Source organism: Ambystoma mexicanum, chromosome 13 (assembly GCF_040938575.1).
Source record: "Ambystoma mexicanum isolate Mex_15411 chromosome 13, UKY_AmexF1_1, whole genome shotgun sequence".
NCBI classification, from domain to species: domain Eukaryota; kingdom Metazoa; phylum Chordata; class Amphibia; order Caudata; family Ambystomatidae; genus Ambystoma; species Ambystoma mexicanum.
In genome coordinates, this window is record NC_090938.1 from 843,024,444 (window position 1) to 843,268,236 (window position 243,793).

General features: G+C 47.7%; 1 protein-coding gene across 1 annotated transcript; it reads right to left on the minus strand.

Annotated features, from left to right (window-relative positions):
- Nucleotides 1-75,018: 75,018 nt before the first annotated feature.
- On the minus strand, nucleotides 75,019-240,932 carry LOC138520609 (uncharacterized). Its single transcript, XM_069632933.1, has 7 exons — nucleotides 240,593-240,932; nucleotides 239,086-239,327; nucleotides 237,953-238,460; nucleotides 231,346-231,609; nucleotides 223,429-223,692; nucleotides 92,696-92,965; nucleotides 75,019-82,464 (listed from the first exon to the last, which is right to left on the minus strand). The coding sequence occupies exons 1-7, from the start codon at nucleotides 240,930-240,932 to the stop codon at nucleotides 82,202-82,204; spliced, it is 2,151 nt and encodes a 716-aa protein (XP_069489034.1). The 3' UTR covers nucleotides 75,019-82,201.
- Between the last annotated feature and the right edge of the window lie 2,861 nt (nucleotides 240,933-243,793).

The following is a 243,793-nucleotide window of genomic DNA, read 5'->3' on the forward strand; positions in this document are numbered from 1 at the left end:
ATGTTCAAGGCTTTGGGGAAACATCCCCATGACATTTCATTTGTAGCAGTTCCATAACTCATTGTATCTGTTCATCTTCCTCTGTAGCGGCTTCTTTAATGGCACACGCTTTGCCATAGAAATCTCTGGGGCATATTTCCTTACTGGGGATCTCACTCCCAGAGTCCAGTGTCATTATTTCTTATTCTCACGTTATGCTGGGCAGGATGGTTATGTTCAAGGCTTTGGGGAAACAGTGGGTCACTTTACATTTCATTTGTAGCAGTTCCATAACTCATTGTATCTGTTCATCTTCCTCTGTAGCGGCTTCTTTAATGGCACACGCTTTGCCATAGAGATCTCTGGGGCATATTTCCTTACTGGGGATCTCACTCCCAGAGTCCAGTGTCATTATTTCTTATTCTCACGTTATGCTGGGCAGGATGGTTATGTTCAAGGCTTTGGGGAAACATCCCCATGACATTTCATTTGTAGCAGTTCCATAACTCATTGTATCTGTTCATCTTCCTCTGTAGCGGCTTCTTTAATGGCACACGCTTTGCCATAGAGATCTCTGGGGCATATTTCCTTACTGGGGATCTCACTCCCAGAGTCCAGTGTCATTATTTCTTATTCTCACGTTATGCTGGGCAGGATGGTTATGTTCAAGGCTTTGGGGAAACATCCCCATGACATTTCATTTGTAGCAGTTCCATAACTCATTGTATCTGTTCATCTTCCTCTGTAGCGGCTTCTTTAATGGCACACGCTTTGCCATAGAGATCTCTGGGGCATATTTCCTTTCTGGGGATCTCACTCCCAGAGTCCAGTGTCATTATTTCTTATTCTCACGTTCTGCTGGACAGGATGGTTACATTCAAGGCTTTGGGGAAACATCCCCATGACATTTCATTTGTAGCAGTTCCATAACTCATTGTATCTGTTCATCTTCCTCTGTAGCGGCTTCTTTAATGGCACACGCTTTGCCATAGAGATCTCTGGGGCATATTTCCTTACTGGGGATCTCACTCCCAGAGTCCAGTGTCATTATTTCTTATTCTCACGTTCTGCTGGACAGGATGGTTACATTCAAGGCTTTGGGGAAACAGTGGGTCACTTTACATTTCATTTGTAGCAGTTCCATAACTCATTGTATCTGTTCATCTTCCTCTGTAGCGGCTTCTTTAATGGCACACGCTTTGCCATAGAGATCTCTGGGGCATATTTCCTTACTGGGGATCTCACTCCCAGAGTCCAGTGTCATTATTTCTTATTCTCACGTTATGCTGGGCAGGATGGTTATGTTCAAGGCTTTGGGGAAACATCCCCATGACATTTCATTTGTAGCAGTTCCATAACTCATTGTATCTGTTCATCTTCCTCTGTAGCGGCTTCTTTAATGGCACACGCTTTGCCATAGAGATCTCTGGGGCATATTTCCTTACTGGGGATCTCACTCCCAGAGTCCAGTGTCATTATTTCTTATTCTCACGTTATGCTGGGCAGGATGGTTATGTTCAAGGCTTTGGGGAAACATCCCCATGACATTTCATTTGTAGCAGTTCCATAACTCATTGTATCTGTTCATCTTCCTCTGTAGCGGCTTCTTTAATGGCACACGCTTTGCCATAGAGATCTCTGGGGCATATTTCCTTACTGGGGATCTCACTCCCAGAGTCCAGTGTCATTATTTCTTATTCTCACGTTATGCTGGGCAGGATGGTTATGTTCAAGGCTTTGGGGAAACATCCCCATGACATTTCATTTGTAGCAGTTCCATAACTCATTGTATCTGTTCATCTTCCTCTGTAGCGGCTTCTTTAATGGCACACGCTTTGCCATAGAGATCTCTGGGGCATATTTCCTTACTGGGGATCTCACTCCCAGAGTCCAGTGTCATTATTTCTTATTCTCACGTTATGCTGGGCAGGATGGTTATGTTCAAGGCTTTGGGGAAACATCCCCATGACATTTCATTTGTAGCAGTTCCATAACTCATTGTATCTGTTCATCTTCCTCTGTAGCGGCTTCTTTAATGGCACACGCTTTGCCATAGAGATCTCTGGGGCATATTTCCTTACTGGGGATCTCACTCCCAGAGTCCAGTGTCATTATTTCTTATTCTCACGTTATGCTGGACAGGATGGTTATGTTCAAGGCTTTGGGGAAACATCCCCATGACATTTCATTTGTAGCAGTTCCATAACTCATTGTATCTGTTCATCTTCCTCTGTAGCGGCTTCTTTAATGGCACACGCTTTGCCATAGAGATCTCTGGGGCATATTTCCTTACTGGGGATCTCACTCCCAGAGTCCAGTGTCATTATTTCTTATTCTCACGTTATGCTGGGCAGGATGGTTATGTTCAAGGCTTTGGGGAAACATCCCCATGACATTTCATTTGTAGCAGTTCCATAACTCAATGTATCTGTTCATCTTCCTCTGTAGCGGCTTCTTTAATGGCACACGCTTTGCCATAGAGATCTCTGGGGCATATTTCCTTACTGGGGATCTCACTCCCAGAGTCCAGTGTCATTATTTCTTATTCTCACGTTATGCTGGGCAGGATGGTTATGTTCAAGGCTTTGGGGAAACATCCCCATGACATTTCATTTGTAGCAGTTCCATAACTCATTGTATCTGTTCATCTTCCTCTGTAGCGGCTTCTTTAATGGCACACGCTTTGCCATAGAGATCTCTGGGGCATATTTCCTTACTGGGGATCTCACTCCCAGAGTCCAGTGTCATTATTTCTTATTCTCACGTTATGCTGGGCAGGATGGTTATGTTCAAGGCTTTGGGGAAACATCCCCATGACATTTCATTTGTAGCAGTTCCATAACTCATTGTATCTGTTCATCTTCCTCTGTAGCGGCTTCTTTAATGGCACACGCTTTGCCATAGAGATCTCTGGGGCATATTTCCTTACTGGGGATCTCACTCCCAGAGTCCAGTGTCATTATTTCTTATTCTCACGTTATGCTGGGCAGGATGGTTATGTTCAAGGCTTTGGGGAAACATCCCCATGACATTTCATTTGTAGCAGTTCCATAACTCATTGTATCTGTTCATCTTCCTCTGTAGCGGCTTCTTTAATGGCACACGCTTTGCCATAGAGATCTCTGGGGCATATTTCCTTACTGGGGATCTCACTCCCAGAGTCCAGTGTCATTATTTCTTATTCTCACGTTCTGCTGGGCAGGATGGTTACATTCAAGGCTTTGGGGAAACATCCCCATGACATTTCATTTGTAGCAGTTCCATAACTCATTGTATCTGTTCATCTTCCTCTGTAGCGGCTTCTTTAATGGCACACGCTTTGCCATAGAGATCTCTGGGGCATATTTCCTTACTGGGGATCTCACTCCCAGAGTCCAGTGTCATTATTTCTTATTCTCACGTTATGCTGGGCAGGATGGTTATGTTCAAGGCTTTGGGGAAACATCCCCATGACATTTCATTTGTAGCAGTTCCATAACTCATTGTATATGTTCATCTTCCTCTGTAGCGCCTTGTTTAATGGCACACGCTTTGCCATAGAGATCTCTGGGGCATATTTCCTTACTGGGGATCTCACTCCCAGAGTCCAGTGTCATTATTTCTTATTCTCACGTTATGCTGGACAGGATGGTTCTGTTCAAGGCTTTGGGGAAACATCCCCATGACATTTCATTTGTAGCAGTTCCATAACTCATTGTATCTGTTCATCTTCCTCTGTAGCGGCTTCTTTAATGGCACACGCTTTGCCATAGAGATCTCTGGGGCATATTTCCTTACTGGGGATCTCACTCCCAGAGTCCAGTGTCATTATTTCTTATTCTCACGTTATGCTGGGCAGGATGGTTATGTTCAAGGCTTTGGGGAAACATCCCCATGACATTTCATTTGTAGCAGTTCCATAACTCATTGTATCTGTTCATCTTCCTCTGTAGCGGCTTCTTTAATGGCACACGCTTTGCCATAGAGATCTCTGGGGCATATTTCCTTACTGGGGATCTCACTCCCAGAGTCCAGTGTCATTATTTCTTATTCTGACGTTATGCTGGGCAGGATGGTTATGTTCAAGGCTTTGGGGAAACAGTGGGTCACTTTACATTTCATTTGTAGCAGTTCCATAACTCATTGTATATGTTCATCTTCCTCTGTAGCGGCTTCTTTAATGGCACACGCTTTGCCATAGAGATCTCTGGGGCATATTTCCTTACTGGGGATCTCACTCCCAGAGTCCAGTGTCATTATTTCTTATTCTCACGTTATGCTGGGCAGGATGGTTATGTTCAAGGCTTTGGGGAAACATCCCCATGACATTTCATTTGTAGCAGTTCCATAACTCATTGTATATGTTCATCTTCCTCTGTAGCGGCTTCTTTAATGGCACACGCTTTGCCATAGAGATCTCTGGGGCATATTTCCTTACTGGGGATCTCACTCCCAGAGTCCAGTGTCATTATTTCTTATTCTCACGTTATGCTGGGCAGGATGGTTACATTCAAGGCTTTGGGGAAACATCCCCATGACATTTCATTTGTAGCAGTTCCATAACTCATTGTATCTGTTCATCTTCCTCTGTAGCGGCTTCTTTAATGGCACACGCTTTGCCATAGAGATCTCTGGGGCATATTTCCTTACTGGGGATCTCACTCCCAGAGTCCAGTGTCCTTATTTCTTATTCTCACGTTATGCTGGGCAGGATGGTTATGTTCAAGGCTTTGGGGAAACATCCTAATGACATTTCATTTGTAGCAGTTCCATAACTCATTGTATCTGTTCATCTTCCTCTGTAGCGGCTTCTTTAATGGCACACGCTTTGCCATAGAGATCTCTGGGGCATATTTCCTTACTGGGGATCTCACTCCCAGAGTCCAGTGTCATTATTTCTTATTCTCACGTTATGCTGGGCAGGATGGTTATGTTCAAGGCTTTGGGGAAACATCCCCATGACATTTCATTTGTAGCAGTTCCATAACTCATTGTATCTGTTCATCTTCCTCTGTAGCGGCTTCTTTAATGGCACACGCTTTGCCATGGAGATCTCTGGGGCATATTTCCTTACTGGGGATCTCACTCCCAGAGTCCAGTGTCATTATTTCTTATTCTCACGTTATGCTGGGCAGGATGGTTATGTTCAAGGCTTTGGGGAAACATCCCCATGACATTTCATTTGTAGCAGTTCCATAACTCATTGTATCTGTTCATCTTCCTCTGTAGCGCCTTGTTTAATGGCACACGCTTTGCCATAGAGATCTCTGGGGCATATTTCCTTACTGGGGATCTCACTCCCAGAGTCCAGTGTCCTTATTTCTTATTCTCACGTTATGCTGGGCAGGATGGTTATGTTCAAGGCTTTGGGGAAACATCCCCATGACATTTCATTTGTAGCAGTTCCATAACTCATTGTATATGTTCATCTTCCTCTGTAGCGGCTTCTTTAATGGCACACGCTTTGCCATAGAGATCTCTGGGGCATATTTCCTTTCTGGGGATCTCACTCCCAGAGTCCAGTGTCATTATTTCTTATTCTCACGTTATGCTGGGCAGGATGGTTACATTCAAGGCTTTGGGGAAACATCCCCATGACATTTCATTTGTAGCAGTTCCATAACTCATTGTATATGTTCATCTTCCTCTGTAGCGGCTTCTTTAATGGCACACGCTTTGCCATAGAGATCTCTGGGGCATATTTCCTTACTGGGGATCTCACTCCCAGAGTCCAGTGTCATTATTTCTTATTCTCACGTTATGCTGGGCAGGATGGTTATGTTCAAGGCTATGGGGAAACATCCCCATGACATTTCATTTGTAGCAGTTCCATAACTCATTGTATATGTTCATCTTCCTCTGTAGCGGCTTCTTTAATGGCACACGCTTTGCCATAGAGATCTCTGGGGCATATTTCCTTACTGGGGATCTCACTCCCAGAGTCCAGTGTCATTATTTCTTATTCTCACGTTATGCTGGGCAGGATGGTTATGTTCAAGGCTTTGGGGAAACATCCCCATGACATTTCATTTGTAGCAGTTCCATAACTCATTGTATATGTTCATCTTCCTCTGTAGCGGCTTCTTTAATGGCACACGCTTTGCCATAGAGATCTCTGGGGCATATTTCCTTACTGGGGATCTCACTCCCAGAGTCCAGTGTCATTATTTCTTATTCTCACGTTATGCTGGGCAGGATGGTTACATTCAAGGCTTTGGGGAAACATCCCCATGACATTTCATTTGTAGCAGTTCCATAACTCATTGTATCTGTTCATCTTCCTCTGTAGCGGCTTCTTTAATGGCACACGCTTTGCCATAGAGATCTCTGGGGCATATTTCCTTACTGGGGATCTCACTCCCAGAGTCCAGTGTCATTATTTCTTATTCTCACGTTATGCTGGGCAGGATGGTTATGTTCAAGGCTTTGGGGAAACATCCCCATGACATTTCATTTGTAGCAGTTCCATAACTCATTGTATCTGTTCATCTTCCTCTGTAGCGGCTTCTTTAATGGCACACGCTTTGCCATAGAGATCTCTGGGGCATATTTCCTTACTGGGGATCTCACTCCCAGAGTCCAGTGTCATTATTTCTTATTCTCACGTTATGCTGGGCAGGATGGTTATGTTCAAGGCTTTGGGGAAACATCCCCATGACATTTCATTTGTAGCAGTTCCATAACTCATTGTATATGTTCATCTTCCTCTGTAGCGGCTTCTTTAATGGCACACGCTTTGCCATAGAGATCTCTGGGGCATATTTCCTTACTGGGGATCTCACTCCCAGAGTCCAGTGTCATTATTTCTTATTCTCACGTTATGCTGGGCAGGATGGTTATGTTCAAGGCTTTGGGGAAACATCCCCATGACATTTCATTTGTAGCAGTTCCATAACTCATTGTATATGTTCATCTTCCTCTGTAGCGGCTTCTTTAATGGCACACGCTTTGCCATAGAGATCTCTGGGGCATATTTCCTTACTGGGGATCTCACTCCCAGAGTCCAGTGTCATTATTTCTTATTCTCACGTTATGCTGGACAGGATGGTTACATTCAAGGCTTTGGGGAAACAGTGGGTCACTTTACATTTCATTTGTAGCAGTTCCATAACTCATTGTATATGTTCATCTTCCTCTGTAGCGGCTTCTTTAATGGCACACGCTTTGCCATAGAGATCTCTGGGGCATATTTCCTTACTGGGGATCTCACTCCCAGAGTCCAGTGTCATTATTTCTTATTCTCACGTTATGCTGGGCAGGATGGTTATGTTCAAGGCTTTGGGGAAACATCCCCATGACATTTCATTTGTAGCAGTTCCATAACTCATTGTATCTGTTCATCTTCCTCTGTAGCGGCGTCTTTAATGGCACACGCTTTGCCATAGAGATCTCTGGGGCATATTTCCTTACTGGGGATCTCACTCCCAGAGTCCAGTGTCATTATTTCTTATTCTCACGTTATGCTGGGCAGGATGGTTATGTTCAAGGCTTTGGGGAAACATCCCCATGACATTTCATTTGTAGCAGTTCCATAACTCATTGTATATGTTCATCTTCCTCTGTAGCGGCTTCTTTAATGGCACACGCTTTGCCATAGAGATCTCTGGGGCATATTTCCTTACTGGGGATCTCACTCCCAGAGTCCAGTGTCATTATTTCTTATTCTCACGTTATGCTGGGCAGGATGGTTATGTTCAAGGCTTTGGGGAAACATCCCCATGACATTTCATTTGTAGCAGTTCCATAACTCATTGTATATGTTCATCTTCCTCTGTAGCGGCTTCTTTAATGGCACACGCTTTGCCATAGAGATCTCTGGGGCATATTTCCTTACTGGGGATCTCACTCCCAGAGTCCAGTGTCATTATTTCTTATTCTCACGTTATGCTGGACAGGATGGTTACATTCAAGGCTTTGGGGAAACAGTGGGTCACTTTACATTTCATTTGTAGCAGTTCCATAACTCATTGTATATGTTCATCTTCCTCTGTAGCGGCTTCTTTAATGGCACACGCTTTGCCATAGAGATCTCTGGGGCATATTTCCTTACTGGGGATCTCACTCCCAGAGTCCAGTGTCATTATTTCTTATTCTCACGTTATGCTGGGCAGGATGGTTATGTTCAAGGCTTTGGGGAAACATCCCCATGACATTTCATTTGTAGCAGTTCCATAACTCATTGTATATGTTCATCTTCCTCTGTAGCGGCTTCTTTAATGGCACACGCTTTGCCATAGAGATCTCTGGGGCATATTTCCTTACTGGGGATCTCACTCCCAGAGTCCAGTGTCATTATTTCTTATTCTCACGTTATGCTGGACAGGATGGTTACATTCAAGGCTTTGGGGAAACGGTGGGTCACTTTACATTTCATTTGTAGCAGTTCCATAACTCATTGTATATGTTCATCTTCCTCTGTAGCGGCTTCTTTAATGGCACACGCTTTGCCATAGAGATCTCTGGGGCATATTTCCTTACTGGGGATCTCACTCCCAGAGTCCAGTGTCATTATTTCTTATTCTCACGTTATGCTGGGCAGGATGGTTATGTTCAAGGCTTTGGGGAAACATCCCCATGACATTTCATTTGTAGCAGTTCCATAACTCATTGTATCTGTTCATCTTCCTCTGTAGCGGCGTCTTTAATGGCACACGCTTTGCCATAGAGATCTCTGGGGCATATTTCCTTACTGGGGATCTCACTCCCAGAGTCCAGTGTCATTATTTCTTATTCTCACGTTATGCTGGGCAGGATGGTTATGTTCAAGGCTTTGGGGAAACATCCCCATGACATTTCATTTGTAGCAGTTCCATAACTCATTGTATATGTTCATCTTCCTCTGTAGCGGCTTCTTTAATGGCACACGCTTTGCCATAGAGATCTCTGGGGCATATTTCCTTACTGGGGATCTCACTCCCAGAGTCCAGTGTCATTATTTCTTATTCTCACGTTATGCTGGACAGGATGGTTATGTTCAAGGCTTTGGGGAAACATCCCCATGACATTTCATTTGTAGCAGTTCCATAACTCATTGTATCTGTTCATCTTCCTCTGTAGCGGCTTCTTTAATGGCACATGCTTTGCCATAGAGATCTCTGGGGCATATTTCCTTACTGGGGATCTCACTCCCAGAGTCCAGTGTCCTTATTTCTTATTCTCACGTTATGCTGGGCAGGATGGTTACATTCAAGACTTTGGGGAAACATCCCCATGACATTTCATTTGTAGCAGTTCCATAACTCATTGTATATGTTCATCTTCCTCTGTAGCGGCTTCTTTAATGGCACACGCTTTGCCATAGAGATCTCTGGGGTATATTTCCTTACTGGGGATCTCACTCCCAGAGTCCAGTGTCATTATTTCTTATTCTCACGTTATGCTGGGCAGGATGGTTATGTTCAAGGCTTTGGGGAAACATCCCCATGACATTTCATTTGTAGCAGTTCCATAACTCATTGTATCTGTTCATCTTCCTCTGTAGCGCCTTGTTTAATGGCACACGCTTTGCCATAGAGATCTCTGGGGCATATTTCCTTACTGGGGATCTCACTCCCAGAGTCCAGTGTCATTATTTCTTATTCTCACGTTATGCTGGGCAGGATGGTTACATTCAAGGCTTTGGGGAAACATCCCCATGACATTTCATTTGTAGCAGTTCCATAACTCATTGTATATGTTCATCTTCCTCTGTAGCGGCTTCTTTAATGGCACACGCTTTGCCATAGAGATCTCTGGGGCATATTTCCTTACTGGGGATCTCACTCCCAGAGTCCAGTGTCATTATTTCTTATTCTCACGTTATGCTGGGCAGGATGGTTATGTTCAAGGCTTTGGGGAAACATCCCCATGACATTTCATTTGTAGCAGTTCCATAACTCATTGTATCTGTTCATCTTCCTCTGTAGCGGCTTCTTTAATGGCACACGCTTTGCCATAGAGATCTCTGGGGCATATTTCCTTACTGGGGATCTCACTCCCAGAGTCCAGTGTCATTATTTCTTATTCTCACGTTATGCTGGGCAGGATGGTTATGTTCAAGGCTTTGGGGAAACATCCCCATGACATTTCATTTGTAGCAGTTCCATAACTCATTGTATATGTCCATCTTCCTCTGTAGCGGCTTCTTTAATGGCACACGCTTTGCCATAGAGATCTCTGGGGCATATTTCCTTACTGGGGATCTCACTCCCAGAGTCCAGTGTCATTATTTCTTATTCTCACGTTATGCTGGGCAGGATGGTTATGTTCAAGGCTTTGGGGAAACATCCCCATGACATTTCATTTGTAGCAGTTCCATAACTCATTGTATCTGTTCATCTTCCTCTGTAGCGGCTTCTTTAATGGCACACGCTTTGCCATAGAGATCTCTGGGGCATATTTCCTTACTGGGGATCTCACTCCCAGAGTCCAGTGTCATTATTTCTTATTCTCACGTTATGCTGGGCAGGATGGTTATGTTCAAGGCTTTGGGGAAACATCCCCATGACATTTCATTTGTAGCAGTTCCATAACTCATTGTATCTGTTCATCTTCCTCTGTAGCGGCTTCTTTAATGGCACACGCTTTGCCATAGAGATCTCTGGGGCATATTTCCTTACTGGGGATCTCACTCCCAGAGTCCAGTGTCATTATTTCTTATTCTCACGTTATGCTGGGCAGGATGGTTACATTCAAGGCTTTGGGGAAACAGTGGGTCACTTTACATTTCATTTGTAGCAGTTCCATAACTCATTGTATCTGTTCATCTTCCTCTGTAGCGGCTTCTTTAATGGCACACGCTTTGCCATAGAGATCTCTGGGGCATATTTCCTTACTGGGGATCTCACTCCCAGAGTCCAGTGTCATTATTTCTTATTCTCACGTTATGCTGGGCAGGATGGTTATGTTCAAGGCTTTGGGGAAACATCCCCATGACATTTCATTTGTAGCAGTTCCATAACTCATTGTATCTGTTCATCTTCCTCTGTAGCGGCTTCTTTAATGGCACACGCTTTGCCATAGAGATCTCTGGGGCATATTTCCTTACTGGGGATCTCACTCCCAGAGTCCAGTGTCATTATTTCTTATTCTCACGTTCTGCTGGGCAGTATGGTTCTGTTCAAGGCTTTGGGGAAACAGTGGGTCACTTTACATTTCATTTGTAGCAGTTCCATAACTCATTGTATCTGTTCATCTTCCTCTGTAGCGCCTTGTTTAATGGCACACGCTTTGCCATAGAGATCTCTGGGGCATATTTCCTTACTGGGGATCTCACTCCCAGAGTCCAGTGTCATTATTTCTTATTCTCACGTTATGCTGGGCAGGATGGTTATGTTCAAGGCTTTGGGGAAACATCCCCATGACATTTCATTTGTAGCAGTTCCATAACTCATTGTATCTGTTCATCTTCCTCTGTAGCGGCTTCTTTAATGGCACACGCTTTGCCATAGAGATCTCTGGGGCATATTTCCTTTCTGGGGATCTCACTCCCAGAGTCCAGTGTCATTATTTCTTATTCTCACGTTCTGCTGGGCAGGATGGTTATGTTCAAGGCTTTGGGGAAACATCCCCATGACATTTCATTTGTAGCAGTTCCATAACTCATTGTATCTGTTCATCTTCCTCTGTAGCGGCTTCTTTAATGGCACACGCTTTGCCATAGAGATCTCTGGGGCATATTTCCTTACTGGGGATCTCACTCCCAGAGTCCAGTGTCATTATTTCTTATTCTCACGTTATGCTGGACAGGATGGTTACATTCAAGGCTTTGGGGAAACAGTGGGTCACTTTACATTTCATTTGTAGCAGTTCCAAAGCTCATTGTATCTGTTCATCTTCCTCTGTAGCGGCTTCTTTAATGGCACACGCTTTGCCATAGAGATCTCTGGGGCATATTTCCTTACTGGGGATCTCACTCCCAGAGTCCAGTGTCATTATTTCTTATTCTCACGTTATGCTGGACAGGATGGTTACATTCAAGGCTTTGGGGAAACAGTGGGTCACTTTACATTTCATTTGTAGCAGTTCCATAACTCATTGTATCTGTTCATCTTCCTCTGTAGCGCCTTGTTTAATGGCACACGCTTTGCCATAGAGATCTCTGGGGCATATTTCCTTACTGGGGATCTCACTCCCAGAGTCCAGTGTCATTATTTCTTATTCTCACGTTATGCTGGACAGGATGGTTACATTCAAGGCTTTGGGGAAACAGTGGGTCACTTTACATTTCATTTGTAGCAGTTCCATAACTCATTGTATCTGTTCATCTTCCTCTGTAGCGCCTTGTTTAATGGCACACGCTTTGCCATAGAGATCTCTGGGGCATATTTCCTTACTGGGGATCTCACTCCCAGAGTCCAGTGTCATTATTTCTTATTCTCACGTTATGCTGGGCAGGATGGTTACATTCAAGGCTTTGGGGAAACATCCCCATGACATTTCATTTGTAGCAGTTCCATAACTCATTGTATCTGTTCATCTTCCTCTGTAGCGGCTTCTTTAATGGCACACGCTTTGCCATAGAGATCTCTGGGGCATATTTCCTTACTGGGGATCTCACTCCCAGAGTCCAGTGTCATTATTTCTTATTCTCACGTTATGCTGGACAGGATGGTTATGTTCAAGGCTTTGGGGAAACATCCCCATGACATTTCATTTGTAGCAGTTCCATAACTCATTGTATCTGTTCATCTTCCTCTGTAGCGGCTTCTTTAATGGCACACGCTTTGCCATAGAGATCTCTGGGGCATATTTCCTTACTGGGGATCTCACTCCCAGAGTCCAGTGTCATTATTTCTTATTCTCACGTTATGCTGGGCAGGATGGTTATGTTCAAGGCTTTGGGGAAACATCCCCATGACATTTCATTTGTAGCAGTTCCATAACTCATTGTATCTGTTCATCTTCCTCTGTAGCGGCTTCTTTAATGGCACACGCTTTGCCATAGAGATCTCTGGGGCATATTTCCTTACTGGGGATCTCACTCCCAGAGTCCAGTGTCATTATTTCTTATTCTCACGTTCTGCTGGACAGGATGGTTACATTCAAGGCTTTGGGGAAACAGTGGGTCACTTTACATTTCATTTGTAGCAGTTCCATAACTCATTGTATCTGTTCATCTTCCTCTGTAGCGGCTTCTTTAATGGCACACGCTTTGCCATAGAGATCTCTGGGGCATATTTCCTTACTGGGGATCTCACTCCCAGAGTCCAGTGTCATTATTTCTTATTCTCACGTTATGCTGGGCAGGATGGTTATGTTCAAGGCTTTGGGGAAACATCCCCATGACATTTCATTTGTAGCAGTTCCATAACTCATTGTATCTGTTCATCTTCCTCTGTAGCGGCTTCTTTAATGGCACACGCTTTGCCATAGAGATCTCTGGGGCATATTTCCTTTCTGGGGATCTCACTCCCAGAGTCCAGTGTCATTATTTCTTATTCTCACGTTATGCTGGGCAGGATGGTTATGTTCAAGGCTTTGGGGAAACATCCCCATGACATTTCATTTGTAGCAGTTCCATAACTCATTGTATCTGTTCATCTTCCTCTGTAGCGGCTTCTTTAATGGCACACGCTTTGCCATAGAGATCTCTGGGGCATATTTCCTTACTGGGGATCTCACTCCCAGAGTCCAGTGTCATTATTTCTTATTCTCACGTTATGCTGGGCAGGATGGTTATGTTCAAGGCTTTGGGGAAACATCCCCATGACATTTCATTTGTAGCAGTTCCATAACTCATTGTATCTGTTCATCTTCCTCTGTAGCGGCTTCTTTAATGGCACACGCTTTGCCATAGAGATCTCTGGGGCATATTTCCTTACTGGGGATCTCACTCCCAGAGTCCAGTGTCATTATTTCTTATTCTCACGTTCTGCTGGACAGGATGGTTACATTCAAGGCTTTGGGGAAACAGTGGGTCACTTTACATTTCATTTGTAGCAGTTCCATAACTCATTGTATCTGTTCATCTTCCTCTGTAGCGCCTTGTTTAATGGCACACGCTTTGCCATAGAGATCTCTGGGGCATATTTCCTTACTGGGGATCTCACTCCCAGAGTCCAGTGTCATTATTTCTTATTCTCACGTTATGCTGGGCAGGATGGTTATGTTCAAGGCTTTGGGGAAACATCCCCATGACATTTCATTTGTAGCAGTTCCATAACTCATTGTATCTGTTCATCTTCCTCTGTAGCGGCTTCTTTAATGGCACACGCTTTGCCATAGAGATCTCTGGGGCATATTTCCTTTCTGGGGATCTCACTCCCAGAGTCCAGTGTCATTATTTCTTATTCTCACGTTATGCTGGGCAGGATGGTTATGTTCAAGGCTTTGGGGAAACATCCCCATGACATTTCATTTGTAGCAGTTCCATAACTCATTGTATCTGTTCATCTTCCTCTGTAGCGGCTTCTTTAATGGCACACGCTTTGCCATAGAGATCTCTGGGGCATATTTCCTTACTGGGGATCTCACTCCCAGAGTCCAGTGTCATTATTTCTTATTCTCACGTTCTGCTGGGCAGGATGGTTATGTTCAAGGCTTTGGGGAAACATCCCCATGACATTTCATTTGTAGCAGTTCCATAACTCATTGTATCTGTTGATCTTCCTCTGTAGCGGCTTCTTTAATGGCACACGCTTTGCCATAGAGATCTCTGGGGCATATTTCCTTACTGGGGATCTCACTCCCAGAGTCCAGTGTCATTATTTCTTATTCTCACGTTCTGCTGGACAGGATGGTTACATTCAAGGCTTTGGGGAAACAGTGGGTCACTTTACATTTCATTTGTAGCAGTTCCATAACTCATTGTATCTGTTCATCTTCCTCTGTAGCGGCTTCTTTAATGGCACACGCTTTGCCATAGAGATCTCTGGGGCATATTTCCTTACTGGGGATCTCACTCCCAGAGTCCAGTGTCATTATTTCTTATTCTCACGTTATGCTGGGCAGGATGGTTATGTTCAAGGCTTTGGGGAAACATCCCCATGACATTTCATTTGTAGCAGTTCCATAACTCATTGTATATGTTCATCTTCCTCTGTAGCGGCTTCTTTAATGGCACACGCTTTGCCATAGAGATCTCTGGGGCATATTTCCTTACTGGGGATCTCACTCCCAGAGTCCAGTGTCATTATTTCTTATTCTCACGTTATGCTGGGCAGGATGGTTATGTTCAAGGCTTTGGGGAAACATCCCCATGACATTTCATTTGTAGCAGTTCCATAACTCATTGTATCTGTTCATCTTCCTCTGTAGCGCCTTGTTTAACGGCACACGCTTTGCCATAGAGATCTCTGGGGCATATTTCCTTACTGGGGATCTCACTCCCAGAGTCCAGTGTCATTATTTCTTATTCTCACGTTATGCTGGGCAGGATGGTTCTGTTCAAGGCTTTGGGGAAACATCCCCATGACATTTCATTTGTAGCAGTTCCATAACTCATTGTATCTGTTCATCTTCCTCTGTAGCGCCTTGTTTAACGGCACACGCTTTGCCATAGAGATCTCTGGGGCATATTTCCTTACTGGGGATCTCACTCCCAGAGTCCAGTGTCATTATTTCTTATTCTCACGTTATGCTGGGCAGGATGGTTATGTTCAAGGCTTTGGGGAAACATCCCCATGACATTTCATTTGTAGCAGTTCCATAACTCATTGTATATGTTCATCTTCCTCTGTAGCGCCTTGTTTAATGGCACACGCTTTGCCATAGAGATCTCTGGGGCATATTTCCTTACTGGGGATCTCACTCCCAGAGTCCAGTGTCATTATTTCTTATTCTCACGTTATGCTGGGCAGGATGGTTCTGTTCAAGGCTTTGGGGAAACATCCCCATGACATTTCATTTGTAGCTGTTCCATAACTCATTGTATATGTTCATCTTCCTCTGTAGCGGCTTCTTTAATGGCACACGCTTTGCCATAGAGATCTCTGGGGCATATTTCCTTACTGGGGATCTCACTCCCAGAGTCCAGTGTCATTATTTCTTATTCTCACGTTATGCTGGACAGGATGGTTACATTCAAGGCTTTGGGGAAACAGTGGGTCACTTTACATTTCATTTGTAGCAGTTCCATAACTCATTGTATCTGTTCATCTTCCTCTGTAGCGGCTTCTTTAATGGCACACGCTTTGCCATAGAGATCTCTGGGGCATATTTCCTTACTGGGGATCTCACTCCCAGAGTCCAGTGTCATTATTTCTTATTCTCACGTTATGCTGGGCAGGATGGTTATGTTCAAGGCTTTGGGGAAACATCCCCATGACATTTCATTTGTAGCAGTTCCATAACTCATTGTATCTGTTCATCTTCCTCTGTAGCGGCTTCTTTAATGGCACACGCTTTGCCATAGAGATCTCTGGGGCATATTTCCTTACTGGGGATCTCACTCCCAGAGTCCAGTGTCATTATTTCTTATTCTCACGTTATGCTGGGCAGGATGGTTATGTTCAAGGCTTTGGGGAAACATCCCCATGACATTTCATTTGTAGCAGTTCCATAACTCATTGTATCTGTTCATCTTCCTCTGTAGCGCCTTGTTTAATGGCACACGCTTTGCCATAGAGATCTCTGGGGCATATTTCCTTACTGGGGATCTCACTCCCAGAGTCCAGTGTCATTATTTCTTATTCTCACGTTATGCTGGGCAGGATGGTTATGTTCAAGGCTTTGGGGAAACATCCCCATGACATTTCATTTGTAGCAGTTCCATAACTCATTGTATCTGTTCATCTTCCTCTGTAGCGCCTTGTTTAATGGCACACGCTTTGCCATAGAGATCTCTGGGGCATATTTCCTTACTGGGGATCTCACTCCCAGAGTCCAGTGTCATTATTTCTTATTCTCACGTTATGCTGGACAGGATGGTTACATTCAAGGCTTTGGGGAAACAGTGGGTCACTTTACATTTCATTTGTAGCAGTTCCATAACTCATTGTATCTGTTCATCTTCCTCTGTAGCGGCTTCTTTAATGGCACACGCTTTGCCATAGAGATCTCTGGGGCATATTTCCTTACTGGGGATCTCACTCCCAGAGTCCAGTGTCATTATTTCTTATTCTCACGTTCTGCTGGGCAGGATGGTTATGTTCAAGGCTTTGGGGAAACATCCCCATGACATTTCATTTGTAGCAGTTCCATAACTCATTGTATCTGTTCATCTTCCTCTGTAGCGGCTTCTTTAATGGCACACGCTTTGCCATAGAGATCTCTGGGGCATATTTCCTTACTGGGGATCTCACTCCCAGAGTCCAGTGTCATTATTTCTTATTCTCACGTTCTGCTGGGCAGGATGGTTATGTTCAAGGCTTTGGGGAAACATCCCCATGACATTTCATTTGTAGCAGTTCCATAACTCATTGTATCTGTTCATCTTCCTCTGTAGCGGCTTCTTTAATGGCACACGCTTTGCCATAGAGATCTCTGGGGCATATTTCCTTACTGGGGATCTCACTCCCAGAGTCCAGTGTCATTATTTCTTATTCTCACGTTATGCTGGACAGGATGGTTACATTCAAGGCTTTGGGGAAACAGTGGGTCACTTTACATTTCATTTGTAGCAGTTCCATAACTCATTGTATATGTTCATCTTCCTCTGTAGCGGCTTCTTTAATGGCACACGCTTTGCCATAGAGATCTCTGGGGCATATTTCCTTACTGGGGATCTCACTCCCAGAGTCCAGTGTCATTATTTCTTATTCTCACGTTATGCTGGGCAGGATGGTTCTGTTCAAGGCTTTGGGGAAACAGTGGGTCACTTTACATTTCATTTGTAGCAGTTCCATAACTCATTGTATCTGTTCATCTTCCTCTGTAGCGGCTTCTTTAATGGCACACGCTTTGCCATAGAGATCTCTGGGGCATATTTCCTTACTGGGGATCTCACTCCCAGAGTCCAGTGTCATTATTTCTTATTCTCACGTTATGCTGGGCAGGATGGTTATGTTCAAGGCTTTGGGGAAACATCCCCATGACATTTCATTTGTAGCAGTTCCATAACTCATTGTATCTGTTCATCTTCCTCTGTAGCGGCTTCTTTAATGGCACACGCTTTGCCATAGAGATCTCTGGGGCATATTTCCTTACTGGGGATCTCACTCCCAGAGTCCAGTGTCATTATTTCTTATTCTCACGTTATGCTGGGCAGGATGGTTATGTTCAAGGCTTTGGGGAAACATCCCCATGACATTTCATTTGTAGCAGTTCCATAACTCATTGTATCTGTTCATCTTCCTCTGTAGCGGCTTCTTTAATGGCACACGCTTTGCCATAGAGATCTCTGGGGCATATTTCCTTACTGGGGATCTCACTCCCAGAGTCCAGTGTCATTATTTCTTATTCTCACGTTATGCTGGGCAGGATGGTTATGTTCAAGGCTTTGGGGAAACAGTGGGTCACTTTACATTTCATTTGTAGCAGTTCCATAACTCATTGTATCTGTTCATCTTCCTCTGTAGCGGCTTCTTTAATGGCACACGCTTTGCCATAGAGATCTCTGGGGCATATTTCCTTACTGGGGATCTCACTCCCAGAGTCCAGTGTCATTATTTCTTATTCTCACGTTATGCTGGACAGGATGGTTACATTCAAGGCTTTGGGGAAACAGTGGGTCACTTTACATTTCATTTGTAGCAGTTCCATAACTCATTGTATCTGTTCATCTTCCTCTGTAGCGGCTTCTTTAATGGCACACGCTTTGCCATAGAGATCTCTGGGGCATATTTCCTTACTGGGGATCTCACTCCCAGAGTCCAGTGTCATTATTTCTTATTCTCACGTTATGCTGGGCAGGATGGTTACGTTCAAGGCTTTGGGGAAACATCCCCATGACATTTCATTTGTAGCAGTTCCATAACTCATTGTATCTGTTCATCTTCCTCTGTAGCGGCTTCTTTAATGGCACACGCTTTGCCATAGAGATCTCTGGGGCATATTTCCTTACTGGGGATCTCACTCCCAGAGTCCAGTGTCATTATTTCTTATTCTCACGTTATGCTGGGCAGGATGGTTATGTTCAAGGCTTTGGGGAAACATCCCCATGACATTTCATTTGTAGCAGTTCCATAACTCATTGTATCTGTTCATCTTCCTCTGTAGCGGCTTCTTTAATGGCACACGCTTTGCCATAGAGATCTCTGGGGCATATTTCCTTACTGGGGATCTCACTCCCAGAGTCCAGTGTCATTATTTCTTATTCTCACGTTATGCTGGGCAGGATGGTTACATTCAAGGCTTTGGGGAAACATCCCCATGACATTTCATTTGTAGCAGTTCCATAACTCATTGTATCTGTTCATCTTCCTCTGTAGCGGCTTCTTTAATGGCACACGCTTTGCCATAGAGATCTCTGGGGCATATTTCCTTACTGGGGATCTCACTCCCAGAGTCCAGTGTCATTATTTCTTATTCTCACGTTATGCTGGGCAGGATGGTTATGTTCAAGGCTTTGGGGAAACATCCCCATGACATTTCATTTGTAGCAGTTCCATAACTCATTGTATCTGTTCATCTTCCTCTGTAGCGGCTTCTTTAATGGCACACGCTTTGCCATAGAGATCTCTGGGGCATATTTCCTTACTGGGGATCTCACTCCCAGAGTCCAGTGTCATTATTTCTTATTCTCACGTTATGCTGGGCAGGATGGTTATGTTCAAGGCTTTGGGGAAACATCCCCATGATATTTCATTTGTAGCAGTTCCATAACACATTGTATCTGTTCATCTTCCTCTGTAGCGGCTTCTTTAATGGCACACGCTTTGCCATAGAGATCTCTGGGGCATATTTCCTTACTGGGGATCTCACTCCCAGAGTCCAGTGTCATTATTTCTTATTCTCACGTTATGCTGGGCAGGATGGTTATGTTCAAGGCTTTGGGGAAACAGTGGGTCACTTTACATTTCATTTGTAGCAGTTCCATAACTCATTGTATCTGTTCATCTTCCTCTGTAGCGGCTTCTTTAATGGCACACGCTTTGCCATAGAGATCTCTGGGGCATATTTCCTTACTGGGGATCTCACTCCCAGAGTCCAGTGTCATTATTTCTTATTCTCACGTTCTGCTGGACAGGATGGTTATGTTCAAGGCTTTGGGGAAACATCCCCATGACATTTCATTTGTAGCAGTTCCATAACTCATTGTATCTGTTCATCTTCCTCTGTAGCGGCTTCTTTAATGGCACACGCTTTGCCATGGAGATCTCTGGGGCATATTTCCTTACTGGGGATCTCACTCCCAGAGTCCAGTGTCATTATTTCTTATTCTCACGTTATGCTGGGCAGGATGGTTATGTTCAAGGCTTTGGGGAAACATCCCCATGACATTTCATTTGTAGCAGTTCCATAACTCATTGTATCTGTTCATCTTCCTCTGTAGCGGCTTCTTTAATGGCACACGCTTTGCCATAGAGATCTCTGGGGCATATTTCCTTACTGGGGATCTCACTCCCAGAGTCCAGTGTCATTATTTCTTATTCTCACGTTATGCTGGGCAGGATGGTTATGTTCAAGGCTTTGGGGAAACATCCCCATGACATTTCATTTGTAGCAGTTCCATAACTCATTGTATATGTTCATCTTCCTCTGTAGCGGCTTCTTTAATGGCACACGCTTTGCCATAGAGATCTCTGGGGCATATTTCCTTACTGGGGATCTCACTCCCAGAGTCCAGTGTCATTATTTCTTATTCTCACGTTATGCTGGGCAGGATGGTTATGTTCAAGGCTTTGGGGAAACATCCCCATGACATTTCATTTGTAGCAGTTCCATAACTCATTGTATATGTTCATCTTCCTCTGAAGCGGCTTCTTTAATGGCACACGCTTTGCCATAGAGATCTCTGGGGCATATTTCCTTACTGGGGATCTCACTCCCAGAGTCCAGTGTCATTATTTCTTATTCTCACGTTATGCTGGGCAGGATGGTTATGTTCAAGGCTTTGGGGAAACATCCCCATGACATTTCATTTGTAGCAGTTCCATAACTCATTGTATCTGTTCATCTTCCTCTGTAGCGGCTTCTTTAATGGCACACGCTTTGCCATAGAGATCTCTGGGGCATATTTCCTTACTGGGGATCTCACTCCCAGAGTCCAGTGTCATTATTTCTTATTCTCACGTTATGCTGGGCAGGATGGTTATGTTCAAGGCTTTGGGGAAACATCCCCATGACATTTCATTTGTAGCAGTTCCATAACTCATTGTATCTGTTCATCTTCCTCTGTAGCGGCTTCTTTAATGGCACACGCTTTGCCATAGAGATCTCTGGGGCATATTTCCTTACTGGGGATCTCACTCCCAGAGTCCAGTGTCATTATTTCTTATTCTCACGTTATGCTGGGCAGGATGGTTATGTTCAAGGCTTTGGGGAAACATCCCCATGACATTTCATTTGTAGCAGTTCCATAACTCATTGTATCTGTTCATCTTCCTCTGTAGCGGCTTCTTTAATGGCACACGCTTTGCCATAGAGATCTCTGGGGCATATTTCCTTACTGGGGATCTCACTCCCAGAGTCCAGTGTCATTATTTCTTATTCTCACGTTATGCTGGGCAGGATGGTTATGTTCAAGGCTTTGGGGAAACATCCCCATGACATTTCATTTGTAGCAGTTCCATAACTCATTGTATCTGTTCATCTTCCTCTGTAGCGGCTTCTTTAATGGCACACACTTTGCCATAGAGATCTCTGGGGCATATTTCCTTACTGGGGATCTCACTCCCAGAGTCCAGTGTCATTATTTCTTATTCTCACGTTATGCTGGGCAGGATGGTTATGTTCAAGGCTTTGGGGAAACATCCCCATGACATTTCATTTGTAGCAGTTCCATAACTCATTGTATCTGTTCATCTTCCTCTGTAGCGGCTTCTTTAATGGCACACGCTTTGCCATAGAGATCTCTGGGGCATATTTCCTTACTGGGGATCTCACTCCCAGAGTCCAGTGTCATTATTTCTTATTCTCACGTTCTGCTGGACAGGATGGTTACATTCAAGGCTTTGGGGAAACATCCCCATGACATTTCATTTGTAGCAGTTCCATAACTCATTGTATCTGTTCATCTTCCTCTGTAGCGGCTTCTTTAATGGCACACGCTTTGCCATAGAGATCTCTGGGGCATATTTCCTTACTGGGGATCTCACTCCCAGAGTCCAGTGTCATTATTTCTTATTCTCACGTTATGCTGGGCAGGATGGTTATGTTCAAGGCTTTGGGGAAACATCCCCATGACATTTCATTTGTAGCAGTTCCATAACTCATTGTATCTGTTCATCTTCCTCTGTAGCGGCTTCTTTAATGGCACACGCTTTGCCATAGAGATCTCTGGGGCATATTTCCTTACTGGGGATCTCACTCCCAGAGTCCAGTGTCATTATTTCTTATTCTCACGTTATGCTGGACAGGATGGTTATGTTCAAGGCTTTGGGGAAACATCCCCATGACATTTCATTTGTAGCAGTTCCATAACTCATTGTATCTGTTCATCTTCCTCTGTAGCGGCTTCTTTAATGGCACACGCTTTGCCATAGAGATCTCTGGGGCATATTTCCTTACTGGGGATCTCACTCCCAGAGTCCAGTGTCATTATTTCTTATTCTCACGTTATGCTGGGCAGGATGGTTATGTTCAAGGCTTTGGGGAAACATCCCCATGACATTTCATTTGTAGCAGTTCCATAACTCATTGTATCTGTTCATCTTCCTCTGTAGCGGCTTCTTTAATGGCACACGCTTTGCCATAGAGATCTCTGGGGCATATTTCCTTACTGGGGATCTCACTCCCAGAGTCCAGTGTCATTATTTCTTATTCTCACGTTATGCTGGGCAGGATGGTTATGTTCAAGGCTTTGGGGAAACATCCCCATGACATTTCATTTGTAGCAGTTCCATAACTCATTGTATCTGTTCATCTTCCTCTGTAGCGCCTTGTTTAATGGCACACGCTTTGCCATGGAGATCTCTGGGGCATATTTCCTTACTGGGGATCTCACTCCCAGAGTCCAGTGTCATTATTTCTTATTCTCACGTTATGCTGGGCAGGATGGTTATGTTCAAGGCTTTGGGGAAACATCCCCATGACATTTCATTTGTAGCAGTTCCATAACTCATTGTATCTGTTCATCTTCCTCTGTAGCGGCTTCTTTAATGGCACACGCTTTGCCATAGAGATCTCTGGGGCATATTTCCTTACTGGGGATCTCACTCCCAGAGTCCAGTGTCATTATTTCTTATTCTCACGTTATGCTGGGCAGGATGGTTACATTCAAGGCTTTGGGGAAACATCCCCATGACATTTCATTTGTAGCAGTTCCATAACTCATTGTATATGTTCATCTTCCTCTGTAGCGGCTTCTTTAATGGCACACGCTTTGCCATAGAGATCTCTGGGGCATATTTCCTTACTGGGGATCTCACTCCCAGAGTCCAGTGTCATTATTTCTTATTCTCACGTTATGCTGGGCAGGATGGTTATGTTCAAGGCTTTGGGGAAACATCCCCATGACATTTCATTTGTAGCAGTTCCATAACTCATTGTATATGTTCATCTTCCTCTGTAGCTGCTTCTTTAATGGCACACGCTTTGCCATAGAGATCTCTGGGGCATATTTCCTTACTGGGGATCTCACTCCCAGAGTCCAGTGTCATTATTTCTTATTCTCACGTTATGCTGGGCAGGATGGTTATGTTCAAGGCTTTGGGGAAACATCCCCATGACATTTCATTTGTAGCAGTTCCATAACTCATTGTATCTGTTCATCTTCCTCTGTAGCGCCTTGTTTAATGGCACACGCTTTGCCATAGAGATCTCTGGGGCATATTTCCTTACTGGGGATCTCACTCCCAGAGTCCAGTGTCATTATTTCTTATTCTCACGTTCTGCTGGGCAGGATGGTTATGTTCAAGGCTTTGGGGAAACATCCCCATGACATTTCATTTGTAGCAGTTCCATAACTCATTGTATCTGTTGATCTTCCTCTGTAGCGGCTTCTTTAATGGCACACGCTTTGCCATAGAGATCTCTGGGGCATATTTCCTTACTGGGGATCTCACTCCCAGAGTCCAGTGTCATTATTTCTTATTCTCACGTTCTGCTGGACAGGATGGTTACATTCAAGGCTTTGGGGAAACAGTGGGTCACTTTACATTTCATTTGTAGCAGTTCCATAACTCATTGTATCTGTTCATCTTCCTCTGTAGCGGCTTCTTTAATGGCACACGCTTTGCCATAGAGATCTCTGGGGCATATTTCCTTACTGGGGATCTCACTCCCAGAGTCCAGTGTCATTATTTCTTATTCTCACGTTATGCTGGGCAGGATGGTTATGTTCAAGGCTTTGGGGAAACATCCCCATGACATTTCATTTGTAGCAGTTCCATAACTCATTGTATATGTTCATCTTCCTCTGTAGCGGCTTCTTTAATGGCACACGCTTTGCCATAGAGATCTCTGGGGCATATTTCCTTACTGGGGATCTCACTCCCAGAGTCCAGTGTCATTATTTCTTATTCTCACGTTATGCTGGGCAGGATGGTTATGTTCAAGGCTTTGGGGAAACATCCCCATGACATTTCATTTGTAGCAGTTCCATAACTCATTGTATCTGTTCATCTTCCTCTGTAGCGCCTTGTTTAACGGCACACGCTTTGCCATAGAGATCTCTGGGGCATATTTCCTTACTGGGGATCTCACTCCCAGAGTCCAGTGTCATTATTTCTTATTCTCACGTTATGCTGGGCAGGATGGTTCTGTTCAAGGCTTTGGGGAAACATCCCCATGACATTTCATTTGTAGCAGTTCCATAACTCATTGTATCTGTTCATCTTCCTCTGTAGCGCCTTGTTTAACGGCACACGCTTTGCCATAGAGATCTCTGGGGCATATTTCCTTACTGGGGATCTCACTCCCAGAGTCCAGTGTCATTATTTCTTATTCTCACGTTATGCTGGGCAGGATGGTTATGTTCAAGGCTTTGGGGAAACATCCCCATGACATTTCATTTGTAGCAGTTCCATAACTCATTGTATATGTTCATCTTCCTCTGTAGCGCCTTGTTTAATGGCACACGCTTTGCCATAGAGATCTCTGGGGCATATTTCCTTACTGGGGATCTCACTCCCAGAGTCCAGTGTCATTATTTCTTATTCTCACGTTATGCTGGGCAGGATGGTTCTGTTCAAGGCTTTGGGGAAACATCCCCATGACATTTCATTTGTAGCTGTTCCATAACTCATTGTATATGTTCATCTTCCTCTGTAGCGGCTTCTTTAATGGCACACGCTTTGCCATAGAGATCTCTGGGGCATATTTCCTTACTGGGGATCTCACTCCCAGAGTCCAGTGTCATTATTTCTTATTCTCACGTTATGCTGGACAGGATGGTTACATTCAAGGCTTTGGGGAAACAGTGGGTCACTTTACATTTCATTTGTAGCAGTTCCATAACTCATTGTATCTGTTCATCTTCCTCTGTAGCGGCTTCTTTAATGGCACACGCTTTGCCATAGAGATCTCTGGGGCATATTTCCTTACTGGGGATCTCACTCCCAGAGTCCAGTGTCATTATTTCTTATTCTCACGTTATGCTGGGCAGGATGGTTATGTTCAAGGCTTTGGGGAAACATCCCCATGACATTTCATTTGTAGCAGTTCCATAACTCATTGTATCTGTTCATCTTCCTCTGTAGCGGCTTCTTTAATGGCACACGCTTTGCCATAGAGATCTCTGGGGCATATTTCCTTACTGGGGATCTCACTCCCAGAGTCCAGTGTCATTATTTCTTATTCTCACGTTATGCTGGGCAGGATGGTTATGTTCAAGGCTTTGGGGAAACATCCCCATGACATTTCATTTGTAGCAGTTCCATAACTCATTGTATCTGTTCATCTTCCTCTGTAGCGCCTTGTTTAATGGCACACGCTTTGCCATAGAGATCTCTGGGGCATATTTCCTTACTGGGGATCTCACTCCCAGAGTCCAGTGTCATTATTTCTTATTCTCACGTTATGCTGGGCAGGATGGTTATGTTCAAGGCTTTGGGGAAACATCCCCATGACATTTCATTTGTAGCAGTTCCATAACTCATTGTATCTGTTCATCTTCCTCTGTAGCGCCTTGTTTAATGGCACACGCTTTGCCATAGAGATCTCTGGGGCATATTTCCTTACTGGGGATCTCACTCCCAGAGTCCAGTGTCATTATTTCTTATTCTCACGTTATGCTGGACAGGATGGTTACATTCAAGGCTTTGGGGAAACAGTGGGTCACTTTACATTTCATTTGTAGCAGTTCCATAACTCATTGTATCTGTTCATCTTCCTCTGTAGCGGCTTCTTTAATGGCACACGCTTTGCCATAGAGATCTCTGGGGCATATTTCCTTACTGGGGATCTCACTCCCAGAGTCCAGTGTCATTATTTCTTATTCTCACGTTCTGCTGGGCAGGATGGTTATGTTCAAGGCTTTGGGGAAACATCCCCATGACATTTCATTTGTAGCAGTTCCATAACTCATTGTATCTGTTCATCTTCCTCTGTAGCGGCTTCTTTAATGGCACACGCTTTGCCATAGAGATCTCTGGGGCATATTTCCTTACTGGGGATCTCACTCCCAGAGTCCAGTGTCATTATTTCTTATTCTCACGTTCTGCTGGGCAGGATGGTTATGTTCAAGGCTTTGGGGAAACATCCCCATGACATTTCATTTGTAGCAGTTCCATAACTCATTGTATCTGTTCATCTTCCTCTGTAGCGGCTTCTTTAATGGCACACGCTTTGCCATAGAGATCTCTGGGGCATATTTCCTTACTGGGGATCTCACTCCCAGAGTCCAGTGTCATTATTTCTTATTCTCACGTTATGCTGGACAGGATGGTTACATTCAAGGCTTTGGGGAAACAGTGGGTCACTTTACATTTCATTTGTAGCAGTTCCATAACTCATTGTATATGTTCATCTTCCTCTGTAGCGGCTTCTTTAATGGCACACGCTTTGCCATAGAGATCTCTGGGGCATATTTCCTTACTGGGGATCTCACTCCCAGAGTCCAGTGTCATTATTTCTTATTCTCACGTTATGCTGGGCAGGATGGTTCTGTTCAAGGCTTTGGGGAAACAGTGGGTCACTTTACATTTCATTTGTAGCAGTTCCATAACTCATTGTATCTGTTCATCTTCCTCTGTAGCGGCTTCTTTAATGGCACACGCTTTGCCATAGAGATCTCTGGGGCATATTTCCTTACTGGGGATCTCACTCCCAGAGTCCAGTGTCATTATTTCTTATTCTCACGTTATGCTGGGCAGGATGGTTATGTTCAAGGCTTTGGGGAAACATCCCCATGACATTTCATTTGTAGCAGTTCCATAACTCATTGTATCTGTTCATCTTCCTCTGTAGCGGCTTCTTTAATGGCACACGCTTTGCCATAGAGATCTCTGGGGCATATTTCCTTACTGGGGATCTCACTCCCAGAGTCCAGTGTCATTATTTCTTATTCTCACGTTATGCTGGGCAGGATGGTTATGTTCAAGGCTTTGGGGAAACATCCCCATGACATTTCATTTGTAGCAGTTCCATAACTCATTGTATCTGTTCATCTTCCTCTGTAGCGGCTTCTTTAATGGCACACGCTTTGCCATAGAGATCTCTGGGGCATATTTCCTTACTGGGGATCTCACTCCCAGAGTCCAGTGTCATTATTTCTTATTCTCACGTTATGCTGGGCAGGATGGTTATGTTCAAGGCTTTGGGGAAACAGTGGGTCACTTTACATTTCATTTGTAGCAGTTCCATAACTCATTGTATCTGTTCATCTTCCTCTGTAGCGGCTTCTTTAATGGCACACGCTTTGCCATAGAGATCTCTGGGGCATATTTCCTTACTGGGGATCTCACTCCCAGAGTCCAGTGTCATTATTTCTTATTCTCACGTTATGCTGGACAGGATGGTTACATTCAAGGCTTTGGGGAAACAGTGGGTCACTTTACATTTCATTTGTAGCAGTTCCATAACTCATTGTATCTGTTCATCTTCCTCTGTAGCGGCTTCTTTAATGGCACACGCTTTGCCATAGAGATCTCTGGGGCATATTTCCTTACTGGGGATCTCACTCCCAGAGTCCAGTGTCATTATTTCTTATTCTCACGTTATGCTGGGCAGGATGGTTACGTTCAAGGCTTTGGGGAAACATCCCCATGACATTTCATTTGTAGCAGTTCCATAACTCATTGTATCTGTTCATCTTCCTCTGTAGCGGCTTCTTTAATGGCACACGCTTTGCCATAGAGATCTCTGGGGCATATTTCCTTACTGGGGATCTCACTCCCAGAGTCCAGTGTCATTATTTCTTATTCTCACGTTATGCTGGGCAGGATGGTTATGTTCAAGGCTTTGGGGAAACATCCCCATGACATTTCATTTGTAGCAGTTCCATAACTCATTGTATCTGTTCATCTTCCTCTGTAGCGGCTTCTTTAATGGCACACGCTTTGCCATAGAGATCTCTGGGGCATATTTCCTTACTGGGGATCTCACTCCCAGAGTCCAGTGTCATTATTTCTTATTCTCACGTTATGCTGGGCAGGATGGTTACATTCAAGGCTTTGGGGAAACATCCCCATGACATTTCATTTGTAGCAGTTCCATAACTCATTGTATCTGTTCATCTTCCTCTGTAGCGGCTTCTTTAATGGCACACGCTTTGCCATAGAGATCTCTGGGGCATATTTCCTTACTGGGGATCTCACTCCCAGAGTCCAGTGTCATTATTTCTTATTCTCACGTTATGCTGGGCAGGATGGTTATGTTCAAGGCTTTGGGGAAACATCCCCATGACATTTCATTTGTAGCAGTTCCATAACTCATTGTATCTGTTCATCTTCCTCTGTAGCGGCTTCTTTAATGGCACACGCTTTGCCATAGAGATCTCTGGGGCATATTTCCTTACTGGGGATCTCACTCCCAGAGTCCAGTGTCATTATTTCTTATTCTCACGTTATGCTGGGCAGGATGGTTATGTTCAAGGCTTTGGGGAAACATCCCCATGATATTTCATTTGTAGCAGTTCCATAACACATTGTATCTGTTCATCTTCCTCTGTAGCGGCTTCTTTAATGGCACACGCTTTGCCATAGAGATCTCTGGGGCATATTTCCTTACTGGGGATCTCACTCCCAGAGTCCAGTGTCATTATTTCTTATTCTCACGTTATGCTGGGCAGGATGGTTATGTTCAAGGCTTTGGGGAAACAGTGGGTCACTTTACATTTCATTTGTAGCAGTTCCATAACTCATTGTATCTGTTCATCTTCCTCTGTAGCGGCTTCTTTAATGGCACACGCTTTGCCATAGAGATCTCTGGGGCATATTTCCTTACTGGGGATCTCACTCCCAGAGTCCAGTGTCATTATTTCTTATTCTCACGTTCTGCTGGACAGGATGGTTATGTTCAAGGCTTTGGGGAAACATCCCCATGACATTTCATTTGTAGCAGTTCCATAACTCATTGTATCTGTTCATCTTCCTCTGTAGCGGCTTCTTTAATGGCACACGCTTTGCCATGGAGATCTCTGGGGCATATTTCCTTACTGGGGATCTCACTCCCAGAGTCCAGTGTCATTATTTCTTATTCTCACGTTATGCTGGGCAGGATGGTTATGTTCAAGGCTTTGGGGAAACATCCCCATGACATTTCATTTGTAGCAGTTCCATAACTCATTGTATCTGTTCATCTTCCTCTGTAGCGGCTTCTTTAATGGCACACGCTTTGCCATAGAGATCTCTGGGGCATATTTCCTTACTGGGGATCTCACTCCCAGAGTCCAGTGTCATTATTTCTTATTCTCACGTTATGCTGGGCAGGATGGTTATGTTCAAGGCTTTGGGGAAACATCCCCATGACATTTCATTTGTAGCAGTTCCATAACTCATTGTATATGTTCATCTTCCTCTGTAGCGGCTTCTTTAATGGCACACGCTTTGCCATAGAGATCTCTGGGGCATATTTCCTTACTGGGGATCTCACTCCCAGAGTCCAGTGTCATTATTTCTTATTCTCACGTTATGCTGGGCAGGATGGTTATGTTCAAGGCTTTGGGGAAACATCCCCATGACATTTCATTTGTAGCAGTTCCATAACTCATTGTATATGTTCATCTTCCTCTGAAGCGGCTTCTTTAATGGCACACGCTTTGCCATAGAGATCTCTGGGGCATATTTCCTTACTGGGGATCTCACTCCCAGAGTCCAGTGTCATTATTTCTTATTCTCACGTTATGCTGGGCAGGATGGTTATGTTCAAGGCTTTGGGGAAACATCCCCATGACATTTCATTTGTAGCAGTTCCATAACTCATTGTATCTGTTCATCTTCCTCTGTAGCGGCTTCTTTAATGGCACACGCTTTGCCATAGAGATCTCTGGGGCATATTTCCTTACTGGGGATCTCACTCCCAGAGTCCAGTGTCATTATTTCTTATTCTCACGTTATGCTGGGCAGGATGGTTATGTTCAAGGCTTTGGGGAAACATCCCCATGACATTTCATTTGTAGCAGTTCCATAACTCATTGTATCTGTTCATCTTCCTCTGTAGCGGCTTCTTTAATGGCACACGCTTTGCCATAGAGATCTCTGGGGCATATTTCCTTACTGGGGATCTCACTCCCAGAGTCCAGTGTCATTATTTCTTATTCTCACGTTATGCTGGGCAGGATGGTTATGTTCAAGGCTTTGGGGAAACATCCCCATGACATTTCATTTGTAGCAGTTCCATAACTCATTGTATCTGTTCATCTTCCTCTGTAGCGGCTTCTTTAATGGCACACGCTTTGCCATAGAGATCTCTGGGGCATATTTCCTTACTGGGGATCTCACTCCCAGAGTCCAGTGTCATTATTTCTTATTCTCACGTTATGCTGGGCAGGATGGTTATGTTCAAGGCTTTGGGGAAACATCCCCATGACATTTCATTTGTAGCAGTTCCATAACTCATTGTATCTGTTCATCTTCCTCTGTAGCGGCTTCTTTAATGGCACACACTTTGCCATAGAGATCTCTGGGGCATATTTCCTTACTGGGGATCTCACTCCCAGAGTCCAGTGTCATTATTTCTTATTCTCACGTTATGCTGGGCAGGATGGTTATGTTCAAGGCTTTGGGGAAACATCCCCATGACATTTCATTTGTAGCAGTTCCATAACTCATTGTATCTGTTCATCTTCCTCTGTAGCGGCTTCTTTAATGGCACACGCTTTGCCATAGAGATCTCTGGGGCATATTTCCTTACTGGGGATCTCACTCCCAGAGTCCAGTGTCATTATTTCTTATTCTCACGTTCTGCTGGACAGGATGGTTACATTCAAGGCTTTGGGGAAACATCCCCATGACATTTCATTTGTAGCAGTTCCATAACTCATTGTATCTGTTCATCTTCCTCTGTAGCGGCTTCTTTAATGGCACACGCTTTGCCATAGAGATCTCTGGGGCATATTTCCTTACTGGGGATCTCACTCCCAGAGTCCAGTGTCATTATTTCTTATTCTCACGTTATGCTGGGCAGGATGGTTATGTTCAAGGCTTTGGGGAAACATCCCCATGACATTTCATTTGTAGCAGTTCCATAACTCATTGTATCTGTTCATCTTCCTCTGTAGCGGCTTCTTTAATGGCACACGCTTTGCCATAGAGATCTCTGGGGCATATTTCCTTACTGGGGATCTCACTCCCAGAGTCCAGTGTCATTATTTCTTATTCTCACGTTATGCTGGACAGGATGGTTATGTTCAAGGCTTTGGGGAAACATCCCCATGACATTTCATTTGTAGCAGTTCCATAACTCATTGTATCTGTTCATCTTCCTCTGTAGCGGCTTCTTTAATGGCACACGCTTTGCCATAGAGATCTCTGGGGCATATTTCCTTACTGGGGATCTCACTCCCAGAGTCCAGTGTCATTATTTCTTATTCTCACGTTATGCTGGGCAGGATGGTTATGTTCAAGGCTTTGGGGAAACATCCCCATGACATTTCATTTGTAGCAGTTCCATAACTCATTGTATCTGTTCATCTTCCTCTGTAGCGGCTTCTTTAATGGCACACGCTTTGCCATAGAGATCTCTGGGGCATATTTCCTTACTGGGGATCTCACTCCCAGAGTCCAGTGTCATTATTTCTTATTCTCACGTTATGCTGGGCAGGATGGTTATGTTCAAGGCTTTGGGGAAACATCCCCATGACATTTCATTTGTAGCAGTTCCATAACTCATTGTATCTGTTCATCTTCCTCTGTAGCGCCTTGTTTAATGGCACACGCTTTGCCATGGAGATCTCTGGGGCATATTTCCTTACTGGGGATCTCACTCCCAGAGTCCAGTGTCATTATTTCTTATTCTCACGTTATGCTGGGCAGGATGGTTATGTTCAAGGCTTTGGGGAAACATCCCCATGACATTTCATTTGTAGCAGTTCCATAACTCATTGTATCTGTTCATCTTCCTCTGTAGCGGCTTCTTTAATGGCACACGCTTTGCCATAGAGATCTCTGGGGCATATTTCCTTACTGGGGATCTCACTCCCAGAGTCCAGTGTCATTATTTCTTATTCTCACGTTATGCTGGGCAGGATGGTTACATTCAAGGCTTTGGGGAAACATCCCCATGACATTTCATTTGTAGCAGTTCCATAACTCATTGTATATGTTCATCTTCCTCTGTAGCGGCTTCTTTAATGGCACACGCTTTGCCATAGAGATCTCTGGGGCATATTTCCTTACTGGGGATCTCACTCCCAGAGTCCAGTGTCATTATTTCTTATTCTCACGTTATGCTGGGCAGGATGGTTATGTTCAAGGCTTTGGGGAAACATCCCCATGACATTTCATTTGTAGCAGTTCCATAACTCATTGTATATGTTCATCTTCCTCTGTAGCTGCTTCTTTAATGGCACACGCTTTGCCATAGAGATCTCTGGGGCATATTTCCTTACTGGGGATCTCACTCCCAGAGTCCAGTGTCATTATTTCTTATTCTCACGTTATGCTGGGCAGGATGGTTATGTTCAAGGCTTTGGGGAAACATCCCCATGACATTTCATTTGTAGCAGTTCCATAACTCATTGTATCTGTTCATCTTCCTCTGTAGCGCCTTGTTTAATGGCACACGCTTTGCCATAGAGATCTCTGGGGCATATTTCCTTACTGGGGATCTCACTCCCAGAGTCCAGTGTCATTATTTCTTATTCTCACGTTCTGCTGGGCAGGATGGTTATGTTCAAGGCTTTGGGGAAACATCCCCATGACATTTCATTTGTAGCAGTTCCATAACTCATTGTATATGTTCATCTTCCTCTGTAGCGGCTTCTTTAATGGCACACGCTTTGCCATAGAGATCTCTGGGGCATATTTCCTTACTGGGGATCTCACTCCCAGAGTCCAGTGTCATTATTTCTTATTCTCACGTTATGCTGGGCAGGATGGTTATGTTCTAGGCTTTGGGGAAACATCCCCATGACATTTCATTTGTAGCAGTTCCATAACTCATTGTATATGTTCATCTTCCTCTGTAGCGGCTTCTTTAATGGCACACGCTTTGCCATAGAGATCTCTGGGGCATATTTCCTTACTGGGGATCTCACTCCCAGAGTCCAGTGTCATTATTTCTTATTCTCACGTTATGCTGGGCAGGATGGTTATGTTCAAGGCTTTGGGGAAACATCCCCATGACATTTCATTTGTAGCAGTTCCATAACTCATTGTATCTGTTCATCTTCCTCTGTAGCGCCTTGTTTAATGGCACACGCTTTGCCATAGAGATCTCTGGGGCATATTTCCTTACTGGGGATCTCACTCCCAGAGTCCAGTGTCATTATTTCTTATTCTCACGTTATGCTGGGCAGGATGGTTATGTTCAAGGCTTTGGGGAAACATCCCCATGACATTTCATTTGTAGCAGTTCCATAACTCATTGTATCTGTTCATCTTCCTCTGTAGCGGCTTCTTTAATGGCACACGCTTTGCCATAGAGATCTCTGGGGCATATTTCCTTTCTGGGGATCTCACTCCCAGAGTCCAGTGTCATTATTTCTTATTCTCACGTTCTGCTGGACAGGATGGTTACATTCAAGACTTTGGGGAAACATCCCCATGACATTTCATTTGTAGCAGTTCCATAACTCATTGTATCTGTTCATCTTCCTCTGTAGCGCCTTGTTTAATGGCACACGCTTTGCCATAGAGATCTCTGGGGCATATTTCCTTACTGGGGATCTCACTCCCAGAGTCCAGTGTCATTATTTCTTATTCTCACGTTATGCTGGGCAGGATGGTTATGTTCAAGGCTTTGGGGAAACATCCCCATGACATTTCATTTGTAGCAGTTCCATAACTCATTGTATCTGTTCATCTTCCTCTGTAGCGCCTTCTTTAATGGCACACGCTTTGCCATAGAGATCTCTGGGGCATATTTCCTTTCTGGGGATCTCACTCCCAGAGTCCAGTGTCATTATTTCTTATTCTCACGTTCTGCTGGACAGGATGGTTACATTCAAGGCTTTGGGGAAACATCCCCATGACATTTCATTTGTAGCAGTTCCATAACTCATTGTATCTGTTCATCTTCCTCTGTAGCGCCTTGTTTAATGGCACACGCTTTGCCATAGAGATCTCTGGGGCATATTTCCTTACTGGGGATCTCACTCCCAGAGTCCAGTGTCATTATTTCTTATTCTCACGTTATGCTGGGCAGGATGGTTATGTTCAAGGCTTTGGGGAAACATCCCCATGACATTTCATTTGTAGCAGTTCCATAACTCATTGTATCTGTTCATCTTCCTCTGTAGCGCCTTGTTTAATGGCACACGCTTTGCCATAGAGATCTCTGGGGCATATTTCCTTACTGGGGATCTCACTCCCAGAGTCCAGTGTCATTATTTCTTATTCTCACGTTATGCTGGGCAGGATGGTTATGTTCAAGGCTTTGGGGAAACATCCCCATGACATTTCATTTGTAGCAGTTCCATAACTCATTGTATATGTCCATCTTCCTCTGTAGCGCCTTGTTTAATGGCACACGCTTTGCCATAGAGATCTCTGGGGCATATTTCCTTACTGGGGATCTCACTCCCAGAGTCCAGTGTCATTATTTCTTATTCTCACGTTATGCTGGGCAGGATGGTTATGTTCAAGGCTTTGGGGAAACATCCCCATGACATTTCATTTGTAGCAGTTCCATAACTCATTGTATCTGTTCATCTTCCTCTGTAGCGGCTTCTTTAATGGCACACGCTTTGCCATAGAGATCTCTGGGGCATATTTCCTTACTGGGGATCTCACTCCCAGAGTCCAGTGTCATTATTTCTTATTCTCACGTTATGCTGGGCAGGATGGTTATGTTCAAGGCTTTGGGGAAACATCCCCATGACATTTCATTTGTAGCAGTTCCATAACTCATTGTATCTGTTCATCTTCCTCTGTAGCGGCTTCTTTAATGGCACACGCTTTGCCATAGAGATCTCTGGGGCATATTTCCTTACTGGGGATCTCACTCCCAGAGTCCAGTGTCATTATTTCTTATTCTCACGTTATGCTGGGCAGGATGGTTATGTTCAAGGCTTTGGGGAAACATCCCCATGACATTTCATTTGTAGCAGTTCCATAACTCATTGTATCTGTTCATCTTCCTCTGTAGCGGCTTCTTTAATGGCACACGCTTTGCCATAGAGATCTCTGGGGCATATTTCCTTACTGGGGATCTCACTCCCAGAGTCCAGTGTCATTATTTCTTATTCTCACGTTATGCTGGGCAGGATGGTTATGTTCAAGGCTTTGGGGAAACATCCCCATGACATTTCATTTGTAGCAGTTCCATAACTCATTGTATCTGTTCATCTTCCTCTGTAGCGGCTTCTTTAATGGCACACGCTTTGCCATAGAGATCTCTGGGGCATATTTCCTTACTGGGGATCTCACTCCCAGAGTCCAGTGTCATTATTTCTTATTCTCACGTTATGCTGGGCAGGATGGTTACATTCAAGGCTTTGGGGAAACAGTGGGTCACTTTACATTTCATTTGTAGCAGTTCCATAACTCATTGTATCTGTTCATCTTCCTCTGTAGCGGCTTCTTTAATGGCACACGCTTTGCCATAGAGATCTCTGGGGCATATTTCCTTACTGGGGATCTCACTCCCAGAGTCCAGTGTCATTATTTCTTATTCTCACGTTCTGCTGGACAGGATGGTTACATTCAAGGCTTTGGGGAAACAGTGGGTCACTTTACATTTCATTTGTAGCAGTTCCATAACTCATTGTATCTGTTCATCTTCCTCTGTAGCGGCTTCTTTAATGGCACACGCTTTGCCATAGAGATCTCTGGGGCATATTTCCTTACTGGGGATCTCACTCCCAGAGTCCAGTGTCATTATTTCTTATTCTCACGTTATGCTGGACAGGATGGTTATGTTCAAGGCTTTGGGGAAACATCCCCATGACATTTCATTTGTAGCAGTTCCATAACTCATTGTATCTGTTCATCTTCCTCTGTAGCGGCTTCTTTAATGGCACACGCTTTGCCATAGAGATCTCTGGGGCATATTTCCTTTCTGGGGATCTCACTCCCAGAGTCCAGTGTCATTATTTCTTATTCTCACGTTCTGCTGGGCAGGATGGTTACATTCAAGGCTTTGGGGAAACATCCCCATGACATTTCATTTGTAGCAGTTCCATAACTCATTGTATCTGTTCATCTTCCTCTGTAGCGGCTTCTTTAATGGCACACGCTTTGCCATAGAGATCTCTGGGGCATATTTCCTTACTGGGGATCTCACTCCCAGAGTCCAGTGTCATTATTTCTTATTCTCACGTTATGCTGGGCAGGATGGTTATGTTCAAGGCTTTGGGGAAACATCCCCATGACATTTCATTTGTAGCAGTTCCATAACTCATTGTATCTGTTCATCTTCCTCTGTAGCGGCTTCTTTAATGGCACACGCTTTGCCATAGAGATCTCTGGGGCATATTTCCTTACTGGGGATCTCACTCCCAGAGTCCAGTGTCATTATTTCTTATTCTCACGTTATGCTGGGCAGGATGGTTACATTCAAGGCTTTGGGGAAACAGTGGGTCACTTTACATTTCATTTGTAGCAGTTCCATAACTCATTGTATCTGTTCATCTTCCTCTGTAGCGGCTTCTTTAATGGCACACGCTTTGCCATAGAGATCTCTGGGGCATATTTCCTTACTGGGGATCTCACTCCCAGAGTCCAGTGTCATTATTTCTTATTCTCACGTTATGCTGGGCAGGATGGTTACGTTCAAGGCTTTGGGGAAACATCCCCATGACATTTCATTTGTAGCAGTTCCATAACTCATTGTATCTGTTCATCTTCCTCTGTAGCGGCTTCTTTAATGGCACACGCTTTGCCATAGAGATCTCTGGGGCATATTTCCTTACTGGGGATCTCACTCCCAGAGTCCAGTGTCATTATTTCTTATTCTCACGTTATGCTGGGCAGGATGGTTATGTTCAAGGCTTTGGGGAAACATCCCCATGACATTTCATTTGTAGCAGTTCCATAACTCATTGTATCTGTTCATCTTCCTCTGTAGCGGCTTCTTTAATGGCACACGCTTTGCCATAGAGATCTCTGGGGCATATTTCCTTACTGGGGATCTCACTCCCAGAGTCCAGTGTCATTATTTCTTATTCTCACGTTATGCTGGGCAGGATGGTTACATTCAAGGCTTTGGGGAAACATCCCCATGACATTTCATTTGTAGCAGTTCCATAACTCATTGTATCTGTTCATCTTCCTCTGTAGCGGCTTCTTTAATGGCACACGCTTTGCCATGGAGATCTCTGGGGCATATTTCCTTACTGGGGATCTCACTCCCAGAGTCCAGTGTCATTATTTCTTATTCTCACGTTATGCTGGGCAGGATGGTTATGTTCAAGGCTTTGGGGAAACATCCCCATGACATTTCATTTGTAGCAGTTCCATAACTCATTGTATCTGTTCATCTTCCTCTGTAGCGGCTTCTTTAATGGCACACGCTTTGCCATAGAGATCTCTGGGGCATATTTCCTTACTGGGGATCTCACTCCCAGAGTCCAGTGTCATTATTTCTTATTCTCACGTTATGCTGGGCAGGATGGTTACATTCAAGGCTTTGGGGAAACATCCCCATGACATTTCATTTGTAGCAGTTCCATAACTCATTGTATATGTTCATCTTCCTCTGTAGCGGCTTCTTTAATGGCACACGCTTTGCCATAGAGATCTCTGGGGCATATTTCCTTACTGGGGATCTCACTCCCAGAGTCCAGTGTCATTATTTCTTATTCTCACGTTATGCTGGGCAGGATGGTTATGTTCAAGGCTTTGGGGAAACATCCCCATGACATTTCATTTGTAGCAGTTCCATAACTCATTGTATCTGTTCATCTTCCTCTGTAGCGGCTTCTTTAATGGCACACGCTTTGCCATAGAGATCTCTGGGGCATATTTCCTTACTGGGGATCTCACTTCCAGAGTCCAGTGTCATTATTTCTTATTCTCACGTTATGCTGGACAGGATGGTTCTGTTCAAGGCTTTGGGGAAACATCCCCATGACATTTCATTTGTAGCAGTTCCATAACTCATTGTATCTGTTCATCTTCCTCTGTAGCGGCTTCTTTAATGGCACACGCTTTGCCATAGAGATCTCTGGGGCATATTTCCTTACTGGGGATCTCACTCCCAGAGTCCAGTGTCATTATTTCTTATTCTCACGTTATGCTGGGCAGGATGGTTATGTTCAAGGCTTTGGGGAAACATCCCCATGACATTTCATTTGTAGCAGTTCCATAACTCATTGTATCTGTTCATCTTCCTCTGTAGCGGCTTCTTTAATGGCACACGCTTTGCCATAGAGATCTCTGGGGCATATTTCCTTACTGGGGATCTCACTCCCAGAGTCCAGTGTCATTATTTCTTATTCTCACGTTATGCTGGGCAGGATGGTTATGTTCAAGGCTTTGGGGAAACATCCCCATGACATTTCATTTGTAGCAGTTCCATAACTCATTGTATCTGTTCATCTTCCTCTGTAGCGGCTTCTTTAATGGCACACGCTTTGCCATGGAGATCTCTGGGGCATATTTCCTTACTGGGGATCTCACTCCCAGAGTCCAGTGTCATTATTTCTTATTCTCACGTTATGCTGGGCAGGATGGTTATGTTCAAGGCTTTGGGGAAACATCCCCATGACATTTCATTTGTAGCAGTTCCATAACTCATTGTATCTGTTCATCTTCCTCTGTAGCGGCTTCTTTAATGGCACACGCTTTGCCATAGAGATCTCTGGGGCATATTTCCTTACTGGGGATCTCACTCCCAGAGTCCAGTGTCATTATTTCTTATTCTCACGTTATGCTGGGCAGGATGGTTATGTTCAAGGCTTTGGGGAAACATCCCCATGACATTTCATTTGTAGCAGTTCCATAACTCATTGTATCTGTTCATCTTCCTCTGTAGCGGCTTCTTTAATGGCACACGCTTTGCCATAGAGATCTCTGGGGCATATTTCCTTACTGGGGATCTCACTCCCAGAGTCCAGTGTCATTATTTCTTATTCTCACGTTCTGCTGGACAGGATGGTTACATTCAAGGCTTTGGGGAAACAGTGGGTCACTTTACATTTCATTTGTAGCAGTTCCATAACTCATTGTATCTGTTCATCTTCCTCTGTAGCGGCTTCTTTAATGGCACACGCTTTGCCATAGAGATCTCTGGGGCATATTTCCTTACTGGGGATCTCACTCCCAGAGTCCAGTGTCATTATTTCTTATTCTCACGTTATGCTGGACAGGATGGTTACATTCAAGGCTTTGGGGAAACAGTGGGTCACTTTACATTTCATTTGTAGCAGTTCCATAACTCATTGTATCTGTTCATCTTCCTCTGTAGCGGCTTCTTTAATGGCACACGCTTTGCCATAGAGATCTCTGGGGCATATTTCCTTACTGGGGATCTCACTCCCAGAGTCCAGTGTCATTATTTCTTATTCTCACGTTATGCTGGGCAGGATGGTTATGTTCAAGGCTTTGGGGAAACATCCCCATGACATTTCATTTGTAGCAGTTCCATAACTCATTGTATCTGTTCATCTTCCTCTGTAGCGGCTTCTTTAATGGCACACGCTTTGCCATAGAGATCTCTGGGGCATATTTCCTTACTGGGGATCTCACTCCCAGAGTCCAGTGTCATTATTTCTTATTCTCACGTTATGCTGGGCAGGATGGTTATGTTCAAGGCTTTGGGGAAACATCCCCATGACATTTCATTTGTAGCAGTTCCATAACTCATTGTATCTGTTCATCTTCCTCTGTAGCGGCTTCTTTAATGGCACACGCTTTGCCATAGAGATCTCTGGGGCATATTTCCTTACTGGGGATCTCACTCCCAGAGTCCAGTGTCATTATTTCTTATTCTCACGTTATGCTGGACAGGATGGTTATGTTCAAGGCTTTGGGGAAACATCCCCATGACATTTCATTTGTAGCAGTTCCATAACTCATTGTATCTGTTCATCTTCCTCTGTAGCGGCTTCTTTAATGGCACACGCTTTGCCATAGAGATCTCTGGGGCATATTTCCTTACTGGGGATCTCACTCCCAGAGTCCAGTGTCATTATTTCTTATTCTCACGTTATGCTGGGCAGGATGGTTATGTTCAAGGCTTTGGGGAAACATCCCCATGACATTTCATTTGTAGCAGTTCCATAACTCATTGTATCTGTTCATCTTCCTCTGTAGCGGCTTCTTTAATGCCACACGCTTTGCCATAGAGATCTCTGGGGCATATTTCCTTACTGGGGATCTCACTCCCAGAGTCCAGTGTCATTATTTCTTATTCTCACGTTATGCTGGGCAGGATGGTTATGTTCAAGGCTTTGGGGAAACATCCCCATGACATTTCATTTGTAGCAGTTCCATAACTCATTGTATCTGTTCATCTTCCTCTGTAGCGCCTTGTTTAATGGCACACGCTTTGCCATAGAGATCTCTGGGGCATATTTCCTTACTGGGGATCTCACTCCCAGAGTCCAGTGTCATTATTTCTTATTCTCACGTTATGCTGGGCAGGATGGTTATGTTCAAGGCTTTGGGGAAACAGTGGGTCACTTTACATTTCATTTGTAGCAGTTCCATAACTCATTGTATCTGTTCATCTTCCTCTGTAGCGCCTTGTTTAATGGCACACGCTTTGCCATAGAGATCTCTGGGGCATATTTCCTTACTGGGGATCTCACTCCCAGAGTCCAGTGTCATTATTTCTTATTCTCACCTTATGCTGGGCAGGATGGTTATGTTCAAGGCTTTGGGGAAACATCCCCATGACATTTCATTTGTAGCAGTTCCATAACTCATTGTATCTGTTCATCTTCCTCTGTAGCGGCTTCTTTAATGGCACACGCTTTGCCATGGAGATCTCTGGGGCATATTTCCTTACTGGGGATCTCACTCCCAGAGTCCAGTGTCATTATTTCTTATTCTCACGTTATGCTGGGCAGGATGGTTATGTTCAAGGCTTTGGGGAAACAGTGGGTCACTTTACATTTCATTTGTAGCAGTTCCATAACTCATTGTATCTGTTCATCTTCCTCTGTAGCGCCTTGTTTAATGGCACACGCTTTGCCATAGAGATCTCTGGGGCATATTTCCTTACTGGGGATCTCACTCCCAGAGTCCAGTGTCATTATTTCTTATTCTCACGTTATGCTGGGCAGGATGGTTATGTTCAAGGCTTTGGGGAAACATCCCCATGACATTTCATTTGTAGCAGTTCCATAACTCATTGTATCTGTTCATCTTCCTCTGTAGCGGCTTCTTTAATGGCACACGCTTTGCCATAGAGATCTCTGGGGCATATTTCCTTACTGGGGATCTCACTCCCAGAGTCCAGTGTCATTATTTCTTATTCTCACGTTCTGCTGGGCAGGATGGTTACATTCAAGGCTTTGGGGAAACAGTGGGTCACTTTACATTTCATTTGTAGCAGTTCCATAACTCATTGTATCTGTTCATCTTCCTCTGTAGCGGCTTCTTTAATGGCACACGCTTTGCCATAGAGATCTCTGGGGCATATTTCCTTACTGGGGATCTCACTCCCAGAGTCCAGTGTCATTATTTCTTATTCTCACGTTATGCTGGACAGGATGGTTCTGTTCAAGGCTTTGGGGAAACATCCCCATGACATTTCATTTGTAGCAGTTCCATAACTCATTGTATCTGTTCATCTTCCTCTGTAGCGGCTTCTTTAATGGCACACGCTTTGCCATGGAGATCTCTGGGGCATATTTCCTTACTGGGGATCTCACTCCCAGAGTCCAGTGTCATTATTTCTTATTCTCACGTTATGCTGGGCAGGATGGTTATGTTCAAGGCTTTGGGGAAACATCCCCATGACATTTCATTTGTAGCAGTTCCATAACTCATTGTATATGTTCATCTTCCTCTGTAGCGGCTTCTTTAATGGCACACGCTTTGCCATAGAGCTCTCTGGGGCATATTTCCTTACTGGGGATCTCACTCCCAGAGTCCAGTGTCATTATTTCTTATTCTCACGTTCTGCTGGGCAGGATGGTTATGTTCAAGGCTTTGGGGAAACATCCCCATGACATTTCATTTGTAGCAGTTCCATAACTCATTGTATCTGTTCATCTTCCTCTGTAGCGGCTTCTTTAATGGCACACGCTTTGCCATAGAGATCTCTGGGGCATATTTCCTTACTGGGGATCTCACTCCCAGAGTCCAGTGTCATTATTTCTTATTCTCACGTTCTGCTGGGCATGATGGTTATGTTCAAGGCTTTGGGGAAACATCCCCATGACATTTCATTTGTAGCAGTTCCATAACTCATTGTATCTGTTCATCTTCCTCTGTAGCGGCTTCTTTAATGGCACACGCTTTGCCATAGAGATCTCTGGGGCATATTTCCTTACTGGGGATCTCACTCCCAGAGTCCAGTGTCATTATTTCTTATTCTCACGTTATGCTGGGCAGGATGGTTACGTTCAAGGCTTTGGGGAAACATCCCCATGACATTTCATTTGTAGCAGTTCCATAACTCATTGTATATGTTCATCTTCCTCTGTAGCGGCTTCTTTAATGGCACACGCTTTGCCATAGAGATCTCTGGGGCATATTTCCTTACTGGGGATCTCACTCCCAGAGTCCAGTGTCATTATTTCTTATTCTCACGTTATGCTGGGCAGGATGGTTATGTTCAAGGCTTTGGGGAAACATCCCCATGACATTTCATTTGTAGCAGTTCCATAACTCATTGTATATGTTCATCTTCCTCTGTAGCGGCTTCTTTAATGGCACACGCTTTGCCATAGAGATCTCTGGGGCATATTTCCTTACTGGGGATCTCACTCCCAGAGTCCAGTGTCATTATTTCTTATTCTCACGTTATGCTGGACAGGATGGTTACATTCAAGGCTTTGGGGAAACAGTGGGTCACTTTACATTTCATTTGTAGCAGTTCCATAACTCATTGTATATGTTCATCTTCCTCTGTAGCGGCTTCTTTAATGGCACACGCTTTGCCATAGAGATCTCTGGGGCATATTTCCTTACTGGGGATCTCACTCCCAGAGTCCAGTGTCATTATTTCTTATTCTCACGTTATGCTGGGCAGGATGGTTATGTTCAAGGCTTTGGGGAAACATCCCCATGACATTTCATTTGTAGCAGTTCCATAACTCATTGTATCTGTTCATCTTCCTCTGTAGCGGCGTCTTTAATGGCACACGCTTTGCCATAGAGATCTCTGGGGCATATTTCCTTACTGGGGATCTCACTCCCAGAGTCCAGTGTCATTATTTCTTATTCTCACGTTATGCTGGGCAGGATGGTTATGTTCAAGGCTTTGGGGAAACATCCCCATGACATTTCATTTGTAGCAGTTCCATAACTCATTGTATATGTTCATCTTCCTCTGTAGCGGCTTCTTTAATGGCACACGCTTTGCCATAGAGATCTCTGGGGCATATTTCCTTACTGGGGATCTCACTCCCAGAGTCCAGTGTCATTATTTCTTATTCTCACGTTATGCTGGGCAGGATGGTTATGTTCAAGGCTTTGGGGAAACATCCCCATGACATTTCATTTGTAGCAGTTCCATAACTCATTGTATATGTTCATCTTCCTCTGTAGCGGCTTCTTTAATGGCACACGCTTTGCCATAGAGATCTCTGGGGCATATTTCCTTACTGGGGATCTCACTCCCAGAGTCCAGTGTCATTATTTCTTATTCTCACGTTATGCTGGACAGGATGGTTACATTCAAGGCTTTGGGGAAACAGTGGGTCACTTTACATTTCATTTGTAGCAGTTCCATAACTCATTGTATATGTTCATCTTCCTCTGTAGCGGCTTCTTTAATGGCACACGCTTTGCCATAGAGATCTCTGGGGCATATTTCCTTACTGGGGATCTCACTCCCAGAGTCCAGTGTCATTATTTCTTATTCTCACGTTATGCTGGGCAGGATGGTTATGTTCAAGGCTTTGGGGAAACATCCCCATGACATTTCATTTGTAGCAGTTCCATAACTCATTGTATATGTTCATCTTCCTCTGTAGCGGCTTCTTTAATGGCACACGCTTTGCCATAGAGATCTCTGGGGCATATTTCCTTACTGGGGATCTCACTCCCAGAGTCCAGTGTCATTATTTCTTATTCTCACGTTATGCTGGACAGGATGGTTACATTCAAGGCTTTGGGGAAACGGTGGGTCACTTTACATTTCATTTGTAGCAGTTCCATAACTCATTGTATATGTTCATCTTCCTCTGTAGCGGCTTCTTTAATGGCACACGCTTTGCCATAGAGATCTCTGGGGCATATTTCCTTACTGGGGATCTCACTCCCAGAGTCCAGTGTCATTATTTCTTATTCTCACGTTATGCTGGGCAGGATGGTTATGTTCAAGGCTTTGGGGAAACATCCCCATGACATTTCATTTGTAGCAGTTCCATAACTCATTGTATCTGTTCATCTTCCTCTGTAGCGGCGTCTTTAATGGCACACGCTTTGCCATAGAGATCTCTGGGGCATATTTCCTTACTGGGGATCTCACTCCCAGAGTCCAGTGTCATTATTTCTTATTCTCACGTTATGCTGGGCAGGATGGTTATGTTCAAGGCTTTGGGGAAACATCCCCATGACATTTCATTTGTAGCAGTTCCATAACTCATTGTATATGTTCATCTTCCTCTGTAGCGGCTTCTTTAATGGCACACGCTTTGCCATAGAGATCTCTGGGGCATATTTCCTTACTGGGGATCTCACTCCCAGAGTCCAGTGTCATTATTTCTTATTCTCACGTTATGCTGGACAGGATGGTTATGTTCAAGGCTTTGGGGAAACATCCCCATGACATTTCATTTGTAGCAGTTCCATAACTCATTGTATCTGTTCATCTTCCTCTGTAGCGGCTTCTTTAATGGCACACGCTTTGCCATAGAGATCTCTGGGGCATATTTCCTTACTGGGGATCTCACTCCCAGAGTCCAGTGTCCTTATTTCTTATTCTCACGTTATGCTGGGCAGGATGGTTACATTCAAGACTTTGGGGAAACATCCCCATGACATTTCATTTGTAGCAGTTCCATAACTCATTGTATATGTTCATCTTCCTCTGTAGCGGCTTCTTTAATGGCACACGCTTTGCCATAGAGATCTCTGGGGCATATTTCCTTACTGGGGATCTCACTCCCAGAGTCCAGTGTCATTATTTCTTATTCTCACGTTATGCTGGGCAGGATGGTTATGTTCAAGGCTTTGGGGAAACATCCCCATGACATTTCATTTGTAGCAGTTCCATAACTCATTGTATCTGTTCATCTTCCTCTGTAGCGCCTTGTTTAATGGCACACGCTTTGCCATAGAGATCTCTGGGGCATATTTCCTTACTGGGGATCTCACTCCCAGAGTCCAGTGTCATTATTTCTTATTCTCACGTTATGCTGGGCAGGATGGTTACATTCAAGGCTTTGGGGAAACATCCCCATGACATTTCATTTGTAGCAGTTCCATAACTCATTGTATATGTTCATCTTCCTCTGTAGCGGCTTCTTTAATGGCACACGCTTTGCCATAGAGATCTCTGGGGCATATTTCCTTACTGGGGATCTCACTCCCAGAGTCCAGTGTCATTATTTCTTATTCTCACGTTATGCTGGGCAGGATGGTTATGTTCAAGGCTTTGGGGAAACATCCCCATGACATTTCATTTGTAGCAGTTCCATAACTCATTGTATATGTCCATCTTCCTCTGTAGCGGCTTCTTTAATGGCACACGCTTTGCCATAGAGATCTCTGGGGCATATTTCCTTACTGGGGATCTCACTCCCAGAGTCCAGTGTCATTATTTCTTATTCTCACGTTATGCTGGGCAGGATGGTTATGTTCAAGGCTTTGGGGAAACATCCCCATGACATTTCATTTGTAGCAGTTCCATAACTCATTGTATCTGTTCATCTTCCTCTGTAGCGGCTTCTTTAATGGCACACGCTTTGCCATAGAGATCTCTGGGGCATATTTCCTTACTGGGGATCTCACTCCCAGAGTCCAGTGTCATTATTTCTTATTCTCACGTTATGCTGGGCAGGATGGTTATGTTCAAGGCTTTGGGGAAACATCCCCATGACATTTCATTTGTAGCAGTTCCATAACTCATTGTATCTGTTCATCTTCCTCTGTAGCGGCTTCTTTAATGGCACACGCTTTGCCATAGAGATCTCTGGGGCATATTTCCTTACTGGGGATCTCACTCCCAGAGTCCAGTGTCATTATTTCTTATTCTCACGTTATGCTGGGCAGGATGGTTATGTTCAAGGCTTTGGGGAAACATCCCCATGACATTTCATTTGTAGCAGTTCCATAACTCATTGTATCTGTTCATCTTCCTCTGTAGCGGCTTCTTTAATGGCACACGCTTTGCCATAGAGATCTCTGGGGCATATTTCCTTACTGGGGATCTCACTCCCAGAGTCCAGTGTCATTATTTCTTATTCTCACGTTATGCTGGGCAGGATGGTTATGTTCAAGGCTTTGGGGAAACATCCCCATGACATTTCATTTGTAGCAGTTCCATAACTCATTGTATCTGTTCATCTTCCTCTGTAGCGGCTTCTTTAATGGCACACGCTTTGCCATAGAGATCTCTGGGGCATATTTCCTTACTGGGGATCTCACTCCCAGAGTCCAGTGTCATTATTTCTTATTCTCACGTTATGCTGGGCAGGATGGTTATGTTCAAGGCTTTGGGGAAACATCCCCATGACATTTCATTTGTAGCAGTTCCATAACTCATTGTATCTGTTCATCTTCCTCTGTAGCGGCTTCTTTAATGGCACACGCTTTGCCATAGAGATCTCTGGGGCATATTTCCTTTCTGGGGATCTCACTCCCAGAGTCCAGTGTCATTATTTCTTATTCTCACGTTCTGCTGGGCAGGATGGTTATGTTCAAGGCTTTGGGGAAACAGTGGGTCACTTTACATTTCATTTGTAGCAGTTCCATAACTCATTGTATCTGTTCATCTTCCTCTGTAGCGGCTTCTTTAATGGCACACGCTTTGCCATAGAGATCTCTGGGGCATATTTCCTTACTGGGGATCTCACTCCCAGAGTCCAGTGTCATTATTTCTTATTCTCACGTTATGCTGGACAGGATGGTTACATTCAAGGCTTTGGGGAAACAGTGGGTCACTTTACATTTCATTTGTAGCAGTTCCATAACTCATTGTATCTGTTCATCTTCCTCTGTAGCGCCTTGTTTAATGGCACACGCTTTGCCATAGAGATCTCTGGGGCATATTTCCTTACTGGGGATCTCACTCCCAGAGTCCAGTGTCATTATTTCTTATTCTCACGTTATGCTGGACAGGATGGTTACATTCAAGGCTTTGGGGAAACAGTGGGTCACTTTACATTTCATTTGTAGCAGTTCCATAACTCATTGTATCTGTTCATCTTCCTCTGTAGCGCCTTGTTTAATGGCACACGCTTTGCCATAGAGATCTCTGGGGCATATTTCCTTACTGGGGATCTCACTCCCAGAGTCCAGTGTCATTATTTCTTATTCTCACGTTATGCTGGGCAGGATGGTTACATTCAAGGCTTTGGGGAAACATCCCCATGACATTTCATTTGTAGCAGTTCCATAACTCATTGTATCTGTTCATCTTCCTCTGTAGCGGCTTCTTTAATGGCACACGCTTTGCCATAGAGATCTCTGGGGCATATTTCCTTACTGGGGATCTCACTCCTAGAGTCCAGTGTCATTATTTCTTATTCTCACGTTATGCTGGGCAGGATGGTTACATTCAAGGCTTTGGGGAAACATCCCCATGACATTTCATTTGTAGCAGTTCCATAACTCATTGTATATGTTCATCTTCCTCTGTAGCGGCTTCTTTAATGGCACACGCTTTGCCATAGAGATCTCTGGGGCATATTTCCTTACTGGGGATCTCACTCCCAGAGTCCAGTGTCATTATTTCTTATTCTCACGTTATGCTGGGCAGGATGGTTATGTTCAAGGCTTTGGGGAAACATCCCCATGACATTTCATTTGTAGCAGTTCCATAACTCATTGTATATGTTCATCTTCCTCTGTAGCGGCTTCTTTAATGGCACACGCTTTGCCATAGAGATCTCTGGGGCATATTTCCTTACTGGGGATCTCACTCCCAGAGTCCAGTGTCATTATTTCTTATTCTCACGTTATGCTGGACAGGATGGTTATGTTCAAGGCTTTGGGGAAACATCCCCATGACATTTCATTTGTAGCAGTTCCATAACTCATTGTATCTGTTCATCTTCCTCTGTAGCGGCTTCTTTAATGGCACACGCTTTGCCATAGAGATCTCTGGGGCATATTTCCTTACTGGGGATCTCACTCCCAGAGTCCAGTGTCATTATTTCTTATTCTCACGTTATGCTGGGCAGGATGGTTATGTTCAAGGCTTTGGGGAAACATCCCCATGACATTTCATTTGTAGCAGTTCCATAACTCATTGTATCTGTTCATCTTCCTCTGTAGCGGCTTCTTTAATGGCACACGCTTTGCCATAGAGATCTCTGGGGCATATTTCCTTACTGGGGATCTCACTCCCAGAGTCCAGTGTCATTATTTCTTATTCTCACGTTCTGCTGGACAGGATGGTTACATTCAAGGCTTTGGGGAAACAGTGGGTCACTTTACATTTCATTTGTAGCAGTTCCATAACTCATTGTATCTGTTCATCTTCCTCTGTAGCGGCTTCTTTAATGGCACACGCTTTGCCATAGAGATCTCTGGGGCATATTTCCTTACTGGGGATCTCACTCCCAGAGTCCAGTGTCATTATTTCTTATTCTCACGTTCTGCTGGGCAGGATGGTTATGTTCAAGGCTTTGGGGAAACATCCCCATGACATTTCATTTGTAGCAGTTCCATAACTCATTGTATCTGTTCATCTTCCTCTGTAGCGGCTTCTTTAATGGCACACGCTTTGCCATAGAGATCTCTGGGGCATATTTCCTTACTGGGGATCTCACTCCCAGAGTCCAGTGTCATTATTTCTTATTCTCACGTTATGCTGGGCAGGATGGTTATGTTCAAGGCTTTGGGGAAACATCCCCATGACATTTCATTTGTAGCAGTTCCATAACTCATTGTATCTGTTCATCTTCCTCTGTAGCGGCTTCTTTAATGGCACACGCTTTGCCATAGAGATCTCTGGGGCATATTTCCTTACTGGGGATCTCACTCCCAGAGTCCAGTGTCATTATTTCTTATTCTCACGTTATGCTGGGCAGGATGGTTATGTTCAAGGCTTTGGGGAAACATCCCCATGACATTTCATTTGTAGCAGTTCCATAACTCATTGTATCTGTTCATCTTCCTCTGTAGCGGCTTCTTTAATGGCACACGCTTTGCCATAGAGATCTCTGGGGCATATTTCCTTACTGGGGATCTCACTCCCAGAGTCCAGTGTCATTATTTCTTATTCTCACGTTATGCTGGGCAGGATGGTTACATTCAAGGGTTTGGGGAAACATCCCCATGACATTTCATTTGTAGCAGTTCCATAACTCATTGTATCTGTTCATCTTCCTCTGTAGCGGCTTCTTTAATGGCACACGCTTTGCCATAGAGATCTCTGGGGCATATTTCCTTACTGGGGATCTCACTCCCAGAGTCCAGTGTCATTATTTCTTATTCTCACGTTATGCTGGGCAGGATGGTTATGTTCAAGGCTTTGGGGAAACATCCCCATGACATTTCATTTGTAGCAGTTCCATAACTCATTGTATATGTTCATCTTCCTCTGTAGCGGCTTCTTTAATGGCACACGCTTTGCCATAGAGATCTCTGGGGCATATTTCCTTACTGGGGATCTCACTCCCAGAGTCCAGTGTCATTATTTCTTATTCTCACGTTATGCTGGGCAGGATGGTTATGTTCAAGGCTTTGGGGAAACATCCCCATGACATTTCATTTGTAGCAGTTCCATAACTCATTGTATATGTTCATCTTCCTCTGTAGCGGCTTCTTTAATGGCACACGCTTTGCCATAGAGATCTCTGGGGCATATTTCCTTACTGGGGATCTCACTCCCAGAGTCCAGTGTCATTATTTCTTATTCTCACGTTATGCTGGGCAGGATGGTTATGTTCAAGGCTTTGGGGAAACATCCCCATGACATTTCATTTGTAGCAGTTCCATAACTCATTGTATCTGTTCATCTTCCTCTGTAGCGGCTTCTTTAATGGCACACGCTTTGCCATAGAGATCTCTGGGGCATATTTCCTTACTGGGGATCTCACTCCCAGAGTCCAGTGTCATTATTTCTTATTCTCACGTTATGCTGGGCAGGATGGTTATGTTCAAGGCTTTGGGGAAACATCCCCATGACATTTCATTTGTAGCAGTTCCATAACTCATTGTATCTGTTCATCTTCCTCTGTAGCGGCTTCTTTAATGGCACACGCTTTGCCATAGAGATCTCTGGGGCATCTTTCCTTACTGGGGATCTCACTCCCAGAGTCCAGTGTCATTATTTCTTATTCTCACATTCTGCTGGGCAGGATGGTTATGTTCAAGGCTTTGGGGAAACATCCCCATGACATTTCATTTGTAGCAGTTCCATAACTCATTGTATATGTTCATCTTCCTCTGTAGCGCCTTGTTTAATGGCACACGCTTTGCCATAGAGATCTCTGGGGCATATTTCCTTACTGGGGATCTCACTCCCAGAGTCCAGTGTCATTATTTCTTATTCTCACGTTCTGCTGGGCAGGATGGTTATGTTCAAGGCTTTGGGGAAACATCCCCATGACATTTCATTTGTAGCAGTTCCATAACTCATTGTATCTGTTCATCTTCCTCTGTAGCGGCTTCTTTAATGGCACACGCTTTGCCATAGAGATCTCTGGGGCATATTTCCTTACTGGGGATCTCACTCCCAGAGTCCAGTGTCATTATTTCTTATTCTCACGTTATGCTGGGCAGGATGGTTATGTTCAAGGCTTTGGGGAAACATCCCCATGACATTTCATTTGTAGCAGTTCCATAACTCATTGTATATGTTCATCTTCCTCTGTAGCGGCTTCTTTAATGGCACACGCTTTGCCATAGAGATCTCTGGGGCATATTTCCTTACTGGGGATCTCACTCCCAGAGTCCAGTGTCATTATTTCTTATTCTCACGTTATGCTGGACAGGATGGTTACATTCAAGGCTTTGGGGAAACAGTGGGTCACTTTACATTTCATTTGTAGCAGTTCCATAACTCATTGTATATGTTCATCTTCCTCTGTAGCGGCTTCTTTAATGGCACACGCTTTGCCATGGAGATCTCTGGGGCATATTTCCTTACTGGGGATCTCACTCCCAGAGTCCAGTGTCATTATTTCTTATTCTCACGTTATGCTGGGCAGGATGGTTATGTTCAAGGCTTTGGGGAAACATCCCCATGACATTTCATTTGTAGCAGTTCCATAACTCATTGTATCTGTTCATCTTCCTCTGTAGCGGCTTCTTTAATGGCACACGCTTTGCCATAGAGATCTCTGGGGCATATTTCCTTACTGGGGATCTCACTCCCAGAGTCCAGTGTCATTATTTCTTATTCTCACGTTATGCTGGACAGGATGGTTACATTCAAGGCTTTGGGGAAACAGTGGGTCACTTTACATTTCATTTGTAGCAGTTCCATAACTCATTGTATCTGTTCATCTTCCTCTGTAGCGCCTTCTTTAATGGCACACGCTTTGCCATAGAGATCTCTGGGGCATATTTCCTTACTGAGGATCTCACTCCCAGAGTCCAGTGTCATTATTTCTTATTCTCACGTTATGCTGGGCAGGATGGTTATGTTCAAGGCTTTGGGGAAACATCCCCATGACATTTCATTTGTAGCAGTTCCATAACTCATTGTATATGTTCATCTTCCTCTGTAGCGGCTTCTTTAATGGCACACGCTTTGCCATAGAGATCTCTGGGGCATATTTCCTTACTGGGGATCTCACTCCCAGAGTCCAGTGTCATTATTTCTTATTCTCACGTTATGCTGGGCAGGATGGTTACATTCAAGGCTTTGGGGAAACATCCCCATGACATTTCATTTGTAGCAGTTCCATAACTCATTGTATCTGTTCATCTTCCTCTGTAGCGGCTTCTTTAATGGCACACGCTTTGCCATAGAGATCTCTGGGGCATATTTCCTTACTGGGGATCTCACTCCCAGAGTCCAGTGTCATTATTTCTTATTCTCACGTTATGCTGGGCAGGATGGTTACATTCAAGGCTTTGGGGAAACATCCCCATGACATTTCATTTGTAGCAGTTCCATAACTCATTGTATATGTTCATCTTCCTCTGTAGCGGCTTCTTTAATGGCACACGCTTTGCCATAGAGATCTCTGGGGCATATTTCCTTACTGGGGATCTCACTCCCAGAGTCCAGTGTCATTATTTCTTATTCTCACGTTATGCTGGGCAGGATGGTTATGTTCAAGGCTTTGGGGAAACATCCCCATGACATTTCATTTGTAGCAGTTCCATAACTCATTGTATATGTTCATCTTCCTCTGTAGCGGCTTCTTTAATGGCACACGCTTTGCCATAGAGATCTCTGGGGCATATTTCCTTACTGGGGATCTCACTCCCAGAGTCCAGTGTCATTATTTCTTATTCTCACGTTATGCTGGGCAGGATGGTTATGTTCAAGGCTTTGGGGAAACATCCCCATGACATTTCATTTGTAGCAGTTCCATAACTCATTGTATATGTTCATCTTCCTCTGTAGCGGCTTCTTTAATGGCACACGCTTTGCCATAGAGATCTCTGGGGCATATTTCCTTACTGGGGATCTCACTCCCAGAGTCCAGTGTCATTATTTCTTATTCTCACGTTCTGCTGGACAGGATGGTTATGTTCAAGGCTTTGGGGAAACATCCCCATGACATTTCATTTGTAGCAGTTCCATAACTCATTGTATATGTTCATCTTCCTCTGTAGCGGCTTCTTTAATGGCACACGCTTTGCCATAGAGATCTCTGGGGCATATTTCCTTACTGGGGATCTCACTCCCAGAGTCCAGTGTCATTATTTCTTATTCTCACGTTATGCTGGGCAGGATGGTTACATTCAAGGCTTTGGGGAAACATCCCCATGACATTTCATTTGTAGCAGTTCCATAACTCATTGTATATGTTCATCTTCCTCTGTAGCGGCTTCTTTAATGGCACACGCTTTGCCATAGAGATCTCTGGGGCATATTTCCTTACTGGGGATCTCACTCCCAGAGTCCAGTGTCATTATTTCTTATTCTCACGTTCTGCTGGACAGGATGGTTATGTTCAAGGCTTTGGGGAAACATCCCCATGACATTTCATTTGTAGCAGTTCCATAACTCATTGTATATGTTCATCTTCCTCTGTAGCGGCTTCTTTAATGGCACACGCTTTGCCATAGAGATCTCTGGGGCATATTTCCTTACTGGGGATCTCACTCCCAGAGTCCAGTGTCATTATTTCTTATTCTCACGTTATGCTGGGCAGGATGGTTACATTCAAGGCTTTGGGGAAACATCCCCATGACATTTCATTTGTAGCAGTTCCATAACTCATTGTATCTGTTCATCTTCCTCTGTAGCGGCTTCTTTAATGGCACACGCTTTGCCATAGAGATCTCTGGGGCATATTTCCTTACTGGGGATCTCACTCCCAGAGTCCAGTGTCATTATTTCTTATTCTCACGTTATGCTGGGCAGGATGGTTACATTCAAGGCTTTGGGGAAACATCCCCATGACATTTCATTTGTAGCAGTTCCATAACTCATTGTATATGTTCATCTTCCTCTGTAGCGGCTTCTTTAATGGCACACGCTTTGCCATAGAGATCTCTGGGGCATATTTCCTTACTGGGGATCTCACTCCCAGAGTCCAGTGTCATTATTTCTTATTCTCACGTTATGCTGGGCAGGATGGTTATGTTCAAGGCTTTGGGGAAACATCCCCATGACATTTCATTTGTAGCAGTTCCATAACTCATTGTATATGTTCATCTTCCTCTGTAGCGGCTTCTTTAATGGCACACGCTTTGCCATAGAGATCTCTGGGGCATATTTCCTTACTGGGGATCTCACTCCCAGAGTCCAGTGTCATTATTTCTTATTCTCACGTTATGCTGGGCAGGATGGTTATGTTCAAGGCTTTGGGGAAACATCCCCATGACATTTCATTTGTAGCAGTTCCATAACTCATTGTATATGTTCATCTTCCTCTGTAGCGGCTTCTTTAATGGCACACGCTTTGCCATAGAGATCTCTGGGGCATATTTCCTTACTGGGGATCTCACTCCCAGAGTCCAGTGTCATTATTTCTTATTCTCACGTTCTGCTGGACAGGATGGTTATGTTCAAGGCTTTGGGGAAACATCCCCATGACATTTCATTTGTAGCAGTTCCATAACTCATTGTATATGTTCATCTTCCTCTGTAGCGGCTTCTTTAATGGCACACGCTTTGCCATAGAGATCTCTGGGGCATATTTCCTTACTGGGGATCTCACTCCCAGAGTCCAGTGTCATTATTTCTTATTCTCACGTTATGCTGGGCAGGATGGTTACATTCAAGGCTTTGGGGAAACATCCCCATGACATTTCATTTGTAGCAGTTCCATAACTCATTGTATATGTTCATCTTCCTCTGTAGCGGCTTCTTTAATGGCACACGCTTTGCCATAGAGATCTCTGGGGCATATTTCCTTACTGGGGATCTCACTCCCAGAGTCCAGTGTCATTATTTCTTATTCTCACGTTATGCTGGGCAGGATGGTTATGTTCAAGGCTTTGGGGAAACATCCCCATGACATTTCATTTGTAGCAGTTCCATAACTCATTGTATATGTTCATCTTCCTCTGTAGCGGCTTCTTTAATGGCACACGCTTTGCCATAGAGATCTCTGGGGCATATTTCCTTACTGGGGATCTCACTCCCAGAGTCCAGTGTCATTATTTCTTATTCTCACGTTATGCTGGGCAGGATGGTTACATTCAAGGCTTTGGGGAAACATCCCCATGACATTTCATTTGTAGCAGTTCCATAACTCATTGTATCTGTTCATCTTCCTCTGTAGCGGCTTCTTTAATGGCACACGCTTTGCCATAGAGATCTCTGGGGCATATTTCCTTACTGGGGATCTCACTCCCAGAGTCCAGTGTCATTATTTCTTATTCTCACGTTATGCTGGGCAGGATGGTTATGTTCAAGGCTTTGGGGAAACATCCCCATGACATTTCATTTGTAGCAGTTCCATAACTCATTGTATATGTTCATCTTCCTCTGTAGCGGCTTCTTTAATGGCACACGCTTTGCCATAGAGATCTCTGGGGCATATTTCCTTACTGGGGATCTCACTCCCAGAGTCCAGTGTCATTATTTCTTATTCTCACGTTATGCTGGGCAGGATGGTTCTGTTCAAGGCTTTGGGGAAACATCCCCATGACATTTCATTTGTAGCAGTTCCATAACTCATTGTATATGTTCATCTTCCTCTGTAGCGGCTTCTTTAATGGCACACGCTTTGCCATAGAGATCTCTGGGGCATATTTCCTTACTGGGGATCTCACTCCCAGAGTCCAGTGTCATTATTTCTTATTCTCACGTTCTGCTGGGCAGGATGGTTCTGTTCAAGGCTTTGGGGAAACATCCCCATGACATTTCATTTGTAGCAGTTCCATAACTCATTGTATATGTTCATCTTCCTCTGTAGCGCCTTGTTTAATGGCACACGCTTTGCCATAGAGATCTCTGGGGCATATTTCCTTACTGGGGATCTCACTCCCAGAGTCCAGTGTCATTATTTCTTATTCTCACGTTCTGCTGGACAGGATGGTTATGTTCAAGGCTTTGGGGAAACATCCCCATGACATTTCATTTGTAGCAGTTCCATAACTCATTGTATCTGTTCATCTTCCTCTGTAGCGGCTTCTTTAATGGCACACGCTTTGCCATAGAGATCTCTGGGGCATATTTCCTTACTGGGGATCTCACTCCCAGAGTCCAGTGTCATTATTTCTTATTCTCACGTTCTGCTGGGCAGGATGGTTATGTTCAAGGCTTTGGGGAAACATCCCCATGACATTTCATTTGTAGCAGTTCCATAACTCATTGTATATGTTCATCTTCCTCTGTAGCGGCTTCTTTAATGGCACACGCTTTGCCATAGAGATCTCTGGGGCATATTTCCTTACTGGGGATCTCACTCCCAGAGTCCAGTGTCATTATTTCTTATTCTCACGTTATGCTGGGCAGGATGGTTACATTCAAGGCTTTGGGGGAACGGTGGGTCACTTTACATTTCATTTGTAGCAGTTCCATAACTCATTGTATCTGTTCATCTTCCTCTGTAGCGGCTTCTTTAATGGCACACGCTTTGCCATAGAGATCTCTGGGGCATATTTCCTTACTGGGGATCTCACTCCCAGAGTCCAGTGTCATTATTTCTTATTCTCACGTTATGCTGGGCAGGATGGTTATGTTCAAGGCTTTGGGGAAACATCCCCATGACATTTCATTTGTAGCAGTTCCATAACTCATTGTATATGTTCATCTTCCTCTGTAGCGGCTTCTTTAATGGCACACGCTTTGCCATAGAGATCTCTGGGGCATATTTCCTTACTGGGGATCTCACTCCCAGAGTCCAGTGTCATTATTTCTTATTCTCACGTTATGCTGGGCAGGATGGTTATGTTCAAGGCTTTGGGGAAACATCCCCATGACATTTCATTTGTAGCAGTTCCATAACTCATTGTATATGTTCATCTTCCTCTGTAGCGGCTTCTTTAATGGCACACGCTTTGCCATAGAGATCTCTGGGGCATATTTCCTTACTGGGGATCTCACTCCCAGAGTCCAGTGTCATTATTTCTTATTCTCACGTTATGCTGGGCAGGATGGTTATGTTCAAGGCTTTGGGGAAACATCCCCATGACATTTCATTTGTAGCAGTTCCATAACTCATTGTATATGTTCATCTTCCTCTGTAGCGGCTTCTTTAATGGCACACGCTTTGCCATGGAGATCTCTGGGGCATATTTCCTTACTGGGGATCTCACTCCCAGAGTCCAGTGTCATTATTTCTTATTCTCACGTTATGCTGGGCAGGATGGTTATGTTCAAGGCTTTGGGGAAACATCCCCATGACATTTCATTTGTAGCAGTTCCATAACTCATTGTATCTGTTCATCTTCCTCTGTAGCAGCTTCTTTAATGGCACACGCTTTGCCATAGAGATCTCTGGGGCATATTTCCTTACTGGGGATCTCACTCCCAGAGTCCAGTGTCATTATTTCTTATTCTCACGTTATGCTGGGCAGGATGGTTATGTTCAAGGCTTTGGGGAAACATCCCCATGACATTTCATTTGTAGCAGTTCCATAACTCATTGTATATGTTCATCTTCCTCTGTAGCGGCTTCTTTAATGGCACACGCTTTGCCATAGAGATCTCTGGGGCATATTTCCTTACTGGGGATCTCACTCCCAGAGTCCAGTGTCATTATTTCTTATTCTCACGTTATGCTGGACAGGATGGTTACATTCAAGGCTTTGGGGAAACAGTGGGTCACTTTACATTTCATTTGTAGCAGTTCCATAACTCATTGTATATGTTCATCTTCCTCTGTAGCGGCTTCTTTAATGGCACACGCTTTGCCATAGAGATCTCTGGGGCATATTTCCTTACTGGGGATCTCACTCCCAGAGTCCAGTGTCATTATTTCTTATTCTCACGTTATGCTGGGCAGGATGGTTATGTTCAAGGCTTTGGGGAAACATCCCCATGACATTTCATTTGTAGCAGTTCCATAACTCATTGTATATGTTCATCTTCCTCTGTAGCGGCTTCTTTAATGGCACACGCTTTGCCATAGAGATCTCTGGGGCATATTTCCTTACTGGGGATCTCACTCCCAGAGTCCAGTGTCATTATTTCTTATTCTCACGTTATGCTGGGCAGGATGGTTATGTTCAAGGCTTTGGGGAAACATCCCCATGACATTTCATTTGTAGCAGTTCCATAACTCATTGTATATGTTCATCTTCCTCTGTAGCGGCTTCTTTAATGGCACACGCTTTGCCATAGAGATCTCTGGGGCATATTTCCTTACTGGGGATCTCACTCCCAGAGTCCAGTGTCATTATTTCTTATTCTCACGTTATGCTGGGCAGGATGGTTATGTTCAAGGCTTTGGGGAAACATCCCCATGACATTTCATTTGTAGCAGTTCCATAACTCATTGTATCTGTTCATCTTCCTCTGTAGCGGCTTCTTTAATGGCACACGCTTTGCCATAGAGATCTCTGGGGCATATTTCCTTACTGGGGATCTCACTCCCAGAGTCCAGTGTCATTATTTCTTATTCTCACGTTATGCTGGGCAGGATGGTTATGTTCAAGGCTTTGGGGAAACATCCCCATGACATTTCATTTGTAGCAGTTCCATAACTCATTGTATATGTTCATCTTCCTCTGTAGCGGCTTCTTTAATGGCACACGCTTTGCCATAGAGATCTCTGGGGCATATTTCCTTACTGGGGATCTCACTCCCAGAGTCCAGTGTCATTATTTCTTATTCTCACGTTATGCTGGGCAGGATGGTTACATTCAAGGCTTTGGGGAAACATCCCCATGACATTTCATTTGTAGCAGTTCCATAACTCATTGTATCTGTTCATCTTCCTCTGTAGCGGCTTCTTTAATGGCACACGCTTTGCCATAGAGATCTCTGGGGCATATTTCCTTACTGGGGATCTCACTCCCAGAGTCCAGTGTCATTATTTCTTATTCTCACGTTATGCTGGGCAGGATGGTTATGTTCAAGGCTTTGGGGAAACATCCCCATGACATTTCATTTGTAGCAGTTCCATAACTCATTGTATATGTTCATCTTCCTCTGTAGCGGCTTCTTTAATGGCACACGCTTTGCCATAGAGATCTCTGGGGCATATTTCCTTACTGGGGATCTCACTCCCAGAGTCCAGTGTCATTATTTCTTATTCTCACGTTATGCTGGGCAGGATGGTTATGTTCAAGGCTTTGGGGAAACATCCCCATGACATTTCATTTGTAGCAGTTCCATAACTCATTGTATCTGTTCATCTTCCTCTGTAGCGGCTTCTTTAATGGCACACGCTTTGCCATAGAGATCTCTGGGGCATATTTCCTTACTGGGGATCTCACTCCCAGAGTCCAGTGTCATTATTTCTTATTCTCACGTTCTGCTGGGCAGGATGGTTACATTCAAGGCTTTGGGGAAACAGTGGGTCACTTTACATTTCATTTGTAGCAGTTCCATAACTCATTGTATCTGTTCATCTTCCTCTGTAGCGGCTTCTTTAATGGCACACGCTTTGCCATAGAGATCTCTGGGGCATATTTCCTTACTGGGGATCTCACTCCCAGAGTCCAGTGTCATTATTTCTTATTCTCACGTTATGCTGGACAGGATGGTTCTGTTCAAGGCTTTGGGGAAACATCCCCATGACATTTCATTTGTAGCAGTTCCATAACTCATTGTATCTGTTCATCTTCCTCTGTAGCGGCTTCTTTAATGGCACACGCTTTGCCATAGAGATCTCTGGGGCATATTTCCTTACTGGGGATCTCACTCCCAGAGTCCAGTGTCATTATTTCTTATTCTCACGTTATGCTGGACAGGATGGTTATGTTCAAGGCTTTGGGGAAACATCCCCATGACATTTCATTTGTAGCAGTTCCATAACTCATTGTATATGTTCATCTTCCTCTGTAGCGGCTTCTTTAATGGCACACGCTTTGCCATAGAGATCTCTGGGGCATATTGCCTTACTGGGGATCTCACTCCCAGAGTCCAGTGTCATTATTTCTTATTCTCACGTTATGCTGGGCAGGATGGTTATGTTCAAGGCTTTGGGGAAACATCCCCATGACATTTCATTTGTAGCAGTTCCATAACTCATTGTATCTGTTCATCTTCCTCTGTAGCGCCTTGTTTAATGGCACATGCTTTGCCATAGAGATCTCTGGGGCATATTTCCTTACTGGGGATCTCACTCCCAGAGTCCAGTGTCATTATTTCTTATTCTCACGTTCTGCTGGACAGGATGGTTATGTTCAAGGCTTTGGGGAAACATCCCCATGACATTTCATTTGTAGCAGTTCCATAACTCATTGTATCTGTTCATCTTCCTCTGTAGCGGCTTCTTTAATGGCACACGCTTTGCCATAGAGATCTCTGGGGCATATTTCCTTACTGGGGATCTCACTCCCAGAGTCCAGTGTCATTATTTCTTATTCTCACGTTATGCTGGGCAGGATGGTTATGTTCAAGGCTTTGGGGAAACATCCCCATGACATTTCATTTGTAGCAGTTCCATAACTCATTGTATATGTTCATCTTCCTCTGTAGCGCCTTGTTTAATGGCACACGCTTTGCCATAGAGATCTCTGGGGCATATTTCCTTACTGGGGATCTCACTCCCAGAGTCCAGTGTCATTATTTCTTATTCTCACGTTATGCTGGGCAGGATGGTTATGTTCAAGGCTTTGGGGAAACATCCCCATGACATTTCATTTGTAGCAGTTCCATAACTCATTGTATATGTTCATCTTCCTCTGTAGCGGCTTCTTTAATGGCACACGCTTTGCCATGGAGATCTCTGGGGCATATTTCCTTACTGGGGATCTCACTCCCAGAGTCCAGTGTCATTATTTCTTATTCTCACGTTATGCTGGGCAGGATGGTTATGTTCAAGGCTTTGGGGAAACATCCCCATGACATTTCATTTGTAGCAGTTCCATAACTCATTGTATATGTTCATCTTCCTCTGTAGCGGCTTCTTTAATGGCACACGCTTTGCCATGGAGATCTCTGGGGCATATTTCCTTACTGGGGATCTCACTCCCAGAGTCCAGTGTCATTATTTCTTATTCTCACGTTATGCTGGACAGGATGGTTATGTTCAAGGCTTTGGGGAAACATCCCCATTACATTTCATTTGTAGCAGTTCCATAACTCATTGTATCTGTTCATCTTCCTCTGTAGCGGCTTCTTTAATGGCACACGCTTTGCCATAGAGATCTCTGGGGCATATTTCCTTACTGGGGATCTCACTCCCAGAGTCCAGTGTCATTATTTCTTATTCTCACGTTATGCTGGGCAGGATGGTTACATTCAAGGCTTTGGGGAAACATCCCCATGACATTTCATTTGTAGCAGTTCCATAACTCATTGTATCTGTTCATCTTCCTCTGTAGCGGCTTCTTTAATGGCACACGCTTTGCCATAGAGATCTCTGGGGCATATTTCCTTACTGGGGATCTCACTCCCAGAGTCCAGTGTCATTATTTCTTATTCTCACGTTATGCTGGGCAGGATGGTTATGTTCAAGGCTTTGGGGAAACATCCCCATGACATTTCATTTGTAGCAGTTCCATAACTCATTGTATATGTTCATCTTCCTCTGTAGCGGCTTCTTTAATGGCACACGCTTTGCCATAGAGATCTCTGGGGCATATTTCCTTACTGGGGATCTCACTCCCAGAGTCCAGTGTCATTATTTCTTATTCTCACGTTATGCTGGGCAGGATGGTTATGTTCAAGGCTTTGGGGAAACATCCCCATGACATTTCATTTGTAGCAGTTCCATAACTCATTGTATATGTTCATCTTCCTCTGTAGCGGCTTCTTTAATGGCACACGCTTTGCCATAGAGATCTCTGGGGCATATTTCCTTACTGGGGATCTCACTCCCAGAGTCCAGTGTCATTATTTCTTATTCTCACGTTCTGCTGGACAGGATGGTTATGTTCAAGGCTTTGGGGAAACATCCCCATGACATTTCATTTGTAGCAGTTCCATAACTCATTGTATATGTTCATCTTCCTCTGTAGCGGCTTCTTTAATGGCACACGCTTTGCCATAGAGATCTCTGGGGCATATTTCCTTACTGGGGATCTCACTCCCAGAGTCCAGTGTCATTATTTCTTATTCTCACGTTATGCTGGACAGGATGGTTATGTTCAAGGCTTTGGGGAAACATCCCCATGACATTTCATTTGTAGCAGTTCCATAACTCATTGTATCTGTTCATCTTCCTCTGTAGCGGCTTCTTTAATGGCACACGCTTTGCCATAGAGATCTCTGGGGCATATTTCCTTACTGGGGATCTCACTCCCAGAGTCCAGTGTCATTATTTCTTATTCTCACGTTATGCTGGGCAGGATGGTTATGTTCAAGGCTTTGGGGAAACATCCCCATGACATTTCATTTGTAGCAGTTCCATAACTCATTGTATCTGTTCATCTTCCTCTGTAGCGGCTTCTTTAATGGCACACGCTTTGCCATGGAGATCTCTGGGGCATATTTCCTTACTGGGGATCTCACTCCCAGAGTCCAGTGTCATTATTTCTTATTCTCACGTTATGCTGGGCAGGATGGTTATGTTCAAGGCTTTGGGGAAACATCCCCATGACATTTCATTTGTAGCAGTTCCATAACTCATTGTATATGTTCATCTTCCTCTGTAGCGGCTTCTTTAATGGCACACGCTTTGCCATAGAGATCTCTGGGGCATATTTCCTTACTGGGGATCTCACTCCCAGAGTCCAGTGTCATTATTTCTTATTCTCACGTTCTGCTGGACAGGATGGTTATGTTCAAGGCTTTGGGGAAACATCCCCATGACATTTCATTTGTAGCAGTTCCATAACTCATTGTATATGTTCATCTTCCTCTGTAGCGGCTTCTTTAATGGCACACGCTTTGCCATAGAGATCTCTGGGGCATATTTCCTTACTGGGGATCTCACTCCCAGAGTCCAGTGTCATTATTTCTTATTCTCACGTTATGCTGGGCAGGATGGTTATGTTCAAGGCTTTGGGGAAACATCCCCATGACATTTCATTTGTAGCAGTTCCATAACTCATTGTATATGTTCATCTTCCTCTGTAGCGGCTTCTTTAATGGCACACGCTTTGCCATAGAGATCTCTGGGGCATATTTCCTTACTGGGGATCTCACTCCCAGAGTCCAGTGTCATTATTTCTTATTCTCACGTTATGCTGGGCAGGATGGTTATGTTCAAGGCTTTGGGGAAACATCCCCATGACATTTCATTTGTAGCAGTTCCATAACTCATTGTATCTGTTCATCTTCCTCTGTAGCGCCTTGTTTAATGGCACACGCTTTGCCATAGAGATCTCTGGGGCATATTTCCTTACTGGGGATCTCACTCCCAGAGTCCAGTGTCATTATTTCTTATTCTCACGTTATGCTGGGCAGGATGGTTACATTCAAGGCTTTGGGGAAACATCCCCATGACATTTCATTTGTAGCAGTTCCATAACTCATTGTATATGTTCATCTTCCTCTGTAGCGGCTTCTTTAATGGCACACGCTTTGCCATAGAGATCTCTGGGGCATATTTCCTTACTGGGGATCTCACTCCCAGAGTCCAGTGTCATTATTTCTTATTCTCACGTTATGCTGGGCAGGATGGTTATGTTCAAGGCTTTGGGGAAACATCCCCATGACATTTCATTTGTAGCAGTTCCATAACTCATTGTATATGTTCATCTTCCTCTGTAGCGGCTTCTTTAATGGCACACGCTTTGCCATAGAGATCTCTGGGGCATATTTCCTTACTGGGGATCTCACTCCCAGAGTCCAGTGTCATTATTTCTTATTCTCACGTTCTGCTGGGCAGGATGGTTCTGTTCAAGGCTTTGGGGAAACAGTGGGTCACTTTACATTTCATTTGTAGCAGTTCCATAACTCATTGTATCTGTCCATCTTCCTCTGTAGCGGCTTCTTTAATGGCACACGCTTTGCCATAGAGATCTCTGGGGCATATTTCCTTACTGGGGATCTCACTCCCAGAGTCCAGTGTCATTATTTCTTATTCTCACGTTATGCTGGGCAGGATGGTTATGTTCAAGGCTTTGGGGAAACATCCCCATGACATTTCATTTGTAGCAGTTCCATAACTCATTGTATATGTTCATCTTCCTCTGTAGCGGCTTCTTTAATGGCACACGCTTTGCCATAGAGATCTCTGGGGCATATTTCCTTACTGGGGATCTCACTCCCAGAGTCCAGTGTCATTATTTCTTATTCTCACGTTATGCTGGGCAGGATGGTTACATTCAAGGCTTTGGGGAAACATCCCCATGACATTTCATTTGTAGCAGTTCCATAACTCATTGTATATGTTCATCTTCCTCTGTAGCGGCTTCTTCAATGGCACACGCTTTGCCATAGAGATCTCTGGGGCATATTTCCTTACTGGGGATCTCACTCCCAGAGTCCAGTGTCATTATTTCTTATTCTCACGTTATGCTGGGCAGGATGGTTATGTTCAAGGCTTTGGGGAAACATCCCCATGACATTTCATTTGTAGCAGTTCCATAACTCATTGTATCTGTTCATCTTCCTCTGTAGCGGCTTCTTTAATGGCACACGCTTTGCCATAGAGATCTCTGGGGCATATTTCCTTACTGGGGATCTCACTCCCAGAGTCCAGTGTCATTATTTCTTATTCTCACGTTATGCTGGGCAGGATGGTTATGTTCAAGGCTTTGGGGAAACATCCCCATGACATTTCATTTGTAGCAGTTCCATAACTCATTGTATATGTTCATCTTCCTCTGTAGCGGCTTCTTTAATGGCACACGCTTTGCCATAGAGATCTCTGGGGCATATTTCCTTACTGGGGATCTCACTCCCAGAGTCCAGTGTCATTATTTCTTATTCTCACGTTATGCTGGGCAGGATGGTTATGTTCAAGGCTTTGGGGAAACATCCCCATGACATTTCATTTGTAGCAGTTCCATAACTCATTGTATCTGTTCATCTTCCTCTGTAGCGGCTTCTTTAATGGCACACGCTTTGCCATGGAGATCTCTGGGGCATATTTCCTTACTGGGGATCTCACTCCCAGAGTCCAGTGTCATTATTTCTTATTCTCACGTTATGCTGGGCAGGATGGTTACATTCAAGGCTTTGGGGGAACGGTGGCGTCACTCAAACGCTGCTCCCCCCCACCCCACAGCACTCCTTACTGTACTTTTTGTTGCTGTAACTGCTTTATATGCACGCCGTACAGTCCTTTTCTCCATGTCCTTTATTATTTCAAGTTTATCTCGTCGCCAATGTTGTAAAGCCTTATACTAGACATTAAGGATGCACCATTGAAGCACAGACCAGCTGTAGTCTAGATTAGTTTCCAGGTAGGCTTTATTTCACACATATGTACAACCTGTACATTTATCCTGTTACTCTTGTAGGTATTTACAGCAACATGTAGACACTGACAGGAACATGGATAGGTGTAGACATTACTGACAAAGGAGTAGACCCACCGGCCATCCAGCCATCTCCAGCTCAGGCCCCAACTGACATTCACAGAACATTTGCACACAGATCCACCCAACATTCTCCTGAGCTGCATTCATGCACCAACATTCTTACAGCAAACACTCAGGCCAGTGGCAAGACAAGACTACACTACAACATCTACCTTTCATACCAGACTCAACACACACAACACTCTTCCTCCTCCTCCTCCAGACACACACAGCAGGCGAACAGGTGAGGGCAGCCCCTCTTCCTCCTGATCACAGCACCCGCAGCAGTGCGCAGAGGGGGGGCAGCCCCCCTCTTCCCGATCACGGCACACACAGCAGCGCACACAGGTGGGGGCAGCCCCCTCCTCCCGATCACAGCACACACACCAGCGCACCCAGGTGGGGGCAGCCCCCCTCCTCCCGATCACAGCACACACAGCAGCGCACACATGTAGGGGCAGCCCCCCTTCTCCCGATCATGGCACACATACAGCATTCTGCAGGTGGCGGAGCAGCCCCCCTCTGATCACAGCACACAGCAGCGCGCACTGGTCGAGGCAGCCCCCTCCTCCTCCCTTCCACAGCACACACAGCAGCGCACAGGGGGCTGGCAGCCTCCTCCCGACCCCTGCACACACACAGCAGTGCGCACAGATGGGGGCAGCCCCTCCCGATCACGGCAGACAAAGCAGTGTGCACAGTGTTATGTCCGTATTACAGGTGTGCATGCGCTAGCCTCGTTCTGGTGGCGCATGCGGGTAAGAAATAAAGACGGCCCGCGAGGCAGTTGCCGCCGGGACCTTGGAACGATCAGATGTGCGTGTCCGAGTCTTATTGCATGCGCATGCTTTGGTTCTAGTACATGGCGGCCCGAGGCACGGGAAGCCCCATCACACACAGGTGGGGGTTGCCCCTCCCGATCACGGCAGACACAGCAACGCGCACAGGTGGCGGCAGCCACTCCCGAGCACTGCACACACAGCAGCACGCACAGGTTGGGGCAGCCACTCCCGATCACGGCACACACAGCAGCACGCACAGGTTGGGGCAGCCACTCCCGATCACGGCACACACAGCAGCGCGCACAGGTGGGGGCAGCCCCCTCCTCCGGATCACTGCACACACAGCAGCGCACACATGTGGGGGCAGCCCCCCTCCTCCCAATCACAGCACACACAGCAGCACGCACGGGGGAGCAGAGACCACGGCACACACATCAGTGCGCACGGGGGGCAGCCCCCTCCCCCTGATCACAGCACACACAGCAGCCCGCACAGGTGGTTTTTTCTAGTGCAGCATTTGTTTGGACCTGAAACTTGCCCCCAGTGGCTACATACACATAAGTGAACCATAGTCGTGGGTAAGGTGTCCCTTCCTGTCTATAGTTTTCTCATTACCAAAGTCATAGTCCTCTGACTTAGTATCTAACTCTTTGGGGTGCAGAGAGGTGTGGGTGAGCAGGGGGGGGGCTCTGCAGCTCCCTCCTGAACCATCTTCATGTTGCTCATGGCTAGGGTGAAATTGCCTCATAGGGCAGCTTTCCTGGGCTGCCGAGTCCCCCTCTTCCTTCCCCCATGCCCTGTAAGGGAGCTAGGGGTCAGACTTATTCACACACAGAGCCTCCCTGAAGGGGGGCACAGTGAGGGTCTTTTCCCCACCATCCTTGAAGCACCCCAAGGATTCCTATCACAAAGAGTTTCTAAGCCAGAATTGAAAAACTCCCCAGGACTGAGCAGGTCTTTGGGAGTGTAGTCAGTGCCCAGTAAATGGTCATTTGCTTCTTTTAATGCCCAATGCCAAACTCCTTAAGCCTCTCTTTGCAGTTGTGGAGACCAAATTCCCCTGCGTGCAGTGGGAGATTCAGTGCTTCACCAGGGCCCAGAGCATGGAGACCCTGGGGAGACCAAGTTCCCCTGCGTGCAGTGAGAGAATCAGTGCATCACCGGGGCCCAGAGCATGGAGACCCTGGGGAGACCAAGTTCCCCTGCGTGCAGTGGGAGAATCAGTGCATCACCGGGGCCCAGAGCATGGAGACCCTGGGGATACCAAGTTCCCCTGCGTGCAGTGGGAGAATCAGTGCATCACTGGGGCCCAGAGCATGGAGACCCTGGGGAGACCAAGTTCCCCTGCGTGCAGTGGGAGATATAGTGCATCACCGGGACCCAGAGCATGGAGACCCTGGGAAGACCACGTTCCCCTGCGTGCAGTGGGAGATATAGTGCATCATCGGGGCCCAGAGCATGGAGACCCTGGGAAGACCAAGTTCCCCTGCGTGCAGTGGGAGATATAGTGCATCACCGGGGCCCAGAGCATGGAGACCCTGTGGAGACCAAGTTCCCCTGCGTGTCAAGAAGTTCCCCCCTTCTCACCTGGGTCCGGAGTTTGCCGGTGTCTTTGATCGCTGCCTTCTTGCGAACGCTCCTAGTCTTGAACAGGGCTCCTCGAGTCTCGTCTGGTTCCAGGTTGCGTTTAGTTTCGGGAGCGCGGAGTCCAGGAATCCGGGAGTCTGGGAAAGGCTAGAAATGCTCAGAACCAGGAAGGGGGAAAGGGTCAGGAGCGGGTAATAGCACTGGGACAATGGAAACAATACCGCGAGCTACGAACACACGTCTGGGGCTACTCTGCAATAGCATTGAGACGCACGGAGCTGCGGAAGGCGTGGTCTATAAATAGATCACGCAGCGTTCAGCGCATGGAGCGAGCAAGGGCTTCAGCTCCGGACGGCCATGTTGGAAGTAGTACGGAATGTAAGCCCCATTGAGACAAGGACCAGGAGGTCCAAAAGGGGCGTGATCTGAAGTTCATGACACTGCGTGCAGTGGGAGATTCAGTGCATCACAGGGGCCCAGAGCATGGAGACCCTGTGGAGACCAAGTTCCCCTGCGTGCAGTGGGAGATCCAGTGCATTGCAGGGGCCCAGAGCATGGAGACCCTGTGGTGAGAGATGTGTTTGCTGATGCGGTCTGCAGAACATCGACAACCCACACTTGTGTACATCTGCTCCCAATAATCCACACCAATCAAATAAGGGAGTAAACCAAGGTGCACGAAGAAACCAGCTTTATTAACAAATTCGGCCGGGAGAGGGTCCATGGACACTCGGTCTCCTGTCAGCTCAAGGGTTATAAACCAAACAAATCCACATCGTCATAATCATAAAAAACGAAATTCACAAGCTACCATTATTGCTACTCTTAATCGGATGGTCCGTATCTTCAACCATGCCCGGGGTCCGTCCATTATGCAAGACGTCATATACCTGGCATCATCGGACCGCATTCTAATTGGTTGGCACCGCCGCCTGCTGACACCACTACAACACTGGTGGCTGTTACTGCTGTTTGTTATAAAAGTGTTTGGCCCTGAAGATGGATTTGCATCTGAACTGCATTGGCTAGTAGACACTGGGCCTGGTTTTGTACTGCCTTTTATAGAAAGAAAAAAAGACTGAGTCAAGTACATTGTAATTGTAATATTTGTGTGAAACACTTTGGAATGCACAAAGCTTTTTTAAATATATGGTTTGACTTAAAACCTGTTGTCAGGTGATCCAGCGCAATCATTCTGGTAGGCTTAGAGGTAACTGCACCTTTTCTGGTGTGGGGTGCAGTACATATATTTATTTGTATTGTTTAAAGTGCGGACCTCCCTCGAGAGCAGCAGAGCACTGTACAGGGTGTGGGAGCAAGTGTTTGGGCTGGCATCTTTTAACATTCAAGCAATGCTGTGATTTGCGGTCTGAACGTCCATTGTGATTGGTTCTTGGTCAGGTGATGTTGAAAAAAACATTTTGAGAGATTTGAGAAATCAGAGAATTGTGGGGGCCCTTCAGAGCGAATACTGGTATTGGGTTCCAGAGGGTGGGTGCGTGACAAGAGAAGGAAAGAGACTAGACAATATTTATATACAAGAGGGAGAATGCCCTTTTGATCACAAAGGAACCTATAATAGATCAGAAATCTAATTTGACGGGAAGCAGTGAGCCTCTTACAATCGGGTGAGTTTGAATGACACTCTGACCATGATGTGGAGGGGAGTAAAACCAGAGAGACAGTTGGACATTTTTATAGAGAGAGATCAGAGTCGAGTTCAGGAAAAGAGAAGAAGACTTGGGTGTCGACCGCAAAGAGTTGGTACGAGAACCCAAAGGAGGAGATTAGTGCCCCAACAGCAGAGGTGTAAAGAGGAAGACAGAGCCTAGAGCCACACCAACAGTTAGAGGAGTGAGTCGAGAGATGTAGTTGCTCCAGGAGACAGAGAATTGGCGATGTGCCAGATAGCATTCAATCCCGGCAAGGGCTCGATCGCGAATCCCAAGAAAAGAGCGAGTCTTAAGGAGAGCAGAGTGAGGGACGGTGTCAAAGGCAGCAGACCGCTCCAGGAGAATTAGGATAGAGGACGGGTTGGAGTGCTTAGAGGCAAGGAAGGTGGAGTCACTCCTGAGCAGTGGTGCAAGTGGAAAAAAGGAACTAGTGGTAGTCTGGCTGCAGTGGGAAGGAGAGTAGGATGGGGGGGGGGAGTGGGGCCTGTTGGAGCTTGACATTTGGTGTCCAATAATGGCACTAGATTCATCCCTGACAGAAGGTGCTTTAGAAATAAATAAAAACATGTTCATGAATAGAAATCTTTGATACAACTGTGCATGCAAATTAAATAAGATACTATTTGACCGACATCTCTTTGGAACTGGTTTATTTGGGTTATCCATGAATCATCATTTACACTAAAAGGCACAAGTGAAACATAATTTCAATACTTTGAGCAGTCCCTAAACTCAATACACTTTGTAGCTGCCACTAATCACCTGGCTACAGCCATTTTAATTGCATCCAAGCATTGGCAAAGACAACAGGTTTGGCTTTTGTGTAGGGATGGGATAGGCATTTGCCAGGAACTGCCATAATGGCACTACCTGGCCATAACATGCGAGAGCTGGAATATGGTAGGATTATCTCAGCATACGAGTGTCTGGAATATGCCTATCGCACACCTATACACAGGCCAACACTGTTGACATTGCCAATGTTTGTTTAGAAAGGACCTCAGTGCAAGGAACAGATATGAATCAAGTAGTTGAAGGCACACTTGTTTAAGACATTTATATTACACTTGGGGCACATTTGCAGCTGCTATTAAGCCGATCAATATCAACAGACAACTTCAGAATAACACTGTATGGTCAAGGTTTGATGCCAATGCTTGAAAGAGCGAGCAACACATCTCAGGACAATGCGTTTGGGCCAGGGAGGAGCAGGTCATGGTTGGGAATGGCCATAATGATTAGCATTGCCAGGGGCAGTCAATGGGTTGGTAAATAACTAAACACCTCCCCACAAGCTGTGCATCCCTCCTCACAGGTCATTGCCCTCCTAGCGTTCCTCCAATGCAATGCTCTCGCATTGCAAGAACCACCTTGTGGCCGAACCTAACATGGACTGGAGTAAACTTACGGTAAAATCAAAGCTCTGTAGTCAGTTGCCCCTCTGGTTAATGCCCTCCCCCCGTTTCTTGGCTGAGGAGTTACTCTCATCTGGTCCTTGGCTCCCTGGTGAGTCACTGGAAAAAACGAACAGAAGCCGAAGCAAAACGCTTCCATTTTCTGTATGTTGCTGCTCTTTAAAGTGCACTTTGAAAGCTTCAAATTCCCACTCTTGCATGGTGTGTCCATGCAATCAGGTTTGGCATTGATGAGAAATATATGGTAACAACAGGCACTTCAAGATCACCCTACCCCCACCTAACTGTCAATACACCCCAGCATACAACCTAACAAAACAGGACATACATCTGCACGCACACACATGCACTATAAAAGATGCAATAACAGAAGAACAGGACATAGCAAAGAGTGTCACTCATTCTCCTGTGGGAGTGGCGTAGCATAACAAGACATAGCAAAGAGTGTCACTCATTCTCCTGTGGGGAGTAACGTAGCATAACAGGACATAGCAGAGAGTGTCACTCATTCTCCTGTGGGGAGTAACGTAGCATAACAGGACATAGCAGAGAGTGTCACTCATTCTCCTGTGGGGAGTAACGTAGCATAACAGGACATAGCAGAGAGTGTCACTCATTCTCCTGTGGGGAATAACGTAGCATAACAGGACATAGCAAAGAGTGTGACTCATTCTACTGTGGGGAGTAATGTAGCATAACAGGACATAGCAGAGAGTGTCACTCATTCTCCTGTGGGGAGTAACGTAGCATAACAGGACATAGCAAAGTGTGTGACTCATTCTACTATGGGGAGTAACGTAGCATAACAGGACATAGCAGAGTGTCACTCATTCTCCCGTGGGGAGTAACGTAGCATAACAGGGCATAGCAGAGAGTGTCACTCATTCTCCTGTGGGGAGTAACATAGCATAACAGGACATAGCAAAGAGTGTCACTCGTTCTCCTGTGGGGCGTATTGAAGCATGACAGGACATAGCAAAGCGTTTCACTAATTCTCCTGCGGGGAGTAACGTAGCATAACATGACATAGCAGAGAGTGTCACTCATTCTCCTGTGGGGAGTAACGTAGCATAACAGGACATAGCAAAGAGTGTGACTCATTCTACTGTGGGGAGTAACATAGCATAACAGGACATAGCAGAGTGTCACTCATTCTCCTGTGGGGAGTAACGTAGCATAACAGGGCATAGCAGAGAGTGTCACTCATTCTCCTGTGGGGAGTAACGTAGTATAACAGGACGTAGCAAAGAGTGTCACTCATTCTCCTGTGGGGAGTATTGAAGCATAACAGGACATAGCAAAGCGTTTCACTAATTCTCCTGCGGGGAGTAACGTATCATAACAGGACATAGCAGAGAGTGTCACTCATTCTCCTATGGGGAGTAATGTAGCATAACAGGACATAGCAAAGAGTGTGACTCATTCTACTGTGGGGAGTAACGTAGCATAACAGGACATAGCAGCGTGTCACTCATTCTCCTGTGGGGAGTAACGTAGCATAACAGGGCATAGCAGAGAGTGTCACTCATTCTCCAGTGGGGAGTAACGTAGCATAACATGACATAGCAATGAGTGTCACTCATTCTCCTGTGGGGAGTATTGAAGCATAACAGGACATAGCAAAGCGTTTCACTAATTCTCCTGCGGGGAGTAACGTAGCATAACAGGACATAGCGGAGAATGTCACTCATTCTCCTGTGGGGAGTAACATAGCATACCAGGACATAGCAAAGAGTGTGATTCATTCTACTGTGGGGAGTAACGTAGCATAACAGGACATAGCAGAGTGTCACTCATTCTCCTGTGGGGAGTAACGTAGCATAACAGGGCATAGCAGAGAGTGTCACTCATTCTCCTGTGGGGAGTAACATAGCATACCAGGACATAGCAAAGAGTGTGATTCATTCTACTGTGGGGAGTAACGTAGCATAACAGGACATAGCAGAGTGTCACTCATTCTCCTGTGGGGAGTAACGTAGCATAACAGGACATAGCAAAGGGTGTCACTCGTTCTCCTGTGGGGCGTATTGAAGCATGACAGGACATAGCAAAGAGTGTCACTCGTTCTCCTGTGGGGCGTGTTGAAGCATGACAGGACATAGCAAAGCGTTTCACTAATTCTCCTGCGGGGAGTAACGTAGCATAACAGGACATAGCAGAGTGTCACTCATTCTCCTGTGGGGAGTAACGTAGCATAACAGGACATAGCAGTGTCACTCATTCTCCTATGGGGAGTAACGTAGCATAACAGGACATAGCAGAGTGTCACTCATTCTCCTGTGGGGAGTAACGTAGCATAACAGGGCATAGCAGAGAGTGTCACTCATTCTCCTGTGGGGAGTAACGTAGCATAACAGGACATAGCAAAGAGTGTCACTCGTTCTCCTGTGGGGAGTATTGTAGCATAACAGGACATAGCAAAGAGTTTCACTAATTCTCCTGCGGGGAGTAACGTAGCATAACAGGACATAGCAAAGAGTGTCACTCGTTCTCCTGTGGGGCGTGTTGAAGCATGACAGGACATAGCAAAGCGTTTCACTAATTCTCCTGCGGGGAGTAACGTAGCATAACAGGACATAGCAGAGAGTGTCACTCATTCTCCTGTGGGGAGTAACGTAGCGTAACAGGACATAGCAAAGAGTGTGACTCATTCTACTGTGGGGAGTAACGTAGCATAACAGGACATAGCAGAGTGTCACTCATTCTCCTGTGGGGAGTAACGTAGCATGACAGGACATAGCAGTGTCACTCATTCTCCTGTGGGGAGTAACGTAGCATAACAGGACATAGCAAAGAGTGTGACTCATTCTACTGTGGGGAGTAACGTAGCATAACAGGACATAGCAGAGTGTCACTCATTCTCCTGTGGGGAGTAACGTAGCATAACAGGGCATAGCAGAGAGTGTCACTCATTCTCCTGTGGGGAGTAACGTAGCATAACAGGACATAGCAAAGAGTGTCACTCATTCTCCTGTGGGGAGTAACGTAGCATAACAGGACATAGCAGAGAGTGTCACTCATTCTCCTGTGGGGAGTAACGTAGCATAACAGGACAGAGCAAAGAGTTTCACTAATTCTCCTGCGGGGAGTAACGTAGCATAACAGGACATAGCAGAGTGTCACTCATTCTCCTGTGGGGAGTAACGTAGCATAAGCAGACAGTGTCACTCATTCTCCTGTGGGGAGTATTGTGCATGGCCGAAGCAACTCGTGTGGCGGGCAGCAACTGGGGAGAAAATGAACGTTCTTAGTGTAGCAAACATTCTAGTATAGCGACTGACTGGCTGATGAGATGTGCCTGTCAAACCAAGGGAGGGCCAGTGCACCAATAATGGCATTCTAGGGGGACAGCTTTGGGGAGCACTCAGAGGAGCACGACTGGACACCATGTTTGTCCTACTCATTAAATCTGTTCCATTGCAAGGGTGTCTTTGTGTAAGTAGTGTGACGAATCACATATAAAGACACTTCTTTTTTGCAGTTAAGTCAGAGTGAGATTGCATTATTTGGCCGGTGTAAAGACGGGTGGGGGTGGTATCTGTACTTCTGCCCTCTATATGGTTGGGGTAGGAGACTAGAGCACCCCACCCAAGTTTCTCTATAGGGTGCTTTGGACGAGCCACCAAGGCTTAAGCTCTCAGGAGGTGATGTGGACTGCTTAAGTACAGCGATTCCCCAAGCCCCCACAAAGAAATGTCCACACACTATGTTAGGTGATAACACACCTTATTTATATAAAACAAGGCTCAGATAAATACATACACATAAATAGCACACTTTGTTCTCAGGCAACACTATTCTAATAATGGCAACAATCTATACTCTATGTGGCACCACAATAGACTTAGATTCATTAAAAATGCACCAACTGCTGGCAGTTTTTAATGAGCATTGCAAAGCAAGGTGTTTTGTTTATTAATTTGGCTGATTGCAATCAACCTTTCAATGTATAGGTACATACGATAAAACATTAAAAAAACAAAGAAAAAAATAAAACACTCAAAAAACACGGCAACACATCAGAACTTTCCAATGAACTTGAAACTAGATGAGCAGACAATGGGCGATTCTATAATGTAGCTCAATATTCAGAATCTAAGTTAGGCCGCAAAATCAGCTGGGTTCAATTTGCATCCGTTTAATTGCAAGGCTTCAAGGAAGTGAACAGCAGCAATTCTAACCGAGGTATGATAGATTCAGTGAGCAAGTGTTGCAAAGGCCAGAATCGGCATACATGTTCATGACTGCTAATGACTCTCCGTCACAGGTAGGCCACAGATTGAATCTTAGACGCATGAAAGCAGTTCTGTGCAGAGGCGATGGACATTTCGCCAAGTAAGGTTCCAGTGTGCGATATGTTTTATTGTTAAAGGGATTGTTCCTGAAATCACTGTTAGACTGGCCTACTTCTCGTGTTTTAATCCAGTCAAATTGGAATTATTTCTGCTTTGTGCGTGTTGGATTGCCCAACAAAAGATCCAATTATATGTCAGCTGCCGCCGGTATGTTTACAATGGTTGTTTTCCACGTGGATACAAACCTGTGGCTCGATGAACGTAGCTAATATGCTTAATAGCATGTCTGACGTCAGAGCTAAAAGGCATTTTCTGCCATAGTGCCATAGAGAGAGATCAGTCTCAATGCAAATGTGATCATAGCCACTGGTAAACATCGAGGGAGATTCAAGACACGCCTCCAGAACGTCCCTTCGATTTTCTGCCAGATGTTTTCACGGAAAACACTTTTGGTTTCTACAGCATATAACAAGATTGGTACAGCCTATTGGTTAAAGTAGGTTTAGACTGGCACACAAGAGAATTTGCCATATTTGGCGAGTAGAACTCTAGTTTGGGTTGCTCTCCACATCGGCTGGGTATGGAATGTCATGATCTCGAGCATTGATATGTATACCTACATATGAGTAATAGTGAAGCAGTTCAAGCTTCGTGTCACGTAAGGTCCAGCGGAGAGATTTACTTGCCCCCCCCCGCCCCCGTGTTCTGCCACAGTGCATAACCCTGGTTTTATCCAGGTTGATTAATAACTGATTTTGCTCTGCATAGGAGGCAAGCGCATCTAGTGATCTCTGTAAACCCCTTAGGGGTTTTGATAATAGTCGAGCGTAAAGCAGCTACAGTATAGATTGTGTTCCTATCTTTGGTGCATCTGTCATGATGTTTAAGAATGTCTCCTTCAGGTCTGATATAAAGGAATTAAAGAGCGCTGAGGCAGGAATATAGCCCTGCTTCAGACCTCTGTATATAGCACTGGGTGCAGGTAGAACTCCCTCCAATGTCAATCGTATCTGTATGGAGGTATCAGTGTGTAATGATTCAATAAGTGAACCGATGGACAAAGGGCATACGGCTTTGCATAATTTGGCCATCTACAGTTCTCTGGAGACGGAATCAAACGCAGAACGAAAATACACAAAAGCCAGATACAGCGGTAGTTTTTGGGCAAAGGCATGTGTTTTTATGGCAGTAATGGTCATAAGGTTGATCGCTGTGCCCAACTCGGCCACAAAACCTGTCTGGAAAGGGTCACGACTCTGGGATCTTATTGTCCAGTCATTAAAGTCCCTCAAGATGAAGCGGGCAAATATTTTGCCAGGCGCATCGAGTAGGGCAGTAGGTCTGTAGTTGGTTGGAGAGTTGCGGTCCCCTTTCTTAAAAAGAGGTACAATTATGGATTTTAGCCATGATTTTGGAAGAGAATTCGTCTCCAGAACATAAGCAAAAATGCTGTCGAGAATAGTAGCCGGGCTTTTGGATGCTCCTTGAACATGGCATTGTTTAAGACATCAGGGCCCGGGGCTCTCGACCCACTTGATCTTTGAATATAGTACAGAGTGTCTTCCTCAGACACTTGAAGATGTGAATTATTGGACGTTATTTTAGTGGGTCCAGTAGAGGAAGGACTAGGGAGAGCATATAGGGTAGCAAAGCGATTCACCCATTGTTGTTCCGAGACACCATTGATCTCAATGGGAGTCTGCATCACATGATTGGCTCGATTAAGTAAGGACCATGTTTGAGCAAAGTTCTTGGAAGTGATTGCCTCCAGCATGGCCTCACCATCTCTTTGAAATAACAGGGCTCTCCGGGACCCACCATCTCTTTGAAATAAGAAGGCTCTCCAGGCCTCACCATCACTTTGAAATAACGGGGCTCTACGGGCCTCACCATCTCTTTGAAATAACAGGGCTCTACGGGCCTCACCATCTCTTTGAAATAACAGGGCTCTACGGGCCTCACCATCTCTTTGAAATAACAGGGCTCTACGGGCCTCACCATCTCTTTGAAATAACAGGGCTCTCTGAGCCTCACCATCTCTTTGAAATAACAGGGCTCTACGGGCCTCAACATCTCTTTGAAATAACAGGGCTCTACGGGCCTCACCATCTCTTTGAAAAAACAGGGCTCTACGGCCTCACCATCTCTTTGAAATAACAGGGCTCTCTGAGCCTCACCATCTCTTTGAAATAACAGGGCTCTCCGAGCCCTTATCCAATTTTTGTATTTGGATTTTAACATCCTCAGTGCCACCGATCTTTTACACACAGAGAGAAGAGAAGCAAGTCTCTTGTCTCCGCAAAACGCAGTTTTTTAAATCCTTAAATTCTGCATCAAAGAGATGTTTGTTTTTGTAAGTTGCTCTGGTTATTGTAGAGGAATGAAGTCTAAAGACATGTAGAGCAACTGTGCAGTGCTCACCCATGTAATTAGTGTTTTCGTCAGAAAAAGATTGGCCTTGGATGATGTGCTCATTTACCTGTTGCAAAGTTGAGTCAGACCCTCGGAAACGGTTTCTTCCACCATTGAGAGTGGCTTGTCCCTTGTTTCTGGTCATGGGAGAGTGAGGCGGCGTGGACAGCCAGGACCAACTTAAGGTTAACATTTCATGGTCGCCGTGGGTTTGCTTCACAACTTCAAATTTGGTCGCATTGGCAAATAGATCTCCATCTATATAGATGTAATCAATAATACCCTCCTGGGTACCCCTGGGCCAGGTGCTCTGCGGAGTTAAATCGCCAGGGAGCGCTCCATCACTCATTATCAGTTGTCTCTCCCTCATGAGGGTCATCCATTACCGACGCGCTAAGTTTTCAATTGAGGCGTGTTCTGACCAACAGTGAAGATTCCGATCCCCCCCCTAGGATGGTATGGGTAATAGAAGGAGTTTGGATGACAAGATCTAAAATCATTTCGAGATCGGCAAAGAATTTGTTATTGGTAATTCCAGTAGGGTTCCTATAAACGTTGGTACGTGCTATCACTCTGCCTGCCAATTCTATTTGAACTAATTGGGTAAATTGACTTGGAGCAGCCCAAGGTTGAATGGTCAAACCCGAGCTGCAACCGGGAGACCTGAGGTCAGCCTTCCTTAGCAGGGTGCAAGATCACCTGATGATCTTCCCGTAATGGAGTTTCCAAGAGCCATGTTTCTTGTAAGGCTATAATATCAAAGGTGTTAAGGAGGTTATTAGAACCATTCATCAGGTGAACAAAACCACAGGTGTTCCAGCTTGCCAAGCAAACACAACATGTGCATCTTTGCGTGAGTTGTTATGCTTGCATGTTACATCAATTGCGGGATGGATGTGAGTTCTCAGGTTTAGTACTTGTATATTGCGTTATATGTCGTCGCGTGTCCGAACATGTGATTTTAAAGGGCAACGTCATTGCCGGAATTCAAGGGTGTGGGATCTTGAGCAATTACAAATCCCAAGGAAAAAGATACATCTTTGCTTTCCCGATAGCAATCGACTGTCTCATCTACAAATTTAACTTGATGGAGATCTGAGGATGTTAAGTCCACAAGACTTGGAATATCTCTGAATATACTAAGAACACTAGTTGTGTTGAGATCATAAGTTGTATAGGGAGAAGGACGACATTACAGTATGAAATGATGGTAATGTTGTTGCACGCTTTGGTATAGCTGTGAGATTCTGTCCGGCTCTTGGTTTTAATGTATGATCGGGATGGAACAGTTGATAGATTTCTCTCTGCATGTTGAGAGACATTCATACTAGGCAGCCATTGGTTGGGTTCTGCATCCAAAATGTCATCATTCACGTGTATTTGCTTGTGTGTATTTAGATCTTTAGATACAGAGGAGGTAAGTTTATATTGAGAGGCCAAATAGAGATCTATTGATTTTTGAATCTCCATTCGTCTCTGGTCAAGAGTCGAGCAATCTTGACTTGGTGGCAGAGACCTGAATGAGCATCACAGAATGTGAGTTGACTTCAGACTCCACTCATACAGGTCCCACCCCAAGGGTGTACCTACAACACACAGTTCCTGGGAAGGCTCCAGTCAGACTGACAGGAGGCAGCCCCAGAGCCATACATGGCATTTCCACCCCACAGCCAGTCAGGGAGAAAGGGACAGAGTCAGCGCCCCCAGGACTTTGGGAAACAAGGGGTAAAGGCAATAGAAAGCAAGAGGCCACAGGGGCCATCTTGCCTTCCTTCAGCAATCCACTGATTCTTATGGCAGGGCCTGGGTGTCCCAAAAAGGGAGGACACTCAGAGCCGCTGTCAAGTCAGCTTGTAACTGCCACCATCCCATGCGCTGCTCCGTGGGCAACACAGATGCCCAAAAACACACACAAGTGGTACAAGGGTGCACCCCCACCGAGAGGTGCCATAAGGGTAGCCCATGGGTGGTGTTCACCAAAAGGTCAAATGAAGAGCTGCACTGTCGGGGGTCCGGGCGGGCCCACAGTGGCATAAAACAAAGAACACACAGAAGTGGTAGGCAAAGGACTAGGAGACCCTGACCCTCCATAAGGCATTTCCAGCCTGACGACCAGGCTCACACACTGTGGCTTAACAGTGAAGCAGGGATTTTAACCCACTCTACAAATGTTACCAAATACATTCCAAGCTTTACTTGCTACAGATGTTTAAGTTTTGGATTTCAAAGCAAACAATAATAATGTTTATTTAGAAAGTACACAAATTGCATAGTAGAGTCACAGGACGGCATGCAAATTCCCGTAGCAACACGTTAAGCCACAGGAATATCATTGTAGTTTTATTTTCCACATCCTGAATTGTAAACTACAAGTCCCAGAAGGCAAGATAATTAAAGCTATTTAACCCCACTGTGCTTTTAGGGTTTTAAGATACAGAATACAATGTTGTGCCATAACTTTAGCTATGGACAAACCCCCAGCTCGTTTTTATGCAGGATGTTGAGAGCATTGGACCATCTACTTAATTATTTGCATGACAGGCTAGTAGTCATCACGGTTAAAGTGCGCTTTGTGTTGCTCACTTTAACCATCAAGTGCAAGTACAAGCGCATTGAGGCCACACAAGTGGGGAAAGAGCGCTATATAAATAACCAAAGACAATCCAATACAATCACAGATGTGCAAGGTAAGCAGTGCTTTGCGAGGTCTTTTAGTTGGAAATGTTCCATCAGGCATATGAAAGGCTCTGCTGCTGACGGAATAAATGTGTTTGCAGGATCATCTGCAGAACGCCGCAGAGTGAGTGTGAGTGAGTGAGTGAGTGAGTCTGTGGTGGGCAGCGCCTGATCATCTGAGCCGAGCCGACTAGATTCTATCTTTGGCTTGTGAAAAAGAAAAAGCGTCCAGGGCGTGTTTCGTGAGCCTTTGAACTAAAAAGGTAAGCTCTTTCAAAAGCAAATGAACTAGTGGACCAATAGTTTATCCGACACCTCCACCTCTGTTCTTGAGAGCAGTTTGCGTGAAGTGACAGGAGCAGAAGAACAATTGGTATGAATGTGAGGAGAGATTTTTGCGGAAGTAGGGACGCGTGTTTCTCAATGTGGCAAGTTATTGGAAAGCTTGAATGTAGGGCTCAGGAGAGTACAGCTCGGATTACAGCAGAGTTTAGACCTAGAACCGAAGGAGTGTAGGGCTCAGGAGAGTACAGCTCGGATTACAGCAGAGTTTAGACCTAGAACCGAAGCTTGGCACTAGATGCAGTTAGATGGAGTGTGGGGCTCAGGAGAGTACAGCTCGGATTACAGCAGAGTTTAGACCTAGAACCGAAGCTTGGCACTAGATGCAGTTAGATGGAGTGTAGGGCTCAGGAGAGTACAGCTCGGATTACAGCAGAGTTTAGACCTAGAACCGAAGCTTGGCACTAGATGCAGTTAGATGGATTGTAGGGCTCAGGAGAGTACAGCTCGGATTAGAGCAGAGTTTAGACCTAGAACCGAAGCTTGGCACTAGATGCAGTTAGATGGATTGTAGGGCTCAGGAGAGTACAGCTCGGATTAGAGCAGAGTTTAGACCTAGGACCGAAGCTTGGCACTAGATGCAGTTAGATGGATTGTAGGGCTCAGGAGAGTACAGCTCGGATTAGAGCAGAGTTTAGACCTAGGACCGAAGCTTGGCACTAGATGCAGTCATATGGAGAGCAGTTGTGTGATGACTTCAGGAGGTGCTCAAGCGGGCCCTAAATACATACAAAATCTGTCATTAAAGCAAAGGTTGCGACCCTCCTGCTCTAGATTGGCATCGATTGGAATGGAGGGGACACCTTTTCACTTAAAATCTTACATCCATTTTTCTGCATCTCTGCCTTTTAGCGCGTGGTCTAGGCACTGCCCAGGCAGGGCTTAGATCCCTTGTCTGTAGTATTTGGTGATGGGTGGGTGGAGCGAGCTGCAGGAGCAGTAAAGTGCAAGACGGGCCTCACACAGGACGGGGCCTCACACAGGACGGGGCTAGTTTAGACCAGCTCATGGACTAGGGATGCGGGAAGAGGGCAGGGAACATCCAGGAGAGGGCCTTCCTTGACAGAGCATCCTACAACTGGAGGCACTTGAACTGGGAAGACAGAGGACCATTGCACAGTTCTGGGGGTGCAAAGGCCACGATTAGATTCCCGGGCTCTGTATTTTTTAGCAACCTGACCACGTGGCAGTCTTGCGCCCTAAAGCAGGCAGCGTTAACAGGGTCCCGGGTACACCAATCTTGTGCTGTGCTGCCCACTGGACTGCCATCTCCACTTGAGCCTGTCCTCTTCCTGAAGCTCCTTTGCAGACGAGCTGTTTCACCAGGGCACGTTTCCAGACTAGGATTGCCATGGCTATGCCAGCAGCAGCAGCAGCAGCAGCAGCAATGGACACCGGAGCAAGGACCCACCAGTGCGTTCGACCACCACCTGGAACGACAAAGATTATCAATGGCCTGCACGTGGCACAGCGCCAAACTGAACAATGACAACAGCGATTATTGTAGATAATAACAGGCGCTATTAATAGCAAGCGCTATAGAAAAGCAGGTTACTCCAGCACGGATGAGGATTGTATAGGGCATTACAAGGGGATAATCAACCGCAGACCAACTTACAAGTTGGAGTCAAAAATCAATTATCTTATGATAGTGCCCCGTAGAATGCCCATTAATGCTATTCACAGACCCTCTGGAAGCAGCAAACATGCAGGGCGGCCTGCAGTCTGAAATAATAACAAATACACGGCTATATGATATGATGTGGCATTTATAACGCGCCTATACACAAGTGTTTCAAAGCGCGACGAGGCGGGGGGGGGGGTGGGTGGGAGACAAGGGGACAACAGACAACGATCCTACTAGGCCAAGTGTCATTCAGATCGCGCAGGTCCATATGTACTGGCTAGTGGAATGCGTGTTCACATGTGGTGACCTCTGGCTTCAAAATCAGTATGCTGAAATGGCCAATCAGCATATGACATAGCAGTCCGGGGACAGCAGGCCTCTATCGCCAGTTACAGCCATCATTCTAAGCATTTTCATTGGTCAGTGGAGTGCAGCTCTAACGATGTTAAGCTTTGCTCTTCTGCCACCGAGTGGAAACAGGGTACATAATGAAGCGCGTTTCTGACAGAAAAAGACCTCTGCTTGACAGCGGGGCCGGTTACAATTGCCCCCCAGCACCGGGGCATTCCCCCAGCGACAAGCTGACAGCTTCAGTGTGAAACCAAAAAGGCTAACGTCCCTCTCTCCATCCTAGAATTCTTCTCACTCAGAAAGACGAGCTGTCACAATCAAACCCGCAGCCATGGGGGGTTGAGAGGTGGCCGGGTGGGGCGGGGGTGGGCACTCAGGCCAGGGCTGCAGCGTCAGCTAGCCAATAATGGCTGAAGACCCAGGAGGGGCTGTTCAAGTGTGCTGTGTGCAGCCACATCCCTTGACAATCCCACATGGGAAGTGTCAGGGAAAGAAGACCCAGTGAAGCGCTGGGGCCCCAGAGTCCACAAACGTGGAGGGCCACAAGCTATGTTGTAGGCACCTCTAACACCAGTGGGAACCAGGTTTCCAAACGTAAAAATATGTGCCGTCAGACTAAAAAAAAAGCTCTTCAGAACGAGTTGGCAGCAGGCCAGGTTGGGCAGCCCCCTTAAAAACGCACTGCCACTCATACAGAGAGAGAACGATGTACACAGAATTACACTGAGTTAACAGCTGTGAGAAACCTGAGGGTATTCTTACTCCTATTCCCCATGGCTCCTCTGCACAGGTGGCCAGGGAAAGGCCATCGCTCTTGGATCCTGACCCTGAGGGTGGACAAGTGAGGGAGCATCACCTGGGTGGAGGTTCCTTGGTGACTGGGGGGCCCTTGGGCGAGACATGGTACCCCCTGTTTCCTAATGACAACCCACTCAATCCTTAGAAACCTTTATGGGTTATTGTAAACCAGCTCCCCTTATTTGGTCTCAGTCAAGCCACTCTAGTACTAGGACGAGGAAGAGCAGACTAGGAGTTATACACACCATCATGCAACAACACCACTTTGGTACAGAGACAAGGAAGAGAGCCTCAGAGGAATACCACTACAAAGACCAGGCATGGCTCACTAATAAGCCTAACTACCGTCAGGCCATAGAAAGACAGGACTCGCACCTGCGGCTCATTAACAAACCACATGTGCATAAAAGGTGAGAAGCCAAAAGAGTAAGGGAGAAGGAAAGAAAGGCGAGACACTGCTGGGAGCCGTTTTATGCAGAGCTGGCGTGTGACACGGGTCGGAATACCAGGGACTGTAGAAGTTGGCAGTCCCAACTGGGATGGCATGACAACACCAGTTCTCTGGCACAACTGCAAGGCAAGAGAAGACGGCATACTGAAGGACTGGCCTTCTATCGAGAGGCAGAGTGCTCGTTCTCCCATGGCGCTGCGAGAGCGCAGGAGTGTCCCAGGGACAGAGGAGGTTATCCTGGAGGCAATGAAGTTGAAGAGAGTCCAGCGCGATATGCGGGGAGTCCGCAGAGGAAGCCGGTGAGTTTCAGAGACCAGGAAACCCAGTGTGAAACTGACCACGAGCGCTGTGAAGGAACCATTGATTGTGAAAGCATACATTGTAGCGGAGTGGTCGCGTGGGTCTGAAAGGAGTGGAACACGTTTTCGTAAGTCTCTGTTTGAACTGTTCATTGAATTAACAATCACGTAAAGTATTAAAGTGATTATGCACCTTAAGAAAGGAGAAGGAACGGTTCTGAAATGTTCCAATCTGGGAAAGAGGCATTTCAATGGTGTCAAGAAGACAAAATGTTAATCGCTCAACTTTTGAAATTGTAATTGTTTATTTATAGAGCGCTTATACACAGGTGAACTGCTTCAAAGCGCTTCAAGGCGGGACAGGAACAGGGGAATACAGAGTCATTATTAGGCCTTGACATTTCCGAATGATCTTGCAACAATGACTAGCAAACTTGGCCTGAGAGCCTTACTACAAGTGCAGGTGTAAGACAAAAAGTAAGGAGTGAAGGGGGATGAGGGGGAGGAGAGGGAGACAAACATACAGTCCTTAAGCTACTGTACCCGGCCAATGACGTTCCAAATAGTGCAAGTGCGTGACAGATGGTAAGTTCAATGCCCTGGGTTAAGTGCCGAGAGGTTACCATTCTCGAGGAATGAGTAAAGAAGTGCAGAAATGGTGGGTGGAGTGCAGAGACCTGGGGGCAAGTGCAAGGACTGGCGGGGGAGCCTGAGACCTGTGTGGCTCTGGAGGGGCAGCAGGCGACCAGTCAGAACGGAGCCAAGTTAGGGAGAGAGGGAGGAGGACAGTAGGCAAGAATAGAGAGGGGGTTAACAAGGGAGAGGGAGAGAGGAGGAAGAGAAGAGGAAGGTCTTGAGGAGTTTCTGGAACTCTAGGTGATCAGGCCCTAGACAGAGAGAGGCAGGGAGGCTGTTCCAGAGCACATGTTGAGGGAAGAGCTCAACCCCCAAATTTGAAAATCAGCTCACCCGTGAGAGTTGGAGGATGATGAGCAGAGGGCTCTAGAAGGAGAGTATTTAGGGTGGGAGAGTTGTAGATAGTGCAGGCCCGGCCCCAGAAAGCCTAGTGGACTATGCAGAGGGTCCTGAACTTGATCCGTGCAGTCACGGGGCACCAGTGGAGGGATTTCAGTGCTGGATAGATGCGGTCCCTGGGCTTGAGGCCAAGGATGTCTTGCGGTTCTGTTCTGGAGTTGAAGAGGTCGGAGAGTGGAAGTAGGAAGATTGACAAAGAGACTGTTGCAATAGTCCAGTCTGGAAAGAACCAGGGCTCTGGAGATGGTAAGCCTCTGGGGGAAGGTGACAAAAGGTCCAAAACCTCTGAGGAGGTGCAGCTGGTAGTGGGATTTTTTGGAGATGTCCGAGATGTGAGAGGAGAAGGAGAGAGTAGAATCGAAGATGACCCTTAGATATTTTGCCTCACTAGTGGGTGAGGGTGCAGGGTCAAGGGAGGCAGGCCATAGTGAGAGTGGGAAGGCGGGAGCAGGGTTCCCAATGAGGACAATCTCTGTCTTGCTGGCATTGAGGCAGAGATTGATTGCAGCACACCAGGACTGAATTGCTGTCAGTCGGGGATGAGCGAGGAGGAGGAGGCCGAGGGTTTCCTGAAAGAGAGCTGTGTCATCCGCATAACACAAAGTTGGAGGTGAAGGCAGAGATCATGCGGGCCAGAGGGCCCATGTAGACATTGAGGAACCAGGGGGATAGGTTAGATCCCTGGGGGACACCACAAGTAGAGAGTGTGATAGCGGAGAGAAAATACCCCAGTTCCACCTGGGAAGGATGGTCAGAGAGAAAGGAGGCACGCCATGCCAGGGTCTGATCTGTGATCCCCAGGGTGTCACGGAGATGAGAATCAGGATATTGTGGTTTACTGTGTCAAAAGTAGAGGAACGGTCGAGAAGAATGAGGACAGAGGGAGAGTTAAGAGTCAAGATTTGAGAGCAGTTTTTCACGGGTGTTCAGCAGAGCAGTTTCCGTGCTTCCAGAGGGGGAGGGGAGAGGGCGGCCAACAGGAGCCCAAGAGATGTTGTTGCAAGAATGGGTGCAGAGGTGAGAGTGGTCAGAATGTCCTGTGTTTTGGCGGTGAAGTGAGCAGCCAGGGCCGAGCAAAAGGCTATTTAAAAATCAAACTGAATCAAAACAAAGCAGATGGTTTTTTCGAAATACCAGAGTGAATGTAAATCAGCCAAATGTAAAACCAGAACTTTTGAATCTTTGAACCTAAAACTAAACAAGAATGGAAAAGAAATCAACTCAATATTGAATGGGATAAAACCAAGTCAGAGTATAATTGAATCACTAAAGAAAAGAAGTACTTCCATTGTGAACTATTTTTGAACTTGGGGAAGGGAACCCCCAGTACTTCCATTGTGAACTATTTAGAATTTGGTGAAGGGAGCACCAGTGCTTCTGTTGTGAACTGCCTTAAACTTGGGGAAGAGAACCCCGGGTCCCGATTCAGACTAATTTCCTTTTATTTTACGGAGGATGATTTTGAGACTTTGTTATGGAACTATTTCACATTTGGGGAAGGGGGCTGAGAAGAAGCTGCGAGCTGGAAGAAGCTCAGAACTTTGGGTTTGAACACTTTTCTTTTGGTTGCTGACATCCATGCACATTGTGTAGATTAGTCGTGAGGGCAAGTATAGGTTTTGGAAACCGATTCTGCAGTGGAACTCTTTGACTCAGACTTTCCTTGGCTTTCTTTAGGCAGGGACATCCCACCTTAGCATAGGGCAAGGTAGGCCTTTGTCCATCCTGACATTTGTGTTTGTTTTGACATTTGAATCTGTCGTCTGTGTCCTTCTTCATGATTCCTTCACACAGCCTACAAGTGACAGAGCTGTATATGGCCTGTGCACTGCAACCGCACAACAAAATGAAAATGCAAGAAGTTGAACAAGTCTATTCCATCCTTAAAAGTATTTTTCTTCCTCCGATATTGACTTAGTGAGCTTCCCTCACAAAGCCAACACAGATATTGTCGAGTTGGTTCTAAAATCAAGACTGGGCCAAGAGACAATCTTGGGGGCTACAGAAGCGTGGGATCTGAGGGGCTTGTTGGTCTCCAAGATATGCCCTGGGTCCGAAGAAAAACAATCAATGAAAATCCCAAGCAAAATGAGTGCTGCGCCTACTGCTACGAATATGTGGGACATGGCTCCGGATATTATCTCCCAAGTCCTCCTTAAGATGGTCCTCCCCCAAAAGAGGCTCTAGTAAGCTCACAGCTGAGCTTTCTTTCTTGGAATACCAGGGGATACTCTTCTATCTTACATGACCCTAAAAAAGCTTGATTGTACAGAACTGTGGTCTGATCTTATTCCAGGAAACCTGGTTGACCTCTATACTAGGAATCAATGGGTCCAGCAATGAGTCTTACTTCTTTTATTTCCACTTCTTTCACACATGGATTTAAGGTTTCTGCACCTCAGTAACGCACATTGATTGGTTCTCCATGTCTTCTTGTGATAGACGTGGTTGCAGGAGGACTGTGGGTGAGTAACTTAGGGAGTTCCTCTTCGGAACAGGAGTCCTAGTCCCCAAGGGGTTAGTGTCTCCCAGTGAGGTCCTGCTTGCTTCGACCCCTAGGAAGCGTATCCCCCTAGCGGGCTCACCTCCCTAGCCTCGCAGGGAAAGCCCCTCAGCATGGGGAGAAGTGTCTGAATCCCGCGATTCGTCACAATAGATAAAAGCATGTTTAATAGTAAGTGTTATGAAAATAGTCAATGTTCACATTTAAATTTACAATTCTCACTGCAACAACAATACATGGACACATTATTTTCTAAATGACAAGTTTTATAAAAAATAAAAAAAATCACATACAAAAGAAAGTAAGTGCCAGTGTGCATTGCGATAGTATCAAATCTAAGAATTCAAAGTCTGTTAATATACAACAAAAACTCAGTTACTTATGCTACATAGCCGGCTAACCCTCTGCAACTGGAGAGGACACACATGGTAGTGCAGACACTCGTTAAGACGCCGGGTGGACAGTTGCGCAAAGAGTCGCCTTTGTGGGCCCCTTTGCCAGCCTTGTTGTTTGCACTTCTGTGTTGGTCTATCGCTTGGCTTAGCTCATGCTTGCCCTCTCTAGACTCTTAGCGATTGCGTGGGTGGGATAATACTTTGCCTCCGTGTCATTAATAGAATTATGACACTCCTATAGTTAGTATGGAAAATCAGAATTTTATGTCAAGACTCTGAGACTCGTATTTATGCTCGTTTAAAGCTTACTTGCCACCAACGAGGATACCCAATCGATAGGTTTAAAATAAAATGTCTTCAACGTGGATTAATTCGACCAATCCGTGGCTTTCATGATGTCTTGTAGCCTGGCACCGCTAGAAAATGCTTTGGAGGTCATGGCGCCCCACGCCAAGTGTGCCCCAAAATGCTCTACATCTATGCCGGCTTGGAGCATGACCCACTAATGGGGCAGGGTGTCCACTGACACCGCCTTGAAAGGCTTGCAGAGTGCGATAAACAGTCTGCTCTTCCCTGCGGGCCTAAGGGGTGCAGTCCTTGCTTCATACTCCTTAAGGCATCTGACCGGACACAGCCTTGGTTGCTCCGTAAAGGAGGGAAAGGATACCGAGCCGATAGATGTCTTGGTCCTTCTCCTCACATGAAAGGTGACCCCTTCTGGCAAAAAGGACTTAATGTCCATCTCCAGCGTTCCTATGTTGGACACTCACCACTAGGTAAAATAGCATTGCTAGCTTAGCCAAGAGCTCCTTCCTGGATAGATCTGCACTGTCCGGTCATCTTTTAATAAAACTGAGGACCACGTTCACGTCCCACAGACGTGAGTTTTTCGGGTTGGGCAGCTGAATGGCTTTCACTCCTCTGAGCAGCCTAGATATCGGAGCGTGTTCACTTATAGGAGCTCCCAGGACCTGCTTGTGCCTGTCGAGATAGCCAACCTGTAGGTGCTCACTGTTCTATATGCTTTACCTTGGGCTGCCAGGGCTGCTAGAAAATTGACGATATGGATGACATCTGCAGAAGCGGGGTATATGCTCCTCTCCAGACACCAACTGCACCACTTGGTCCAAGCTGCCCTGTAAAATCTAGCCATCTTTGGCGCCCAGGATTCTCTGATAAGCTGGTCAGCATCTCCTGAAAGGTCTGGCTTTCTCCAAGTACTCCTGAAATCACCCAAGCTATCAGTCTGAGAGTTCCCAGAAGGACTAACGGGTGTGAGAGCCCTGTAAGATCCAGTAGTATCTCTGACCAGTTGGACAGCAGAACCGGACTGTCGCAGGAGAGGTCCAGAAGATCGGGGAACCAGACCTGACTCTTTCAAGCTGGCATTACCAGGACCAGCCTCACTCTTACGCCTTGCGTACGCCAAAGTCTTGGCAATCATCACACAGGGCCGGAAGGCATACTTCTTGCCAGTCCCCACTGCTGCAGGAAGGCGTCCGTGGCGGCAGCTTCCGGGTCCGGCCTCCAGCGGAAAAAACGCAGTAGTTGTCAGTTCAGCCTGAAGGCGAGAAGATCTGTTATGAATGGCCCTTTCAGTTTAAGACGAGAAAAATTATCCTGTCCAGCCGCTGGAATCTCTGAGATAGCGGGAGTTCCAATCCACCACTTGGTTGGCTAACCCGGGCAGGTACTCTGCCGTGACGGTGAGTCAGTTGCTCAAACACAGGTGCCAGAACTCCTTGGCCAACTCCGCTAGCAATCTGGATTTAGTTCTGCCTAGCCGATTGATATAATGTACGGCTGAGGCATTGACCATCTTTAGCAGAATGCAGCACTGCACTCTGTCCTGAGTCAGACTCTTGATCGCAAAAGAGCCCGTTAACAACTCCAGACAGTTGATGTGCTGACGGCTCTCCTCGGTCGAGATCTCCCCGCAGCGTGCTCCCCAGCCCCTGCAGCTGGCGTCTGACTCTATGACTAGAACCGTGCGAGAGAAAAATATGACCTTCTCGTTCCAGGCCTGCATGTGCTGGACCCACCAGTGCAGCTCTATCTTCGTGTCTTGAGACAGCAGAACTTCCTGCTCGTAAGCCAGCCCCTCACTGAGCTGTTGAACCTTCAACCGCTGCAGAGTTCTATAATGGAGGGGCGCTAGGAAGGTCGCCTGAATGGAAGAGGCGAGCCTCCCCACTATCCTCGCTAGCTCTCAGAGAAACCTGGTCCCTGGCCAGGACTGACCTGATCTCTTTTTTGATGTCGACTTTTTGCAACGGCAGACTCAGAACTCCTTGTACCGAGTCTATAATGAAGTCCAGGAACTCCATCTTCTGGTTAGGACTGATCCCCAATTTTTCCAATAGTCCTGTTGGTTCCGCTATATGCTCTCGAAGGAGCTGGGCGTTCTGCGCCATGAGACATATATCGTCCAGGTATATGATAACAATCATGCCCCAGTGGCATAACTCTGCCACTACTGGCTTTAGCACCTTGGTGAAACACCAAGGAGCTGAGGACAGCCCAAACGGAAGGCAGGTGAACTGCCACTTCCACCTTCCCAAAGGAACTGAAGGAAACGTTGGTGAGACTCGTGAAGGTGTGTATGAGATCTATGCGCGCTAGCCAGTCTCCCTCTTGCAGGATATCCCGCAAAAGGTGGATGCCCTCCATCTTGAAATGCCAGTAAATGAGGAACGCATTGAGGGCTCTGAGGTTTATGACTGGTCTGACTTTTTCCTTCCTCTTCACTAGGAAAAGGTTGCTCACGAAACCGCCTGGTCCATCACCAACCTGAATGGTCTCCCTCCCCACCCCCCATCCCCCTTTTTTTTTTTTAAAATAAGCTTTGCAACCTCTTCTCCCCTAAGAATCTGGGCCTGTTCCGAGAGGACCAGCAGCCTGGGCAGCTCTGCCTGACTGGGTTCCTTGAAGAACTCTAGCTGGAAACCCCCGGCCCGCCTCCAAGACCCAGGTATCCCCAGTGATCTCTTGCCACCTGTCTAAGCGTGTGGCTAATCTGCCACCTATCGCAGGTATTGCAGCGCATGCGTTTGTAGCGGGAGCTCGCGCTCTCACCTGGGGTGGGGGTTGGAGTTCCACCAGTGCTTTTCCAGCCTCGCCCTCTACCCCTGCCTCACATGGGGAAGGTGGTGTTGGTTTTCCTGGTATCTTGAGTGCGCCATGAGTCTCTGTAGAAAGGGCGTGGACGGCCTGCACGGCCGGCAGAGCGGCTTTGTTCTCTGCCGGGTTCCCCAAAAACTCTGGGGGCAAAGAGTTTCGTGAGGTATGCCTGTGCCTTGTCCAGGGTAGCGAACGTGTGCACAAACTTGGATATGTCCTTGACAAAAGCATCCCCGAAGAAGCAACCCTTCGGAGGGACAGCGGTCTCCGAAGATGCCAACTCTTTCAACTTCGGATTGCTTTTTTACAAGAATCGACCTCTGCTGTTTTACGGCGATAGCACAGTTAGCGTTCCCTATGAGGCAAGCCGCCCGTTGACTTGCCCAACAACTCCATGACTCAACCCCTGGTCGACAGTCTGGAGGCATTCAACCTTACCCGGCATACCACAGGACCCACCCACACTGCAGGCCACACACTTGAAGCGATTTTCAGCTCCTCCAACTGCGTTTTGGCAACCACCCCTAAACCCCTCGTCTGGGCAGACCGCTCAGCCATATTTTCCACTCTCCGCTAAACATACGCTTCTAGCCAATACATCCAGAAAAATGTGTTATAGAATGAGCCTTTGGACATTGTTCCTTGGTGGTAGACGCTTTCCGGCCCCGCTTAAGGGGGTTACGTCAGCCCATATATTATCATATGGCACTAGAGACCGATATTTTACTGCAGTCCTCCTGCTTCCACCGCATCCTGAGGGAGGCATTTTCCCACATCACACCACGTTATCAATATTCATCGGGCTCCATCCCAACCCCCTCAAGTCACCACGCACTCCCGATCTGTCGAGTGACACCCCAACTACCTAAGGTCACCCTGCACCCCCGATCTATATAGTGACATGTACAACCCTCCCAGGCTGCCACGCACCCCTGCATCTGTATCGGGACATGTACAACTCCCCCCCCCAACGTCACCATGCACCCAGTGGCATGCACAGCCCCCCGCAACCCCTCTAGTCACACTGCACCCCGATCTGTACAGTGACATATACAACCCCCCCCCCCAGGTCAGGTACTTACCGCACACCACTGTCACAATCTCAGGCAGGCTGCTGTGCTCCACCTGACAGCTGTACATGTTCTCTTCATCTCCCTCCTGAACTTCCACCGTCGCCTTGATCTGATAGGTTCCGTCAGGATTGGGAAGGAGCTGACTCCACTCCAAGGGCATCTCCACGCCACTCCTGATCCATTTCACCTCGATTTCTCGGGGGTAGAATCCATACGCGTAGCAGGTCAGGAGGGTGCGGTCGCCAGACTTCCTTCCAGAAATCTTTGTTGCAGGGGGGACTGGAAGAAAAAAATAGAACATCCACAGTTACACACCATCTGTACCCAACATTTCGGTCTCTGTGCAAGCCCCGCAATCTCCCTAAACTCCCAACACTGACTGCTCATGTCCTGCCTGTTCCTTTCCTGAAAATCCCAAATATATGTCTAGAAAAACTTGGGAGAACCCTGCATGTAGCAGCCCCCCCCCACGCTGCACGTCCTTGGGCCGCATGCAGGGGTCCAAGCGGGAGCAGCCCGTTGCAAGGGTGGGCCTGCCCGGGAGAGCAAGGGGGGCGCAGTTATCACTGTAGGATGGACCCAGTGATGCAGGCGGGGGGACAAATCACATGTTGGGTTATTAACCTTTGCAATACCAATTCTCTTTCAATTCTAGCTCGGGAGGATAGCTCAGGGGCAACGTGCTCGCCTTGGAAGCAAGACTACACGGAGCAATACAGGTTCGATCCCCGGGTCCACACTTGGAAACCTCTGGGGATTAAGTGCATTATAAATAACCTATCATATCAGGAAACTTCCCAAATCCCTGACCCCAGTTAAACTTCATGGACTCATCACTGCCACATTGACATCACTACTATAAACTGAAGCACTTTACTATAAATTGTAAAATACTTCCAGAGGCACCTAGACCCTAGACCCAGAGATGGGAACGCAATCAATATTAGTATCATGGGACAGCTTCTGAGCATGCGCATTGGCAAAAGAGCCATCACACCCCCCCTCGAGGCCCGGACCAAGTGGGAGAAAGATGCCCCAGATTGCACATGCGTCTTTATCTATATAGCACTGCCAAGTCTGACAAGAAGTGGCACAAGTGCCGCACTGTTAACTCCCCTAAAAGCCCCTTCATAGTGGAAGTGTGAGGCTAAAAGGAAAAGGACTAACCCCGCCCAGAAGAATGCCAGATGTAGAAAAGCACTAACCCTGCCCAGAGGAATGCGGGATGTAGAAAAGCACTAACCCTGCCCAGAGGAATGCCGGATGTAGAAAAGCACTAACCCTGCCCAGAGGAATGCGGGATGTAGAAATTCGCTAACCCTGCCCAGAGGAATGCGGGATGTAGAAAAGCACTAACCCTGCCCAGAGGAATGCGGGATGTAGAAAAGCACTAACCCTGCCCAGAGGAATGCGGGATGTAGAAAAGCACTAACCCTGCCCAGAGGAATGCTGGATGTAGAAAAGCACTAACCCTGCCCAGAGGAATGCCGGATGTAGAAAAGCACTAACCCTGCCCAGAGGAATGCGGGATGTAGAAAAGCACTAACCCTGCCCAGAGGAATGCCGGATGTAGAAAAGCACTAACCCTGCCCAGAGGAATGCCGGATGTAGAAAAGCACTAACCCTGCCCAGAGGAATGCGGGATGTAGAAAAGCACTAACCCTGCCCAGAGGAATGCGGGATGTAGAAAAGCACTAACCCTGCCCAGAGGAATGCGGGATGTAGAAAAGCACTAACCCTGCCCAGAGGAATGCCGGATGTAGAAAAGCACTAACCCTGCCCAGAGGAATGCCGGATGTAGAAAAGCAATAACCCTGCCCAGAGGAATGCCGGATGTAGAAAAGCACTAACCCTGCCCAGAGGAATGCCGGATGTAGAAAAGCGCTAACCCTGCCCAGAGGAATGCCGGATGTAGAAAAGCACTAACCCTGCCCAGAGGAATGCCGGATGTAGAAAAGCGCTAACCCTGCCCAGAGGAATGCCGGATGTAGAAAAGCACTAACCCTGCCCAGAGGAATGCCAGATGTAGAAAAGCGCTAACCTGGCCAGAGGAATGCCGGATGTAGAAAAGCACTAACCCTGCCCAGAGGAATGCCGGATGTAGAAAAGCAATAACCCTGCCCAGAGGAATGCCGGATGTAGAAAAGCACTAACCCTGCCCAGAGGAATGCCGGATGTAGAAAAGCGCTAACCTGGCCAGAGGAATGCCGGATGTAGAAAAGCACTAACCCTGCCCAGAGGAATGCCGGATGTAGAAAAGCACTAACCCTGCCCAGAGGAATGCCGGATGTAGAAAAGCACTAACCCTGCCCAGAGGAATGCCGGATGTAGAAAAGCACTAACCCTGCCCAGAGGAATGCTGGATGTAGAAAAGCCCTAACCCTGCCCAGAGGAATGCCGGATGTAGAAAAGCACTAACCCTGCCCAGAGGAATGCCAGATGTAGAAAAGCGCTAACCTGGCCAGAGGAATGCCGGATGTAGAAAAGCACTAACCCTGCCCAGAGGAATGCCGGATGTAGAAAAGCAATAACCCTGCCCAGAGGAATGCCGGATGTAGAAAAGCACTAACCCTGCCCAGAGGAATGCCGGATGTAGAAAAGCGCTAACCTGGCCAGAGGAATGCCGGATGTAGAAAAGCACTAACCCTGCCCAGAGGAATGCCGGATGTAGAAAAGCACTAACCCTGCCCAGAGGAATGCCGGATGTAGAAAAGCACTAACCCTGCCCAGAGGAATGCCGGATGTAGAAAAGCACTAACCCTGCCCAGAGGAATGCTGGATGTAGAAAAGCGCTAACCCTGCCCAGAGGAATGCCGGATGTAGAAAAGCACTAACCCTGCCCAGAGGAATGCCAGATGTAGAAAAGCGCTAACCTGGCCAGAGGAATGCCGGATGTAGAAAAGCACTAACCCTGCCCAGAGGAATGCCGGATGTAGAAAAGCAACAATCCTGAGTAACTGTAACTGACTGGAAACAAACATTAAGAAACAGGAAAAACAGCGTTAATATGAAGTGAACACCTTTGGCTACAAGACCAAAAGCCCTGGTGAATCCTAGTGCTGATGCCGAGGACATCACAGAAGTCACATGGAGAGAGACCCTCAAACACTTTCAAAAGTGCTCATAATATATTGTATTTGTTGGTAGCGCCCAGACCCAGAGGTATCACGGCGCTAAGAGAACAGTACATAATGGGTTACACATGATGGCTGGAACAGTATGGTCATTACATTCTTTCATAAAGATGAATAGTCAGGTTCATCTTGGAAAGACAGGCAGTAAAGGTTACACATTTGTTGAACAGGGTTGCTTTTACTTTCTTTCAGAATAGCGGGTAAGCAGGTTCATCTTGGATATGCTGGGGGAGGGCGTTCCAGAGGGAGCGATGGTAGTAAAACAGGATCCCTCAGCTTTCTTTCTGGCGAACCTCTGCGAATCTTGACGGAGGCCTTTGAGGGACATCGACCAGACGCCGTCGACGCAGGAGGCCCTCTTTCCGAACTACACCGCCGTGGACATTACATGTCAAAGATGAGGAATAGGTTGGAGGACACAATCCATTCATACGGATCACGCACCACTTGCGCAGGAATGCAGATTTTCTCTGTATAAAGAAAACCGGTCTTATTTTGGCTGAGGTTATGCTATACTCCAGACCTGTGTGGTTATCGTGATTCGCTGGTTAACCTGTTGAGCCTGGAAGGAGGCAGGAGCCTGCCCTGCATTGTTTATGTAAAGAACTTGTTGGTAGAAGTGGGTGAAATAATTAAGCTCTGGGAAGACATCACCAAGGCTACTTCATACCGAGTTAAGAGGCTGTTCTTGGCAAGACCAGGAAGAATATGGAGGACGCCTGCTTGAGGCTAAAGACAGGTCTACCTCACTGATGAGGCCCAACAAGGCTGAAACACGTGTCTGGGGTTTCTGTTGGTACTCTTGCAAGAATGGAATTGCCATAGCATTTCGGTGCTGGACTGCCCATGTGGACGGGACAAAGACTGATATGCAAATGGATATTTCCCATCTGTGAAAGGTACCGTGAGCTAAAGTGTGGCTGCGGACTCTCGAGTGGGTACCGTCAACAGGTCATTTTGCCATGTTCGTTCTCGCAGAGGGGCGCCTCAGACTATTTTTTAATTCCTTTTAGACAGGTTAGGGGGGCCAAGTGCAATACTCCTTAGCTGAAAATGTGCAACACACTGACAGTATAAATATCAGACACAATAACTAAAAAAGCAAAGTGTGATCCAGAAGGTGCACAGGAGAGATAATACAATGTCAGCCCTTCTCACAGAACTGTGCCACCCTTGACCAATGCTAGAGCGCTGTTAAAGGAACGCCAGACTGCCTTAGTCCGTCTCTCTCCCCCTTTGACCAGCTCCAAATAAAAAACAGACCAGAATGACCCCAGCAAACAGTAGCCCAAAATAAAGACCCCTTGTTAATGGTGGTCGATTCTTCATTGCTGTCCCACCCTAGCAGTGTTAGAGCCCTGTGAGAGAATCACACAGGGACAGTTGACAAATCACCTGGCCACATCCAGTTACTGGCCATAAGAGGCATTTAGGCAGAATAAGCCAGGTGGTTATCAGTTGATGGATTTCCTAAGGGTGGCGGAAATACACAAAAAAAAAAGTCACTAAAAGGGTACGAGTATACAATACCTTTTTTTACTGATTGTAGGTCTGAACCGTTTGGGCTAAGAGCACAGCCAAGGAGTCCCCGCCCCTTCACCCTTAAGAGCGGCGCCCTTGGAGTGGCGGGCTTCGCCGCTAGGGTCTCCGGACCGAGCTTGTGTGCAGGCTCCGGCGCACAGTGGACAGCTTCCTGGCGGAATTGGGGAGGATTAATAGGAGGCGACCAGGAATGCAACGGGGAGCCTCAACAGCCGAGTCCTATATCTGCTGGTGCCAAATAGCATAGAGAAGACGATTCCGAGCAGGGGCACAACAAAACCTATATTTTGGGGAGGCTAGCTGGTGATGGGAGGGGCCACCGTCTAAACTGGTCATGGCAAGCGTGGAGGCTCCGCCCCCTCTGTTTAACCCCAAGGGTTGTCTGGCATGGGGCGCAATAATCAAATGGTGGAAGTCCAGCATTACACATAGGTACACACGCTATTACACATTCATTCACTTAAACATCCCATTCACCATACACTCACTCATTTACATGCGCACCCAGCCCCCTATACATCATACACTCATTCACACACTTACTCATTCACACATACATTACATACACACTCCTTGCACACATCCAAAGAGCAAAAAACGCTGCAGCCAAACTGCTACTTGCGCTCGGCCCGAGAGACCACATCTCCCCAGCCCTTAAAACTCTACACTGGCTTCCGGTGGCCCGAAGGGTGACTTTCAAAACCTTATGCATCTCTCATCGAGCATTTCATAAAACTGGACCTCAATATCTTCAAGACAAACTAAAACCCTATCACCCTTCACAAACTCTAAGATCAAGCTCAGCCGGCCTCCTAGTCATACCTAAAACAAACGCAGTCAGTTTAGGTGGATCATCATTCTCAGCCTTGGCCCCCACGCTGTGGAACGCACTCCCACCCCACATCCGCCTAACTGAAGATCTAATGTCTTTCCGCAAACTACTGAAAACTTGGCTCTTCCCCTAAAACCAACCCGTACGCAAACTAACCCAAACTGATTTACTGCATCTCAATGACACCAACCCAACAAACTACTAGATCTTGAATAACAATAAGACAAATAACAATACAACATCAATATCCATGCGAGACAACTAATAGCCGCTAATGTAAACTAAAAGGACAAACAGAATAGAACGGGTAAGGTAGATCAAAGCAGTGAAGCAGATAAAAAGAAGAAATGGTACGAAAACAGTAATGAGGTTTAAATTAATGAAGTGAATGTAAGGAGTGCAATGGACAAAATGGGCAAAAAGAATAAAGAAAGGATGGAGAGATGAATACAAGAGACTAAGTGAATACACAGACAGTTGACACTGACGCTGTGAGTGCATGGCATAAATAGAAAGCACAGAATAGACGATTCAAGTACATGAGACGAGTGTAGTGCATGAAACAGATAGAGAACGGTTGACAAGTGAAATGGCCTGAAATCGATAATGCATGACGAAGGAACGAAGTGAATGGAGCGGTTGAAATCGTTAGAATGGATGAAGCGCGTAGAACGGATGAATGCGCGGAGTGGATGAATGAGTTGACCAGATGAGTATTGAGCGGATGGGGTGTAGAGCGGATGAGCGTGTTGAGCGGATGGAGTGTAGAGCAGATGAGCCTGTAGAGCGGACGAGTATGTAGAGTGGATGATTGCATAAGCGTGGAGAAGTATGTAGAACGCAGGAGAGCAGATGACTGAGCAGAGGGGATGAGTAGAGCAGATGAGTGTGTAGAACAGACGAGCGTGTAGAACAGACGAGCGTGTAGAACAGATGAGTGTGTAGAGCGGATGAATGCATAAGTACGGAGGGATGTGTAGAACACAAGTGCATAGAACAGATGAATGTGCAGAGCAGACGAGTGCCTAGAGCGGACGAGTGCCTAGAGCGGACGAGTACGTAGAGGGGACGAGTACGTAGACCCATTGGATCGGAGTGCGTGGAACGGATTGGAGTACGTAGAACAGATTGGAGTGCATGGCATGGACTGGAGTACATAGAGCTGAATGGAATGCATGGAGTGGTCTGTGAGTGTATGGAGCGGACGGGAGTGCATGGAGCAGACTGAAGTACACAGAGCGGACCGGAGTGAATAGAATTGCGCGACTTACATGGAATGGTTTGGAGTGCATAGAACGTTTGAAAGACCATGTAACCCATCATATCACATCACCACGCTTACTCTCTTCTTTACACCACCACTCAACTAGAACACAGAGATACTATGACACCATTCGGTATAACTGTTCTCATACCAACATCTGCCTCATACTCCCCATCACTCTAACTAAACACAGCTGGTTACACACCCCCCAGCCAGGCGTTCTCCTCAGGCCTAACGCAGCCACAGTCGGTCTGGATAAATCCTGCCAGAACGAACACATACTCTTGATCTCTCAACCACCACACCTACCGTTAAGAAGCAGCTTTTACACAAATGCCACACCAGCTGCACACATATCCGGTGCTCACACGCAGCTTTTTGACTCCCTCTACTCTCTCTACTGTCTTTAACTTTGGTTCCCAAGGGTGTTCAACCTACCAGTGCCTTCAGACCATACCAATGGTACATAAGGCGCTATATAAATGCAAAGTAACATAACATAACATAATGAGATAAAACATAACACTTTTTAACACTGCTACTTTCCAAAAAGGCTTTCCTCACATCTCTGCCTAACAAAAAGCAAGTGTGACATCAGCCCCTTCCCCTGAGATGTCAAAGGACATATCCTCAATGGCGTTGCGCGCCTGATTCCAAGAGTACATATGAATTTTGCTTTGAGTGTTTAAGTTATCTTCTAACACAAGTAATGTATCGACAACAAAAAAGATGCTTGTGTATTGGTTCATTATTCTATGCCATTGTAAGTCATTTAATATGTTCAATCAGTACACGGGGAGGGGTGGGGGGATTCGTCCTCCCTGCAAATCAGGAAGCTCAGAACGGGGGCTTTACCGCATGGTAAAACCCCTGCTCTGAATCTCCTCAGAAGCGGGGGGCTGCCATCTTCCCCACTGGTACGGAGGTAAGTGGGACCCCGTTTCCGCCATTCCCCCACCACAAGACCAGAATTTCCGCATCTCCCACCGACCCCTTCCCACTTACCTTCCGCTCTTTTGCACCTCGCCGGTGCCGGGAACACCCTGTTCCCAGCGCAGCGCTGGTGCGACAATGGCCACCATGGAAAGGGAAAAGGGACTATGTGCCGTTCCCTTCTCCATGATCCAATGCAGCCATCTCGCTTTGTATTGTTCAGAAACTGCAAACATGCAGGTTCTTAACTTGAGAAAACAAATATCAGTCTCCCAGTGCAACGTGCCGGGATACTAATGGCAATAACACCTGCAGTCTGGGGCATTACCGAGGATTGCTAACTACTCCTTACTGTACTGAAAAGCCTTCTTAAACAGACCACGGCATGTTAACTGCATGGCTCCTGGCGTCTGTTAACACACAGGCACCATTTTAGATTCAATTTTATAGGTGAACGCGAAAGACAGCAACAACAGACTTTCCAATTTCATTCTCAACTAAAGACCTTTAGCTCATGCCAATTTCAATGTAATTCTGTGGCCTTATTGGAATATATGTAGTGCCTTTAGTGTTTGTGTACATAGTAACTAACTTCCATATTAGCAATCCATTCATTGATCATTCTCAAACATAGGAAAGATTGATTAAAAAATCACCCCATCACCTTCTAAACTTGTATAGGGTCGTGAAATCCTTCACTTTTTTCCGATTGGATTGGGGAACATAATAAAACAATCATTCTTACTATGAAGCAAACCACACAGCCTGATAATGTAAGATCTATTATCCTCACACGTGTGCACATCATTTATAAGACCCCTACACTTCTGTGAGACAAACTCCATTGCATAAGCAATTCACTTCTATAATTCCACAAACAACATCTCATATGAAAATCATTCACACCTTTTTCATTTATATACTGTTTTATGAAACACCTTTAGGATTGTTGTCCACAATAATTTGTACCTGTAATATTTTGTAAAGAATGATCGTAAAATGATTTTAGTTCATGATCTTTATAAAGTCCACTGATGGTTGAGTCGAGGTGAAAGATTCTCCAGGTTCTAATGGATGAGGTTTTATCAATTACACAAATTTAAGATCCTCCACTTTTCCATTTCCACGTTCCATCACCCTGCGTTAGTCTTCCATCTCGAATTTACATGCTTGTAATTGTAATCGTCATTTGTATAGCGCCCTTTCCCCATTTGTAGGGCCTCGATGCGCTTTGTAGTTGGAACGTCCTTGGGACCGAAGGGCACGTATGGGACATTCTAAGAGTTAAGTTTAAGATGCTTGTGTGCATTCTGCCAGGTTAGGATTTAGGAGGGTTGGCTGGGCCCCGGTAAGCAGCCCAGAGGTCAGGCACGTGGGGTGTGCTGTTGCTGGATTAGGACAGAGTGCTAATACAGGAGATTCGATGTGTGCCCAGCAAGACACATGTTTCTTTCCATGGGTTGTCACTACATTCTAATGGCAGACAGAGTGCAATAGGAAATACATTAAATGAAATAAATCTTGTGACCTATGGCCAAGACCAGTATGGATCCCTTCCCAGATAAGTGCTTCTTAGTGTGCCTCTCTTCCTACCCCCACAGCTATTAAAGAGTGTTCCGTGCCCAACAGCCCCAGTTGAACTGGCGCATTTCCTCATTAGCCCCAGTGCGGAATATGGGTTAGCATTGTGTGTGCTTGTGCAAGTCCCTTGATAATTAGCGAGTGCGCGAATCATAGCTGTCCCCCTGTTCAAACTGATCCTGCTACCGTTGCTATCTCTAGAGGTCCGTCTTAAAGATGCAGGGACAGCAGGCTTGTTAAGTTGCAGCATCCCAGTTACATCAGATTTATCGGTGCAGTTTAGGGACCAAATTGCACCGGTTATGCTGGTTCGGGACACTGCGAACGCTGCCGGCAATTTGCGATGGTATGGAAGTGTAGGTGTTTAGTTGGGTCTGGGCAAGTACTTGTGTGCGTGGGGCAGGAAGACAGTGCAAGCTTCTCATGGTGTGCCGCTGCGAACACTGGAGGCATCTGCAGTGGTTTGGAAGTAGGTTTTTAGCTTTGTCTTGGCCTGTACTTGTGTTCTCGGGCAATCACAGTATAGAGTGGGCAAGTTTGAAGAGGAGGAAGGGAAAAGCCAGGTTTTGAGGGCATTTCTGAATGTGAGGCGATTGTCAATGCTGCAGATGTGGAGGGACATAGAGTTCCAGATGGTGGGCACTTGGACGGAGGAGGAGGAGGATTCCGCCAGCCTGGTGTAGTTATATTGGGGATAACTAGGAGAAAGGCTGCGCCAGATCCAAGTGTCCTTAAGGGGCAGTAGAGTGTTTGTTTGTCCCAGAGGAAATCCAGGCCTGAGTTGTGGATGGCACGGTGAGTAATGCACATGGCTTTAAAGGTAGTTTGTCGTCCAATAGAAAGACATTGGTGGACTCTCAGTCTGGGGCTGAAGTGTTCTCTGGGAGGGAGGCCGATGAGCAGGCGGGACGCAGCATTTTGAACTCTTTGTAGTTTCTTTAGTAGAACACTGGTGCGCCTAGATAAAGGCAGTTTGCGTAATCTAGGCAAGAGAGGATGATGATGGGGATGGGCAGAGATTCAGTGAGGATAGGTGAGGTATGGAAGATACATCTGAGGATGCGTAGATGGAAGAAACAGGTTCTGAGTATGGAGTTGATGTGTTGGGAGAAGGTGTCAAGATCGCGTCTTACCTTAGAGCTTTGCAATGCCACCTGGTGACGTGAGCGACTTCCTGTCCCCTGGCCAGCCACCATGACCCTGGACCAGGAACAGGAGTTCAGGCTCTGTCCAGGGGATGTGGAGTCAAGCAAATGCAGGAAAAACCCTCACCGGGAAAAACCTCCAGGTAATGGAGTGGAAGGTCCAGACTGGATCCACCTAGTAGACAGCTGACTGGATCCACTTATGGGAAAAGTGTTTTTCTGCAGATATGGCTCAGAATGATAGAATTTCCAGGAAGGCAGAATGGCAGAAACGAGTAGGCTAGAGATGGTAGACAAGGAGGTGGGTAAGAAAGGCTCCAGGTGGTAATGATTCAAGTTGTCAGGAAGGCAGAGGCTGGCAGGCAAAGGAACAGGAGCGATGCAAGGAGGAGGGCCAGTGAAGGCGGAACAGGGATTTAGCGGCAAGGGAGGCAGATTGTTAGAAGGCAGCAACAGGGGAACAAGGAAGCAAGGAGAGAAGAAAACAAAAGCATCCACGGAACGGGAAAAACAATATTGCAATGCAAGGCTTACCTCACGTTAGAGACTGAAAAAGGCACTCAACGCCTTCCGGGATGCAAGACGTGTGACGTCACTGTGTTATGCAACATGCCTATGCAACGTGGCCCTCCATGACGGGAGGGGAAGCGTCACCAACACTGCCATAGTGACCATGACGCAAGCCTGGGGCTGCAGCAGTGAATCATAACAGAGGGATAGATCTGTATCCAGCGTGCATCCAAGGTTTTTCCCTTTCGTGGAGTTTCCAGACGACTGGGGGGGCCTAGAGAGTGAGGCCAGGAGATAGGTTGGGTGAGGAGCACGGTTTTTCCACAGACCAGGATTTCCCAGGATTGAGGATGAGGTGGTTGGTCGTCATCCAGTGGTCAATATCCGAGAGGCATGACGACAGATCTGCAGGGGTGGAGCCTGGTGATTTGGGGATTTTAAGGATGATCTGGGTATCGTCTGCCTAGTTGTAGCAGGTGAGATTGTGGGAGTGGATGAGTGTGGGAAGTGGGCTCAGATTTGATTCCTAAAGGGTGTAGCTTTTCTAGGAGAATTGTGTGGTCAATGGTATCAATGGTGGCAGAGGTCAAGGAGAATGAGTACAGCGCATACTGGGAGGACTCAGTTCCTCTGAGGGGTCTGAAGCCAGATTGTGCCCGGTCAAGGAGGTTTTTAGCTTCAGTGAAATGACCTAGTTGCTTGTTCGCTGTGCGGTCCACGAGTTTGGCCATTAAGCGGGTGTTGGAAATGGGCCAGTAGTTCTGGTGGGTCGAGCGTAGGTTTGAGGAAGGGTTTGAGGTGGGAGATTTTTAAGGCTTCCGGGAAAATTACAGATGTAAGGGATTGGTTAAGGATTGCGCGTGCAATACTGCATACACAGGTTGAGATTAGGATGTTTTTGAGGAGGGTGGGTGGGCAAGGGTCCTCAGGTGATTCTGATGGGTGGCTTTGTGCTAGGAGTGAGAGGAACTCCTGGTGTGAGATCGAGGGATTGGGGTTGGAAGCCAGCGGCTGAAATGTTTGAGGGAGAAAACAACTTTCGGTCTTCTCTCCCCTGAACATTTCAGCCTATGCCCTTGCCCCCACCGCCACCCCCTACTTACCTTGGGGCGGCGACGCGCTGTGTCCCTGCAACGCCTGTTCCCTTTCACTTCCATGATCGGGATCCAGTGCCGCAGGGTCCTTTCCTTTCTTAACCTTTTTTAAAATTCTTTTTTTTTACAGGACCGGCAGCGGGGGGGACATCCCTGCAACCCCCACTCACAATATAGTGAACAAGGGGGCGGGGGAACCCCTGCAGCCCCTGCCACCGAATGGGGGATTTGGTAAAAACTTTCGTCCATTTGGAATTTTCGAACGGCCGAAATCCGGCTAAATCTCACAGTCAGTCTTTTTTTCTGGACTTTTTGGACATTTATAGATCGAGGAGAAACAGGGGAAGGTTTGCATTGGGAGGGAGTTGGGACAGGGGACGGGAGGTGGGCGGGCAACAGACAGGGGCCTTATTTGTATTTTAGAGATGATGGCAGAATGTCTGTTGATAGCGATGTAATGGAAGTTCTGATAAGGCATCGCATAGGGATTGGGAGTTAGGTGGAGGAGGGGTTGAGCAACCTGGCGATTTGAATTCAGAGATGATTCTATGCAGTTCCTTCAATATTCTGTTCACACAGAATGCTTTTGTGTTTTTTTTTATGATTTCCGATCTGTAGGCCCTTGTTAGTCTTACCAGGGGGGGTTTGTTTTGAAGGTTGGGTTGGATTTCCAGGACCGCCCCAGATGGTGCTTGATGGTTTTCAGCGATTTGAGGTGGGTGGTGTGCCACCTGGGTGTGGGGCCTGATCTCAGAGTTGTCCGTTTTGTTGGGGTGAGAGGTGTGAAGGCATCGGAGAGCCAGTAGCCAAAGAGTTTGATGGGGGAGCCTTCCTGGAGTGAGAATGCTTGGGAGTGGGTTGAGGGAGTTGGCTAGACCAGGGGTGATGACTTTGTTGCAGAGTGGAGTGAGAGGTGCAGAGGTTGGTGGTGGCCGGGTGCTTCGGCTCCTAGTGATGCTTCCATCATTATACCAAGCGTTTTAACTTTAACAAGGACCTTGATCGGTGTGTTGTCAATCTGAAAAGAATTATATTCTGGGGAAAGAGTTTGACCTGCTGGGAGCCAAAGACCATCAACTCAGTTTTCTTTCCGTTTAAACACATCCAATTCAGATCCATACACTGCCCAATGCTGGAGTAGATGTCGAGTAGCTTTTCATTATCCTTCTTATGATCTCCACAAAGTTCCATCACTAACGGCGTATCCTCTGCGCAGTTCGTAAAAAAGTAGACTTTTAGCTGCTCTAATACAAGGCAGAGAAATCTGAGATGCAAGTTGTAGAGGAGGTCCCAAATATGGCCTGCACTCCAGCCACCCATGTCGAGGTGCCAGAAGCATACTCGCCAAGATATGTGACGTATAAGGAGCAAATGAACCAACACAGAGCCATGGTGGGGCTCTGACCAGTACCCATCAGAAGGACATGTATACCTATTGAAGCGCCTATAACCAGACAACCGTGGGCAGCAAGGTACCCACTGAGACAACCATACCAACAGCTGATACGAAATGAAGATTACTTACAAACGGTCACTGAAGAGACCCAGAGAGCCTTAATGGAGGGCAAATGGTGCCAACAAATGACACACAAGGACAAAAAATAAAGAATAACAATGTAATGGACATATAAGAAGAAACAATGTTAGCGAACAGAAACTTAACCATGAAGTAAGATGAAAATATGCGACTAACTGAATGCATGTAAATAGGCTTGGAACGCAAGAAGCTAATAAAACGGTACTGCTTGCAATGCTTAGTAGAAGAATAAGGCGACATGCGCCAAGTATATATCTACCTTAATGAAGCACGCTATACAAGTGCAACTCTATTCTGTAAAAGCAGAATTGAGCCCAGGCTGCAAGGGACTAACAAGGCCAAGATTCATATTCCAGCCAAAGCCAAAGGAACGAGCGGAATCGATACTCAGTAAGAAGCAGCTCAATGCCTGGGAATTCAAGGTCAACTCCAGGAAGGGAGGAGAGAGGCAACTCTGAAGAATCAAAACTTCAGAGCATAGCAGCCAGCCAGTGAAGGTCGAGATAAGGAGGCCCCATGAAGGTGGCAAGGCTATGGAATAATCAAACACACGAATAAGAGGGAAAATGAAGCAGATTCACGGTGAACAGACACGTGACCAGCCAAGGGCAAAGAGGTACCAACGTCTGATGTCACCCAGAACCCGAGGATGCCATAACTTTTCCTGATAAGAACTACAGTTTCGAGGCCATCCTCAGCCAACTAATTGACACATAGCCCTAAAGCTACTGAGTGATGGAAGGGAGGCAGGGTGAATCTTGGGGCACTCCGCATCTGGGTGTCTATTCTGCATGCTGCAAATTAAAGTGGAGATTTATGCCTAGGGGTGTAACCCACCCAATCACAATGGACCAAATAATCTAGGGTCTTATAGCTTGTAGAACCAATAAGACGTCATAGTTGTAGTGACGTCTATCACAAGTGTTGTAGTGGGATGGGTGTAGACGCCCACCCGATAAGAGCTATCCAATCTGAATGCTCTGTTACCATATACAGATATAGAACCTATACTTAAGTTACTTTTCCGACCAACAGAATTGCATGACAACTTATGAGTTTTGCACGTCACATGATGACGAATTTTGCCCATAAAAGTTGCTGTCTAAATGAAGAATTTGGGAGTTGAAGCGAGACAGGTGATCGCATCATTGATGATTAACATTTGTTTCCCTGTTTTTGTACTCGTCATTAAACAGACTTCCCTTTGCCAAACTATTGAGTTATCCTTATTGAAGTGTGTCTGAGTAAGTGAATCCTGCACCCTAACCTCCTCAAGGTGCAGCTATCTTGTTTTACAGGTACTAGAGGGTGAGCTCTGACCTATGGGCCCATCAGAGGATGCTCCGCCCACCTGTACACTTGGTAGCAGAGGATGGTTCGCCATCAACTATTGATGAATTAATACTAAGACACCCATAGACCGACGGCACGAAGTAACTGTAGGCCTTCGGCAATATCACGAGTCCTTCGCCATTCGGCTGAGTAGACTGAGAAGCTTCCCGTGGACAATGATAGAAGTAAGTTCATCAAATCTGCGGTAGGTCTGAAGGAACCTGCCTTTCCAAGCATAACCCTTCTTCCCAGAGGCAGCGGATCGGAAGAAAAGACCGCAAGAGGCGGGAAAAGGAGGGGCGGTGATCCCGAAATTCCAGAGAGAAAAAGATGCGAGTGGTGAGTGAAACAATAAACTCATTACTTTGACAAATGTCTTGTAGGCTTTAGAACAAGTAAGGGAAAGGTAACGGAGGGTGACGGAGAAAAATAAAAATAGTCAGAAGTAGAGAAGACTCTAACGCTTTAATACAGTGGTCAGAAGAAACGTGAACTCAGAGCCCACATAATAGGGGATGATTAGGCTATGGTGACGATTAAAGACGGCACTAATGGGGTTCGTTTAAACCCCATGTCGGGGTATTGATTAGAAGGCAGGTACATGTGTATCCAGCTGGTGTCTGTCTAGTATGTCAAATGTCTGTCATACGTGTCCTGTTATATGTCAAACGTAAAGAACTGTATCATTGATTGAAATTAAGTTTGGGCTTTACGTGATTCCGTATGCAAGAGGGAATCGCCAATGAATTGATGTTCTTGAGTAAAGTGATGATGTACAGTTCTGGCGGGAAAGACTGGATTGGAGCTTGCGTATTTGGTGCTCGCTCATACTGTTGGATGTGTGAAAATTGCATAAAATAGTGTTGGTAACGAAAGTTGAGAATGGAGGAGGTTACCCTACTTGCCCATTTGTGCAAGCAATTACCCAAACACGCACCCAAGCTTAAGAAGTATAGTGCGAAGTGGGTTAAGGGTACCGCCTACAAAATGTTTATGCAGTGGCCACAGAACGGGTCTTTATCTAAAGCCGTTTTACAGCATATGACGACTTATCTGCATGCCACATACACAGGCAAGAAACTAGAGAAACGTCTTGCTGTTCTAGAACTGTGGAAAATGTTTGAATAGCCAAAGGAGGAAGAGCCTCCTGCAGACTGGATACTATACGTATGCACGGAGGGGGTGAGACGCCTACCGCGCCACAAGCCCCGCCTGAGCCAGAGATCGAGGGGAGTAAGTCAGAGGGACTCTACCCGTTAAGAGAGCTTAAGGCAGCTACGGGTACAGTAACCAGGCGTATGAGTCACCTACGTACAGTAGTGACAAAATCGAGAAGGAGCAGGAAATTAATCTTACCTCTGCAGTCCCGAGGGACAAGGAGAGACGCGATGAGCAAAGGAAAGATGAGGCACAGATCAGTGCACCTCTCGTTAAGGAAAGAGAGAGAAAGAAATGGAAGGGAAGGGAAGCGAAGGCAGAACTGATGCGATAGCATGTGCAAAAGACGAATGGATGGGAGGACAGATATTGCTGAAACTTGATGGTAAAGGAAGTGATGATATAAGGCAGAGAGAGAAGTATGATGAGGCACAGAGAAGGGAAAAGGAGACGGAAAAGGAAATGAGGGACGAGAGAATAAAAAAGAAAGATAATCGCGAGGAGCAAGGAAAACCGCTCAGTCACAAACAATGTGTGGCCTATGCACAGTGCAGACAGAACATGCAAAGGTTGGAAGAAGAGCAAAGAGTATGTGAAAAAAGAATAAGGAGACGGGAAGATGAGGACATTAGAAGGGCAAATGAACGTAGAAATGAGAGAAGAAGAGAAGATAAGACTAGAGAAGAAGCGAGGAAGCGCAAGGAAGTCGATGAGGATATAGAATGCAAATATTCAAGATCCCGTAGACAGAGGGCACGGGATCTTGAATATTTGGAGCGGAAAGTTAAAAAACCCAATCCTGTTGTAGAATGGGAAGACATCGAAGAATTCTTCCCTGCAAATGAGTCAGTATCAGGCACGAATGGGGCAAACATTGAAGATGACTTCGACACCAGATGCATCGGGGGAAACGATTGATAAAATATACGATGAAATGGGGCTGGAACAAATTTCCCAAGGGGGAAGGGAGGACGAGCGCTTGGAAAGCACTCATCTGGAGGACACTGAGGATGTCACCCGAAGTAGTGGGAGCAGGGGGACTGTCCCTGGACAGGCTAGAAATGAGTAAGAATGAAGAAGATGCAAGGAGTTGCGTGAACTGGGAACAATTAGCAGCCAACTCCAGTGGGGAGACGGAGGACGAGACACACGAAGAAGGGAGACGGTGCGAGAAGCGGCTCCCAAGGGACCAAGGGGTACAATGGTCAGATGCTAGCGAGTCCCCATCTAGGGCATCAGAGTCTGCCGCGCAGCCTGGCCGACATGAGGGAATACCCCGAAGTCAGAGGGGGGAGCCAGCACCTGCCTATGTAGACAGATTGAGGACATTGCCAGGTAGACAGCGATGCGGGAATGGGACCCCAGCGATAGAAAGGAGAGCTATGGGGAAAGAGAAGGAAGACTGCGCATTTCAGTTCCTGCTGCTAGAAAAGGGGGGCGCAAGACCACAATATATTCCATGGCCACACATGGATCGAGAGAACCTGAAAAACAAGCTTCCAATGCTGACATCGGGAGCGGGGAAATGGATACACGAGTTAGAAAAAATGACAGGGGGCGTCACGTTGGCTATAGGGGACATTAAAGGTCTCCTGATCGCCATACTGTGTGAGCGAGCAGACGATGTGTGGAAGCGGGCTGGGTACCCTGGGGTAACCATAATTAACACCACCCATGACAGAGCACCATTCAATAATTGTAGAGCAGCAGTGTGGAAAGCGCTACGAGTGCTGTACCCAGACACTTCTGATATGGGAGCTATAATGACTCAAAAAATGAAAGTCAGTGGATCCATTGATTTATATCCAGAATTTTCAAGACGCGTGGGTGCTTGAAACTCATGAATCTTGGTCAAAATGTATCCCCGTATTCTACCATATATTGTGCTAAGGGTTGCCTGAACCAGTGCAGAAACAGCTCAAGAAATTGGTAGGAGTAGAAGCTAAACCATGGGCCGAAATACAGTTGACAATTGCATACTATTGTAGATTGTTGCAAGAAAAGAATCAAAAAAAGGAGGCAACTCGTAAAGGTGAGGAAGTGAAGTTGGTGCAAAAGAAACTCTCAAAGTATGCTCTCGAAGGAGCTATGCTGACCAGCCCAGCTGAATCAAGCGTACAACAGGTAACTAACCTGCCGCAGAAAAACCAGGGTAACACAGGATTTTACCCAAGGGGAAGAGGATTCAGTGGAAGAGGATGGCAGAATAATCAGGGAGGGTTTCAAAGTAATCCGGGAGGTTTCCAGAATAATCTAGGGGTTTTTCAAAACATGCAGATGGGCAGTCCAGATATGCAAAATGGACAGGTGGCCCGACCACCGCCAGTGTGTTGGCTGTGTGGAATGACAGGGCATGTGGCACGCGCATGCAGAAGCCAAGGCGTGTGGCAAAACGGACAAGGAATGGGAACAGGCATGGTGAACCAGCCTGCTTTCCCGCAACAGGCCGGTGCACAGAATCCCACAGTGCAGCGGCAAGTACCGGGCATGCAGCAAGGTGCGCAGCAGGGGTTCAACCTTCGAACATGGGGAACTTGCCACAGGGGCAATCCCAACAGGCACTGCCGCAAATATCACAGGGAACAAACTCCGGAGGGGGAAGTCAACCCTGGAAATGGAGGAGATCCCCAAGTATACAGTGGTCCTTACTTATACATGAAATAGGACAGCTCGCTGGGAACCCTGATGTGTTCTATCCTATCAGTGACACCAGACCCTAACAGGGAACATAGGGTAAATGTCGTGATAAGGGGGAAAGAATATTCCTTCTTAGTTGACACGGGTGCAATACGCTCGTGCATACGAGAAGGCAAGTTTTCCTTGTCTGGCCAGGCCATAGATACTCCCGAGTTTTACAGGAGCTCACAGCAGAGATCCCTTTACGGACAATCTCCCAGTCTCTGTGGGGGATTGTGAGATGAATGTACCTTTGTTATATTCACGCCAGACCCCAGTAAACATTTTGGGTCGAGATCTAATGACAAAGTTTAATATCACTATATCATTCACAGAGGAGGGTATAGTATGCTCCACTCCAGGAATGCATTATTCTAACGTGTGCAAAATGATCAGAGTGTACTCCAGACGCATAGCCACGAGCGCTATACCATTAGAACCGGAAGTCTTCGTATATGGTGTGCGTGTGCTTATGGCAGGATTGCCAGGCCTCGCAGATAGAGCTATGAGAACCCCTGATCAGTTTCTATTCAGACCAAGAATACCTATGCATGAAGAAGAGGGACAAGTATTTCCCTTATCGATACATATTGCAGCAGTACGAGGGAAGGTAGTAAGGGTCGAAGGGTACGATGATGAAGGCAGACAATGGTGTGCAATTATTGCCATTGAAGAAGGGTACAGAGTAACTGACGTCACAGATGATGATCTGTTCGAAGAACACGCTGACTTAGAAGAGACTAGGGTGGAGGTGAGCCTCATATTTTGGGTCAAAATGATCAAACGAGAAGTGCCACAGAGAATGATGTTGACACTGATCCGCCCCACATACTTTGATGACGATATGGCCCAGGTGCCTGTCTCAATATGGACTACAGGACCCTATGACGTAGGCCTCCTAAAAGGGGCAGGAGAAGTGAAAATTAAATTGAAACCAGGAGCAATTTTATCAAGGGCACGACAATATCCCATGTCCAGAGAAGCGATCGCAAAGACAATTTCCACCATGCTGGAGCAGGGCATCCTTGTGACGTCAGAATCACCCTGCAATACGGTGATTTACCCCGTCAAGAAATAAAAGAGAGGGTTGTGGCATTTAATCCAAGATTTAAGAGCATTAAACAATATTGTTGAAGTCGAGTTCCCTATAGTGCCTAATTAATCTACGATCTTGTGTAACATACCGATCGAGGCAAAATACTTCACGGTGATTGATTTGAAAAATACTTTCTTCTCAATCCCGCTGCACGGTGACCCACAAGATCCGACGTCCTTCACGTTCAGACAAATGCGCCTAAAAACTACGAGGTTGCCGGAGGGGAACTGTGAGTCCCCATCCATTTTCAACAGAGTCTTGGAAATGGACCTAGGCAACATTACAGTAGACAGTGTTGTTTTGCAGTATGTGGATGACATTCTGATCTGCAGCACCACTGAAGAACAATGCAGGCGCGATTCTATCCAGCTACTGACTATATTGGCTGAGAAAGGATACAAGGTTGACAAAGAAAAGTTACAATATTGTCAACAAGAGGTGCTGTACATAGGCCAGTGTCAAAGTCTTATACAAACTAATGGGGTTGAGTAGTGTCGACACTCTCCCCCATACCACAGAAGCCGACCCTCCGCCCGTGGTTGGCACAGGTACCTGATATATACCAACAGGATACTATGTGGCAGCCAATGGGGGGGGGGAAGAGGGTTAGGGAGAGGTTGTGGACGGGAAGGGGGTAATAGGAATACCAGATAGAGGGTTAGGGAAATACCTAATGTGGATAGGATCAGGGAAGTAACAGGAAAAAAACCCTACACTGTCTAAAATCTTGACACAGTAACATATATCATAATCCTACTTACAGCACAACCAGAATCCACTTAGAATAATTCCAGTGCTTCCATGTCTGTACTAGTACCCCTTGATACAGGCACTCATGAACAAACAATGGACTGAACTACATAGAAGCAAGCGAGATGAAACACACATAAGGGATATGCTCCCTAACATGATAAAACATTAAACATGGCCCAATGGGCAAGCGTTTGCACACATGTCACAGAAACAGGTTTAAAGTCATAGCACACATGTAACATGAACTAAGTTCACCCCTAGCCTCTTTGGACTGTCCTTAATTGCCTCACTCTGCCATCCACAGTTACTTCACTATGTTTTGCGTAGGACAATGCGCCCCACCAGAGCGCCTCATGCAGATGCCCCTACCCTCCAGGTGTTTTGTTCGTAACAGTACTTTTGTGCTAACTAAGCAAGATGCGCCTCATGAAATACAGCGTGCACCAGAACTGCCATATCCTCTGGTGACATCAGCGTAACAAAAACAATAGCACTAGCATTGCAGTCGAGGAGTTCAAATAGCATAGAAGGAAAAACACTTAACTTGCGTCCAGGAAGCTCACAAGCCTTCCCGGACGTAATCTTTCATCGCACGTAGCTGCAGCTCGTGTTTTCCCTTGTCAGCTGCACCAAGACTCATACAGGACCCAGCCCCGACCTCCATATGTTTTGTCCGTCGCAGCAGTCCTCCAAGTCGACGTTCTCCTAACGCTCCAGCATGGCTACGCCCCGTAAACAAAATAAGCCACACCTGCCGTGCGCCGTTGGCCCCTGATAAGCTGTCCTAATTACTAACAGCTGGCCACACGCACGCACGGCCAGAACTACAAAAAGTTCCCAGGGCTGCTGGGTAATGTAGTTTTATTGTCTCATAGGCCGTTTCCTGAGCCCTTGCACCTTCTTCCACCTCCTCCAACCCTGATTCCCAACAGCCAGCTAATCTCGCATGAGGGGAAAAAGGTCACCCCAGAAAGGGCTGAAGCTATCATGAACACGACTAAGCCGCTGACGATAAAACAAATGCAGAGCTTCCTAGGCCTGTGCAAATATGTTAGGGCATGGGTCTTCGATTACAGCTCATATACCAAGCCCTTGGTCCAGGCCCTGAAGAAGGCCCGAGCGACAAAAGAAAAAAATGGAATGGACTGAAGCGATGGAAGAGGGGTTCACAGAACTAAAGAGAGGAATTTGTGTGGCTCCAGTTTTCGGGATTCCTAATTATGCAGAGGAATTCTACCTGTTCTCGCACACGAATGGCAATGTTATGACGGCAGTACTCGCTCAAAAAAACCTTGTTGGGATACAAGCCCCTGGCGTGTTACAGTGGGAATCTGGGCCCAGTAATGAGAGTCCAGTTCCCATGCGAACAAAGCTTAGCTGCCGCGGCATTCGCCATAGAGAAGGCAACTACCATATAATGGGATGCTCCATGACGTTATATGTTCAACACTCATTATTCGCCATATTAGAGAAACCAAAAGGTACATTAACATCTCAAAGGGCCTATACCTATGAGGTGATCATATCAAATCCATCGATCAAAATAGTTCGATGAACAACAGTGAATCCAGCCACGTTTATAGCTGAACCAGTCACTGAAGGTGAGCCGATACATGACTGCGCAAACTATGAAGAATTCTATGATGAAATCCCCAGGGTAAAAGAAAATGCCCTGGCGGGAGGGGAGATCGTTTTCATTGATGGTTCTTCGAGAATCGACCAAGAAGACAGACAAAGATATACAGGCATTGCCGTAATAAACACATAGCAAATGGAGAATTTCAAGTACTCGTTAGTGCACTAATACCATCTCATTATTCAGCACAGGCTGCAGAATTATTGGCGTGGATACTCGCCATTGAGAATCATGCAGACACGGAAGTAACGGTGTACAGTGACTCCGCCTATGTGACGTCCACAGTGCACGCAGGACTAGTGCGTTGGAAGAGGTGCTACCTCCGAGCAGACGGCACACCAGTGCAACACGCAGCCTTATTGGACAGGCTGATCAAGGCACTACAGCTCCCAGTGGGCATAGCAGTTGTGAAATGCGCCGCCCATACTCACGGGACAGATTTCATGTCACTTGGAAATCACGCAGCAGACACGGAAGCCAAGCATATGGCATCCAAAAATGAGACAATCATGGAAGTAGAAGTGGCACGCACCCATGAGCTTATGATGATAGCTCGAGCCACACCAGAGGCCTATAGTAATATGGGGCAAACTCAATTGATGGAGCTACAAGGGGAGGCACCACAGGACGAAAAGGACCTGTGGAAGCGTCAAGGGTGTTCTTTAAACTCCTCGGATGGATTGTGGAGGCAAGACAGCACTGGTAAACCAGTAATGCCTGTAGCCCTACTAAAGATATCACTAGAGCAATTACACTACCCCTTCCATATGACAAAAGAAAATCTAGCCGCAACACTCGCAGAAGACTGGTTCATACCGAATTTAGCTGAGCAGGTTGCATTCTTTATAGTGAACTGCATAATTTGCCAGCAGTTCACAGCTAGGCACACATTAAAAGTAGTGAGAGGAGTCATGCCCCGGCCAAATGGGCCATTTCAGCACTTGCACGTCGATTATGTCGACATGATCCAAGTATGTAACGGGTACAGGTACTTAATTGTAGTGGTGTGTCCATTCTCTAGATGGATAGAAGCAGGTCCCTGTACACACCCAGACTCAACATGTGCTGCCAAATTCCTGGCGAGGGAAGTATTCCCTAGATGGGGGGTGTGTGAGGTGATGAGATCAGATAATGGGGCTCATTTTGTAAATGCAGTTTTTGAACAGATTAGCTTGTTGCTTGGTATAAAGCACAACTTCTCGTCGGCGTATCATCCAGAAGGAAATGGTATTTGCGAGAGGCTCAACGGCTTGTTAAAGGAAAGGATAGCCAAGTTGAAGCTTACTCTAAAGAAGGGATGGCTGCACTGTCTACCACTGGCATTGTATGCACTTCGGAACCAACCAGGCTCCGATCATCTCGCGCTGCACGAGATAGTCACGGGAAGGAGAATGAGGACCCCCCTTATCCCTCGAGATAGAGCTAGATGTGATGCCTTGTCTACCCGAGAGGTCCTGGGAACCGAGTTGTAGGAATATCTGAACTGCATGACATCAAGCCTCGCTGTCATTTCAGACCAACTGCAGCAATGATGAAAAGGGTGCAGCACAACACCAGACCTAGAGTGAGATGCTAAAACAGACACAGCTCAAGGTCTACGTGCGCCAATCATCTTCCCTGGTGACACAGTACTGGTGAGAAATAACACAAAGAAAAGGTGGGACGAGCCAAGATTCAACGGCCCGTTCATCACAGAGGACTGCACTCCCTCAGCTGTGAAAATGCAAGGCAGGAGAGCTTGGATCTTCCTAAATGACATTAAATCTTATATCGGTGGGATCCCTTTAGCTGCGCCCCAACCCGAAGAACCTACAGACAACGGGGAAGAACCTCAGCATGTGCAGACAAGAGCTATGACAAGGAAGAAGGACGCATGAGCAGGAAAAACCAAGACAAAGAACACAGATGCAAGTTGTGGCTTAAAACTGGACAGTCCCTCCAAGAAAAGGGGGATAAGGACATAAAGAACAGTCTGTGCATTCTAATTGCAGGGTGAAGAAGAGAATCGTGCATCTAAGCCACAACACTGATAATACAAATTTTTAATCAGGCCATATCCAAGCATTTTTGACAAACAAGACTTTGGTAGACTAAGAACAAAGGTTAAGAGCATCACACAGTCACCTGAATCAACCAACACCCAGACTTTGTTTTGCAGAACGTATGACATCCCCCAACAGGAATATCACAAGAGATGTGCTGTCCCGTTTTCAGTTGGTACTAGAGACATATCCATCGCTTGTAGGGAGAGTTACCAGCATTACAGACTTTGTCCAAAATCCTGCCAACAAGAAGGTGATCTGGCAACTACTGACTGTCATCACGGAAGCCTTCATTGTACTGCCTGAGTACGGTAATATAGACACAGATGCTTCCTCCACAGGTGATAATAGATGAACTCACTTATACGCTTTTCTTTCGCATCATAGAGGAGCGCCCAGGACTCATCGGGGGAATTACGGATACTCTAAAATACATCAGAGATCCAAGAAACAATGAGTATCTGAACCAACTGTGGATCAAGCTAAATTACGTGGTCGCAATCCACGCAGCAGGAAAGTGCAGAGACTGTCCACGTCAAAAGAAAGGCCTGTGATCCAGAACCCAGCAAAGCAGGACAAATGTCCCTGTCACCCGAGGCCTGGTGCATAATGTCCTGTTTCGTCTAGTCACTGACTATCCAGAAATGGTGTGAAGGCCTGCAGATGTTGAAGTCATCACCTTCCTCAGAGACCCACCTAATGTTATGTTATGTTATTTTGCACTTATATTGCGCCTTATATACCATTGGTATGGTCTGAAGGCACTGGTAGGTTGAACGCCCTTGGGAACCGAAGTTCAGATCAGTAGAGAGACTAGAGAGAGTCAAAGGTGCATGTGAGCACCCGGTATGTGTGCAGCTCATGCAGTATTCGTGTAATAGCTGCTTCTTAGTGGTAGGTGCAGTGGTTGATAGATCAGGAGAATGTGTTTGTTCTGACAGGTTTTATCCAGAACGGCTGCGGCTGCGTTAGGCCGGAGAACGCCTGGCTGGGGGGGGTGAAACCAGCAGTGTTTACTTAGAATGATGTGGAGTAAGCGGCAGATGTTGGTATGAGAACGGTTATACCGAATGGAGTCATAGTATCTCTGTTTTCTAGTTGAGTGGTGATGTAAAGGAGAGAGTAAGCGTGGTGGTGTGATAGGATGGGTTATATGCTCTTTCAACGTTCTCTGCATTCCAAACCATACTATATATGTCATGCAATTCTATGCGTTCCAGTCCGTAGCGTGCACTCCAATCCATTCAATGCACCCCAGTCTGGTCTAATACACTCCGGTCCAGCCCGCGTGCTCTAGTCCGCCCCACGCATGCCCTCCTGTCCGCCCCACGCTCTACGGATTCAGTAGCTTTATGTATTCATCCATTCTTTGCACTCATCAGTACTGGATGCATCTCTGCTCGTTCGTTCTACGTATTTGTCTGCTCTACGCAACACGTCAGTTCACTCAGGCCATTCGATCGCTCCAGGCACTCGTGTGCTCCAGGCACTCATTCGCTTTGCTATGCATTCACCTGTTTTACACGATCGTCCCCTCTACGCACTCACCCCCTCTACGCACTCACCCCCTCTCGCGCTCACCATCTCTATGCATTCCTCCCCTCTGCGCATTAATCTGCTCTACGCACTCATCGGTTCCACGCACTCATCCCCACTCCGCACTCATCAGTTTTAGGCACTTGTGTTTTTCACGCGTCCAACAGTAATATTCTGTTCTATATATTCATTTCTACACTCGTCTGTTTTAGACCTTCATCTGCATATTCATCCGCTCTGGGCACCCATCCGCGCCATACACCCATCCGCGCCATACACCCATCCGCGCCATACACTCATCTGTTCTATACAGATTCGCCAGGTCTGTGTATTCATCTGCTCCGACGATCTACACACTCTCCGCACTTCCGTGTTCATCCTCTATCCATAGTCATGGGCTCCACGCACTCATCCGCTCCACGCACTCATCTGCTCTCCGCACTCATCTGCTTTTCACGCATCCAACTGGAATAGCTTGTTCTATAAATTCATCTCATACACTCATCTGTTCTATACCTTCATCTGCTCTGCTCACTCATCCTCTTCATGTATTCATGTACTCATCCGCTCCATACCCCCATCCGCTTCATACCCCCATCCGCTCCATACCCCCATCCGCTCCATACCCCCATCCGCTCTCTATGCTCATTGACTGCAAACACTCACACACTCCAAACACTCATCCGCTCCACACACACCTCCGCTCCACACACACCTCCATCTCATACACTCATTCGCTCTATATACACATCTGTCCTATACACTTGTCTGCCCTATACACTCATGTGCTCTATACACTCATCCGTTTTATACACACATCCGTTCTATACATTCGCCAGGTCTGTACATTCATCTGCTCCGGCAATCTACACACTCTCCGCACTTGCGTATTCATCTGTTATCCACACTCGCGTACTCTACATACTCATCCGCTCCACATACTCATCTGTTCTACACACTGGATTACGCACATCCGTTCTGCACATTCATCAGGTTTACGCATTCCTGCGTTCTATTCGCTTCTCTGTATTTACGCAATCATCTGCGCTACACGTTCGTCCGCTCTACATACGCATCCGTTAAACATGATTATCGGTTCTATACACTCATCCGATCTACATATTTATTCGATTTCCACATTCATTCGAGCTATATAGTTATCTGTTCTTCCATTCATGCAATCTTTCTGCTTCATCCATTCTAACTAGTTCGTCCACGCCATTCGCTTCTTTCACTCCACATGCATTCTGTCTATTTTTGGAGTTTAATTCTCGTTACTGATTCCGTATGATTTACTCTTATTAACTGTTTCACTGGTTTGATCTACTTTATTCGTTTAATTCTGATTGTCCTTCTAGTTTATATTAGGGGTTATTAGCTGTTAATTTCTTGCATCAGGTAGTTTGTTGGATTGGTGTCATTGAGATGCTGGGAGTCTGTTTGGGTTAGTTTGGTCCCCGTAGCTTTTAGGGGAAGAGCCAGGTTTTCAGCAGTTTGTGGAAAGACGCTAAATCCTCAGTTAGGCAGATGTGGGGTGGGAGTGAGTTCCACAGCGTGGGGGCCAAGGTTGAGAATGATGACCCTCCTAACAGGAGTTTGTCTTAGGTATGACTAGGAGGCCGGCTAAGCTTGATCTTAGGGTGCGAGGGGGGTGGTAGGGTTTTAGCTTGTCTTGAAGATATTGGGGTCCGGTTTTATGCAGTGCTCGATGGGACATGCATAAGGTTTTGAAGGTCACCCTTCGGGCTACTGGCAGCCAGTGCAGCATCTTAAGGGCTGGGGAGATGTGGTCTCTCGGGCCGAGTGCAAGTAGCAATTTGGCTGCCACATTTTGTGCCCTTTGGAGTTTATTCAGTTGGTACGCGGGGACTCCGAGGAGGTATAGGGGGTTTGCGTAGTCCTGTCTTGATATAACTATTGATTGGACTGCGGAGAGTCTGTTGGGAAAGGAGAGATATGGAAAGATGCGCCTGAGGGTTTTAAGGTTGTAGGGGCAGGACTTTGAGACGCTGTTGACTTGGCGCGAGAGTGTTAGATCAGAGTCAAGGGTGCATCCAAGTTTTTCACTGAGTTGGAGGGGGTCGGTGAGTTGCCCATGGCGGGTGGCCAGGGTAGCGGGTGCGGAAGAAGTTCTGAGTTGCCACATACCATGATTTCCGTTTTGGAGGGGTTTAACAGGGGGTGGCTTTGGGACATCCAGAGTTCTATGTCAAGGAGGCAGGTCAGGTTGGGAGTTGGGTTTTGAGTTCAGGAGTTTTAGAATTAGTTGAGCGTCATCGGAGTAGTTTAGTACAGGATGTTGTGTGAACGAATTATCGGTGGGAGGGTGATCAAGTAGAGATTGAATAGGAGGGCGGATAGGCATGCTCCTTGTGGGACTCCTGTGTCGACTGGTCTGGCTTGGGAGGCATAGGTGGAGAGTGTCGTTATTTGGTACCTATCTTTGACAAATGAAGCTATCTATTTAAGAGCAGTTCCAAGGATACCTAGGGAGTGGAGGCGGTCTAGGAGGATTGAGTGATTGATTGTGTCAAAGGCGGCGGATAGGTCAAGGATTAGTGCGGCGCATCCCGCAGAGTCTGCTGTCATTTTAAGGTCATCCCAGATTGAGGTTAGGGTGGTTTCAGTTCCGTGACGGGCTCAGAAACCTGATTGTGCGGGATCAAGGAGGTTGTTGGCTTCGACAAAGGCATTTAGTTGGGAGTAGGCGGTTCGGTCAATGAGTTTGGCAAGGAACCTGGTGTTTGAGATGGGGCGGTAGTTTTTGGGCTGGAGAGGGTCGAGCAAAGGTTTTTAAATTAGAGGTTTGACATGAACCGTTTTGAATGCGTCGGGAAAGATACCAGAGGATAAGGAGGCATTTATGATGGATCTTGCGTGTTCTCCTGCGTAGGTGGAAGCGAAAATTTCTTTGAGGGTTGTGGCTGGGCAAGGGTCCAGCAGAGAGCCAGATCGTTTACGGGCAGATAGAAGTTTTAGAAATTGCTCTGGGGATATTGGACTAAAGGATTTGAACATTGGTTGTGGAGTGGTTGCAGCCGATGGACTGGGTGGTATGGGGGGAGTATTGTCTGGTGGATGTAGGAGAGCTAGTTTGGTGGCTAGAGTATTTGTTCTTTCGAGAGCTGTGGTGTAAAAGTGGAGGGAGAGTGAGTCGCACAGTGATTGGGAGGGGGTCGGGATGGTCGTGGTGCAAGCGGGTTTTGGCGAATTCAGAGATGATTTTGTGGAGTTCTTTACTTGGATTTTTGCAGTTTAGGATTCGGGAGTTGTAGTGGGCTTTTTTTTGCTTTCCGGATTTCGGCCTTGTACGGATAGAGGTGTCGGGCCAAGTTGGCATTGCTCTCCTGGGTTTTGTTATTCTGCCATTTGCATTCTAGGTATTTGTATAGTTTAGAGGTCTTCAACTCCAGAGTGAACCATCTGGGGAAAAGGCCAAGGCGAGTTGATGGTTTGCAAGAGGGTGTGAGCTGCATCAGAGACGCGTTGAACTACGAGTTGAAAGCATCAAGGGTTAGTTGGTTATTTAGTTGGCAGGTAGGTGGTGGAGACTGGAGGAGGGCATCGGCTAGGTCCGGCACAATTATTAGTTTTTTCCAGCATTTGCATATATTTGGAGGTTCGGATTCAAGTACGGGAAGGGGGTCAGGTGAGTGAATGGTGAAGGAGAGAATGAAGTGATCGGACCAGATGATAGGGGTGGGTGTGTTTAAATGAATACGGGTGTTGGAGCTAAAGATGGCATCAAGAGTGCGTCCTTTATAGTGAGTCGGGCCATTTATGTGGGGTTGGAGGTTCATTGGGCCTCATTACACGGATGGCGGTAAGGGTTTACCAGTACTGGTATTTTGCCGGTAAATCCTTACCGCCTTACTACGAGGTCCCTTTGCGGGTTGGGGAATTTAACGCCTGCTTTTTGCAGGCGTTAAAAAACCAACCCGCAAAGGGACCAGGGAGCTAATTACGGTACCGCAATTTGCGGTACCATAATTAGCGCCTTCCCCATTCCCATAGAGCCCTATGGGGCAAAAATGGGAATGGGGAAGCGCAATGGTGGAAGGGGGAACTACCGCCCCGCCAACCTTGGAATAGGACAGTAATTCCCCTTTCCACCAAGGCGGTGCCGCTATTTTACCGGCATGAACCATGGCGCTAATAGCGCCATGGTTCACCGCCATCCGTGTAATGAGGCCCATTGCGTCTAAACCGTCAACCAGAGAGTGTGTCATAGGGTTGGTGGGGATATCGAGCCATGTGTTGAAGTCTCCAAGAAGGGTGAGATTGGGATGGTTTAGTTGAAGGGTGGCAATAGAGTCGCAGAGGTTGTTTGCGAATTGTCTATCGTAGCCAGGGGGTCTGTAGATAATTAGGAAGCTATGTGAGAGCGACGGGGAGAGGGATAGTTTAACGAGGAGAGATTCGCAGGAAGGAATGGAAGGTTGGTTTTCGATGATTGAGGTGCGGAAGAGAGACTTGAAGACGAATGCTACTCCCCCTCCTCTAGCGGGACAGTTCAGTGGGATGAGGGAGTAGTCAGGGGGGAAGGCTTCATTGGCAATTGGGGCAAAGTCGTCAGAGAACCAAGTTTCGGTGATGAAAACCAGGTCTGGTTTGTCAGAGGCGAGGAGGTCAAAGATGCAGTGTCTGTTTTTGCTACGGATCGGGCATTAAATAAGATGCAGTTCACATCGGCAGGCGAGGCTGGTCTCGGAGCTGGAGCAGAAGGGGGTGGTGGCAGAGGGAGTGCAAGCTGGAGAGGGAGCTGGGTGGTGTGGGTGATGATCGTTGGGAATAGTGGACGCGCTGACAAATTGGTGTGCTTCGGGCCAGATTGGGCGATTGCGTGTGTTAGGATGATCGGGTTTGGCTCGGGGGATTTGAAGGTGGGTTGTGGCCGGTTAGGAGTTTCAGTTGCAGTTGATGAGAAGTTGAGGGAGAGGGGTTTCAGGAAGGGTGAAGCCATGGGGGAAGGAGGTGATTGGGGGAAAGAGGAGGTGGGTCGACACAGGGGAGGCGAAGAGTTTTGAGAGATTGAGGGGGACCAGGTACGTTTCCTCTTTAGTTTCTTTGTTGGGATTGGAGTGTGAGAGAGGGTGGGGGTGTCAGAGGGGGAGAGGGATGCGGCTTCGGTTCTTTCTAAGGCTAGGCGTGCAGTTTTTAGGGAGGGGAAAGGGTCTGGTTGGTGGTGGAAGGTTGCGGGGGTTTGTGGGCAAGTCGGGGGGTGGATGGTTGCAGAGCAGGATGTTCCTGGTATGATAGTGAGGGGAGCGGGCATAGTTATCCTTGGCTGGTCGGTGGTGGGGTTCGCGGGAGGAGTGGTTTTAGGGTGGTTGGCACGCCATCGTGACCCTCTGGCTTGGTGTTTGGAGAGGGGAATGGTAGGGAATGCGAAGGAGGGTGGGTTGATTTGGGTAGGGGGCGGTGGGACGGGGGGAGGCAGATCAGGAAGTGGGGGCGGTCCATGGTGCTGGTTTCCAGCAGACTTTGGTGGAGTAGGTGCACTCATGCTTAGTAGCTGTTATGTGTAGTTTCAAGTATGACTTATGGTTTATTGGACTTTATAAATTCAGTGATATCACTGGCTGAGTGTGGCTATAATCAGCTTTCACGGAGAGGCTATTTAGCACACTTCTATAATCTGCTTTCACCGAGGGTATTGGGCACACTTCTATAATGTGTTTTCACAAGAGGGTATTGATCACTCTTCTAAATGCAACTTTCACTGGGAGGCTACTGGGCACACTTCTAAATTCGACTGTCACAGAAGGGCTACTGGGCACATTTCTGGTTGCAACTTTCTAGAGAGGCTATTGGGCACACTTCTATAGTCACCTTTCACAGAGAGGCTGTTGGGCACACTTCTAAATTCAACTTTCACAGAGAAGTTTATTGGGCACACTTCTAAATTCAATTTTCACAGTGAGGCTATTGGACACACGTCTAGATTCAACTGTCACAGATGGCTAATGGGCACACTTCTGATTGCACTTTCCAGGGCGCCGTTAGGCACACTTCTAGATGCAGTTTTCACAGGGAAGCGATTGGGCACACTTCTAGGTGCAACTTTCACAGGGAGGCAATTGGGCACATTTCTATAGTCAACTTTCACAGAGGATATTGGGGAGACTTTCTAAATGCAACTTTTCACATTGGGGCTATTGGTCACACTTCTAAGTTCAACTGTCACAGAAGGGCTATTGAGCACATTTCTTTAGGCAACTCTAACAGAGGATATTGGGGACACTTCTATAGTCAACTTTTACAGAGGATTTCTAAATGCACCTTTTGACAGGGGCTATTGGGGACCTTTCCAAGTGCAACTTTCACAGAGAGTGTACTGGGCGTACTTCTGATGCAATTTTCACAGAGGATATTGGACACACTACAAGGTCAGCTCTCACAGGGAAGCTACTCGGTACATTACTAAATGCAACTTTCCACAGGGGATGTTGTGTGAACTCCTAATTCAACTTTCACAGAGAGGCTATTGGGCACACTTCTAAATGCACCTTTCACAGAGAGGCTATTGGGCACACTTTCTCAATTCAGTTTTCACAGTGAGGCTAATTCAATTTTCACAGAGAGGCTAATTGGTCACACTACTAAATTCAATTTTTCACAGTGAGGCTATTGGTCACACTTCTAAATTCAATTGTGACAGTGAGGCTAATTGGGCACACTTCTATAATCAACTTTCCGAAGAGGCTAATGAGCACACTTCTAAATGCAACTTTCGCAGAGGATATTGGGCACACTTTTAAATTCAACTTTCATAGAGGGGCAAATGGGGGACTAATGTCCCACATATGGGCACACTCCTCCACGGTATCATGCTCCAGGTGGAGCTGTCCAACGTTCAGCGAGATTATCTGAGGAGATTCCAGTGAAACCTTCCGCTGTGGGACAGATCGAGGGAACAGAGGCGCAGTTCTTCATCTTTCCGCCATGGGACAGATCGAGAAGAGCAGGGAAGAGAAGCAACAGGTTATTTACCTGTAACTGTTGTTCTCCAGCATGGGTCTGGCATGGATTCACATGCTCATGAATATTCCCCGTCGTCAGGCTGGGAATCCTCGGTAAAGAAAAAAATCAGTATCAGTTTCGTTTCTGATCTGTCTTTCCTAGTAGTAACCAATCACTGATCTCTGCGTCATACTGACCACAGCCAACAACTGCCCTCTACCTAAGCCCCGTCTCTGGCAGCCAACTTCAGATTTGGTAGCACGTGAAGTGGCAGTATGACCAAGTGAAGAGCCGCAGAGGGGTAGGCGGGAGGGTTCGCATGTGAATCCATGCCAGACCCATGCTGGAGAACAACAGTTACAGGTAAGTAACTTGTTCCTTCTCCAGCATGGGGTCTGGCATGGGTTCACATGCTCATGAATATAAGATTAAATAGCAGTACACACATGCACAACCACAGGGGGTGGTAAAAGGCTCAACATTAAGCAATACAAAAACTCAACATTAAGCATCTCTTACCTCCTCACCAGGCTCACCTTAAGTGAACAGGTTGCGCAGCACTGCTTGGCCGACCGTGGACTCCTCCCTGGAATCCCGATCGACGCAGTAGAATCTCGTGAAGGTGTGCGTCGACCTCCACGTAGCAGCCCTGCAGATGTCCAGCAGGGGCACACCAGATAAGAACGCCGTAGTAGCAGCAATCGCTCTGGTCGAATGGGCTCTCGGACGGCCTGGCAGCGGTCGGTTAGCCAACCGGTGACAGTGCATGATGCAGCCGGAGAGCCATCTGGAAATAGAAGACTTCGAGAGAGCCTTCCCTTGATTCACAGGTCCAAAGTTCACGAACAGCTGTGATGTCCTCCGGAAACTCTTTGTGCGGTCCACGTAGAACTTCAGCGCTCTAGCCACATCCAGCGAGTGCAAAGTCCACTCGGCTGGCGACGGAGACGGGAAGAAAGCAGGTAACACCAAGGGCTCGTTAAGATGGAAGTCCGACGGCACCTTGGGCATAAAGGAGGGGTGCGTCCTAAGCACCACCCTCGAGGCATGGAAAGTCAAGTACGGTGCTTTGCAGGATAGGGCCTGGATCTCTCCCACTCGTCGTGCGGAGGTAATGGCCACCAGGAACGCAGTCTTCCACGACACAAACTTCATAGGTGCGGAGTGCATCGACTCGGATGGGGGCCCCCATGAGCCTGGTCAGCACCACGTCAAGTTCCCACGCCGGGGCCAGGGCCTTCACCGGCGGGAACGACCGTAACAGTCCTTTCATAAACTCTTTTACCAGTCGATGGGACCGCAGGGACGTCCGTCCTGTGGTTCTGGTATATCTGGAGATCGCCGCCAGATGAATCTTAATGGAGGCATGGGCTAGCCCAGCCTTTGCCACTGATAGCAGGTACGGCAGCACTTGAGGGGCCGTAATCCGTAGGGGGTTGATCTTCTGTGCTCGGCACCAGATAGAGAACCTCTTCCACTTATGACTGTAGCATTTGAGAGTCGAGGACGCCCTGGCCTTTGCAAGAACCTCTCTGCAATCGGCCGGTATATCGTAGCCTCCAAACTCTAGCGCTGCAGGAGCCAAGCCTGCAGGTTCACCGACGCCGGGTCGTGGTGGAAGATGGCGCCTCCTTCTCTGGAGAGAAGGTCCGCGTCCGCCGACAGCTTGATGGGAGGGGACGTTGACAAGTCCAGAAGGTCCGGGAACCAGATCTGTCTCGGCCACGCCGGTGCGACGAGGATCATCCTGCACCAGGACCTCTTGAGCTGGCTGATGAGTCGAAGCAGCAACGGCAACGGAGGGAACGCATACAGGTATAGGCCGTCCCAGGGGAACGAGAATGCATCGCCCATGCTTCTCGGCTGGGGAAACCTGCTGGTGAACCTCTTGCACTTCGAGTTCATCGCTGTAGCGAACAGGTCGATTTGGGGTTTACCCCATCGTCGGAAGAGTTGATCCACCTGATCCTGGCGCAGTTCCCACTCGTGACACGCACGCAGCTCCCTGCTGAGCGAGTCGGCGATGGTGTTGTTTTCTCCTACCAGGTGGAAGGGAACCAGGAACATCCCCTGGGCGACCGCCCAGTGCCACAGATCCTGTGCCTCCTTGGATAGGGCTGGGGATCTGGTGCCTCCCTGCTTCCGTATGTAAAACATTGTCGTGGTGTTGTCCGTGAAGATCCGCACCACCTTGCCCTTGAGCGACGGGAGGAACGATTTGAGAGCCCAGAACACGGCTCGGAGTTCCAGGACGTTGATGTACAGGAGCCTCTCCTCCGGGAGCCAGAGGCCTCTTTCGTGGAGATCTCCGGTGTGGGCGCCCCAACCTTTCAGGGAGGCGTCCGTCGTCACCGTCTCCTGGTACGCCGGCGTCTGAAAGTCCTTGCCCGCCGTGAGGTGCGCTCGAACGCCCCACCACTGAATCGCCCGCCGGAACACCTCGTTCAGGGGGACCCTGTCTTCGAAGGTGCCCGTCGCCTGTATCCAACGGGCGTCGAGAAATTCTTGAAGGGGGCGCATCCGCAGTCTGCAGAGGCGCACCAGGAAGATGCAAGAGGACATCATCCCCAGGAGGGACTTGATGGACCTCACCCTGGCCACGTCCGTGGCTAGCAGGCGCTGCACTTTGCCTACAATGGTCTTCGTCCGTTCTTCCGACGGGGCTGCCAGGCGCCTCACTGTATCGAGCTTCGCTCCCAGAAACAGGGCCACCTACGACGGCACCAGGTGGGACTTCGGGTAGTTTATGGCGAATCCCAGGTTTGTGAGTAGCTGGACGGTCCTCGCAGTGTGTTCGACGGCGAGTTCCCTCGTCCTTGAGTGGATGAGCCAGTCGTCCAGGTAGGGGTAGACGTGAATCCCCTGTAGGCGCAGCCGCGCCGCCACTGGTGCTAGGTATTTGGTAAAGACCCTGGGGGCCGACTTCAATCCGAACGGCAGTGCTCTGAATTGGTAGTGGCGTCCCTGGACGATGAACCTGAGGAACTTTCGGTGACTTTTGAGGATGGGAACGTGGAAGTAAGCACCCTCCAGGTCCAACGACGATAGAAAGTCGCCTTCCTCCAGCTGTCCCAGTACGTGCTGGAGGGTGACCATCCTGAACTTTTGTGATCTGATGTATTTGTTCAAACGACGAAGGTCCAGGATGGGGCGCCCGTCTTCTTCCTGACGAGGAAGTATCTTGATAACACCCCGGAGCCCCGGAGCCTCTTCGGGACAAGCTCGATGGCGCCTTTCCTGAGCATCGCCCGTACTTCCAACAGCAGTTGCGAGATGCGATTTTCCTTCCTGGCCACAGGTGGAACGTGAGGGCACTTCTTCAGGAATTCGATAGAGTGTCCTCTTGCCAGGGTATCCAGCACCCAACGGTCGGTGGAGATGGACTTCCACACGCCGACGAAATTCGTCAGCCGGCCTCCCACCGGGGTGCTTCGGTGGGGGCCCGAGACCACGGCCGGTTCAGTCCTGCTTGGAGGTGGTGGCCTTGCCGCCCTGGCCACCTTGCCGACGGCGGCGAGGTGCTCCCTGCTTGCCGCGACCCCTGTAGGCCTCCTGAGACGAGGAGCGTGTTGCCTGGCGGTAGGACGACGAGCCACCGCTGGATCCCTTGGAGGCACCCTGTCTGCCTCCGGAGCTCCGAAAGGGCCGTCGCTGCTGAAGGGGTCCTAGGGCGCGGGCCGTCTCCGTGTCCGTTTTTATGGCTTGGAGGGACTCGTCCACCGCCTTCACGGCATGTCCAACACCCTGGTCTGGACGTCCTGACGGAAGTCGGTCGCCCGGAGCCAACCCCGTCGTCGTAGGCAAACACTGTTGCCCAGCTGGCGGAACCCGGTATCGGCAATATCGGTTGCCACCGTTATGGCGTGGTCCGACGCCACCTCGCCCTCTTGCAGTATTTCCAGGGCCTCGGACCTCTTGTCGTCCGGCAAGAAGTCCAATATGGGGGCCAGCTTAAACCAGAGCTCCCTGTCGTAACGGGCCACGATCGCCAGGGCGTTGGCCGCTTTGATCGTCGTCGCCGCTGATGAAATGACGCACCGCCCCATGGCGTCCAACTTCTTTCCCTCGCCGTCCGGCAGAAAATTCGACGTCGAGGCTCCTGACCCCACCGCTTTCTTCTTCGCCGCCGCCGAGACGACCGAGTCTGGCGTTGGCTGGGCCCTGAGGCACAGGGGAGCGGTTTCGGGGACCCGGTACTTCTTTTCGTACCAGTCCCGTTTGGCTGGTGCCGTGGAGGGGTTTTTGAGAACCGACAGGCCCTCCTCCCAGATGTCATCGATTAGGGGCACCGCGATGACCGTCGTCCTCTTGGCCTCCCGGCACTGATAGAGGAAACCTTCCTTTTTCTGCTCCTCCGGGCAGAGCTGGAACAATTCGGAAGCCCTGGCGATCATGGCGTGGAATGAGCCAATCTCGTCGGGCGGCGAGGCCCGTGCGACGGGAGACCAGTTCTGTCGCCGTCGCCCTCAGAACCCGTCGTCGAGCCCAACGCACCGTCATCTCCCGACTCGTGGGAGGAGGAGGCGGGAACTGTAGGCCTTACGGGGGCGAGCGGAGGAGAGGTCCTCTGTCGTTTGTTCTGAGGACTTCCCGACGAGCCAGGTTGCGGGTCCTCCGGCCTGGGCCGTGGGAATCTCGTCCTTATCTCAGAGCATAAGGACTGGATGGCAGACAAAATGGCTGCCGAGCCATCCTGAGGCCTAGGATCCGGCTGCGCCGGAAGGGAAGGCCGCTCTTCCTCACCATCGTCGTCTTCCTCGGTTATCTCCCGAGGATCTTCCTGACGGGATCAAACCTTCTCGAAAGCCACCCGTTGGACTTCGAGGTTCCTTACGGCCTTGGTCAGTGTCTCCTCCGAGGCTGACTCCGAGCTCGAGGAGGGCACCGTGGCCCCCCACGCTTCTTCCACCATGGCGGCCACGACGATGGGCTGAAAAGAGGATTCCGTCCTTGGCGGCAGGGAAACTCTAGTCCCGGAGGCAGTCTCCTCTGGCAGTGTCTCTGCCGGCTTGGCAAGAGTCGCCACGATAGCCTCGATAGAGGCCTTCGCCTGCTGGGTAGGGGCCTTCACCACATTAGGTGCGTCCCGGGCCTTCTCCTTCGGGGGAGGGGCGACGCCTCGCTCCCCCTCTTCCGAGATCGGACGGGGCTTCTCCCGAAGCTTACCCAGGGTCTCGGACTTTCTCTTCCCCGAACCGGAGCGTTGGCTCGTGGTTGACGGTGCCGGGGAAGGTGCGCCCTGTCTGGCGACTGAAGAGCTCGACCTTTCGGTGCTCCCGGAGCCAGCGGACTCGCGGCGCTTGGCCTGGTGTTGGGCCCCCGTTGCCGGGGCACCCGCACAGGACTTAGAAGCCCGCTCTGACCCTTTCTTCTTCTCACCCGTCGAGCCCTTCTCCAACCAGCTTGCGAATCGGGATCGACGGTCCCTCATGGTCCGCTCCGACAAGTTCTTGCAGAACTGGCAGTCCTTCTCTACATGAGTCTTGTCCACATGAAGACAGTAGAGGCATCGCAAATGTTCGTCTTCCTTAAACACATTCTGCAGCCCGCATCCAGGGCAGCTGCGAAACAGCTTGGGTCCGGGCGACGAACTCGCATCCTGGGCCATCTCGAAGTAGGCCGCAAATCTTCTGGAATCCTCCAAGAAGTTGATTCGACAAAATCTTCACCCTTGAGGGGCGTAGGAAAATCCCGCAACGGGTAGCCGTTAACGGGAGTAGAAACGGTGGAGCTTGAGGCTCGATTAACCGGAAAAAATGTGAAATTTCACCTGAAAAAGCGCGAAACACGCAGTAAAAGCTCGAGAGCTAAGCACGAGGACTCCCAACACTTGAACGTGCGTTAAAAATCTGAAGATGGCTGCCAGAGGCGGGGCTTAGGTAGAGGGCAGTCATTGGCTGTGGTCAGTATGACGCAGAGATCAGTGATTGGTTACTACTAGGAAAGACAGATCAGAAACGAAACTGATACTGATTTTTTCTTTACCGAGGATTCCCAGCCTGACGACGGGGAATATTCATGAGCATGTGAATCCATGCCAGACCCCATGCTGGAGAACTTCACTGCTTGTTTTGTTTTTTATTTTTCATTTTTATCATATTTCTGATGTGATTTTGAATGGTACCATATTTCAATTTTTTCCATTTATACCATTTTCCACTTTCAATTTTTCCACATATGAACAATATCCAGCATGTCTTCAGGACTAAAGCAAATTCGGGGGGTGGACTGGGAATTTACCTATTTTGAATATGCATAATGAATGTGACTCACCAAAGAGGCTAGTCTAACCTTTTTTCAGCAACGGAACAGTAACCCGTATCCAGAGAATCGTCACCCGCAAGAGAGGGGCCCCCTACGAAGCAATTGACACTTTTATGTTACAAACTTTCTGAAAGACAATAACGAAGTCAGCAAAAAGAATTAAAATGGACATTTGACTCATGATCGAATGGGGGCCCAGAACAGTAACCTAGTCCTCCCGCAATCAGAATGGGCGCCCACACTTCCCAGGATGAAAATGCTGCAAATTGTCCTTTCGAAGGATAATGTGCATATGTATAGTGATTATTATTGTTTTTCTGTCACTCACTATAAGAACTGCATTCTTTATTGGTGCACGAAGCGTTCCAATTTCAGTACACCCACCAGATAATGTACGTACGAATCCCACAAAAGCACCCAGACTCTATATAGTCATTCCGGTTCCTAGAAAATCTGATGATAAAGTAAAGGAACTAAAATTGAATGTAATTAGCAGTGATTCATACACACCTGAGGTAACTAATTAAGAGAAAAGCGGGAGACAAGGTCAGCGCGGAATGAATGAAAACATAGCACTGACCACTACACGCGCACACACACACACTGAACGCACACGAACAAGGGCAAGTGTCAATGGCTACAGAACCTCGAATGATGGCAACAGAAAGTAAGAGACTGCCTACCAAACAACCAGTTCCAGAAAATAGTGGAGGTGACCAAAAGGAAGCAAGCAAAAGGCCAACTAAAGCAGATCTAACCAAAGCACTCAAGAAGACAGACAGCTACACGAGAATTCACTGCAAAAATGGTGATAGACCATTTGTTCCCGTTTATAGCAAGAGCAAAGAAACTGCATGAGGAACTGAAAAATAGAACCACATTGACTATCGCAGTAAGCACATCAGTTCCTACGAGCACCAGGCACACGATGAGGCCACACGTAGGACAGACGATACACAGATGGTGGTTAAAGGAGCCCTATGGGAGAATGCAGGAGGAGAAGAAGACACGCAAAACCTTCTCCTACCACAGCGATACAGGTAATGAGGCCTGCTCCTCCAACAAACATGCCCGAAAATCCTCCAGCAAGAAAAAGTCACACAGACGCATTGAGAGACGTAGTTATAGCTAACTACAAAAGGACATTGAGGATCAAGAGAAACCCACATGAAGACCACAATGAACTAAACGACTACCTAGACAGCACAGCACATCTAGGAAATAACATTTGGTACCAACACATGAAAGAGGTCGGAAGAAGAAAAGCTGAAGGAGAATGCTACGTTTCTGCACTCCCACCGTACAGCATGGGAAAATCAAAGATCTTCGTGGCTGTAGAAATTGATGTCCTGACAGCACACTGTTTGTCACACGTAGCAATGTGCAAGACCAGAGGACAATTCCTGGGGAGAGATGCCTCACTGATATGGGCAACAGAAACAGCATACCCTGATGAAGATGACTATATACAAGACAAGAAACAGAGCTCACACCAGGAATCACGTGATTAGGTATGCAAAGCCAGAAGCACAAGGAGCAGGAACAAGATGGGAGATAAAGCAGAGACTGAACGTCCATGGAAAAACTCCAATTTAAGCGCAAATTTGGAGAAATAGAGGACAGATGCAGATTTGGGGAACAGTGCTTTCCCCAGATGGATGGGAAGCAGGAGTAGTGCTATACCGGGCATGGATGGTCCTCGGAGCCTGCAAGGAAGCAATAGAAAACTCTCAAAAACTGTGCAAACCCCTATGGCCAAAATTGGTGAAGTTACTAACATGGGTCGAAGATAGAGGAGGACCCCGGCAGATAGTGCCGCTGAAAAGCCCAAAATTATGCTTTAGGAATAATGGCACAAGGAAGATGGGAGAGAATCAGAACTGCGGATGGATCTTTGAAGCTCTAGTATGAGTCACGGAACCGCAGAAATTATGGATCATTACTGGGCGTGTGGATACAAAGCATACATAAGGTTGCCGAAAAACTGGGGAGGTATATGCACGATGGTGAACGTCCATGTTCCAGCACTGGTGATCTCAAAAAGTGACTTGAGCATTGACAGCTTCCCAAAGGCATATGCTCACGGGAGAAAGGTCGTCTGTGAAACTGGTATCCCGAATGAAGAGAGAGAATTACTTTTCTGCCAAATCAGAAGAAGCATTTCATGCAATACCATATGAGCACAGGCTGTTTAGCCTCACCTCAACAGTATTCACAATATTGCTCTTGCCCCACATCCAAGTTGGAGTAAATACGAAATGGTTGCCGTTAACCAGATGGGAGTAATTGCAGACCATCAACACCACCATGAAAGGATTCAATGCAATCAAAGAAGAATTAAGAGCAATCCGATTGATGACCCTCCAGAACAGATATGTACTCAACATGATCACTGTGATGGATGGAGGTGTTTGCACAAAAATAGTAGAATCATGTTGCACGTTTATACCTTCACATGAAGAAAATGGAACCTTAACAGAAGCCATAAGTATGCTGACAGATCTGCAGAATCGGGTGATCAAGGAAACTGACGAAGTTGATGACAGCTGGTTTGGAACACTGTTTCTATGGGTCCCACAATGGATGGCAGACATATTCAAAATTCTGGGAGCCCTGCTAGTATGATACTACTACGATTTTGTATTATCAAGATAATCGTAACACAATGCCAGAAAACTGCGAAGAAAGCCATTGGAATGAAAATTATGGTCGATATCGAACCAGGATGGAGGCCCAGAGACCTAACGTATGAAGAAATAATAAACTTTGTGTAGGCCAGTGAATTTGCGCCAGAAGGAACAAAGTTTGCATACCCCAGAACACGAAGAAGGTATGAAGGGAAATGGATTTACTGCAGCCCAAAATGGGCAATGCCAGCTAATGACCTGGAAGAAAGACGAACACGTAAAAACAACAGGAAATTTGAAAGGAGTGATAAAGATATGGACTCCAAAGATGCACACGTTCACACCATCATGTACAAACCCAGAAGACAAAGAATTGGATATAGAAGAACCAAGCAAGAATAATCTAAAGGAAGAAGAAAAGGTGGTCGATAAACCTAACAGAGTGGTGTGTGTAGAGGAGGTCCCAAATATGGCTTGCACTCCAGCCACCCATGTCGAGGTGCCAGAAGCATACTCGCCAAGATATGTGACGTATAAGGAGCAAATGAACAAACACAGAGCCCCGGTGGGGCTCTGTCCAGTACCCATCAGAAGGACATGTATACCTATTGAAGCGCCAATAACCAGACAACCATGGGCTGCAAGGTACTCACTGAGAGAGCCATACAAGCAGCTGATACGAAATGAAGATTACTTACAAACGGTCACCGAAGAGACCCAGAGAGCCTTATTGGAGGGCAAATGGTGACAACAAATGACACACAAGGACGAAAAATAAAGAATAACAATGTAATGGACATATAAGAAGAAACGATGTTAACGAACAGAAACGTAACCATGAAGTAAGATGAAAATATGCGACTAACTGAATGCATGTAAATAGGCTTGGAACGCAAGAAGCTAAGAAAACGGTACTGCTTGCAATGCTTAGTAGAAGAATAGGGCAAAATAATCTAGGGTCTTATAGCTTGTAGAACCAATAAGACGTCGTAGTTGTAGTGACGTCTATCACGAGTGTTGTAGCGGGATGTGCGTAGACGCCCACCCGATAAGAGCTATCCAATCCGCATGCTCTGTTACCATATACAGATATAGCACCTATACTTAAGTTACCTTTCCGACCAATAGAATTTCATGACAAACTGAGTTTTGCACGTCAAATGATGACAAATTTTACCTACAAAAATTGCGGTCTAAATGAAGAATTTGGGAGTTGAAGCGAGACAGGCGATCGCATCATTGATGATTACCATTTGTTTCCCAGTTTTTTGTACTTGTCATTAAACAGACTTCCCTTTGCCAAACTATTGAGTTGTCCTTATTGAAGTGTGTCGGAGTAAGTGACTCCTGCACCCTAACCTCCTCAAGATGCAGCTATCTTGTTTTACTGGTACTAGAGGGTGAGCTCTGACCTATGGGCCCGTCAGAGGATGCCCCCCCTTCCTGTACAAAGTTAAACAACAGGGGAGATATATTGGCTCCCTGGGGAACCCCACCGAGGATTTCTCTTTCTGACGAGAATTTGTCACCCCAGTGGACCCGAGATGTCCTGTTCTTTAGAAATGCCATTATCCACCCCTTAGCTGTCTTAGAGCAGTTGGCTGTTTTTACTCAAAACCACTTCGAGAAGGTCATGTTCAAGAAGATCGAAGGCCGCAATGAGGTCCAATAATACCAAGAGGCTTGCTTTCCCATAGTCCATAATACTGAGCATCTTTGTTTGAAGGTCTAACATCGCCGTTTTAGTACTATGGGACGGCCAAAAGCCTGACTGTTGGGGATGAAGAGATTCAAATGCTTCTACATGTGCCTGTAATTGTTGGGTGGCTATCCTCTTTTACAGTAAGTAATTGGCCTGAGATTACCAGGGTTTCTGGGATACAGGCCTGGGTTCTTAACCAGTGGAGTAAAGTAGCCCTTTTTATGTCCAAAGGGACTATTTGGTCCCTAAAAGAAGCGTTAATAATTTTGGATAGTATAGGTGAAAAAAGATCAGAGTTGTCCAAGATCATTTTTGCTGGAAGAATATTTTCAGCGCAGGAGGTTGGCTTCATTGTAGCAAGTGTTTTTTTCATCCCCTCTGATGTAATATTGGAGAAATTGAAAATGTTAACTTTGTCAATGGCTTCTTCCCTAGGTAGATTTGATTTTTTAGGTTTATCTAATTGGGATTTGACAATTAACTCTCTGGCAGCTTCGATTTTCGTGAAAAATGTTTTCTGTGTGTTCTCACACTCTTGTTGGGATGGAATGAAGGGAGGTGTGAAATAGTCTTAGGCTTTTCAATAGACTTCAGAATACTGAATAATTTGCCTGTGGCATTACCCGCGGAAGTAATTTGTCGCCGTCGCGAGTAGATCGATTTGGGGTTCGCCCCATCATCGGAAGAGTCGATCCACTTGATCCTGGCGTAGTTCCCACTCGTGGCACGAGCGCAGCTCCCTGCTGAGTGAGTCGGCGATCGTGTTTTTTATTCCTGCCAGATGAAGAGGCACCAGAAACGGCCCAATGTCACAGATCCTGGGCTTCCTTGGATAGGGCCAGGTACCTGGTTCCGCCCTGCTTCCGGATGTAGAACATCGTGGTGGTGTTGTCGGTGAAGATCCTCACCACCTTGCCCTTGAGGGACGGAAGAAAGGACCCGAGGGCCCAGAACACCGTGCGGAGCTCCAAGATGTTGATGTGGAGACACTTCTCCTCCGGGAGCCAAAGGCCTCTCGCGTGAAGATCTCCGGAGTGTGCTCCCCAACCTTCCAGGGAGGCGTCCGTCGTCACCATCACCTGGTGAGCTGGGGTCTGAAAGTCAGTGCCCGCCGACAGATGGGTGCGGGTACTCCACCACCGGATCGCCTGACGGAACGTCTCGTTGAGAGGGATCCTGTCCTCGAAGCTGCCCGTCGACTGGATCCAGCGGGCGTCGAGGAACTCCTGTAAGGGTCTCATCCGAAGCCTGCAAAGGTGCACCAGGTAAATGCAGGAGGACATCATCCTGAGGAGGGACTTGATAGATCTTACCCGGACCATGTCCGTGGCCAGCAGCCGCTGCACCTTGCCCAAAATGGTCCTGGTCCTTTCCTCCGATGGCGAGGCCAGCCGCGCCACTGTGTCGAGCTTGGCTCCCAGAAACAGGGCGACTTGCGATGGAACCAGGTGGGATTTTGGAAAGTTGATGGAGAATCCCAGGTCTGTGAGCAGCTGGACGGTCTTCGCAGTGTGCTCCACGGCGAGCTCCCTTGTCCTTGCCCGGATGAGCCAGTCGTCCAGGTAGGGGTAGATGTGGATCCCCTGTAGGCGCAGCCTCGCCGCCACCGGTGCGAGGCACTTGGTGAACACCCTGGGTGCCGACTTCAATCCGAACGGGAGGGCCTTGAACTGGTAGTGCCGCCCTTGGACCACGAACCTGAGGAATTTACGGTGTCTTTTTAGAATGGGGATGTGGAAGTACGCATCCTCCAAGTCCGACGACGACAGGAAATCGCCCTCCTCCAGCTGCCCCAGCACATGCTGGAGGGTGGCCTTGATGTACTTGTTCAGTCGTCGTAGGTCCAGGATGGGGCGCCATCCTCCTGTCTTCTTTTTTACGAGAAAGTACCTTGAGTAAACTCCGGAGCCCCGAAGCCTCTTTGGGATGAGTTCGATGGCACCCTTCTTGAGAATCGCCCTTACTTCCAGCAGTAGTTGAGGGACGTGATTTTCCTTCCTGGCCACGGGTGGAACGCGAGGGCACTTCTTCTGAAACTCGAGGGCGTGCCCTTGGGCCAGGGCGTCCAGCACCCAACGGTCGGTGGAGATGGACTCCCACACGCTGACAAACCTCGCCAGCCGGCCTCCCACCGGGGTGCTTCGGCGGGGGCCCGAACCCACGGTCGGTTCAATCTTGTTTGGAGGCCGCCTTGCCTCCTTGACCTCCTTGTCGACGATGACAGGCACCACCTGACTTGCCGCGTCCCCTGTAGGCTTCCTGGGATGAAGATCTTGCCGCTTGGCGGTAAGTGGAGGAGCCACTGCCGGATCCCTTGGAGGCACCTTGTCTGCCTCTGGAGCTCCGAAAGGACGGCCGTCGTTGTTGGAGCACTCCCAGTGCCCGGGCAGTCTCTGTGTCTTTCTTGATGGCCTGAAGGGACTCATCAACCGCCTTCCCAAACAGGTTGTTCCCGTCAAAGGGCATGTCCAAAACCTTGGTTTGTACGTCCTGGCGGAAATCCATGGCCTTGAGCCATCCTCGTCGTCTCAAGCAAACGCCGTTGCCCAACTGATGGAAACTGGTGTCGGCGATGTCCGTTGCCACCGTGATGGCGTGGTCCGAAGCAATCTCCCCCTCCTGTAGGATTTCAAGGGCCTCAGCCCTTATGGCGTCCGGAAGGAAGTCTAACAGAGGGGCGATTTTGAACCACAACTCCCTGTCGTAGCGGGCTACGATAGCCAGGGCGTTGGCCGCCTTAATAGTCGTCGCTGCGGAGGAGATGACCCGTCGTCCCATCGTGTCCAACTTCCTGCCCTCGCCATCCGGCGGGGAAGATGATGTCGAGGCCGATGCCCCCCCAGCTTTCTTCTTTGCCGCCGCCGAGACGACCGAATACGGGGTAGGTTGTGCCCGAAGGCACAAGGGGGCAGCGTCGGGGACCCGGTACTTCTCGTACCGGTCCCTCTTTACCGGCGCCGTGGCAGGGTTCTTGAGGAGGGCGAGCCCCTCATCCCAGATGTCATCAAGAAGCGGTACGGCGAGGACCGTCTTCCTTTTAGCCTCGCACCGCTGGTATAGGAACCCCTCTTTCTTCTTTTCTTCTGGGCAGAGCTGGAAAAGCTCGGATGCCCTGGAGATCATGGCATGAAAGGATCCAATCTCGTCGGGCGGGGACGCCCGAGCAGGGGGCGACGGGGGACACGTCCCGTCGTCGCTTCTGTCGTCATCTGAACCTGTCATAGCCGTATCCGTGCCTGTATCATCCCCGTGGGTAGTAGACCGGGGGGGAAGGCAGAGCAGGCCGCAGAGGTGGGAGAGGTGGCGTAGGATGCGTCGTCCTCCCCTTATGCGGTGGACTCCCCGAAGGTCCTGGCTCTGGTTCCCCCGTCGGGTCTGGCTCAGGTACCTCCGTCGGGGGAAGGGGCAACCTTGTCCTTATCTCCGAGCATAAGGACTGAATCGCTGACAAAATGGTCGCTGAGGTGTCCTGCGGCGCTGGAAACGACGGGCGCGAGGGCTCTTGAGGAGCCTTGTCGGCGACACCGTTGCTCTCGTCGTCGCCCTCGTCGGGATCCCTCCCAATGGGCTGGGCCTCTTCCACGACTTCGATGAGCTCTTCTTCAGAGGTCGTGTCTGTATCCACGATGGCCACCAGCCCCTCCCCCACCTTTTTCAAAGAGGACTTTGTAGGGGTCTTCTCAATGGGCCTGAAAGACGACTCCCTCTGCGGCGGCAGGGAGACTCTGGGTCCTGAGGGTGCCTCCACTGGTGTAGCCTCCACAGGCCGAGCCAGGGCTGCGGCGACATCCTCAATCGAGGTCTTAGCAGGGTGAATTAAGGCCATCGTCACCTTCTGGACGCATGGGGCCTTCACCTTGGGGGGAGGGTCCGAGCCTCGCTCCCCCTCTGCCGGAATCTTCGAGATCGACCGGGGCCTCTCCAGAAGCTTTGCCGGGTTCTCGGACTTCCTCTTACCCGAGCCAGTCTGGAATCCTCCAAAAGCGTAACTCGACGAAATCTTCACCCTTGAGGGGCGTAGAAAACTCCAAAACGGATCCCCGTTGATCGGATAGAGAAACGGTGGAGCTTGAGGCTCTATTTAACCGAAAAATGAGAAAAATCTCCTGAAAAAGCGTGAAAACGCAGCAAAAGCTCGAGAGCTACAGCACGAGGACTCCCAACACTTGAACGTGCGGTAAAAATCTGAGGATGGCTGCCAGAGGTGGTACTTAGGGAGAGGGCAGTCATTGGCTGGGGGCAGTATGACCCAGAGACCAGTGATTGGTTACTACTAAGAAAGACAGATCAGAAACGAAACTGATACTGATTTTTTTCTATACCGAGGATTCCCGGCCTGACGACGGGGAATATTCATGAGCATGTGAATCCATGCCAGACCCCATGCTGGAGAAGTGTGCATTCCTCCTAGTCGCCTCTTCCTTGTCCCAGTCTTAAAAAGGGACCTGAATGGGATATGTGTTGAATATGTAGCAGTGAGGAAGAGTAGTAACCTATTTTAGTAGGGGAAAGGAAGGATGTATTTTGACAATTTCCTGATTCAACCAGAGGAGGGGAATGTGGATCTACTCTGCCCATATAAGGAGGCTTTCTCATTGTTGTTCTCTTCCCTGTCCCTCTATACCGATGATTTACCGGAGGGTTACTTTGAACGGGAAAAAGGGAGGAGGCTTGGCAGTACCCTATAAAGGCTTTAGGGATTGATAGTTCATCGTGAAACAGAAACGGGGAATACCGCAGCTCGCCTGTGGACATCTTCTCCCCAATCCCCAAGGACCCTCCACTCATGTGATCCTCCGTCACCCTCCACCCCCAAGGTCAGGATACAAAAGCAATGGACTTTACCTGGCCTCCTGAGAAGAGGATCCAAGGGGAGAAGGTGTGAGGATGCCCTCAGGTTTCTCACTTGTTAGAGGGAGAAACGCCTAAAATGGGGACACAACAGTAAATGATACAAAATTAAGTGATTGGTGCACAGCAGTGATGGAACTATTACTTACTAGACGGATAACGTTGGGGTGCTAGGTTATGTAGGTGTGAATAGTGGAAGGGTATTGGGAATACGGTAATTGCTGCACTCCCCACCCTGAGCACACGGGCCTGGTTAGTTGCTGCTGGTTGCCGAATAGCCAGATTCACAGGCGAACACGGGCAAACACGGACTGAGGCTGCCTCTTCAAGAGCTGCCCTTTGCCTGGGGTCCTTAGCCGACAGGCTGCCCCGGCAGGATGCTGTCCTGGATATTTGACTCAAAAGGGGGCAACGGACCAATCAGGGGGCTGGGGCGGAGCGGGAGATGGGATCCAGGAAGAGGACTCCGGGGAAGGGGGGCAGGGGGGAAAAGCGAGCGCACACGCCGCAAAGCAGCTAAAAGCAAGTTTTACCGACCAGTAAAACAATAGATGGGCAAAATGGGCATGAGCTCCAACACACAGGCACACTTACCAGGGCTCAGGCAGCTGCTGGAAAATGCTTCTTAAAATGTTCTTGTATTCTATTCTGAAGTGGTCTCATTGTACTACCAAAATGCACTTCTTTTCTCCCTTTATTTATTAAACAAACAAAAAAACCACACTAAAGCCTTAGTCCTGCCGTTAATGAATCTTCAATTCTGGCACAATTGCCGTTTTCATTTTGAAACGTACCCCTGCTATTACATGCACATTTACATAAACTTTGAAAAAAAAATGCTTTTGGTCTATTCGGCCAACACTTTAGTTGTTTACATTTCAACTATCCCTTCAGAAAGGTTTGCGACAATAGATTTTGTAAGGTTTTTTTCCTTTTTGTATATCAGTCTTGGTTTAGTATCTATTTAACATTTTAATTCCTGATATGATAGAAGGTTCCCATTTTTTCCAATCAGATTAAAAACCATATGACTATGAGAATTATATTTAGTAATATAAAGACACAGTTTGTTCTTTCCTATTTTGTTTTGGTATCATATACATTCCTGGTTGCAATTTCTTGTTTTGCTTTGCGTACTAGATCTTTGCTGTACCCTGACCTTTGTATAGATCATTTGAGCTGCAATTTCTTTGGGCTCGAATAAAAAAAAGTTGCAATGTTTGAACATATTAAATTACCTACAAAGGCATGGAATAATGAACCAATACATAAGAATCTTTTTAATTTCAATAGCTTGCTTGGGTTAGAAGATAACTTCAATTAAACTTAAATAGCGCAAAGAGAATTCCAAGGGTACATTTGAATTTTTGGAGTTGGCAACCAGAGTATGTTTTATCACCTTACCATTACAAACATTTCTTATGTTCTTGCTGCTATGTGGTCCCCTCGAAGCTGTCTGATTGGTTTGCCATATGCGCCTGTCTGCCCCTGTGGCAAACCAGAAGGAAACTAATCTAAGGGTTCTTGTCCGGCGTACAAACAAAAATAGTACTCTGGACAAAAATCACTGCTATCTTGCCCCTCCACTAGAGAAAACAACCTAAAAAGCCAGAGCCATATGCTTGCAGCTATGGCTTCCATAGCCAACCTCAATGGGCTTCCTTCTGTAATACACTACTCATAGCGAATGCTGCTTCCAGTAATCGTTTTTCCTGCTTTGTGGTCCTGGTACTGCGCCTTTAACAAAATCTACATTACACCAAACGAGGCACGATGCGCCTGCGTGGAGTCCAGTCACTCGCCAGTCCCGAGCCCGGCTTCCAGGGCTCCTCTGCTTCCTATACTGCAGGAGCTATACAAGACGCAGGACCAAGTCATCAAAGACAAGGTTAAGACTCAGCTATACTGCCCGGTAACCACAATGCTGTAAGCCAAAAGCACAGCTTTATCATCCACCAGGTTTGTTTTCCCAGAGATCACAATCGAGCCAGTTACGCCCATTGCGGCAGGCATGGAGGCGGCTGAAACAAACAATCTCACCAGGACTCTTACAACTTGCTACAGGAATGGAAATTAGTCCTTGAACCACTCTGTGGAGGCAGACGCCACCAGTCTGAGGACACCACACCAGAGTCGTCCACCTTTACCCGACCTGCTCCCTGAATATATACTGAAACCCAAAGGCAATTGAGGAAGATTGTATATTAAAAACCACAAGAAAGGCCATTGATGACACCTACTGCTGGGAGAATGTAGCCATCTTCCTATGTGAGGACCTAAACTCATCGATTGATGAGGTGTCTAGAGAAGCTGGAGACGAAATGCGTCCCACCATGGCGGCAAAACTAAAAATAGGCTCTGCGTGGAATAACAATGCAATCAAGCGATCTATACTGTCTAAATGGTGCCTTTGAAAAAAGTAAGAAATGTACTGCAACTTGGCACTGTGGCTCGCAAGCATCCGTAATTGATTACGTCTTTGCTTACAGAAACTTGATTGGAAGACTCAATATCCTGAAGGTCCATCAAACAAACCAAAGTGATGACCTCTTAAATGTTGCCGGGACCTCAGATATTCCTGTCACACTCACCTGTCTCTCTGCAGGAGCGATGGACGCGCCTCCCTTGACCCAGAGTTCTCACTTCCCCCGTTTCACCCGGAGGGATACCTATTAAATACAAGATGTACACTCAGACCTGAATTCACCTGATTTCCCTGGGCCCTTCGCTCCTCTTTACTGTGCGCTGTGAAGTCCCCTAAGAGCTTACCTTGATTTTTAATAGGGTGTGCACTCCATCCTGCATTCGCAGGGGAGCGATTCACTCGTAGAGGTGGTGCCAATATCTGTTGGCTGAGTTCTGATGCCACACACTGTTATGTACCTTCACAGCGAGGCAGAGTGTCCAATGTGCCAGTTTCTTCACTAGTTAATAGTCCTTCCACAAAGTGACTGTTGCGCGGTGGATGTTGAGTGTCCGGAATTGCCCGTATTGTCCTTTTTTGCCAAGGTATGTTTTGGGTGAGTAGCGCTGCGTGTAGAAGTCAGCCGCTGGTAGGTATGCCCAGCATCACTGGTTCGAGCGCACCCGTTAATGCCTCTCCTTTCCATTGCAGGAATGGTTTATGGAGTGCTAGCGCCTCGAGACTGGGTTCAGCGCTTCTGGAGACTTGGTGGTCTGGTAAGTAGAAACTGTGGTGAGTATGCACAGCGTTATTGGAGAGTGCGCAGTGAATAATATCCCAGCGTTATTGGGCGAGCGCAAATAATAATGTCTCTTCTTTCTTTTGCAGGGCTTTGCGCGCTCGGACCACTGACCTAGAGTCCAGCGTAGCGAGAAGATTCGGTGAGTATGCGCAGTGTTATGGAAGTGCGCGCACTAACAAAGTTGGTGCCGGTGTAGGATTCTCCAATCCTCTTGACCGGAGAAGGCTGAAGCGAGGAGAAAGCACAAGGGTAGAACCGGAGCAGGTAAGCAGAAGCAGGATGATCCGGAGCAGGTAAGCAGAAGCGGGATGATCCGGAGCAGGTAAGCAGAAGCAGGATGATCCGGAGCAGGTAAGCAGAAGCGGGATGATCTGAAGCACGGCGAGTGTGTTACTGATGCAGCTCACAGTAAGCAACACGAAGCACTGGAACAATCTTGGGTTTGGCTTATATAGCGAGCCACACCCAAACAGAAAGCTCATGATTTGTCATGCACTTCCTGTTTGGCAACAGGAAGTGGTAACCAGGAAGTTCCTACAAACACTAAGAAGGAATTAAAAGGAGGTATCTGCTATGGGTCTTTTGTGTGCCTATGCCAGTCCTACCAAGCCTCCACCCAGCTTGCCCCAACTACCTGCCTGGTACCCATGACAATTCCTCGATCGAGGGTCTTCTGTAGTAGCCCCCTAGAATTTGAGAATAATGGCTGGAGACTAAGATTTAGGAAGAAGGACATGGCTAAAATGGGAAAAATTCTCCAAGCATAGTCGACCCAGAGAGATACAAAGTCAGCAATTTCTTCACTAAACTACTTGACCCTGCTGATGGTACAGCAACAACCTAACATGGGTACGCAGAGTAGGCAAACTCTGCATAGACCCAACTCCAACCTCCTACTTGCCACGAAAAAAGTCCACCTTGAGAAAATAAATTAAAACACACAAAAAGGAGGATACAGAAGAGGCCATTGCAGAACTAAAGAAAAATACAAAAAAAGTGTCAAAAACCATGAGATTGAACTAATCCGAAAAGACGCTCAAATAATGCTAAGAACGATGGAACAAAAGAACACCACAAGAGTTGTGGTCAATCATCAACTCGATTGGTTGTAATCAAAAACTCCCTTTGATCTATGGAGTCGCAGAAGATTGTTGGATGAAGTATCTTGTAACTTTATTCTCAGACTCGATCGACAATAGCTATGAGCACAAACCTCAACACAGATGGGTTCTGAACTAGAACCAGATGGATTTAATACACTTAATCTCAAAAATCAAATCATCGAGGGCCCCGGGTCCGGATGGCTTATCTAACGTGATGCTAAAAGATAACCCTGAAGAATGGGCAGGAGTTTTTAAAAAACATTTTCCAAATCGTCATTGCCAACCAAAAAATTCCACCGTCTTGGAAGGGCTCCATCGTGATCCCCATTTATAAAAGCAGAGACAGAGAAGACCCAGGAAATGATCGCCCGATAGCACTATTGGACGTCCTCAACAAATTGTACGCGTCACCTCTCTTAAGTCAACTGAAAGAATGGGCAGCGGCCAATGGCCATTTTGATCATCTCCAATTTGGCTTTGCTAAAGGCCTTGGAACCTCTACACCCCTCTTCATACTGTCGCTCCTACAAAAACAGGTCTCTAAATTCTTCACAAAATCTATTGCTGGCTTTCATAGACTTCTTGAAAGCCTTTGACAGTATCTGCAGATCTAAGCTGTGGGAAAAATTGAGATCCTGGAACTGCCCAAAGGACCTACTGGATCAGATCAGAGAACTTCATACAGATACATTCATCAGGGTCCGTCTAAATTCAGCCGGTCTCCTCAATGATAAAATTCCAATCAACAGAGGTGTAAAACAGGGTTGCCCTTTGGCATTGTACATTTTTAACCGCTTCATTTCCGTTTTAGCAGCTTTAATGAGCACCTGCAGTTCCTTCCTACCAAAAATTGTAAGGTTGGAAATTTCTCATCTCCTATATGCAGATGATCTAGTATTGCTGGATAATACTCAAAATCGGTCTTGAAAGACAGCTCACAAGACTAGGAGAGTACATAAAGCAGAACAATTTAGCAATCAACATTAACAAAACAAAGATCATCAAGTTCCGGAAACACAAGAAACACCAAACCTTCAATTGATTTATTGATTACAAAAAACTGGATTGTGTACCCATCATTAAGTATCTGGGAATTCTGATCTCTGCAAAAGCCACAGACGAAGAAAACCTTCTTGCTAGACGCGTCTAATGAAGCAATAATTCTGAAAAGAAGATTGTCGTTTTACGTTACAACCAGTGATTGAATTTTATCGAGCCAAAGTGGTCCCCATCATAATCTACAGTTCAGAGGCAATGCTCCAAACTCAAGACAAGCTCTGGCCTCTGCATGAAGGTCATTTTTAGAATAGGGTGTTCAGGCTGCCCAGATCCACCTCGATCTCCATAATAATAAGAGACCTTGGCTTTCTGTCCTTAAAGGCAGCAGTGGACTGGAAGAGACTTCCTTTCTATCAGAAATATGAAAGCCCTGAGGCAAAGGCCATTTATGGTTTAATCAAATCAGAAATAACAAAAGGACAAAAAAAAAAAGTTCAACAGTAAAAATATGATACCAATTATGTAAAAGCCTCCTAAAAAAAATCTTGAGTGTATCAGCCGACTATCTGATTTGAAATCCTGATCGTATTAAGAAAAAACAATGGGGAAAAGATTTGATTGACACTCGCGAACTAGCAAACAAATATAAACTTTTCCAACAACTTACTAAGGAAACTAGACCCTATGGTAGTCCAATACCTTACATCTTGAAATTCCCCAAAGCCGGGCATAGAGCAAACTTTATGAGATTAAGGTTTCATTTATTTCCAACAATGGAGATCATAATGGCAAGATCGAAGAGGGAAATTCTATACTGCTGAAGTGCAGGTTCTGCAGATCAAAAGACCCTGGAGAGACCTTACAACACCTGTTCACCCTTTGTCCAGTTCTCACAGAAATGAGATCAAAACACTTTACTGAGTCGGTAAAATCTACTACATCCCTCTGTGCAGATGAATGGTGGTGATCGTGTTGAGAGGGGATTGCGTGGGCCTGACGATAGCAGCAATATGTATTTTGAGGTCGCCAAGTAAATCTGTGCCCAAAAATCGAAACCCCGACTTTCTGTATCAACGATGGTCCCAAATCTTGACTTTTCTTAAAGACCCGCATTTGTAATACCTATACTAAGCCTGCAGACCGGTTATTGTAACTGAAAGAAACCTGCCATATGAGATACTTCTCTTCTGCTAAATATTTTCTAAAAGTTTTGTTTTAAACTAAAGATACAAAAAAAACTTGTTTTTTAAAAATACAGTACTCAGTTCAAAGAAAAATAATGTGCCCATGAAAAGTCACCAAGAAAGTTCTTTACTTTTCGTTTCTTAATTCTTGCTTGCATGTTCAGTGGGATGCCGAAATGCCCTTCGCCGCATGTTCATCGGCGCGCAAAAGGAGGGCCTTTTTATATGCGGTGTCCGAACCGACCTTTGTTTTTGGGTACTGCCATGAAGCGAAAGCATGCACGATGGCCCAGAGGACAGTGAGGAACCTCAAGCTTTATCCCTGGTCACTCCATGGGCCTCCACGCTGTGGCCGAGCGTCGGAGGTGAGGTATGTCCTAAGTGTGTTTGCCTTTGTGTGCGCCCTGGCCGCCGGGGGTCATCTCCATCACAGGCGCCGGCCTGCTTCTCGGAGTCGGGGTCCAGCACTTGGGGTTCCGACGGACCCCGTTCGCCCTCAGCGTCACTCATGCCCAAGATTGCCCTCCCTGGAGTCTTCCATCACATCTATGGAGGCCTCGGTCTGCATGGCGTGAGCGGCCCATTGTTTAGTTCGACGATCCTTTAAGGTCTTAGGCCGGAAAAGCTGACCAGATTTACAATGCTTTTCGGCGCGATCCCTCGGGAGACAGTGATTGCACACTCGATGTGTGTCCTTCCACAGGAATTTACGGTTGCATGAGGGGCAACATTTAAATGGGTTTTGTCCTCTATATTTTAAAAGGGTAGATGGGTGAAAATAGAAGAAAGGGGATGATGGGATAAACATTCTCTAAAAGAGGTCAGTATAAGAAATGTCCCCCCCTCTCTCCGTACTGTGATGGGCCGAGGCCCGTAAAGGCTTCGTCTGGTCGATCAGCCGTTGATGTGGGTGTTCGTCAGGAACTGTCAAGTGGTTGAGCAGTCGTGCGGCGAGGCGAACAACAAAGGAAAGGAAGAAAGTCTTCAAGTACAACTTTAGTTAAAAGGCATCAGCCTTTAAGAGAACTCTGCATTTGCGACCGACTTCGATGGCGGGAAAAAAAATAAACATTTCAGAGGGACCTGGACACCTGAAAGACCATAGGTACAGTACACGTCACTTTTGGAACTCTGTTCTCTGTGTTTTACCTTTATTATGGAGTCTACTTTCCTTCATATCTCTTTTAAGTCATCTGTGTTTAAGGTTTGCAGCATACAGCTCCTTACAGGCAGTGTTGCTGGGAACTCTTTGGGTTCTCCTTTGAGATACTTTCTTTATTCTCGAGTATCTATAGTCTCTCCTAAAACATTGTACTATGAGAGATTAGCACACACCACCTTATGTGGATGCCAAAGGGATACTTAGTATACCACTTCTCTCTGCTCCTGTGACTTTAGTCACATAGACAACCTTCAAGTTATGGCTGGTGGCAGTGGACGTGTTATTCACAGTCTCGGTTGTGCACAATAGGGGCACCTATGTTCAAACATGGTGGCTCCTTACTTTTGTGGCCATTTCTAATGTGGTTGTTCTTTATTAGCTCTTCTACCATTCTGGTAGGGGGGTGTGGGTGTGAAACCTTGGGTGTCTGTGCCAAGGCTTCAGTGGTTCTGGGCAGGCAGGAAGTGGGGAAGGAGTTTCACTCCCCTATTCTTGGTCTTCTCGAGTGCCTGAATGGAACCAGCTCCCACTCGGGGTCAGGCTGTCCTGATTGGACAGCCACCCGCCCCTTTCTGTTGACTTCACAGAGAGATTGCAGAGGAGTGGGTGCTGAAACTGAATAAAAGGTGAGGTTCCTGAGCTGAAAGGCAAGTCGACCACTAGAAACTGAAGTACCTGAAGAAGACAACCAAAGATGCCTGCAGACCCTTTGCATCACTGTGAAGCGACCACTGCTGTCCGGACCCAGTTTACAATGTGACCGAGGAGCTCCGAAGAGGACGACTCCTTCCCTTTGGCTGATGGGACCAACCAGCCCTGATACGATCTACAATCTGAGCCATTTCCCGAGGTACTGTGCCTCTCCAGAGATGCAGACAGCTAATACCAGGAGACGTCCGACCCAACTGAAGTGCAGTGTCTTTGAAAGGCCAAATCCGTCTAAGTCTTTGCTGAGCTTCAGGTGAACCTCCAGAGGCACAATTTGACTCATCCAAGTCCCCTCACCACAGCGCAGGATTCCAGGAATCAAAGAAGAGCTGCTGAAAAGGCACCAAAACTGCAGACTGACCAGAGAAGCTGAAGAAATCTGTGTCAGTGGTTCTCTCTCGAGATTGTTGTTGAGATATCCCGATCATCGTCCTGCCTTTCGACACCAGACCAAGGAATCCGGAGACTGGGTTGATCGCTGCTACATAGAGGAGAATCCAGCCACAAACATTTCTTCTAACCTATGGTACTGTGGGGAAAAATGTATTGCTTACCTTAATCCAAGAAGTTGCTCCAGAGCATTGGAGTGTGTTAGGGGAGTTTTCCTAAAGTTCACTTGTGGTAAGACTTCATAAAACTATCCCAATGGTATGCAGGTCCCCAACTCTTAGTATCAGTCTGTACTACTCATGGAACCTTGGTAGTGTGGCAGAGCAGTCAGGCTCATCATAAGAGGAAGATATGAGCTGTAGGCAAGTATACTGAACCCAGTTAGTAATGCAATTCAAAGAAACACTTACACAAATGTATCTAATATATATTTACCCAAGAGATGTTTTAAAATACTTCGCACATTAAACCAAAACACATAAGATTACTTGTGGATACTTTACAAAGGCCACTGCTTAGTTTGTAGTTGCGCGCAGTTACAATTGTTACAGCGTTTGACACCGACAGTATAACGTATTATCAGTACTACAGCACACTTGCGTAAAACAGAAGAAATACAGTAATTATATTTATTTAGCAAAACCACATAAGATGACATCCATTACTCACCGTAATAGCATATCTGATGTTTGTATCTGCTTAGATTCACATGCTGTGCATATGGTCCAACATCCAGTGGTAACCACAGAGTATTGCATCTCGTCTTTCGGGGACCGAAATGGGACGTCGGCATAGGCGGGTCTGTAACACTATCCCTATCGTGACGTGCAGTGTACCCAAAATCCCTCACACACCAAGGTCCCTCCGATTGCATTTCTTCTGCCATGAGGGAGCCCAAGGCTATTGTGAGTCAGTACATGAAGAGAGAAAGTAGTAAGACGTCTATGATCCTTACACCCCAAGCGGGAGGTAGGGAGGGTGCATGTGAATCTAAGCAGATACAATCATCAGAAATGCTATTACGGTGAGTAATGCATGTCTTCTGATGCTTGTTAATCTGCTTAGAATCACATGCTGTGCATAGACTAGCGAGCAGTACCCAGAGTTGGAGGTGGGTTGTGAGAAGGAACAGTAGTGAAAAGATGTCTTAAAATTGCTTGTCCCACCTGAGAATCAGATCTAGAATGAGTGTCTAGGCAATAGTGTTTTGTAAAAGGTGTGTACAGAACTCTAGGTTGCCGCTTTGCAAATGGACTCTAGGGGAACAATTGCAATGAATGCTATGGAAGCCCCAGTGCCCCGAGTAGAGTGTTCTCTAGGCTTGAAGGGCAGTTCTCTCTTAGCAAGAGCGTAACACAGTGTGATGCATTTAACAATCCACCTTGAAATAGCTGATTTAGAGACAGGATCTCCTTCTCTACCAGCTGCCACTGAAATGAAAAACTGGTTTGTCTTCCTCCGTGGTTTCGTTAATTCCAGGTAAAACATGACTGCCCTGCACACATCTAGTGTGTGTAGGCTTCGTTCTGCCATGCTAGTGGGATTCTGGAAGAAAGTGGGTAGTTCGATCGATTCACATGGAACTTCGAGATGAATTTAGGTGCAAATCTGGGATGAGTGCGCAGAACTAAGTTATCCCTGTGGACTGTAACAAAAGGGTCTAGAACAGAAAGGGCCTGTAGTTCGCTAACCCTTCTAATAGAAGCGATAGCCACTAGGAAGGCTGTCTTGTAAGTAAGGTCTTTTTGACTTGCTTTATGCAGTGGCTCAAAGGGAGATCCCATGAGTCTGGTGAAAACCACGTTTAGATCCCATCCAGGAGCTGGGTGAGAAATGGGGGGATGGATTCTCTTAACCCCTTCCATAAAGGCCTTAATAAGCAGTATTGTCCACCATGACACTTTGTTATGAAGTGGTGTAGGCTTAGGGAGCAGCAAGGTGAACCTTTAGAGAATTGAAGACCATTCCTGTGTCTAACAAATGGGTTAGGTACAGCACAATATGTGTGGGTGAGCCATCAATGGGATTGACACCCTTGGTATTATACCAGATGACAAAGCGTTTCCATTTACTGGATTAGCAATATCGGGTGTTAGGTTTTCTAGCTTCCCTGAGTATGTCCATGCATCTCTGAGGGAGCTGTAGGTGTCCAAACTCTATGACTTCACGAGCCAGACTGTTTGTGGGCATGGGTGTAGGGTCTCCCCACTGTCCTGCGACAACATGTTGTACGGGCAGGGTAGTTTCACTGGAGGGGAGAGGGACATTTCAATTAGATGAGCGAACCAGGGTTGGCGGGCCCACATGGGAGCTACCAATATCATGGTGACTGATTCCTGGTGCATTTTGTGCACTATCTTGTTGAGTAGGGGAGTCGGGTGCGGCTGGGGGGGGGGGGTGGGAGGAAGCATAGAAAAATGTCCCTGACCATGTTATCCAGAGTCTGTTCCCCTTGGAGCGGTTCTGGGGGTACTTGGAGGCGTAGTCTAGGCATGGGGCGTTCTGAGTAGCGAACAGGTCGATCTCTGAGAAGCCCCATTCCGTGAAGACGTTGGAGATGATTTCTTCGTGCAGACGCCATTCGTATTCTTCGGGTAGTGGGAAATCTCTGCTGAGCACGTCTGCCAGAAGATTGAGTTCCCCTGGAACATGTTGGGACAATAGAAACATCTTGTGTTTGAGAGCCCATATCCAAATGTTTTGGGACAGCTTGGATCGCCCTGGAGAGTGTGTGCCCCCCTGTTTAGGTAATACATGGCTGTGGTGCTGTCTGTCAGGACCAGGACTGTCTTCCCCTGTAGCTGTGTTTGAAAGGCCTTCAGTGCCTTGAACTCCGTTAGCAGTTCTAACAGATTTATACGGTTGAATGATACCTGAGGGGACCACACTCCATGTGCTGTCTGCTGAAGCAGGTGAGCCCCCTACCCCGTCAGAGATGCGTCTGTTGTGAGAGTGGCTTCCACTGCGGGGGTGGTGAAGGACTTCCCCTTCAAGAGGTTTTCCCTCGACCACTGCAGAGAGAGAACGAGGGCTGGCGAGACAACTACCAGATCTTCCCATTGTCCACTGGCCTGACACCAATGGCTGTTGAGCCACTCTTGCATGGGACGTATGCACAGGCACGCGTGGGGAACCAAGTATATGCATGACGTCATCATACCTAGCAGCCGCATGGCCTTGCTTACCGTCACCTCGCGACTGGCTACATAGCGAGAGATCTGAAAAATCATGTTCTGAACCCTCTAGTTGGAGGGGAAGAAGAGGTTGTCTATCGTCCGGATTAGAGCCCCCAGAAATTGTTTTACTTGACTGGGGACTAGACTGGACTTCTTGTTGATAGAGAATCCCAGACTGAACAGAAGGTCTACCGTCTTCTGGGTGTTCAAAAAACATGTGTCGTAGGAGTCCCCTGTTATGAGCCAGTCGTCGAGGTAAGGGTAAACCGGGACGGATAGTCTGTGCAGGTGTGCTACCACTACTGCCAGGACCTTTGTAAATACCCTTGGTGCCGAGGCGATGCCAAAGGGGAGTACCTTGAATTGGTAATGCCTGTCCTCTATCATGAACATTAGATATTTCCTGTGCGCTGGCAACATTAAAATATGAAAGTATGCATCTTTCATGTCCAATGTTGCCATGTGATCCCCCTGATTCAACAGTGGGATCACTTCCTGTAGTGTTACCAAAAAAAACTTTTGAGGTTTTATAAACTTGTTCGCTGGGCGCAGGTCTAGAACAGGGCGCATGGTGAGGTCCTTTTTGGGTACAAGGAAGTACACTGAATTGTTTAATTGTTTAAACAGGTACCCTTGTTTACCTGAAGAATAGGGACGGCTTCTATGGCGTCCTTTCCCAGCCGCGCTTCCACCTCTTGATTCAGGATCTGCAGATGGTCCGGCAAGAGGTGTTGTGAGCGTGGCGGTCTGAACTGTGGTGGTCGGGCAAATTCCACGTAGTACCCGTGGGCGACCGTCTTTATAACCCACTGGTCTGAAGTCATCCCTTCCCATGCCGCAAGAAAAGATGTTTAACGCCCCCCGACCGGGGTGACATGGGAGGGGACCTGGACTTGTTGGTCATTTCTGACCAGAGGCTGCGTCTCCTCTGGTGTTGCTGCCTCTGCCTCTGCTGCGTCGTTGACCCCTAGGTGGGTAGTTGGCAGGGCTTCCGAAGTTTGTCCATGGTTCCAGTTTCCCATATTGTAATTGTTTTGACTTGCACAGGATTGCCCTCGAAAAGACCGACGAGAACCGCCTCCCCTTTGGGGGGGAAGGCTTCTGAGTTATTTGCTGCAAGGCCTTAAGAGTCTCATGCTCTTTCTTGGCCGTCTTCAGGGCATCGTCGACCACTTTCCAGATTGATCTCTTTTATGGGTTTGTTAAGAGCAGCCTGTGTTTCAGGCTTGAACCCCGAGTTGCGAAGCCAAGCGTGCCGCTTGAGTAGAGTGCCCTGGCCCAGAGACCTGCCTGCTGTTTCAGCAGTGTCCAGAGTGTTCTTGATTATATTCTGGTTTACCTGCCTGCCCTCGGCCATGATGGTAAGAAGCCTGGACCTAGCGGGTTCAGGAACCTCCTGAAGACCTTCTTGTAGAGGGTTCAATTGTGCGTCTGCATAACTGGCTAGCAGCGTGGTGTTATTCGCTATGCATGTGGTGTATGCAGCTGCCGAGTTAACACGCTTACCTAAGGAGTACAACCTTTTGGATTCCTTATACGGAGGTGCCGCCCCCGTAGCAAGGGGTACCCCTGCCCGTTTTCGGGTGGTAGTGACTACCAAGGAGTCAGGGGTGGCGTAGCCTTTAATATATTGAGGGTCCGAAGGAGCTGGCCGAAATAGTTTTTCCACTCTTGGGTTCACTGCCCGGGTCTGAGCTGGCATGACTAGGGAGGGGAGCAATCTTCTCTTAACAGAGTTTAGGAGGGGAATGGCTTGGCTTGAGAGGGGTTTCTCCTTGAGAATGTCCTCCACAAAGTGTTGTTCGGGTACCGCCTGCTGGGTGATGATCTGAAAGTGCTCTGCTGCCTTCCTTAAGATTGCATTGAAGGCCATTTGATCGTCTACAGGCAAGGCCTGGAGAGCCGGAGTGGTCAGGGGAGAATCCAGGCATAGAACATCAGTGTCCTGATCATGCGTGGGGAGCGTCCATGGCTCAGTTTCCACTTGCTGGGTTTCCTCCTAGTTGTCCATGGCATCCGCCTGGTCCTCAGGGTAGTCCTGCAGGAAAGACGGGTCGTCTTCTTCGCTGTAGAGGTCCTGGTAAGTGTCCATCTGGACCACATCTTCATGGTGGACAAAAGCCGAAGGCTGAGAGTCAAGATTTTCCTGAAAACGTGAAGCTGATCTCAAAAGAGGGTCTTCACGAGATCTCTTAGGGGAAGGATGTTCAGAAAGCGAAACAATCCTTTCAAGACGTTCCATGCACCCTTCGAATTTCTCCCTTGTCCACTTTGAGGAACCAGAAGGGCCAAAAGGTGGAAAAACATCATCCTATACTCTTTGGGGTCGGAATTTGTCTGAGGGTGTTGGACAGAGGCTCCCGACTGTCCTCGTAGGTTTCGCGAGTACTGGGGCACCATGGCGTGTCTTTAGACTTGTCCGCGGCATGCTCCTTGTGTTTCGACTGTGTCTTAGGTACCAGCCTAGCCGCCAAAGTGATCCTCGCGATACTTTCTTCAATCTACGTCGAATCGGCATGAGTTAATGGGTCAGAAGGCCTATCGGTAGATTTACCACATACCGCGGCATCAGAGGGCCTAGCAGTAGATTTTTCGCCTGTGGAAAGGCTAGAAGGCCTGGTAGTAGGTTTCGGGCCTACCGGGCCCTTAGGGGGGCGCCGGAGCATTTAATGACTGCGCTTCTGCGTGCAAACCGATTTAGAAGTAGCACCCTTGTTTTTGGAGTGCACAGTCGCAAGACGCTGCTGCGGATGCAGGGAAGGCTGCTGATCTACTCGATCAGGGAAATCTGCCGAAATTTTCGGCAGCCCTGTTGGTGCTTTCACCTTTTCGATGAAATAGTCGAAATCGGTGGTGGGGTTATGTGTTTAGTGTTTCGTGGTTTCTGTAAGCCCCTGTCGCCGGGTGTTGTCCCTGAAGCGAGACTTGCGTCAGGCCTTGAGGGGTCAGGGACGGGCGTGGCGGACATAGAAGTGTCTGCCTCAAGGTCTATGACATCAGATATGGATGTTTGGTCATCGTCAGTGCCCCCGCCACTTTCAGTGGGTATGGCGGTGGGGGGAAGAGGGTTCAGCCCGCAACATACCGTACCCGGCCCACCGCTTTACACAGAGCTCCTTAAGGGTCTTAGGCCGAAGGAGCTTACAAGCCGCACACTGCCTCTCGTCGTGATCTAAGGGGAGACAAGAATTACATGTTCTGTGCTCGTCTTTCCACGGGTACCTGACCCTACACTTAGGGCAGAACCTAAATGGTGTCCTTTCCATAGCAAAAGGTATAAACAAAGATGACCAGACCTAGAGGGCAACGAGGTGGAAAGAGGAAAGACATAAAAGACATGGCCACCCCGACCCCTCTCTCCCTACTGTGTAGGCCGGCCAGAGGGCCCAGCCACGTGGATGCCTCAGCCGCCGGATCTTAGGCGCCGAAATCCACTGCCGTCGAAACTTCCAGTAGTCTCCATCGAGGTTGCTGAATTGCTGTTGAAGTGACTTAAGGGGAAATAACCGACAAAGTTGAAATAAAGATAAACAATGGGCCTCATTACGAGGTAGGAGGCAGCCATGGTGCCATTAGCACCATGGCTACCCCCTTAACGCATACCAGGTCCGGGTTCTCGGTATGGGGACTTACCAAGGATGGGATGACCCGGAGGACCTGGTAAATCCCCATTCTGAGAAACATTCCCCATTTCCATTTGAGCCCCCATAGGGCTCAATGGGAATGGGGAAGGAGCTAATAACGGTACCGCAATTTGCGGTACCGTTATTAGCTCTGAAGTCCCTTAGCGGGTCCCGTCCTTAACACCTGGTCAGACCAGGCGTTAAGGAAGGGACCTCGGAATATGGAGGTAAGGGATTATCGGCACCGGCACCCTTACCGGTGCCGGTAATCCCTTACCTCCTACCTCGTAATGAGGCCCAATGTCTCTTATGAAGAGCTTTGCTATAGGGCGACCAGTATCTGGGCGGAAAAAAACAATGTGAGGGACCTCAGCGCATGAGGGATTTTGGGTACTACACGTCACGATAGGGATAGTGTTACAGACACGCCCATGCCGACGTCCCCTTTCGGTCCCCGAAAGACAAGATGCAATACTCTGCGGTTACCACTGGATGTCAGACCACATGCACAGCATGCGATTCTAAGCAGATTAACAAGCATCATAAATAGTATTTTTTGGAAGGAAACAGTTGTTTAGTCAAACAGTAGCTAAGCTTGAGGTTCTAGAGGCAGTTTTAGCGCAAGTTAAGTCCGATCCCTAACTATATGGAAAGGTCAGTGTGGAGAGGGTTCAAAGTCTCACGAAGAAGCAGAACAGCAAAAGTTCCTTTGGATACTTTCCGTCTCTAGGCAAGGATACTAGAAGAATAACACAACGGTGGAGATCCTGTTAAAGGACTCTCAAAAGGGACACAAGCTGGCAGCTTGGGCCAGAAGCAAGAGTGGACACCGTGGACACCTCTACGTGCACTCTATTAGAGAGATCTATCGTTTGTATGCTTCATCCCCTCTCCTAGTGAGACCCCCAGCACTTGTTGCTGGTCTTCTGGACCTTTTTCTTTATATCCTGAATGAGTGGAGCCTTTAACCCCCCCCCTCAATCATTCCTATGGGTCTACCTTTTGGAACTTTGTTCTCTGTGTTTTACCTTTACTATGGAGTCTACTTTCCTCCATATCTCTTTAAAGGCATCTGTGTTTTACTTTTGCAGCACATAGCTCCTTATGGGCTCCTTAGAGGCAGCAGTGCTGCTGGGAACCCTTTGGGTTCTTCTTTGAGATTCTCTCTCCTTCATTACTAGCAGGGCCGAAACTTGATAACAAAATACAATTTAATGTATCTTAACATCATACCTCTAATAGGAATACCACATAGGTTTTTGGCCCATCACAATTTTTTTTTAAAAAACCTATGACAACGAGGGGTGCTGTTGCACGGACTGCCAAGATGATGTACCGGGTCTGAGCTCTGCACCGTGTGGAGAACCTGAATCGAATCCCTGCAGCTATAGTGGATGAAGTCTGCCAAAAAAAATCAGGTTCCGACTAATCCTTAATGGGTGCACTATTGCTGTGAATCTCAGGAGAGACTGGCCTGCTGGAGCAGAGCACGGAGCGGCACAGAGGGATGGCCTCCCGGTGGGCGCCTGGGGATGGCTGCGGACTCAGATTGCTGAGCTGCAAGCCCACGCCAGCGGGTGGCCACAGCGGTGCCCCGACCGGCGGTGTACTTGGTTGGGACAGCGATTGTCCATACCGTGGATGTGAGTACGTCACCCCGGGGTGGTGGGGCGTGCTGAGGAGTGTGCGGGCAGTGGAGGAGGACCCCCCATGCACCACCCCGCCTTCAGTTGGGCGTGCTCACCCCACTGGGGGCCACGACGGAGTGAGCCGCTGAAGTTTGGAAAAGGACCTGGCTTCCGTCTGGTTGCTGCCCGCCATCCCTCTTATTTATTAGGCGGCTGGGAGATCATTACTTAAGCGGACCCCTCTGCTTTGCTGGGGGGCAGGCTCCTGGCGCTAATCTTGAGAGAATATACCTTGCTCAGCTCTGGCCGCACATGCCCTGCAGTCCTGAACGGGACACTGGGATAAGCAGCACACCCGGGGCATACCACGCGGCTGTCCTGGACAAAAGAGCCCCAGCAATACTGTCTTGACACCGGCTGATCTCCCTGCTGGACGCTCACCTTCTCTACTTACTACACCGACTCATATGGATTCAGTGGCTGTATAAAGATCAAATGGGGCGTCTAAAGAAGGGTGGTTTCTTTTTTTTGGGGGGGGAATTATTATTGCTGCATTATTACCCTACCTTTTAAGTCAGGCTACTTGGCACACGTGAATAGCCCATACAGAATTGGAAAAAGGGGCTCATCCCCCTATTCCAAGCAAACCTGCAAGTGTGCTGACTTTAATGAACCAGGGCAAGGGAATAGTTTCTTACCTGTAACTCCATTTCTCCAGCATTGGTATCTTTCATGGATTCACATGCTTAGAATATTCCCCGTCGTCAGACTGGGACCCTCGGTACACATATATAGCCTTTTCCTATAGGAAAACTTCCGACACTTTTGTGTCTTATCTACATCCTTTTAGGACCCGCGTACGCATGCTCCGTAGGCCGTCCCAGTATAAGAGGCCTGCCCCCGCGGCTCCCCTTCAGATTTCGGCCCCTCCAAAGTAGGAAGGGTTAAACTTATCACGCAAATACATTGCATTCCGGGGAGGTTGGCGGGCGCATGTGAATCCATGAAAGATACCAATGCTGGAGAAATGGAGTTACAGGTAAGAAACTATTCCCTTCTCCAGCATTGGATCTTTCATGGATTCACATGCTTAGAATAGATTGTATAGCAGTAACACCTGAAACGGCAGTGAGAATGTAATGTAATATACCCTCACCATAATACACAATGCATATGTACAGCAGGAATAAGTTTACTCATATAACCTTACCCACATAAAATATACTGTCATCAAAAGGTAAAAAAACAGACTCTCCACAGCGTGGAGCTTACCTTACTGAAACAGATGGCACAGGACAGCTCTTCCCATCTGCACCTCGTCCGCATGCTGCCTGGCAAGGCAGTAGTGGCGGGTAAACGTGTGGGGCACTGACTATGCCGCAGCCTGGCATATATCCGTTAGCGGAATTCCTGCCCATAATGCTGCTGAGGAGGACGTTGATCTTGTAGAATGGGCTCTAGGATGCCCTTGCAGCGGCCTTCCGGCCTTGGAGTGGCAAAACGCAATCGTCGATGAGACCCATCGAGCCAATCCTTGTTTAGAGATCGCTTTTCCCCTCGTCGTCGGACCATATGCGATGAACAGTTGTCGAGTAGACCCGAGTTCCTGTGTACGATGTAGGTAAAATTTCAGAGCCCTCTTAACGTCCAAGGTATGAAGAGCTTTTTCTGCTGCCAATGATGGGGTTGCAAAGAAAGTAGGTAGAACAATGGACGAGTGTTTGTGATACACTGTCGGAACTTTTGGGACGAACGTAGGATTAGTTGCCAGGACCACCTTGTCCTTAAAGCATAGCTCCCAACCTTTTTTGTCACCTAGGCGGGTGAAAACACCCGATTTTCTTTTTGGCGGGTGAGAGGCCCATTGAAGTGAATGGGCGTATGAGGGACTTGGCGGGTGTTTCGTCTGCTTTGAAGGCGGGTGACACCCGCCAAAAGCGGGTGAGTTGAGAGCTATGCCTTAAAGAATCTTAAGTATGGCGGGTCTACGACCAGCGCTTGTAGTTCCGAGATTCTCCTAGCTGATGTGATAGCAATTAAGAATGCCAACTTCCACGATATGAATTTCATGTCCGACGTGGCCATAGGCTCAAAGGGCGGTTTCATTAAGCCTGCCAACACTGTGTTGAGACTCCAAGTTGGAGGGAAACGTTTTACCGGGGGAAAAGTTCGAAATAAACCCCTCATGAAGTGTTTCACAAGTCTGTCGCTGAATAGAGGAGACGACTGTCTCTTCCTCGTGAACCTCGAGATGGCTGCCAGGTGCATCTTTATCGATGTGAAGGATAAACCCCTCTTCGCCAAGAGAAGCAGGTAAGGTAGAACTTGTTCCGGCGTCACCGTCAACGGTTGTAGGCCTTGCTGTCCTCAACACCATTCACAGAACCTCCGCCACTTATAGGTGTAAGATTTGTTGGTAGAAGGGGCTCGAGCCGCCTGCAGAATTTTTGGACAATCCTCCGAAACGTCTAAAGCACCGAACTCCGAGACGTCAGGAGCCAGGCTGCAAGGTTGAGACTGTCCGGGTCGTGATGCCACACCGTGCCTTTGTCCCGGGATAGTAGGTTCGGGACTCACGGAAACGCTATTGGATGTTCCAGAGACAGGTGAAGCAGGTCGGAGAACCACGGTTGCCGCGGCCAGTAGGGTGCCACTAGAATTACCCGGCAACTGTATCTGCGTATCCACTGTACTGTCCTCCGTATGAGGGGGAACGGAGGAAAAGCATAAAGGAACATGTCCGTCCATGGGAAGGAGAATGCCTCCCCCATGGAACCCTCCTGAGGCCATCTGCTTGCGAATTGCTCGCATTTCTTGTTGTCCTTGGTTGCGAAAGCGTCCAGAGGGGGGTGACCCCATTTCTCGAACACTTTCATCAGCTGAACTGTGTCCATTTCCCATTCGTGTATCTGGGCCATGCTTCTGCTGAGGGAATCTGCTTGCGAATTCCTCACTCCCGGGAGATGGTGAGCCACGATGGAAATCTCGTGCTTTAATGCCCAATGCCATGTTTTCTGGGCCTCTATGGAAAGAGTTCTTGATCGCGTCCCTCCCTGTTTTCTCAAATAAAACATGGCCGTCGTATTGTCGGTCAGTACTCGTACTCGCGATCCCTTGATGTGTGGTAGGAATGCCTTCAAAGCCCATTGTACTGCTCTGAGCTCTAACACGTTTATGTGTAGGAGTCACTCCGTTGGAGACCAGCGACCTTGCGTTTGAAGAGTACCCATGTGAGCTCCCCATCCGGTTAGGGACGCATCCGTGACTATGGTTCGCTGAAACTCCGGTTCCTGTAGGGGTACACCGTTGTTCAGATTGTGGAAACTCTGCCACCACTGAAGGGTCCGAAGCAGCTTGTCGTCGTCGATGGTTATCTTGTCTGACCACGATCCTTGGGCCTGTGTCCATCGGTCCGCGAGGAATTCCTGGACTGGCCTCATGAATAGGCGACAGTTTGCCACCAGATGGATGCAGGATGCCATGGCCCCTAGGACCGAAACGTATTTCCTCACTGAGAGCCTGGTGGTTTGTCGTAGTCGGCTCGCCAGCTGATTGAGTTTTGAGGTTCTGTCGAGAGAAGGCTTCACTAGCCCCAACTAGGTCTCGAACTGTGCCCCCAGGAACACCAACGTTCTCGATGGCCGCAGAGAGGATTTTTCGAAGTTTATGGCAAATCCCAGCTGTTGTAGAAGCTGCATGGTGGCTTGCAAACTTGTGTTGGTCGACGCTGGGGAGGATCCCCTTACCAGCCAGTCGTCGAGGTATGGGTATACGTGGTGGCCTTGCTTCCTTAGCCAGGCCGCTACTGGGGCCAGGCATTTCGTGAACGTTCTGGGGGAGGTCTTGAGCCCAAAGGGAAGAACCGTGAACTGGTAGTGAGTCCGCCCTATTACAAATCTCAGGAATTTCCTGTTTCTCCGACACATTGGAATATGGAAGTACGCGTCCTGTAAATCCAGGGACGCTAGAAAATCCCCTTCTTGAACAGCGCGGATCACTTCTTGCAGCGTGAGCATTTTGAATTTCAGGCTCTTTAAAGACTTGTTGAGATCGCGTAAGTCTAAAATGGAACGCCATTTGCCGTTCGGCTTTTTTACGACGAAGTATCTTGAGTAGACTCTTTGACCTCTCTGTGATGTTGGAACTAATTCTATCACGCCCTTTGCTAACATGAGTGTTACCTCTTGTTGCAGTATCCTCAGATGGGAACGAGCGGTGAACGCAGGTGGAATGTGCGGAGGGCTGTGCTTGAATTGTAGAGAGTGCCCGTTCCTTAAAGTGTCCAGCACCCATTGATCCGTCGTTATTCGTTCCCATTCATCGACATATGCTGACACTCTTCCCCCCAGAACGGTGTGTTGTCTGTCACTGCTGATCTTTATTTTGCTTGTCTCTCGACGACGACGTATAGGATGGTCTCTTCCTGGACGTCTGGAAGTTCTGGCGTCGGTTTGCCGTTTGGGAAGCACGCCTGTATCCCTGGGAGGGGTAAGCCGACCTACCAAAGGATCTGTCTCCAGACGCAGAGAATCTGGAATTACCTGAAGCCCCTCTAAAGGGACGAAAAGACTTGTAACTTCGGCCACTCTGGAGGGCACCCAATGAACGTGCCGTGCCCGAGTCCCCTTTCATTCCCTTTAGGGCCTCTACCTTCTCTCCGAATAGAAGGTCTCCCTCAAAGGGCATATCTAATACTTTGTATTGTACCTCTGGTCTGAAGTAGGTACACTTAAGCCATGACTGTCGTCGTAATACGACCCCATTATTGACTTGCTTGAAGCCTGACTCAGCGAGGTCCACCGCAATGTTTATTCCGTGATTGGAGGCTTCCTCACCCTCTCGGAGAACTGACATCGCTGCCTTCCTATGCTCTTCCGGAAGATGATCCAGCAACGGCGCTAGCCTGTGCCACATCTCTCTGTCGTATCTGGCTACAATAGCCAGAGAGTTTGCGGCCTTTACTGTGGTTGCTCCCACGGATAGCACTTTTTTGCCAAAGGCATCCTGGCGTCTTGCTTCGTTTTCAGGCGGAGTCGTGCACTTGTGCTGGGCCTTCGCCTTCCTCGCCGCTGCCGCCGACACCACCGATTCTGGCGTTGGTTGGGAGGATAAACACTTGGGGGTAGACTCTGGAGCCTTAAAGTTTTTCTCGAGGCATCCTTTCACTGCCGGCTCCGAAAAGGGGTGACGCATTGTCTGCAACCCCTCCTTCCACACGTGGTCTAGTATTGGTATTGAGAACACAGACCTCCTTCTCTTACCCATGTGATCGAACAAAAAACAGTCCTTTTTCTGTTCTTCCTGGGACAAACCAAATTCCTTACAAGCCTTCTCCATCATAGAATGGAATGATGCAATGTCGTCCGGAGGGGACGGGTGAGCTGGGCTTCTTGGGGTTTCTAACTCCACCTCTGACTCCCAGGTTGGATCCCTGGAGGGGGATGATAAGATATCCGACATGGCTCCCCTGTCAGACTCCGAATCTGGCAGCTCACCTTCCTCTTGGGGTGCCAGTGCTGAGATTGGTGTGCGTAAGTGCGTCGGTGGACGGGACGGGCCCGGCTCGTTGACGGGTGACTGTGGCAGGTTTACCTGAGGTAGTCTCTGGTCCAACGACTGTACCAAAGACTGAAGCGTGGACAGAATTTCCAACGACAAAACAGATTGAGGATTGAGAACAGGGGCAGATACCGGTATACCGGATCCCCTCTTCGACGACTTGTCAACCACTCGTAGCGCGAGGTCTGCCGGACCAGCTATTCTCCCGCTCTCGTCCTCCCCGAGGACAGCGACACAGCCTGTTCTTGCAGTAAAGTATCCGGGGGGATCGGATCAAAAACTTCAGGCCTCCAGGCTTCCTGTAGAACCCCTGTTGACGAGGCCACCGTTGCAGTCGTTGTCGGTGGGACGGTGGATACCACATGCGTCAGTGGTAGGGTGGAGGCCGATGACTGGACCGCCGTCGACGACGGTGACTTAGCAGGTGGTTTAGGCGGTCCCGCCTTTTCCACACTTGGCCTGCCTTTACTCGACTCTCGACTCGAAGTCGATCTATGGTGATCGCCCGAGGAGGATTTCGGCCTTTCCTTGTCATGCTTTTTTGATGAAGATGACGATTTTTTCGACGAGGAGTCTCTAGCTGAATGACTCCGAGATGACTCTTTTTCCGTCGGTCGAGATTTCTTCGCCAGTGGTTGCGACGAGGCAGCACGGTGTGATGTTTTCGCCGATTGTGTGGAGCCTACCTCCGAAGGGGGGTATGCCCCCGCTCCATCATTCAGCCATGCCACCAGCCGTCGATTTCAGTCTTAGAGGGTCTTTTGAGAAAACCCTTTGCATATGTCGCAGTATATACAATCCATATATCCGTCCCCCTCGTAAACTTTTTTCAAGCCGCACGTCGCGCACGACAGAACAGCGCTTTTCCTGACATGGAGGAAAAATGTCCCCGAACTCCAACTCCAGGTACACAACCTTGTACAAAATAGTAAGACGACGCGAGGAGATCCCACTACTTTGGAGACGGTTGAAATCTGAAGGGGAGCCGCTGGGGCGGGCCTCTTATACTGGGACGGCCTACGCATGCGTAGGCGGGTCCTAAAAGGACGTAGATAGGACACAAAAGTGTCGGAAGTTTTTCCTATAGGAAAAGGCTATTTATGTGTACCGAGGGTCCCAGTCTGATGACGGGGAATATTCTAAGCATGTGAATCCATGAAAGATCCAATGCTGGAGAAAAACATTAACAAACTACAAGTCATCCAAAACAACGCCCTGCGAGCAGCCCTGAACATACCGAAACATGAACACATTTCGGACGCCAGACGCTCCTGCCAATGGCTATCCATACCACAAAGAATTGAATATAAAACCCTCTCACTCGCACACAAATGCCTAGCTAACCAAGCACCCAGATACCGGACAACCTCACTCACTACACCCCAGCACGCCCTACTAGATCAGCGCAAACCACTGCTTAAATATCCCAAGATATAAGCTCCAAAAAGCAGGTGGCTCTAGTTTCCCCGTGCTTGCCTCCAAACTTTGGAATTCACTTCCACTCGAGCTGAGATCAGAACCGTCCTTTCACAGATTTAGACACAGCACCAAAACATGGCTTCTGTCCAAAGAATCGTAAACTGCATAGCTTTACCTACTAGCATGCACTTAGACTGTAAACTTGTACATTTGTAAATCGACCTGTACATTACCTGTAACTGTTTGATAATGTCCTTAATGGATCGTGTTATACCACATATGTAACTATCTGTAATTGCAACTGAGTGACAACTACCTCAACCTCTGTTACTGGTCCCCTATGACCATATTTTATCATATTGATTTGTTGTATTAATCTTGTTGTATTCATCTCAAGCGCCTGGATGCCCCAGGGCCAGGCGGCGCTATACAAATAATAAACTAAACTATAAACTAAACTAAAGAGGTCGACCGCCGGAAAGGGTCCCACAGCAGGGAGACCGTACAAAGCAGGAACCACTGCTGACAGGCAGGGCCAAGATCGCCTGGAGGCAGGACAATACATACGTGATGGGCAGAGAGCATGAGCAGCTCTGCCGACTCCAGGAACGCTGGGGATTCCCGAGGTCTCGCGAGATAAACCGTGCCATGACTGAAGCGGCAGAGCAACGGGGCCAAACGGCTGCATCCAGGTATCTTGGATTGGTGAAATCACTTCCTGCAGCCATCTTGGATCACCCCCCATCTCCAGCTGAAGGCCACAAGAGGCTCCTCTGGGAACATCAATAAGGAAGAAAACACCTCAACCCAGCAACACCAGGGACAATATCAGAGAGACTAACCACTGATGGACTAGGCGATCCGGTGACGAGAGCGTGCATCATCCCTTCTGAACCCCTTGTGGGCGTTCAGCCATGGGGGTCCCATTTAAGGGCGGAATAGTGAAGGGTAAAGACCAGCCTGTATCTATGAGCCTTTGCTTTGCTGTGTGCCGCTATTTGTCTGCAAGTACCCTTAATTGACAAATTTCCCTGACCAGGTTATCCAGAGACCTTTCCCCTTGGATCCGTTCTGCAGGTACCTGGAGGCATAATCTGGGCATTGTGCGTTCTCCAGAGTTGCTAACAAGTCGATCTCTGGAAAGCCCCAGTCTGCAAACAACAATGTCTTTGTGTAATTGCCACTCGTACTCTATGGGCAATGGGAAGTCTCTGCTGAGCACGTTTGCCAAAAGATGAGTTCCCCTGGAACATGTTGTGACAGGAGGAACATGTGTTTGAGAGCCCATTTCCATTTCCCGTTTCAGCAGCATCTAGTGTGTTCTCGAGAATGTTGTGGGTCACCTGTCTACCCTCAGAGACGACCGCCAGCAGGCGTTAACACGTGGGTTCATAGACCTCTTGGAGGCCTTCGTGGAGCAAGACCCATTGCACGCGTCGTAACTAGCAAGAAGGGTCATATTATTCGCAATTCTGGTAGAATAGGCTGCAGTCCTCATCAGGGGGAGCCTCTGCTGTAGACATGGCACCGCAGCCCTTTTTCTGGTGGTTGTAACGACAAGAGATTCTTGTGTGGCATGACCTTGAATGTACATAGGGTCAGATGCAGAGGGGCCAAACAGTTTCTCAACCTGAGGGTTGACAACCGTTGCAAGGGAAGGAGACAGGAAGGAGTTCAGCAGAGGATTAGCTTGACTTGTGGGAGTTTATTTTTTAAGACTGTACTCAACAAAATCAGAGTCCTGAACAGCCTCCTTTGTGGCGATCTGAAAGTGGTCTGCTGCCCTCTTTAGGATGGCATTAAATAGCATTTGGTCATCTATTGGCGATGGCTGCCTTTGTTGAGGTGAGGAAGGCAGGTCCAGACAAATAATGTCTGGGGTAGGAGTGGGAGAGAGCCAAGGCCCTTGATCTGCTGGTTGAACTTGTCCCCAGTCTGGGCACTGGTCAGTTGTGTCCTGACCAAAAGGATTACCCTCATGAGTAAAAGGATCCTCAGATTTCATCTGGCTCAGAATACTCCAGTAGCTCCTCCTGGCGAGTTTGTGTTGAATAGGAAGCTTCTGCAGCTTTTTTAGAATGGGGCAGGGGCCCTCCTCCCTAGGTCTCTCGGGCGTAATGTATCTTTCAGAAAAGTCTATGAACAGGGACATCTTAGCCATTTCATTGTCAAACCTCTGCCTAGTCCACAGGGATGAAGCAGAGGGGTCTGGAGGAGAGAGAGGGGCGAGGGGGGGGGGATTTACCAGCTAGAGCCCTGGAGAGGGGCTGTGGCCCTTCACAATACTCCTCTCGATGAGAGGGGGTGCGTCTGGGCTGTTCCGCCTGCAAAATAGCCGCGTGACTCTCGCGTAATTTCGGCGGCTGTATGATAGAGTTCGACGTGCCTGTAGGTGCCACCACAGTTGTCGACTCAGACGAAGCCTTAGGAGCTGAGGCGCTCTTGGACGGCATGTCGGCACTCATGTGCTTTTCAGTGGGAACACCCTTATGAGTAGAATGACCAGTCGCATGTCGAGAAGCCGGTTGCGGGGAGGGCGCTGGACCTCAAGGTTCGGCAGGCACTGTTGAAGTCTTCGGCAGGCCTGTTGGCATTTGGTGCTTCTTCGACGTATCATCGAGGAAGCTCTGGGGGTTGTGTGCTTTTCCTTTGGTGGTGCGTGTGCCCCAGTCGCCGGGGTGTGAACTCTCCATAACAGTACCGGTGGTCTGTCTGTCGGGGACGGGCATCTGGGAACTGGAGGGTTCCACCGAAAGGTCTATGGCTTCCAGGTCGGAGCCATGGCTGCTGCTAGAGTCCTCGTCATCCGAGACGACGGTGCCCACTCCCGCGGGGGAACTTTCAGCCTGCATTGTGTAGGCCACCCACCGCTTTGTCCGCCTATCTTTTAATGTCTTAGGACAAAAGAGTTTGCAGGACTTACAGGGCCATTCGTCGTGGTCACGAGGTAAGCACCTAATGCATTTGTGATAGGTGTCTTTCCATGGTTATTTTCCATTGCACGACGGACAAAATTTAAATGGAGGCCTCTCCATAGTAGAAGTAAAAGGCAGCGAGACCAGACGTCGATCGATGCACCAGTGGCCGAACATCAGTGGATGTCTTTGGAGTAGGGGTCCACGAAGCAGTCGAAGAGAAATACTCGAAGACTGGACGACCATCAGTCGTGGAACAATGAAGTATTTATTGAGCAATATAAACTCTTGCGAGCTCCACATAAGGTGACCAACTAGTTGGGTGGAAAAAAACAATCTGAGGGATCTCGATGCGTGAGGGATTTTGGGTACACTAAACGTCACGTTAGGGATAGTGTTACAGTCACGCCCATGTCGATGTCCCCTTTCTATCCTTGAAAGAAAGATGCAATACTCTGGGATTACCACTACATGTCGGTCTATATGCACAGCATGTGATTCCAAGCAGATTAACAAGCATCAGAAATTATATTCATCTCTTCTTCTCAATCCTCCCAACCTATGCACCTCCAAAAAAAAAATATATATATGGGATACATTGCTCACCGTAATCGTATTTCTGATGTTTGTATCTGCTTAGATTCACATGCTCTGCATAGGCCGACATCTAGTGGAAGCTGTGGAGTATTACAGTTTGTTTTTCTAAACTCGAAAATGGGCGTCGACACAGGGCGTGCCAGTAATACTATCCCTAGAGTGACGTCCACTGTACCCATGATCTCTCACGCGTGTAGGACCCTCAGATTGTATTTTTTCTGACATGAGGTAGCATGAGGAGAAGCGTGAGTACAGATGATCCAAGCAGATATAAAGAAAGGTAAGACTACAAGCATCCATGCGCCTTCTCTCAGAGGGGAAGAAGGGTAGGTCACATGTGAATCTAAGCAGATACAAGCATCAGAAATAAGATTACGGTGAGTAATGTATCCCTTCTGAGGCTTGTGGAATCTGCTTAGATCACATGCTGTGTATAGATTAGCGAGCAGTACCTGAAGGAGGTGGGATGTGAGAAGGGTCATGAGCAAATAAATGTCTTCGAACCGCTTGTCCCACTTGGGTATCTGTCTTGGAATGGGTGTCAATGCAGTAGTGCTGAGTAAAAGTGTGAATAGAGCTCCAAGTAGCTGCTTTGCAAATGGTGTCAAGGGGTACATTTGCAATGAAAGCCAGAGGGGCCCCAATGCCTCTTGTAGAGTGGGCTCTTGGCGTGAAAGGCAGAGTTTTTTCAGAAAGGGAGTAACAGAGCTGGATACAGTTAATAATCCACTTAGAGATGGCACCTTTAGAGACGCGATCCCCCTCTCTGCCTGTAGCTAAGGAGACAAACAGTTGGTCTGTTTTCCTTAGCGGTCTGGTCTTGTTTACATAGTAGAGGACCGCTCTATGCACATCTAGGGTGTGTAGTTTCAACTCAGCCGAGCTCTTTGGGTCTTGGAAGAAAGCCGGGAGCTCGATGGACTGGTTCACGTGGAATTTAGAAATAAACTTAGGTGAGAACCTAGGGTGTGTGCGTAAAACCAGTTTATCTTTATGGACAGTAAAGAAAGGATCTTGCACTGACAGAGCCCGAATTTCACTGACCCTTCTTATAGATGTAATAGCTACTAAGAAGGCCAACTTATAAGTCAGGTGTTTGAGACTGCTTTTATGCATGGGCTCGAATGGGGGCCCCATGAGTTTAGATAGCACCACGTTAAGGTCCCAGCCTGGTGGTGGTGAGATATAGGAGGGTGAAGTCTCTTTACTCCTTCCATGAAGGCTTTAAATACTGGTACTTTCCACCACGACACCTTGTTATGGGAAGTGGTGTATGCCGACAGGGCTGCCAGGTGTACCTTCAGTGAGTTAAAGACCAGTCCTGCATCCAGCAGGTGGAGCATGTATGTAACAATAGTGGAAGGAGTGCAATCAACTGGGTTGATTTGTTTATTCTGGCACCAGATAACGAATCTCTTCCATTTGTCAAAGTAGCAGTGCCTCGTGTTTGACTTCCTAGATTCTTTTAGGATGTCCATACACCTCTGAGGTAAATTGAGATGTCCGAACTCTATGACCTCAGGAGCCATGCTCCTAGATTCATTGAGTTGGGTTAAGGATGCACTGTTTGACCTTGGTGCTGGGACAGTAGGTTGTACCAGGCCAGAAGTTTGATCAGTTCGCACACGGCTAATCTGTGTAAGTGTGGGGACCACAGTTGTCTCGCCCACATGGGAGCAACCAGGACAAGCGTCATCGACTCTGTTCATCTTGTTGACCACCTTCCTGATGAGAGGAGTTGGTGGAAAAGCGTACGCAAACATTCCTGACCAGTTCATCCACAGGGCGTTCCCCTGGGAGTCTGGTTGGGGGAACCTGGTACATATCCTGGGCATTGTCTGCTTTCGCTTGTGGCGAATAGGTCTACAGTGGGGAAACCCCACTAAGAGAAGATATCTGTGTAGACACCATTCGTGTTCCTCTGGGAGGGGGTCTCTGCTTAGAGCATCCGCTAGAGAATTGAGATCCCCCTGTTTGCGCCTGTTTGGCGACTGGAAGGCGAGGAAGTGCCCATCCCCTCACCTCTGTTTCCTAAAGGTAGCTCGGAGGGAGCCTCGTCCTCCTCTACGATGGGCCCCCATCACGGTAAGCCTTGGGGCCTTATTTTGCATTGCTAGCAGGGAAACAAAAAACCTTGAAACTGTGATCCAGTAACTACGCTCTACTTAATGACATAGAGCCATTCTGTAACATTTCTTGCGCTGCAGCGAGCTGCGCTCATATACCTCGGCCCACTATCGTGCAACTCGCACAGTCCCAAAGCATGAGGCTCGACTTTCCATAATGTCCGCACTATTTCAATAAGGTGTTCCCCTATGCTACTTGAACCTTAGCTACTGTGGCCTAATATGCATTTGCTATTCTCCATCCAGTACGCCCAATCGAAATAGACTATCCAGCTCTCCATGCTTATAGAAATTTAGCCTTATGGTCGCTTAGAGACCACTGTGATATTGTGTTGTGCCTTATGGTCGCTTAGAGACCACTGTGATATTGTGTTGTGCCTTATGGTCGCTTAGAGACCACTGTGATATTGTGTTGTGCCTTATGGTCGCTTAGAGACCACGGTGATATTGTGTTGTGCCTTATGGTCGCTTAGAGACCACTGTGATATTGTGTTGTGCCTTATGGTCGCTTAGAGACCACTGTGATATTGTGCTGTGCCTTATTGTCGCCCCTGACCGCTCACAGGCCCTCCTAGGATCTCTGCTATTAGCCTAACAGGATTTTACTGTTGACTACTGTATCTAGCCCAATTGGTGCTAATAAAGCGAGCCGAGCCTCTCTTTACACCACCCCCCTATATCCCTAGCTATGTTAAGTTGGATATTGTGCATCATGTTCCCCTTCTGCCTTGTCCGAGCGGACACCCTGTGCACTGGCACTCACTTCCTCGCCCTCAGTAATGGGCTCTCCAAACTAGCTTGCCCAAGACACCATCCCATCCCCTGTCCTACCCCCTTCCTCCCTACCACACCTCCCTTCCCATCCTCCTCCATTCTCCTTTCCAGGCTCAAGGACACCTACGCAACCAGTAAGGAACACCATCCCACCTCGACCATCACTGATGATCCACATGTATACCCCAACCCCTCAAGCAATGGTAAAACACACCCTATCCTAGGATATGAAAGAACATCCCATTTAAGAACTTGCACTAGACCACCATACCACAACCCTACTACCAAGACCCAGCCTCCTAGATCACCCAATCCCACGACCCACACAACCACAACGACAAACACACCCAGCCTAGAGCAACTAAAACCACTCCACTAGGTGGCCCACCAACCATAAATACACCCTCTAAGGAGCCCAACCCCCCCATCAGTCTCAAAAATGCACTCATTAACGCCCGCTCCCTTGGAGCCCACGCCATTGATATTCATGACCTCATCATCGAACTTGACCTTGACATGTTAGTAATTACAGAAACCTGGCTACACCAAGCTTCAGGCCCTCTGCTAGCACTGGCTATTCCACCAGATTACACCATTCTCAGATCTGATAGAACCACCACTCCAGGAGGCGGTGTGGCCATCATTGCAAAAAACACTATCAAACTTAGATCAAGTTCCATTGAAATAATCTCAGGGTACGAACTACTACTCGCCAAACTCTCATTGAATGAAAACACCACAATTAACATAGTTGTCATCTATAGAGCCCCTAGCACAAACAGCCACCCAGAAACAGACATCCCACTAATACTGGCGCCCTTCCTCAAACCTAAAACGAAATGTATCATCATTGGTGACTTGAATCTAGGTTTTAATGATAACCAAGACTCCAAAGCAACCGCCCTCTTCCTGGCACTAAATGACATGAACTTCTGCCAACACGTCAATGCCCCCACCCATACCAAGGGCAGAACCCTCGATTGGATCCTCACCCTCAATACCAACATCACCTTAGGCCCGATTACCGCACTGAATTGGACAGACCACTTCTGCATAGAATTTACAATCACTAGTGACGAACCTTGCATACCCAAGAACATACCTATGGACATCATCGAAAGTAGAAATTCTAAAAAGCTCACAGCTGAGAACTTCGATCCCACTTTGAATAAATTGCTAGATACCCAATCTATCCTCAGCAATGACCCAACTACTATCGCTGAGTACTACCACACATGCCTTTCCACAGCGATTAACACCATAGCACCGGTAACCTCCAAACTAAGGCGCCTCAATAAAAAATCCAACTTCTGGTTCAACGAGGAACTAATCGCCCTTAGAAGGAAAAAACGCTCTCTTGAGCATGCCCATAATAAACATCCCTCCCCAGACTCAGCTAAAGCATTCAAAGACGCAAATACCCTCTACAAATCAGCTATCATCTCACATAAAGCTAACGCCTACAATGCTCGCATTAGCAATGCAGCATCTGATTCCAAAGAGCTCTTCTCTATCCTTAGAGAACTTGAAAACCCACTTCCGACCGACACTCCCATTAACACAAGCAAAGAATGGTGTACCACTATACAAGATGCTCTTGCTTCCAAAATCACTATGTTACAAAACAAAATCAACTCCAAAAAATTACTCCTAGCTACAAAACCCCCCCCCTCCTCTAATCCCTGTACCCTTTCCAGTGACAACTCCAACCCCCCCTTCCAATTCACACCAGTCACCCACAATCTCGTACTCGAGACTATCTCCAAACTAAAAGCATCCAACTGCAAAGGAGATACTGTCCCAGCCAAACTAGTCAAAGCCTGTGCACCCACCCTGACCCCCCTCATCACTAAATTTGTCAATGCCTCATTCAACTCCAATACAGTTCCGACTTGCATTAAAGAAGCCTGGGTTACACCACTTCTAAAAAAACCAAATCTAGACCCCACCATTCCAACCAACTATCGCCCCATAACCACGGTCCCATTCTTACTCAAAATCATCGACAAACTAGCCTACCACCAAATTCAAGCCCATTTAGAATCTAACCAGCTCCTCGGTACCAGACAATCAGGCTTCAGGCCCAACCATAGTACTGAAACAGCTCTCTTGGACCTCAAAATCCAGATGGATGCCATTAGAGATTCAGGGAAACTCTGCATTCTCCTGCTGTTGGACCTCTCAGCTGCGTTCGACTTGGTGGACCATGACAAACTCTGTAATTCACTTGCCCGTGAATTTAATTTCTCTGGGGCAGCCACTGCTTGGGTGAAATCATTCTTAACTGACCGCACCTCCAGAGTGTCCATAGGCAAAGAAGCAGCCAACCCCATCCCAGTCCCCATAGGAGTGCCCCAAGGCTCTTGCCTTTCCCCCACGCTGTATAACGCATATACCAAGCTCCTGTTCTCAGCACTCGACGATATGGGTGTCATATACACAAATTTTGCGGATGACACTCAGATCCTTATACCCCTTACAGGCAACTATGACCAGGACACTTCAACCATCAATAAAATTTACGTCATCATACAAAACTGGATGGCATTAAACAGCCTATGTCTTAACGATGAGAAGACGGAAGTCCTCATCGTAGGAGCTCCAGCCAAATTAGCAACCCTTCAGCCAGAATATTCAACCATCAACATCGACGGCACCAATATTCCAGTATCAAAACAAGTAAAAACACTGGGAGTGTACTTCGATGCTAGCCTGACCATGACTAAACAGATCAATGTACTTTCCTCCTCCACGGCCTACACTTCCAAATTAATTGCACTCAGCCGCCAATTTCTGACTCCAGTTAACTGCCTCACCCTGGCCAGAGCACTGGTCTTATCGAAATTGGACTACTGTAATGTATTACTACTGGGCACATCCAACACCAACCTAGCCAAAATGCAACTTCTGCAAAACAAAGTCCTGAGGGCAGCGCTAGGTATAAAAAAATCAGACCATATATCCAAGACCAGGAAAGATGCCCACTGGCTCCCCATCAAAGCCCGCATCATTTTCAAAACATTATGCATCACCCACAAATGCATCACAAAAAAAGGACCCATCTACCTCAACAACACTCTGCATCCTAAAACTAATATAAGACTACTGAGATCCAATGACAAACTCCTCCTGGACCCCCCCCGATTCAAAACCGCAAGAGCAGGGGGTAGCAGCTTCACCACTCTGGCCCCCAAACACTGGAACACCCTACCCACCACCATCAAAAAAGCATCCTCCTTCACGATCTTTAAGAAACAGCTAAAAACCTGGTTATTCAACCAATATTAGCACCCAAAGATAGGTCCCCTCCCACCGGATACTGCTGTGAATACTTAGGCCACTGTATATTTTTGTGAATATGTTTGTAACCTATATCATGTAAAGCAACTAATGTAATGTATGAATATGACTAATTCCTAAGGCATCTTATATCCTCGCCGTGACACCTGAGGGTCTGGGCGTGTAACAAATAAAATAAATAAATAAAATAAATAAATAAACATGTTGCGATGACAGGAAGATGTTCCGTCTGAGTGCCCATATCCAAATTTTCTGGGCAAGCTTGGACAGATTTGGCGAACAAGTCCCTCCTTGCTTGTTCAGGTAAAACATGGCTGTAGTGCTGTCCGTCTGGATTTGCACTGACAGATTTAGCAGGTAGGGCTCGAACGCTTTAAGCGCTCAGAATACTGCCAGAAGCTCTATCAGGTTGATGTGATTCTTGGCCACTGAGTGAGACCAGAGACCCCGAGCTGTATGGTGGAGATGGTGAGCTCCCCACCCTGTCAGGCATGCATCGGTTGTGGCTACTGCCTGTATCTCAGGATCGTAAAAGGGTTTCCGCTTGGACAGATTTTCTCTTGTCCACCAGTTTAGGCTTTGTACAAGTGTTGGCGAAACGACCACTAGATGGTCCCACTGACCACTTGCCTGAGACCACTGTTTCACCAACCATTCCTGCATGGGACGCATGCGCAGGCGCGCGTGGGGGGGCCAGGTAAATACATGACGGCATCATGCCCAGCAACCGCATTGCTTTGCGTACCGTTATCTGGCGACCGGACTGATCTTGCGAAATTTGCTGCAGTATATTCCGAATTCTTTCCTCGGAAGGAAAGGTCAACCCCTCTTGAGTGTCTAGGATAGCTCCTAGGAACTATTTGGAGGTGCTTGGCACCAGACTTGACTTTTTCTCGTTTATTGAGAAGCCCAATTCGAAGAGGAGGTCGATTGTCCTTTCAAAGTTTGTTCTGCAAATTACTGGGGTCTCCCCGTGATGAGCCAGTCGTCCATGTAAGGGTACACCGGGATTGCCTCCCTGCGTAGGTGTGCTGCCGCCACCGCCAGTACCTTGGTGAATACCCTTGGAGCTGAAGCTATGCCGAAGGGCAGGACCTTGAACTGGTAGTGCCGATTGTCCACCTTGAAGCGCAAGTACTTTCTGTGCGCTGGGAACATGGAAATATGAAAATAGGCATCTTTCATGTCCAATGTTGCCATGTAGTCCCCCTTTTTTAGGAGGGGGATTACCTCTTGGAGAGTAGTCATGCGAAATTTTTGGGGCTTGACATACTTGTTTGCAGGCCGTAAGTCCAATACTGGGCGCATTGTCAAATCTTTTTTTGGCACAAGGAAGTAAGTTGAATAAATAGCCTTGTTTACCTGGTGTCCCGGGACGAGTTCTATCGCGTCCCTTGCTAGCAGATTGACGATCTCCTCGAGGAGGATCTTCTGGTGTTCCAAAGAATGTATTCTTTGTCGTGGAGGATGGTTCCGGGGACACTCACAGTTCTATGCAGTACCCAGCGGATACTGTGGACAGCACCCATCTGTCTGATGTGATTCCTTCCCAAACTTGGGTGAAGTTGGAAATGCGTCCCCCTACTGGGGTTGCGTGAGAAGGGACCCTGAACGTGCCGCCTCCTTTACTGGGACTGCCTCTACCCTTACCACATCCTCTTTTGTTACCCCTGCCGTAACCCTGGGTAGACTGTTGGTTATTATTGTTCCACAGTGTACCCTGCCCCTGCGAATAGTTAGATCCTTTCTGGTAATTTTGGCCCCGTGGGCGACAAAAATTGCCATTCCTCTCTGATTAGGGGGTTTGTTGGTTAGTTGGCCTAGGGATTTGAGTGTCTCATACTCGTCCTTGGCATTTTTCAACGCGTCCTCGACCGCTTTACCAAACAGATCCGGCTCCACCGGTTTATCCAACAAAAATGCTTGGGTTTCAGCTTTGAAACCAGACTGCCGTAACCAAGCGTGTCTCTTGATAACAGTTCCTTCTGCTATCAATCTGCCGGCGTAATCTGTGGCATCAAAGGTTGCTTTTAAAATGCAGCCAGACACGGCTCTTCCCTCCGCCGCAACTCGTGCCAACTGGCTCTTTAAGGGTTCTGGGGCAGAGTCTATGAGTGCCGCGACTTCTTCCCATTGATGGCAGTTGTAGCTGGCCAACAGGGTGGTGGAGTTGGCAATCCTTGCCTGGAAGGCGGAAGCGGAGGCTACTTTCCTGCCCAAACCATACAGTTTCTTTCTCTCCTTGTCGGGAGGAGCTTTGGACGATGACAAGGGTGTTCCAGCCCTTTTACGGGTGTTAGTAACAACCAGGGAGTCCGGTTTCAGATGCCCCCTTATATACAGTGGGTCTGATGGGCTGCCCTGAAAAGTTTTTCAATCCTGGGGTTCACTGCCCTGGTGAGGTTAAGATTTAAGGTGTGTGAGGAGGCTGAGACTGCTTCCTCTGTTGTTTTCCCCCCTCCTTGTGGGTGGAAGAGTGTTTTCCCTGTTTTTCCGCCCCTTCGGAGCCTTCTGACGCCTGGTGTCGAGATTCGGGGGTAGTGTCCCTATCTTTAGAACGTGGAGGTAGGGACTCGGGAGCCGCCATTACACGGTCTGCGGGCGCCGACTCCTGGAGTGCGGTCTGGGGATGGAAGTCGGCTTCGTCTTCAGACGATCGAACTTCCGTTACCTTGGGGAGCGAGGCACTCTTGGCAACAGTGGATAATTGCCTGGAGTCATGCGGGGATCTATATCGAGAACGCCCAGAGGACACCGATTCGGACCGTTCTCTATATGCCTCTTTCCGAGAACTCGACGTGCGCGTCGAGTCTCGGTTTGGACTTCATGTGCTTTGTAGAAGTGTTGTGGGTAGCGCTTGTGTCACCGGGGGTCTTCCCCATAGCCGCCCTGCTGGACGACCTTCCGAGGTCGGGGACTTGCGCTCGGCTGTCTCTTGATGCCACGTTGCCCTCGCCGTCTGAAAGCCCAGCGTCGCTGCCATCGCTGAAGGCGCCCTCCGCTGCCATGGCCTCTTGACACCTGGCGTGGTGGGCCCAACGCTTGATCGAACGGTCCTTAAGTGTTTTCGGTTTAAACCTACTACACGCTCTGCAGTTCGCCTCGGGGTGGTCCCTCGGCAAGCAGAGATTGCATGTGGCGTGCCGGTCGACCCAAGGGTACTTGCGGTTGCACTTGGGGCAGAATTGGAAAGGGGTACCCTCCATATGCACCTTGTGGCAGCAGGCTAGTAAGTGTAGGAATATATAAGAATGTACCTATATACTAAAAAGAGTGTAGAGTATGTCCACCCCCCACTCTCCCTACTTGCAGGACCGAGGCCAGAGGCCTTCCAAGGCCCGGGCCGAGGCCGGAGGCCTTCCGAGGCCCAAATCTGTCTTGCAGCTGTCGATGTTCGAATTCTTCTCCGGACCGGCGTCGAGTGTGGAAGTTCGGTGACTCGACGTTGGGGTGGAGAAATGGGTAAATATAACAATATTTAGCAAAAGTATGGCCAGGGAACTCCGCGAAATGCTTCCGACCAGTATTGCGAAAAAAAACAATCTGAGGGTCCTACACGCGTGAGGGATCATGGGTACAGTTGACGTCACACTAGGGATAATATTACTGGCACGCCCTGTGTCGACGCTCATTTTCGAGTTTCGAAAAACAAACTGTAATACTCTGCAGCTTCCACTAGATGTCGGCCTATGCACAGCATGTGATCTAAGCAGATTCCACAAGCCTCAGAAATATTATATATCAACTCCTGAACCCACCTCTATTTCTGCTAATTATCTTAATCTCTGCTTTGCGTCAAAAAATGTCTACCATTCACAATACCCTCACCAATTACCTTCTATACCCTCCTCCTGCTCACTTTTCTCCACCGCTCCTACCCTCCTCTCATGCTACTATGTCTTCCTTTGCCCCCACCAACCCTGATAAGATAATTACCCTACTCCTCAAGGCTAACCCTTCCTGCGCTCCCACAGTCCACGCCCATTTTGAAGTACATATCTCCACATCTTACTTCTCACTTCAGCGCCTCTTCAGAATGCCACTTTTCCCTCATTCTATTAGACAGCTGCCGTCATCTCTCACCTCAAGAAACCTAGTCTAGGACTATCCAGTCAACTTTTGCCTTGTCTCTCTTCTACCACACTATTCCAAAATCCTACAGCGAGTAGTGTTCAATCGACTCACTGAGTTCCTTGATAGTCACAGTCTCCGGGACCCCCTTCAATCTTGTTTCCGGCCTCTGCCTTCTACCGAGACAGCTATCCTCAATGTCAGCAACTACATCTCTTTCGCTCGCATGCAAACCCTTCATCTATTCTTATTCTTCTTGACCTCTCTGCTGCCTTTGATACGGTCGACCATTCAGACCTTCTCTCTACATTATATCATACTTTGCTCCAGACACGTTCAGGTGTCCTGGAACAGTCATACCACCCTAATCACCTCCTAACTGTTGGTGTCGCCCAAGGGTCTGCCCATGGTCCACTTCTCTTCACTCTCTGCACTTCAGCTCTTGGTGCCCTGCTCTCCTCTTTAGGCTTCTCCTATCAACTCTTTGCTGACGACACTCAGACAAGTAGACAAGTAAACACTTACACACTTGGGGGCGTGGCTAAGCAGCCATGCTGTGAGGACGTTTACTCCGTGAGCTCCCGATGATCCGAGACTATCCTGGCCTGAAATGGTGGACCCAGCACGCAGGGGTCCACAAACAACATTGCATCCGACGTCGGAGGGGAGCTGGCACAATTGTGTGCAGACACACTGCAGGCAGGTGATGCTGTAGCAGAATACAAGTCAGCATAGTTGGGAGCCCCGCAGGGACACAAAGAACAACATGGCAGCCACTGCAAAGCACAGATAAATAAGCAACAACACAGCACCGGAGGTCAGAGATGTTTGACCAAGCAGCGCATTGCAGTGGGCGCAGTTCTAGGGGCTCGTAGGAGTCCGGCCCAAGCAAAGACAGCAGGCGACTTTGCAAGGATTTAAGCGGTGCGCGGAGGACTGGATAAAAGCTAAAACTGCGAAGACCACCTGTTTCCACTGCGGTCTGTCCGTGGCCGAAATCAAAATGACAAAGGAAGCTGCGGCAGTGTAGTGAGCCCTGCGTGTGAGGAAGGACAATTAAGACACAAACACACTGCCGTAGCGAGGGTCTGGGTGCCAGTTTTGCCATTGTCTGGCCCACGAAGACCATCTAGCAAGTGTGGGCCCAGTCTTCACAGAGGTCCGGTCGGAGCAGGAAAGTGACTTGTTAAAATCCCAGCGGAGAAGGACCGCCTGTTTCCGCTGCAGTCCGCTAGCATCAGATGGCTGATACATACACGGAACCGCCATAAGGTAAAGGCCCTGGCCCGGTGGAGACAGAGCTGAGCGGAGAACCAGTTCCCCCTAGGGTCCACCCTCAGTGCATGTAAGGCGGGAGGAGAAACAGCTGCGAGGTGCAGGCAGCATTATTTATAAGCATAAAGCGAACATCCAGCTCCCGACACGGTCTGCCTGTATGCACAAAGACCAGTGTGTAGGGGAGGATTGGGAACACATGCACGCTGGGAACAATAGATCTCACGCAGTGGTCCATTTGCTTGGTCCCGCTGTGGTCCAGCCCACAAAGTAACATTAAGGATATAAGCAGCGTCACTGCAGTAGACGCTAGAACGTTGATACTGCGGTTTGAGACACTGGAGGAATCTGCCACGCTGCAGGCAATGGTGCCGCATTGAGGGGAAGCCATTTCAACAGTCACACAGGGTGAGCACACGCTGGATATTCGTAGGCCGCTGCAAGTCCTGAGGAGGCAGAGGGGCACATATGGGAGGGGCCTAACCAATCAGCTACGAACAGAACGGCTAATACAGATGTCATGAGGAAGGCTAAGGTGGTTCACATAATATAAGCTGGGCTGGAACAGAGCCCTGTGCCTGTCTTCCGGTGTTCATTCCCTGAGCCATATGTTGGAGCAGTAGAAGGAATTACAGCCCGAGGGAAGGGCAAGTGGGTTGTGATTAAGGGCAGCATGTAGCCCCTGGCCATCAACAACAGCTAAGATAGACGAGAGGGGTCTGGCCACAGCGGTGCAGAGTAGCTGCGATATTTGTAATTGCACACAAGAGGCACAGAGGAGGGCACAGCATCACTTCCTACATAAACCAAATAATTGGTTGGAGCCTTCTGGCATAACCCAGCCTCAGCACCGGAGGAAGAGAGGTACCACAGCTGGTCCCCTGACCTGCTCAGCAGGTAGTACCTGGAAGTGGTGCGAAGGAGCCTGGTGGAACCAAGCACCAGAGCATGCCAGTAATCCAATGCATTGACTGGTTACAACAGCAGAGACTGTCACCCTCAGGGAATGGAAGTGGCCTGGAGGAGCTGTGTTGGGAGGGCGTAAACCAGGTGAATGCACAGGAGTGGAAGGAAATATTGACACGCTAGGACCAGACAGAAAGAGGCTGCTTTGTCTGCGGCATAATCACAATAAGCACACGGTTGACACACAACATCAGTATAATGAATGCCCACCAGTGAGCGAGCCGCTTAGACGTCATAGCCTCAGTGGGTGGAATCGTGACACCTAGTGGGGGCAAGCAGCAAAGGTGGCATTGAGCCAACACTAGACCCTGGACACATGGTGATAACCCTCAAACTAGTTATTAATCGAGGAAAGGCCTGCACGTATAGGGCAGCTCAAGGAGACCAGTACAACAACAAAGGAGAGCAGTCATGGCATCCAGGACTCAGGTAAAACCCGACAACCCACTCTGGACAACTTCACCAAGTCTGCAAATCCAGCGGAAATAGATGGCTCACGAGATTAGACCCCACAAGAAGAATCAACACACGAAGAGAGACTGACAGGTACTGGAGGCCATTGCGGTACTGGAGATTGCACTGGAGTCCAAAACGGATGCCATTACCCTGGATGTAAACCTCCTACGGCAAGAGGTTCAATCACTGGCGGAACGCACAGGGGTGCTTGAGAAAGAAGTCGCGACGCATGTAACCAGTCTTCGAGATACCTCAAGTGATGTCAAATTCTTACAACAGCAAGTGCAAAACCTAAATGGAAGAGTTGAAGATGTAGAAGGGCGAGCCGGATGTAATAACGTACACATAAATGGACGTCCGGAAGGCAAAGGCGGCCTCAACCCCACTAATTTTATTGAAAACATGCTGCTTCAGAAAATTGGCCCAGGCAACCTCGCTCAAGGCTTCACGGTGGAGAGGGCACACAGATTCCTGGCAAGAAGACCGCCACCGGGTGCCCCACCGTGACCAATAATAGCCTGCATCCTGAATTATAAGGAGAGAGAAAAAATCCTGGAATACTTCCGGAAGGGGGGGTACGATACAGAAGGAGTCCGCGAGCATCACAGCATATCCAGATTACGCGCTGCAGGCGCAACGACAAAGAATTAACTTTACGGCGGTCAAGATTACGTGAAGGAAACTTCAAGTATATGTTACTATATCAGGCAAAGCTGAAAGTGGTACACAAAGGCAGGAGTGTCTTGTTTGATAATCATGATGAGGCGCATAAATGGATGGATGCCGACAACGTACCGACTGAAGCGAAATACCTGTCTGTCACAACAGATAACACTGAGTAATGCAAGCGAAATCAGAAGAGAGGCAATCAGCTGAAGACGTCTGATGACTATGTGAGGGATCCTCATTCAGGCATTATTACGGTGGGGAACTAGGGAGTTTACAGTGGGACCCATTCGGGAGGCACACTATGGAGGGACGTCCTACGCCCACGTGTGGATTTATCCAGTGATACCGTTGTTGGAGTATCCACCTGCTGCACTTCTAGCGGACTATACATCAAGGCAGGAGTTAGAAGCAGGAATGCCTGAGCACGAGGTATTGAGCTGGGCAATTGTTGGGAGGGGGTGAGTTGGAGTTTTTAAGGGGAAGTTAGCCTATAGAACCACACACAGGATATATACTAGGCACACCGGACTGTCAAGACAAACTACATCCATAATTTGGGATGGGGGACCTTAAAATAGTCTCTTGGAATGTTAGAGGGTTCAATAGTTTTATTAAACGAAATAGGGTCATGCAATTTTTAAGGCGCCAAAACATAGATATTGCAATACTCCAAGTAACGCACTTAACTATGGACAGAAAAGCCACATTGGCTAGAAAATGGAGTGGGTGGACCTGATCTTGTCGTACTCAACATTTGCAAGAGGAGTTTTGATATGGGTGGCACCGCCAGTCCCATTTAAAGTACTGCAAACCGTTAAGGATGCAGAGGGTAGAATGGTTATAGTACAAGGGATGGTGGAGAGGAGAGAGCTTTGCATTGTTGACACGTACGTACCGAACCAAGGTACGGCCGACTACTTTAGGTCACTGTACCCGCGACTAGCCAGGTATAGGGATGGCATGCTGATATGGGGTGGGGTCTTTAATTGTACTCTGAACAGCAAGTTAGGCAGGTCTGATGAGAAGGTGGCACAACCTGCACCGGCAGCCAAAGCCTTGAATACAATACTGCAAGCATTTACATTGTCAGATGTATGGAGAGCCTTATACCCACAGGCTCTGGGATATTCGCACTACACTGCCCTTAAACAATTGTATACCAGATTAGATTATTTCTTCACTGGGGCGGTGACACTAGGAGAGTTTACAACAGCGGAATATAAGAGTATTGTCGGATCATGCCCCCTTATTTGTCACATGGCAGTATTACCCTCCACCCCTCCCGAGAGCACATCTCTTAAAGATGCTATATTTAGGAATGCTTAAGGAAGAGGCGGGCGGTCAAAGACTACTTCAGGAATAACACGAGTAGTGTGATTTCAGATGGCACATTGCGGGAAGCATTCAAGGTGGTGATTAGAGGGACAGCGATAGCCACGGCCCGGGGTACGCAGGCTACAGTGGAGAGGGATTTGATCAGGGCAGAGGCCAAACTTGAGGCCTTGGGCAGTAAGGCGGAGACAACCACAGAACGGGCCCAGGAAGAAGACAGATGCAGCAAAAATGTATGGATTATTGGGGTAGACTAGGTAACTTAAACTATAGCAAATGCATAGAAAGGCAACACGCCGAAGGTGATGAGCTGAGACTGTTGTTGGCCTGGCTTTATAAGAGCAAGTTTAAAAGGGACCGGATACGGGAGGTTAAAGGGAGCAACAGAAATACCTATACGATGCAAGAAGGTATTAATAGATGTTTTTATGATTATTATAAGGAGCTAAATGCAGACACATCGATGACGCAGCAAGCAGAGATTGATGAAGTGATGGAAGAGAGACCTTCTCAAACTAGGGGGCAGCGGCAGTGAGCAGGCTGGAAGCACCTATAATGGCAGAACTAGAATACACCATAAGGGGGTTGCCAACTGGCAAAGCTCCAGGAGCAGAAGGATTACCCAGCAAATTTTATAAAGAGTGTATTGCGGATGTGGTACCCTTGCTGTTGTAAATGCTTAATGAAGCGTTGGAAACAGGCATGTTGCCAGCGTCACTAAGGGAATCTATAATTGTCCCATTGCTGAAGCCCAACAAGCCTGGGGACTAGTGTGACTCTTATAGGCCCCTATCGTTGCTGAACCAGGATGGGAAGATACTCACAGCCCTACTGGCCAATAGGCTCAATCCGGAAATATCTAAACGTATTCATCCGGACCAGTCTGGATATGTTCCAAATGGAAATATTACATGTAACATCAGGAGGCTGCACCAGATCATAGACTACACCCAGGGTAGTATGAATCAATATGTGGTGGCTTCACTGGATGCAGTTAAAAGCATTTGATTCGGTCAGGTGGCCATGGCTGCTGACAGCACTGAAGGGCTTCGGTATGGGGCCAACATACATAGTGGGTGCAGCTTCTTTACAGTAGTCCGATGGCCAGGGTGAAGACCAGCGGGTGTATCTCGGATCAATGGCAACTAAGTAAAGGTGCCAGGCACGGGTGTCCGTTGTCTCCTATGCTAATTACACTGGCCTTGGAGCCGCTGGCTATATATCTTCGTCAAGAATATCAAGACGCTGGCATAACTATACAGGGTACTGACCATCTGCTCTCCCTGTATGCCGATGATATGCTCCTATTTTTACAACACCCTGAAATTAATCTCCAGTATATTCTAGACGTGTTGGAACGTTACGCAGGCACTATCAGGTATTACAATTAATGCTCAGAAGTACAAAAGGGAAACCCCTGGACAGGTTGCCAACACTGCCAATGAAATGGGAGATAGCCACATTTAGATATTTAGGGGTAGATATTTATCATGACCCTAAGACAGAACACTTGCAAAATACGTCGAAGGCGGTGGACAACATAGAGCAATACATGTGGGGAAGCTGCCGCTTTCGCTGATGGGGAGAGTAGCGTTAAAGATGGTGCTGCTTCCAAGGCTACTCCATTTCTTCAAAAATGTGCCATACAATATACCCCGAAGCTTCTTCAGGAGGTTAGACACAATAGGTCATAGCTTCCTATGGCGTAACTCGAGATGCCGTATGGCCCTTGCTAAACTGCAAAAAACGTATGCCCAGGGTGGAATCAGTGCTCCGCACTTTGAGGCTTAATTTCTAGCGTGTCAGTTACAATTCGTGACAAAGTGGTTGTCGGATGTGCAGTCTCAAGACACCTTGCTATTGCAGCCATAGTGTGCCCCATTCTTTTTGAAGGAAGCACTATGAACCGTTGAGTCACCCACCCTTGATCCCCCGTTACTTATGAACCTGGGCAGAGACATGGGGAGAGTGGTCCGCTTTCTGGATATAGATTTGCCGTCTTCCCCCTGCAGCCCCCCCTCCTAAGTACCATTGGTGTCGCTAAAATGCAAAGATTCACAACTGAGATTAAAGATAAGGAAATACTGGGAACCGATGGGGGTGGTGACGGTGGAAGACCTACTGCAGGAGGGAAAATGTAAGGATTTTGTTACACTTGCCTCTGAAACAGGCATACATGCCAGTCAGATCACACATGCAGCATTACTCCAGTGGGTGCAGAGTAGATGGCCCACCCTCGATGGGATATTACAAGAGGATGAGATCATAGAAACATTGCACGATATTTCAGAAGTGGGGCACGAGGTGTCACAGCTATATGAGCTGCTAATGTCACGACCAGAAGACATGTTGGCGCAGATCAAGCTTAGATGTGAGGCACACCAGCAGGAGCAACCGACAGATACGTTATGAGGTGGAGCCCTAACATACCATAAAAAGGTTTCTTGAAACGCTAAGCTGCAGTTGATCCAACTATGTCACCATAGGGTGTACCTGACGCTGGGGAAAATTGCCAAGTTTAGCAGGGCGACGGAGCAAGCTGCTCCAAAATGTGGGACGATTGATGCAGATTTAATACATATGTGTTGGTGTGTACAGAGATTAGGCAATTTTGGGAGGACATAGCTTGTACCCTTGCGGGGTATAACATTAGGTGTGAGTTCGCCAGCAGCTTGTATGCTGGGTATTTTTGCACGTCCGAAGAGGGAGAGACATGTTAGTAAATTGAAGAACCTAGCATATATACTGGCGAAACGTAGAATTGCTGTGGGGTGGAAAGCGCGCAAAGGACCAGCGATATGTCTATGGTGGAGGGCCCTTCAGAAATGGTCAAGGGTAGAAACCGCAGTATGGCATGAAGCGGCACGTAGCGTGCAAGATGAACAAAGTGCATCCCTAGATTCCTGGAAGCAACTGGTACAGAGTTTCGAAATAGGGATTGCCTTACTGCCACAGGTTCTACAGGCTAAATATAATGGAACAACAAAAATGTACCTGGGCGAAATGAGATCAGAACATCTGTACACATTTAAACAATACCAAGTATTGTCAAAAAAATATATATTTATTTATAAGCAATTTACACAAATATTTATTGTTCTGAACATCCACATTTAAACACCACCATTCATTCCATCATTCATTCACAATCTCACTATACATGTCAATATTCCACACTTTTAGTACTAAGACCACCTAGAACCAATATATTAACATACATTTCAACACCTTTTGGTGATTACAGTAAGTGTTAATACAAAAACAAATAGCATATTGCTTATTTGCTGTAACTCAACATATGTTTCGGTCGTCACAATAGGCCCCTAATTCAAGCCGGTAAATATAAGTGACCTTCTTCAGGAGACGGATGGTTCTGTTGCAACCACTCCGAAATGTCAAAAGGTGGAGGATGTCATCAAACCTCAATCTACAAACAAACAATATACAGAACATCAGAATTCCGATCTCTTATTTGTTTAGACACAGATATTTCTTGTGTGTATATCTCAGTTTATGTGTATACAGATTGGCACTCACCTCCACGTGAATTAATGGAGACGCGTGTCAACGATGGACTAAATCCTGCAGTGGTGCTAGATAACTCTGCGCCTTTACTGCAACGTAAGAGGAGGACAAAGCATCTTAGTAAGCCTGCCCTATAAACAATACACCATTATATATATGGTATGGACACACTATCTTACCTGATCAAAAATGCAGGTATGGGGGTGTCTTGCGTCTTTAGTCAATAAATCCAAAGAGGAAAAATCCCTGTTCTCGCCTGAAATGCAACACAGAGACTCAATACTCAAATATTTTCATCTTGACAACACTGGAGGTAATCAAAACCTCCTATCAATTCGCCTCACCTCATGTGGCCGAGTCCAGATATGTTCTTATTCTGGTACTCCAGTTTTTTCTCACTGCGTGGTGGTTCCAGTTCAATGTTCTTGAAGGGATACATGGAACTAAACGTCATGCTCATATATCTAACTCAGAACATTGTCAAGGTTTTTTTAATGCTGCTGTCTCACTCCCCTGCCCCTCCCTACATAAAGTTTTGTGGAGGAAACAGATAAAAATTCCCTTCATAAACCATTGTTCAATCATGCTGGAGGTCTATAACGACCCCACTCTCATATTAGGCTTTTCTGACCCTAAAAATAATAATAATAATAATGGGTCGGCGTGAACAGTGACTGCCAAACAGCTTATAATGCTGATAGAAAACACACAACTGCAGCCTTAGCTGGGCTGCTGCCTTAGCTGGGCTCCATGGCTGTTCAAACACTTTTATATGCGTGAAAAAGGGAAAAGCAGACACATGCGCTGTGCACGCTGATTGTCAGCAGAAATGGAATTGAAAGGGCCGAGTTTACCCTCGCACTCTCTCTCTCTTCAAAACCTCAAACAAACTGTGTGAATTTAAACACTCAAACACACACGCACATTTTACTTACCCTGGGTTCCTTCTCTCTTGTCCTGCACACACACCAAATTTCGTGCTGGTTCCTGGGCGTGGCTTCCTTAAATACACCATCAACATGGTGAAAGGACTCTTGTGCCCCAGTTCCCAGAGACTTCTGGGCCATGTAGTCCCTCCGTGTGTAAAACATTTTGTAAAGCATTTTTTTCTTTTTTCTTTTTCTTTTTTGAACCAAATAGTGTTTGTTTGATAAATCTGGGGAAACAATGCAGCGTGAAGGATGAATTACCTAACCCTATGGCGTGCTTGCAAACAATAAATGCTGCTAAACTCTGATTTTTTCTGTTGGTGGATAAGACTGTTAAGCCCAGGCTCCCAGTGACTTTGGGCATTGTAGGCCCTTCATAGACAAAAGTTTTTTACATAAACAAACAATTTGGATTTTAATACCAATGCAGCATGAGGGATGTTACAAAAATGCATTACCTCACCCTCTTTCGTGCATAGACCAATGGGTGCTTATGCTGTATAATTGTTACTGTTGGTGTATGCAGCTCATTACAACATCCGAGGTGATCCTTGGGTATAGCTAGCTATTCTGGGTCATGGCCACTCCCCCTCAGTTCATCCTGGATCATGGTGTGATCTAATGTGCAGGTTACTTCCATGACTCACTATTAGACACAAACGCCCTTCCCCCTTACAGTGGCAGGAGGCGCATTCACCAAAACCAATATTGTAATATTCAAATATGGGTAATCCAGAGTCCAAATGTATATGCTGACATGCCATGCCCTTCATATATATTTATCAGATGGCATGTATATCCAAAGTTCACCAGATAACTGATATAAAACAGAGCTCAACCAATAAGAGAAGAGACCATGTCTCTTATCCAGTTACCAGTTTGTTCCATTCTATGGAAATATTCAAACCATTTTTAACTGAGTCCAAAGAGTGAATCCATCTTTGTTCCAGTCTGTGCAACATAGTGGACATGTCGCCTCCTGTCATGGGGGTCTTGATGGTTTGAAGTACAAACCACCTAATGTCCTTGTCTGTGTGCCCCAATTTAGAGAAATGTTCAACTGAAGGTTTGTCTTGCACTTTGTTCCTTATGCAGGAACGATGTTCCGATATTCTCTGGCGTACCTCTCTCATAGTTTTTCCTACATATACAAGATCACATGGACATTGGATAATGTATATGACATTTTTGCTCAAGCAATTGGTGTGATTTTTAAAAAACCACTCCTCCTTGTTGCCATATTCAAATGATTTTTCCGTAGAGGTAAATTGACACGCCACACAATGGCCACATTTGTGATGTCCCATAATGGGTTTCAAACCCCATTGGTTCATCACTGTTTTGTTATCTTCTTGTTCTTTGTATGTGTGGACCAGTTTTTGTCTGAGATTCATGTTGCGTTTAAACGCGAACATTGGTTTCTGTGCCAGACTCCCTGTGCATTTCACCAGATGGCAATTCTTTTTAACACTCCTCTTGATCAGATTGCTTATTGGGGAAAATGTAGACACACAGATCAATCTGTTATTCTTTTCTTTGGTCTTCGTTAATAAACAGATCTCCCGATGTGTGTTGAGGGCTCGTTTATAGTGTTGTTTCACCAGCTTTTTTGGATACCCTCTATCCATTAGTCTGTCCTTCAATTTCACGGAGTGGTTCACAAACTCGTTTTTTTGTGTGCAATTTCTCCTAATACGGAGAAATTGACCATATGGTAGATTTTGTTTGAGGCCTCCCGGGTGAAAACTCGAGTAATGTAGGAGTGTGTTTTTGTCAGTGCTTTTCCTATGTAATGTTGTTTCCAAGTGATCTTCTTTCTTTTGGATCACTAGCTCGAGAAAACGTACACTCGCTTTGTTCCACTCCATTGTGAACTTGATGTGGGGATCACATGCATTAACCCACATGTGGAAGGCCACCAGAGATTCGATAGAACCTCTCCACACAAAGAACACATCGTCTATGAACCGTTTCCACACTCTCCAGTATCCCCCAAACGGCTGTTGTTTCAAAGCACATGAGGGTCCCAGTACAAAATTATGTTCAAAATCAGCCATATATAAATTTGCCACGTCAGGTGCAAAGGTGGCACTCATACTTACCCCTCTGAGTTGTTTGTATAAACTTTTCTTAAAAAGAAAAAAGTTTTCACACATGGCCAAACGCGCACATTCAAGTATGAATCCCGTTGGTGGATTTAATGGTGTTTCTCTTGTATCGAGGATCTTTCTTAACACCTCCAAACTCTGCATCTGAGGGATGGACGTATACAATGATTCGACGTCCATCGTCACTAAAATGTCATCTGGTTCCATGGTGATACTTTCCAGAATGAGGAGCATATGGGTCGTATCCTTTATATATGCAGGCATTAATTCAACAAATGATTTCAAAAAGAACTCTGTATATATAGATAGGGGCTCTAACAATGAGTCAATGGTGCGTGCTCTGCATTTTTATGCACTTTTGGAAGTACATAAAATGCCCCTTTTCTTGGGTGAACCTTACATAGGAATTGATGTTCTTCCTCACTGATCCATTCTTCATTCACCGCGTGTCTCATCAGATTTCTAATTTCCTCTTGTAGAGCTTGCGTAGGGTCATGATCTAATTTTCTGAATGCATCCCTGTCTCCAAAGAGCCTCAAACATTCATCTTCGTACTTCTGAATATCCATCAACACGATGCCACCCCCTTTATCGGAAGGTTTAATAATTCTAAGGGGATCTTCACAGAGCATTTTCAATGCTTCTCGTTCGTCTTTATTCAGGTTATCTTGATGGAAATTTTTCTTCTTGATAGCCTCCTGCACTTGTTTCCTCACAATGTTTTCAAAGGCCAAGATTTTGGGGGGGCACACGTGTATGGGAGGTGAAAAATGTGATTTAGCTTTGAGCCCTGTGACGTTTTTTACTTCTTCACGTTCTTTCCGCCCATCTTTGTTGCCTGTTGATGTACTCGGTAAAAATACCTCAAAATAATGTTTTAATCAGATTTTTTTAAAGAAACCTTGTAATTCCATTTCACACTTGAATGGATCCACTCTCGCTACTGGGACGTAGGATAAACCCTTAGACAGTAGTTTGAGTTCAAGATCAGTCAAGTTTGTGAACCACGCCGTGAAATTGAAGGACAGACTAATGGATAGAGGGTATCCAAAAAAGCTGGTGAAACAACACTATAAACGAGCCCTCAAAACACATCGGGAGATCTGTTTATTAACGAAGACCAAAGAAAAGAATAACAGATTGATCTGTGTGTCTACATTTTCCCCAATAAGCAATCTGATCAAGAGGAGTGTTAATAAGAATTGCCATCTGGTGAAATGCCCAGGGAGTCTGGCATAGAAACCAATGTTCGCGTTTAAATGCAACATGAATCTCAGACAAAACTGGTCCACACATACAAAGAACAAGAAGATAACAAAACAGTGATGAACCAATGGGGTTTGAAACCCATTATGGGACATCACAAATGTGGCCATTCTGTGGCGTGTCAATTTACCTCTACGAAAAAATCATTTGAATATGGCAACAAGAATGAGTGGTTTTTTAAAAATCACACCAATTGCTTGAGCAAAAATGTCATATACATTATCCAATGTCCATGTGATCTTGTATATGTAGGAAAAACTATGAGAGAGGTACGCCAGAGAATATCGGAACATCGTTCCTGCATAAGGAACAAATTGCAAGACAAACCTTTAGTTGAACATTTCTCTAAATTGGGGCACACAGAAAAGGACATTAGGTGGTTTGTACTTCAAACCATCAAGACCCCCATGAGAGGAGGCGACATGTCCACTATGTTACACAGACTGGAACAAAGATGGATTCACTCTTTGGACTCAGTTAAAAATGGTTTGAATATTTCCATAGAGTGGAACAAACTGGTAACTGGATAAGAGACATGGTCTCTACTCTTATTGGTTGAGCTCTATTTTATATCAGTTATCTGGTAAACTTCGGATATGGAACGAGTTACTTACCTGTAACTGTTGTTCTCCAGCATGGGTCTGGCATGGATTCACATGCTCATGAATATTCCCCGTCGTCAGGCTGGGAATCCTCGGTAAAGAAAAAATCAGTATCCGTTTCGTTTCTGATCTGTCTTTCGTAGTAGTAACCAATCACTGATCTCTGCGTCATACTGACCACAGCCAATGACTGCCCTCTACCTAAGCCCCGCCTCTGGCAGCCATCTTCAGATTTGGTAGCACGTGAAGTCGCAGTATGACCAAGTGAAGAGCCGCAGAGGGGTAGGCGGGAGGGTTCGCATGTGAATCCATGCCAGACCCATGCTGGAGAACAACAGTTACAGGTAAGTAACTTGTTCCTTCTCCAGCATGGGGTCTGGCATGGATTCACATGCTCATGAATATAAGAATAAATAGCAGTACACACATGCACAACCACGGGGGGTGGCAAAAGGCTCAACATTAAGCAATACAAAAAACTCAACATTAAGCATCTCTTACCTCCTCACCAGGCTCACCTTAAGCGAACAGGTTGCGCAGCACTGCTTGGCCGACCCTGGACTCCTCCCTGGAATCCCGATCGACGCAGTAGAATCTCGTGAAGGTGTGCGTCGACCTCCACGTAGCAGCCCTGCAGATGTCCAGCAGGGGCACACCAGATAAGAACGCCATAGTAGCAGCGATCGCTCTGGTCGAATGGGCTCTCGGACGGCCTGGCAGCGGTCGGTTAGCCAACCGGTGACAGTGCATGATGCAGCCGGAGAGCCATCTCGAAATAGAAGACTTCGAGAGAGCCTTCCCTTGATTCACAGGTCCAAAGTTCACGAACAGCTGTGATGTCCTCCGGAAACTCTTTGTGCGGTCCACGTAGAACTTCAGCGCTCTAGCCACATCCAGCGAGTGCAAAGTCCTCTCGGCCGGCGACGAAGGAGACGGGAAGAAAACAGGTAACACCAAGGGCTCGTTAAGATGGAAGTCCGACGGCACCTTGGGCATAAAGGAGGGGTGCGTCTTAAGCACCACCCTCGAGGCATGGAAAGTCAAGTACGGTGCTTTGCAGGATAGGGCCTGGATCTCTCCCACTCGTCGTGCGGAGGTAATGGCCACCAGGAACGCAGTTTTCCACGACACAAACTTCATCGGTGCGGAGTGCATCGGCTCGAATGGGGGCCCCATGAGCCTGGTCAGCACCACGTCAAGTTCCCACGCCGGGGCCGGGGCCTTCACCGGCGGGAACGACCGGAAGTCCTTTCATAAACTCTTTTACCAGTCGATGGGACCACAGGGACGTCCGTCCTGTGGTTCTGGTATATCTGGAGATCGCCGCCAGATGAATCTTAATGGAGGCATGGGCTAGCCCAGCCTTTGCCAGCGATAGCAGGTACGGCAGCACTTGAGGGGCCGTAATCCGTAGGGGGGTTGATCTTCTGTGCCCGGCACCAGATAGAGAACCTCTTCCACTTATGACTGTAGCATTGAGAGTCGAGGACGCCCTGGCCTTTGCAAGAACCTCTCTGCAATCGGCCGGTATATCGTAGCCTCCAAACTCTAGCGCTGCAGGAGCCAAGCCTGCAGGTTCAGCGACGCCGGGTCGTGGTGGAAGATGGCGCCTCCTTCTCTGGAGAGAAGGTCCGCGTCCGCCGACAGCTTGATGGGAGGGGACGTTGACAAGTCCAGAAGGTCCGGGAACCAGATCTGCCTCGGCCACGCCGGTGCGACGAGGATCATCCTGCACCGGGACCTCTTGAGCTGGCTGATGAGTCCAAGCAGCAACGGCAACGGAGGAAACGCATACAGGTATAGGCCGTCCCAGGGGAACGAGAATGCATCGCCCATGCTTCTCGGCTGGGGAAACCTGCTGGCGAATCTCTTGCACTTCGAGTTGGTCGCTGTTGCGAACAGGTCGATTTGGGGTCTGCCCCATCGTCGGAAGAGTTGATCCACCTGATCCTGGCGCAGTTCCCACTCGTGACACGCGCGCAGCTCCCTGCTGAGCGAGTCGGCGATGGGGTTTCTTTCTCCTGCCAGGTGGAAGGGAACCAGGAACATCCCCTGGGCGACCGCCCAGTGCCACAGATCCTATGCCTCCTTGGATAGGGCTGGGGATCTGGTGCCTCCCTGCTTCCGTATGTAAAACATTGTCGTGGTGTTGTCCGTGAAGATCCGCACCACCTTGCCCTTGAGCGACGGGAGGAACGATTTGAGAGCCCAGAACACGGCTCGGAGTTCCAGGACGTTGATGTGCAGGAGCCTCTCCTCCGGGAGCCAAAGACCTCTTGCGTGGAGATCTCCGGTGTGGGCGCCCCAACCTTCCAGGGAGGCGTCCGTCGTCACCGTCTCCTGGTACGCCGGCGTCTGAAAGTCCTTGCCCGCCATGAGGTGCGCTGGAACGCCCCACCACTGAATCGCCCGCCGGAACACCTCGTTGAGGGGGACCCTGTCTTCGAAGGTGCCCGTCGCCTGCATCCAACGGGCGTCGAGAAATTCTTGAAGAGGGCGCATCCGTAGTCTGCAGAGGCGCACCAGGTAGATGCAAGAGGACATCATCCCCAGGAGGGACTTGATGGACCTCACCCTGGCCACGTCTGTGGCAAGCAGGCGCTGCACTTTGCCTAGAATGGTCTTCGTCCGTTCTTCCGATGGGGCCGCCAGGCGCCTCACTGTATCGCGCTTCGCTCCCAGAAACGGGGCCACCTGCGACGGCACCAGGTGGGACTTTGGGTAGTTTATGGCGAATCCCAGGTCTGTGTAGCTGGACGGTCCTCGGAGTGTGTTCGACGGCGAGTTCCCTCGTCCGTGAGCGGATGTGCCAGTCGTCCAGGTAGGGGTAGACGTGAATTTATTTATTTATTTATTTATTCATATTTTTAAAGCGCACGCTCAGCCCGTGGGCATCGTGGCGCTGTTACATATAAGCAATTGGCTGGTTACAGAAGGAAGGTTGTTAAAGTTTACAGGCATTTTGAGTTACGGTATATGTTTTAGAAATATACGTTTACAGGGCATTAGATTTACAGTAACATGTTTTAGTTACAAACTTAGCAGTGCAGACATCATGGCGTTTAAAAATATGTCATTCATGTCGGAGGGGAGGGTAGGAGGTGATTATGTGAAGAGCAGGGTTTTGAGGGATTTCCGAAAGGAAAGCAGTGATGGTTCCGCTCTAAGAGAGTTAGGGAGGTTGTTCCAGAGCTTAGGTGCTATGTGTGGGAAGCCAATGCCTCCAGCTTTAGCTCTTCTTATGGTGGGGACTCGGAGTTGGTTGTCATGGGGGGTTCTTATAGGACGAAGGGAGGATTTCCTGGTGATGCTTTCTGCTAGGTAGGAGGGAGCGGTATGATTGATACATTTGTGTGTGAGGGAGAGTACTTTGAAGTTAATTCTTTCTTTAACTGGGAGCCAGTGAGCATTTCTTCTGGCCTGCGACACATGGTCGAATTTGGGGATGTGCAGGGCAGCGCGGAGCGCATTGTTTTGCACTGTTTGGAGTTTATTTAGGTTTTTGGTTGAAGTGCCAGCTAAGAGGGTGTTGCAATAGTCTAGCCTGGCTCCTATGGTGGCTCTAGCAATGGAGAGGCAGTTGGGAGTGGTAAGATAGGGTTTTATTGCGAAGATGAGTTTGGTGGTCAGTGCGGAGGAGGAGGAGATGACGTTGACCTGTCTTGTCATGGAGAGAGTAGCGTCTAAATATACTCCTAGAGTCTTCACAGCAGTGGAGACGGGTATGTTGGTGTTGTCGATGGTTATGTGTGAATAGTCTTGGCTGAGCTTGGAGAGGATTTCGCTGGGGGCCAGGATGATGATCTCTGTTTTGTCTCCGTTAAGACAGAGGCCGTTGATCGCCATCCATGCCTGGATCGTGGAGTAAATGGTACGGAGGGCTTCTGTGTCTTGGGCATAGTCTCCAGTGAGGGGGAGGAGGACTTGTGTGTCATCGGCATAGTTGGTATAAGCTATGTCGAGAGAGTCCAGTAGGTCGAAGAGGGGTTTAGTGAAGAGGTTGTATAGGGTCGGTGCGGTGCATGACCCTTGTGGGACTCCACAATATATGGTAGTCGGAGGAGCATTGGCCTGGTCAGAGTACACCTTCATGGCTCGGCCTTCTAGAAAGGAGGTGATCCAAGAGGTTGCTTTAAGGGAGAAGTGGGCTGCATTAAATAGGTGAGATGTGAGGATGTCATGGTCCACTAAGTCAAATGCCGCGGAGAGGTCGAGTAGCAGGAGGAGAGCAGGTTTGCCTGTGTCCATTATTTTGGTGATTTGATTTTTTAGATCTAGTAGGGCAGTTTCGGTCCCATGGCCTTTGCGAAAGCCCGATTGTCTTCTGCCTAGGATAGAGTGGGTCTCTATGTATTGCTGAATTTGGTTGTGGGCTGCTTTATCAAGGATTTTGAGGAGGAAGGGGACGGTGGTGATGGGGCGATAGTTGCTGGGGGAGGTGGGATCTAAGGAGGGTTTTTTTAAGAGTGGGCGAACCCAAGCCTCTTTCAGGCAATGAGGTACGGTTCCTGAGGAGAAGGAGGCATTGATGAAAGCTGTGATGATGGGGGTGAGGGCTTCTGAGCACTCTTTGATGATAGTGGGGGGGCATATGTCTCCCTTGCAAATGGAAGGTTTGATGTTTTTGAGTAGAGCAGAGGTTTCTAGTTCTGTAACTTCTCTGAAGGTAAAGAGGGGTGTTTGCGGGTGAGTGTTGTGAGGGGGGAGAGAAGGAGTCGTGGCAGAGGTATTGAGTGCTTTACGTTGGGAAGCAATTTTGTCTTGAAGCGTTTTGACTTTATTTAGGAGGGCTGTCTGGATGCCTGTGCACCAAGCTTCATCCTTGATGATTTCGTCTGGGCTGGACTCGGGAGTGGTAAGTTCTTTGAAAATAGAGAATATTTCTCTGGTTTTGGAACTGGATTTGGTTATTCTTTGATTGTATGATTCAGATTTAGCTTCAAAGATGGCCATTTTGTAGGTCCGTGAGATTTCTTTGAACTCATTGAGAGAGGATTGGTTGGGCGTAGACTGCCAGTTGGATAAGGCTTTGCGGTTCATGGTGCGCAGGACAGATAGTTCTTCTGAGAACCAAGAGTTGGAGTGCATGGATTTTTTTCCTTTTTTGTCTTCCAGCGGGGCAATAGAGTCAATGGCTTGGGTGAGGGCGTTGTTATAGATGTTAGCAAGAGAGGTGGGATCTTGGATAAAGGGATGCTTGAGTTCAGGGATATCAAGAAGAGGAGCGAGATTGGTCGCTGTGAGCTTTTTGGAGCTTCTGACTTTGGCGGGGGGTGCATGAGTAAGGATTTTGCGAGTGGGTGTGGTGGGGATGGAGAATTGGATGAGATGGTGATCTGTCCAGGGGAGGGCTGAGATGGAGGTGATGGATGATGAGCAGTTATGATCTGCTACCCAGTCAATGGACCGGCCTTTGCAGTGAGTAGGTTTGGTGATTTTGTGGATGAACCCCATGTTGGAGAGATCGTTGGCCAGGTGTGTGGCAGATTTGTCCTTGGGGTCATCTAAGCCAAGGTTAAGGTCACCAAGTAGAATGGTTTTGGTGGAGCTTTTCAGGTTGTTGCTAATGATTTGGAGGAGATGCTTTTGGACGTCCGGAGGGGAGCCTGGAGGTCTGTATGTGACTAAGAGGTTGATGGTGCAATTAGGTGAGAGAGCTAGTTTGGCGTGGAGAAGGTCAGCGTTGTTGTCCCAGTGTTGGTTACACTGCCTAATGGCAAGTGAGTTTCTATAGATGAGGGCAACGCCCCCACCTTTAGAGGTTTTGCGGTCCTGCCTGAGGATGGTGTAGTCCTGTGGGAGGGCAAGGTGTAGGGATGGGTTGGATGCCTCGTGGAGCCAGGTTTCGGATACTGCTAACATGTCTAGTTTGTGGGTGGTGATGAGGTCATTGATCTCTATGGCATGGGCATGGATGGAGCGTGCATTAATGAGGGCGCATTTAAGGAAGCGGTTGGTAGGTGGTGGGTCCTGAGCGCTGGTGTTCGGTGAGAGCGAGGTGGTGGGAGCACGTGTGAGTGAAGGAGGGAGGGGTGCATGTATGAGCGCATGGGGGTGGAGGGTATGTGCATGGGCTGGAGGGTGTGAGCGTGAAAATGTTGTGTGGGTGCGATAGCTGAGCTTTTGGTTCCTACTGAAGGTAGGTGGTGGAGAGCTGTGGAACACAAATGAGGGTTTGGTACGGGTTCTTAGTCTGTAGCGCCTAAGAAGGTGTTCAGGAGGGTTGATAATGCAGTGGTTGAGAGTGGTGTGTGGTGATGCGGGTGGGGAGGAGTGAGGCATGATGGAGGGCGGTGGAGGGAGGTCTGGGTATGCAGGGAGCAAGCTGCAGAAGGCCCAAAGAGAGAGAGTAATGAGCGAGATAGAGGAGAAGGAGAGGAGGGGTGTGGGCGCTGTGAGGTGGGTGGCAGGGGGATGCATTAGAGTACTGAGCTGGGTGGTGTTGTGCGATACAGGGCTGGCACTAGGGGTAGGTCGAGGCCTGTGCAGAGGCAGTTGGCGGTCTGGCAGGGCAGCTAGGGGCTAGTGGTAGCGCTTGTAGTGGCAGGGCCGGTAAAAAGCTGGCATGGCAACACAGTGGCAGGGCCCCTATAGGCTGGCAGAGGAACACAATGGTAACACAGTGGCAGGGCCCCTATAGGCTGGCAGAGGAACACAATGGTAACACAGTGGCAGGGCCCCTATAGGCTGGCAGAGGAACACAATGGTAACACAATGGCAGGGCCCCTATAGGCTGGCAGAGGGACACAATGGTAACACAGTGGCAGGGCCCCTATAGGCTGGCAGAGGAACACAATGGTGACACAGTGGCAGGGCCCCTATAGGCTGGCAGAGGGACACAATGGTAACACAGTGGCAGGGCCCCTATAGGCTGGCAGAGGAACACAATGGTAACACAGTGGCAGGGCCCCTATAGGCTGGCAGAGGAACACAATGGTAACACAGTGGCAGGGCCCCTATAGGCTGGCAGAGGAACACAATGGTAACACAGTGGCAGGGCCCCTATAGGCTGGCAGAGGAACACAATGGTAACACAGTGGCAGGGCCCCTATAGGCTGGCAGAGGAACACAATGGTAACACAGTGGCAGGGCCCCTATAGGCTGGCAGAGGAACACAATGGTAACACAGTGGCAGGGCCCCTATAGGCTGGCAGAGGAACACAATGGTAACACAGTGGCAGGGCCCCTATAGGCTGGCAGAGGAACACAATGGTAACACAGTGGCAGGGCCCCTATAGGCTGGCAGAGGAACACAGTTAGTGTGAGTGCGGGCAGGCGTTAAGGCAGCGAAAGTTGCACAAAGATAAGTCAGGGGGACACACTTACGGGCTAGTGTACAGTAGTTGTTTTGGGCAGCGTTTCTGGCCGACGGCCCGTACGGCAGCGGACAGGCACAGAATCCCCTGAAGGTGCAGCCGCGCCGCCACTGGTGCTAGGCACTTGGTAAAGACCCTGGGGGCCGACTTCAATCCGAACGGCAGTGCTCTGAATTGGTAGTGGCGTCCCTGGACGACGAACCTGAGGAACTTTCGGTGACTTTTGAGGATGGGAACGTGGAAGTATGCATCCTCCAGGTCCAACGACGATAGAAAGTCGCCTTCCTCCAGCTGTCCCAGTACGTGCTGGAGGGTGACCATCCTGAGCTTTTGTGATCTGATGTATCTGTTCAAACGACAAAGGTCCAGGATGGGGCGCCAGCCGCCCGTCTTCTTCCTGACGAGGAAGTACCTTGAGTATACCCCGGAGCCCCGGAGCCTCTTCGGGACAAGCTCGATGGCGCCTTTCCTGAGCATCGCCCGTACTTCCAACAGCAGTTGCGGGACGTGATTTTCCTTCCTGGCCACAGGTGGAACGTGAGGGCACTTCTTCAGGAATTCGATAAGAGTGTCCTCTTGCCAGGGTATCCAGCACCCAACGGTCGGTGGAGATGGACTTCCACACGCTGACGAAGTTCGTCAGCCGGCCTCCCACCGGGGTGCTTCGGTGGGGGCCCGAGACCACGGGCGGTTCAGTCCTGCTTGGAGGTGGTGGCCTTGCCGCCCTGGCCACCGTGCCGACGGCGGCGAGGCGCTCCCTGCTTGCCGCGACCCCTGTAGGCCTCCTGAGACGAGGAGCGTGCCGCCTGGCGGTAGGACGACAAGCCACCGCTGGATCCCTTGGAGGCACCCTGTCTGCCTCCGGAGCTCCGAAAGGGCCGTCGTTGCTGAAGGGCTCCTAGGGTGCGGGCCGTCTCCGTTTTTATGGCTTGGAGGGATTTGTCCACCGCCTTCCCGAACAAGTTGCTGCCGTCGAACGGCATGTCCAACACTCTGGTCTGGACGTCCTGACGGAAGTCGGTCGCCCGGAGCCAACCCCGTCGTCGTAGGCAAACACCAGTGCCCAGCTGGCGGAACCCGGTATCAGCAATATCGGTTGCCACCGTTATGGCGTGGTCCGACGCCACCTCGCCCTCTTGCCGTATTTCCAGAGCCTCGGACCTCTTGTCGTCCAGCAGGAAGTCCAATATGGGGGCCAGCTTAAACCAGAGCTCCCTGTCGTAACGGGCCACGATCGCCAGGGCGCTGGCCGCTTTGATCGTCGTCGCCGCCGAAGAAAAATGACCTGCCGCCCCATGGCGTCCAACTTCTTTCCCTCGCCGTCTGGCGGGGAATTCGACTTCGAGACTCCTGACCCCGCCGCTTTCTTCTTCGCCGCCGCCGAGACGACCGAGTCTGGCGTTGGCTGGGCCCTGAGGCACAGGGGAGCGGTTTCGGGGACCCGGTACTTCTTCTCGTACCGGTCCCGTTTGGCTGGTGCCGTGGAGGGGTTCTTGAGAACCGACAGGCCCTCCTCCCAGATGTCATCGATTAGGGGCACCGTGATGACCGTCTTCCTCTTGGCCTCCCGGTGCTGATAGAGGAAACCTTCCTTTTTCTGCTCCTCCGGGCAGAGCTGGAACAATTCGGACGCCCTGGCGATCATGGCGTGGCATGAGCCAATCTCGTCGGGCGGCGAGGCCCGTGCGACGGGAGACCTGTTCCGTCGTCGTCGCCCTCAGAATCCGTCGTCGAGCCCAACGCACCGTCATCTCCCGACTCGTGGGAGGATGAGGAGGGAACTGTAGGCCTTACGGGGGCGAGCGGAGGAGAGGGTTGGGTCCTCCGTCGTTTGTTCTGAGGACTTCCCGACGGGCCAGGTTGCAGGTCCTCCGGCCTGGGCCGTGGGAATCTCGTCCTTATCTCAGAGCATAAGGACTGGATGGCAGACAAAATGGCCGCCGAGCCATCCTGAGGCCTAGGATCCGGCTGCGCCGGAAGGGAAGGCCGCTCTTCCTCACCATCGTCGTCTTCCTCGGTTATCTCCCGAGGATCTTCCTGACGGGATCGAACCTTCTAGAATTGGACTTCGAGGTTCCTCACAGCCTCGGTCAGTTCCTCCTCCGAGGCTGACTCCGAGCTCGAGGAGGGCACCGTGCCCCCCCCCTCGCTTCTTCCATCATGGCGGCCACGACGATGGGCTGAAAAGAGGATTCCCTCCTTGGCGGCAGGGAAACTCTAGTCCCGGAGGCGGTCTCCGCTGGCAGTGTCTCTGCCGGCTTGGCCAGAGTCGCCGCGATAGCCTCGATAGAGGCCTTCGCCTGCTGGGTAGGGGCCTTCACCACCTTAGGTGCATCCCAGGCCCTCTCCTTCGGGGGAGGGGCGACGCCTCGCTCCCCCTCTTCCGAGATCGGACGGGGCTTCTTCCGAAGCTTACCCGGGGTCTCGGACTTCCTCTTCCCCGAACCGGAGCGTTGGCTCGTGGTTGACGGTGCCGGGGAAGGTGCGCCCTGCCCTGCCTTGCGACCGAAGAGCCCGACCTTTCGGCACTCCCGGAGCCAGCGGACTTGCAGCGCTTGACCTGGTGTTGGGCCCCCGTCGCCGGGGCGCCCGCACAGGACTTAGAAGCCCGCTCGGACCCTTTCTTCTTCTTCTCACCCGTCGAGCCCTTCTCCAACCAGCTTGCGAGACGGGATCGACGGTCCCTCATGGTCCGCTCCGACAAGTTCTTGCAGAACTGGTAGTCCTTCTCTACATGAGTCTTGTCCCCATGAAGACAGTAGAGGCATCGCGAATGTTCGTCTTCCTTAAACACATTCTGCAGCCCGCATCTAGGGCACCTGCGAAACAGCTTGGGTCCGGGTGACGAACTCGCATCCTGGGCCATCTCGAAGTAGGCCATGAATCTTCTGGAATCCCCCAAGAAGTTGATTCGACGAAATCTTCACCCTTGAGGGGCGTAGGAAAATCCCGCAACGGGTAGCCGTTAACGGGAGTAGAAACGGTGGAGCTTGAGGCTCGATTAACCGGACAAAATGTGAAATTTCACCTGAAAAAGCGCGAAACACGCAGTAAAAGCTCGAGAGCTAAGCACGAGGACTCCCAACACTTGAACGTGCGGTAAAAATCTGAAGATGTCTGCCAGAGGCAGGGCTTAGGTAGAGGGCAGTCATTGGCTGTGGTCAGTATGACGCAGAGATCAGTGATTGGTTACTACTACGAAAGACAGATCAGAAACAAAACTGATACTGATTTTTTCTTTACCGAGGATTCCCAGCCTGACGACGGGGAATATTCATGAGCATGTGAATCCATGCCAGACCCCATGCTGGAGAAACATGCCATCTGATACATATATATGAAGGGCATGGCATGTCAGCACATACATTTGGACTCTGGATTACCCATATTTGAATTTTACAATATTGGTTTTGGTGAATGCGCCTCCAGCCACTGTAAGGGGGAAGGGCGTTTGTGTCTAATAGTGAGTCATGGAAGTAACCTGCAATTTGGATCACACCATGATCCAGGATGAACTGAGGGGGAGTGGCCATGACCCAGAATAGCTAGCTATACCCAAGGATCACCTCCGATGTTGTAATGAGCTGCATACACCAACAGTAACAATTATGCAGCATAAGCACCCATTGGTCTATGCACGAAAGAGGGTGAGGTAATGCATTTTTGTAACATCCCTCATGCTGCACTGGTATTACAATCCAAATTGTTTGTTTATGTAAAAATCTTTTGTCTATGAAGGGCCTACAATGCCCAAAGTCACTGAGAGCCTGGGCTTAACAGTCTTATTCACCAACAGAAACAATCAGAGTTTAGCAGCATTTATTGTTTGCAAGCACGCCATAGGGTTAGGTAATTCATCCTTCACGCTGCATTGTTTCCCCAGATTTATCAAACAAACACTATTTGGTTCAAAAAAGAAAAAAGAAAAAAATGCTTTACAAAATGTTTTACACACGGAGGGGCTACATGGCCCAGAAGTCTCTGGGAACTGGGGTTCAAGAGTCCTTTCACCATGTTGATGGTGTATTTAAGGAAGCCACGCCCAGGAACCAGCATGAAATTTGGTGTGTGTGCAGGACAAGAGAGAAGGAACCCAGGGTAAGTAAAATGTGCGTGTGTGTTTGAGTGTTTAAATTCACACAGTTTGTTTGATGTTTTGAAGAGAGAGAGAGAGTGCGAGGGTAAACTCGGCCCTTTCAATTCCATTTCTGCTGACAATCAGCGTGCACAGCGCATGTGTCTGCTTTTCCCTTTTTCATGCATATAAAAGTGTTTGAACAGCCATGGAGCCCAGCTAAGGCAGCAGCCCAGCTAAGGCTGCAGTTGTGTGTTTTCTATCAGCATTATAAGCTGTTTGGCAGTCACTGTGCACGCCGACCCATTATTATTATTATTATTTTTAGGGTCAGAAAAGCCTAATATGAGAGTGGGGTCGTTATAGACCTCCAGCATGATTGAACAATGGTTTATGAAGGGAATTTTTATCTGTTTCCTCCACAAAACTTTATGTAGGGAGGGGCAGGGGAGTGAGACAGCAGCATTAAAAAAACCTTGACAATGTTCTGAGTTAGATATATGAGCATGACGTTTAGTTCCATGTATCCCTTCAAGAACATTGAACTGGAACCACCACACAGTGAGAAAAAACTGGGGTACCAGAATAAGAACATATCTGGACTCGGCCACATGAGGTGAGGCGAATTGATAGGAGGTTTTGATTACCTCCAGTGTTGTCAAGATGAACATATTTGAGTATTGAGTCTCTGTGTTGCATTTCAGGCGAGAACAGGGATTTTTCCTCTTTGGATTTATTGACTAAAGACGCAAGACACCCCCATACCTGCATTTTTGATCAGGTAAGATAGTGTGTCCATACCATATATATAATGGTGTATTGTTTATAGGGCAGGCTTACTAAGATGCTTTGTCCTCCTCTTACGTTGCAGTAAAGGCGCAGAGTTATCTAGTACCACTGCAGGATTTAGTCCATCGTTGACACGTGTCTCCATTAATTCACGTGGAGGTGAGTGCCAATCTGTATACACATAAACTGAGATATACACACAAGAAATATCTGTGTCTAAACAAATAAGAGATCGGAATTCTGATGTTCTGTATATTGTTTGTTTGTAGATTGAGGTTTGATGACATCCTCCACCTTTTGACATTTCGGAGTAGTTGCAACAGAACCATCCGTCTCCTGAAGAAGGTCACTTATATTTACCGGCTTGAATTAGGGGCCTATTGTGACGACCGAAACATATGTTGAGTTACAGCAAATAAGCAATATGCTATTTGTTTTTGTATTAACACTTACTGTAATCACCAAAAGGTGTTGAAATGTATGTTAATATATTGGTTCTAGGTGGTCTTAGTACCACAAGTGTGGAATATTGACATGTATAGTGAGATTGTGAATGAATGGTGGTGTTTACATGTGGATGTTCAGAACAATACATATTTGTGTAAATTGCTTATAAATAAATATATATATATTTTTGACAAGACTCGGTACTGTTTAAATGTGTACAGATGTTCTGATCTCATTTCGCCCAGCAACTGGTACAGGACTTGTTGGTGTCTGGCATGGGGTGCAGCCCGGGAGGGGCGGGTGAGGGAGTGTCCCACCCGGTGAAAAAAAGTTATTGCAATGCATAGTTTGGGACAGACGGTCGAATAGGATGCAATACAGTGGGTGGGATAGGCTGGAGTGGGGGGGGGGAGGTAGACAGACACTATTGATGCACAATGTTATGGATTATTGATGTCTAAGTTATTTTGTTGTTTGAAAATCAATACAAATACATTTTTTTTAAACACTTTAAACGTTACATCAACATTATTCATTTATATATACAAAAAACCAAATGAATCACACTAGGTTATGCAGCAACTAATCGTAATATCAAGCACAATTTCAGAATCAGGTCATTCAAGCAGCAATAATGCAGGTAAGTACATTCTTTTTGTACTAAAACATTTCCAGCACACAGAGTGACAACAGTTAAGGTCAGAAGTAGAACGTATGGTTCACCACACAATACTGAGTTACGAGGGGAAAAGTGTTAGAGTAAGATAGGACACTGTAGCACTGTAACAATGGTCTTTTCTCCAAGAGGGATTTAGGAAGTATTTTCCCCAGCAATAAGAGTAAAACATTTAAAAGCTTTATAGGGCACAAGCACTGCCAAAGACAGTAGGGTTCAGAAGGGACAGCCTTAGGAAGCCAGGACAGCCAGTGTCAATAGGACAGTTCTACTTCTGATGCAATCGTCTTAGAAAAAGTTAGTTGAACAGCATTGAAGAAAAATGCAGGAGCTCAAGTGAGCCTACCTGACGTGCACAAGCTGTTAGGCCTGCACAAGGGAATTGCAGTAATTCAAGGATAGAAAGGAGCACTCCCCATGCTAGGAAGCTCTAGATTTAGCTAAAGGTGGTTAAACCCAAAGCCCCCACACTACCTTAGAATTGAAGCAGATGTTCCAGCTGAACTCCTTGATGCAGCGATGCAGACCCTTGTTCCCGGACCGTGGTGGTGGGGACATAAGGGACGACATCTGGCAGGCTTCTGCAGCAGCACTCTCGAGAGGGACTCTGGAGTAATGGATTCCACTCGTTTCAGCGGCTCTTTGTGGTTTTGGCGCCAAAGAGAAAAAAATAGCTCTAGTTGGAGTTTCCTTGGTTCCTCGTTCCTGGACTCTGGGGAGGGGACTCTGGATGAGGAATTCCTGCTTCTGGAGGTCCTTGAAGATGCCCACAAAGTTTTGACTGGATTTGTTCTCGGGAAGACACTGCACTCGTCGGTGGTCCAAGTACCCCGGGTATTGGGAAATTGAAGCCCAGTAAGGTCGCAGCGACACAAGGGTTGGCCCAGAATGAAGCAGGTCTTTAGGCTAGTTGGTCCCACCAGCCTAAGGGAGGAAGTCGTCCTTGGCAGAGCTTCCCTGTCGATAGGATAACAGGGTCAGCACAGCTGCAAGGCTTCACCAGAGCTTTCACGGTCCTGGAAGGTGCGGCTGGCTTCTCTCTGCGTCTTCTTCGGATTTGATGTTCCAGTGGTCGACTCTGCCTGTAGTTCCAAAACCCTCACCTTCTATGCAAAATCTAATTCATTCACAGCACTAAGCTGTCAATCGTACAGGGGGTTGGGGGTCATCCTCTAGGACAGCCACCTGCCAGCTGGAACTGTTTTCGGCCAGGCATGCCTACAAACACAGGCCAGTGAAGTTTTGGGCTCCTCCCTCACTTCTTGCCTTCCCAGGCACACTGGAGCCTGGGCGGGCTTCAGGGCTGAAGCCCATCAAAGGCAAAACACACAATAGACTCAAACCTGCTCCAAAAACGAGAGTAAAAGCCCAGAAGGGACTAACAAACAAGAAATGGCTAAAAAAGAAGACAGGGGCCATTTTGGTAAAATGGTCACCCATGGGTGCTGTACTGCAGCTGAAAGAAAAAAAAAAGCGAACAAAAAAAAAATCAGCCTGCAGATACATTGCACAAGCAGTAAAAAAAAACCACTGCCACCAGCCATTCAAATTAGTGAGAGAGAAGTGGGATAAGGATATGCAACCCCCCCCACCCAGCACTGCACATAAGGTGGTGTGTGCTGGACCCACAAAGGGAAAATGTAAGTAAGGCAAATGTTGTCCTACTATTCTTGGCAACTGTAGTTCACACAAGAAAATGTATTCAACCATTTAGAGGAGTCCAAGGTGCTGTGTGCCACTAAATAAAAAACGCCACTGCTTCTGAATCTGACACCAGTGTGTGGAGGGTCAAGAGAATATCATGTGACAGATCTCTGGGAGGTGCCTGGGAAGTAGGGTTGCTGTACCCAGCGCCTATTTCGTCGTCGTCGTCCCTGCCCATGTCGTCGGGACCCACATCATCTACGTCTGTAGATGAAATATTCGCGTCTTGGACTTCTTCCACTCCCCCGAGCCCCTTTGTTTGGGTCCTGAGGGGTCGACCTGGGGCTAAGGGACAGCATCCTAGTTTCCTGGGAGGAAGAGCCACTGACCGCCGTCGGGCCACCCTGGGGCAGGTCAGCCCCTTTCACCTTCAAAAGGGTGGCCGCCACCAGCTCGACAGATGCAGACGTTTTAGCCTATATCACCTGGGCCTTCATGGGCAGGTCGCCCACCTTTTCCTGTTGCTTGGCCTACTCCGGTTTCTCCCATAGCTTCCCCGGGGTAGCTGACTTTCTCTTCGATAAAGTGCTGGAACGATGGCTGGAGATTGAGGCCACTGGAGATGATGAACGCGCCCTGACCGTTGCGGGACCACCTTGCGCGGCGACCCCGACGGAACCAGACACGCAGTGCTTGGCCTTGTCTTGGACTCCTAAGGATGGGGCACCCTCAAAGGACTTAAAAGCCCGCTCTGGCTGGCTGGATCCGGAGGAGGCATGCCCCTGTGAACCACACGGGGCAGGGGCCTTGGACTTGAGCCATGCCGCCAGCCTGCTGTGCCGATCCTTCATTGTGCGCTTGGTAAAGCCATGGCAGATCTCGCAATCTTCCTCCTTCTGCATCGGGTGAAGACAAAGGCACTGGGAATTCTTGTCCTCCATGAAAACATTCTGTTAACCGCAACTGGTGCAGAGCCTGAAGAGAGAAGCCCCGTCTTTTTCCTCCGACATGGTCCGTTGTGTGGTGTAGGCCCGATGGCCTTCTGGAAACTTCGAATTAGAAACTCAACGATTCTGCCTTTGAGGGGCATTGAAAGATGCCGAAAAACGGATCCTTGTTTGTCGTATGAAGAAACGATAGAGCACCGGGGCTCGATAAAACAAATAGGAATTTTCTAGCAAAAAAGCGTGAAAAACGCAAACATCTCTAAGAGCGAAACACGAGGACTCCGAACACTTGGATGTGCAGTAAAAATCTGAAGGTTGCTGCCAGAGGAGGGGCTTAGGGAGAGGGCAGTCATTGGCTGGGGGCAGTATGACCCAGAGCTCAGCGATTGGTTTATAGGAGAAAGGCAGTTTGTAAACGAAGTTGAAACTATCTTTTCTTTTACCAAGGATTCCCGGCATGACAACAGGGAATATTCATGAGCATGTGAATCCATGCCAAACCTCATGCTGGAGAAACGGGTTTAGTTAGCATACACATATAACAGTGATTTATTGGAAGGAAAACAGTTGGTTAGAGTTATACAAGTAGAGCTTCGAGTTTTAGAGGTAGTTTCAACAAAAAGCAAGTCTTTTAAAGTCCAATTTGCAACCCTAGCTAAAGGCAGTTCAGAGAGGTGTAAAACGTCTTGCAAAGTGGTAGAAGTCAAAGGTCCTGAGGATACTTTCTAGTCTCTAGGAAGGAAGATACAAGAAGGCTAAACCAACGTCGGAGACCCTGTAAAAGGACTCGTTAAGGTGACACAAGCAGCGGCTTGAGGAGGAGGTAAGGTTCCATGTGTTTATAATGACAATATTTTAAACAATACTTTAATAATGAAAAAAATACTAATTATTTTTTAGTTGGGTTCCCTCCCGCCCCCAAGTACCCAGTTTCTACAGCCTTTTTACCCTCCCCCCCCAACCCTTTTAATCCCTTACCCCACACCCCATATATACTTATTAAATAAGTCGTTTTTTTCCCCGTTATTCAGCTGTCGTTTAAAATGTTTTAATTATTTTCCGTTATTAAACACTGCATACCGTAGGTAAGAGGGGGTTGTTCTGGGCACCTCTATCTGCACTCCAACGCTCTGGAGCGACTTCACGGATCAAGGTAAGCAATACCTTCTTCCCCACAGTACCTTTGGTTAGAAGAAAGTGTTCATACTGGATGCTCTGCGATGTTGTTGCTCTGGACCAGACCTCCGGATTCTTTGTTCTGATGACGGAAGGGGGGACAATGCAAGGGACCACTCAGCAGCATTCTCGAGGGAGGACCTCTGGCACAGCTTTCATCAACTTCTCTGGTCACTCTGTGATTTTGCCACCTTTTCTGCAGCACCAACAATGGATGCGATTCGCCCGATCAATCTTCTTCAGATCCTCCAGTCCCACACTCTGATGAGAGGGTCTGGGCAAGGTAGATTGAGTCTCTGGAGTGCCCTTGAAGGCTCAACAAAGTCTTCGACAGATTCGGCCTTTCCACGACAGTACACTTGGAATGGGCAGCAGGTCTCCTGGTATTGGGGTTCTGCAGCTCTGGGAGCACACAGGACCTCGAGAGATGGCTCACTTCAAAGTTAGTCTTGGGACTGGTTGTTCCCACCAGCCAAAGGTAAGAAGTCGTCCTCTTCTGAGTTACTCTATCGCATAGAAAACGGGGTCAGGACAGCAGTGGTCGCTTTACAGTGTTGAAAAAGGTCTCGAGGCGTCTCTGGTCGTCTTCTTCGGTTACTTCAGTATCCAGTGGTTGACTTGCTTTTCACCTCAGAAACCTCACCTTTTATACAGTTCCTGCACTCACTCCTCTGCAATCTCTCTCAGCATTTTACAGAAAGGGGCGTATGGCTGTCTAAGAAGGACAGCAGACCCCCAGTGGGAGCTGGTTCCATCAGGTAATCTGGCAGACAAAGGACAGGGGGGGTTGAAAACTGCTCCCCCACTTCCTGCCTGTCCTCTTCTGAGTTACTCTATCGCATAGAAAACGGGGTCAGGACAGCAGTGGTCGCTTTACAGTGTTGAAAAAGGTCTCGAGGCGTCTCTGGTCGTCTTCTTCGGTTACTTCAGTATCCAGTGGTGGACTTGCTTTTCACCTCAGAAACCTCACCTTTTATACAGTTCCTGCACTCACTCCTCTGCAATCTCTCTCAGCATTTTACAGAAAGGGGCGTATGGCTGTCTAAGAAGGACAGCAGACCCCCAGTGGGAGCTGGTTCCATCAGGTAATCTGGCAGACAAAGGACAGGGGGGGTTGAAAACTGCTCCCCCACTTCCTGCCTGTCCAGATACACTGGAGCCTAGGCAGGGACACCCAAGGGTTCCAGCCAAAGGCAAAACAGACACAGACCTCCCCCTCCCAGAATGGTAGAAGGGCTAACAAAGAACAACCACCCTAAAAATGGCGAAAAAAGAAGGGAGCCCCCAAGTTAGTACTTGGGTGCGCTTATTGTTCACCACTGAGGTTATGGGTACAGCCTGTGGTATATAAACTACACAATACTTGGTAGAACACGTCCACTGCAACCAGCCATAACTAGAAGTCACAGGAGCAGAGAGAAGGGGGATACTAGGTATCCCTTTGGCACTCCATATAAGGTGGTGTGTGCCAATCTCTCGCGACTATACAGTTTTAGGAGCGATACTAAGTGCTTAAGAATCGTAGTTACTCTAGGATATAGAAAAGAATCTCTAAGGAAGACCCAATGGGTCCCGAGCAGCACTGCACGTAAGGAACTGTGTGCTGCAAATAGAAAAATACATATGCCTTAACGAGTTATGGAGACAAATAGACTCCATGGTACATTTAAGAAACAAAGAACAGAGTTAAAAAAGACAGAGCCCATAATAATGAATGAGTGGAAAAAGGCTCCACTGATTAAGTATTAAAGAAAAAGGTGCATAAGTCCAGCAAAAAGGATGAAGCATCAAAATGATTAATCTCCCTAGTCACAAGTTAGCCGTCAAGGAATTTAAAACCGCCATCATTAGCTCTAAATCCACCTACTACAATAACAGAATTAATAATGCACGCTCCAATACCAGCAAACTGTTTAAAATCTTAGCAGACTTTCAGGATACACCACCCACCAACCATGATCTAATAGAAGACTCTACGTGGAGTAAGGAAATCCATAATGGATTCCGTGCTAAAACTGCAGGGCACAGACAGACCATTAGTAACATCCAGTCCACATCACAAGGATGCAACATTCAAGTTAACACCTCCCAGGACTTGCCCCCTGGATCCGACAACATTCCCCATCTTTTTTTCTCTCACTACTCAGAGGAACACGTCCTCAAGATCATACGTGACCTGAAACCTACCTCATGTCTTGACGATTGTTGTCCAGCAGATGTCTTTAAAGATTCCCTGGAGCTATTAATCCCTTGGATAACTAAACTCATGAATCATCATTTGACGAAGGTGTGGTTCTGTCCTCCCTCAAGGAGGCATGGATTACACCCCCCATTAAAAAAGGCTAAAGCAGATCCACGCCTTACCAGTAATTATCGATCCATTACCAATGTGCTATTTGTCTTTAAGATCATGGACAAACTAGCGTACCTACAGCTACTGAAGCACATTGAAGATTATCATATCTTGGATTTCCGCCAGCATGGGACTGAAACCACCATACTCGACCTTAAATCCACCTTGGATGACAGAGGTCATCCCGCCCTATTGATGCTTCTCCATCTCTCCACGGCCTCCGATCTGATGGATCATTCTCTACTAGTGACAAGGCTCAAGCAGATCGCACATTGCTCCCACCAGGCATCTTGCTGGAAGGCATCATTTCTTGGCCCCCGGAGTGCCTGGAAGGCAGTTGGTGGTGAAAGCTCCGTACCCGTTGCTCAAACATGTGGCGTCACCCACCTTATTCAATATTTACATCAGACCCCTGCTTGACTTATTTGACGCCCTGGGTGTAGAAGACAAGAATTATGCTGATGACACCCAAGTCGTCCTTGAGCTAAGCGGGATGTATGAACAGGACCTGGCCGCCATAAATAAAATCTAAGACGCAGTCCAAGCATGGATGGCAAACAACTCCCTTGCCTTGAACTGTGACAAGACCGAGCTGTTGATTGTGGCCCTTCAAATTCATCTTAACAGACTGCCCCAGCCTACACCAATTTCTGCTTTGCGGGTAACATCATCAATGTGTCCAAGAAAGTCAAAACACCAGGGGTTATTCTTGATGACAAGCTCACTATGGGACTCCATGTCTCTTATATTCGATCTTCCTGCGGTCCCATCTCCAAGCTAATTACATCCGCCCATTCCTCACCATCAAGAACTGCGCACTACTTACAACTGCGCTTATAAATTCCAGACTGGACTATTGTAACAGCCTTCTAGCTGGTACAACGCGATTAAACATTCAAGATCTCCAAGTTGCACAGAATAGTGCAGTGCAGGCTATTCATGGGATTCCATGCACTCACATGTCCGATGCACGAAGGACGTCTGACTACCTGTACAACATAGGATCACGCACAAGATCCTGACATTATCATTCAAATGCCATACCAACGCCTGTCCCACATACCTAAAGGATCGGGTAAAGACACATATCAGGGAGACAGCAGCCAAGATACACGCTGGTGCATTTTTTTGGAGGTACATCATTTGACGTTCAGGCTCCCCTTCTTTGGAATGCACTCCCCCCGGGCTTATACGCCTGTCTGGGAACTTGCCATTATTCAAGAAGCAGATGAAAACTATCTGTTCAACCTTATTCTAGGTTACATCCTGTACCTCTCTTTATCCGGCCTAATCGCTTAGCCTGCCCACTGATCTTTGGCGTCTTGTCTGTTTGTTTTGTGTGCGCTCTGAGGCCCAAGGGCGTGTGGCGTGCAATAAAAATGTAAATAAATAAAAATACCACGTGATTCATGACTTGGAAGAACGAGGTGTGGCTCGACACGTTCACGTTCGTGCAATGCGCTTTCCTCTGAGCCTGTTTGCCTGCTGCAGCGGACATGCGGAGGCGATGAGTTGTCACGAAGGTGCTAGTCAATCACAGAGAGCGCCAGGAGAGCGAAGAGCCGCAGGTGAGCTGCTGCCGCCGCAGGTGAGAAATCCTGTGGGGGAAACCCGCGCATTTGGAACTTGAGCACTGAGCTCTATTTTGCTCTGTTGACTCCGTTGTTCAGCCTGCCGCAGACCTGCTCTAAGGAGTCAGCGAGCGCGGCGAGGAGCAGGTCTTGGAGTAACTCAGTCGCAAGACTTTACAAGACTATTCAGACCACCAGGCATATTGCCAGTTGCTAGCCAGTTGCTAGGTATATCGGCCAGTAACGTGTAAACAGCAGCTGGGGAACGGAATAATATCTAATTTATCTAGTTTGTGATCTCGCCACCAGAGCCTCCCTGGTTACTGTGCCCTTTTACAACTGAAAAGGAGTAAACCAGTGGACTTGTATCACGCCCGCCACCGCTGCGAATAGTCAGTAGGATTCTGCAGCTATCATTTGTTGTCTTTACTGACTTTGCTGCTCATTGTGTCTCAACGTGAGCAATATTATAGCAGCATTGTGGAGCCACAGTGGAATCCCTAAATTCAGAGGAACTTCTGAGGGATAAATCGGGTCATAGGAGGGTAAAATAATGGTTAAAGAAGTAAATCGCTGCCCTCTGCTCTGTTGTCACATCAAATACAAGACTATAGGGGATGACGATCTTACATTTTGAGGCTATTTCCCCACGGTCTTATATAGGGGCTGGGGACGTGCGTTGCTGATATTGGAATATACACACTGCATTTGCGTGCAAGAGGCTGCTGGGGGCTGCTCCGTTGATCTCACATGCACCTCTCTTCACAACATTGCCTAACGCTATATGCGTAGAATATTTAGTGCTTTGCGAAGAAAATAGCAACTGTAGCTCTGCCGTCCCGCGGCTTTTGTTACTATTACGCAAGCAAGAGAGTGCAGGGGTTTTGGCCCCTTTGATCTCATGAACAACGAATTCCCAGCCCATTGATTCTGCTCAGAATCCTCCTAGCTGGGCAATACTTATACAACGATCTCAGACTCATCCCCGGCGTCAGTTTCCTACGGGGGCCTTTTCTCGAATACTACAACCAGCGCCCTGCTTGTGACACGAAACAGCTTGTTGGTATTGCAACAACGATCGACGATGGCAAATTCAGCCAGACCTCAAACCAGATTGCGTGGGAAAACAGAACTCAACCCTATTACCTCTTGTAGCGCAATTAACCATTGAACAAGCTAGGTTTACCCACAAACAGAGAAAATCTGGAACTCTGACACCACAGGAAATTACAAAGCATAAACGGCTCCAAACACCATCAACATATAAAGCCAATAAAAGCATTGGAAAGTCGTCTCTCAGTACAACTGAGACAGAACGGGAGACCTTGCAAAGCGACAGAGAACTGATCAAGTCACCAATTACAGCGCCTGCTTGCCCATCTGCTGTAGGATTAATCGAGGCACCTAAAAGCCTCCAACAACACAGTGTCTCCACCTTTATTACGCCAAGTCGACAGATGTGGGGCTGAAGATCCTACCAGCAGATGTTGTAGTAAGCAGTCAATGACACCTAATGAAGATGAAAGCCGGAACCCCCAGTGATTGCAACAGAAGGAACAATGCTTCCTGAACAGCATAATCATGCACAACCCAAAGCTAATCACACTGAAAAGTTGAATGCGGACATAAAAGAATGTAAACACTGATGTCTCAGAGTGCACCCCACTAGAGCCTTCCCCACGTTCCAAGTGCAGTGAGCTCACCAACCTAGATCGGGTAGCGGCTCCAGATGAAAAGAATTTCCAAATGTATCCAATCCCAGACCTAGAATTGGATAGTTCAATACCACATCCTTACAAAACCTCCACTCCGGCAGTGGCTCCAGATGAAAAGAATTCTCAAATCGATACACCACCAGACCTAGAACAGGATCGCATAGTAACACACCAGGACAAAACTTGCTCCTATAAACCACCTTACCAGGACAACATTTCTCTTCATAAACAATCTTATGAGGAAAACGCAAAGACAGAAAACACGTGCCAGACAGATCTTGCAATTCCACAGAATTTGGCCTTCTTGGCCAACTCAGCACAATCAACCGATGACACAAAAGTCCAATATATCACCACACTCGAGATCAAAGAAAGAAAAAGCTTGGTTGGACAAACTGAGATGGCAACAACAATGTGACTCACGAATGAAAATACAAGACTTTTCACTACGATGCCAGCACCTACCAAACAGAGCAGCCAGACTATCCCTGGATATCACAGAAATTGAGTCTCTGGTGAGCTGCATGGAAAAAAGGAAGGAAGTATTTGGAGACCTACGTGATATAAGAAAAAAGGATAATCAAGTAACTTCGACACCAGTGAATAGAAGGACTCAAAGGAACCCATTTGTTTCTCTCCCTGCTAAACCAGACATAAAAGGTACCTGCGAGTCAACAGGGCAAGCTACAGCAACAACTCAACCCCAATATCGATCATCTTCAAGATATTTACGTGAAAGGAGGCAAACAAAAGGAATCAAATCTTCCTTATCAACAGACAAAGATAATGAAAACAGATGCCAATGTGAAGACGCTGGTCAATGTCAAAACCAATATTTACCGACCAACATGACAAAGCTGCAAAACATGTTGATTACGGTTACATCCCAGTCCATGATTCCTTTCTTAAAATTACAAGAATCCACCAATGACAACATTAAAGCTCAAGCAACTTTACTTGTTCCGATACACACTAAGCAAATCCATATTAGAAATGTTATCTCTAGTATTGAGAAAAGGCTTGGTATGGAAGCTGAAGAAACAAGGATGTGGCAAGCAAAATTATTCGACATGGCTAGGTCTGATCGTGCAGATAAATCTCAAATGACCGCTGGCCTCCTGACCTGGATGAAAGATGTATCACAAAACCGACTGCGTTCACAGATTGGAAAAGCGAACATGAAAGACATCATCCCATCTATCCCTTAAATACATACGGATAGCGCCAAAACCAATATCTCTATGAGGAAGGATAATAGTCAATCAGTAGTAAACCCTAGTGCTATGCCGGTCGCCTCCACAAGTGCCAAACACATTTATAATAAACAGCATGTGAAACAGGTAGACCCTATTTAAATTTTCACACATTCAAACAACCACCCAAGCACTCAAACAAATAAGACCACAGGGAAGAAAACAAAGAAAACAGAATAAACAGACAGGATCAAGAGTGTTCCTCAGGAACCTATAAATGCCTCAACAGAACCAACCTAAAATACCCACTAAAAAAGATCTTACCGCTTCAAACCAAGGGAATTTGAACATAAAGACAAAAGAATGTCCTTCCAAACAACCCCAGTTAACACCACCGGTACCAGATACTCAGGAACATTCTATAAAATTAGAAGATTTACTAAATGTAACGACTCATATGGAGGACCCAACAGTAATGTCTTTCAACTTATCAACTCATCACTAAAAATCATAGATCAATATGATATGGACCTATCGGTTCAATCAATTTCGGCATCTCTCTCATGTGAAACATTTCGGACAGAATCTCTTATTTGGCTGAGAATAGCAATTCAAGAATTGAGATATCATTAGTCAGTGATACAGTTCCGCCACATCGAAGGACGGAAACACTAAGCAACAAAGATCCTAAGAAAAAAGTACCTTCATGTCAGATGGTCGATACTCAAAATTGTAATCTAGCTGAGTTGAGTTGCCCTCGGAGAGAGACTTCCCACGATCTTAAGTTGCCGATATTTATAGATCCACGGCATCCAAAAGATAAATATTGCATCAATCTGTTTCGCTACTAACATCGAAATGGCCCGTTGATACTCAACAGGACAAATGTATTGCACCAATTCCACGCAATACCTCAGTTGAAAGCAATATGTTCGAAGGATATCAAGGTGGTCTCATTCGTTGACGACAATGCTTTAGACAGAGCACAGTTTGAACTACATACTTAACAAGTAAGGAGTCAAATCCTATCTATGAAACAAATGCTACACTGCTTGGGATTTCAATGTAGCGAGGCTTCTAACCTTTTGCTGTATGATGCAGATATCGGGCAATTTACAAAACAAGAACCCAGAGACAACGAGGATGATTGAGCCAGACGCCCGCATCAAAGAACAGTCTCGGCAATTGGCAAAATGGAAAATGCACCATCATCTCAGATTAATCCATGAACAGACCAAGAACTAATTACACCAAACATTTTATATGAGGATTCGACGGAACAAAGATAATGTTGAACCAAGAAACTCATAACCACCAGTAACAGTAACTAACAAGTACTGGTCCCTCTGTTCCTGGAATACCAGAGGTCATTCGCATTTATACGATCAAATAACCCCTGATTTTGAGAACTTCCATATAATATGCCTACAGGAAACTTGGATCACGCACACACCCCTTGCTGTGATGGATACATAACCCTCATCAATCCTGCTATTCAGAGATCTCAAGTTCGACCCTCTTCTGGTATGCTAACCCTGCTTAAAATCGACAAAATGGTCATTAATCACCATGATCAATCTGAACTAATGGGTCCAATGCTCCATTATACAAATCTTAGAAGACACAGCATTACCAGAACAACAGCAATTGAGGTCCGCCCTCTCCAAATTCCTAACGATTTTTAATATCTACTGGAATCCGCCAGCCATTAACGGTGTAACATTCATTTACAGCGTATTTTCATACATTGACAAAACCATCGGCAAATACACCAATGTTGAAATGATTCTGTGTGGTGACCTTAATATTCACCTATTTGATGGAAAAGGGCGCACTCTCAAACAGGATGCTCTTTCCCTGCGTGCCCGCAGATGGAAAACAGAAACCTCAATATGTAATTTGGTACCTCGACAGATGACCACGATCAACTAATCCCTACCTGGAGTCGGGGGAATTCTAGAGCCATCATAGACTATATCTGTGTCTCCTCTGGGCTACAAGACCTGATACTTAACACCGAAAATATTCCAACGCAGAATCACGATCACCCCAACCTTCCATTTTGTGTTTGGGATTCCACAAGTTGAGAAAGAAGTATCAGGCCCCTCCTCTAGAAGTACATGGTACAACGACGAGACTACGGCTAACTCAGACGCAGGTGAATAGTTTAGCAACCCAATTTAAAGAGTCACATTTGGATGATAACAACAAACTACACTATGAGTGGCTGTTAATACCATTTAAACAAACTGTGTGCTGGAAAGGAACAAATACAAAGACTCATACTCACACATACAATAGGGAAATCGCCAAAAAAAAGAAAACTACGAAAAAACCTCAAATTCTTACAGAGAACGATGAATTATGATAACATCAAAAAGATGAAAACAGCCAAACAAACATACCATAACCAGCTAAAATCTCAAAAATGTATCATATTACAATTGGATGCAGTGGCAATGCTCGCAACATTCAAGAACAAAAATTTAAGAGCTGTGGAATCTACTAAATAACAACTCACAACATCAGAATCAACTGATATCGAACGTCTTAGAACGTAAATGGACATCATTTCTCTACTCTATACCAATCGCGCCCTACAGACTCCATACCAAAGGAATTATGCCAAACAAAGAAATGGAAATTTACATGGTCCAAAGATGATATAATGATCATGATTAAGAAGCTAAATACCTCTCGGGCCCCCGGCCCTGACGGTCTCTCAAATGCTATCATCAAACAGGCCCCAGTGGCATGGGCCAATTTCATCGATCAACTTTTTTCCCTAATTGTAAAACTTAATCAGATTCCTCAAACTTGGAAAATGGCAACTTGAATACCCATATTTAAACAGGGTGATAGAGATAATCCAACCAACTAACAACCCATTGCCCTGTTAGACCCTCTGGGCAAACATTTAGCCACTTTCCTGTTTAAAAAACTGACCAGCTGGGCTAAAACGGAAAACAGGTTCGCAACCAGACAAACTGGCTTCACTGTCAACGTCGGCACCAATGTTAAACTCATGATATTAAATCTTATCAAGCAGGAAGCACTTAGCTTTTGTCGACCTCCATATGGAATTTGATGCAATCAAGAGGCAATTGCTATGGAAAAAACAAACTGCTTGGAATTGCCCAGCTGAGATCTTGGAGCTGATAAAGCTTCTCTATTCCAAAATGTCATCACGGTCAGACTATCGCAAGATGAGATTGTAAAACGGCAATAAAGACTTGGAACAGCTTGAAGCAGGGTTGCCCCCTTGCGGCAACCCTCTTCAATTTATTTACAGCCGATGTAGAAAATCACATGCAAGAGACCCAGCTAAATCAGCCCAAGATCAACTCATTGTCAGTTCCCATAACGATGTACGCCGACGACATCGTCTTGATGGATAAAACGTCTAAGGGCTTACTATTAAGCCTAACCATGATGGGAACATATACGAAGGTTAATGAATTACAGATCAACACCAAGAAAACAAAAATCATGAAACTAACAAAAATGATGGCAAAAATCCAAATAGTGCCATAGCTGAAACTAAATGAAGAAAAGCCGAGTATAGTTGCTACCTTTAAGTACTTAGGAATTCTTATAAATCAATCCAAAATAGAAAAAGAATGGGAAAAGTATTTGGAAGAAAAAACTCAATCTTTAGCCAGACAAGGACGATTCCTTCACAATAAATTCAGGAAATATTCCCTTAAACCCATCATTGCCTTCTATAGGCAAAAAGTCCTCCCCATTCTCTCCTATGGGAGCGAAACCTTGCTCAAATTTCCACAACTGCCGATTTGTATATTCCGAGTAGTCTTTGGTATTTTATTTTGTCGGGCTGGTTGTAATGGTTTCCCCATATTATTTCCAGTTTGCTGTTTGAATTCTTGAGTTCTCTCGGCTCTTCAACCACCGTGCTGCCATCTTTTTTGCTGTGGCTTTGAAAGGTTTTGCTGGTGCTAGTGGGTCTAGGGGCTGGGTGATCCAGGTGTTGAGTATTTTTTCCACTGAGTCCTGGGTCATTATGTTCAGCTCTGCGGAGTTCGGTTGAGTTGATTCCAACAGATCTGTTAAGGATGCCAAGTCAAGACTCTTCCAGTTTCTTTTCCTTGTGGCGTGTAATATCGCGTTTCCAGGCAGTATGCTGGTTTGAAGCTTGACGGAGAATGGTATCAGGTAGTGATCACTCCATACTATTGGTACCAGTGGGGCGGATTATTAGAATCCTTCTCTGCAGAAGATTGCATGCAAGGTGTGTCCGGCATCGTGGGGGGGGGATCGGTTTACTATTTGCTTGAAGTGGAGTGTTTGCAGGAGGGTTTAGAGAGAGTTAGCCGTGGTTGTGTTATCTCTTTCAAACTAGATGTTAAAGTCTCCCAGGACGATTAAGTTATCCTGGTAGGTGGAAAGGTTGGAGATTGAGTCTTAGTTAGTTGCATAGTTCGGGTTGTAGGATGGCAGCCTGTAGATCAGAAGGAAGACTATGTTGGCTTGGTCATTGTTTGATTTTGACAAGGAGATTTGCAGTCTTCTACGTCAGTTGAGGGGAGTGGCATGGCACTGTAAAGGAACCATGACCTCCACTCCGTTATCAACTGTAAAGTATTTAAGAGTTTTTGTGCAAAAATACATTGCTTTCTCTGATTTTTATAAATGCAGAGTAAAAAACAAAAACAAAAAAGGAGCAACCCAGCGAACCAAAAAGGACGGTTCCCACCCAGAAGGAACAACTGACTCCCCATTTGAGGGGTCCATCAAGAAGACAGGTACGCGGGTCATAGTGAGGAGAGGGTGGCTAAACTCTGCAAGACGCCAAGAGAATCTAAATGAGAAGCAAGTGGAATGTTATGCATTCATTAGGCGCTTGTACAACAAGTAAATCGTGTTTCAGAGCGGCCACATTGCAACAGGGAGGGAACATGGGATTGGAAATAAAATGTACACTGGGGAATAAAGACAAAGCTACTAGGCCTTGTGAGTATTCAGAACGTGCAAGTGCAAAGAGAAGAGGAGAGGAGGGGAGGGAGTGGGGGTAAGTGCTGGAACGACCATGCTCGTGGGTGAGCAGCAGATGTGTAAGTGCCAAGTATAGTAAGTGCTGGGGAGCGTTGAGCTGCAATAAGTGGGTAAGTGCAGGCCTACTACGGGGGTAACCCAGTGGGTGCCGAGGCAAGTGCTGTGTGTGGGCAGAAGCTGAGGCGATTGGGTGTGGGAGGACAGGGCGCCGAGGACACATAAGGGTCCTGGTCACCAATCGTAGCAACTGTGAGGTTAGCAGAGGGAAGGAGGAAGTGAAAAGGAAAGTCTTGAGGGGATGCAAAGGGGACCTAAAAACATGAGGAAAACAAATATATGGCCCAAAAGGGGGCGATCAGAAAACAAAATAAACTGCCTCGAAGGGATGAATCTAGAGTATACATCCCAGGAGGGGTGACCAAAAACCTAAAAAAAGAAACGACAGGGATTGTATACTACAGATGCATTCCAATTCCACAAGAGAAGACCTGGGATGGAGAATACAAGAAAACCAAAGAGTAAACAAACCACATTGAAGGGGTTAAACCCAAAATCTATGCCCGAGGAGGGGTGAGCCGCAACCTGGAAAAAGCAGAAAGAACCATCAAGATTCATTGCTCAAGAAGGAAAATGTAAGCCAAGAGGCCTGAGCCCCAGTCAGGGTTACAGCCCGCAGCTGTACCCTTGGGCTGGAGAATAAACCATGGTATAAAACAGACTTACTCGGTCCTAGTGGGATCATCGACAGGTTTAGCCGATCTCATATTTAATCACCCTGTAAGGCTGGACCAACAACATGGGAGAGAATGATGAAAGCTACAAGATCAAGGGGGCCAAATGTAAGCCGAACTATCAGAGTTGAGCCACTCGCTGGGGAAGAAACCAGGAGTTGATCCTTTCTGCTCTTGTTACATAAAATGAACTGGTGATGTGTTGGCACTGTACAGGAAAGCTGAAGCCTAGTGGGCTAAGAGGAACATACTTTGCTTTGGGATTTTGTGGGAAACTTCAGACACACACTATTTTTGTTTGAACTATATCCAAAGACAAGAACCTGAGAGTTCAAGAGACTTTTTGGGAGGGGGTCATGTAACCAGCAGTAGACAAGAAAGTGTAAGGAGAGCCCCATCTCTAGGCTAAGTGTGTCTTTCTGCTCTTTAGTGGTAGGGCCGGTTACCCAAGGATAGGTTTGGACAGACGACTAGTTGTGTTTGTGTGACATCCTGACAAGCACAGTTTTCCTTATGGCTTGTAGAACAGGGAAATTCCACCACAGCGATAGGGTAAGTGAGCATTTTTCTTAAGTTTAATACAGCCAAGACTTGACCGAAAAGGTCCAGCTGTCCACCTCCTGTCTCCGACTCATCACAAAAGGTTGAAATACCACAGCAGTTATGAAAGGGTGCTGCATAGAGTGCAGTTTTGCAAGCCTCTGAGAAGGGCAAGGAAAGCAGCACCTAATCCAGGCTGCAATAAACAAGCAATTGCAAGGGGGCGGCAGAGAGGAGCACTGGATGGACCAGGGCACAGGTGCTACTAGAGGGAACATGCAGTGTAGCGGAGTGCAGTACCACAGACTAGAGGGAATGCGGTGTAGAAGAGTGCTGTACCACAGACTAGAGGGAACGCGGTGTAGCAGAGTGCAGTACCACAGACTAGAGGGAACATGCAGTGTAGCAGCGTGCAGTACCACAGACTAGAGGGAACGCGGTGTAGCAGAGTGCAGTACCACAGACTAGAGGGAACATGCAGTGTAGCAGAGTGCTGTACCACAGACTAGAGAGAACGTGGTGTAGCAGAGTGCAGTACCACAGACTACAGGGAAAGCAGTGTAGCAGAGTGCAGTACCACAGACTGGAGGGAACGTGCAGTGTAGCAGCGTGCAGTACCACAGACTAGAGGGAACGCGGTGTAGCAGCGTGCAGTACCAAAGACTAGAGGGAACGCGGTGTAGCGGCGTGAAGTACGACAGACTAGAGGGAACGCGGTGTAGCAGCGTGCAGTACCACAGACTAGAGGGAACGCGGTGTAGCAGAGTGCAGTACCACAGGCTAGAGGGAAAGCGGTGTAGCAGAGTGTAGAGGACGGACTGTATGGTAGAATAGAGGACCAGAGTACTTTTCTCGGCAGAGCTGACAGCAGGACTGTGCTGTTTATCACCTTCCATTACACAGGCTTCTACGTTCTTGCTGCTATGTAGTTCCCTGAGTGGTATCTGATTGGTTTAGCTTACTCGTCTGTTTGCCTGCCCAAACACATATTGAATTTAGTGATGTTTGCCACATGCACAGCTCCCCACCTCCCCTGTGCAGCCCATGCACAGCTCCTCAACCCTCCATGCAGAGCTCCTCACCTAGCCTGTGTCCCATACACAGCTGCTCACCGCTCCATGCACAGCTCCTCACCGCTCCAGACTCCTCCATGCACAGGTTCCACCTCCCCTGCATGCCCCATGCAGAGCTCCCAGCTCTGTCTGTACGGCCCATGCATAGCTCCCCGCCCATCCATGCAGAGCTCCCCACCTTCCTGTGGTCCATGCACAGCTCCTTACCCCTCCTCAGCAGTCCCTCCTTGCCATTCTTCAGGAGTTTCTGCAGCCTCGCGATACACTCCTTCTCCAAGTCTTCAGCCTTATCTTGGCTAAAGGCACTGTGCTGGTACTGCCACTGGTACTGGCTGCTCTCATCCGGCTGCACCCCTCCCTTGCCCTTCTTGAACCCGAGGAGGTCCTCACCATCGTAGGCGACCTGCAGAAATCCCTCTGTGACGTTATTCAGGAGCGTACACCCGGTCACCGTCTGGATGGTGTGCAGACCTGGGGAAGAGAAGGCCATCAACCCAAGGACCCAGAGTAAAGGTGGGGGGAAATAAAGTGTGGGTGGGGGTTAAGCCTCTGACAACCACCCAGGACTGCCATTACTAACCCATGGTGTATGCATGTTCTCCTGTGTGGCAGTGTCAGGGACCCAAGACTGTTAACAGGGATTGGGGATTCCCCACCCCCTAGTAGGAGTCCTGGCTCAGAGGCGGGGTGTGCGAGTTGGGAAGGACTCAGTCTCTGTACTTTCTACATGTGCCTGTCTAACTACCAACTTTCCATGCCCCCTACTATTGTGCACAATGCTCACCAGTATTTTTCTCTTTTTCCCTTTGAACTACAATATCCAGAAGTCCTGGCGGTAGAGGCTAAAGAGAGCAAGCCAACTGGGAAAGAGCCAGAGTGAATCTCAGGACCATGGATCGATCTGCATAACATCAGCATTTCAGACGCTCCATGCGACATGGACAAGAACTGTGAAATTGACTATGGCTTTAGTGGGCCACCATTATCATGGACAAGAACTGGGAAACTGACTATGCCTTTAGTGGGCCGCCATTATCATGGACAAGAACTGGGAAACTGACTATGCCTTTAGTGGGCCGCCATTATCATGGACAAGAACTGGGAAACTGACTATGCCTTTAGTGGGCCGCCATTATCATGGACAAGAACTGGGAAACTGACTATGCCTTTAGTGGGCCGCCATTATCATGGACAAGAACTGGGAAACTGACTATGCCTTTAGTGGGCCGCCATTATCACATGCTGGCAGACCGGCGTATAAGCAAGGGAAAGGGTTAAAGCCAGTTATGTACTTTTTGCTATACCTGTAACCGGGCCCCTGTGGAGAACGAAGCCAGCGGTTGGCCTGGGGAACAGGCTGGGAGAGAGAACCAATGCAAGGAGAGGGGGTCTCAAACATCAAGGCAGTGTGGGTAGTTTGGGTGATGTCAAGAGAGGAGAACCGACCAAGCGGAGGAAGGACGTGGAGAGGAGTTTAGAGGAGGATTGCTAAAGGAGCGTGCAAGGTTTTAGGTGTGGGTGTCGTAGAGCGAGGGAGGATAGAGAAAGAGTAGTAGCAAGCAAAGGACCATCAGAGAAGAGAAGAGAAGAGGGGGAGAAGAGATAGACGGAGAGTAGAAGAAAGGGAGAGAAAGGATAGATCCAGGTGAGGAGTATAAGAGCATGTAAAGAGACGTCTCAGGGCGACGTGAGTTAGTGGAAGGCACAACCTCCTGATAACATTCAGATTGAGGGGGGACCAGATGAGGATCCACTTGGAAAGTTCCAGAGATATGAGGCGTTTGCATTTAGGCCATCCCAACCAGCCAGCCAGTTATTAGGCAATAGGGGTCTGGTGATCATTTTGGGGGTTAGGGATGCCTGTACTTGGATAGGGTCCACCCAGAGGAGACGCGAGAGGGCGGCCCTTAGTGAGAAACCTTGGCACTTATTTTACATTTTAATAAAAACCCTTGAACCGTCTGGGAGAGTTGGTGTGTTCTTGTGGCTGTCGCACCTATGATCCTTCCCACACTCTGGCCTGTGTGTGTTCTAGTTCGGTGCGTGCGTGTACCTCTACCACACACCCCCTCCAGGGCTGCGTATGTTCTAGTTATGCGTGTGTACCTCTACCACACACCCCTCTCCAGGTCTGCGTGTGTTCTAGTTATGCGCGTGTACCTCTACCACACACCCCTCTCCAGGTCTGCGCGTGTCCTAGTTATGCGCGTGTACCTCTACCACACACCCCCTCCAGGTCTGCGCGTGTTCTAGTTATGCGGGTGTACCTCTACCACACACCCCCTCCAGGTCTGCGCGTGTTCTAATTATGCGGGTGTACCTCTACCACACACCCCCTCCAGGTCTGCGCTTGTCCTAGTTATGCGCGTGTACCTCTACCACACACCCCCTCCAGGTCTGCGCGTGTTCTAGTTATGCGGGTGTACCTCTACCACACACCCCCCCCAGGTCTGCGCGTGTTCTAGTTATGCGGGTGTACCTCTACCACACCCCCTCTCCAGGTCTGTGCGCGTTCTAATTATGCGGGTGTACCTCTACCACACACCCCCTCCAGGTCTGCGCTTGTCCTAGTTATGCGCGTGTACCTCTACCACACACCCCCTCCAGGTCTGCGCGTGTTCTAGTTATGCGGGTGTACCTCTACCACACACCCCCTCCAGGTCTGCGCGTGTTCTAGTTATGAGGGTGTACCTCTACCACACCCCCTCTCCAGGTCTGTGCGCGTTCTAATTTTGCGGGTGTACCTCTACCACACACCCCCTCCAGGTCTGCGCGTGTCCTAGTTATGCGGGTGTACCTCTACCACACACCCCCTCCAGGTCTGCGCGTGTTCTAGTTATGCGGGTGTACCTCTACCATACACCCCCTCCAGGTCTGCGTATGTTCTAGTTATGCGCGTGTACCTCTACCACACACCCCTCTCCAGGTCTGCGTGTGTTCTAGTTATGCGCGTGTACCTCTACCACACACCCCTCTCCAGGTCTGCGCGTGTCCTAGTTATGCGCGTGTACCTCTACCACACACCCCCTCCAGGTCTGCGCGTGTTCTAGTTATGCGGGTGTACCTCTACCACACACCCCCTCCAGGTCTGCGCGTGTTCTAATTATGCGGGTGTACCTCTACCACACACCCCCTCCAGGTCTGCGCTTGTCCTAGTTATGCGCGTGTACCTCTACCACACACCCCCTCCAGGTCTGCGCGTGTTCTAGTTATGCGGGTGTACCTCTACCACACACCCCCTCCAGGTCTGCGCGTGTTCTAGTTATGCGGGTGTACCTCTACCACACCCCCTCTCCAGGTCTGTGCGCGTTCTAATTATGCGGGTGTACCTCTACCACACACCCCCTCCAGGTCTGCGCTTGTCCTAGTTATGCGCGTGTACCTCTACCACACACCCCCTCCAGGTCTGCGCGTGTTCTAGTTATGCGGGTGTACCTCTACCACACACCCCCTCCAGGTCTGCGCGTGTTCTAGTTATGAGGGTGTACCTCTACCACACCCCCTCTCCAGGTCTGTGCGCGTTCTAATTTTGCGGGTGTACCTCTACCACACACCCCCTCCAGGTCTGCGCGTGTCCTAGTTATGCGGGTGTACCTCTACCACACACCCCCTCCAGGTCTGCGCGTGTTCTAGTTATGCAGGTGTACCTCTACGATACACCCCCTCCAGGTCTGCGTATGTTCTAGTTATGCGCGTGTACCTCTACCACACACCCCCTCCAGGTCTGCGCATGTTCTAGTTATGCGCGTGTACCTCTACCATACACCCCCTCCAGGTCTGCATATGTTCTAGTTATGCGCATGTACCTCTACCACACACCCCCTCCAGGTCTGCGCGTGTTCTAATTATGCGGGTGTACCTCTACCACACACCCCCTCCAGGTCTGCGCGTGTCCTAGTTATGCGGGTGTACCTCTACCACACACCCCCTCCAGGTCTACGCGTGTTCTAGTTATGCGGGTGTACCTCTACCACACACCCCCTCCAGGTCTGCACGTGTTCTAGTTATGCGGGTGTACCTCTACCACACCCCCTCTCCAGGTCTGTGCGTGTGCGTGTTCTAGTTATGCGGGTGTACCTCTACCACACACCCCCTCCAGGTCTGCGCATGTTCTAGTTATGCGCGTGTACCTCTACCACACACCCCTCTCCAGGTCTGCGCGTGTCCTAGTTATGTGCGTGTACCTCTACCACACACCCCCTCCAGGTCTGCGCGTGTTCTAGTTATGCGGGTGTACCTCTACCACACACCCCCTCCAGGTCTGCGCGTGTCCTAGTTGTGCGGGTGTACCTCTACCACACACCCACTCCAGGTCTGCCTGTGTTCTAGTTATGCGGGTGTACCTCTACCACACCCCCTCTCCAGGTCTGTGCATGTTCTAGTTATGCTGGTGTACCTCTACCACACAGCCCCTCCAGGTCTGCGCGTGTTCTAGTTATGCGGGTGTACCTCTACCACACCCCCTCTCCAGGTCTGTGCGTGTTCTAGTTATGCGGGTGTACCTCTACCACACACCCCCTCCAGGTCTGTGCGTGTGCGTGTTCTAGTTATGCGGGTGTACCTCTACCACACACCCCCTCCAGGTCTGCGCGTGTTCTAGTTATGCGGGTGTACCTCTACCACACAACCTCCCCAGGTCTGTGCGTGTGCGTGTTCTAGTTATGCGGGTGTACCTCTACCACACATACCCTCCAGGTCTGCGCGTGTTCTAGTTATGCGAGTGTACCTCTACCACACCCCCTCTCCAGGTCTGTGCGTGTGCGTGTTCTAGTTATGTACGTGTACCTCTACCACACACCCCCTCCAGGTCTGCGCGTGTCCTAGTTATGCGGGTGTACCTCTACCACACACCCCCTCCAGGTCTGCGCGTGTCCTAATTATGCGGGTGTACCTCTACCACACCCCCTCTCCAGGTCTGCGCGTGTTCTAGTTATGCGCGTGTACCTCTACCACACACCCCCTCCAGGTCTGCACGTGTTCTAGTTATGCGGGTGTACCTCTACCACACACCCCCTCCAGGTCTGTGCGTGTGCGTGTTCTAGTTATGCGCTTGTACCTCTACCACACACCCCCTCCAGGTCTGCGCGTGTTATAGTTATGCGGGTGTACCTCTACCACACCCCCTCTCCAGGTCTGTGCGTGTTCTAGTTATGCGGGTGTACCTCTACCACACACCCCCTCCAGGTCTGCGCGTGTTCTAGTTATGCGGGTGTACCTCTACCACACAACCTCCCCAGGTCTGTGCGTGTGCGTGTTCTAGTTATGCGGGTGTACCTCTACCACACACACCCTCCAGGTCTGCGCGTGTTCTAGTTATGCGAGTGTACCTCTACCACACCCCCTCTCCAGGTCTGTGCGTGTGCGTGTTCTAGTTATGTACGTGTACCTCTACCACACACCCCCTCCAGGTCTGCGCGTGTCCTAGTTATGCGGGTGTACCTCTACCACACACCCCCTCCAGGTCTGCGCGTGTCCTAATTATGCGGGTGTACCTCTACCACACCCCCTCTCCAGGTCTGCGCGTGTTCTAGTTATGCGCGTGTACCTCTACCACACACCCCCTCCAGGTCTGCACGTGTTCTAGTTATGCGGGTGTACCTCTACCACACACCCCCTCCAGGTCTGTGCGTGTGCGTGTTCTAGTTATGCGCTTGTACCTCTACCACACACCCCCTCCAGGTCTGCGCGTGTTATAGTTATGCGGGTGTACCTCTACCACACCCCCTCTCCAGGTCTGTGCGTGTTCTAGTTATGCGGGTGTACCTCTACCACACACCCCCTCCAGGTCTGCGCATGTTCTAGTTATGCGTGTGTACCTCTACCACACACCCCTCTCCAGGTCTGCGCGTGTCCTAATTATGCGCGTGTACCTCTATCACACACCCCCTGCAGGTCTGCGCGTGTCCTAGTTATGCGGGTGTACCTCTACCACACACCCCCTCCAGGTCTACGCGTGTTCTAGTTATGCGGGTGTACCTCTACCACACACCCCCTCCAGGTCTGCACGTGTTCTAGTTATGCGGGTGTACCTCTACCACACCCCCTCTCCAGGTCTGTGCGTGTGCGTGTTCTAGTTATGCGGGTGTACCTCTACCACACACCCCCTCCAGGTCTGCGCATGTTCTAGTTATGCGCGTGTACCTCTACCACACACCCCTCTCCAGGTCTGCGCGTGTCCTAGTTATGTGCGTGTACCTCTACCACACACCCCCTCCAGGTCTGCGCGTGTTCTAGTTATGCGGGTGTACCTCTACCACACACCCCCTCCAGGTCTGCGCGTGTCCTAGTTGTGCGGGTGTACCTCTACCACACACCCCCTCCAGGTCTGCCTGTGTTCTAGTTATGCGGGTGTACCTCTACCACACCCCCTCTCCAGGTCTGTGCATGTTCTAGTTATGCGGGTGTACCTCTACCACACACCCCCTCCAGGTCTGCGCGTGTTCTAGTTATGCGGGTGTACCTCTACCACACCCCCTCTCCAGGTCTGTGCGTGTTCTAGTTATGCGGGTGTACCTCTACCACACACCCCCTCCAGGTCTGTGCGTGTGCGTGTTCTAGTTATGCGGGTGTACCTCTACCACACACCCCCTCCAGGTCTGCGCGTGTTCTAGTTATGCGGGTGTACCTCTACCACACCACCTCCCCAGGTCTGTGCGTGTGCGTGTTCTAGTTATGCGGGTGTACCTCTACCACACACACCCTCCAGGTCTGCGCGTGTTCTAGTTATGCGAGTGTACCTCTACCACACCCCCTCTCCAGGTCTGTGCGTGTGCGTGTTCTAGTTATGTACGTGTACCTCTACCACACACCCCCTCCAGGTCTGCGCGTGTCCTAGTTATGCGGGTGTACCTCTACCACACACCCCCTCCAGGTCTGCGCGTGTCCTAATTATGCGGGTGTACCTCTACCACACCCCCTCTCCAGGTCTGCGCGTGTTCTAGTTATGCGCGTGTACCTCTACCACACACCCCCTCCAGGTCTGCACGTGTTCTAGTTATGCGGGTGTACCTCTACCACACACCCCCTCCAGGTCTGTGCGTGTGCGTGTTCTAGTTATGCGCTTGTACCTCTACCACACACCCCCTCCAGGTCTGCGCGTGTTATAGTTATGCGGGTGTACCTCTACCACACCCCCTCTCCAGGTCTGTGCGTGTTCTAGTTATGCGGGTGTACCTCTACCACACACCCCCTCCAGGTCTGCGCGTGTTCTAGTTATGCGGGTGTACCTCTACCACACCCCCTCTCCAGGTCTGCGCGTGTTCTAGTTATGCGCGTGTACCTCTACCACACACCCCCTCCAGGTCTGCACGTGTTCTAGTTATGCGGGTGTACCTCTACCACACACCCCCTCCAGGTCTGCGCGTGTTCTAGTTATGCGGGTGTACCTCTACCACACCCCCTCTCCAGGTCTGCGCGTGTTCTAGTTATGCGCGTGTACCTCTACCACACACCCCCTCCAGGTCTGCACGTGTTCTAGTTATGCGGGTGTACCTCTACCACACACCCCCTCCAGGTCTGCGCGTGTTCTAGTTATGCAGGTGTACCTCTACCACACCCCCTCTCCAGGTCTGTGCGTGTTCTAGTTATGCACGTGTACCTCTACCACACACCCCCTCCAGGTCTGCACGTGTCCTAGTTATGCGGGTGTACCTCTACCACACACCCCCTCCAGGTCTGCGCGTGTTCTAGTTATGCAGGTGTACCTCTACCACACCCCCTCTCCAGGTCTGTGCGTGTTCTAGTTATGCACGTGTACCTCTACCACACACCCCCTTCAGGTCTGTATATGTTCTAGTTCTGTGCGTGTACCTCTACCACACACCCCCTTCAGGTCTGTATATGTTCTAGTTCTGTGCGTGTACCTCTACCACACACCCCCTTCAGGTCTGTATATGTTCTAGTTCTGTGCGTGTACCTCTACCACACACCCCCTTCAGGTCTGTATATGTTCTAGTTCTGTGCGTGTACCTCTACCACACACCCCCTTCAGGTCTGTATATGTTCTAGTTCTGTGCGTGTACCTCTACCACACACCCCCTTCAGGTCTGTATATGTTCTAGTTCTGTGCGTGTACTTCTACCACACACCCCCCTCTAGATCTGTGCATGTTTTATCATCACTCACCTCTGGTTTGGTTGAGTTGGTTTCCGATGGTGAGGAGTCCGGCTCTCAACACCCGATCTGCTTCTTCTGCTATGTCTGTGTGCCTCTCCCAGTCCTGCGAATCCAGGGCTTTCTCCACCCAGGGGGCCTGAGGCTCCAGCCTCCGGTTCTCACTGCTGTAGCCCTCGATGGGGATATCATCAATGTACCCCACTATGGAGAAGCTGGGGATCCCGGGGACCTCTTCCGACAGGCTTGAGGCGATGTAGCGCAGAGAGTGTGAGCCTGGGAGAGAGGAGGAAGTAAAGTGGTGGTGAGGGGGGGCAGTCGTTTGCATCCTGGGCAGCAGGTAAGGCAAGCAGGAATAAGGTTGGACCCAGGAGGTTTTAAATCCCAGAGTAAAAAGGTGTGCGGTGTCCAGGACGGGGTACAGGGTACAAATGTGTCACTTGAATCGAGCATACATTCAAAATAGGAGGATTTGGGTTTCTTTCTCCAGGTTAATCCATGACAGGCCAGGGGTGTAAATCACGACGGTGTCTTCGAGCCATGATGTATTGCATTCCCACAATAAAGAGAGGTGTAAGAGTACCCAGGAAGGGGCTGTGTGGTGTCTGTTGATTGCTTGTGTGCAGAGTAAACCTAAAATGGGATTATCTGGAATCTTACTGTGGGTTAATCCTTGAATTACCATGGGAGCGTTCGAGCCATGATAGCTTGCATCCCCACAGTAAAAAAGGGGGATGGTGCAGATCAACTGCTTGGAACCAGAATAAATTAAAAAAAACATGGGTTGGGTGCATAGGCATTATAGACTGGGTGGTGTGAGAAACATGAAGGTGTCTCCCTCGCTAGTCCCCGGAGATCTGTCATCCAGGTGGCCAGGACACGGCCATCGCTATTGGATCCAGTTCCTGGAGGTGGACCATTGGGGGATTAGGGGAGTGGAAGTGGGACACTGAAGGGTGAGATGCGGTACCCCCTTCCTTATGACACCTTTTCCCCACCTTACCCTGTAGGATATCTAGAATCTCTACCCCCACCCGTTTTTCCAACACAAACACTTTCTTACACTGTGTGAACCAACAGACTAACACCAGAACCATTTACCTGACATGTCCCCAACACAAGGGTCAGGCAGAGTCAGGCAATTGCCCATAATTACACACACCGGACTGCCCTTTCCTTTCACCACAGGGATAAAAGGCGGAGCACGGGAGCACACTGAGTAAGGCCAAACACACAAGGAATCAGCTATTTCCGGAATGGCAGTTCAAACGGAGCAGAGAGGCGGGGAGACCTGAAGGGGTGACAAGAAGGGAATTGCCCTTGCCCTTTTAAACCCAGACCCACAAAGCCTCCGAAAAGGGAGTCCTAAGACTGGACAGTACAGCTGGCGTGTGGTGTGACAGATGTCAACGGTACACAGGGCCCTCCCGCACCGTTAGCCAGGGTGGGGAGAAGCATTTGCCGCTGTGGTGCTGTCCTTGACTCCTGAGGCAAGAAACTCCAACAAGTTCAGCACAGCCGGTGAGTCGGAGAGAACGGATAGTAGACCGAACTGTGCTGGGCCCACAGTTACAAGCGGCACCAATGCATGAAAAAAAGAACATGTGTATTAACTTTAAAGAAAATCCAGTAAAGGTCCAGATACAAAGTGGTCCGGCGCCTTGTAAACGCTCATTCTAAGGACTCTGGCTGGATCCTTTTGTTGAAACTACAAGAATCAAGAGGCCTTAGGGGAGGCCAGAGTGAGGTGTCAAAGTGGTCATACGAGGGTCAAGTAAAAACCCTTGTACAGTCGAAAGTCAGTGACACGTTGAGGAAGCAAAGTAAACTGTGATACTGGCAAATGTGAACCAGACTGGAGGATGCCTGCGAATTTAGGTGAACAGTAACACATCCATGAACCTTGTGATGACAAGTGTGAATCCGGCTGAGGGATGTCCACAGTGAATGATTGTTTAAAAACGACATTGAGACTCTTGAATGATACAAGATGATGATCTTCTGAATGAAAGGCTGTACTGAACCCGACTGAGGGAGGTTACACTGAGAGAAGGATTGGAGCCCGGCTAAGGGGGATCCAAGGGTGAAGGGAAATCGCCTGATGTGAAGATTACAGAAGCATCATTACTGGGCTACATTTTCTCAGATTCAGAAATGTTGCATCTGGGAAAATCCAATATCTCTTGTCCAGTGCCCGACATGCACACTGTGTGGATGTGGAGTGTGTGAGCTGGCGGGTGTGAGGTGCGTGAGCCTGAGAGCGAGGGGTGTGCGACTCTACATGTGTGTGTACATGCATGTATGCCTGTGCTTATGTGGTGGGGGGCATGGTGAGTTGGGGGTCGGGTCCCAAGACAAAGCAATGGGCAGTGATTTAAAGTGGCAGTGGGCTCCTATACTGGTAGCAACATCATAAGAAAATGATTTAATGTGGGGGTCCTGACAGCAACGTTCGGGAGTAGGGGTGGCAGGAGTAATATTCCCCACAACCCCCTCCCCTCCCCATCCCTTCGTCGCTGTAAATCATTTATTTCCGGCAATGGATAGGAGTGTTGAGGCATGTGCCAATATAAAAGCAGTGTGCGACTAGGAATTTATAAATGTACTACATTTTAAGCAGACACTGCACTCTTTGTGCACCAGAATACTGATAAAGTGAGCAAACAATGCTAGTCATTATTACATTATCAATTACTAATAAATAAGTACAATTATAAACAAAGAAACAGAAAGTGGAACATATTTCACACTCGCCTACGGTTCATGTAAACTATGGCTAGAAATTCAAGTAGCGTAATGGTTACCGGCTAGATTCTACTATTGGACATTTTCTCAGTGTTATATATGCATTACTTACAGTAATAGCATTTCTGATGATTGTATCTGCTTAGATTTACATGCTGTGCATATAGTCCGACATCTAGTGGTAATCACAGAGTATTGCATCTGGTCTTTCGAGGATCGAAAGGGGAAGTCGACATGGGCGTGCTTTTAACACTATCCCTAACATGACGTGTAGTGTACCCAAAATCCCTTGCACGTCGAGGTCCCTCTGGTTGCGTCTTTTCTGCCGTGAGGGAGCCTTAGGACTATCGTCAGTGAGTACAGATAGAGAGAAGTAGTAAGATGTCCATGTTCCTTCTCCGAGTGGGGAGAAAGGGTGGGCGCATGTGAATCCAAGCAGAAACAATCATCAGAAATCATTTACGGTAAGTAATGCATGTCTTCTGATGCTTGTGAATCTGCTTAGAATCACATGCTGTGCATAGACTAGCGAGCAGTACCCAGTGTTGGTGGTGGGATGTGAGAAAGAACAGTAGTAAAAAATAGGTCTTAGTACTGCTTGTCCCACCTGAGAATCAGACGTAGAGTGAGTATCTAGGCAGTAGTGTTTTGTAAAGGTGTGTACAGAACTCCAGGTTGCCGCTTTGCAAATGGACTCGAGAGGAACATTTGCAGTGAATGCTATGGAAGCCCCAGTGCCCCTTCTCTATCAGCCGCTCCAGGAAGTTGGAGGTGCCCAAACTCTAGGACTTCAGAAGCCAGGCCGCTAAATTGAGAGTTTGCAGGCAAGGATGGAGCATTTCCCCTTTGTCTTGTGATAGCATGTTGCATGGGCAAGGTAGCTTCATCGGAGGAGAGATTGACATCGCCATCAGATGGGAGAACCAGGGTTGGTGGCCCCACATTGGGGCCACCAGAATCATTGCGACTGGTTCCTGGTGCATTTTGTGCATTATCTTGTTGAGAAGGGGAGTCGAGGGAAAAGCATAGACAAATTTCCCTGACCATGTTATCTAGAGACCATTCCCCTTGAAGCGGTTCTGGGGGTACCTGGAGGCGTAATCTTGGCATTGTGCGTTCTCCAGAGTTGCGAACAAATCGATCTCTGGGAAGCCCCATTCTGCGAAGACGTTGGAGACAATGGGCCTCATGACGACCCTGGCGGTCCGGAAATAACGGTGGCGGTAAACCCGCCGCCACCGTTGTTTCCGGACCGCCTGATTCCGACCCCTGCAGGCGGGAGGTGATGTTCCCGCCAGGTCTGACCTGGCGGGTTTAACACCTCCCGCATGCAGGCGGACGAGGAAACACCGGCAGCATTACGAGATGCTGCCGGTGTTTCCATGATCCCGATTCCCATTGAGTCCCATAGGACTCACTCTCATAGGACTCAATGGGAATGGGGATTTACACCATTCCGCCTCCGTGATTCCCGGAAAACCGGGGATGTAATGCCCCGGTAATTCTGGGAATGACGTAGGCGGAATGGTAATACGAGTCCGGCGGTAACCAGGCGGTTTTACCGCCACGGTTACCGCCGGACTCGTAATGAGGCCCAATGTCTTCGTGTAATCGCCATTTGTACTCTGTGGGTAGAGGCAAGTCTCTGCTGAGCATGTCTGCCAGAAGAAGTTCCCCTGGAACGTGTTGAGACAGGAGGAACATCTTGTGTTTGAGAGCCCACTTCCATATGTTCTGGGACAGTTTGGATAGCCCTGGAGAGTGCGTGCCCCCCAGTTTGTTCAGGTAATACATGGCCGTGGTCTGTCCGCGAGGACTAGTTTGGCCTTCCCCTGTAGTTGTGTTTGAAAAACCTTGAGGGCTTTGTGCACTGCTAACAACTCCAACAGGTTTATGTATTTGGATGCTACCGCTGGGGACCATACGCTGTGCGCCTTGTGATGAAAGAGGTGAGCCCCCCACGCCGTGAGAGATTCATCCGTGGTGAGAGTGGCGTCTACTGCGGGGTGGTGAAGGTTTTCCCCTGTAAGAGGTTTTCCCTCAACCACCACTGCAGAGAGGGAACAAGTGCTGCCGAGACAACCATTAGATCGTCCCATTGTCCGCTGGCCTGACACCACTGGCTGTTGAGTCACTCTTGCATGGGGCGCATGCGCAAACGTGCGTGTGGGACTAAGTAAATGCAGGAGGCCATCATCCCCAACAGTCACATGGCTTTGCGTACAGTCACCTTGGGTTGGCTACATAGTGAGGGATCTGGAACAGCATGTTTTGAACCCTCTCGTTGGAGGGGAAGACAAGGCTGTCTTCTGTCCGAATTAGAGCCCCCAGAAATAGTTTGACTTGGCTGGGGTCTAGCCTGGACTTTTTCTTGTTGATTGAGAATCCCAGACTGAAGAGTGAATCCACTGTCTTTTGGGTGTTTGATAGGCATGTTCCGTATGAATCCCCTGTTATTAGCCAGTCGTCGAGGTAAGGATAGACTGGAATGGACTGCCTGAGTAGATGAGCAGCTACTACCGTCAGCACCTTTGTAAATACTCTTGGGGCTGAGGCAATGCCAAAGGGAAGAACCTTGAACTGATAGTGCTTGTCCTCTATCATGAACCTTAGGTACTTTCTGTGCGCTGGCAACATTGAAATATGAAAGTATGCATCTTTCATGTCCAATGTTGCCATGTAATCCCTCTGTGTTAGTAGAGGGATTACTTCCTGCAATGTTGTCATTCTAAACTTTTGCGTCTTGACAAACTTGTTCGCTGGGCGCAAGTCTAACACAGTTGAGAGCCTTTTTGGGTACAAGGAAGTACACTGAATAAATACCCTTGTTTACCAGTAGAATGGGGAAGACTTCTATTGCACCCTTTTCTTGAAGGATCTGCACCTCTTGTAGTAGGATCTTTAGGTGTTCTGGTGACAGGCGTCTGGAAGTAGGTGGTCGGTATCGATGTGGTCAGCTGAACTCGATACAGTAACCGTGGGCGACGGTCTTCAGAACCCACTGGTCTGTGGTGATCCCCCTCCCATGCATGAAACAAAGTTGTTATTCGTCCCCCAGCGGGGAGGCCTGGGAGGAGACCCGGATTGGCACGTGATTTTAGAGCAGAGGCCAGGGAGCCTCTTGATATTGAGTTTCTACCCCTTTGTTTGCCTCAGCGTTGACCCTTTTGTTGATATTGGGCCGTGGAAGTTGCATCTTGTCCGAAGGACCATGGGGCATTCCCCGTTCTGTATTGATTGTGGGGGGAATGCAGGGAGGATTGTCCTCGAAAGGACCGGCGAGAGCTACCCCCTTGTTGCTGGTAGTGTCTTGCCGTAATATGGTTTAGGGACTTTAAGGTCTTGTGGCATCGTCCACTTTCTTCCCAAACAGGTTAGTCTCTTCAACTAGCTTGTTAACAAGGGATGCCTGGGCCTCAGGCTTAAATCCCGAATTCTTAAGCCATGCATGCCTTTTGAGCAGGGTATCTTGGGCCAGTGTTCGTCCTGCTGTTTCTGCTGCATCCAGGGTATTTTTGAGGATATTCTGATTGACCTGCCTCCCTTCCGAAACAATGGCCAGAAGGCGTGATCGTGCAGGCTCTGGGACTTCTTGCAGGCCCTCCTGGAGCAAATGCCACTGGATGTCGCTATAACTAGCCAGCAATGTGGTGTTAGCAATCCTAGTGGAGTAAGCAGTTGATGTTGTAATGCACTTTCCAAGGGCATATAACTTCTTGCAATCCTTGTCCGGAGGTGCCTCTGCCGTAGACAAGGGTACTCCGGCTCTTTTCCTTCTAGTAGTAACTACTAGGGAGTCAGTAGTGGCATGTCCCTGGATATATAGCGGGTCTGTTGGAGAGGGGCGAAAAAGCTTTTTAACTCTAGGATTTACAGCTCTTGTCTGAGATGGAGTTAACAAAGAGGGAGTGATGTGTCTCTTGATAGAATTCAATAGTGGTAACGCTTGTGGGTGGTTTTTCTTCTAAAATGTCCTCCACAAAGTCGGTGTCCTGTACCGCCTCTTGAGTGGCAATTTCAAAGTGTTCGGCAGCCTTCTTCAGAATATCATTGAAGGCCATCTGGGCAATAGGTGAGGCATGTCTCTGAGGAGATAAGCCTGGAGGATCTATACACAGGGTGTCTGGATCTGGAGTAGTGGAAGGTGGAAGCCACGGTGCCTCGCCTACCGGTTGTTCATCACCCCAGTCTGGACACTGGTCAGGCGTCTCGTCAAAGGGATTCTCTCCCTGATCATAGGGGTCTTGATGGATTTCATCAGGGTCTGACAGGTCAAACACCTCCTCATGAGGGAACTGACGAAGTTTTTTGAACTTTGGACAACGTAGGGTAAGAGTCTTCCTCTCTTGGTCTCTTTGGGGTAATAAACCTTTCCGAAAGATCTACAAACTTGGAAAGCTTGTTCATGTATCCCTCAAACAGATCTCTGGTCAATAGGGATAAACCAGAGGGGTCTGAAGGTGGAAAGGAATCTTCTTGAGGACTTGGGTCTCTATGTGGTCAAGATTTGTCAGCCAGTGTCTTAAAGGGGCTGAGACCCATCTGAATATTCTTCTTGGCCCTCTCTGCGTCTGGATGTGTCCTTTGGCTTATTTGCCAGCGAGATGATGTTCACGAGACTCTCGCGTATCTCTGGCGTATCGGAAAGGGATTTTGACGAGCCTCACGGCTTTGTGGCGGTTTTTGGCGCTGCCGAAACCTTTGGCGCTGACGCGCTCTTATGAGGCGTTTGGTGCGGACGCCCTTTTGACTTGAATGCCCGGACGCATGCCATTTCGATGGTTGCGGGGAGGGTGGTCGACCATGGGGATCGGTGGGTTCCGTCGAAAGTTGTGACATTCCCGTTGGCGTCTGTGGCCTTCCCGACAACTTCGTCAAGGGAGCTAGGGGGGTTTTGTGTTTTTCTTTACGTGGTGTGGGTGTGTCCTTGTCGCCGGGGTGTTGTCTCCCCATAGCAGAACCAATGGCGTGTCTGCCGGGGATGTGGATGGACATCTCAGAACTTGCCTGTTCCGCAGAGAGGTCAATGGCCTCGGCATCGGAGCCATGGCTGTCACTTACATCCTCATCACTCGAGGCGCCTGCGCTGACGGGGGAGCTACTCTCGGCCTGCTGCTTGTTGTAGGCTGCCCACCGCTTTGTCCACCCTTCTTTTTTCATCTTTGGATGTAAAAGTTGGTAGGACTTGCACTTGATCTCGAGGTAGACACTTGTTACACCGACGGTGTGCGTCTTTCCATGGATATTTGCTGTTGCAAGAAGTGCAAAATTTAAAAGGAGCCCTGTCCATAGCTCAGGGTAAAAGCGACAGCAAAACCAGAAGGGTAAAAGGAAGGGAGAAGGTAATGCATTCTACAAAGGAATCAAAACCCACAGGCCCCACTCTCCCTACTGAATAGGCATGGCCGGAGGGCCGAGGCCACGCGGTCGACTGCGTCGATCGAAGCAGCAGCCGCCAAAACCTGCAGTCGTCTTTGGCATTGGTTCAGGGGTAGTCATCGATGAAGGAATGACGAATATGAATGACCAACAGTCGTGGACAATGAAATAGAAAGTTAGCAATCTTTGAGCTCTGCATAAGGCGACCAGCTAGGGGGGGCGGAAAAAACCAATCTGAGGGACCTCAACGCGTGAGGGATTCTGGGTACACTACACATCACGTTAGGAATAATGTTACAAGCACGCCCATGTCGATGTCCCCTTTCAATCCTCGAAAGACAAGATGCAATACTCTGCGATTACCACTAGATGTCAGACTATATGCACAGCATGTGATTCGAAGCAGATTCACAAGCATCAGAAATATGGGATACATTACTCACCGTAATCTTATTTCTGGTGCTTGTATCTGCTTAGACTCACATGCTATGCATAAGCCGACATCTAGTGGAAGCTGCAGAGTATTCCTGTTGTTTTTGAAACTCGAAAAGGGACATCGACAGGGCGTGCCAGTAATACTATCCCTCGTACGACGTCCACTGTACCCATGTCCCCTCAGCGATTATTCTGCCCGCATTGTCTGCGGCATCCAAGTCATTTTTTAGAATGCAGTTTGACACCCCCTTTCCTTCCGCTACTGCGGGGGGCAGTTGCGACTTTAAAGGTTCTGGAGCAGAGTCCATTAGGGTTGCAATCTCCTCCCACTTGTGGCAGTTGTAACTTACCAATAAAGTGGTGTTGTTGGCAATCCTTATTTGAAAAGCCGCTGAGGGGGCCACTTTTCCTCCGAGAGTGTAAAGCTTCTTGCTCTCCTTATCAGGGGGTGCTTGCGATGAAGCTAGAGATGTTCCTGCCCCTTTTTGTGTTGTGGTCACTACTAGTGAATCTGGTTTTAATTGGCCCCTGATGTACAGTGGGGGCCTGTGGGCGCAGGCCGGAACATCTTTTCAATATGCGGTTTCACCGCCCATGTTTGGCTAGGAGTCTCTAGAGAGGGTTAGATTCTTCTTTGAACAAACCGAAGAATAGGTGTAAATTGGGTAACAGCCTTCCTGTCCCCTAAAACATCCTCTACAAAATCCTCGTCTAATTGCGTCTCCTGGGGTCTGTATCTGGAAATGCTCGGTTGCTTTTATCAGCATATCATTATAATGAAGTTGGTTGTCCACCGGTGAATCTGCCACTGGTGGGAGGTTAACTGGAGAGGGTAAGTTATACACATCCTCTTCATCGTAGTATTGGCCCACCTCCTGTAGGGTTTCAATCTCCTCGGAGTCTGTATTTGGATCATAAAGATCAGTTTGGACTGGGTCTTGCTGAGGGGTAACTAGAAGGGTGTCTGGACGTGGCCTCTTTGCTGGGGGTTGCAAAGACGTGGCATCACTAGTTGGTGGCGTGTTTTGTAAGCTTTGCATAGCCTGGGGATTTTAATTCTCTAAAAACTTTGCCATGAATGTAATGCTTCTCATCACCCTATCAACATCCTGAGGTCCACTGAGAGGAACTTGGTATAGTCACAGGAGGTTGTGGCGCTGTAGGAGTAGGCTGGCCCTTGTTTTTCAAGGCTGCTGCTATGGTATCCTCCCCTTGGGAAACAATGTCTTTCTCCTTGTGTGGTGTACTTGTTTTCTATCTATGAGAATGTTGACTCTTTGAAGAGTGTTTTTGGGAAGTTTTCCCCTTAAGAGGAGTCTCTGGGACATGCTTTTGCACCAGATGGGCTATTTTCGAAGTCTTGGTGCTTTTTGCCGATTTCGACATTTGTGAGGAGTTTCGAATTTCAGCGGACGGAAGGTCCGAAGCCACATCTTCCGACGCTCGACTGATGATTTGGACACAGCGTCTGAGTCATCTCGCAACTTTGAGGGCCTGTCGTGTGGCGATCGGGATCTCGAGTGCCCAGAGGACAGGGACCTAGTGGACCTACCTCTCGATGGCGTGTGCGGGCGTGTAGATGATGATGTCATCGACTCTCGGGCCTTGGATATGTGCTTAGTGTGCGCCGATTTATGCGTGCTGCTGCCACCAGGTGTCGTCCCCGTAACAGCACCACCGGACTGTCTGATGGGGCTAGCACGTGGGATTCGGTCAGTTCCCTATCGCCTTTCTCGTCTGAAAAGACGCTGATGCTGCCGTCGCTGGATGCACCCTCCACGTCCATGGCGGCTTCAACCTGCATGGCGTGGTGGGCCCAACGTTTGGGCTTTCGGTGCTTTAGGGTTTTTGGTTTGAAGAGCTGACAAGCTCGACAGTGCCCCTCGTCGCAGTGCCGTGCAAGACAGAGGTTGCACACCTGGTGTTCGTCTTTCCAGGGGAACTTCTCGTTGCCACTGGGCCAGAATTTAAATGGTGTGTTTTCCATATTTGGATGGAAGGGCAGCTAGGTGAAAATAGAGAGGAAAAAGGGGAAAATGCATTCTTTTAGTGGCCTAAGAAATGTCCACCCCCCACTCTCCCTAGTGTCTGGGCCAAGGCCTGGTGCAGCCTTCCAATACCGAAGTGGTGTCGTCAAATCAAGCTCTTTGTACGATGACGTTCTTCCTTATCACTGCCGTAGAAGATGTTCGTCGAAGGTCGGTAATATAAAGGATAGAAAGAGTACTAGCTCTAATAACGTTAATAATCAATGGCATTAGCCGAAACAGAACTCCAGGTTATAGCGTCCGATGATGATGGTGGAAAAAAACAATCTGAGGGACCTCGACGCTTGAATGGCCATTGGTACAGTGGACGTCACTCTAGGGATGGTATTACTGGCACGCCCTGTCGACATCCCTCTTCGAGTTTCGAAAATAAAAACTAATACTCTGCAGCTTCCACTAGATGTCGGCCTATACATAGCATGTGATCTAAGCAGATTGCACAAACCTCAGAAATATATATATATTCACTAACAACGTTGTTAAAAGGGACGTTATGGTTAAGTTGCACTAGCAAAAACCTAGGAAATTCAATGGAAAAACGTTACAGGGAGGTTATGGTTGCAGGTAAAACCGAAAAAAAAAAAGAAATTCACCACTTATGGTAAACTAAGCAACCATAACTCGTGCCACCACTGTGCACTGCAAGGACTAAAACCCATGACATCAAAGATGCCATCACAAATCTCACTGATGACATCACATGTGCATTTAGTTTTAATAGGAAGCCTCTACAAGGGATTGTTATTGTAATGGCGTCAGAAAACTATGAAATATTATTGGAGGAACTATCATGAGGGAAGTAGTTCATGGAGGAATGCATCGCTATACATACCATTGTATTACACAATTCTTCATTGTACATGAAGGAACTCATGTTCAAACGTAGCCATTGTTTGCACCATGCCTCATGGAAGTGTAACCTTCTAAATATTTCCATGTTACATAGTGAAGTCATGCATGCATTCACTTTAGAGTGTCGGGTACTGTGAAACATGTAGTAGCTACCATTGCCTTTATAACTACATAATTGGACTACTGCACAGAAACCATAAAGACACAGTAATGCATACAAACATGACTATATATACACAGGGGAATTAAAGTAAACTAAAAAGGAGCAGTATTACCAGAAACTGTTCATAACATAACTAATTATCTTCATGCACAGAAACCAGTGCTGCGTTTTACGCTTTCCTCTTCCCCTATATGTATCATATGATGTGCGGGAACTGTAAGGAAAGTAGTGTAAGAACATATGAGCAGGGTGCCGTACACAAACATGGAACCTTTTCAATGGTTTGTTCCCGACTGTGAGTGAAGAAAAGCACCTGCCCTACTTATGGTAGTGAACAAAACAGAGGGAGCCACACATGTGATGTCATCAGTGATGTCATGAATGAGATTTGTGATGGCATCTTTGATGCCATGGGTGTTAGTCCTAGCAGTGCACACTGGTGGCACGAGTTATGGTTGCTTAGCTTACCATAACTGGCAAATTTCGGGGGGTTTCGGTTTTACCTGTAACCATAACCTCCCTGTAACAACATTTTTCAATTGAATTTCATAGGTTTTTGCTAGTGCAACTTAACCATAAAGTCCCTTTAACAAGGTTTTTGTTAGTGAATTTCATAAGTTTTTAGTAGGGCAGTGTAAAGAGAACGTTGCTTTAGCATAGTGTATTTAGAAATGATGCAATGTTTGTAGTACCGCAGATGCACCATTACGTCCCTTTTGCAATATTTACTGTGGCCGATTATGATATAAAGCTCCTTGTAGAGTGTCACAATGTAAGTGCCAATGAAGGGAGGCAGTGCGACGCGCATCGTATACCCTCCACACAATTGTGTGCTAAA

Coding starts and splice junctions, on each gene's coding strand:
- LOC138520609 (XM_069632933.1), bottom strand. CDS start 240,932: ATGCAAAGCTTACAAAACACGCCACCAACTAGTGATGCCACGTCTTTG. Junction 239,328..240,592: donor CGCAATTAGACGAGGATTTT/GTAGAGGATGTT, acceptor TTCTTGCAACAG/CAAATATCCATGGAAAGACG. Junction 82,465..92,695: donor GATTGTGACAGTGGTGTGCG/GTAAGTACCTGA, acceptor TTGTCGTTCCAG/GTGGTGGTCGAACGCACTGG.